General features: G+C 39.9%; 2 protein-coding genes and 2 pseudogenes across 2 annotated transcripts in view; 2 read left to right on the top strand and 2 right to left on the bottom strand.

Moving 5' to 3' along the window:
• Positions 1–2,831: 2,831 nt before the first annotated feature.
• On the bottom strand, positions 2,832–131,441 carry Uggt2 (UDP-glucose glycoprotein glucosyltransferase 2). Its single transcript, XM_059273201.1, has 39 exons — positions 131,252–131,441; positions 128,860–128,942; positions 123,727–123,857; positions 123,187–123,299; positions 122,045–122,219; positions 118,983–119,079; positions 117,244–117,316; positions 111,158–111,258; positions 109,641–109,740; positions 107,238–107,298; positions 101,138–101,229; positions 97,673–97,823; positions 93,928–94,047; positions 92,635–92,720; positions 92,077–92,212; positions 88,965–89,096; positions 86,107–86,271; positions 85,482–85,605; positions 85,301–85,399; positions 76,247–76,338; positions 72,832–73,038; positions 71,639–71,770; positions 66,292–66,416; positions 65,697–65,792; positions 63,337–63,439; positions 59,855–59,934; positions 55,772–55,961; positions 50,007–50,165; positions 49,326–49,411; positions 44,047–44,131; positions 41,187–41,269; positions 37,840–37,935; positions 35,447–35,531; positions 27,815–27,997; positions 25,264–25,424; positions 24,197–24,311; positions 14,587–14,703; positions 11,569–11,692; positions 2,832–3,026 (listed from the first exon to the last, which is right to left on the bottom strand). The coding sequence occupies exons 1-39, from the start codon at positions 131,413–131,415 to the stop codon at positions 3,004–3,006; spliced, it is 4,545 nt and encodes a 1,514-aa protein (XP_059129184.1). The 5' UTR covers positions 131,416–131,441; the 3' UTR covers positions 2,832–3,003.
• LOC131919229 (large ribosomal subunit protein eL15-like) lies at positions 45,830–49,061 on the bottom strand (annotated as a pseudogene).
• A 28,152-nt stretch (positions 131,442–159,593) lies between the features above and the next one.
• On the top strand, positions 159,594–159,690 carry LOC131920254 (U6 spliceosomal RNA; annotated as a pseudogene).
• Positions 159,691–167,717: 8,027 nt separating this feature from the next.
• Hs6st3 (heparan sulfate 6-O-sulfotransferase 3) overlaps positions 167,718–245,676 on the top strand; it is a 714,213-nt gene continuing 636,254 nt past the window's right edge. The window contains exon 1 of the mRNA XM_059273200.1: positions 167,718–168,421. Coding sequence (XP_059129183.1) covers positions 167,718–168,421 — 704 coding nt within the window. The remainder of the gene's footprint in view (positions 168,422–245,676) is intronic.

Raw genomic sequence — 245,676 nt, 5'->3', positions numbered from 1 at the left:
AAAAACAACAAAATCCCAAAACCATAGTAGGAGGAAGTCAGGAAGACAGAGCCACACAGGAAGTACTAGGGAGTTTGGCATTCCTTTTGGTTTGGGAAGGAAAAAAAAAAAAAAAAGGAAGCAGCTGTGGGCTTTCGTTGACTCTGAGCTAGCAGGTTTTCACCCCAGCATCTGGCTCCCAAGCTTTATTGGTAAAATTGAATGATAGAGACTTAGTTAGGAACGATATTTGGTGGCAGAAGCGGTGGCCCTGGGATGCAGAAGTCCTGCTGGGCGTTGACCTGAGCAGTGAGGCAGTTACTGCAGATCCACAGTCATTAGCTGAGACAACAGTAGATTCAGGTGCAGCCACTATGCTGTGGTAAAACAACCCTGACTGGCTTGCTCCTCATTGCTAGCTCAGCCTGCTTTCTTACAGAATTCAGGACCACCAGCCTAGGGATGGCCCCACCCACAATGGGCTGGGTCCTCCCTCATCAATTACTAATTAAGAAAATTACCTACAAGCTTGCCTGCAGCCCCCTCTTATGGTAGCATTTTCTTTTTCTTTTTTTTTTTTTTTTTTTGGTTTTTTGAGACAGGGTTTCTCTGTGTAGCTTTGCGCCTTTCCTGGAGCTCACTTGGTAGCCCAGGCTGGCCTCGAACTCACAGAGATCCGCCTGGCTCTGCCTCCCGAGTGCTGGGATTAAAGGCGTGCGCCACCACCACCCAGCGGTAGCATTTTCTTAATTGAGGTTCCCTCCTGTCAGATGACTTCAGATTTTTGTCAAGTTGACATAAAACTATCCAGCACAGGGCATTTTATTAAAGAATGTCCTTGCAAAGAAATATTTAATTCAAAAATTTGGATTTTCTAGTATATATACTCATCTAGAAATGAGACACGTAAATTTAGTCTTTCAAATCACAAGATGATAGAATTATCAAATCTGATATTTTAAGGTAGAAATTAATTACAACTTAAATGTCTTAAGTAATAAAAACAGTGAGCAAAGGGAGAGGAAGGTATTCTCTTAATTGGCATGAGTGGCCTGCCAGGGGAAGGATACTGTTCAGTACTGGATCTTAAATATACCCTAAAGGTCCACATTCTGGAATGTTTGGTTACTAGCTTTTTTTTTTTTTTTTTTTTTTTGGTTTTTCGAGACAAAGTTTCTCTGTGTAGCTTTGCGCCTTTCCTGGAACTCACTTGGTAGCCCAGGCTGGCCTCGAACACACAGAGATCCGCCTGCCTCTGCCTCCCGAGTGCTGGGATTAAAGGCGTGCGCCACCACCGCCTGGCTGGTTACTAGCTTCTTAAGAGATCAAACCCAGTGGGAAATAGTGAGATTACTGCAGTATGCTTTGGTGGGTGTGGGGACCCCTAGCCCCATTCTCTCATCTCTTGCTTCCCAGCAGCCATGAGGTGCTCCTATGATGTACCATGCTCTTGTGAGCCCACAGCAATGTGGGCAAGTGACCATGGACCTGAGTGAAAACAAACCTTTCTTCCCTAAGTTGTTTATCTTGGGTATTTTGTCACAGCAACAGGAAGCTGGTGAACATGGGTATTTTCTAAATCTTCTAAGATACACTGTCAGATACAGTGGGTTATCTAACTTTGAAGAGCTAAAGGGAAGTAAGGCACAGATGGCTTCTGTCTCAGTATGGAACGTGTATATAAACCTGTCTCACATGAACAGCCCATCTCTAGAGGTAGAGGGTTCCTCATTACACGGGAGGTTTTCAAGATGACCTGTGATTCCATCTGATAGAATCCTGAAGGGGTGCCTGGAACACTAGGTAACCACTAGCTCTACTAAATGTTTCTCATGAAGAATCTGGAGAGCTTTTTAAGCAGTCATGAATTGCCATGGTTACAGCAGACCTATCAGAGGTGTCCAACCTTTTCATACTGCAACATGAGGCTGCATCTACAGATGTGCTCAGCCTCACTGATAACTATCCCTGGGATGAATACAGCCCACAGCACACATGCAGCCAAGGGGTAACAGGTTGGACATCCTGATCATACTTTGGTGGATGAGATTAAATGACACTGAAGTATGTTCTAGTCCCAAGATGCTGTAAGTATAGAATATTTGAATAGTTAAAAAATATTTACTATTCCTATTTATCTACTTAAACACAGAAGGGAAAATTGTTTACTTAGTTTCTATAGGACTTGTTTATTTAGGAATTGTTTATTTAGTTTCTATAAAAGTATCCAGTCTTTTTAAAAATGTATAACATGTATGGATATGCATATCATTTTATAAAATAGAAACATTCAGAACAATGTAAACACAGTACAAGATTAAAAACCTATGATTTAAGATAAATAAATGATTACAGTGCACTATGACTTCCATTTAAAAATGACAGTTAAAGTATAAAATTGGCTTGTTTTTAATAACTGAGAGAAAGCCATGAGTCCTTTTCCTTAAAAAGCATGAATTTCTGTAATTTGACATGCATTCTGTGAGTAAGGAACTATGGGTATACTTAAAGCTGGAATACTAAAAGATGTTGATGGTTTGATAAACACCAGTGAGGACCTTCAAGGACTTTCACAGACCTTCCAGGACGTTTGACAACATCAAACTAACTGGAAAAAATAACAACAACAGGGGCTGGAGAGATGGCTCAGAGGTTAAGAGCACTGGCTGCTCTTCCAGAGGTCCTGAGTTCAATTCCCAGCAACCACATGGTGGCTCACAACCACCTGTAATGAGGTCTGGTGCCCTTTTCTGGCCTACAAGGACACATGCAGACAGAACACTGTATGTATAATAAATAAATAAATCTTAAAAAAAAACAATATCTTAAGCAATCAGAAAAAGGGAATAATCTATCAACCACATAAATTAAGTTTATTTTAGAACTTTACAAGTATTTTAAATAAAGTTTATAAAAAGTGAATATGTCAATAATTTGAATGACATGGCCTAGTTTCAGCAGTTCCACAAATTCTCAGCAGGTGGCAGATTTTCATCGTAGTTTTTCATCTTCTGGAAACCAGTGCTAGAGTTCATCATGTACAGAAACTGCAGGGAAAGGAAAGTTTGTTTAGTTTTTGAAAACTCAAAATATAAAATTAGCCTAAAATGTCATTAAGGAATGAGATTTATAAAAAGTCCAAGTTTTGACAGAGACTTGCTTATTAATTTACTGTGTGTATGTTGTCATTCAGTGTAGGCCTAGCTCTTTGTACATTTTGGTATCCATTCTAATGCAAAATAAATGTGTGTCTTTTTAGCCACCTATAGAATGTGAATGTACACAAGTCTATGAGAACAAGAAACATATACATACATATACATAAACACACAAATAGCATTTTGTGAAATAAACATTAATATACTATATAAACAAATATGGCATAGGATTAAAACCTCATGTGGTTTAAGATAAATGATACTAGACAGCAGTCTTTGAGAATACAGACATGCAGCCTGGTCTGTCTGAAGACACCCACGTCTGCCCTGCACCACAAGGACACACATAGAGAACTTCCAAGTTAACAAAATCAGAAACGAAAAGGAGAACATAACAACAGACACGGAGGAAATCAGGCAATCATCAGGTCATACTTTAAAAACCTGTACTCCACCAAATTGGAGAATCTAAAAGAAATGGATAGTTTTCTTGATAGATACCTATGGTGATATTTTATTTGTATTAAAATGTTATTTGTATGTTAATAAATAAAGTTGCCCGGGGGTCAGAGCTATTAGCAAGCCATAGGAAAGCAGGGCAGTGGTGGCGTACGCTTGTAATCCCAGCACTTGGTAGGCAGAGCTGGGTAAGTCTCTGTGTGTTCAGGGATACAGCCAGCATTGGAGACACACGCCTTTAATTTCAATGCCAATCATGGAAAACCTGGAGGCCTATACAGACAGGCCGTGACGAGGTGGTCATGTGGTTGGGTTTACAACCAATGAGAAGGCAGAACAGGAAGGAACTCTATATAAAGACTTTAACACAGGGGTAGCTCTGGTTCGGAGAGGTAGGACCACCACAGGAGGAAGGGTAAGGTTTTAGCTCTTAGCTCTGACCTCTTGGCTTTCTTCTTTGCATTGGTTCTGTGTTTCTTATTTAATAAGAAGGTTGGTTACATCTACAGATACCACTTACCAAAGTTAAATCAAGATTAGATAAATAGACCTATAAACCCCAAGGAAATAGAAGCAGACATCAAAAGTCTCGCAACCAAAAAAACTCAGGTCCAGATGATTTTAGCACAGAATTCTACCAGACTTTCAAAGAATAAATAATGCCAACACTTCTCAAATTATTCCACAAAATAGAAATAGAAGGAACATTGCCCAATTCATTTTATGAGGCCACAGTTTCTCTGATACCCAAACCACACAAAGATTCAACAAAGAAAGAGAATTACAGACCAATTTCCTTTATCAGAGGTGTAAAAACACTCAACAAAATACCTGCAAACTGAATCCAAGAACTCATCAAAAAGATCATCCACCATGATCAATTAGGCTTCATCCCCTAGATGCAGGGATGGTTCAACATATAAAAAAAGTCAATGTAATCCACCATATAAACAAACAAACAAACAAACAAAAACCACATAATCATCTTGTTAGATGCTGGAAAAGCCTTTAACAAAATCCAACACCTTATCATAAAAGTATTGGAGAAGAAGCTTCTGTAAGGCAAATGACATTGTCAATAAAACAAAATGGCAGCCTACAGAATTGGAAAAGGTCTTCACCAACCCCACATCTGACAGAGGGCTGATCTCCAAAAATATATAAAGAACTCAAGAAACTAGACATCAAAATACCAAATGATCCAATTTAAAAATTCGGTACCGATCTAAACAGAGAATTCTCAGCAGAACAACTAGGGGGAGAGACAGAGAGGGAGAGCAATGAAAGACATATCTTGTTAGAGGGAGCCATTGTGGAGTTAGGGAGAAACCTGGTGCTAGGGAAATTCCCAGGAATCCACAAGGATGACCCCAGCTAAGACTCCTAACAATAGTGGACAGGTACCTGAACTGACCTTCCCCTGTAATCAGATTGGTGACTACCCTAACTGTCATCATAGAGTCTTCATCCAGTAACCGATGGAAGCCACAGCTAGGCACTGGCCTGAGCACCTGGAGTCCAGTTGAAGAGAGGGAGGAGGGATTGTATGAGTGGAAGAGGGGTCAAGATCATGATGGGGAAATGTACAGAGACAGCTGATGTCAGCTAGTGGGAGCTCATGGACTCTGGACCGACAGCTGTGGAGCCTGCATGGTACCAAACAGGTCCCCTGAATGTGGGTGACAATTATGTGGCTTGGTCTGTTTGAGGGGACCCTGGCAGTGGGACCAGGATTTATTCTTGGTGCATGAGCTGGCTTTTTGGAGCCCATTACCTATGGTGGGACACCTTGCTCAGCCTCAATACAGGGGGGAGGGGCTTGCTCCTGCTTCAGCTGGATGTGCCAGACTTTGTTGACTTCCCATGGGAGGCCTTTCTCTCTCTGAGGAGTGGATGGAGGGGTGGGGGTGGGGGAGTGGGAGGAGGGGATGCAGGGGGAACTGTGATTGGTATGTAAATGAATAAAAAATTTAAAATAAAAAAAGAAAAAGTAGTATTAGATTAGAGATACAAGGCACATACCTAAACATAATAAAGGCCATTTACAGCAAATCTATAGCTAACATCAAATTAAATGGATTAAAAACTCAGGTCAATTACACTAAAACCAGGAACAAAACAAGGCTGCCCACTCTCTCCATATCTATTCAATATACTTACTACTTGAAGTTCTAGCTAGAGCAGTAAGACAAGTGAAGGAGATCACGGGGATACAAACTGGAAAGGAAGAAACCAATGTATTGCTATTTGCAGATGATATGACAGTGCCTCCAAAAATAATACCAGGGAACTCAACTTATAAACAACTTCAGCAAAGTGGCTAGATACAAGAGCAACTCAAACAAACAAACCAAAAAAACCACCAAAACCCACCACCACCACCACCACCAAAAAACGAACTAGTGGCCCTCCTATATACAAATGACAGACTGAGAAAGAAATTAGGGAAACAATACCTTTCATAATAGCCACAAATAATATAAAACATCTTGGGGTAATTCTAACCAAGCAGGTGAAAGCTTGCATAAGAAGAATTTGAAGAAAGAAATTGAAGAAATCAGAAAATGGAAAGATCGCCCAGGTTCATGGATCAGTAGGATTAACATAGTAAAAAGGCCAACCTACCAAAAGCAATCTACAGACTCAAAATCATCCCAATCAAAATTCCAACACCATCTTCACAGACCTTGAAAGGATAATACTCAATATGAAAAAACAAAAATCCCAGGATAGCTAAAACAATCTTACACAATAGAAGAACTTTTGGAGGTATCACCATCCCTGATTTCAAGCTGTATTACAGAGCTACAGTAATAAAAACCACATGGTATTGGCATAAAAACAGACACATAGGTCAACAGAATCAAATAAAAATCTGGACATAAATCCACACACCTATGGACATCTGATTTTTGATAAAGAAGCCAGAAATACACAATGGAAAAAAGAAAGCATCTTCAACAAATGGTACTGGTCTAGCTGGATGTTGGCATGTAAAAGAATGCAAATAGATCTATATCTATCACCCTGCACAAAACTCAAGTCCAAGTGAATCAAAGACCTCAACATTAACCCAGATACACTGAACCTGATAGAAGAGAAAGTGGGAAATAATCTTCATCGCATTGGCACAGGAAACAACTTCCTGAACAGAACACCAATAGAGCAGGCCCTAAGACTGACAATTAATAAATGGGACCTCATCAAACTGAAAAGCTTCTGTAAGGCAAAGGACACCATCAACAGGACAAAATGGCAGTCTATGGAATGGAAAGTATTTTCAACAACTCCACATCCAATAGAGTGCTAACATCCAAAATATACAATGAACTCAAGAAACTAGATATCACCAAACCAAATAATTCAATTAAAAACGGGGGTACAGATTTAAAAAGAGAATTCTCAATAGAGAAAACTCAAATGACCAAGAAACACTTAAAGAAAAAAATGTTCAACATCTTTAGCCGTCAGAGAAATGAAAATCCAAATGACTCTTAAATTTCATCTTACACCTGTAATTGGCTAAGACCAATTACACAAGTGACAGCTCATGCTGGCAAGGATGTAGAGTAAGAAGAACACTCCTCCATTGCTGGTGGGAGTACAAACTTGTACAGCCACTATGGAAATCAAGATGGCGGTTCCTTAGAAAACTGGGAATCCATCTACCTCAAGACCTAGCTAGACTCTTGGGTGTATACTCAAAGGACAGTCCATCATACTACAAGGACACTTGCTCAACTATATTCATAGCATGTTTATTCATAATAACCAGAAACTGGAAATAACCTAGAATATCCAAAAAATGAATAAAGAAAATGTGGTACATTTTTCACAACAGAGTATTACTCAGCTATTAAAAAAAAAATGACATCGCTCATAGCCCAGGATGGCTGATGACAGCCTCAGTCTTGCCTGAGTCCTCACAGCCCAGGTGGATGGAAGATACCCATAGGCCAACAGTAGGTGCCATTATGGTAAGCAAATATATGGTGGAGAAATGGGGGAGGAAGTGAAGCGGACCTTTTCATGTGCTGTGGAAGGAGGCAGAACTGAAGTGAAGGCAGTGAGAAACAGGCTGATACAGGTGGCCTGTACTGCCACCCAGTGCCATAGTGACATCCAGGCCCCGAGCTGCAGCTAAGGGCCATGTCTGGGTCCATGGCCCTACTGCAACCAGGGTCTGTGCTGATGTCCATTGCTCTGGCTACCACCAATGGCCATGGTGGATGCCTGAGGTCTGGACCTGGGCTGCAACCCATGGCCATATTGGTGTCCAAGGGCCATGTTGCCACTGAGGCCACGCTGATCTGAGTGGCCTGTGCTGCCACTTGGGGCCATGGTGATGTCTGCCCCAGAGCTACAGCTGAGGGCCATGTCTGGGTCTGTGGTCCTACTGCAGCCAGGGTCTGTGTTAATCTCTGTGACTACTGTTGCCATCAAAGGCCACGTGGATGCCCATGGTCTCGGCAGCCACACAGGGCTATGTTGGTGTCCGAGGGCCATGCTGCCACTGGGGCTATGGTGACATCTGGGCCCAGGCTTCAGCCAAGGACCATGTCTAGGTCCATAGTCCTCCTGCAGCCAGGGTCTGTCTGTGTTGACATCTGTGGCCTGTGTTGTCACCAAAAGGCCACATGGCTGCCACCTATGGCCATGTTGGTGTCTGGGGACTGTGCTGTTGCTGGGACATGCTGATCTGAGTAGCCTGAGCTGCCCCCCAGGGCCAAGGTGTCATCCAGGCCTGAGCTGCTGCACAGAGCCATGTCTGGGTCTGTGGTCCTGCTGCAGCTGGGGTCTGTGTTGGTCTCCATGGTCCAAGTTACCACAGGGGGCCATGGGAACAGGTGTGTTGGAATCTGAGGGCTGTGCTGAGCCAGCACTGCCCTTGGCTGGTCCTGGGAGAGCTGGCCTTGTTCCTTGCTGGCCACCGCAGCAGGAGAGCTGGCCTTGTTCCTTGCTGGCCACCGCAGCAGAAGAGCTGGCCTTGCTCCTTGCTGGCCACCGCAGCAGAAGAGCTGGCCTTGTTCCTTGCTGGCCACCACAGCAGGAGAGCTGGCCTTGCCCCTCATGGGAGAGCTGGGCCTGGACTTGGGAGAGATGGCCCTACCACTCACCACAGGCATGGGAGAGCTCACCCCAATTGCATGGGTGTAGAAGAGCTGGCTCCCCCGTCACCTGGGATAAACAGTCCCAGTTGCCCAGACTCACAAATCAGTTACCACCCAGACCCACATCCAGAGCTTTGAGTTGACCCACCCCAGTATCTACCCCATCTATGACCAGCAGAGTGTGTGAAGGGACTGGTCCTATGGAAACATAAGCACAGGATCTCCATGACTCAGGGCAACAACAGGGTATCTGAGAGGAGTTGTGGTGAGGGTCCAGTATTGATGGTGTACCAGGGGCCAGAGGTCCTGAACCAGAGTAACAACTCATAGCAATGAACATTTGCAAGTAAGGCTGAGTGGACAAAAGGGTGTACTGCGTGATACACCACAGCTCCCAATGCTATTAAGACAAATGAAGAGGTGTTAGAAAGGCAGACAAGATGGAGGAGCGAAGTGGTTTTTTTTGTTGTTGTTTTTAATTAATATTTTAAAAATTTTCTTTTGGGGGGATGCTATGGGGGTGAGGCACAGGTATGGAGGGACTGGGAAATGAGCAGGATTGGGGTGCAAGTGAAACTCCTAAAGAATCAATAAAAAATGTTAAAAAATGACATCATGACATCTGCAGGCAAATGGATGGAACTAAACAATCATCCTGAGTGAGGTAATCCAGATAATCCAGAAAGACAAACATGGCGTATACTCATTCGTAAGTGGATATTAGCTGTTAAGTAAAGGATAACCAGGCTACAATCCACAGACCAGAGAAGCTAAGTAACAAGGAGGGTTCAAGGGGCTGTGCATCAATCTCCTTGGGAAGGGGAAATAAATTTTGTGGGTAACTAGGGGTGGGCAGGGATAGGAACAGGAGGGATCAGGTGGGGAAGGGGGAAGGAGGAGGGGAAAGGGAGGGAGGGAGAGAGGGAGGGAGGGAGCGAGAGAGGGAGGGAGGGAAGGAGAGAGTACTGGACTGGAATATAGGGCATTTGGGGACAATGTGGAAACCCAGTGCAGTGGGAACTTCCTGAAATCTATGAGGATGACCCTAGTGAGGACCCCTAGTAGTGGAGGATATGGAGCGTGAACAGGCCATTTTCTGTCATCAGGCTAGGTTTCCAGTGGTGGGACTGGGACACCAACCCAGCTACAAAACATTTGATAACCTGTCCTGTCTGCAAGATGTGCTGGGGCAATGATGGCACAGAACTTGTGGGAGTGGCCAACCAATGACTGGTCTAACTTGAGTCCCATGCAACAAGATAGAGCCCATGTCCGATACTGCCTGAATGCCAGGAACCAGAAGCTGGATAGCCCACAGACCTAGGGTAGAACTAAACATGACTGGCAAAAATAAAACAAAAAGTCAATGAAATGATTCCTAATGATATTCTGCTATACTCATAAATCGTTGCCTAGCCCAATAATCACCAGAGAGGGGAACAGATGCAGAGACCTACTGCCAATCATTAGGCAGAGTTCAGAGAATGCCATGGAAGAAGGAGAGGAAGGCCTGTAGGAGCCAGAGGAGTCAAGGACACTGGAAGAACACAGTCCACAGGATCAACTAAGCAGGGCTCCTGGGGGCTCACAGAGACTGAAGCAGCAATTACGGAGCTTGCATGGGTCTGAGCTAGGCCCTCTGCGTAGATGTTATGTTTGTTTACATTGGAGTTTTTGTGGGACTCCTAACAGTGGGAGTGGGGTCTGCCTCTATTTTGCCTAGAGGGACCCTTTTCCTTCTACTGCGTTCCTTATCCAGCCTTGATATGAGGGTTTGTGCCTCGTCTTTTTGTAACTTGTCAGGCCATGTTTGGTTGATATCCCTGGGAGGCCTGCTCATTTTTGAAGGGAAATGGAAGAGGAGTGGATCTGGAGAAAGGGGAGGTAGGGGGCAGGAACTGAGAAGAGTGGTAAAGAGGAAGGTTGTATTTGGGATGTATTATATAAGAGAAGACTAAATAAAAATAATAAAAAAAGAGTATTATAAGCAACTATACAGCAAACATTGGTTATCTTGGATAAATTCCTAGGAAGACAAACATATTTGCTGAATGATTATGTTCAGTGAAGAAATGTCAAGATAATGGCAACTTTTAAAATATGAGAAATGAAGAAAATCAAATCAGAAACATTCAACTCATCACTAAAGATATTAGGACCAGGAACGAGGGAAACCTGTTACAAATGGCAAGTCTCGAGGTAAGAGGTGATGTTCTTTGGGAGCTTTTGGGGGCTTGCTTGGGCTTTCACATTTGGGAAATTCAGTACAATGTTAGAGATCAAAGTTCTTCCATTTTTAACCTGTGTGTTTTAGTAAACACATGTTTCCTAAAATCATTTTATACTACTCATTTATATAAAGATTGGAATTACAGCTATATTCTCTGTCTTAAATGTCCTTAAATGTTTAAGAGAAAGCTACTAATAGATGCAATTAATACACATTTTAATAAAAAATTTGTGAACTTAGCCTAAATAAGATGAAATTCTCTAAATTTTTTCAAAATTTATTTAAAATTTTTATGAGATTTATTATTTCACTTTTATGTGTATTTTGGCTGCATATATATGTATGTACTTGGTGTTCATGGAAGTTCAATGAAGGCATCAGATCCCCTGAACTGGAGTTACAGATGGTTGTGAACAACCATGTGGATGCTGGGAACTGGACTGAGTCCTCTGCAAGAGCAGCCAGAACACTTACTTGCTAGACCATCTCTAGCCCCCAAAATGAAATTCTTAATCATATCATATACTTTCCCAATGAAATAGTAACAGTTCTTTCATGACTTCACTGAGTCTTTAACTTATCCTGATCTTATTAACACAACATACAGCTCACACGTAGGGTGATCACTTACTTGTATTTTTCTTATTTTCAAGATGATCTAGTAATTTTCGTATTTCTGTATCATATTCGACCCATTCTGGGACAATCCTTGCAGCAGCTTCTAGTTTGGGTTCTTTTGTTTTGGGATTATTGCACTAAAAGTTCAAACAAAATTTGTTAGTAAACAGAACAAAATGGCCACATTTCAGGAGAAATAAAGGAAATACTTGAGACCCTTAGTATGTCACCAGGGCTGACGTACTACGATACAAATTATAAAGAGCATAGCCCACTGTTCACTGAGTGACTAGACATTAGCAAGGCTGGAGGACACTGGAGCTGACCTGCCCACTCCTTTATAGTCAACAGCCTGGGAAACCCAGGACTCGAACACAAATTTAATTACTGGTCAGAAGTTTGAGAAGTGAGCACACCAGGAAGCTTTCTGGTAAAGAATAAAGACTTGCCCTTCTCTGATGTGCATCACATCACTGCATCCTCTTCTGCTCTAACAGACTTGCACAGAACAAAAGGTCTAAAATTGTCTACAGAGTATAAAAAATGTACAGAACATGCTCAGTATGTGGACTGGGGCAGTAGTTTCTCTGGCAATAGTCTACTCTTGCCTCATGAAGACTGTACCGCTCTGCTTTACTCTGCAATCACCTACATCACCTATACTGCACTGTGAGTCTTGTCTGAATCCTTTCAGTAGGTAGGGATTGCAATGACTGGGAGACAAGGTAACTCTGGACTCAGGTCAGGGACACATCATGTGCTTAAAGTATTACAACTTTAATACAGATGGGAACAGGAACTAGAAACTGGTGAGACAGGCAGGAAGCCCAAAGCAGCAGTTCTGAGAATGCCCTTGCTGGAGGCCAGGGATGCCAGACAGAGTTCTGGCTCCCTGTTATCTCTCAGTCTTGCCTGGGAGCTGTAAGTGAGGATGTGACAGAAACTGAGAGGAGGCAGGGGACACCTTGTGGTTGGGCCAACCTGGCATACCAGGACATGGCCCCTCTCCATGACTCATTCAAGTTTTTGCCGTATGTCCTTTAAAAAGCTGACTAGTAGCTCAATGGTACCCTATATTTCCCAAGATCCTTCCTCTACAGAGGAGCTTTACTTTCTAGTGAGCTCCTGTAGTAGTCTGAATGAAAATGGCCCCCTCAGGTTCATATATTTGAATGCTTGGTTCCCAGTCTGTGGAACCATTTGGGAAAGATTAGGTGTGGCCTTGTTGGAGGAGGTGTGTCACTGGGGGTGTGCATTCAAGTCAGAAGCCCACATCATTTCCAGTTAGCTCCCTCTGCCCCGTGCTTGTGCACTGAAGCAAACTCTCAGCTACTGCTTCAATGCCATGCTGACTGCAGCCACACTCCCTTCCATGATGATCATGGACTCTAACCCTCCAGAATCGTAAGCCTTCAGTAAATTTTTCCCCTATAAGTTACTGTAGTAGTTTGAATGAAACTGGCCCCCATAATCCTGAAGGAGTGGCACTATTAAGAGGTGTGGCCTTGTTGGAAGATGTGTCACTGCAGGGGTGGGCTTTAAGATCTCTTTTACTCAAGCTTCACTCAGTGTGACACAGTCCACTTCCTGTTGCCTGCAAGAAGTAGGGCTCTCAGCTACTTCTCCAGCACCATTTCTGCCTGCACACTGCCTTGTCCCACCATGATGATAGTGAACTGAACCTCTGAACTGTAAGTGAGCTACTCCAATTAAATGTTTTCCTTTATAAGAGTTGCTATGGTCATGGTCTCCCTTCACAGCAACAGAAACCCTAAGACAGTTACCTTGGTCATGATATCTTACCACAGCAACTGAAAATAAATAAGACAGAATTGGTACGAGGGAGTGGGTTATTCCTTTGACAGGCCTAACCCATATATTTTTTGGAGGAAGTGTTAACACACTTTGGGACTTTGGACTAGAAAAGTGGTTGAACACCATGAGTGTGACTTAATGGGCTATCCTGGTGGGATCTTGGAAGACAGTATTGCTGATGGTACATGGGCTGTGTGGGACCAGCTTAAGAGCTTTCAGAAAGGAACAGTATTAGCAACATATTAGCAACTGGGCTATTTTGACAAAAAATGTAGACTATTTCTGCCCTGTCTTAACCACTTAACCATCTCTCTCACCCCATGTTCCTTAATTTTTAAGTGTTGAGGGAAAGCTGATTTGTCTAAACACCCAAATTCATGCCACCCTCCTTTCTCTGTGTGCAGCTACTGCTAGGAGAAGGCCATGCATCTAAAACTGAAAGCACCTCTTACACACGGATATAGACACATCACCGACTTCTACCATGAAGGAGGACTTCAGCATTCAGGCTGTGTCCCCACACTCCTGTTTACCTTCCTCTGTCCTAGACTTTTAGTAGAGGGATAGCAGAAACCTTTTTCTTCTTCCTTCAGTTTTGATGGATTTGGTCTTCTGGCTTGGCAGCTGTGGTCTTTCAGAGTTTGAAATACATTATTCTAAGCCTTCATGTTTTTTTAAAGTATCTGCTGAGAAATTTTCTTGTATTCTGATGGGTCTGCCTTTATATTTTGCAGCTTTCCATGTACTTCATTCTGAATATTTAGGGTTTTTAACTATAATATACTATGGAGAAGTTCTCCTTTGATCTTGTCTATTTGGTGTTCTAAATGCCTCCTGAACTGGACAGACATCTCTATCTCTAGTTTACTAATTGATTGAAAAAGTTTTCTTTGTCATTAGCACGTATTTCTCTCCTTCTGTGCTCTTTTCATAGTGTCCCTAGGCCTCATATATTCCATTTGCACTCTCTGTTGAACTTTGCCATGGGTTATCTTTATATATTTCTTTCCTTACAAATCAGCAAAGCTGAGGGGAGTCTTGGGGACCTCTGCACACAGCTTTTTACTTAATTCCTAAGAGACTAAACAAAAGAAAAAGTGCAGGAATAATATGTGTGTGCTATTTCATTTGTAAAACAACATATTTAAATTTGAACACTTTTGTATATGCTTATATACATGAATATACATGAATAAATGAAAGTACAGACACTCACCAGATCAATGGTTTTGGCTCTTTGTTTAGATTCATCATCACACCAGGTTTCACACCACAGCCAGTCTTGAGGAAGAGACTTTATGGCAACTTGATAAATCATATTGTTGGGAAGATCCTATAGAAAAAAATTAATATGCAAGAGACTGAGTCAAGTTGTCATTTAGACTTTAAATATATCATAAAAATTCAACAAATTCGAAATATCTCCATATGTTAAGCTTGGCATGCTTAATTGCAGTAGAATAATCCTTTTGTACATTGTGAAGATTTGTTGCTGTGATTAGTTTAATAAAGAAGATGACTGGCCAATAGCTGAACAGGATAGAGTTAAGCAGGAGAGCCAAACTGAGAATGACAGGAAGAAGAAGGGTGGAGCCATTTGGACAAAGAAACTGCCCTTGCCTCAATTGCTGACAGTATACTGTCCAAACTGAACCAGCAGGATGCAAAAAAAAAAAAAAAGCAACTGCCAAACTTTGACAAGACAAGGTAGGGCAGTCCTTCAAAATTCCCTGCTTCTTAGAAATGTCTGTCAGATATACTAGGCCTGCAGGCCAAAGCTGGTTGCCCCAACATTATAGAAGAACCTAGGGTGACTGTCCAGGCAGCCAAATGTCCCTGTCATTAGGTAACATTTCACCCTTCTGGGTCTTTGATGGAGTCAAAGACTAAATAATTAAACTTATAGTTTTCCTTAGTTATCATAAAAAGTAAATTAGGTATCAAACTTCAAACTCACAAAGTTAAGATAGATAATAGAGTATTTTCTCTTTTTTTTTCAAAATACAGGTGGACTGGATGTTTTCTCCCCCCTTTTTTTTTTTTAAGAAATTTTTTATTCATTCCACATACCAACCACAGAAGATCCCCTCCTCTATCCCTCTCCTCCTGCCCCACTAGCCTTCCTCCCAGCCCACCTCCCATCCCCTCTTCCACAAGGTATGGTCTCCTATGGGGAGTCAGCAAAGCCCAGCACATTCAGCTGAGGCAGGTCCAAGCCCCTCCCCCTGCATCAAGGCTATGCAAGGTGTCCCACCATAGGTAATGGGCTCCAAAAAGCCAGTTCATGCATCAGGGATGGATCCTATTCCCACTGTCAGGGACCCCTCAAACAGATCAAGTTACACAACTGTCTCACTCATGCAGAGGACCCAGTCCAGTCCCATGTAGGCTCCACAACTGTCAGTCCAAAGTTCATGAGTTCCCACTAGCTTGGTTCAGTTGTACCTGTAAGTTTCCCCATCATGGTCTTGATGCCCCTTGCTCATAGAATCCCTCTTCTCTCTCTCTGACTGGACTTCCAGAGCTCAGCCTGGTGCTTGGCTATGGCTCTCTGCATCTGTTTCTATCAATTACTGGATGAAGGCTCTATGATGACAGGGCACTCACCAATATGATCACTGGGGTAGGCGAGCTCAGGCACCCCTCTACCACTGCTAGTCGTCTAAGTTGGGGTCATCCCTATGGATTCCTGGGAACTTCCCTTGCACTAGGTTTCTCCCTATCCCCATGATGTCTCCCTTTATCAAGATATCTCCCTCATTGCTCTCCCACTCCGCCCCTGTTCTAGCCCCATCATCTTATTCCCTCATTCTCCCACCCCCATCCCCTAATCCCCCACTCCTACCCTCTTTTCCTGCCCCTTAACCCCCAGTTTACTCAGGAGATCTCATCTATTTCCCCTTCCCAGGGCTATCCGTGCGTCCCTCCTATGGTCCTCCTTGTTACCTAGCTTCTCTAGGGATGCGGGTTGTAGTCAGGTTATCCTTTGCTTTACTTCTAGTATCCACTGATGAGTGAGTACATACCATGTTTGTCTTTCTGAGTCTGGGTTACTTCACTCAGGAAGATATTTTCTAGTTCCACCCATTTGCCTGCAAATTTCTTGATTTTTTTTTTTTTTTTTTACTGCTGAGTAATGTGCCACATTTTCTTTATCCATTCTTTAGTTGAGGGGCATCTAGGTTGTTTCCAGGTCCTGGCTATTACCAATAATGCTGCTATGAACATAGTTGAGCAAGTTTCCTTGCGGTGTGATTGAGCATACTTTGGGTATATGCTTAAGAGTGGTTTCATTGGGTCTTGAGGTAGGTTGATCCCCAATTTTCTGAGAAACTGCCATACTGATTTCCAAAGTGTCTGTACAAGTTTGCACTCCCACCGACAGTGGAGGAGTGTTCCCCTTGCTCCACATCCTCTCCAGCATAAGCTGTCTTCAGTGTTTTTGATCTTAGCCATTCTGACAGGTGTAAGATGGTATCTTAGAATCATTTTGATTTGCATTTCCCTGATGACTAAGGATGTTGAGCAATTCTTTAAATGTCTTTCAGCCATTTGAGATTCTTCTGTTGAGAATTATCTGTTTAGCTCTGTAGCCCACTTTTTAATTGGACTGTTATGTATTTTGATGTCTAGTTTGAGCTGTTTATGTATTTTGGAGATCAGCCCTCTCTCAGATGTGGGGTTGGTGAAGATCTTTTCCCATTCTGTAGGATGTCATTTTGTCTTATTGACCATGTTCTTTGCCTTACAGAAGCTTCTCAGTTTTAAGAGGTTCCATTTATTGATTGTTGCTCTCAGTGTTTGTGCTACTGGTGTTATATTTAAGAAGTGGTCTCCTGTGCCAATTTATTCAAGGATACTTCCTACTTTCTCTTCTATCAGGTTTAGTGTAACTGGATTTATGTTGAGGTCTTTGATCCACTTGGACTTAAGTTTTGTGCACAGTGATAGATATGGATCTATTTGCAGCCTTCTACATGTTGACATCCAGTTATGCCAGCACCATTTGTTGAAGATGCTTTCTTTTTTTCATTGTACGGTCTTGGCTTCTTTGTCAAAAATCAGGTATTCATAGGTGTGCTGATTAATGTCAGGGTCTTCAATTTGATTCCATTGGTCCACATGTCGGTTTTTACGCCAATACCAAGCTGTTTTTACTACTATAGCTCTACAGTAGAGCTTGAGGTCAGGGAAGGTGATGCCTCCAGAGGTTGTTTTATTGTACAGGATTGTTTTGGCTATCCTGGGTTTTTTGTTTTTCCATAAGAAATTGAATATTATTCTTTCGAGGTCTGTGAAGAATTCTGTTGGGATTTTGAAGGGGAGTGCATTGCATCTGTAGATTGCTTTTAATAAGACTGCCATTTTTATTATGTTGATTCTACCTATCCATGAGCATGGGAGATCTTCCCATTTTCTAATATCTTCTTCAAAGACCAGCTTGCTTCTTAAGTCCATTTGACTGGAAAGTCTTTTCCCAGCCTTATACTCTGAGGTAGTGTTTGTTTTGAAGTTGAGGTGTGTTTCTTGTATGCAGCAGAAGGATGGACCCTGTTTTTGTACCCATTCTGTTAGCCTGTTGTTTGAATCTTAGATGGTTTTATAATTAAAAAAAATCCTGATACCAGATATTAGGATAAAAGCTGAAAGATCAGAGAAGCCACAGCCACCATCTATTACCTCACCAACTCCACGAACCCTCTGACTGAAATCCTGAGTATTCCCCTGAAAGGTTCTCAGCTGAACTGCCTTAGTTCCTGTTTCCTCATGCCTTTTATACCTTTCTCCGCCCTGCTGTCACTTCCTGGGATTAAAGGCATGTGTTCTTCCCAGTACTGGGATTAAAGGTGTGTGCCACCATTGCTTGGCCCTGTTTCCAGTGTGGCCTTGAACTCACAGAGATCCAGACAGATCTCTGCCTCCCAAGTGATAAGATTAAGAGTGTGTGCCACCACTGTCTGGCCTCTATGTCTAATTTAGTGGCTGGCTCTGTTCTCTGATCCTCATGCAAGTTTATTAGGATACACAATATATCACCACATTATCCTGTATCTTTTTATAGGCGAATTGAGTACCTTGATATTAAGGGATATCAATGACCAGGGATTGTTGATTCCTGTTATCTTTTGGTGGTAGTGTGTGTGTGTATTTCCCTTTTTTGGGATTTGCTGCTGTGGAGTTATCTAACTTCCTTGGTTTGGAGTTTTCCTTCTAGTGCTTTCTGTAGGGCTGGATTTGTAGGTAGGTATTGTTTACATCTAGTTTTGTCTTGGAATATTTTATGCACTCTTGTCTATGGTGATTGAAAGTTTTGCTAGGTATAGTAGTCTGGGCTGGCATCCATGGTCTCTTAGTGTCTGCATAACATCTGTCCAGGACCTTCTGGCTCCATTGAGAAGTTAGGTATTATTCTTATGGGTCTGCCTTTATAAGTGACTTGGCCTTTTTCCTTTGCTGCTCTTAATATTCTATCTTTATTCTGTATGTTTAGTGGTTTGATTATTATGTGGCAAGGGGACTTTTTTGGGGGTCTAGTCTATTTGGTGTTCTATAAGCTGCTTGTATCTTCATAGATATTTCCTTAAGTTGGGAAAATTTTCTATTTGTTGAGTATATTTTCTGTGCCTTTGAGTTGGTATTCTTCTCTTTCTTCTATCCCTATTATTCTTTCTTTCTTTTTTTTTTTTTTTCCGGTTTTTCGAGGCAGGGTTTCTCTGTGTAGTTTTGCGCCTTTCCTGGAACTCACTTGGTAGCCCAGGCTGGCCTCGAACTCACAGAGATCCGCCTGGCTCTGCCTCCCGAGTGCTGGGATTAAAGGCGTGCGCCACCACTGCCCGGCTATCCCTATTATTCTTAGGTTTGGGCTTTTCATGGTGTCCCAGATTTCTTGGACTTTTTATGTTATGACTTTTTTGACTTTAGTGTTTTCTGTGACTGACAAATCTATTTCCTCTATTGTATCCTTCACGCCAGAGATCCTCTCTTCATTCTCTTGTATTCCATTGGTTATATTTGCATCTGTAGTTCCCATTCGTTTACTCAGATTTCCTCTGAGTATTCCAGTATTCCCTCTGCTTTTGTCTTCTTCATTGTTTCTATTTCAATTTTCAGGTCTTGATCTGTTTTCCTTCACCTGTTTAATTGCCTTTTCTTGGTTTTCTTGGCTTTAAGAGATTTATTGATTTCTTCCAATTTTTTGTTTGTCTTTTCCTCAATTTCTTTAAGGGAATTTTTCATTTCATCTTTAAAGGCCTCTATCATCTTCATAAAGTTATTTTTAAGGTCGTTTTCTTCTGTTTCTTCTACAACGTGATGTTCAGGTTTTGCTGTTGTAGAACCACTAGGTTCTAGTGGTGTCATATTGCTCTTTATGTTCTTCTTTGTATTTCTGCACCGGTGTCTAACCATCTCTTCCTCTAATAGGTCCAAGAGGTGTCTATGTCTGAGGGAGTTGCTCTTGGTCCACTTGGTTCTGGCTGTGTCTGTGTCTCAGGGGGCCACTCTTGGTTCAATCGGAGCTCTTGGTCCAATCAGAGCTGGTGGATTCTGTGTCTCACGGAGCCGCTCTTGGTCTAATCAGAGCTGATGGATTCTGTGTCTCAGGGAGCTGGTGAGGTCAAAGGGGGATGGGTGGGTTTGGGATAGAAAGTGGGTCTTATATATTGCAGGGTCTGGTCAGATGGGGGATATTGGTAGGGATGGATGCCCACAGGACTCTTTCCTGCTGGCCTGCACCTGGGGCAGTGATGGGTGCGGGTAGGGGGCATGGGTTTTTTTTGCTCCCGGGGCCTGGGTTCTAGAGACAGGACTCTTGGGCTGGGAGAGGAGACACTCACCTCTTGGTACAATCAGAGCTGGTGGATTCTGTATCTGGACTGGATATTGTTAACTGTAATTCTTACACGATAATTGTTTTTGTTATATATAGTTTTACTATGTTAAAGTTATGATCTTTTTTAAGTAGACAAAAAGGGGAAATTGTTACAGAATAATTCTTCTGTACACCATGAAAATGTGTCTTTACCAAGGCACCTTCTGATTGGTTTAATACAAGAGCTGACTGGCCAGTAGCTAGGCAGGAGGTATAGGCAGGACAGCAAGACACAGAGGATGCTGGGAAGAAGGATGTAGTCGGGAGAGTTGAGAGCAGATGCAGAGAGAAGTAAGATGAATGTGCCATGTTAAAGGAAGGTACCACCTCATAGCAGAGGGTAATACGAAATATGGGTTAATTTAAAATGTAAGAGTCAGCTGGTAACAAGCCTAAGCTATCAACTGAGCATTTATAATTAATAATAAGACTCAGTCTGATTATTTGGGAGTGGCTGTTGGGACACAGAGAAACTCTGCCCAAAGTTAGTAAGTAGAAAAGCTATAGTATTTATATACAATGGCATCATAAAGAAAAAATGAAATCTTGTCATTTGCAGTAAAAGTGAGGTAGAGAATATCATATTAAATGAAATAAGCCAGATAGAGAAAGACTAATTCTCAGGCTTTTTCTCATATGCATGAACTAAAGAACATACTAATCTGAAAGTTAACAAGTGGTTACTGGAGATTGGGAAGGGTGCCAAGGGATGGGACAATGTGAGGTGAAAAGGACAGTTGGATTGAATCAGTGCATGATGCATGACTTTTTGCTAATATCACACTGATCACATTAATATATAAAATTAATATGTTAATAAAAAGTGCAGGGTTTAAGCAATAAAAAAATATTATAATAGATTGTGACACCAATTTTGTTAGTATTCTCCCTTTCTCTGACTTTTCTCATGCCCTACTGACAATGTCATCTGGCAAAAACTAATGCTTGCTTACAGTCCCCAGCCAGTAGGGGAGTGAATCTTCAGTGCACTGGCTTTTTTCTTTTTTTTTTGGTTTTTCGAGACAAGGTTTCTCTGTGTAGCTTTGCGCCTTTCCTGGAACTCACTTGGTAGCCCAGGCTGGCCTCGAACTCACGGAGATCCACCTGGCTCTGCCTCCCGAGTGCTGGGATTAAAGGCGTGTGCCACCACCGCCCGGCGGCTTTTTTCTTTTATTAAGAAAACTTTTTTATTCATTTTACATACCAATTAAAGATCTCCCTCTTCCCTTCTCCCACCCCTTCAGGCTCCCCTCCCAACCCACCCCTCCATTCCCTCCTACAAGAAGGTAAGTCTTCCCATGGAGAGGTACATTTAGTAGAGGCAGGTCCAAGTCCTTCCCCCTGCCTCAAGGCTGCATGAGGTGTCCCATCACAGGTAGTGGGCTCCCAAAAGCTTGCTCATGCACCAGGGATGGATTCTGATCCTACTGCCAGGGGGCCCTTAAGCAGATCAAGCTATACAACTCTCTTGCTGTACAGAGGGCCTAGTCCAGTCCCATGCAGGCTCCACAGCTGTGGATCTAAATTTCATGCATTCCCGTGCAGTGGCTCTTTAAGAAGTCCACACTGTAGGGAAAAGGGGCTAGCTAAAGAAACCTATCCTGACCTAGAGTCCAGAACCAGTCCAGTGAAAGAAACACAAACTAGATCTGGGACCCAAGCCAGAGAAAGAAACACCTTATCCCTAAACCCAGAACCAAAGAAACATGCCCTGACTCTGAAACCAGTGCCAAAGAAACACACTTTGTCCCTAGAATCAGAGCCAGTGAAAGAAATATGTCCTGGCCTTAGAATTAGAGCCAAAAAAGCTAAGAAAGGCCAGTGAAAGAAACACAGTTTGGCCCTGAAATCAGGGCCATCTCTGCCCCTGACCAACAAAACTAACCAATCCCTGAGCAGAAAAAAAAAAACAATCCTTGGACAGAAAATCTCCCTGGAGGAATTCCGCCCCTAAGAAATCCTATATAAACCACTCTGCCTGTTCAGTTGTCAGCTGTTCTTCCCCACCCTGGTAGGGGCAGCCAGTCTCTTGGACTCCTCCTTCCCAAATAAATCTCTTCCTCCAAAGAGTCTTGGGTGTGAAGATTTTCATTCAATGGCACAGAGAAGAACCCTGCTAAGATATCCCTTAGGGGTCTGAGTAGAAAAAAAACCTTGCAGAGAGATGTTCCCTTGGGGCAGGGTGGGGTGGGGCGGCTGAGCAAGGTGGAGCTGAACAGAAGAACCTTGGGACACATCCCTTAGGGGACAGAGCAAGGTTGAGCAGAAAGAGTAACAACTTTTTTCCAGAGCTGGAGGAGATTGCTACATTTCTACAGGGTGAAGCAAAAGAAGCAAGGAGAAGAAGCAGAGCTCTGCTAGGAAGCCCCCTTAAGTGGGGGCTGGGCAAAGCTCAGTTGTAACAGCTCTCCAGGAGAGGAGTAGGATAGCTATATCCTACAAAGAGACCATCCCCCACTGTACCCCAACTCCAGGTATAGCCTGACTCCCCTGAGCAGTCAGGATACCTTTCCCTCCAGAGCTGAGATGTCCCATTGCAGCTCCAGCTGCCAGAGCTGTCCTAGCAGCTCAAGGTATGGCCTGACTCCCCCGAGCAGTCCAAATACCTTTCCCCCAGAGTTGCACCACTCACTTATACACACAGCCCAGGGAATGAGGTTATCTTATCAAGCATCAAGTGAGGTGGTACTGTGAGGTGCAGCAGAGCATCAGCTATGTCTGCTTCAGATTACAATTCAAAAAACTTCCTTTTTTTTTCCCTACTAGGTTTTATAGTAAGGTGTTATAACTAATACAAAATTGTTTTTAGGTTTTGTCTATTGAAAATAAAGCTATGAACATTAATGTACAAGATTATGGGTAACATATACACGCAAGTAGGTATGTATTCAACCTTATAAATAACCAAATTTCTTTCTTTCTTTTTTTTTTTTTTTGGTTTTTTGAGACAGGGTTTCTCTGTGTAGCTTTGCGCCTTTCCTGGAGCTCACTTGGTAGCCCAGGCTGGCCTCGAACTCACAGAGATCCGCCTGGCTCTGCCTTCCGAGTGCTGGGATTAAAGGCGTGCGCCACCACGGCCCGGCAACCAAATTTCTTATATTCCTCAAACACAAAACGCCCACTTTCACCATTGGGAACACCAGCATAAGCAGTTTTTTTTTTTTTTTTGGCCTCCATATGAAACCCATTCAAATTCTGCCTTCTTAGAGAGAAATGTGTACCTACTTTACACTAGAACCCCCCAACCTTGATTGACCATTCTGATCCCTATCTATAATGTTTTCCTATTTTATCTCTTCTCCAAAAATTAATTACACACACATACACATATATTGTAACTAGAATAAAAGCATTGTGACCTCAAGACAAGTTTTGCTTTGTTTTCTGTGGTTTCAGGTCTTAGGAGAGTATGTGGCACATATGAGGTATACAAAACAAACCAGCCAAATGTATGAGTGATTTCAGTAAATAGAAACAGTAAGGATTATGAGCTGCACTGTCTTTAACATCTTCTTAAATCATCTGAAATATTTTGGGGGCAATAATGAATCATTTCATGGGATATGAGGAAAGAGGTGCCTGTCAGGTGTCTACAGGGAGCAGGGGATAAAGAGGATTTTTCTTGAAGATCAGCACACAAAAGACATAACAGCAGGGGGAGGTATGCCTGTGAAAGAACTGTATGTCAAGTAGGAAAAGGAAGTAAAACAGGATGGCTAAATGAAATAGGTTGTAGAGAGGAAGAATAAGTTAGGGAATGGGAAAGAGAGAATACCGTTAGAATAAAAAAATATTGAGCTTGAAATGAAAAAAATATGTATAAGTAGAGGAATTTGCACAAAGGGCAGAAGTTTGAAAAAGAAGCTGTAAAGGAACAATTTTATGTGTATGAAGGAAAATGAAACAGTTTATACAAAATGTATATTTCTTCATTTGAATCTGTCATAGTACTTACCTGATCTAGATTTGAAAGACTATTTGGATCTTGGCTTAGAGCTTGGTACTGGCCCCGAAGCCTATCACCTGCTGAGATTCTCCTGAACTTCTTGAGATCCACCACATATAAGGCACTGAAAAAGGAACACTCCTTAGTGGTCTGTGGTGCTTGTGAGGCTTTCCTCAGTGACTGTGCATAGCAATGGTACTACCTGTAGAGGCTGGGCTGGTCGCCAGTGACTGTGCATAGCAATGGTACTACCTGTAGAGGCTGGGCTAGTCCCCAGTGACTGTGCATAGCAATGGTACTACCTGTAGAGGCTGGGCTGGTCCCCAGTGACTGTGTATAGCAATGGTACCACCTGTAAAGGCTGGGCTGATCCCCAGTGACTGTGTATAGCAATGGTACTACCTGTAGAGGCTGGGCTGATCCCCAGTGACTGTGCATAGCAATGGTACTACCTGTAGAGGCTGGGCTGATCCCCAGTGACTGTGCATAGCAATGGTACTACCTGTAGAGGCTGGGCTGATCCCCAGTGACTGTGCATAGCAATGGTACTACCTGTAGAAGCTGGGCTGATCCCCAGTGACTGTGTATAGCAATGGTACTACCTGTAGAGGCTGGGCTGGTTAGTTTTGCTCTAACTTGACACAAGCTAGAGTCACTTGGGAAGAGGGAACATTAGAGAAAATACCTCCACCAGATTAGCCTGTAGGCACACCTGTGGGGGCCCTTTTTTGGTTAATGATGTAACTGTTAGAAGTCAGTGTCTGCACTTTGTTATTGACAAATAAAACTGACATCTTGCGGCAGACAAGTGCATGCTCCTGAACTGTAACATTTGGTTTTAACTCTTGGTTCAACCAAGTCCTAGGAAAGGAAGGCCCAAGCAAGTCACCCAAACGCTGATTGCCTCAGTTTCCATAGCTATAAACCAGGGGATATTGAGACTGAGAGAAAACTCTACGAGCTCATGTATTCAAGTCCACACACAACAGGGACTTTCACAGATGGTGCATAATCAGTTATAATTGCGAATGAATACAATAGTCAATCATGAAACAGAAGAACACGTGCTGTTCTACCTGATATGGTATTTCCTTTTCATAAGATGTGATGCCCAATATCCAGTTTTCCAGAAACGATATCCATCCATTTCAGTGCGGCTATCACAGAATGGAGTATATCCATAAGGAGCTCCGCCCAGATCAAAATCTCGAAGCTCTTTTAGGTCATGTCTCACAATCTAAGTAATGAAACAGTGTCTCTGTATCAGATTATAAAATATTATAAGCTCTTTCAATGTAAATTTCAAATTACTACCTTATCATACATATACAGAAAGGTGCATTTCCTCATATCATTGTCATACGACATGAATTTACTAAATGTTCATTTTTTTTCTTGTTCTCACAGATTAAAAGAAACATAAACTTTATATTCTTTATCTATATAATTGTGGTCTTATCAGTGAGACACCTAGTAATATCATTTATAAGCAAACTAGTTTATATAACACACATTTTGGGGAGGGATTAACTATCACAAAAGCACATAGCTTTTAGTTCCTCAATGTATAAATTAATACTGGAAAATATTAATTAGAATCATAAAGAAAAATCATTTCTTTTAAAAAATTTATTTATTTTATGCATATGAATGTTCTATCTGTATGTATGCCTGAACGCCAGAAGAGAGCAGCAGATCCCATTATAAATGATTGTGAGCCACCATGTGGTTGATGGGAATTGAACTCAGGACCTCTGAAAGAGCAGCCAATACTCTTAACCACTGAGTCATTTCTCCAGACTCAAGAAAAAGTCTTGATTTGAAAAGTAGCTTAAGGGTCAGACATGGTGGCATACACCTTTAATCCCAGCACTCAGGAGGCAGAGGCAGGCGGATCTTTATGAATTTGAGGCCAGCCTGGCCTACAGAGTGAGATCCAGGACAGCCAGGGCTGTTATGCAGAGAAACCCTGTCTCAAAAAAAAAAAAAAAAAAAAAAAAAAAAACCCAAAAAAAGTAGCTTAAATGACAATGTTAATATGCTTAACTTTTCTTTTCCTTCCTTCTTTCCTTCTTTCCTTCTTTCTTTCCTTCCTTCCTTCCTTCCTTCCTTCCTTCCTTCCTTCCTTCCTTCCTCCCTCCCTTCCTTTCTTTTTTTAAAAAGATTTATTTATTTAAAGGGTAGGAGTGTGACTAATGTTATATCTGTGTAGTGCCTGTAGAGGCCAGCATAGGGCACTGGGTCCTCAGGAACTGGAGCTGTAGACTGTTGTGAGTCAACCTGTAAATGCTAGAAATAAACTAGAGTCCTCTGCAAGAGCAGCAAAGTCCCTCCAACCACTGAGCCCTCCTCTCTCCAGCCCTGTGTTTTACTCTTGATTGTCTCCCTCAAGCTTGCTGAAAGAATACGTGTGTAAATGTTGAGGGGAGAGAAAGAATTTTATGCTTTAAAACCTCTTTGAAATGCATGCATGTGTGTGTGTGTGTGTGTGTGTGTGTGTGTGTGTGTGCGCGCACAATTGAGCATATAAGCCTTGGCCTGAGCATGGAGGTCAGAGGACAACTATGGGGTTTGTTCCTTCCTTCCACTTTTCCATGGGTTCCAGAGATTGAACAGGTCATGCTAGGCTTGTGCACGGCAAGAGCCTTGACCTGCTGAGACATTTCTCTGGCCCAAGACAGAATTGTATTAAGTTAATGTAACTGGCAGTGCTTACTTATCACCACACTTGCTTTTCCTGCTTTAGAGTTTTTATTATAGTAGTTGAAGTTAACTTGGAACAAAATAACAGCACAGGAGAGTAAGTCAGTCTTTCCTTTCCTGCTCGTATGCGCTGCAGGCTGGCTGTGAACTCATCACCTCCTGCCTCTGTCTTCCAAGTGCACACTTACAAACTAACTTCACCACACTCGGTGAGAGTGAGCAAATTCTAGCATAAAACGTGAAAATATACCCTTTGTCTTCAATATTTAAATTCTATCTTATGCATTTAGTTTATATACATTTAAACTTAGTATCAGTGCTACTAGAAATTCTGTACATTTTTCAAATATTTTTTCATGATTAACGATTATAAAGGTACTGAAATGAGGTAAAGGAAAAAGCTGTAACTTTTATATATACAAATTCTGAAGCTGAGGTGGCCTTTAATTTTTTTCAGCTAAATTTAGAGCCTTTAAGAGGCAGACACATGGAGACTTGACTGTTTCAGTAGAAAACAAAGCTGCTGAGCATGCAGCAGTGAGAGAAAGGCTGTGTGAAACCACCGAGTTTCCAGCAAGAAGAGCGAGCCAGTTAAAAAGAAAGCAGCTCATCTCCACACAAACTCACGCAACCATTTACAATGACTAACCGAGGCACGCCTTACTTTACCTGCCAAATTTGAAAAAACGATTGTTTTAGATCGACGCTGCCATGTTCTAAGCAGTGTTTCTTGCCACACTTTCAAGCCTGCCCATGTTCTGACAGATGGCTTTTAAACTCAAGGTACTTCATGAATATATTACAGTCATGTCTTGTATGTTTATGAACAATGGTGACAATAAGTGAGCAACATGAATCCTTATGTTCACATTCAGTTACAGTCAAAAACCACACTTTATTACTAAAAATAATAATTATTATTACCTGGTCAGCGTCAACAAATATGATTTTGTCCACTGCTAGTGGAAAAAGGACGTCAAGGAAAAGAATTTTGTAACCCCAAATGATTCGTTGCTTTTCAGTCTGTTGATGAAGCCAACGGGGCCACTTATATTGGACAAGTTCATATTGGAATCCATATTCCTTAGCCATGTGAGGAATTACCTCCTAAATACATAACAAAAGCAAACAATACATTTCAGAAGAAGTTTACCATAAAGTTATTATGAACTGATTGGAGAAGGCCTAAACACCACTTTAACAACTCAGTCTTACGTTACTGTCCAAGCGTCTCTTACAGTCTTGGCCTGCAGCACAACTTGGAGGCAGCAGAACTCTCAGGAGACGGACCTACTGAAAGGAAGTTAGGTGACTGGGGGTGGGGGGTGGGGGGGTGTACCCTTGAAGGGGATACTGGGACCCTGGCTTCTCTTCTTTTCCTTTGTTTTCCAAACAACATGAGTTGAACAGGCTTCCTTTACTATGTGCTCACACCAGGATATATAATTGTCACTACTAGTGCCAAAGCAACAGGACCAAGTGAACACAGACAGAACACCTCCAAAACTTGGATCCAAACAATGCTTTCCTCCCCTTAAGTTGATTATCTCATCAGAAATGGATTAATACTATCTATTAATGAAGAATATAAAACTGCTGACAAATATGAAGGTATAATTACATGTAACTACATAATTTACTGTTGTTAAAATACATGTACATATTAATTTAAATGCTTATCGATTAAGCATCTATAAAGAAAAGCCCATAACCACACTTATGGATATGTCGACATGCACTGGCTAGTGAGGGAGATACAAAAATACGGTGAGCAGAAGCACAAAGTGCCTTGGGAATTGATAAATGATACTCATATTTGACATTTATGGTCATTCAAGTATTAAAAAAACAGATCTGAGTATTAGATAATCTGAGAGTTGATTTAGCACCTTCAGGCAGAATTATCAATAGAGCCATGGATCCCTTAACAACATGGTTATTTTCTAAGGAATGCATGATTAAATGGTTATGTCAATGTGCAGACATCATAGAATGACACGAAGCCTAGGTAGCATCGTCTACTGCTCATAGGCTAGAGGCTTATACAGCATGTTACCATGCTGACTACTGTATGCGATTTAATTACAACAGTAAGCATTTGTACATCCAAGTGGAGACAAGGTACAAAATAGGCACGCACACACACAAACACACAAGGCACACCTGTGAAGGCCCTTCTGCACAACGGAAGCGGCTCTGGGAACAGCAAGTAATAAGGGATTCTGAAGGTCTAGGATATGACTGTGGAGTTTTGTAAACACTAGATTTAAGCTACATTCAGTTTTTAAAAATATTTTTACTATTTATTTTATTGGCTTCATGTAACTTTTTTCATTTTTAAACTTTAAAATTATTAAAACTTCTGATCTCTCCTGGTAATAGCTTCAACAAACACATTGTACAGCTGTATACATATTTCCTGAGGGGTAAAGATGGTGAATTCAGGATTAGCCTAGGCTTCACTGGCTGTCTCAAAAATATTTTCTTTCTTTGTATTTTTATTTTATAAGCATTTTTTTTGTTTAAGAACTTTTTTCCTTTTTAAGCTTTTTCTTAAAAATGAGAACACCAATATTAGCACAGCTCTATAAAAGTTCAAGAAATAGAAATACATCTAAAAATAATGATAGGAGAGATGGCTCAGCAGTTAAGAGCACTTGATGCTCTTGCAGAGAACCCAGCTTCAAGTCTCATCACCCACGTGGCAGCTCACAACCGTGCACAGCTTCAGATCTGGGGGATCTGATACCTTCTTCTGACTTTCAAGGACACTGCATGCATGTAGTGCACATACATACATGCATAAAAACACTCATGTACATAAAAACGTATCTAGATAATCTTTTAAAAACAATAATAAAGTGTGTTAAACTGATAAACTGGTAACTGTTGCTTATTGTCATTATATAGTATCATCACTTTACCGTTTACTGTATATGCTACACTTCGGAACGACCCAAAGCAGGTATGTTTATATCAGGATCACCATACACACTGGAGTGATGTGTGATGCTATGACATTCCCAAGGTCACTAGGCTTTTTGGAATCTTTCAGCTCCCTTATAATTTATGGTTGTGGGGCTACAGTCATATGTATGGTCTGTTGTGACTTTGACATCGTGAGACTGTAACTGAGTCTCTGTCGAATCTAATAGTAGAAACGCACTTGTTTCAGTTTCATTGAAGATAAAAAACTGAATGGAAGGTGTAAAGAGCAGGGAGAGGGGATCCAGAGCAGTTAAAATTTCCTTTTCTCATTCAACCGTTGTCTGTAACCAGGTGCTGAGCAAATGTTTAACCACTTGTTTTTAAAAAATACTGGAAATTAAAGGATAATTTTTCCCCTCATTTTATGAGGATCCATTTCATCTTCATTAAAACGCTGAAATTATGGCTTTAACGCTTCTTGAAGTCATTATTTTCATATAAAGCATGAGGAGAAATTAAAAAATTCAATTTTCAATAATATATATTAAAAATATCCACACAACCCTGCTATATCCTACGAATGTTGTAGTGAACAGCGACCCCTCCATACCATCCAAATCATGCTCCCTAGAAGCTTAGAGTTTAGAGAGGATGGGTAGAACAGTAAGTGAAATTGTTGTTGACTATACAAGTTAGAGCTATGGAGAAAAGACAAATGGTAAGGAGAGTGAAGTGGTAGACAGGTGAACTAGCATTCATACTCCAGTATGGGAAGCATTATAACAAGACACAAGAGCTTTAGCATACCAGTGTGGGAAGTGAGGTAGCTGTGTTGGTTTTAATGAGATGACCCCTACAGCCTCAGGCAATTGAATGTCTGGTGCTGCTTGGGAGGTTTAGGAGAAGTGTTTTTGTTGGAGGAAGTATGTCATTGGAGGTGGGCTTTGAGAGTTTAAAGACTCATGCCATTTCGAGTTTGTTCTCTCCGCTTATGCTGTGGTTCGAGATGTGAGACCTCAGCTTCCTGCTATAGTTGCTATGTCTACTGCTTGCCACCATGCTTTCCCAAAACAACAGACTCTCAATCCTCTAGAACTGTAAGCTCAGATACATGCCATATGTAAGATGACTTGGTCATGGTGTTTTATCACAGCAACACAGGAGGAACTAGAACAGTGGCTCTCCAGGTTGGAGGGTGGGATCTGGCTACTGAAGACCCAGGTGTTTTAATGTGAAATGCACCCAAGCTACCTGCTTATGGCTGTGTACTTTTCTGTATATTTGTTATTTGCACTAAAGCATCTTACAAAGAAGAAACTAAGAGAAAAAGCAAATCAGAAAGGAAAACACTACTTTTGCAGGGTATTACTTTTTGCCATTAAGTGCTGCAGGTTTTTTTTTTTTTATCCATATAGAGAACTATTTGTCTAGTTAGTAAACATAATCTGTTAAGACAATCTTTACATCATACCATCTTGGTTTATATACTTCCCACCCCCATGCAGTATTTGCCTAGTAGGACAATATGTTTAAGAAGTAATAACAAAATAGTTTAAGATTTTGTCTATCATTGTCTGTTTATTTCAGTTTGTGTTTTCTATTGCCAAAGGAGCACAAGAATGCTGATGGAGGGAGACAGGCTATTCCACAAGGGTGGTGGGACTGGCCTGACGTTGGACTGCTTGGGTTTCAACCTCAGCTGTTCATAATCAACTGTTCTATCCAATGCCTGTGCTAGAAAGTTTGGGTTATGTCTAATGAAAAGTGTAACGCCTGCCATGGCCCTTATGAGGTAACCTCTGCTCCTGGAAGGTTCTTCCTGATAAGAATGCACTTGTTTCTCAGGAGACTCTGAGTCACACTAGATAGTCTATGCTGATGGTGTGGTTTATGGTGAGCATTTTGAGCCACAGTAATGAGCCCTAACTCTGGTGGAGGTAGAAATTTAGCTCAGGTAGGCAGGCAGGCAGCTGGGGCTACGTAGCTGACCCTAATAAAAATGCTGAGTACCAAATCATACGTGAATATTCTTGAATGTGGTACTCTATTAAGAGTTCCACTGTTGTTTGGAGGAGCAAGTGTTGTCTAAGCAAAGATAACTGGAAACTCCACATTTGTCTTCTCCTGCAGCGAATCTTCTGCTCCTTGTCTTTTGCTGACTGAATTTGTATCTTTTTGTGGTAATAAGCTGTGAGCAAAATAGCTTTTATGAGCTGTGTAGTTTTGTCTATGACTAAACTTATGTAAAGGTGTGGTCTTTAGTATCTGTGGTTACAGGTGTGTCTTAGTTACTTTTTATTTGCAGCCATAGAGTACCATATTGAAATCCACTGGTAGCAAAAGTCCATGGAGTACACAGCAGTGAAAACTAGAGTTCAGAGGGTCAACCTATCCGAACGAAGGGTTCTGTTAGAGGAAACCATCACACAAGGTGTTATGGAATTGCTGCTTTTGAGTGAACTGGCTGTCTCTTGTAAACTTCTTGTGCAATAACAGCTATGATTCTCCCCATCCATTTACCGTGCATCTCCATGTTATGTGTACATGTAATCTCACGATTGCATCTTAATCTTGGGCACAACTTTCCCTATACATTTGGGGTAATTGGACAACTGTCCCCAGCTGTGTTTGTTTTCATTAACATATATATGGCCAGGGCCATTCTCCAGACAAAAGTATTTCAGCAAAGATACCTTTTTCCAAAGACAAAACTGCACATAAATAAACAGTAGCTCATCTCACTCACAGAGAAAAGAACTACTAACAATTAAATCCTCAATTCCTTACCTTCACCCCGGGTTATTTACATAAGACCTTAACTTAAGAGATTTACAGCTCACATTCCTGGGATGATGTTTTAGCCATTTGCTAGATACTGAGTTAAGGCAGTTACTTACCACTGACCCAAGGAGATTGCCTAAAAGGCCAGGCAGGTGACAGATGCCAAGCTTTGTGCAAATTAAGTTTTAATTCTTCCTCAGCCAGGTGTTATTCCTAGATTTTCTCCTCAGCAATTACCTGAGCGAAAGTATTTTTACTAATCAAATACTACATGCTCTGACAGAGGTTGCTTAGTCACTTAGCATATGTCCCCCTCCCTATCAGAAAGCAGCTGCAGCCAGGATGAGGGCGGGGGGGGGGGGGGGGGAACGGCACCAAAGACAGTTTACTTTCTTGTGACTTATGGACCCCTACATTCTATCTAGATTACAGTTTGAGCACATAAATTCCCTAATTGATCTTAGCCTTTAGTTGACCCTACCAGAGAACTCCCCTTTAGTCACTCCCCTTTTGGGTTGTAATTGGAAGCTGACAATTATTGCTTTATGTGCGGATCCTTATCACCTCTCTCTGTGATCCTGAAAACTTCAAGCTTTGCATTGCTTTACCAAAGAATTACTGTGTGGGTATATATACTGGTTCTCTGAGAGCACTGGGAGGATGGATGGAGAAGAACAAAGATGAGGACTGAGATGGAAAGAACTAGGTAGAATGATGAGAGAACAGCAGAAGGGACCGAAAGTAGCTAAGTATGAGAACAGAAAAGAAACTGTGTAGACAGAATTGACTTAGAAGAATAAAGTGAATGGACTAATGCTGTGGATATCGCTCTGTATAAATAAACACTGATTGGCCAATAGCCAGACAGGAAGTATAGGCGGGACTAACAGAGAGGAGAATTGAGGAAATAGGAAGGGAAGGGGGAGAGACTGCCTGGACCGCAGCCAGGACAAGAAAGATGCAAGGTACCGATAAGCCATGAGCCACGTGGCAAAGTATAGATTAATAGAAATGGGCTAAATATAAGAGTAAGAGCTAGACAATGATAGGCCTGAGCTAATGGCCAAACAGTTTAAATAATGTAAGAGTCTGTGTGTTTATTTTATAAGTGGGCTCCGGAACTGGCAGGACTTGGCGGGAGCTGGAGAGAAATTCTCTAGCTACAGACTAAGGAACTCAGTGTGTTTAGATTCATTGAATGTCCCTCAGATTAGAATCCTCAGCTGGTTGTTAGACTCTTCCACAGACCCTGGGAGCAAAGAACATAGGCTGGACCTATTATTGTTTAAGTTAATACCATCACCAAGGGGATTTGAAAAAGTTTAATTGGGTTTGTGCTTTCAGAGGGTTAGAGCCCATGATGGCAGAAGGAAGGCACAGCAGCAGGAGCAGCTGAAAGATCACATCCAACCACAAACAGGAAGGACAAAAGCACACTGGGGATGATGGGAGGCTGCTGAAGCCTCAAAGCCTGGGCCCATGACACACCTCCTAATCCTTCCCAAACAGTTCCACCAACTGGGGACCAAGTATTCAAACACATGAGCCTATGGGGGCCATTCTCATTTGAACCACCACAAAGTGTAGGAGACCAGCCCCCACATTTATTTACCCCAGGAACTCTTGAGGATTGAGGGATAAGAGACTTAGAGAGTTAAGAAGTAGAGAGAAACAGAGAGAAACACAGGATAGACTCGGGTGGGCCTGGATCCTTACCCACCGGCCCAGAGCTTTATTCTAAAAGGCAATTTATAACAATGCCAAGGGGTGGAGCAAAAGACCTGCCTTTTGCTAATTACTGTCACTTGGTACCCAGGCCTGTGGTCCAATCAACCTCTTATGCAGTCCTGCTGGGTACAGCCACTAGGAGACCCAGTGGGCTCCAACAACAAAGTATCTTTGTTTTCTTTCCAACGAGATTATGAAGAATTACCAAATAATACTGGAAAGCAATGCCTGGAAATACTAAGGAACAAAAGCATCATTAGCCATTCTTTGTTTCTCTTTTTATTATTGCTTTTGGTTTAGGAAAAGATGCCTCCACTGAGCTGCTGTGTAAGTGCTCTGAAGTCTGACTGTTTTCCTACTGAGAATACAGAGAACCTGGACACACTGTGCAGCAGGACGCGAGGCAGAGCAATAGTAACTGATGCTGGTCACCATACCCTGCTGAGAACAACTGTCCTGAGCCCCAAGTGCACACACACCCCACAGCAATAAGCGCATCACGGAGACAGAAAGAGCTCACTACTTTGAGTCTCTGTGGCAAAGTGTTCCCACAGAGAAAGGCACAGATTGAAAGGCAGTGTTCACTTTCTGCTTCTGTGATCACCACAACCAGAGCACCTTGGAGAGGAAAGGTCTCATTTCATCTCACACGTCCCAGTCATTGTTCACCAGTGAGGGAAGCAGGGCACAAGTTCAGGACAGGAACCCGGAGGCAGTAACTTTGAACGCTAAGGTCATTTCATATTTTCTTGATATTACTAAGGTTTCAATCTTTATGAATAATGTGACAGAATCAAGTTCTCTTAATTGAAAAAATGTACATATTTTCATCAAATTTTAATTATAAAAAGCTATTAATCATTGTGGTTTTGAGTTTACTTAAGGGCTCACCCACCTGGTATTCTTTTCTTTAAATTCCTCTTTAAATAAAAATTACACAGAATTTTTATAAACTAGTTAAGAATAGTGAATATAATTTTAAATTCAAAGTTGTAATTTGGGTAAATATACATTTTAAAAGGCTGACTTTGAAAAAAGGAATGTTTTAAGAGCTTACAATGACAGCAAAGAATTTCGTATCAAACTTTTAACCACACTGTAAAATAGCAATATGCTTACTTTAAATGTTGGTGAGAGGTAATTCTTCAGAAACCAGAACTTCACTGGTGTTTTGGTGTTCCGAAGAACAGAAAGCATCATAATCCTATGTAAAAGAACAGGAAACCAAGTACAAGATGACATCCTACTTTGTCAAAGGCTTTTAAATATCAAAAAGTATGAATTAAGTTTTCCATTATGAATTTATGTAGAATCAAACTGAAATATTTTCAAACATTAAGGCTGTTAAAATATGAAATGTGTAAGGATGTAAAAACGGTATCAAGTAGCTAGTGTTAAGTGGTCCTGTTACTGAACTAGGGTCTAATTCTGGCTCTGTTACTGTGTGATAAATATAAGGCCTTCAGAACCCACAAAGATGAATGACCTGTGTACCCCCAAAAATCCACCATAGGATTGCTTTAGTCTAGGCCTCTCCCCACAAAGATGAATGACCTGTGTACCCCCCAAAATCCACCATAGGATTGCTTTAGTCTAGGCCTCTCAGTAAAGGAGATGCAAGTACCCTGAAAGTATACTTTAAAAGCACCAGTACCCCCTTGCTCATATAATCAATCCCTCCTCCCTCTCTTCAACTGGACTCCAGGTGCTCAGGCCAGTGCCTAGCTGTGGATCTCTGCATCTGCTTCCATCAGTTACTGGATGAAGGCTCTATGATGACAGTTAGGGTATTTGCGGGGCGTTTACCCACCAACCCCACAGCTCCCCTGAGTTCTCTTGAGTGTGAGCAGCAGGAAATATTAGATAGAAGGATTCATATTGCGGAGATAAACAGATAGAAAATAAAGGATAGCCTCGAGAGGGCCTGGAACCTATTCCAATGAGCCCTGTCTCTGCCCCAGGGTATTTATAGACACACCAAGGGGTGGAACAAAAGACCTCCTCTCCCAGCACAGCCAAGTGCAGACCATTTCAGACACCTGCACTCAGGCCTGTGGCCCTAATCATCCTCTATGCGGACCTGCTGGGTAAAGACATGAGGAACCTGAAAACGGGCTCCCACAGGTATTCACCAATCTGATTACCGGGGTAAGCCAGTTCAAGCATCCTCTCCACTATTGCTAGTAGTCTAATCTAGAGTCGTCCTTGTGGCTTCCTGGGAATTTCCCTAGCACCAGGTTTCTCCATAACCCCATAACGGCTCCCTCTATCATGGTATCTCTTTCCTTGCTCTCCCACTCTGTCCCTGTTCCAGCTCAACCATCCCGTTTCCTCATGTTCTCATCCCCTATCCCCTCCTATCTACCACCCCTCAGCACCCCAATTTACCCCAGGAGATCTCATCTATTTCCCCTTCCCAGGGTGATCCATGCATCCCTCTTAGGGTCCTTCTTGTTACCTAGCTTGTCTGGAGCTGTGGGTTGTAGTCTGGTTATCCTTTCCTTTACATTTAGTATCCACTTATGAGTTAGTACATACCGTGTTTGTCTTTCTGAACCTGGGTTACCTCACTCAGGATAATAGGGAAATCTACAGAGACAACTGAACCAAGCTTGTGGGAACTCATGAACTCTAGACTGACAGCTGAGGAGCCTACATGGGACCAGACTAAGCCCTCTGCATGTGGAAGACAGTTGTGTAGCTTGATCTGTTTGACGGCCCCCTGGCAGTGGGATCAGGTTCCATCCCTGGTGCATGAGCTGGCTTTTTGGAGCCCATTACCTATGGTAGGACACCTTGCTCAGCTTTGATGCTGGGGGGAGGGACTTGCTCCTGCCTCAATTGAACGTACTAGGAGGCCTTACCAACTTTTGGAGGAGTGGAAAGGGGTGGGGTGGTGGTGGAAGCAGAGGGAGTGGGAGAGGGATGGGAGGGGGAACTGTGGTTGGTATGTAAAATGAAAAAAAAAAAAGCACCAGTACCATCACTGAAATAGTTCTAAGGCATTCTTTGTGATCCTTCCACTTAAACTCTTAAAACTATCCCTTGAATTCTGAATACTACCTCCTTCCCTTCTGATTTCCTTCTCTTTGAGTATGATATTCCTTCATGGGGAAAGGAACATTTACTGAACACATTTTCCACCTTATTTATTATCTTGTTACATACAGTGTATTTTCTAACCTTAAAGAAAACCATTCTAAATCAAACCAAACTAATGAAATTTAAATGTAGTTTTAAAAAATTACACATAAAAGAGCAAGATGCACAGCTGTGCATGCCTTGTTAATATTTAGGTAAAAAGAACTTACAATGACAATACATTTGTCCCTTACAGGTCTTTGGCAGGACATACAAATAATACTACTGGCTCTGGTGTGAAAGGAAGCTAAGTGTCAAGGGAGTAATAGAAAAAAGTTCTTTTCCTTTTTGTAGTTCACACCTTCATTTTGTTGAATTCTGAACTGTGTAAATGTGTAACTTTCTGAAAATATTAGAAAACAGTCACTTACCGCAGAAAACGCTCATATAAATGGCCAGAAGCGACTGAAAAGATGTTTAGGATGTCATTTTCCTTCTTGTTGTCTTCGTGCAGACTTTGTGTGAAGCTTGTAATAAAAACACAGGACAGTGGATTCTTAGTCTAAATAATACGCACAAACAGCAACTATTAAACTTTTATCATGACAATTATGAGCTATTGAATATTAAATGCCATGTATTGATTGAGGTTAATAAGCTTTTCTTCAGATATGGAATGTGATTAAACTTCCTCCACATTAATGTGTCTTAGTTAGCAACAAAATACCATGACTAAAAAGCAAGTTGGGAGGAAATGGTTTATTTGGCTTATATGTCCACAACACTGTTCATTACTGAACAAAGTCAGGACAGGAACTCAATCAGGGCAGGAATCTGGAGGCAGGAGCTGATGCAGAAGTTGTGGAGGGAAGCTGCTTACTGGTTTGGTCCTCATGGTTTGCTCGGCCTGTTTTCTTATAGAACCCAAGACCACCAGCCCAGGGATGGCACCACCCACCATGGGTTGGGCCTTCCCCTATTGAACACTGAGAAAATGCCTTACAGCTGGGAGGCTCCTTCCTCTCTGAGGACACACAAAATCAGCCAGTATACTATGTGTTAGTTTTTGTTTTACCTTGTTTTATTTGTTAATATCCCTGAGAAGCCTGTTTGTTTTCTAATGAGAGACAGAAAGGGAGTGGATCCAGATTGGAGAGGAGGAGTGGATAAACTGGAGAGAGTACAGGGAAGGGAAATTGTAATGAGAAGGTGAGAAAAAAAAAAAAAACTATTTCAATAAAAGGAAAAAAACACCAAACAAAAAAGAAAACAATTTAAAAAACTCAGATAAACAAAAAATACTGCAAAAATTTCACAAGGATCAAATTAATTTGGGATATTCTTTTTTTTTTTTTTTGTTTTCCCGAGACAGGGTTTCTCTGTGTAGTTTTGCGCCTTTCCTGGAACTCATTTGGTAGCCCAGGCTGGCCTCGAACTCACAGAGATCCACCTGGCTCTGCCTCCCGAGTGCTGGGATTAAAGGCATGCGCCACCACCGCCCAGCGGGATATTCTTAATGTACATAATTGGTGCTGATTTTTTTATTTAATTAAAAACCTAAATTATATATAAGCATATTACTTAAAGTAACTAAGATTTGAAAACTACTTGTAAATTTTATGAAAACATTTTGTGGGGCTAGAAAGATGTCTCAGCAGTTAAGAGCACTGCCTGCTCTAACAGCAGAACCAGTTCCAAGCATCCTTACGGCAAATCACAGCTGCTTGGAACTCCATTTCTGGGGCATCCAATACTCTCTTCTGGCCTCTGCCGGCACATACAGTGTACAGGTATATACCAAGGCAAAACACCCATACACATAAATAATAAAGTTAAATTTAAAAGTATTTTGGCAAGTACAAATTATTATGATGCCAGTAGTTTTCAATTTTTTTTTTTTTTTCAAGACAGGGTTTCTCTGTAGCTTTGGTGTCTGTCCTGGATCTTGCTCTGTAGACCAGGCTGGCCTCCAACTCACAAAGATCCGCTCGGCTCTGCCTCCCGAGTGCTAGGATTAAAGGCGTGCGCCACCACTGCCTGGCTCAATTTTTTTTTTTTTTTTTTTTTGTAATTCTCTGAGAAGAAAAGAGTTGCTACATGGGACTTCGGTTTCCATTAACAAAGAGTAGGCTCTAGGAAAAGAGGCATAAACTGGGCCAAGTCCAAAAGAATGGGAGTGCTTTTGAGTGTAAAACAACAAAATCTATTCAGGCTGTTGAATCTATTTGTCTTAAAGTTTCTTTTCTTATCTCTGATCAAGATGACCACTTGTTTACTCTCACAACTTCGAAGTTCTCTTCTAGTTAGCGTTAACTGTTAACCTGTCAGAGACTCCAGTCATCTGAGAACAGTCTCAATCAGAATTCCCCACATCAGGCCTTTGGGCATGTCTACAGGGGCCCTCTTGACTGTGGTTGATGTAAAGGCCCAGCCCACTTTGGCAGTGTTATTCCCTACACAGGTGGTCCTGAAAGCTAGCCAAGCATGAACCTTGGCAAACCAGCAAGCTGCATTCCTCCATGGTTTCAGCTTCCCATTCCTGCTTGAGTTCCTGCCATGACGTTCTTCACAGAGGGACTATGACCTGGCAGTGCTGGCCGGATAAACCCTTTCCTCCCTCAAGTCTGTTGGTTATGACTGAACGAAACTAGAATACATCCACACTTCTCAAATAGACTTTCCAAGTTCTCTACAAAATGGATCGATAGCAAACAACTTTATTTGCTAGTCTGCCTTCCTTTCCTCTTCTGGGTATAAGTTGGTTATTTAGGGGAACCAGTCTTCCTCCATTTCCATTCTGAGGTCCATGTGGAACAGGCCTTCCCTAGGCATCACAGGAGAAAGCATATTACCCAATTGTGGACAGTTACAGTGCTCAGTTCAATTTGGGAAACCTGTGATGGTATGACCTGGATCAGCTGTGGAACTTTTGTTGGCATTAAATGGAAAGAGATCATTTTTATAAGCTGGAGAGTAAACCTTTATTTTTAAAATCTCTCTGGAAACATAGGAGGCAAAGAAAGAGTAGAATCAGGAGACGGAGACAGTTTGGGGACCATGCCACTCAATACCCACAGTTACGTCTAGTCGTGTGTTATTGGATTATGCATATTACAAACCAAACCTTCTCTTTCCTTTCATCCTCTTGCCCCTTTTTGTGTGCTGGAGATGGAACCTTGAGCTTCACACATGCTAGGAAAACACTCTACTACTGAACTACACCCTAATACTTTTTAAAATTAACAATATGACTCACAAACACCCTATGATATTCAGTGTGACAACCATGCTGGACTGCCTTCTACTCTGAGGAACACACCTTGTGTTTCTTCATTTAACCAGGCACCTTTACTCTATTACAACTTTGAACACCATCTTTCCTTACAAAGACTGTTGGTCATACTCTACTGAGTCTTTCCCAAGGTCTCGAGGTCCCCCAGCTGGATATATACCCCACCCTTTGGTTTGAGCAGCATTTTATTTTTAGCATTTTGTAACTCCAGGTTTTTAGAATTATATTAATTCTTTGGCGACTCCACGCATGTAACGTTGGTTCTGACTGTTTTGCCCACCTCTCTTCTCTTCCTCTCACCCCACCAGCCTCTTGAATGCCAGCTTCGGGTTTTTATGTTAACTTTTATGTTTCTCTCTATGGCTCTTGGGAGAGAGGGTCTGTGCCTTATTTACTCAGATCTTTGTCACCTGCATGGATTCCTCATTGATCAATACAGTTATGCCAATAAAATATTTTGTTATTAAAATAATTACTGATAATTACCTTTTAAATGAATCCCACATGCCTCTGTTTTCATGTTTATCAGCAAGGATATCTTCCTTAATTTTACCTAATTTTTTCTTTACCTGGATAATGTGGCAAAGAGAAAATTTAGAATTTAACTGATTAGTAATAAAGTATGCCATGTAAGACAAGAAATCTTTAGAATTGTAAGACAGTAGTTACGGTTAACAAATTCATGTTATATATTAACATGAATGTTATAAAAAAATCTTTTACTACCTTGTACTATCAGTTCTGCAGAAACAAAACTTCAGAAAATATTTTGGTAGTTACTATGCTGACAAATGATGTGCTTCCACTGGGGTTTGAGATTTTACCAACTTCAGGCATTACTTTGGAATTATTTCTCATTCACATAATTTAGACCCCTTTCATTCTTTCTAAGGACAGCCCCCCTTCCTCTTCCTGTGGAGGTTCTGGTGGTAATATTTGGTCTTTAGTTCTTCTGTTGAGTCCATTTAAACAGATGCTCCACCGACTGCATCAGTCTCCCCCACTGTTGATGAGAGGACTAATATAATATCTTTTCCTCCCTCTTTGCTCCTACTCACATTCTGGTATTTGCAGATACAAGTAATATTTCCCTAGTTAGGTAAAACACAATTATCTGCCTTGAATTTTGCTAATTCTTTCCACAAGCATATAAAAGCTAGCCACTAAATTATTTTGTTGTTGTTTTTTAAATGTTACTTATTTGTGTGTGTGTGTTTGCATGTATGCCACACGCTGGGAGGTGCCCAAAAGGCCAGTTCCAGGTGGTTATAAGACCAACTAATGTGGTGCTGGAAACAGATCCAGCTTTTCCCCAGGAGCAGCCAGTGCTCTTCACTGCTGAGCATCTCTCTCTCCAGCCTCAGCAACTCAGTTCCCAGTTTTGGTATTGTATTGCTCAGTTCCAAAGGCTCTTCTTAAGCAATATAAACCTAGTGCCTGGTGCCACATACATACCCAAATTTGCTATGGATTTCTTTCTTTTCTTTTCTTTTCAAGACAGCATTTCTCTGTGTAGCCCTGGCTGTCCTGTGGCCTCAAACACAGAGATCCACTTGTCTCTGTCTCCTGAGTGCTAGGATTAAAGGCGTGTGCATCATCACTATCCAGCTACTACGTACTTTTTAAAAAAAAACAGGATTCTATTTTCAAGAGTGATTATTTAAACACAATTATTTTAGACTCTTTATCAAGAATTCTCACATCTGGAATATGATCTGAATGTGCCTGGTTCTTTGTTTCTTTGTTTCTGCTGCTTTTGTGTATTTATCTTCTATCATGTTCTGGCTTCTCCACTTGAAAAATGTGATCTGCAGTTTATTGTAATCTTATTCCAGAGATGCATGGATAGTTTTGCCAGATATCTGTTTATCATATCCATCAGGAACTAGGTTAGTATCAATTCAAAGAATCCCCTGGAATACTTGATGACACAAATTTGGGCTGCTGAGAGATAATTTATTATGTTTCATCCTCATGCTGTGATAATATTGTCTCCTAAGAAATTATTATTTTATGTCGGTTTTGCGTTTTAATTTGTATTCAATTACATGCAAATTAAATCAAAATGACAGTCCAAGTGTTCCAGGATGTGTGGTGTTTATGGGAGATTCCTTGTCACTCTCAATCCCCTCCGCGTTTGCTCTCCATTCTGTTACTGTCAGTCTTCAGTTCTTTTAGCAGTTTCACTGGTTTCAAGCAGGAGTTCCTCAAACTACGCCTGCCATTGTTTAAGAATTCTTTTTCTTCTTTCCTTCCTTCCTCCCCTCCACTGCTTTCCCCTCCCTCCTCTACTGAGGCACACGGATAATGTCACGAGAGTTTAAAATAAACCCTCAGGGCAGCTTCTCAGAAGAGGAGGATGGACAAGAGAAGGAGAAGGTTCAGCTGTTACCCCAGGGGTGTGTGCCTCAGGCCTCCGCACTCACAAGCACATGCCCCCATCACAAAACAGACAGACACAATTAAAAATAATCAATCTCCAAGAAATTTGTTAAAATCGCTTTCTAATAAAAAAACAAGACATAAAAATGCTGTGAGGTGGTGAGGGAGGGAGAGGAAGGGAAAAGAGACAGAGAAAGGACTCAGGGGACAGAGACAAGAGAATCTCTTGAGTTTGAGGGCAACTTAGTCTATACAGCAAATTCTGGAGCAGCCAGGGCTACACAGTGAGACCCTGTCTCAAAAACAACCAGCAAGAACAACAAATAGCTATTCTCCGTCTCTCTCTTTCCAGGACTACTCAGCCTGTGTCCTGACTCATCTCCAGAGCCCGGTGTGTCGGAGGCCAGCCCTGACCTGTTGAAGGGTTCTTGAGGGGAGGAGTGAGGAATGAGGAAGTATTAGATAGAAACACAGATGGAGCCAAGAATGACAGAAGCACAGGACAGCTTCAGGAGGGCCCTGGGTCAATACCCAGTCGCCCCAACTTTATTCATGATGGGCTTTGTACATCAGGAAGGGGAGGGGCAAAAGGCCTCCCTTTTCAAGGTCGAGGTATAAAGTACCAACAAGTGTAGACCCTTCAAAACACCTGGTAACCATGCCCTTGGCCAAATCATTCCATTACTTACCTTGAGTAAGGCCTTACTAGGGAGCTTCTGTGGGCCCCCACATTGGTGTACAGCATTATCTGGTTATAGATATAGTAAGTATTCTAATATAACAAAATCTAAACAAAAATACCATTCCTTTTGTCTTCAAGCTCCATTTTCATAACCTTAAATTTTCCTTCTTTTCACTGAGTTACAGAGCAAAATTTTAAAGAACAAATTTTTAGCTGCCATTAAACAAAACGAAGAGGAAAATGTACTTGATAAGGCCTATGGAGACCTGCGGCCTCGCATACCTCCATTTTCAGTGTCGTGCTCTTGAAACTGTTCAACACAACAACGACATCTCCAGCACCTGTCTCAGAGTCTGTTCCTTCATGCCTAAAAGAGAACACAAATGCCCAGAATTTACTCAACAACAGACTATAATTTTGATGATATAAATAATTCCTTTATAATAAAACTGTTTGTATTATATGGTCAATTTATATATACCAAAATATTATAATTAAATATTTAATTAAGCTTATTTTTATAAATTAAAATGATCTAGAGGCATTTATTAAATTTAATATTCTAATTACTCATAAAGTTTACATTCTTGCTTATGTTTGCTGTAGTATGACATGGCTTTCACAATGCTCAGAACTTTTAACTGACATGCTGTACTGATAATTAAAATGAGAGACGATTTCTAGACTTGAAAGCTTTCAATTCCAGAGGAATTCTACTGTCAAAACTCTCCAATCTCCACCAGCATTTTCAAATCCCGACACTGAAAGGATTTATTTATTTATTTAAGTTTTTTGAGACAGGGTTTCCCTGTGTAGTTTTGGTTCCTGTCCTGGATCTTACTCTGTAGACCAGGCTTGCCTCGAATTCAGAAATCCGCCTGGCTCTGCCTCCTGAATACTGGGATTAAAGGTGTATACCACCACTGCCCGGTGTCTGAAAGGCATTATTAACTCAGTAACTCCAAGTTATGTCTATTTGTATCACTTTGATTCTATTTTACACCACATATAATGTAGTTCACTCATTAAATTTCAAAACTGTTAAACAATCACGGCAATTGAACATATATATGATGACTATGTATAATAACATTAAAGTTTGTCAAAGAGAAGGAAATTCGAGGTCACATTTTATTATATTTTGGTATGTATCTTAATGTTTTCCAACATGACCACATGGAGATCCTGGCACTAGGATAACTAACACATGCCTTTGACTCCCTCTGACTTCAAGTTCCCCACTGGAGCGCACTGAACCAAAGTAGAAAGCATGATCCTGCCCAACTGCTAGCTGTTCACTAGGAAATTGAAAGGGGTCCAATGCATACAACACAAATGTCACATGTTAAAGTAACCTTTAAACCCTTCTAGTCAAACCCTGCTCAAAGGCATTGGCAACTTTACTCTCTTAACACCCAGTTCACAGACACCAACCTGGGGTACTGGGCCCAACTCTACAGCAGCTAGGTTCCAGAGGAAACTGCTGCCCCAGGCCGCAGAGATGAGGAACTCTCCTGTTCTGGGCACTACTTGAAGGACTTTCTAGGTGCCAGAAAACCAGTATCTATGGATGGTAGAATTATTATCCTAGATGCAAACTGAGCCTTGCTGGTTTGGGCATGCACCATGGTGGCTCCAGCAGACCTTATCAACAACGCTAAGTGGTTAATTAATACCCACCAGACAGAGGTAGAGTCAGTAACTCAAGGGAAGAGAGAAGCTAAGTAGAGAAAACAAACTTCACTGACAAGGAATTAAGGCAGGAGGAAAAGAAATCATTCAATTAATTTATATTCTCAGTAAGGTTTGAGAAACTATTGTATCTCAGTTAAGTCTTTCACTACAAAATGAAAGAAATCACCATGTATCAGAAAAGAACTATTTTGTGTTTTTCCTAGAATTCTAAATATAAAATTTTAAATTTTTAGAGAGAGGAAAAAAATCTGGCTTCTCATTTCTCATCGAAAACACTGACTAAAAGCAGAAAATGAAGAAGCCTTGCATCAAGTATTTTTTAATGTCCTAAATGGTTTATTGGGTATGAATTTTATGAACATTATGCGTATTAGCGGTAACAGTAGAGCTGAAGAGTATTTTGCCTTCTCCAGGTTGCATAGTGAGATTCACCAATAATGTGGTGGAACTTGTGGCCCTTTTCAAGACCACAGCTCTTGTGGTCAGCAGATGTCAGCCTATGAATCTCTCTGTGCTTGTGGACTGGTGTGGTGATTCCTTCTGATGACTTTATGGAATGGATCAATGAGGATAATCTCTAAAAATTTGTATGTGGAGTCTTCACCAACCCAGTAAGAATTCAGGACTCTCAAAGCCCTAAAGTAGTGTCCAGCTTTCTCCTCAGCAACAGACTGAAGGTTTTGGACAAACCTGAGCTGGTTGACACCATGAAGGGAAGGCTTGCTGCTGCTGTGGATATAGCTCTGTATAAATAAAACACTGATTGGCCAGTAGCCAGACAGGAAGTATAGGCGGGACTAACAGAGAGGAGAGAAGAAAAGGAGAGGAAGGCAGGGGGAGGAGACACCAGCTGCCCTTCAGGGAACATCATGTAGAGGCAACAGGTGAAGCCACGGAACACGTGGCAACATATAGATTAACAGAAATGGGCTGAGTATAAGAGTAAGAGCTAGACAATGGTAGGCCTGAGCTAATGGCCGAGCAGTTTAAATAATAGAAGAGTCGGTGTGTTCATTTTATAAGTGGGCTCTGGGACTGGCGGGGTTTGGCGGGAGCTGGAGAGAAATTCTCAAGCTACAGCTGTAAGTTGCACCCTTAGGAACTGGGTGTTAGCGGCCACCATGGTGGACACAAATCCTGCATATGACATAACCTTGGTTGGCCTTGGATCCCAGCCTTCATGGTTTATTAGGCCTTGTGGGGCAGGGAGCCTGTGCAGTGCAGAGAGCCAGAGGTTCTGTCAGCAGAGGACCAACTGCTGCATCTTTCATAGCTCCTGATGTATTTGTATGCACCTATCTTGGCTTACCTGATAGCTGTTGTCAGAGGAAAGGAAGAAGCCTTTCTCTCAGGTGTTAACTATTCTTAAGAAAACATTGCAACATTAATTTCAACTCCTGGCTGTAATTTATATAACAAGATACTAGAAACTTTCAGGCAATGGAGAAAGGGTAGCACACTACTGGTGTTTATGAAAACGTGTGGAAATGTATATATCATGAGAATCTAGCAGATACTGCAAGAATCAGAAAGCTAAAACTATCTTTTCCAAAGAATCAAGTCATTTTTTTTGACAGTTTCATATATGTGTACAATATATTCTGTTTACAGCCCCCATCTTCCTCCCATGTCTAACAATATCTCCTCTCCTGCATCTGTCATGAAGTTTGGTTTTATTGTATGAGCTATTTAATTTAACCAGGGCCATCTGTAGACTCCTGGACTAGGACTATCCACTGGCACCTAGTGGTGTCATCTGCGAATAAACAGGAAGGCAGTAACTCCCCACTTCCTTACAATCAGCAGAAAATAATTCAGCACTGTGAGGTAAGGTTTCATCCATGTCTAACTGTGATAGACTCATTCTTAAGTAGCTCCACAATTGTCGAGAGTTCATGATTGCAATAGCTACAAGTGGTGGTTTGAATGTTGAGTGTCCCCACAGGCTTGTGTATTTGACTACTTGGTCCTCAGCTGGTGGTGCTGTTTGGGAGTGGGAGGTATTAAGAGAAAGTATGCCACTGGGATCAGTCTTTGAGAATTTGAAGCCTTATGCCACTTCCAGTTGGCTCTCTCTGACTTGTGTTTGAGGACATCTATCCCTCTGGAACTATAAGCCAAAATAAACTCCTTCCATGAGTTGCTTTTGGTTGTGGTATTTTATCACAGCAACAGAGAACAACTAAAACATTATATTGCTAATGAGATGACATCTCATAGACCTCCTCCCCATCTTTTGGCTCTAATATTCTTTCTGCCTCCTCTTCTGCTATGTTACCTCAGCCTTGGAGGAGATGGCATAAACTTCTCACTAAACATTTTTTTTGGGGGGGGTGGTGGCTGTTCCCTAGACTCTCTTGCAGCTACAGTTCTGGCTGATACCTAGATTCTGCTGAACAGACAAATACGTTTTCATGGAGTAAAACTTGAAGGGGCAATGTACTAATGTTTTGCTAGTTCTGTTGACAAGCACAACCACTGAGACATGAGGTTTTACAGAAAATCTAACGGTTTACTTGCTTAGCATTCTGGGCTCAGAAAGCCAGCTGGTGTGTATCATAGTGGTAGCAGCTTCTTGCTTTCTTACTTTTGAATCATGGAAAGTATCAGCTCTTTTCCTGTTAGGTTCTCAGATTTGTCCTATATGCCATTCCTGGGAGCCAGCTCTTCAACACCTTCTAAGTGTAGTCTGAATTTGGAAGGACTAGTCCACTGCTAGTTGTCACTTGAGTAGGCCTCACAGTAGGCAGACATAAATACTGAGTATACCAGATAGATCTAGATGTTGGTGTTGTGATATCCCACCTGAAAATAAGGCCTAGAGGCTTAATTTTTGGGGTACAGCCTAAAGTCTAGTGCTATGAGGGCCTTTCAGGTGCTAGGTTTGCTGTGGTGGGCTTGATTTTGGGGTTCAGGGCAAAGTTGTGCTTATTGTTTAGTATACCAAGTAGAGGATTTCTCAAGGCCATGCTGCTAGTAGTTATAGGAAACTGTCCTTCCTATCCTCTTCAATGGATTTGTTTTTATTTATTTCCTGATATAGTAATGTATTAGAATATCATTGTTGTGCATGAATAGTCATTAAAATCCTATGGGGTGGCTAAGTCCTGAAAAGTCATTTCCTGTCAGCTTGCACACAATTAGATCTAATCTAATATTTTTTTTTGGATTTTAATTACCATTTTGATAATCTGATGTAACACTAAACAATTATTCACATATAAAGCTCTAAAAGTGGTTTGGAAAAGTCAATGAAATGACTCCTAATGGTATTCTGCTATACTCATATCATAAATCATCACCTAGCCCAACAACTGATGGAAACATATGCAGAGACCCACAGCCAAATATTAGGTGGACCTCAGGGAATCCTGTGGAAGAGGGGGAGAATTGTGGGAGCCAAAGGGGCCAAGGATACCATGGAAAAACACAGAGTCAACTAACTTGGGCTCATAGGGTCTCACAAAGACTGAACCACCAACCAGAAAGCTTGCATAGGACTAACCTAGGCCCTCTGCACATGTTACAGGTGTGTAGCTTGGTGTTCTTGTGGGACTCCTAACAGTGGGAGCAGGGGATATCTCTGACTCTGTTACCTGCATCTGGGACCCTTCCCTTCTACTGGGTTGCCTCCTCTAGCCTTAATAGGAAAGGAAATGGCTAGTCTTACTGCAACTTGATATGCTATGGCTGGCTGATACGCATGGGAGGCCTGCCATTTTCTGAAGAGAAAAGAGGAAGAGTGGATGGGAGGGTGAGGTTATGGGGAAGGACTGGGAGGAGAGAAGGGAGGGAGGGGAAAATGTGATCAGGCTGGAATTAATTAATTAATTAATTAATTTTAAAAAGTGGTTTGGATAACTCACCCAACTATTTCATAAATATCTTCAGATTTTCCTTCACGTAATTTTAGTATCCATGCACCTGGGTTTGCTTTTAATTGAAAATATCCCTTTGAAGATGAAAGGGGGAAACTATTTAATTATGTGAATGAGAATATCCAATTATTCATTAAATATTATATATAAACTAGCCAAGAAAGCATTTAGTGTGAATGAATGAGAAAATTCTACAAATGGACTCCAAGGAAGGAGATTTTACAATAAGCAATAAACGCATATTCTAAAAGTATGATTTTTCCTTGTTTTGAGACAGGTTTTCACCATGCCTGACTCAATTCTTTCTATTTTTAAACGTAATTAATTCAACTTTAGGGTACTGGAGAGATGGCTCAGTGGTAAAGGACACTTGCTGAAGATTGGAGTTGGACTCCTAGCACCCACTGAGCGGCACACAACCCCTTAGAACTCCTGTTCCAGAAGGATGTGACACCATCTTCTGCTCTCTGTGCACCTCCATGTACATGGCAGATACTCATATAGACACATACACATCAATAAAAATGAAATAAATCTTAAGATTAAATTCTGTTTCCTATTACTTGTTCAACAATTTAAGACTAGCGATTATTGTATCTTCACTATGAGGAAAACTTGAGGTTTCACCAAAATGTTAAATAGCATTAATTAAATATTTAGACTACTTACAAGATTGGCCATTACTATTGTGTCAACTAAAGCAGAATTGTTTTTTGTGCCCAGCGTAAACTGCAGACCCTGAGGGGGCTGTTCTGTTGTCATGTCAAAGCAATGTCCTTCAAGTAGCAGATACTCTAGCTCATACTCTGCTGTAACCACTCTTTCAGTCTGCAGAGGAACACATAATTGGTTGAGTATTAAGGCTCATAAGAATAAAAATTTTGTAATGAATAAAAGTGATGATCCTAAAATAAAACAGTACACTTTGGTTTATGACTTCAAGTCTTTCTTTAACATATGAGCAAACTGATAATTAACCAATTTCTTCAAGACAAAAGATTGTGATTAATGTTTTCTTTCCCGTACAAGTTCTTTCCCTAATTCCATGATGTATGTACCGACAACACCAGGTGGGAAGGAAGTGCATCTGGACAGGCGGTCCATAACTAGCAATATTCAAACGTCTCTTCCACACTTAGACTGGTTAATTATAAAAAAACAAAAAACCAAAACAGTTTCTATAGCATTCATTTCAAACCAGGCAAAAAAGTCACATTACTACCTACTGGCTTTCTTGAAATTTAAAAAAAATTAATGTTCATTATTTAATTACAAGTAAATGCCATTTATTTAAAAAATTAAAATTAACCTTCCCATAGCAGAACAAAGCAGAAAGAAGAGAAAGCACATACAGATGAAACATTCTTATAAATATGAACACATCTGAATTTGTTATGGGTTTAGTCAAGAAAATATGTATAGCTCATATTCTTTATGAGACACTGTATTCTCAGAATCAGTCTCTAGGAAATTTTTGAGGCAGACTCTCTCTGAATAGTCTGTGTCACTCTACGGCTTTAACTCATTATCTTCTGTTCTGACTCCCAGGTAGTTGGACAATTAGGTACATCCCAGATGTCTGCCATTCATAAATGGATTTTTAAAAGGCTTGGGCATTTCAACTGTTTACAAATTTCTTTCTATTGTAAATATTATATTTTAGGGATAGACCATTTTTTCTCCCTCACATGCACAGCATAATCAAAATATGAATGCAAATCAAATGGTATGTGATTTTTTTTACAGTTTAGAATTTTTGTTAAGCAAAATATAGTAGCTGATGTTCATCTTTGAAATATTTCACATAAGAGAGTTTTAATGCTATTATAATATGCTTAGAAATATTTTCACAGTAATATTGGAAACATTTCACATTGTATAGTTATTTTTCTTTGGTGTAACTATCTCAGAAGTGACTTCTTTAGGTCCTGAGATATAACTGCAGTGCTTGTTTGAAGGTAAACTCTTTGTGGATAGTATTTGCTCAATCCACTTTAAGATTCTGAATTATTTGTGAATTGTTGCTATTCTAGTGATGAACTTCATATTCTAGTATATACAAAACCCTTACAGCAACTTGTTTAAATGGAAGAGTTTCAGAAGGAGGAACTCAGTTGAAAGAATGTTTTGTTTTTGTTCTTATAAGCACTACAATTATATGGTAACAGTTCTCAAGAAATAAATGTTTATACACAAGTACTCTAGTCACTTCTGAATGTCCTGCTATGTAGCCCAGGTTGGCTGGGAGCTTAAATCAGTTCTCCTTCCACAGTCTTCAAAATGCTCAGATTACAAGCGTGTACCCATGTTCAGCTCATTTTTGTATTTCTGCTCTTTACCTAAATCTCCTTTCTACTCCAGTAAATGGCTCGCTGGGATAGTTACAGATACCTTAAAAACTATTGTACACAATGGGAACAGTCAGGAAGACAGCCAACTGCTATAGATGCTGAGTTTCTAAAGAGCCACCTTATTCACCGAGTCTAGGAAGACACAAGGACCTCGTTTTCTAACTGTAGAGTTATAGCTGCTGCTCCTCTCCACAGTTTCCAAAGTTCAAGAGAACAGCTGCTCACTGCCCAAGTGTTTAGTCGACCTGCACTCGGTGTCTAAGAACGACAGCTGTCACCTGCAGGCAGGACTTTTATTTCTTAGCTATTAATTGTCCCACTGCAAATTTTTTGCATTTTTGGTTGGGATCTTTAAAGTTATCTTAATAATACACATTGTTTATTCTGTTTATGAGACTCCAATAGATCCTTGTAAGTGATCTCACCAATCATGATGACAACAGGGATTTTACTTTTCCAAATTTCTTTTCTAAACTTTTCTCTTCATACATTTTAATATTTTGTATTTTCTTATTCTTTACTTATACTTAAAGGTTGATTTCAGATGATGAAAAAAGCACAGTTTTAGGTTTCTTCCTTTTGGTGAGAGGTACAGGTTGAGGGCACCAGGGAGTCAGTTAGAAGGAAACCCCACAAATCTACATGACTGGATCAACAGAAATTTCAGTAGACGGGACAGTCTTTAGGCAAAAGGCACACATGAGGACAATACGAACCAAACTCCCACAGGCCAACATGTATGCCTCCTTACTGGAGGTGCAAGGTCACGTGCCTTCTGTGATGACGATGACAAATGCAGAAGCTAGGAAACGTTGTGAAGGAAGGCAATAAGGACTATTTGCTCTGCAATTTCTGAGAATCAATTTTAGGCAATCTCTTTTAAAGTGCTGTGAATTTGTTAGCTTCTTCCTGAAAACTCTTTCTCATTTCAAGATTCTGAAAAATTCAATGGATTTTTACACACTATGCTATCATTTGGAACCACAGCTTAATCCAAAGATAGTCTCAGAAAGTTTGTACCATATTTAAATGTCAGATAACTTAAAGAGCAATAAGAGATGGGGGAAGAAAAGGCGTGAGGGAAGGAAGGAAGGAAGGAAGGAAGGAAGGAAGGAAGGAAGGAAGGAAGGAAGGAAGGAAGGGAAGGGTTCGAGAGACAAAAGCTGCACAGCAGCTCTATCAGAAGAGGGAAGGGCAGAGACTGAAGTGGGAAGATGGACTCAAACACACCATCAGCACCGGAGTCCTCCCTGAGCACAGCTGCAGTTCCACCAGCAGGACTCTTGGGGTCTGCAGACCACAGGTCTGCAATGAATAATTTCTCCAATACAGGTCTGTGAAACCCTTTCCTTGGCACTCAATCAGAACAGTGCTAAGAGGCCATTGAACAAAAGATCCCTTCACCAACCAACACTTTGTTTCTTGCAATGAATGTACCTTTACTGGTAACGATAAACACACCTTTACAGTGAAAGGATGGAAAAGACTTTTCAAGTAAACAGAATGTTCAGAAAACACACACACACACACACACACACACACACACACACACACACAGAGAAAAATGGACGTCAAATGAAAATTATTCCATAGAGTTTAAAGGTCACTTCATGCTGATGAAAGAAACAATGAATCACAAGAACCCTGTAACACTTAACATATATGAACTGAGCATTGAAATACACAATTTAAGGAAACAAATAGTAAGTCCTGACACAGACTGACCTGCACAAAGGTCATACAGATAAAAGATGGACAAGCATCAACACTAAACAATACGATAGTAAATAGAGTTTACAGACATCTACAGAAAATTCCACTCATAATCATTCTTTTCAGAAGCCAATAAAATATTCTCTGAAACAGATCATATTAGGACATGAAGCAAGTCTTAACAAATGCAAGTAAACTGAAGTAATTTCCTGTGTTCAGTCTAATACTAATGTACCAAAATAAAAATCAATAGGATGAGGAACTACAAAAAATGCACAAACCCATGGAGACTGAGCAGCACACTACTGAATGATGGGTGGTCATCAAAGAAATCAGGAGAGGAATTAAAAATTCTTAGAACTCAACCAAAATGAACCTAGAAGGTACAGTGAATTTAGTAAAAGAAGAAAGCTCATAACAATACGTGCCTATATTTAAAAAAAGAAATCCCAAGTAAATTAATGAAGAATGTTAAGTCTTAGATTTGTATACCTATTTTATAGCACATGGCCCCATGTTCATGTTAAAATTCCTCAGGTGTAAGTGGGTCATGAGTGGAAAAGTTTAAGAAGCTATGGCAAAGAGGACCCAAGATTAAACCAACAGAGCTTCAGGCACCTGCTTGTGGACAAAGATAGCAAAATATCTGCAGACAAGACAGCAGCCCCTTCAACAAATGGTAATGAGAAAATAGTTCCCTCATGGAGAAATTCAAGGTAGAGTTCCATTCCTCACAAGGGTCCAAGTCCTACTGTCAGAGTCGACACTCTCCTGATCTAAAAGCATGGAGAGAGGGCATCAGCAAAGCAGTCAGTTGGGTTAAAGTCTCCACAGCCCAGGAATTGGTCTCCAGCTCTGACAAATGGGACTGAATGGACTTTGAAAAACTTCACAGCAAAGGAAGCAATCAGTGAAAAGACAGAAACCTATGTAGCTCATGGAGGACTAAGGTCTAGAATAAAGAACTGGGGGGAAACTAAGTATAAGAAACCAAACAATTGCACAAATGGGCTGATGAAATAAGCATGTAGTACTCAAGAGATAAGTACACATAGCCAATAAACATAAAAAATGTTCAACATCCTAGCCATTGGGAGATGCAAATAAAAACTATGACTGAGGTTCTATCATACTGCAGTCAAATGCTTTTCATCTAGAAAAATGCACAAACAAACAAACAAAACTAACAAATTCTGGTGAGACAGCCAGAGCAGGTGTACTTAGGCACTGCTGTGGAAATGTCAGTGGGGGAGCCACTCTGGAAATCAGTAGGCAGATTCCTCAAAACACTGAAAACAGAAAGCTCACATGCCCCAGCTCCTGAGTATGTTCCCGAAAGACTGAAAACAACATCACAGACATACCTGCTTATCTGTACTTGCTAGGGCACTACTCATAATGTAACTTGACATTGTGCCAAGTTAGAGACAACCTGTGTATTCATCAATAGATGAATGAACAAAAAACTAATGACATACACACAAGGGAGTTTTATGCAGCTATGAACAAGAATGAAATGATGTCATTTGAAGACAAACAGATGGCACTGGGGATTATCATGTTAAGCAAAATAAATTAGACTCACAAAGACAAGTATGTTTTCTCTTATTTACAGTTTCTAGATTTTCTATAGGCATATAAACTATTATACATGCTATACATGCACATATATGACTTGACCCTAGAAGTAAGACTGGAAGAAGGGAGGGAACCAGAGGATAAGGGGAGGAAGTGGAGTTTCTGGGAGGTATTTGTGGCTACAGCACATGACAGCCTTGAATGAAAATGTCCTTATGACACTTCATCATGTAGAATGAATCTATGTCAATAAAAAATGTAAAAATTCTCTGCTCCCTTTTTTTTCTCCCATGGACAGTGACCGAGGTGAGAAAAAAAGGTCTTACTATATACTAGCCAGAAGCTACATTAGAAGTGATAGGAAGCAGGTATGTTTAGCCACAGCCCACCAAATTCTGTTCTCTGTTTTCTAAATTTTGTTAAGGCTATTTCACTAGCTATGAGCCAGGTACCTCAAAATGTGTTCTGAATAAAACTTTGCTAAGCAAAGTAGGTAGTCAACACTGTCAATCTCAACGGTCACACGGGCATCTCCATCTTTCCACATGGTTTATCTGTCTTTCTGAGATAGTGGTCTATAGCAATGAAAATGGTGAGGACATTTATGAACCTGGAAATGAGGAGAAGTTGATTTTGGAAGCAAGGTAAACGTGAAAATCAGGTAAAAGACCACACTAAGACCTAGGGTTACATGAAAATTTTGGTATCTGTATGTGATTGCTGTTTACAACTTTACTAGACATGGGTTTATCCTATCCCTTTCTCTTTACATGACTTCCCATAATAACTTACATCTTTCAAATTAATATTATCAAGGTCACAGTTGCTGTGTACTATTTCAACCAGCCATCCTTCTGGTGTAATCATGTTGAGAGTTAGAAGGTGTGATTCTGGGATGTCCAGGAATTTTGCCACTGGTCCATGAGAAGGACTATTGTTAGCCCCTGACATCAGCTCTGGTTCCAGAACAAAACGGTAAAAGCTGTTAACAAAACATAAAAATATTGTGACTAAAATTAAAATGATTATTCCTCAAATACCTTAAACCTGCAAATGACTTAATAAATATGACTATACAATTTTAAATCAAAAGTTAAATGCACACTGTATGCCACAGGAGTCAAGAGACCATTTTATATGATCATGTATTGTATTATACGTTTTTACTCTTTAATGAAAACAATCAGAATTTCCTAAAAATATATCTGAGTTGGAGTATATAATCTATCTGTACTTATTTCTATACTCCTTCACATTTGCTTACAGTCTACATTCTACTATTTTATTAGCTCCTGACACTACAAAGAGGAGAAATGAAAGCCAGGAAATAACTAAAATTCAAGGAGAAATTCTGATATCAATTTTAAAAGTTCAACTAAAGCCAAACAAATGGGATGGAGTTAAATGCACCTGCGTAAGAGATCATTAGTCACAACTGAAGTTTTACTGTGTTTTAGCCTCATTCATCAGTATAATCATCCAAATATTAGTCATTTGTTAAGAATAGTGTGAGGCAATATTCAAGAACATAAAAAAAGATTGTTTCAGTTCTCTACCACATTTTACAATCGTGTTAAGCTCAAATCATATTGTGAGTTCTACAGTTTCATTATTCAACTGCTATTTTGATTTTTCTTAAGAAAGATGTACTTTAGCTCTGCTGCAGCTCTCAAGGCTCAGTGAATGAGAGAGAGAGGAGTGTGGAGATAGGCAACGAAGCTCATCCAGTTGTCTGGTGCTGTGGGGAGAAGGGCTGCAGCCCTCTCTAGTCGCTGGCTAAGAAGGACCCCATTAACTGCCATCCAGGCGTTTGTAAGCACACTTCATCTGCGACACAGACAAGAGCCAGAGAGAGAAAGCCAGCACGAAATAAACAAACCAGCTTGTTTCATCTAAACCGCAGAAGTTATTCAATTAGTTAACCATATTTTGTTCCCGAGAACAAAGTCATTAGGCCCAAGCCTTATTCCAGGAGAATTTACACAGTATGGGGATGGCTCACTAGAAGGAGCTGTATGAAAGGAGCCACATTCAAACCAAAGAAAAGAAGGTACAAGGAGACATGAGAGACAACAGTCTTGAAATAAACACACAAAACAAGCACTCTGTGTGCCCAACAGCATAAATGCTAAGGAGGATTTTTTTCCAGGAATGTTGCAAATAGAACTTTCTCTAGGATTTACTGAAATAATTTCAGTGACAAAGAAAGTTAAAGGCAGCTGCAGTGTAACTGCAGTGAAGGAGAGATACAAAAGCATGTCGTCATCGGATGGAGTTTAGAGGAAACCTAAGGAAGGGGGAAAATCAATATTCTAGAACATGTGGGTTGTGAACCCTTTGGGGGGTCAAAAGACCATTTCACAGAATTGACCAAAGATCATCAGAAAACACAGATATTTACAGTAGCAAAACTATAGTTATGAAGTAAGAACAACATAATTTTATGGTTGGGGGTCACCACTACATGAGGAACTATATAAAAGGTTTGCAGCATTAAGAAGGTTGAGGGCCACTGTTCTAGAACATAGAAAGTCAAGGGAACAATTAAAAAAAAAGATTTATATTTTATGTGTATGATGTGTTGGTATGCTTGTGCACCATATGCATGCAGTGCCTGTGGAGGCCACATGAGGATGCCAACTCCCTGGATCCTCAGTTATGGAGGACTGTGAGCTGCCATGTGGGTTCTGGGAACCAACTTCCAGTCCTCTGCAAGAGTAGCAAATGCTTTAAATGCTGAGCCATCTCTCCAGTCTTTAAAACTGAATAACCTTAGAAGTTTTCAAATTGCCGGGCGGTGGTGGTGCACGCCTTTAATCCCAGCACTCGGGAGGCAGAGCCAGGCAGATCTCTGTGAGTTCGAGGCCAGCCTGGGCTACCAAGTGAGTTCCAGGAAAGGCGCAAAGCTACACAGAGAAACCCTGTCTCGAAAAACCAAAAAAAAAAAAAAAAAAAAAGTTTTCAAATATCTATTTCTATTTGGCGCATGTGCATGTGTGCACATGTGGAAATCAGAGGGCACTTTGTGGAGTCATTCTTCTCCTCCTGTCATGTGGGTCCCAGAAACCAAAGCCAGGTCACCAGGCTTGGTGGCAAGCACCTTTACCTGCTGAGGTATCTCTCCAGTTTCCCTCTCCCCACCATTTAGTAGCTTGAAAGACTGAAGATGAAAGATAAAAAAATAATAAAGGTTTAAGATAAGAAATAGAATACTTGATAAAGAAGGAAGCCTGGGATCAAAATAGGGAGGAACCATTTGTGTGAAAAATCAGAGAAATAAGGCATTCTTCCCATACCACATGAAAAGGCTTAAAAAGATGGGATGTAGTACATGACTAAAGAAATTCTTGTTCACTATTTTGTTCACCTCTGAGAAAAATGAGACAATATTTACTAAAAGGGAAGGACTAAGAATAAACCTGTAAACTATCTGATTGACATATGCTACAGAGTAAGATTATGATGAACTAGTAGATTAAAAAGTGATACGAACTGTATATGCTTTACAATAGGTAGTACCTTACTTATTATTCCTACTCCAGAAGCCATGTTCCTTCTCTCTAATATTCAACATTATTATCTTTATTTTTATATATTCTTATTTTAATTGTGTGTGCATGCACACACACACACACACACACACACACTCATGTGCACATGGGTTTAGTGCCCACAGAGGCCAGAAGAGAACATCAGAACATCAGAGTCCCTGGAGCTAGATTAATAGGCAGTTTTAAGTTGCAAGTTGCTGGCATGGACGCTGGGCACTGAACTCAGATTCTCTGTGAGAGCAGCAAGCTCTCTGAACCACTGCGATGTATCTCCAGCCCTCAATTTTTTCTTTTTCTTTAAATGTATTCCAAGCTTTATAGAGATATTCTGAAGGGATTGTCCATTCTTGTGATTTTAAAAATTCTGTACCCATGGGACAGAACTTTTTATTAATAGCTAACATATTTAATGATTTTGATCAGATTTAGAAAGGTATGTGTTGAATTTGAAACACACACACAAAAAAAGAACAACCAAAAAGGTAAATGAGCTATAAAAACATGTCAGTCAAAGGGCCAATGGATACATCCTAACTTCTCATTTTAACCTTCTACATTTTCCATTCCATTGTCTTCCAAACATTAAAAATCCCTTGTTTACAGTGACAGTTGAAGGTAATAGTGTATACTGTATAAAACAGAACACACTTGAAAACAATCAAGAGATGAACTGAATTATCCCTTTCTTGTCAGATGTACATGCATGCTTACTGTTCTGGAACTAACTGAGAAAAGTATACTCATAAGCCTCAGCAAGCTACTCTAGCCCAATAGGGGCGACCTTCTTTCTGCCCCAGGATACCAGAGGATATTGAATATTCCTAAAAATAGAAGTGATTACAATGACAAAGAGAAAGGGCAGGCTTCTGCTAAGTTAGTTGTTATTTAAGGTCACAGTATGAATAAGAACTATTTTACACAATGATAAACACAACATCTCTGCACCACCAACAGATACTCTGAACTACTTTCACCTTCACACCCCCAAACAGTGAATGCAATGATGTGAGAAAGAACATCTTGAAGTGCAGAGCTGGAAAAGTGCTGACAAGAGTTAACCCCAAAACTTTGGAAATCACTTATTCCTCCTCGATAACTTCTCAATAAATACTAAGTCAAATTCCTAAAATTCCTAAAACAAAAATTCATACAACTTCTGCAGTAAGGTGAGATGTATTCATTTAGTCGGGTTGTTTTTAGCTTCACATCCATTAAGAGGGAGACACTGATTATCTAGTGAAGGCACACACAGTGTTTGTCAACCACAGATCCTTCCCTTCATGCATCTGCAAGTCCTTCAGCGCTGAGCCATGCAGTCACTCACCTTCTCAAAGGGGCTTCCGAAAGCTTGCTCCTGCAGTTCATGAACAGCTTTATCCTTGCATTCACAATCTTGCCAAGCACCTATTAAAAATTCCCATATTTGATTTTCAAATAGAGCATCTATTATTCACTACTTACTGTCACATCTGACACAGGTGACACATGACACATCTCCATATACCCTGACATGTGATGTACAGAGACTCACCTGCCTCAGGCCATAGGGAGCTACAGAAGACATTGACATTCACACAAATGACTTCACAGCACCACTGACAGCGGCCAGTCTTTTGTTTAAAATAACTTCCTTTCAGGGTTTTTCAATTTCCTTAGCATTCAAGGAAAAGCAATAAAAGTGCTAGAACCTTGGTTTGCCTCACAACACTGCCTAGGATACCCTGATCTTTTTAGAATTCACTCTGTATCTTAAGAGATATAGAAAGTTCTAGGCTATACACAGATGATCTACTCTTTCTTTTCTAGTGTCACTAAATCAACAAGAAGCAGAGGAACCTCATTTTGTTCTCCCCATCTCTACACAGACAACAGATCACAGATGATTCAAAACTATTAATCAATAAAGGATACAGATAAAGGTAGAAAAAAATGTACACATAACACGAAGAATAGAGACTTAATGAGGAATGAGAACCAAGTGTACATTTAAGAGCTCTGTGGCTTACTTTCCATTCTGTCACTCATTTTGCTACCATGAGGGTCACTGGATGACTTCCCCCTCACGTGGTAAATCAACACTGTACAGTTGAGTTGGTTATCTGACTAGAGTGAATGACAGAGGAGCTAGAGACTACAGCCAATGCATACAACATTATTTTATAAATATATTATTCCATAACAAAAAAACTGCTGAGAAATAAAGCATGTTATTATTACCAAGAAGTAAAGTGCAATTCCGCTCTCTCTTAGCTCTCTAATTTTACATATATTATTTATAGGTTCTATCTTGATGTAGGTTTTAAAGATAAAATAATGTTTTTTTTCTGAATAATGATTCTTTATGGGAACAGAAGTTGTACACTAAAATCAAGGATAATTTGAGTACTACAAGAAGTTCACACGTGAAGGGTTTGCAAATGCTAAGAAAGAATGTTGAAACACCCATGGCAGTAGCTTTGTGCTGTTCACACAATCTGAACAGAAACATCAAAGTTTAAGATTATCATCTACATTAATAAGTACACTTATAAAAAGTATTAGCAATCAATTCCCTTAATACGGTCTACTGTCTGAGAAAGCTACAACATGGAATTCTGATGGAATATACAGCAATATTGCTCCACTTGATCACTGACATGATCCATTAGGTTTACTATCTACACTTTGGCCTGTTTCCAAGGGAAACCAACTGTCAGAGGAGTTTCCAAACCTGAGAATATTTCCTTATTTTTTGTTTAAACAATTTTTTGAGATTATAATATTACGATGGCATTTTCCCCTTCCTTTTCTCCCTCCAAGCCCTCCAATGTGTACCTCTGTACATCTTGTTCTCTTTCACATTCATAGCCTCATCTCCTTTAATTTTCGTTAGACACACAAAAATATATACAGACATAAATATAACCTGCTCAGTCCATATGTTACTTGTATGTGTATGTTTTTCAGGCTGGTCATTTTATATTAGGAAACAAATTGGTGTGCTTTTCCCTGTTTCTCCTGTTCTCAGCATTCCTTAGTTGCCTGTAGTTGAGAACATTTTCCAAACTTTCACCTTCTTCCTTTCTTTCTCTTTCTTTCTCTCTCTTTCTTTCTCTTTCCTTCTTTCTTTCTTTCTTTCTTTCTTTCTTTCTTTCTTTCTTTCTTTCTTTCTTTCTTTCTTTTTCTTTCTTTCCTTTCTTTCTTTCTCCTTCCTTCTTCCCTCCCTCCCTCCCCTGCTTCATTCCTCACTTTCTCCCTCCCTTCTTCTCTCATCTCCCTCCATTCTATTTTAGACAGGACATGGCTACGCAGCCCAGCATGACCATAAACGTGTAGTTTTTGTGCTTCTGTTTTTTTGATTGGGACTAGACATATGTTAAAACACTAGACTTCCCCTACATTTTCATATTTATGAGAGGCTGTTGGGCATAGTTTCCAGCCTCTACTATTATTATGTCCAGTCACTTGTGGAACTTTGGCGTTGTGGCATTGTTCTCCCCTTTATGTTAACAGTAATACAGAGATGTCCTATGGGAGAGATACAGAATTTATATCTTCCACATACGATATGACTAGGATCCTTTCCTTGTGAAGTCATTTAGCTTTACCTCCTGAATTCTGACAAGTGATCTTAGATTATGAGATAGTCTTTAGCAGCTTTTATGCTGGACTGCTAGATGACACAGCAGCTTCATCTTGTTGATGGCCCTTGCTCTAGGGAGAGACTAGACTAGACTGGATACAACTCTATGTTCCTCCTTCCCGGAGCTTTCTCTGTTCAGGCAGCACTATATACTGCCCTTCAAGCTTCGCCCAGATAAAAGTGAGCATCAGTGTCTCCAAAAGGTGCTGTGGGATGGTCTGTATGTCAAATGTGTTGCTGATTGGTCAATAAATAAATCACTGATTGGCCAGGGGCCAGGCAGGAAGTATAGGCGGGACCAACAGAGAGGAGAATTGAGAGAACAGGAAGCTGGGTGAGGGAGACACTGCCAGCCACCACCATGACAAGCCGCATGTGAAGATCACGGTAAGCCATGAGCCATGTGGCAAAGTATAGATTTATGGAAATGGATTAATTTAAGCTGTAAGAACAGTTAGCAAGAAGCCTGCCACGGCCATACAGTTTGTAACCAATACAAGTCTCTGTGTTTACTTGGTCAGGTCTGAGTGGCTGTGGGACTGGCAGGTGAGAGAGATTTGTCCTGAGGTGGGCCAGGCAGGAAAACTCTAGCTACAAAAAGGAGAACACGGGAAGACACCTGTTTCATTTGCTCAGGCTGCCATCACAAAACGCCACAGATCAAGTGGCTTAAGCTACAGAAATTTATTTTCTCACATTCTCAGGTCTTTTTACTTGGCTTTTGTTGGAAGTCTTTTCTTGGTTTCTTGGTTTGAAGGCAGCTGTCATGCTCTTATGCTTACCTGACCTCTTCATATGCTCAAAGAGATGGAGAGATACCGAATTTATATCTTCCACATATGATATGACTAGGGTCCCCTCCTTAGGAAGGTCCCATATCCACATAGTCACACTAACAGGCAGGGCTTGAAATTCATTGAAGCACATTTCATGTGCCACAGTATGGACTTTGCAGGGAACAGCAACTTAGCTTACAGCAACACCCAACCTAAAAACTGCTGTAACACTTGTGCACAGTTCTACTATTTCCCACTGAAACACATATATTTGTGTGTGTGTATGTGTTTAAAATGTCAGATGATACGAAGATCTGAGAAGAGCACAAACATTTCATTCACGTAAAAACAGTCACTAATATTTAAGTCTCAGAGTGAAGAGGGCCCGTCTACTTTCCGCTATCTTACAGCCAGTAACTGTGCCATCTGCTGAGCTGCTCTTGTCAGAGGATCCACAACAGCAATGACATCAAAGAACATATCATTCTCCGGAGGATTTATCTTTACAACACTAGAACAACAAAAAGGAAGATAAACATGGTAGGTTAAGTTGATGAAATACATTCATAGTTGTAATCTTAGCTATGTATGTTCTTATGAGTTATTTGCTTTCCCTGGCAGTTGAAAAATTCTGGTTATATAATAAAATGCAAATTTGAAATTCATGTGCAACACACTGTAAAGTTATAAATAATTCGAGAATATGAAGAAATATTTTATAAATATGCAATTAAAAATACACATTAAAGAATGAGACTACTACAGTAAAAATTCTGATAGTTTTTGTGTTATGTGAATATATTTCCTAATATTGGAGAATTAACTACTTTGTACTTTTATTCACTTGGTATTGTACAAAACCAACACATAGTACAGGGAAATCAGGAACAAACCCATTCAAAACCATGGTAATTGATTTGGACCTAGCCTCCTCTCTTTACCTCCTTCCTGCTAAGCCTTTCCCATCTGTTCCTATTGATCTAAATAATAAATTAAGAGATGGACTTAATTTAAAGAGAAATGGAAACAGTCAATGGGAGATAATCAATAATATGCATGTTATTAAAGTATAGTCTATGCTAACTTAATTACTGCTTTAATTCTAGTCACATAAAAACATTCTTTTTAGATGAAGGATGAACTGTTTATTTTGACAGTAGAAAAAGGCTTACCAAATCAAGTGCTATACCAGTGCAGTTACAGGAATAGTAGTCATCTTTGCTACAGAAAGACTCTTGGCAGTGAGAAAACTGATGCTCATCAATTAAATATTTACTTGAAACATGAGAATGGAGTGAAACTTCATTTTGCTTAAAGCCATAATTTAATTGTATTATAATAACAGTGATAGAGTCAACGGATCTTGGAGAATTTTGCTAGAAATAAGGGTTATAAGTTAGATAATCTAATAATATGTTAAAATTATTGCTGCTATTAGTTATCTGTTGTTTGAACCTTAGATGGTCTTTTAATAAAATATCCAGAGCCAGATATCAGGGTGAAAGCTGAAAGATCAGAGAAGCAGAACAGCCAGCCATTAGTTCTTACTTCTACAAAATCCTCAGCCTAAAGAGAGTGAGTTCCTGTTTCCTCACACTTTATATAATCTTTCTCTGCCCAGACATCACTTCCTGGGATCAAAGGTCTGTGTGCTTCCCAAGCAAAGGCATGAGATCTCAAATGCTGGGATTAAAGGTGTGTGCCACCACTGTCTGGCCTCTATGTCTAATCTAGTGACTGGCTCTGTCCTCTGATCCCCAGGCAAGTTTATTAGGGTACACAATATATCACCAGTTATCTTGCAAAAATTCTACAATCACTGTCATATTGTAGCACCTGTAGAAACTGGTTGTCATAGGCTTCAGTATGAGGTGACTTGTTATGGCTGGACTATACATCTGTTTTCTGCTGCTTTAACTTCCCCCAGATAACTGCTAGTTTTTTAAGGTTGTACTGTGTTTTAATTCCAAAGACATCATTTAACTACATGCATCACGCCATAGATTAAGGACAGCCTTCTGAACTGAGTGTGGTGCTGCACAGCTATCCGCCCAGTGCTATGGAAAATGAGGAAGGAGGCTCATGATCTCAAGGCTTGCTTGAACTACATAGCAAGTTTGAGGCCATCCCACAGAGTGAGATCCTGCATCAAATATACTTCTCCCATCACAAATTAAAAGGCTAATGTAAAATACTATTTGAAGGTAATTGCAAATAACCTTGAGTATAGGTATCTTACAGATCTTACATTAATAAGAATTCCTTAGGAAATGCGTCTTTCACATACTGAAAATACATAGTATTACTTACAATAATCAAAGATACTTAAGTTACTGATATTGAAAAATAAAAAACATGCTAGGTATAACTTAAAACTTTATATCCTAAATGTGTTTTTATTCTCTAAGCTATACAACTGGACCTGTGTTGTGTGTGTATAGGCTGTATGTGTATGTCGAATGTGTGTATGTGTGTATGTGTATGTGTTGTGTTGTGTTTGTGTGGGGTGTGTGTGTGGGGTGTGTGTGTTAGTAATGTGGTACTAGGGATCAAACTTGGCCTCGTGCATGAAAGGCAAACATATCCACTACTACTGAGCTATGTCCTAGATCTTATATTTTTCTTTATGTTGCTAATATATATTTTTACTGAACAGAAAACCTTTAGTTTTTACTATGCTATAACAACAAATGGAAATCATGCTTGGCAAGGGGAAAAACGCATGAAATAATTCAGTAATAGGGATTGCGATACTGTTAGAGTATTACCTGTGATTCTCTTTGAGTAATGTGACATTATATCGAGAGGCACGCACAGGCAATGGAGACACAAGCGCATCAATTTTCATCACAAGGTCGCTCATGCTGTACAAGGAGAGGAACAATGTGTGAGACTTCTAGGGAGAGAAAACTTGATATTTCATGTTACAGTCGACAACTCTAGAGAGGCAGTCTCTATCTGTATGGCTGTAGTTCCTCTCTTACACAAGTCAACTACGAAGGACATAGAGTGTAATCACATTTCACTGGGAGAAGCAAGGTACTTAACACAACAGACAGGGACAGTGGGTATTTACAGTTAAAGCCAAAGTATAAGTAAAGATATGAGACCCATGTACACAGTCTTTACTGTGAAAATGGCTCCTCTTGTGAAAGGAGTGGGTATAGCTGGGTGAAAGCAAGAGAGAGAGAGAAAATGCCTTAAAGAACAAACACTGTCCCTTAGAGTTAAGTGAAGGTGAGGAATTCATGGGTTTGATTACCATCTTCTTCATGTCTTTATTATCTCTCTTATCTAAATATTGAAACGTTTTCTAACTTTAAAAGAAAATATATATAAAACACTAAACTCCCAAATACTTACTGTTTTGAGTTGACTTCCATATTTTCAACAATGTCTTTAATTTTCTCTACTGAATTACTAAATGTTATCTTTTCAATCAAGTGAAAATCTTCTAGGTAGAATTCTTCATGTAAAGGTCCTAAGAACTTAAAACAAAGATAGTTTTATTGTTGGATATTTTCTAGGAAACACTCAGGAAACTTTTCTTTTTTCACGCTCACTCCACCACCACTATCAACTGTCCTACCACGAGCATTTTCTGAGGGAGCTATTTCACGCAGCCATTATTATGTTGTGTGTAAGAGAACACGGGGCTGACATGGTCTCACATAGGAAAGCATTGTATTTAACAACAATTAGAGATATGTCAAGTAGAACGTTGTTATCTTTAATAGATTAAAGAGACTGGCTGCAGACACGTCTTTACATTCCCCTTCAGCTGCTCTGGAAGATCACAGTTTAAAGGTCATGGCAGCACAACACTGGAGCCTTTCAGAGGTGACATAAGAGGTCAAATGATGTTTCACTGTAAATATAAAGCGCAGTGTCTGAACACAGAAGCAGGCACTGCATTACTAAAAGCATTCATGTAAACTTTTTTTTTTAAACTTTGAGATTTGATATAATTTAACTTTAAAAGCAGTTTCAACGTTTTCGTTGTTCTTGTTGCTTTTTTTTTTGTTTTGCTTGTTTTGTTTTTATCACTGGGTAGATAGGATTGGAAAAGAGTGGAATTTTAGATATAGCACTTCTAGCAGCTTGGAAAGTATCATTATTAACTTAGAACAGGGCCCTCCAATCCTATTATTTTCTTAAGGAGTTTAGAAGGGTGCCTATCTTTACTGATTAAACTGGCTTCCTTCCACCCACATGAGCAAGCACAGCTTCAAACAGTGGAAAGAGTCTGATTCTTTAGTCTCTAGTCTACTTAAAGTTGAGTACATTTGCCAAATAATGTAATTTAAATGGTATAAGATCAGATAATATACAAGGTGGGAAAAAGAACTTAAAATTATAAAATTAAGCAATAATAGGGTAAAATAAACCTGGTATTTAAATCTTGATTGCAACATTTTTAGAAATGTGATTTTTTTTTTTAGTTAAGGTAGATATATATAATACAAAACATTACCTCCTTCAACAATACATTAAATTTTTACAAAACTCTACTGGAATGTTCACTAACACTGAGCAGAAATCTCTTTCTATGGACTTATTCCCATATTCTCATCTATCAGTGCATAAAAATCAAGTGTATACACGTGTCTACTATTTCCAAGCAGTTCTCAAATATTTCAAGTGAAAACATGAGTTAATATTTACTGCAAAGTTAGCTTGTTGGGGGCTGTTTCATGTACTTACATATAAAGGCATATTCAGTATCTCCAACAACAGCTCACTGCTCCTATTGTCTGAATAATGAAGCCAAGGCTCACCAAATGTACACAACTCATGGAACAACTAGGTCTGAACCTTGATCAGCATGGCTCACAAGGGTGGGGATTATTTTGTCTACGCCTGCTACACTGTAATTTTCCACACTTTTTGAATATGTGGTGTGATCAACAGAAGCAGAAATACACTAACAGTGTATATAAATATTTAATTCTTTAGTATTTCTGCAAGAAGTTATAAGACCATTAGTTGGACATGGGGGCACACCCTTTCAACCCAGCATTTGGGAGGCCAGGTACTTGTCAAACATGTTCATTTATTTAATAGCAGACATTTGTGAGTTCAGAGTCAGCTTAGTCTACATAGTTCTAGGTCACCAAGAGGTACACAGCGAAACCCTGTCTCAAAAATAAAAATTCAAAAGTGGAAAATTATGTGATCATTATTGCATCCATATTATTAACCATTTATAATCAATTATAACTCTAAATACGCTCCAACTTTACCACTGGGACAGGTTCTATGCTAAAATGTAGTAACTGTTTTCAAAGATGAAACTGTCAGAATGCTAACCATCTTCTCCAGAGACTGTGATTATTATGCTAAATGATCATACTCTGAGACAGGAAAATAAGGATCACACTGTAGCACTAATGTCAGCCATGGTACTTGTTTTCAAGCACATTTCTGCTAACGATAATCACATCACACTTCCCATTAGCCAGCACTAGTCAAGTACTCTGACTGGATGTCTGTAGTCACAAGTCCTCTTGACTTCAGTGCCTGTCCTCAGCTGCCCACTCAGCACATGGATCTGAGTCATGGCTGAATTCACTGTCACCCTTCCACTCCTCCTGAACAAGCTCATGGCCCATAACAACCTTCTCTACCCAGTGGACAGATTCGTTCACAGGAGGTGGGGATTCATATCTGAATATTTTTGCCAACTATAAGAGGAGGGAGGAAAAAGGTAGAGTTAGGGAAGTAAGTTTGCTAGAACCACAGTGTTCGTTATTATTACTATAGCACTATGTTAATGACAGGAGCTAATACAAAGTAAGGGTAGTCAAAGACAGTCATTTCTCAAAACTATCTTTAAAAGCCCATATTTCTTTCCATGGCAATGAAAGGAAGTAATGCTACCCCTGGAATTCCGCATTGCTCACTATCAAAACTGACTGATACTTATTTTAATAAGCAATAATGTTTACTATCAGTTTGTAAAACAGCACTTTTTAGATAGGGTTATGATTCTTTAAAAAAAAAAAAGGTTTATTTATTTTTTTATATGTATGTGTGTTGGGGGTACCTGCAGAGGCCAGAAGGGGGAACTGGGAGTTACCCAGTGTGGGTGCTAGGAACCAGGATACACCTTTGTAAGAACAGAAAGCTCTAACTGCTGGGCCATCTCTCCAGCTCATGACTATGATTCTAACAGAGGGGAACAGAGTTCATAAAAATGTAGGGAACTTTAAGAGTGCATTAGAACTTTTTAGATAAATTGATGTTTTGCCGTATGTTACTTTAAGCCAGGTATCTGTCAAACATATTAGCTTATTTAATAAAATTTATGACTAGATTCTAATTTTTTACTTAAGTAACCGGTAAGAAATAAAATCAGACTATTATTCTCAAAAACACTGATAAGTATGTATCATCTCCTTATTCTATATTTGTTCATAAAGACTGATCAGAAAAAGATCTGCAGCACATCATGAGAAAAGAAGCATGATATACACTTCCTAAATGACTCAGCTGGTCAGGGCACTTGCTGGAAAACTGACAACCTGAGCTCAATGCTGAGGACACACATGGAGAAAAGGGAGAATTAACCCTGACTGTCACACAGACGACACTCATTCACAAACAACTATCAAGATAATAATGTCACATAAAATTATAGATGGCTTATAATCATGTCTTTAAGAGAAACAAATACCTCTTGTAGAAAAAAAAAGAATTGGAAGGTAAAATGAGCTATGAATAGTACATTTTCATAGCACATGAGAATGAGTGTTTCCTTTTATAGTTTGTAAATATGTCAATATGTGACAATCTATATATGCATACTTCAGAATTTACCAAATTAATTGTCATGTGACACAAAAATTGCAGGGAATGGCACAGAGAAAAAGATGTAGTAATGCCCTTTGTACAGCTACCAAAACACGGATGTCTCAAAGATGTACCGGTGTATTGCTACACTAAACATGTCAGCAGAACAAGATAAAGTGGGATGCCTGGGGACCACTCTGCTTTCCATAACTCATGGCAGAATGATGTGACCACAGCTGGGGGAGGGACAGTGGGCTGTTGCCCATTTTTTTTTTTTTAGTTAATCTTTATTTTATTTTATTTTACAATATAATTTAATTCTACATATCAGCCACGGATTCCCTTGTTCTCCCCCTCCCGGTCCCTCCCCTTCCCCCCAGCCCATCCCCCATTCCCATCTCCTCCAGGGCAAAGACTCCCCCGAGGATTGAGATCAACCTGGTAGACTCAGTCCAGGCAGGTTCAGTCCCCTCCTCCCAGGCCGAGCCAAGCGATCCTGCATAGGCCCCAGGTTTCAAACAACCAACTCATGCAATGAGCACAGGACCAGGTCCCACTGCTTGGATGCCTCCCAAACAGATCAAGCCAATCAACTGTCTCACCCATTCAGAGGGCCTGATCCAGTTGGTGACCCCTCAGCCATTGGTTCATAGTTCATGTGTTTCCATTCGTTTGGCTACTTGTCCCTGTGCTTTATCCAACTTTGGTCTCAACAATTCTCGCTCATATAAACCCTCCTCTTTCTCACCAATTGGACTCCCAGAGCTCCACTTGGGGCCTAGCCGTGGATCTCTGCATCCAGTTCCCTCAGTCATTGGATGGGGTTTCTAGCACGACAATTAGGGTGTTTGGCCATCCTATCACCAGAGTAGGTCAGTTCAGGCTGTCTCTCGACCATTGCCAGCAGTCTATTGTAGGGGCATCTTTGTGGATTTCAGGAATTGCTCAACATTTCTAATTATCAGGGAAATGCAAATCAAAACAACTCTGAGATACCACCTTATGCCTGTCAGAATGGCTAAGATCAAAAACACTGAAGACAGCTTATGCTGGAGAGGATGTGGAGCTAGGGGAACTCTCCTCCACTGCTGGTGGGAATGCAAGCTTGTGCAACCACTTTGGAAATCAATATGGCGCTTTCTTAAAAAACTGGGAATCAATCTCCCCCAAGATCCAGCTATACCACTCTTGGGCATATACCCAAGGAATGCTCAATCATACCACAAGGGCACTTGTTCAGCTATGTTCATATCAGCATTGTTTGTAATAGCCAGAACCTGGAAACAACCTAGGTGCTCTTCAACTGAAGAATGGATAAATAAAATGTGGTACATATACACAATGGAATACTACTCAGCAGAGAAAAACAATGACATCATGAGGTTTGCAGACAAATGGATGGATCTAGAAAAAATCATCCTGAGTGAGGTAACCCAGACTCAGAAAGACAAACATGTATGTACTCACTCATAGGAGAATACTAGATGTGGAACAAGGATGACTGGACTGCTACTCACAACTCCAGGGAGGCTACCTGGAAAACAGGACCCCAAGAAAGACATGGGGATTGCCCAATGAGGGAGAAATGGATGAGATATACATGAACAGCCTGGACATGAGTGGCGGTAATGAAGGGCGAGGGTCGAGGGAAAGAGAGCTTGAGGGAGTGGGAGATCCCAGCTGGATCAAGAACAGAGAGGGAGAACAAGGAATAAGAGACCATGATAAATGAAGACCACATGAGAATAGGAAGAAGCAAAATGCTAGAGAGGCTCTTGCCCATTTTATTTATCCTGAGCTCTGACAAGTACGTAACACGATTGCCATCTGTGAACTATGTATGTCACATGACTACGTTGGGTCTTTGTCCACAGTACCAGTGTCCACTAAAACCTAAGACATTTCTTCTTCTACTTACTCTCCCATTGCTGACAATACCAGTTTTGCCAGGTTGCAGTTGAAGCACATCTTGACAGAATAACTGGTGGGTCCGGAAAGTGTTCACTCCAACAGTGTTGTATTTTTTCTCAAAAGCATTCTTATCCATCCCCTAAAGTACAAGTTAAAAATGATGAAACTATTAAAAATAAATAAAAGGATGAAGTAACAGTATATAATTCATCTATATAAATCACACATTATTAATATTAATAAAATTATGCAAATTATGATTTAAAAATATTTTCTTATGAAGCAATATTTTAAAAAATAATTTTCTTTTGCTAAATCATTCACAAAACCATTGAATCTTGTAACAAGTATATATAGTTATAAATTATTCATTATTTGACCATTTAAAGGAGATTTGTACATCATTATAATGTTTGAGAACATCAGTTTAACTAAAATTTAACATTAAAGAAATGAATGTTTATTAAATTCTGAACTCAGTATCTCATATTTGGTGCTCTTAGATAATAGTGTTTAAGATAGAAATATCCCATCTTACCCCAGTGTACAAATCATAGAGGGCCAATTTAATTAACTGTATTTAAACAATGAAATATTGAGCATAATTCTTGGCAAAAATTATAAAAAATATTCATAGAAAATCAATTTGAAAAAGTTTTTATACAGCTTCATACTGAGGTACACTTCTCCCTATCAGTACTTTCCAGACTTTAAAATATACAATTCACCTTTGTATGTTCTATTTGAGTACAACTAGGAGGTGTTAGCGTCTGAAGGGTTAGCAAGTTGCCATGCATTCCTATGATAGAAATTTTCCATTACACCATTCAATACGGTAACCAAGGCCACAGATAATTATTTAACACTTGAAATATGGTTAGCATGATTGAAAAACAAAATTCAAAATTTAAGTATACAATAGCCATACCAAGCTAGTGACTGCAGTCTTACGGACAGGCTCCATAGGCACTCTCAGGTCACAAACACCCAACTCCCCCATTTCTTCTCTGCCTGCATACTCCCACCATGTTCTAATGGACAGCCATGTATTATTCCCAACTTATTATACTTATTAATATTTTTCAGTAACAAGGTACTCTAAGTACATAAATTATATTTTTGAAATATGCAACATACACATTCTCACATGCATGCATGCATGCACATGCACATGTGCACACACACAATCATTTCACTGACCATAGTAAGGAATGTTTTAATTTTATCTCCAGAATAAATTGCTTCAGCAGTTTCTTCTTTTGCCAGTTTTCTGAGAAATCTTCTCAAAAGGCTGTTTTTATGTGTAAGAAAAGCTGCCAGAATTCCTCTAGAAATGACTGTGTTCTCTTCATTTATCTTTGATGTAGGATTATAAATGATCCCCAACCGACTATGAATACTTGTTTCCTGAAAAACGCATTGACAATTTAGAAGACCAGCACTTGAGACACCCTGTTACAGCTGAACAGGCTTCTTTACCATCAAGTTTGTTGACCTTACCTTATACCTCTTTTTACTTTTGGACTTTCTATGACGATTATACCATATGAGTAATTATCACCCCAATAGCCAGAGAGACAATCATTTAGTAACTCCATTCACTTCTTTTGTATAAAGATTCTTTGTTAATAAAATATTTGGTCACTTTGTGAGTACATAAAAGAACACATAAAATATACAAACTACAAATGTAGAATTCAGTGACTTCTACATAAACAGCTATGTAGGTTAAGAAATCGAGCACTGCCACTAACCCAGACAGACCTCCTCCCATTTGTTCTAAAGCCACCACTCCCGCCATGTATAACAGTAAGTCTCTTCATTTCTAACACTAAACATTTCACCTACTTCAGATTTCATGTAAGTAGGTTAATAGAGCAAGTGATATTCTGTGCTCTCTTACCAGTCAATACAATGAGAGATTCATCACCACTGTTACCATGTGGTTATTTTGGGAGTATACAGAATTTCATGAGATGAATATACTCTTTATCCAGCCTATTGCTGGATAGTTGAGCTTCTTCCAGTTTGGAGGTCTATACCAGGATATACAGATCTTTATTTATTTTTAATTTTTTTAGAACTTTAATATTTGAGCAGCCAAATGATTTACAACATATCTGTACGAGTTGCCACTCATACTAGCAACATATTATTGTTTATTATATTAAAGATCATGAACCTTTTGCATTGTCATGTAAATTTAAATCATCTGTGCAGTATGGAAGGATATGGCACCAGGGCTTTACTTTCTTTCCCCCTCATCAATGATACTAAGCATTCATCTCAATGTCAATGGCATTTCCCCCCCAAATTCTTTGCTTTAATTTTAGCCTTTTTAAAAAATTAGATTTTCTTTTCTTTTTTTTTTATTGGTTGTACACATTTGATGTCTACAGTTGAAGTTCTTTTTGGCTGCAACTGAGACAATAAAGTGCAGCTATGTTGGTTCATTCTGTGGCTTGTACTCTATGCTGTGAGTTGACAAAAAGTAATTGACATTTAATTTTAATTTACACTAGTTCAATTTATTAATATTTTAACTGATTGATACTAGGCTTTATTGCCTATTTTAGAAATTGTTGTTCTGAAGTCATAAAGATAATCTTCACAGGAATTTCTTGTTTTGCTTTTATGTTTAAGTCTATTATTCAACATCTGGATTTGACTTGCTATATGATGTCAAACATGGAGAGGTAAGGACTATTCTTACCGTCTCACAGGCTAACTTTATCCCAGTGCTAATAAGATGCACAATGCTCTGTTTCTGGGATACTTATTTCCTTCTGATTTTCTCTTTCCTATTCTTGAGCTAAGAAAAAATTGTTTTCAATTATGTAGGCATTATAAAAGGTCTTGACAAAAAGGAACTAATTATTATCCATTTCTCCGTTTTATGAGTATTTTAATTATTCTTGGTCCTTTAAATCTTTGATTATGTTAGCAAATTAGTGTGACATTTTCAAAGAATATAGATGTTCCTATTGGAATTGTAATAAGGCTATATACCAATTATGGGAGAGATGGCATCTTTACAATATTGACCCTCTTTATTAATGGCCACAGTATATCCTTCCATTTACTTAGGACATCTGTTTTTTCTCTCAAAAGGTTTATATTAAACTTTGTTACATTGGTTTCTAGTATTTGATATTTTTGATACTAGTATAAATGGTATATTCATTAAAATTTAATTTCATATTTGTTATAATTCTTACAATTATAAAAAGACCTAATAGCAACCTATTAAAACATGAAAGTTAATTCTACTAATTTATATGTCCAGAATATACAAAATATGACAACTTAAATATTTGAGTGTTGCCGGGCGTGGTGGTGCACGCCTTTAATCCCAGCACTCGGGAGGCAGAGCCAGGCAGATCTCTGTGAGTTTGAAGCCAGCCTGGGCTACCAAGTGAGTTCCAGGAAAAAGGCACAAAGCTACACAGAGAAACCCTGTCTCGAAAAACCAAAAAAAAAAAAAAAAATTTGAGTGTTTATAGTTTGAGCATTTTTGCATTTATGATCATAAATAAGCATCAGTTATAATCTTCTTCTATAACATCCTTTAAGGTCATTAGGTTTGAGGCAATGATAGCTTTGTAAAATAAGTTTGGATTTATTGCATCCTTTAGTTTTCTGGGAAAAAAATGTGTTCTAGATCAATGCTTGTCCACAAGTACGATGATACGGGACAAGGCTGACTACAGATCTTTCCCTCTCTCTGCTCTTGCAGCAGAACACCTGCTGCAGACCCCCTTTGTCCCCTGCTCATCTCCAGTGGATTACAAGGTCCTCACCTCCTAGCCTCCCTCTCACTGATCAGTGCTTTATCTCTAAGGAAGAGTGTGCACTCACCACGTGGTCTAAGGAAGAGTGTGCACTCACCACGTGCTCTAAGGAAGAGTGTGTACTCACCACGTGCTCTAAGGAAGAGTGTGTACTCACCACGTGATCTAAGGAAGAGTGTGTACTCACCATGTGCTATAAGGAAGAGTGTGCACTCACCACATGCTCTAAGGAAGAGTGTGTATTCACCACATGCTCTAAGAAGAGTGTACACTCACCATGTGCTCTAAGGAAGAGTGTGTACTAACCACGTGCTCTAAGGAAGAGTGTGTACTCACCATGTGCTCTAAGGAAGAGTATATATGTGGTGATATTGTGTTCCCCCAAATATTGCACACCCTAATAAACTTATCTGGGTCAGAGAACAAACAGAACAGCCACTAGATATATAGAGGCCAGAAAATGGTGGCACACACACCTTTAATCTTAGCATTCCAAAGGCAGAGATCCGCCTGGATCTCTGTAAAGCCACACTGGAAACAGCCAGGCATGGTGACAAACACACCTTTAATCCCAGGAAGTGATGGCAGGAAGAAGTTTAAGGTGTGAGGACCAGGAACTAGAGCTGGTTAAGCTTTTAGGCTTTTGAGCAGCACAATTCAGCTGAGAGGCATCCAGTCTGAGGAAACAGGATCAGCTGAGGAATTGGCAAGGTGAGGTAGCTGTGGCTTGTTCTGCTTCTCTGATCTTCCAGCGGTCACCCCAATACCTAGCTCTGGGTTTGTTTTTGTTAATAAGACTATTTAAGATTCATGCTACAACTCACCATGTGCTCTAACGCATTCAAAAGCAGTTTTCTTCCAGATGGCACATCAAAATCAGCAATAATCCACAGAGTGACTGGAGATATCACAGGATCTGAAATTTTCAAATAGTCAAGTGAAACTTATTTTCTCTAAAATCAAATGAAAAGGAAAAGAAATTTTCCAGTTAGAAAACACCACAAAATAACCATCTTAAAGTCATTCAAAAATAGCGCTTTGGCCGGGCGGTGGTGGTGTACTTCTTTAATCCCAGCACTCAGGATGCAGAAGCAGGTGGATCTCTGTGAGTTCGAGCCCAGCCTGGGCTACAGAGTGAGTTCCAGGAAAGGCTCCAAAGCTACAGAGAAACCCTGTCTCAAAAAAAAAAAAAAAATAGCTTTTTATACTCTCTCTTTTTCACTATTTGAGTGTTATTACATACATTTCATATAAATGCATGCACACACACACACACACACACACACACACACACACACGTAGAGTAAAGAAAAAACATTATCTGGGGACAGTCACAAATATTTTCACTAGGAGAGAAAACAGTCTTATGTCTTTCATGGTTCCAGTGTTACAAAGTGAAGCTGCCTTCGGTCTGTGGTTGGTTTGTTTTTCGGGGACGGGGGCATGGTATTTATTTCTTTACACACGTGAACATTTTTAGTAACTACAGAAAACGGCAACAGTGATTTCTGGCTGTCATCATTTAATCTCTATTTATAGAAAGTGAAACTCTGGAATCCAGAAGAAACCATTTTTTATGTGTGTATGTGGGCATACATTTATATGGGAATGCACATATATATGCATGTATAATAGTCAGGGGACAATCTCATGTGTTTCTCAGGTGTAGTCCATTTCTTTTTGAAACAGAGACCCTCTTTCTCTCTCAGGCATTGAAATCACTAATTAGATGAGGCTGATTGGCCAGGGAGCCTCAGGATCTACCTGTCTCTATCCCCTCATTGAGCTGGAATTACTACAAGATGAGACACAATAATGGGTTCTGGGCATACAACTATGGTCTATATGCTTGCTTTGGGAACTTGATGGACTGAGCTTTCTCTAAGCTCCATTTCAATTCTGATGCCATAGTTAAATGATTATAATTCCACCCAGCATCAGTACATAGCACACAAAATGATACTTCTAGGACTGCCAGTACAACCCACAGAAAAATTGTTTTTTTAGACCAGGTGACTAATTCAAAATGATTATTTAAAAAAAAAACACAAGGCAATAAAAGGTGAATATATTTGAAACTACAGTTATTATCATAGTAAGCACTATTTATCATAAAAATAGCTTTAGAAATAAGAAAGAAAAAATAATGTAATAAAAAAGATGACATTGATTTTCTTGACCCACCCTGTGTTCTTTGGGAGGCTAGGGGTGGGGCTAACCTCTTGCACATACCAGAAGCCACTGTTAGCAGTCAGGTAGTAACAATATCTTTAAAGAAGGAAGTTAGAAGAATTTTGATTCTGCCTGAACACCAACACTTCCACCATCACAGCTCCTAAGCTGAGAAGTATTTCAAGTGTTAAATCCTCAAAATCACATGATTTCTTATTCATGATAAATGTAGACATGATAAGATAAATTTTTCAGCTAATAGTCCTTTAATTTGTAAGAGATTTAATGAAACTGAGTACTTTAGGTTAATTTGGCATAATACCCAGAGACCTTAGAAATACAACCCAACCCTGTCTTTACTTGACACAGCCAAGGTTCCAACCTGCCACTGCTAGTGTGGAAACACACTATACTATATTATATGATGAACTTCTTATAGGAGGTGAAATTTAGATTCAATCTCCAGAATTTTTAACTCTCTCAGATATAAAATTTACCTTTCACAACCTCATTCACTACATTGTTAGATCACTTAATTTCTAGAATACTGTCCCTTACACATTACAACCCAACCAGTCTTCTACTATCTCACCTACTATCTCCCTTGGCAGCTTTTCTCTAGAAGTCTCTGGCCATGCTGGCCAGACAATCAGAACCTCCTGGCAAAGCCAGCTTTCTCCTCTCATGTGCACCCTCTCAGCCCTCTACCCTTCTAGTTAATCACCGTTCCTGCCTGTCAGCTCACAATACCTAGAGAAAAGTCACTGTGTCAGGATCTGAGAACAATTCCACACCAGGCAACACATAACCATAGCAAACTCCCAAGATCTAGAGAGGGCAACAGAATCCAAGAAACAGAAAACCCAACTAACAAAGACAAGTCTAAATATCGACACCTAGAATTACAACCATCCCAATCCCAGATGTCCAGACACCAGGACAAAAACACAGTAACAGCCAGGACAATACGTCTCCCTCAGGCCCAGCAACCCGACCACAGCAGGCCCTGAGTACTGCAACACAGCTGCAGCACAAGACAAAGACCTTAAGACAGCCTTTATGGTTATGACAGAGGTCCTTAAAGAGGAAGTGGATAAATTCCTTAAAGAAATCCATGAAAACACAAACAAATTGAGAGGAAATGAATAAAACAGCTCAAAACCTCAAAGTGAAAATAGAATCAACAAAGGAAACCCAAACTGTAGGAAATCTGAAAATGAAAAAATTAGGGACTCAAACAGGTACCTTTGGAATTAAGCTTCACCAACAGAATAAAAGAAATGGAAGGGAGAATCTCAGGCATTGAAGACAAGATAGAAGAAATGGATACCTCAGTCAAAGAAAACGTTAAGTTTAAAAAAATCCAAACACAAAATATTTAGGAAGTGTAGGACAATATGGAAAGACCAAATCTAAGAATAACAGGAATAGAGGAAGGAGAAGAAACCCAGGCCAAAGGCACAAAAAATAATATCAATGAAATCACAGAAGAAAATTTCCCTAACTTAAAGAAGGAGATGCCTATCAGGGTACAAACAGCATACAGAACACCAAAAAGACTGGACCAGAAAAGAAATTCCCCACAACACATAACAATCAAAACACTAAACATACCAAATAGCTTTTAATATTGAAAGCTGCAATGGGAAAACACTACATAACATACAGTAAATCCATTAGAACAACACCTAACACCTCAGTGGAGACTCTAAAAGCCAGAGGGCTTTAGATATGCTGCAGATGCTGAGAGCACATGTCCCAACCAGACTACTCTACACAGAACATTTCTCAATCCCAATAGATGGACAAACAAAAGACAGCCATGATAAAACCAAATGTAAGCAACATCTATCTATAAACCCAGCTCTACAGAAGGTGCTAGAAGGAAAATATCAACCTGAATAGGTTAACAACTCCCAAGAAAACACAAAAAAGGAATAATCTCAGACCAGAAAATCAAAAGAGGGGATAAAGGCCCAACACCATAATAAAATAATAGGAATCAACAAACACTGCTCACTGACAACTTTTGACATCAATGGTCTCAATTCCCCAATCAAAGGACACAGACTATTAAAATGGATGTGAAAACAGGATCCACCTTTATGCTGCATCCAAGAAACACACCTTAACTTCAAGGTTAGACATCATTTTAGGGCAAAGGATTGGATAATATTAATTTAATCAAATGGACAGAATAAGTAAGCCAGTGTAGCCATTTAATATCTGACAAAATAGTCTTCAAACCAAAACTAGTCAGAAGAGATAGGGAAAGAGATTATAAACTCATCAAAGAAAAATCCACCAAGGAGATATTCCAATTCTGATGATCTATGCACCAAACACAAGGGTACCAAACACAAGTTCATAATAGAAACACTACTACAGATTAAATCACATATTGACCCCCAAACATTGATAGTGGGAGACTTCAATACCAATATTCAATATTCAGGTCACCAGACAAAAACTAAACAGAGAAATGCTGGAGAAAGCTGAGCTGATAATCCAAATGGACCTAACAGATATTTACAGAACATTTCACCCAAACACAAGAGAATATACTTTTTTTTTTTGCTAGCACCTCATGAACTTACTCCACATACTGGAACATAAAGCAAGTCTAAACAGGTAGAAGACACTGAAGTAACCCCCTGCATCCTATCAGATAACAAAAGATAAAGCTGGACATCAACAACAGAAATGACAAAAGGCGTACAAACTCATGGAAACGCAACAGCTCTCTACGGAATAAAAAATGGGTCAAGAAAGAAACTAAGAAAGAAATGACAGACTGTTTAGAATTGAATGAAAATGAATATATAACATACCCAAACTCATGAGACATAATGAAGGCTATTTTAGGAGGCAAGTTCAAAGCACTAAGTGCCTACATAAAAATATAGGCAAGATCTCATACTAGTAACTTAACACCATACCTGAAAGTTCTATGCCAAAAAGAAGAAATCACACCCAAAAGGAGTAGATGGCAAGAAATAATCAAACTCGGAGTTGAAACCAATAAAGTAGGAAAAAAACAAACAATACAAAGAATCAATGAAAAAAAGAGTTGGTTCTTTGAGAAAATCAGTAAGATTGGCAAATCCTTATCTAAATTAACAAAAAGGCAGAGAGAGAATATCAAAATTAACAAAATCAGAAAAGAGGAACATTGAAGGGACACTAGCCCACTCGAGCATGTGGCTCTAGCAGGCCTTATCCTTCTCCACAATTCCCTCTTCCTTGATAAAAACAAAACAAAACAAAACAAAAAAAACAAACAAAAACAACAACTTTAGATTACATCCTGAAAGCTAGCCCCCAAGTCCAGTCCCTTATTTGGCCAATCCTCCTCCTGAGGGTGACTACCAAGGTCCAGCTATCAAAGTATTGAAATCCAGTAATCAAAAGCCCCCTTTTGCTCACCTAATTGACATCCCCAATTAAATTAAACACCTCATCCTAACATGAAGTTTGCCCTTGTACTTTCATAAACTACTACTTTCTTACTGGCTACATCTGTTTCCTGTCTATCCAGAGGCAGTCCTTTGTTCTACAGGACAACTACTCCCGTCCCCTTTCCCTTGTTCCCTTCCTCTTGTCCCTCATCTTCTGTCTCCTGTCTTTGTCCTTTATTGCTGCCCTTGTGTCTCTGGGGTAAATATATCTCCTTTGTGCTGAGACCTTGGTCTTGGGGGTCCTGAGCCAATACTTTTCCTTTCAGAGATAATAACAGACAGCAAGGAAATCCAGAGAACCATAAGGACATATTTTAAAATCCTGTACTCCACCAAATTGAAAAATCTAACATAAATGGATAATTTTTAAACACATACCAGTTAGCAAAGTTAAATCAAGATCAGACAATCAATTTAAACAGACCTATAATACCCAGTGAAATAGAAGTAGTCATTAAAAGTCTCCTAACTAGCCAGGCGGTGGTGGTGCACACCTTTAATCTTAGCACATGGGAGGCAGAGGCAGGCAGATCTTTCTGAATTTGAGGCCAGGCTGGTCTACAAAAGTGAGTTCCAGGAAAACCAAAGCTGTTACACAGAGAAATCCTGAATCCGAAAACCAAAACCAAACCCAACCAACCAACCAACCAACCAAACAAATAAATAAAACCAAAAAAGGCTCCCAACTAAAGAAAGCCTAGAATCAGATGGTTTTAACACAGAATTCTTTCAAAGAAGAGTTAATGCCAATAGTTCTCAAATTACTACCTACACATCTAAGAGAAGGCTCATATTCCAAATATATAAAGAACTTAAAAAATTAGATTATCAAGAAAACAAATAACCCAGCTTAAAAATGCAGTACAGATAGATCTAAACTCTAAATGAAAATTCTTAAAAGAGAAAACTCAAATTGCAAGGAAACACTTAAAGAAATGTTCAACATCTTTAGTAACCCGGGAAATACAAATTGAAACTACTTTGAGATTTCATCTTTCACCTGTCAGCTTGGCCAAGATCAATGAAACATGTCAACAGTCATGCTGGAAAGGATGTGGAATACAGAGAATACTCATCCATTCCCAGTGGGAGTGCAAACTTGTACAGCTACTATGGAAGCCAGTGCAGTGGTTCCTCAGGAAGATGGGAAACCATTTACCTCAACAATCAGCAACACAACTTTTGGACATAAACCCAAAAGATGTTTCATGCTATCACATGGACACTTGCCCAAACATTGCTACTCTATTCATAATGTCTAGAAACTGAAAACCACCTAGATGTCTCTCAGTAGAAGAATGGATAAAGAAAATGTGGTATATTTACACAATGGAATATAACCCCAGCCATTAAAAAAATAAAATCATGACATCTGCAGGTAAAGGGATGGAACTAGAAAAAAAAAAAATCACCTGGAGTGAGTCAGCTTGGAACCAGAAAGAGAAATATGGCATGTATTTGCTTCTATGTAGCTATTAGCTGTTAAATCAATGATAACTAAGATGCAATCTGTAGAACTACAGAGGTTAGGTAAGAGACTGGAAGGAGAATTGGATCATTCTAAGAAAGGTAAATAGAACAGACAGTTATAGATGGAAGGAGCAGGACTAGAATGGGAGGATCAAACAGGGAAGGGGAGGGAAGAGGGAGATAAAGGAGGGAAGATGGGGAGAGACAGCTAAGTTTTATTAAGAAATTATTTATTCATTTTATATACCAACCACAGATCTCCATCTCTTCTCTCCTCCTGCCCCCTAGCCTTCCCCCTCCAGTCCATCCCCTATTCCCTCCTCCAAAAAGGTAAGACCTCCCATGGGGAGTCAGGAGAGCCTGGTCCATTCCGTTGAGGCAAGTCTAAACTCCTTCCCCTGCATCAAGGCTGTGCAAGGTGTCCCACCATAAGTAGTCGGCTCAAAAAAGCCAGCTCATGAACCAGGGATAGATACTCAGCCCACTGCCAGGGGCCCCTTAAGCAGACCAAGCTACACAACTGTCTCACTTATGCAGAGGGCCTAGTCTGGTCCCATGGAGGCTCAACAGCTGTTGAAGACAGCTAAAATTAAGGGCCATTTGAGGGGTACTATGGTACCTAATATAGTAGAAGTATAGTATGAATATATATACATACACACATATATGAAGGTGACATAAATGAAATTGCTGAATAATGGGGGAGAAAGAACCCCAGCTAGACATCTCTCATCACCAAATGAAGACTCCCCCTGTGGGACTGGATTATATCTAATGGAGTTGCTGGTCAAAGGGGTTCCATGGGAATCCCCAAACCATCCTGGGTATTGGTTGCTCTCCACAAACTCTATTTCTAAAGACAGCTCAGTGAACATGGATAGGTCAAGCTGGTGCCTACCTAGAGTCTTTACCTATACTGATGAGTGTTCAGGGTACTAGAAGGTATCCTGCACACTACCAAAGGAGAGATGTCCACACCAACTCAGCTACAAACCCAGTGATCTACAATGATGAGCTGTATACAAGATGCACTAATAAAATCATGGCACAAAACTTGTGGGGATAACCAACCAATACATGATTGGATTTAAGTCCCACTCCACGAGCTGAGACCCTTCCTCGACACTGTTCAGGTGGCCAAGAATCTGAGAATAGACGGGTCAGTGATTTAGGGAAAAAAACAAATATTAATGTTCTGTTCAAGAAACGTAGCAACAAAATGACTCCAAATGACATTCTTCTATACTCATAGATCAGTGTTTTGCTCAGTCATCATCAGAGAAACTTCCTCCTGCAGTATGATGGGAACAAATACAGAGACCCAGAGCCAGACATTAGGCAGAGTGAGAGACCTTGGAATACTTCATCTTAATGGGATGTTTCCATCAAATCCCTCCCCTCCGGGCTCAGGGGACCCTACAGAAGAGGAGCTGGAAGGATTATAAAAGCCAGAAGGGATGAAGAACTCCAAGGAAATAAGGCCTTTTAAAGACAGCAGAAGCGATGCATATAGGAACTCACAGAGACTGAGTCAGCATGCATTAGGCCTGCACAGGGGTCCTCATAGTGTCTTAGAGCTGAGAGTGGAAGCAGACATACAAGCCCAAATCCCAAATTCATGAGCTATTTCTAATTGATAACCACTCACATAGAAAATTTAGCTTCTTCTAATGGAGTCTCATGGAGTATATATACCACTTTTAAGGCTAGGCCCCATGTCCAGCAGTAGATGGCCAACACGAAAGGAACTCAATGGTAGTTTTGGAGGTATTTTTTTTTTTTTTTTTTTGCCTCATAATGCTTTGTCTGGGCATTTTTTTTCCTTTTCCCCCTTATCCTATAGGTCTTTTGCCTATATATTACAGTTTCAGATTTTGTGTTTTTAGGGGATTCCTGTGCATGCCAATATGTATGTGTGTCTCTGAATCTCTATGTGTTTCTTGTGCTTTTTCTTTGTTTTTACATGTTTGTTTTGTCCTGTTCAGGTTTGTCTGTTTTTATTTTATAGTCTTTTCCTTGTTTCATCTTTTAAAAACTGCCTGTTTGTTTTGTAATGAGAAAGATGAAGAAGGAATGAAGCTGTGGGTGGGTGGGGAAGACCTGGGAGTGTTGGAGGAGGGGAATCATGCTCAGAATCCATTGCATGAAAAAATCCATTTCCATTAAAATAAAAAGAGGGGAAACAACACAAAACAAAGAAACCTCAAAGCAGAACAGACAATGCACACCTAAGCTAAGCACATTCTATTCACCTATTTGAACATTCAGCTGAGGCTGGCTGCAGACCTCTCCTTCTAACCTTGAGCCTTACTTCTAAATGTGCTACTGACTTGGTCTCTCCTTTTCCGGTTGTGATCCCCAACTTCAGCAAGACATCCAGATTTTGTTGAATTATAAAGTAGAAACACTAAATTATAAAGTAGAAACACTATTATCTATTCTAATAAAAAAAACTGCATTTTTATTCATGGATTCATTAAAATAGCTTTGAATAGGTTGTACTAGTTTCTTTAAATGGTAAAAATGGGGTAACATACTTTTTTTAAAAAAAGCAAAAGGCCACAAATGAACCCCTGCTACATATATGATTAATGAGGGTAAGAGGGACATTTCTCCAATTCTCATAACCGTTCAATTGTAACAAATTATAAACTGACAAATTGAAATCCAAGCCCTTAGTCAAAAAAAGAAATATAATAACATTGGTTATGCAAGTGCCTTTCTAAAGTTATGTTTTTATTACTTTAGGAATAAATTACAGAACAATATGCTCATTACCTTCTTGGGTTAAATACTGCATGCTTTCTGCTATCACAGCACTCTTATCTTGTGAATCCAAGAAAGAGAAAGTAGAGAAATCTTCAATATCAGCAGTTACTGAAACAACAAATGTTTTATAACAAATTACTGAAACTTTCACAACATGCATTTGTAGGACAGTATAAGAATGGTTATTTACCTGATGAAGATATTAAATTAAGGTACTGTGGTTCAGTGTGCAAAATCAAAGAATTTAAACGGGGTACAACATTATTCTTATTCATCAGGAAATCAATTGCATTGATTTCATCATTTAATGTGCCCTAAAATAGAAAAGTATCACTTTATTAATATGGACAATTTATATGTACATTGTTGTTATATAATTCATGTAAATATACTTAATTTAAAATAAATTTTAAGAGCATATAATTTAGGGTTACTATAATAAGCTTTCTTATCAAATTATAAATATCTAACTAATTGATTTTTCATGTACCTATATAACTGATAAATTTAATTTTTAATTATTAAATGATCAAGATGAAAATTTTTGTACAACTTATTAAAATTTTCAATATGAGGGCTGGAGAGATGGCTCAATAGTTAAGAGCACTAGCTGCTCTTCCAGAGGACCTGGGTTCCATTCCCAGCACCCACATGGCAGCTCACAACTGTCTGAAACTCCAATTCCAGAGGATCTAGCACCCTCACACAGATACATATTCAGAAAAAAAACACCAATACATATAAAATAAATCTTTAAAAATGTTCAGTATAATTATACATATCATTTATGTCATGTTTTGTGACTGCATACCTACCATGAAAACATCTCTTTGTAGATACACAAACGCATCCATCATTTTTCCCAGAACAGCCCCTTCCAGCTCTTCAGCGCTCACCTCTTTGAGGTCAAAGGGTTCACCATTATAAAGAGCTTGAGGCAAAGGACCTAGGCCAGTCATCTTATAAAAGCTTGTTCCAGCCTATTTATTAAAAATACCAAGTGTCAAATAAAATATGGTTATTTGAAAAATAAATGAGAGAAACAGAAACAGTGCTGTATTTTTATGTCATAGGAAAAACTGTCCATTTTGTTATTTATACCTGTGCACGCAAAAGGAAACTCTCTACCCACATAGAGTAAGAATAAAAAAGTGTTTTCTGTCAAGGTTCAGCTTGTGAATAATTTGGGCTTTGTCAACCTTTTATCTCTGCTGCAATGAACTCTGTTGTAAGCAGGAGACTCACAGACAATTCATGAGAACATTTTTTGGCTGTCCCAAAAGTTATTTACAAAATATAAAGCAGTGATGGTCTTGCTGATCCTTGTTGTTACATATGACATTTACTTAAAACCAAAACATTTATCTATAGTACAAACTATTTTATTATTCATTTATTTGATAAACACATCTTGATTCAGTCCATGAGAATTACATTACCCATACTGAAACTATAACTGAATGTTGTTCCTCAAGAAGTTTACTGAATACTTACAAATTAAAGCAAGGTTCCAAGGGGGTCCACAAAAGGATCATTTAACAAGTTTGAGCATGAAGAGGAAAGGATAAGTAAAGGCTCCTGTCAGACAATGACACTGAAAGCCTTAAAAGATGAATAAAAATGTTCCAGGAAGACAAAATGGAGAAAGACAGTCCAAGTGAAGGGACAGCAGAGCAAGAACTAGAAGGGAAGTGAGAATATGGCATTTAGGTAATGGCAATAAATATAGTATGATATATATGGTACTGTCTGCTCTGTGATCAGGGAATCACAGAGATCCTTGGTGCTTGCATTACACCTTCTGAATAAGTCATTCATACAACATTCGACACCAAGTGTGAGGATTATTGTTGGAACCAACATTCTCACACATAGTCTAAGAAACAAGCACAAAGTGTTCCTTTTCTGATATAGGATCACAAGTGTTCAGACTCTTGAATATTTTCAGACTCTATCAATACTTTTTATTCAAGATCTAAATGCTGAATCATGATCAAATGTTTTTGGATTCCAAAGTATTTGGAAATTCAGAGTAGGGATATCCCACACCTAGCATTATTCTATCACTTTGCATGTGATGGGACAGATGCAGAGTAAGTATTTCCAATGTCAAATGGCTATCATATTTTAGAACTTCAACTGTACCCAGATGTGTCTGACCAGGAGTTTGAGCTCTTCATAATACATTAATGTACTATGTCTGCATTTACTGGGTATCTGCTATATTAAATGCTGATGAATACATAAGAATAACATATGAATTCCATCCCTTAAATGAACTTATAGTATGAATAAAGTTCCCACAGGTACCAATGACATGAGCAACATTATCTGAATGAAGGTTCAATGACAAATGTATGGCCATATTACTTATTTTAAAGAGAGCTCAACAGCAACACTGGAAACAATGAGCTGGAATACACTGCAGTTGTACGGGAAACCACATGAAAACCACAACAGTGTGGCAGTGGGCAAGTACAGCTGTCAGGGATATTTAACAGGCAGACCTGCACAACTTGATGACTGCTTGGGAGGATGCAAAGGAAAACAAAAAGCTCAGGATGTCTACCACACCTGCAGCAGAGGTGGTCTGTAAGAACAGTGAAACTATCTCTACTCTGCAGGGCATGAAGGAGGAAAACAGGCAGGGTAACAAGGATGCTTCTGACTTCTTGTTTATGGGAAATCCTCTGGGCAGATAAATGCCTGCTTCACTGCCCCTTCCTCTTATTGGTGTCTGTGTTCGTGTGTATGTGTGTGCACACATGTGAGTGTTTGTGTTATGTGTGCATGTATGAGCACAGGTGCATGGCTATGGAGATCAAAAGTTAATGCTGGGTATCTTATCTCAATTGCTTTCTACCTGTTTTAAAACAAAATTGAGACAAGGTCTCTCACTGAACCTGATGCTCACCAGTTTGGCTGGACTGGTTGGCCAATGCGCCCCAGGGATCTGCCTGTCACACTGCTCTCCCAGGAATGTGCTGCCATGCTCAGCATTTTATTCCTTAATGTGAGATCAGGGATCTGAACTCAGGTCCTCATGCTTGCAGATCAGATACTCTACCACCCGAGCCATCTCCCAGCCCTGCATGCATGTGTATTCACTTTAAGAAGACATCCCTGCTGGAAATACAGTCCTGCCTTTCCCCTCCAATCTACAACTTCTAACTAAGCAACTTATGTACTCCAAAATGTTAATTACCAAATATAAACAAGTGACATAATTCTATACTTTTTGCCTATGTGTCTCTTCTGACCTATAGCCATATATTTTCAATGTATCATTTCATACATCGGGAAGTTCACAGGCATCTCAAATACTGGATATGAAAAGCTGAAATTGGGGATGGTGAGATGGCTCAGCTAATTAAGAGTACTAGCTGCTCTTCAGAAGCAACCACATGATAGCTCACAGCCATCTATAACGGGATCTGATGCTCTCTTCTGGCATGCACTGTTTTAACAGATCTCTCAATCTTACTCTTCTGGTCTAACTGAAGTGTTGTAGTCTTCACTGATATCCTCCCATGTCTTCCTGCCTCCCAGGACTCGCTGGTGACCATCTCTGTACCCTGCAGCTATGAGCCCCGTAGCTCAGATCCACACGGCAGAAGATTCTGTGGTGTCACTCTGTGCCTGGCACCTCCCTTTATACAATGTCCAATCTTACCGCTCTTCTTCTGTCATATTTGGAATGGGGTCCCAAAATATCCAAAATGTCAGCATAAGGGGATTTATTTTGAAGAATGCTCTTCACGTTATCCACAGTGAGTACACGATGACCCTTCACTTCTTCGTACATCTGTGGAAACAGAGATATATTTCTTTTTACAGCAATTAGTTTTCTTCCTCTAAGAAAATAATTGTATTTGCAAAATAAAAACATGTTTTGTAAATTCTCTTAATTTGCTGATTTTGAAACAGGGTCACAGGTACCCCCGGGTTGGCCTCAAGTTCACCATGTAGCCAAGGACAACCTGGAACTAATGTCTTCTGCCTTCCCTAATGCTGGGACACAGGCATGTAAAATATCTGATTTTTGCAGTGCTGGGGTTAAACTCAGGACTTCATGTACAGCAGGCAAGTACTCTATCTACCAAGCTACAATCACCTGTCCTGTGGCTTAATTCTAAAGGTACTAAATATATACATTATATACAGGTAAACAGATCACTTACATCATATATTATCTTTTAGTAAATATTTAAAATATTGTATAACTTTCAAAATAACTTATATTGTATTTCAATCAAATTACACTAATTTTAATAACTTTATTAACATGTATTTGCAAAATATTTTAAATGATATTTCAGAACTGCTTCATTTTCACTTCTGATTGGTCTTCAGTAAATACCTTACGCCTAGATAACCTCTCTTCAGTAAATACCTTATGACAAGATGGTCTCTCTTCTGTAAATACCTTACGACTAGATGGTCTCTCTTCAGTAAATACCTTATGACTAGATGGTCTCTCTTCAGTAAATACCTTATGACTAGATGGTCTCTCTTCAGTAAATACCTTATGACTAGATGGTCTCTCTTCAGTAAATACCTTATGACTAGATGGTCTCTCTTCAGTAAATACCTTATGACCAGATGGTCTCTCTTCAGTAAATACCTTATGACTAGATGGTCTCTCTTCAGTAAATACCTTATGACTAGATGGTCTCTCTTCAGTAAATACCTTATGACTAGATGGTCTCTCTTCAGTAAATACCTTATGACTAGATGGTCTCTCTTCAGTAAATACCTTATGACTAGATGGTCTCTCTTCAGTAAATACCTTATGACTAGATGGTCTCTCTTCAGTAAATACCTATGACTAGATGGTCTCTCTTCAGTAAATACCTTATGACTAGATGGTCTCTCTTCAGTAAATACTTTACTTTCCTATTCTCAAATGTTCTAAGCACACCTGCATACCTCTCATTTCTTCTCATCTCTCCTTTTTAAAAGTGGTGTGTGGTACATACATGCATGCGCATGCATTTGTGTGGGTCAGCGTGTTGGTGTGTATACATGTGGAGGCCAGAGACAAACTTGGAGTATCTTCCTTTGTTCTCCACACTGAACCTGGAGCTCACTCTTTTGGCTAGGCTGGCAGGTCAGCGAGACTCTGAGATCTTCTTGTGGCAGTACAAGCAATGGGGTTCAGTTGGGCACTGACAAGCATAGTTTCTTTGTGGGTGTCAGGTCCTCATCTGCGTGCAGTGAACACTTCCCCACTTAGCCATCTCCCCAGCTCTCATGTCTTCCTTTAATAAGGTATTATTGTTGAGCTTTTGAGAAAGAACTTAAATGTTGGGTGGGCAGGGATGGGGAAAGGATCTGGAAGATCTTGAAGGAGGTGAAGAATATGATCAAAATATAGTTAAATTAAAAATTAGTTTAAATAATAAAAATGTAATATAATTTAAAAAGATGTTACTGATCCTGTTTTATAATTCAAATGCAGCTCTAAGCATAAAGCCCTTGGTTTTAAGTGTAATGTGGTTTTCTAAGAAATTATAGCATTATTCTGAATATATGCATTATTATAGACAATTCAAATGCAAGTGATGGGCACAAACTATGACGGACACATTAATTTCTAATATAACATTATTATATAATAGGCTGAGTATTGGTAAAGTCCTTACTTTCTCAGTGATGTTTTAATGACATGGATTTTTTAAATAAGGTTCTTAGGAATTCGTGGACTTTCTTTACAATATATTTCCAGACTCAGAATAAATCTTGTTTCAGTTTTTAATATAATATGAATCATTTTACAACAATATAGATGGATATTAATCAAATGTCTAAGTAAATTTGACCAAGTCTCTTATAAACCCTTATAGCAACCAATAAGTTAGTAAAATTAAGGTAGATGTATTATTGACACATGTTACATAGCACTATCTTCAGAGAAAGCGGCCCCCGATGGGATATTTAACCATCACTTGCATTTTAATTATCTTCCATGATTATCAGCATGCTACTCCCAACTCTTAGACAGCAACTATTTTAGTACAAGGCGGCATAAAAGCAGGGCTAACTATGTGAGCCACTCCACAGACTGTACTAAGTGATTTAAAACCCTATTCACAAGGCACTCTCATTTGTTATTTCCCCTTAGTTGGAGTCTTAGCGATTTCGAACTCTTCTTTAAAGTATCTTTCCAGACTCGGTATTATCTTCCTTCAAACAGCTTGCTGTCACTCAGTGATCTCGTCCTTTGAAACTGTTTAGGAAGCATTTATTACACACGTGATCATTTGGAGCAGTGGTTCGCAACCTGTGTCACATATCAGATATCCTGCATATCAGGATATGATTTATAACAGTAGCAAAATTTCAGTTATGAAGTAGCAACAAAATAATTGTATTGCTGGGACAACATGAGGAACTGTATTAAAGAGTTGTAGCATTAGGAAGGTTGAGAACCACTGCCTTAGAGTATCTTTAATCATTGCACTAATGACTTTATTCAAATCGTGGCTCAGAAGTCCTCAAAAAATCATTATCTGTTAATGTTTTCTCTAAGTTCAGACATATACAATTTAAATTTCTTACAAGGTTACATTAATATAACCTAAGTAGATTGATATACTCTGGTAGAGACTCAGTTGCCTGCTTATAAAATTGCGTCAATGGCATATATTTCACTGTTGGGGAATCCAATTTATCTGTACTAACTTCCAGAAACATTTTTATATATTTAAAATGATATAATAGTAAATATAATGACACAAGAAAATTATTTATTCAGAAAAACTATACCTAGGACATAAACTCACATGCATCATGGAGATAAACGCTTCTGATACATCATATTTTTCTTCAATATAATTGAAAGCTCGCCAAAGAGCAACTCCAGCATCTGTTGTTCCATCAACTTCATTATCAACATTAAGAATGAACACAAAACCAATTCTAGGGAAAGAGGATGAATAAATAATGCTACAACTATCTCTTGAATAACAATAAATTACCACTTTAAATATTATACTGTAACATCTACATGGAGGAACTATATTAGATATAGAAAGGGGACTATTATTTGAAAAGTTTGATTATAATGCCTATTCACCAAAATCCTCACAGCCATTACAGTCCTGCAGAAATTCAAACACACTCTAGGGGCACTAACTGATTTCCAGTGACCATATGATCCCCTCAGAAAGCCAACAGATGTATAAGATGAATACTCTGCAGCTTTGATGAAGGCGTAGGATACTTCACACCCCAAGCCATGTTCCCAGTGTGAGACTGCTGATTTAAGTGCCAAATCCATTGTCTCTGTACACATTGTAAGCAACACTAGGTTTACTTTAATAATATCAATTTACAATCACCTAAGAGGAATTTCATTGTAATAAAAAAATTCTGCCAATCTTATGAAGTCCAGGGTGTATTCTTGAGCAGGGTCAATAAACAGAACCTAGAAGAACAAACATAATCATTATTCTAGGACTTCAGAATTTTCATGAAATTTAAATGTAGTCTAATTTCTGCAATTTAAAGCATGAAATTCAAGATACAAGATTTCAAAAATTTCTACCTCAAATAGACAAAAATTTTATAATTTATGAAGATCATAGTTACATATTCAATATAATTATACATGGAATCTTAGAAAGATTCAAGATATTCTTTGTGGTTCCACAACTGTAGCTGGAGAGCTTCTCTCCAGCTCCCACCAAGCCCTGGCAGTCCTGCAGCCCACTTATAAAATAAACACACAGACTCTTATATTATGTAAACTGTTTGGTCTAATGGCTCAGGCTTCTAGCTATCTAGTTCTTACATCTTAACCCATTTCTATAAATTTATACCTTGCCACATGGCTCGTGGCTTACCAGTATCTTACATGTTGGTACTCATGGCAGCGTCTGGCAGCGTCTCCTGACTCAGCCTTCCTGTTCCCAGAATTCTCTTCTCTGCTTGTCCTGCCTATACTTCCTCCCTGGCTACTGGCCAATTAGCATTTTATTTATACAGAGCGATATCCACAGCACACAATATAAAGTCTATATTTTCTACAAAGTGAAAGATCTCATTTTACGTGTTCATTGGCTCTTCTGTGAAAATTTAAAAAGACAGCATAAAAATGACTGCTTCCTGAAGACTCTTACAGCAAATAAGACACAGACTTCCTATGTGAGAAACACACACACAAACACTGCACAGTCTTAGATGTTTCTCTACATACTTCAAATTGCCAAAAGGTTGTCTCAGTATTTAGAATTACAGCAACGAATCGATGAACATTTATGAAAAAACTGCATTGATTTATTTTTCCTGACTACTAAACTTTAAAATGGAACACAAAAGTCATAAATTCCTTTGAGATAATATACAAATATCATTATCATAAAACTACATGAGAGATGAGTAATAATCAACAAACTAAGTGAAAGTCATAAATTCCTTTGAGATAATATACAAATATCATTATCATAAAACTACATGAGAGATGAGTAATAATCAACAAACTAAGTGAAAATCCTGGCTTCCGATCACCCCCTCAGATGGCCACCCCCAGGCAAGCTCTTCCTTACACTTGCCTACTAGTCAACTGCAAGAAAATCAAAACAGAAGGTTATCTTTATAAAGCATAGACATAACAAGAAAAATACCAAACTCACCAAATTATGAAAATTACGCCTTATAGATGGAACTGTTCCATGTAACACTGGTTTCAGAAATTCCCAGCAACTTGTAGGCCAAGTAGTATACAAACCATCATTTTCTAAGTCATTAATCCACTAGAAAAGAATCCAGAAACCTGTTAAAGCTACATTAAGATAATAGTTATATTAACTTTTAAATTTAGAATTTTTTTACTGTATTAAATTGCCAGTGAAAACATACACAGATTTTTCTGTATTTCTGACAAAAGCCAATTAAATAAAGAATATATCACATATGATAAGTGTATGCTTTCAAATACAAAAAATACTTGATTTTTAGTTATGTGTATTGGTTGGCATGTGATTGTGGGGGAGGTATGTGCACGTGGGTGCAGATGCCTGCTGAGGCAGCAGGTGAGTAAGGAGCAGATCCTCCTGGGACTGGAGAAACAAGCTACAAGTGGTTGTAAACCACCTGATGTGGATACTGGGAACTGAACTTGGGTCCCTTGTAAAACCACTCTAAACCACTCTTAACCACCTAGCCATCCCTCCATCCCCCCATTCCACAGTCTTGTAGTTAAAACCATCTGCCGCTTCCCATCATGTGTTTTCATGGAGTATTTATATTAACCATCCCTCCTGAAGCCACTAGAAAAGCTAAAGAAAACACACAGAACACTGTGTATGGACATGGAATGGGGGTAACAAACAATATTCAAAAATGGAATCGTTATAATCCTTGAGAAAAGCAGACATGAAAGGAAAATTCTACTTTTACTTCACTTTTGTCCCAGAGGACATTTCCAAACGTAGAGGAAGAGAACTCAAACACGAAAGCCATATTGGTCAGAAAAGTTATAGTTAAGGTTCTCAAATTGCTATGGCTTTGTTTTCTTTTTGGAGGAAGCAGGAGTGAGTCTAGAAGAGAATGAAACTGCAGGGAAGAAAGGAACACATGGTCATAGAGACTCTGGAATTCATTTGCTGGCTCCTAGGCCACATGTGAACAGATAATACACTGTTGCAGGATATTTGGTCACACTGTGAAAAGATGTATCTCTGTTTTACCTCACCTTGCTAAGGCATCTTCTGATTGGTTTAATAAAGAGATGAATGGCCAATAGCTAGGCAGGAGAGGAAAGATGGGACTTCTGGGCAGAGATAGAACTCTGAAAAGAATCTCAGAGGCAGGGGATTCACCAGAAGAATAGTTTTATGATAATGATATTTGTATATTATCTCAAAGGAATTTATGACTTTCACTTAGTTTGTTGATTATTACTCATCTCTCATGTAGTTTTATGATAATGATATTTGTATATTATCTCAAAGGAATTTATGACTTTTGTGTTCCATTTTAAAGTTTAGTAGTCAGGAAAAATAAATCAATGCAGTTTTTTCATAAAGAAGGGAAGAAGTCAGACATACTATACTGAAAGGTAATGAGACAGGTGGTACAAAGTAGATTAATATAAATGGGTTAATTTAAGTTATAAGAGCTAGTTGGGAACATGCCTAAGCTAAAGCCAAGCTTTCATAATTAATAAGAAGTCTCCATGTCATTATTTGGGAGCTGGCAGTCAAAAGAAAGTCTGACTATAATATCCTCCAAAAAAACTCAAGAGAAAAAAGATACCATAGTGCCAAGAACTCAGAGACAAGTGGGGGCCAGATACTAGAAGTAAGACAAAAGAAGAATGCTCACAAAGGCCAGGACAAGGCTCCACAGACACAGGGAGCCCCTGACATCTGGGCTATCAGCCAAACTTTAACTCTGTTTTTTATGACATTCTGGCTCATATTAAAAAAAAAACAAAACAAAACATATGAACAACTCCCCACCCCGCCCAAATGCAACCATTTAGGGAGGATATTGTGGTACATACCTGTAATCTCAGCATTAAGGAGGCTAGCTTGATTTACATAATGAATACCTAATATCCCAAACCCAGCCTGCCATGGGAAAAGATGACTCAGATACTGAGAAGTCCTGAGACTTTCCCTGGGATCCTGAAAACTATAAGCATTGTGATTTTCACATACCCAAGAAAGACAGGCAAAGGCTTTGTCACTTCTAAGTCACTTGGAAACTCTGTAAGAAGCAAGTAGAGGCTAAAACCAAGATGGAAAAGTTCTGGCTGTGTTTCCTCCAACTTGCCATGTGTTCACAGAGTTTGTGAAGAGAGTGAGACCTCCTCCTTGTAGGAGGTTACTCTTTCTTCTCCTTTTAGCTGACAGACAATATAGATAAAGAAATAACTGTCTCACTTTTAATAGTAGTCAGAACAATAGAGAAAATAGCAAAGAAGTAAGGTTTGAAGAACACTATAAACAAAGAGTCTTCTATCCAATGTTACCAGAATATACATTTTTTTCAAGTACACATGAGGCATTTTACAGGATAGATATATGGCATCACATGCAAAAAACAAGCCTCAATAAATTTAAATTGAAATGGTACAAACTATGCAATTTCACAATGAACTGAATTTAAAATTAGCAAGAAAATTTCAGAAACATCACAAATATGTAGAAACTAACCAACAATGAATGAGTCAAAAAAAAAAAAATCACAGGGACATTTAGAAGACTCTTTGAAACAGAATACAGGAAATGCAGGGAGCAGCAAAACCAGAGGGTTATTACAGCTCTATGGCCCTACACTAAAAAGTGATGAAGTCAAGTCAGTTATCTAACTTCATCCTGACAACCTAGGGAAAACAAAGCAGCATAATTTAGAGCAAGAGGGGGCACCAACATAAAGACTCCTTTCTACAAAGTTAAACGAGAAAAAGGACAGTAAAGCAGAGACATGCAGAAGGAACTAAAAGTTGGTCAACAACAAACTTGATAAAGGCTTCCTGGGATTGATAAGACAACAACAACAAAGAGAAGACTCAAATCTGTAATTAAATCACACCGCTAGATACCACAAAACAGAAGCCAATATCATACCACTATAGGGGAAATTAGAATAATCTCTATAGATAAGAAAACATTAACAAGATTACTTTTTCATTATGAAAACATTCAACCAAATAGGAATGTAAGGAGATTCCTTATCCCAATACAGGGCATGTATAAGAACCAACAGCACAGCATACTTAGTGCTGTGAGACTGACTGCCCCAACTTCCGGGTCTTTTGACTCCTACCAAACAACTTATGCTGAGGCAGGTTTACTTAAAAACCATGAACTCTAGATTGTTCAGGAAACCTCTCAGCAAGGGTTGTTTCAGCTAAACTTGGCAAAAAGAGTAGGAGTTAACTGAAGAACAGCAAAAGCATGGGATAGGAGATGATGGAAAAGACCTCTTCTGAGAACTGAAGGGTACTGACCATCTGCTGGAGAGAGACCACAGAGTCTTTAAAGAACGAACTACCTGTGGCTTCAACAAAGAAGGTGCAACCAGATTTCATAAACACCAGGCTGCAGCCCACACATGTAAAGTTAGGAGCCCACTGCAAGGTGTAACTCTTACCATGTTGAGGTAACATTCTTTCATCCCCCAGATCTTAATTAGTTGGTGCTTTATTACTGCTACTGGAAAGGACTCTTAATGAGAGTAATGATTCTAAGTGAAGCTACTTAGTACAGAGAGAACGGGCCCATGTGTTTGCTTTCTCTTCCGAGCACTGATTCATGCTTACACGTATTCTAAAGACTACAAATACATGGTTTTATGCTAAAAATGTCAATGCTTCAACTGCTTAAAAATTTCAAAGGTTTTGGGACAAGGAACAACATGAGCACTTACCACTATTGAAGAATGCCGAATATCTAAAACATAGTCATAGTTCCAAACAGGGAAATTCAATTTTAAAAATTTGCTCCTATCTTCTTCACTGAGCCCAAGATTTTTAAGGCCACTCATCAGTTTTCCTTCTGATTTCAGCATATCTAAAATACTTCATGTACAAAGAAGAAATAATTTTATTCTGCTTTGTCCAAACTTTTAGGAAATCAAGTTTGACAATTTTTTTTACATGTTCATGTGTGTAGATGCACACGTGTATACATGAGTGTGGAAGACAGGTCAACATCAATATTTAAAATTTATTCAATAATTTGAATATTTTAAATTTAATTTCAATACTTTATAATTAATTCAATGTTAAAATTAAGTTCCACAAATATTTGAGTTCCATGCTCTAAGAGCTATCACACACTGAAGGTTCAGTGCTTGATAAACATGCTAAAACAAGTTGCATCTGTAAAGTCTAGTGAATAACTAGTGCTAAGAAACTAATTACAGCATGTTATTACTTTAAAACCACAAAGTGCAGTGCTTTGATGGTTTGTGACTCCAGAGATTTAATGCTTATAGGTATATCGTATTTGTGGAGCTGAACAAAATCAAATCAGATAGCCATTAAGATATGCAAAACTCCCCAAAAGCTATAGACTAACAAAAACTCCAGTACCTAGCATGAGAAACCTTTCAGATGGTTGGTCAGGATACCTGAGTGACTGTCAAAACAATATAGCTTACTGAGGTAGCCTTGGTTGTCTCTTAGAGGCTGAGGGTGGGCCCTACTGCTGAAGACACCACACCCACTTGGGACACAACCCAGATGACTCAAGCTGAGTCTGACCTGAGAGCCTCTTTGCTGTGGTCTTAGCCTCCATGGTGCCACAGAATACTGTGCAAGCTGCCACTGGAGGGAAGAAATTACATAGTCCTACCCAGCTATAACACCCATGAGTCACTCATCAAAGAACAAATGGAGAACATCACAGAAAACCACACTGGACACAATGCAGAGATCAATGGACTGTGGAAGCCCAGGCCCAAAGGACACATCTACATCACAGCTCCTGCCTATTGTGGATCATGGGACATCTTGAAAGTGAGGCAGAAAGACTTTAAGAGCCAGAATATAGCAAAGTCTGCTGTGAAATAGTCTCTCCCAGAAATGTCTGTACAAACAAGACCAGAACAGTGGGAATACCAATGGATATTTTAAGGTGTAAGGGGTAAAATTTTATAGGGTTCCACCTATGGGAAACTAATTACAGCTCCGAGAAGGTTAAGTAGCTTCTCTCCATTATCAATTATCCAATGCAGGTTGATCAGTCCTGAAATCATATACACAAAAACAACCAAAACAAACTGAGCAGGTTGTATTTATATATTTGTGCACACATAAACATGTATAAATATTCAAAACAATAACGGTAAAAGAAAAGAAGTCTATGACTTGAGGAGGGGGAAATTCTTTCTCACTTAAAATATATTTAAAAAAGAAAAAGTTCTACAAAAATGAACAAAGAAAGATAAGCAAAAACTATTGGGCCATAATAGTTTCTCATTCTCCACTCCACTAGGCAATTACGAAGTTGATAGAAAAATCCTCCCTTTCTATGTCTCTGTAATAGGGCATTTTTCATTCTCTATATCATCTCTGTCTCCTTTTTCCTGTTCATCTTCACATTGATTTTATTGTGCATCCTGTGTTTTCTTACAACCTCTTTGTGTTGACCTTAAAAGTTTCTAATTCTCCACACATTTTCTGCATTGCCTTTAAGTGAATCATGGCAGCTACAACCTGTAATCACATCACTGAGAAACAGAACTATGATGTACTTCCTGTGGTGGTATTGTGTTCCCCAGAATACTGTGCACCCTAATAAACTTATCTGGGGTCAGAGAACAGAACAGCCACTAGATACAGAGGCTAGAAAATGGTGTGGCTCACACCTTTAATCCTGGCCTTCTGGAGGCATGGATCTCTGTGAGTTCAAGGCCACACTGGAAACAGCCAGGCATGGTGACTCACGCCTTTAATTCCAGAAAGTGATGGCAGAAAGGTATACAAGGCGTGAGGACCAGAAACTAGGCTGGTTAAGCTTCTAGCTTTTAGCAGCAGTTCAGCAGAGATTCATTCCGGATGAGGACACAGAGGCTTCCAGTCTGAGGAAACAGGATCCGGTGAGGAATTGGCAAGGTGAGGTAGCTGTGGCTTGTTCTGCTTCTCTGATCTTCCAGCATTCACCCCAATATCTGGCTCCAGGTTTGTTTTTATTAATAAGACCCTTTAAGATTCAAGCTACAACCTCCTGTAGAAAACTAATTATAGGGGAAGAGTCAGGGTGTGGGACTCCTTGAAGAACATACAACCTTTCTAAACCACAGGTGGAAATGTTTCTACTATGGGGCTTTCCCTAGACACTGTCATAGAAAACATTCTAAAATCTATATATCACTGTTCCTGGGAACAAATACAATTTTTGTCCCTCTTACGTTTACAGACCAAGGTCTGAGACTTTTTTTTTTTTTTACAAATTTATAAATTTCAGTTCAATAACAGCACATTCTCTGAATTAAAATCGAATGACAGAACTAAAGTACTAAATTTATGAAGTTACCTTATGTTTCAAGCATCAACTTATAAACGTAATTTTATGCTTCTCTGTAAGAATAACAGAGAACATTCTGTAGATCTACTTCTCTTCCGTTTGACCAGAACTTTACTTCCGGGTGAGTGGGCACTGAACCAAAGAACCTCCTAATTCCACCTCAGATTACTTCTGGTTACTAATTCTGTTTGCCCTGAGAAACTTGATGGCACCCAACATTCTAACTGACAGACACAACAATTTGAATTATCTATGTTAATTTCTTTCCCCTGGGGAAACACCTTATGCTGTTTTCAGTTCCTATCTGGAGGACAGAAGTCCCAGAGCTGCTCAGCTCAGTCCCAAAGAACACTCCTGTTAAACATTAACCTAATTTTAAATGAAAGCAGTCTAGAATAATGAAATAATTAAAGTTTTACCAGCCACCAGATCTCCAAGATCTCTCCCAGTTCTGAGACTTGAGGACACTCTGCACTGGTACATTTTGGAAGAGCATAGTAAGAAACATCGATATAAGAGAAGGGACAGAGAAGATGGAGAGCAGGCAAGATAGGGTTAGGATGAATGATCTACAGCAGACTTTGGGGATGACAGGTGACAGCAATTTACTATATATTTCAAAACACAGAGACCAGCAGATTTGAATGTTCTGAATGTGAAGAAATTATGTTTGAGGTGACCAAGTGCTAATCATTATATACAGGTACCAAAATATCACATTATAGCCATAAATGTGTAAAACTGTGCATCAAAATATGTTTAATCTTTAAATCACTTGGTTTTGCATTTTGACAAATAGTAAATTCAAAAAAATATGTGTCTTTATACAAGTCATAATTTAGATTAATAATTTAACACTTACCTAAAAGGATCATAAACATCCATGTCAACAAGAAGGCCATTTATAAATAGACGAGCATCACCTGGCTTAATTTCAAATCTATCTCGAAGGTCCTTGAAAGAAAGCAAAATAACAGTTAACCAACAGCAGTGGCTACTGTTTAGACCTACTACAACACATCTGATAACAGTTAACCAACAGCAGTGGCTACTGTTTAGACCTACTACAACACATCTGATAAGTTAACCAACAGCAGTGGCTACTGTTTAGACCTACTACAACACATCTGATAAGTTACCCAACAGCAGTGGCTACTGTTTTAGACCTGCTACAACATGTTGGATCCACACAAGGTTGCTGCTTAAACCGGAACAACAGCCAGTCACTTGGATGCAGTATCTTCAGTTAGTTACTGCCTTAAGAAATTTCCTAAGAACCCTCAGATAGTGCTTCTGGGAGGGAATTCTCCCTTTCTCCGTGTGTGTGTGTGTGTGTGTGTGTGTGTGCGTGCGCGCGCAATGTGGGTTGCTGCAGGGATCAAAGGCAAGGCCTTGCACAGCCATTTGCAAGGCAAGTGTCCTAACCCTGAGCTGCCTCCTTAGCAACTCTGAATTGTGCATGTCCAGTGTTCCTTGTAGCCTGCATGCACATATCTACCTAAAAGAGCTTTCTCACCTTGAGGACTCCACATGCTGACCTGTTTTTTCATGTTAAATGATCTTTTTGAGAAGTCTGTAGCCATTTGCAGTTTTGTCCTTCCATTACGCCAACAATCTATAAAGTGCAACACCCCAGGCCTTGTTTGCTCAACCTGGGTCAGTGTTCCAGCTACACAGGGCACCTTTTCATACACAGATCTATTGTAGCCCCCCACCCCACCCCACACTGCCACTGATCTCTGGGAACTTCAGATCATGCACCCTGATCACACTCACCTCCCAGTCCCTCCATGTTCACCCTCCCACCATTGTGACGCTCCCCCCCAAAAAAAAAGCAAAAATAAAAATAAGAACAGAAAAAAATAGTCCAATTTGTGTTACTTATATCCTCTCAGAAGCAGAGTCAAACTCTTGCCCCTCAAATAGAGCTGAGTCCTTGCCCTCCTGCAACCTATCAGGAGCCATCAACTGTGGAGAGTCACACCTCAGCATCCCCATAACAGTTCCTAAGAGCTCTCCTTGATGGCTTCCTGTCCAAGCTCTTACTTTGGGGGTGGGGGTAAGGGTTGTCACAGAAGCCTTCCCTGTCTCTCCCTTTCAGCTGTGCATCTGCAGTCATGGATATCACAGCAAAAGTAGCCTTCTTCCTCCTCTTCAGTAAGGGGCAGGGACCAGAGCCTCCATATGATTTCTGGTGACAGCTCAGACCTCAAATACAGCTCCTGGCTGCAGTGGGACCACACACCCAGACAAGGCCCTTGGAGGCAGCCTGGACACAGACATCAACACAGCTTCAGACAGTAGCAGCAGCCAGCCAGATCAGTAAGGCCCCCGTGGCAGCACGGCTTAAATGTAGTTTTAAGTCTTTCCTTTGCTCATTTTCTCCCTTCCCATCTCAGGAACTCTTATGTGAGGTTTATCAGACTGTATCTGCTTTTTACTCATGTTTTCCTCTTGGATTCTGTGCAATTCATTTCTATTTTATTTTCTCCCCATTTCTTATTCCTTGCCTTGTGTTTTATGTGGCATTTTCTACAAGGTCAATTCTCTCCAATGTCACTTGCAATTGTGGTTTTTACTTGTGAAATGGTTTCTCCCTTACACCTTCCCAGAATTCTTCCTGTTGTGATTTCACATCACCTTCTTGGACATGGATATCAATTTCTATGTAGCATGAATCTTAAAGGGTCTTATTAAATAAAACAAGCCCAAGGCCAGGTATTGTGGTGAATGCTGGTAGATCAGAAAGACAGAACCAGCCACAGCCACCTCACCTCGCCAACTCCTCAGCTGATCCTGTTTCCTTAGACTGGAAGCTTCTGAGTCCTTATCCAAATGGATCTCAGCTGAACTACTTCTCGAAAGCCTGAAGCTTAACCAGCCTAGTTTCTGGTCCTCACGCCTTATATACCTTTCTGCTTTCTGCCATCACTTCCTGGGATTAAAGGCTCACTTTCTGGGATTAAAGGCGTGAGTCACTATGTTTGGCTGTATCCTTGAACACACAGAGATCCAGGTAGTTCTCTGCCTCTGGAATGCTAGGAATGCTAGGTAGCATGTGCTACCACTGCCTAACCTCTATGTTTAATATTGTGACTGTTCTGTTCTCTGACCCCAGATAAGTTTATTAGAGTGCACAATATTTCAGGGATCACAATACCACCATATTTCTGTCTACCTTTAATCTGAGTCAGGGTTCTCTAAACCTCTGGTGCTTCTCATTCTCAATCATTTTTAAAGTTTTTCTTTAAACAAATGTACGAATTCTGTACGTTAGCTAAGTTCTGCTGTGCAAGGTTTCATGAACTACAAAAGGATTCTGTTGCCCTTCCATCCTACTCTTCACATAGATATCTAGCTTTACCTTCTATTTTTGTCAAATACGAGGGAGTTAGACTGACTTGGACAGATGCTAGTAGGGATATTCTTTCAGGGTAAAACAGGCAAAATGAACTTTTTGGATTTCTCAGCTTGAAGACTGTTTACAGATAACATTTGCATTGGGTGACTTAATTAGATCAGTCAGTCTCTTTCTCAAAACAGCGGTCTGCTTCAAGCCTCTCACCCTGTCATCTTTTTTCTCTTCTTTATGACAGATACTACCTTGTCTTTCAAAGGCTATCTTTGAAGTCATCCCTTTTTGTGGTGATATATTGTGTCCAATATATTGTGTACCCTAATAAACTTATCTGAGGTCAGAGAACAGAACAGCCACTAGATAGACATAGAGGCCAGAAAATGGTGGCACACACATCTTTAATCCTAGCATTCTGGAGGCAGAGATCTATCCAGATCTCTGAGTTCAAAGCCATACCAGAAACCGCCAGGCAGGTTTACTCATGCCTTTAATCCCAGGAAGTGATGTCAGGAAGCAGAAAGGTATATATGGCGTGAGGACCAGGAACTAGAGCTAGTTAAGCTTTTAGCAGTAGTTCAGCCGAGATCCATTTGGATGAGGACTCAGAGGCTTCCAGTCTGAGGAGACAGGATCAGCTGAGGAATTGGCAAGGTGAGGTGGCTATGGCTTGTTCTGCTTCTCTGATTTCCCGACATTCACCCCAATACCTGGCTCCAGGTTTGTTTTTTATTAATAAGACCTTTAAGATTCATGCTACACCTTTTAGTGATTTGCATTGCTGTAAATTGGCAAACTGTATGTGCTGTTTGCACTTATTGAAAGTAGACTTTGGGAGCATAGAGGGTTCCCTTGTCTTAGACCCATACAAGTTAATCTCAAATGTCCCCCAGGAGTCTCTGTTCAGGAGCAGGCTGGTCTTTTATCAAAGAGGAAGGAGAAAAGCACACAGCTAAGAGAGTAAAAGCATCATGCCTTGGAGTACAGCTAGAATGTAAACCACTTCTAACAAAGACGACTCCTGTTCATCCAGGGTATAAACGTCTGGTAAGAACAGAAAGGCAGAGCTCATCTATGAAGATGTTTTGCCAGCTGCTCTCAGTCTCGATTCCTAGCATGGCTGTGCCAGCAGGACTTCTCCAGTCCTTCCTTCTGGACTTGTAAATGATTTGATATCTACCTGTTGGGCATTGGAAGCACCCAAATAGATGATGTTTCGTTATTTATTTTTTAGTATTTTGTGGTGATATTTTATTTGTGCATCTCAATAAAGCTTATCTGGGGATCAGAGGACAAAGACAGCCACTATATTAAATATAGAGGTCAGGCAATGGTAGCACATGCCTTTAATTCTAGCATTCAGGAGGCAGAAATTCATTTGGATCTCTGTGAGTTCCAGGCCACATGGGAACAGAGCCATGTGGGGTAGCACACACCTTTAATCCCAGTACTAGTTAACCACAGAGGTGTGGAGGTCTGTACAGGCAGACAGAAAGTGATAGAGCTGGGCGGAAAGAGGAAGTGATGTAGCTGGGCAGAGAGAGGAAGTAAGATGGCAGGGCACAGAAAGGTTTAGAGGCGTGAGTATATATGAAGTAGCTCTCTCTGGAGGCTGAGGAGTTGGTAAGGTCAGGTTGGCTGTGGCTTGTCCTATTCCTCTGATCTTTCAATTTTTACCCCAATATCTGGCTCTGTTTTTTTTTGTTGTTGTTGTTTTGTTTTGTTTTTATTAATAAGACTGTTTAGAGATTTGTGTTCTAGTACTTTTTATTTTTAATTTATGTGTATGTCTGTGTGCCTGTGTTTCTGTATGTGCAGATGGGTATGAGTTGCCTGTGTAAGCTGGAAGAGGGGGTTGGAACCCCTATACCTGGACTTAGAGATGGTTATGAGCAGTCTGAACTGGGTGCTGGGAACAAAACATAGGTAATCTGCAAGGACAGTATGCTCTCTTAACCACCGATCCATCTTCTAATTCCTGCTGCTGGCTATTGTCTTCTACTTTCGCTTACTATATCCTTAAAAAAACTCATTTAAAATTTCAAGGTTGGCTATCATGAATCATTCTCTGGACTGTGGTGATATTATGTTCCCCAAAATATATCATGCACCCTAATAAACTTATCTGGCGTCAGAGAACACAACAGCCACTAGACAGACATAGAGGCCAGAAAATGGTGGCACATGCCTTTAATCCTAGCCTTCTGGAGGCAGAGATCCATACGGATCTCTGTGAATACAAAGCCACACTGGAAACAACCAGGCATGGTGGTGACACATGCCTTTAATCCCAGGAAGTGACGGCAGAAAGCAGAAAGGTATTTAAGGTATGAGGATGAGGAACTAAAGCAGGTTAAACTTTTAGGCTTTTGAGCAGGAGTTCAGCTGAGAGGCTTCCAGTCTGAGGAAACAGGATCAGCTGAGGAATTGGCAAGGTGAGGTGGCTTGTTCTGCTTCTCTGATCTTCCAGTGTTCACCCCAATAACTGGCTTCAGGTTTGATTTTATTAATAAGAACCTTTTAAGATTCATGCTACACTGGACAGAATAAATATTCAGTTCTTCTCATAACACCTCTTTAATCTTATGAAATCTTCCAGCCCCCTGGTTCAAATGACCACAGGGAAGAGAGTTCTGATGGCAAGCAAACAGAACAACTCAGTGAAAGGTCAATGACACCTGGTACTTCCCTTCTCCTCTCCTTTCCGAGCTGGTCTACTGTCTGACTGCAGAAGATCTAACAACAACAACAAAAATTATAACAAGAAACTCTCCAAAGACACAGTTGGTAAAGTTACAAAAGGGTCAACAACACAATTTAGCTGGTTCTCATCCTGAAAACTGTGTGGCTGACAAACCTAGCACACTCCCTGGCTCAGTTATCTGCTAACTTCCATTACTGGAAGAATAAATACTAGCTTTTCTAGCTTCCCGTACATCTAGAAACGGCCATATGACAGGGTCCTGGTCCATAAGATACATGTCAAAGTCTGTTGAAGTACTCAGGATAGCTTTAATGAGGATTAATGTGATTATGAACGCTCTTCTGGCATCTGTCTCTGAATACACAGCCTCAAGCTGTGGCTACCATCTTACTACCCAGAAAGCCAGCTGGTGTTTTATGAACACTTCCTGACACTGTGGAGCACCAGAGCCATACCATCAGTGATAGAGACCTGAAGACATCTTTTCATGTGAGGAAGTAAATTAACACTGTTTAGCACTCTATGAGCTGGTATTATATTACTTAAGAGAAACCATTATATGGCATGGAGCTAGGCTACGACCAGCATCAGAACTATTAACATACAACTGCAAGTACTAACACAATTAGCATAATTTGATGTTTAAATGTTAACAGACCTTTTGGAATAATCTTACCAAACTATCGATCAACTATGTCTTACTTGTTAATGATACTAAGGATGTTATAGTAGTTTAACACGAGTTTATTCCTTCTAAGCCTCAGAACCTGATCTTCTCTTTTTGAACTATTTCAACAATAAAAAAAGCAGTAACACTTGCTTTGCATTAAAATAAAAAGATCTAACTTGTGAAAAAGTGAATACATATGGTAAATAAAAACGTTTTAAGAAATTCAAACAAACCTTTTGATTTTCCTTTATTTCTTTTCTCATTAGTTCATTTACAGCAATCCTTGTCAGAGATCTGAGAAAATAAATACATTACGTAGTAAAATAAATAGAATTAATTCTTCCTTAAGTGTTTAGGAATAATCATTAATTCAATGTAACATAATACTTTAGAAAATATTTATTTTCCAAATGATTCAAGAGGCTATTTCCATAGCCTAGTTTGAGAATGGTACTGTATTTTATTTGACATTGCATTTTCTTCACAGGGAATGAAGACTCAGAATCTCACATACTTCCACTGTATGAATCAAGTATTAGCATAGCTTATTTACCACTACTTTTGTTTACAAAACACTAAATATAAAAGAATTTTGATTAATCTGGGATTAACCAACATAGGAAACACAGTCATCCATTGGTATAAATGGAGGATTGATTCCTGGATTCCCCATAAAAAAAAAAAAAATCTACGTGTGGGTGATCATACTCCTTATTAAAAATAGTTCATAATTGCATGTAACCTACATATATAATTTTGTATATTATAATATTATATATTATAAATAGTCTAATTTAGAATACCTAATATTCTCTTATGTAAATAGCTCATGCACTATATTATTTTAAATAAGTATAAAGATGTCTGTTTAAGTTCAATGAAGAGACCACTATTCTTTGAGTATTTTTCAAATGTAGTTCATCAAATTTTCAGATATAGTACTTAGAGATAGGGAGAAATGATTACATTGACTTCATCTTAGCCGCTCTAGAAGACTTTATCAGTCTCTTATAACTTAAAGATAGAATTAAAAATATATTTTTCTATAGATGTTTTCAACCAGTAAGATCACTAAAAATGTTATTATCCTATATATATATCCTATCTGTCAATGTATGCATAGAGGAAAGTTATCCAAAGTGAAGATTGTTAGAGGAGTATGGTAGCTCATAACTACAATCTAGCATTCAATAGTTAACTGTTTTATTAAAACTAAAATTATTTTTCTTTATATTTGAGCTAATTTCAAAAGTTACTGTTAATTAAAAGTCATGTGGCTAAATATATATTTTCATATACACATATTTCATGCTTTATATTTGATTAGTGTTAACTTCTCAAATTCTTCTCCATTTAAAACTGGTTGAGTCAGAAGTGTAAATATTATTAAAACACACTATGTTACTATGTCACAATGAAACTCCACATTTCTACAATTAGTAAACTAATAAAAGTATCTTAAGCAGGCATAGTGTGAAGTCCTGTAACTCTAGCTACTTAAGAGGATGAGGCAGTAGATTTGAGATCAGCTTAGGCCACACAGCAAGAACCTACCCCCACAAAACTAAAAAAAAAAAAAAATCCACAAAAAAACCCCACAAACTTTTCTATTTTCAGAGGGCCATAAAACATATTTTGGATCTCTTGTGTCCAATAGATACTAGTTATCTATCTTTCAAATGTAAAGCTATCTTCATTTAAGAATCTTTAATTTGGGGTTGGGGATTTAGCTCAGTGGTAGAGTGCTTGTCTAGCAAGTCTAAGGCCCTGGGTTCGGTCCTCAGCTCCAGGAAAAAAAAAAATCTTTAATTTGAACTATAAATAAATGGACAAAACAGTATTTGAGAAAAAAGATTTAGTACTCAATCCTTAAAACAGTGAGTCAAGAGAACAGGCTGTTCCCAATACTCGTGGAAGTTCTGTTTCACATACACTTGTGACTTGTTGGGTGTTTTTATCTTAATATAGATTTATGTTCATTTAATATGAAGGGTTTACTTAATTTCATTTGTTACTTATAACATTATACTTGGTCATTCTTAAGCAAAATACAGATGCATAAAAATCATGTTATTTTGTAAGTCCCCACAAAATCTGAATTGTATCCTGATCACTCTGAATATGCAAATGAACTATCTACTGAAATGGAAAGTGTGTTTAAGAGGACAGTCAGAATTCCTGAAACGGTTCAATGACATATCATACTAGCAAAAAGTACTACACATAATGTTCTATATATTTAAAAGGTTACTACTAATTTTGAAATCCAAAACACAAGAAAATGATTTGGCAGTATTGAGGTACGGATCATTTATTTAGAATAATACTTTTTATTATCTTCCATGAAAGAATGAAAAAATATTTTCTATTTGTTGATCAAAAATATTTTATTACTCATGATTATTACTAAAAAAATTTTTAAAATATATTTCTTTTCCTTTAGCCTCTGATTTAATAATTCTCTTTGTAGTAAAATATACCTGCAGATATGACCCAATGTTTTACTCTAATAAAAACTAAGCACAAACAGTGAAAAGCCAGAATTGACATCTTTGTGTTATGAATCAGTTATTCTTACACAGTTCACTTAATGGAAAGAGATTTGCTTATAATCATACCAACAAAGTTCAACATACCTGGCTTTTATGGGGAAGTTCTGTGAAATATCTTTCATTAGTTTTATGGCATCATAATAAGGAGTGGACACTATCTGAGAGGCTGCTTGAAAACTAAGATCTAGAAGAAGAAAACCAAAATCACTAGTGCATCTACTGTAATGTTACCGCTTCAGACATTTCCATTCAATATAACTCTTTACTCAACATTTCTTCCCACATATTCACATATATTAATTGTATTGTATTTAGCATTTTTAAAAGTTTTGAATCAAAAATATCCTCCTTAAGTTAAATTAGGGTATGACCTAAGACTTCTATGAATGAGAGATTTAATACTTACCTGTTTTCCACAAATTATACTATCAAAAATGACATGTGCAAACATAAATAATATGGCTTCTGCCATAAAAACATAGTCTATTTTTTTCTATACTTAGCTGAGTGAGACACGTGACAAAGGCTTGATGAACAAAGCACCAAGACAAGTTAGTGGTTATGTGGGAGGGTACCAGTCTTCAGTGGTGTAGCCCCAGTAAGCCGGCCACGTTCCAGTTAGTAGTATCTATCACCCATGCTCACGTAAACAACGTAAACAACCTAATAAACGTAGTGGGATGGACACACACGCAGTAGGAGGGAGACCTCTTGGGAAAGAAGGGCTTCAGTGGAAAGGGTGGGGAGCGAAACACCACCACATTCTTCTGGCATGCAGATGTACATGGAAATAAGTACTCAAAATACATAAATAAATAAATCTTTAACTGTCTTTACCCATTACTCTCTCTATCCCCCCTACTTTTTCCACTGGAATACCTTCCATAAGTAGTCTTCATTCTGATCTCAGGACTCTGTTGTGTATCACTCACAGAGTTTAATTAGTGTTGTTGAATGCGCAGGGGTGGGAGGTTAGCAACTGTATCCCTGGAGAAAATGATCCCTGGAGTAGATAGATTCTTTGAAACAAAGTCTGACATTGTAGCTCAGGCTGGTCAAGAACGGGACCTGTCTAGCCTTGTATCAATCCTCTCGCCTCAGCCTCTGAAGTGCCAAAATTACAGGCATGAGCCATTATACCAGCCTTTTAAATCAGTATCACAGACTCTGAAGTGGGGCTTAGTATTTGAGAAAGTAAATATGTTCATACTTTCAGAATGATAGTATCAAATACCCATGTTTCATATAATTTTTTTTTTCTTTTTCGAGACAGGGTTTCTCTGTGTAGCTTTGCGCCTTTCCTGGAACTCACTTTGTAGCCCAGGCTGGCCTCGAACTCACAAAGATCCGCCTGCCTCTGCCTCCCAAGTGCTGGGATTAAAGGCGTGCGCCACCACCGCCCGGTTTGTTTCATATAATTTTTAAAGTATGACTTGATAATGCTTTCATTAAAAACATATTCACAAAGTAATAGAATTTATATTCTTCTCATAATTAATTATGGCTGTTTATAAAGTAACAAATCATGTCTTACTGAAGTTTATTTAGAAAAACAGGTCTGTTACGAAAGTGTAATGTTGAAAGCAATCAAAGTGCTGTACCTTGTAATTCCCAGACTTTCAAAGGCATCATTTGTTTGCTGCTCTCCATCAAGTACTTTTGGAATGCTGTCAGATTATCTTTAAGATCTGAATGTATCTCTCTGCATCAGAACATTAAGTAACGTTAATTGTCACCATTTACCACAAATTATGATATAAGCTATACTTCTGAAATTCTTTCCTGTAATTAGAAAGAAGTTAATCATTCAGAATTAGGATAATAATAAATTGTGATACAGCTACAGCCACAAACTTATTGAGGAAGATAAGTATGTCTCCTTTTAAAATACATAAAACAAAAAAATTGAAGTGATGGGATCTCACTTATAACACACCTGTAAGAGATGCCGGGAAGACAGTAGAATTACCAACTTTTACATTTTTTATTTCAATGTCTTAAAAATTATACGCATTATTTCTATATTTGAAAACATAAACAACTTTATAACTAAAGACAAATAAATGCTTCCCATTTCAAACTTCACCAAAGGTAAGGATCTTAGATAAGACTAAGGCAGCCTTAGCGTCTGCTCTAGTTCTTTCAAGTTTCACCTCTGACCTACATAAGAAGCTCCAGGAAGGTAACTTTTTCCAATGTGAACATCTATAAGCATTTTTTAAGGATCAAAGAATAATGTAGTCAAATGACATTTTACTGTACACATCATATAAATATTATCTTAACCTGCATTGCTCATGCAATCAAGACATAGTACCCTTTGTTTAAGTAGAATTTGTTTTAGGCTCACAATTATTTATTATAAACAAGCCAAGGTATAACAGTGAAACACCAGGAATCACTGAATATATAGAAACTCAGAGAAAAGGCACGTTTTGGTCTGATGATAGGAAAAACTTCTATTTCAAATATTTATTTTAAGGAAAGACAAAACCACCCAACTACAAAGTTCTCTTCAGATTCTAGAAACATGCAAACATGCACCATGGGCTGCACTGCTGCTGATTCTGCCTGTTGTCCAAGCAGCAAGAGCTGGAGATGCACCTGCACCTTACCAGGTGTGGCTTGGCATTACAGCGCCTGTGACTGCCTGGGGACATACCCAGGAAAGTGAAATGGACTGATGTGACTTTGGAGGGCTCTTCTGCATTAGGCCTTGCCCTGACCGCACTGAAAGACCACTGTGCTTCTGAGGCCTAAGCCCAAGTTTGATCTCTGTTGTTCCTGGGGAGGGTTACAGTGAAGAGCGTGCTTTCCCCTTCTTCATTGTCCCTAAGATGGAAACAGATGGGGTGGGGGTGGGGTCTTTACAACAAAGACCCCATAATAATGAGGGCTATAATTTGTATTTGCTGCTTAGGAAGGGGGGGGAGTCAAAGAAAGAGGGCTTAAATTTGCATAAGTATTATTCCGTATGTTCCAAATTGTCAGAGCACATGAAATTAGGAGGAAGTGTTTGCTCAAAATCAGGTAAATCAACTTGGCTGTTGTCATCACTGCCTCCTGAACTCTAAGAGACTCTTTTTCTCCATTTTTTGGGGTCTTTTTTTATCTCCTTAGTTGATATTGTGCTTAGATATTAAATAACCCAAAACTGAAACTTTTATATCTGAGAAAAAGCTTAATAAAAATGAACTCAACATATCTAATACTAAAATGGAGAAAAGATTTGGTAAAAAATAACATTATATTAATTGAGTAACATCTTCTTTGTGAGAAGTACTATATCAAATGCATATCCATTATGCTATTTAAAAAGAGAGAGAGAGAGAATTCAGTCTGTGTCAAGCCAGTATGATAGCAGTGAGGTGCCCAAGAGCAGCTGCCTTATAAACCTTGGATCTCAAAAAATAGGTTGGCTGGCCAGTGAGCTCCAGGGACTCTCTTGTGACTGCCTCCCCAGTGCCTGGATTACAAGTGCATGACATTACACCGTAGGGTAGGTCAGGAGGAATGCTCAAAAGTCTCCTGTGTAAGGAAGATTAAGGTGCTTTCCCTTCTGCTTATCTCCTCCCGTCTCACCCCCGCCCAAACAAACAAACAAAGGTTCATGTAACCAGACAAGGGAATGAATAACTGGTTCACAGAAAAACAGAATGGATCATAGAAAAACTAGTTCAATGCAACTGCATTCTGCTTCCTCAGGCCTTGATGGTCCCACTCTCCAATTTCTCCCCTCCTGAATTAAGAGTGGAACAAGGCACGGCTGACCCGAGGGTTAAACGATGGTGGGTGGGAGTAATATGAGGAATAGTGTTGAGTTCTAACATGTCTGCTTCATAATTCATTCCCATTATAATTGTATTAAGAGGTGTGCTGTTAAGATGGGCGGTGGTGGCGCACGCCTTTAATCCCAGCACTTGAGAGGCAGAGCCAGGCAGATCTCTGTGAGTTCAAGGCCAGAACTAAATGAAGAAACCCTGTCTTGAAAACAAACAAACAAACAAAAAGAGGTGTGCTCTTTGGGAAGTGATGGCAGGAAGGGACTGGAGGGTGTGCTGCTTCAGGCCATTCTTCCCTTATTCTTTCTGCCATCTGAGGGCACGATGCTCTTCCCTCTAGAAGACACACAGATCGTCACCATCTTAACCTTGAGTTTCTAGCTCCCAGAAATTTCTGCTTTTCATAACCTGTCCATTCTCAGATACTCTATTATAGCAGCACAAGCATACTAAGACAACAGGGCCCCCAAACAAAAATCCATCTCCATGTGGCCCCTAGGACTGTGATTATATTTGGTAGGAGGATGTCTGCACATGCAATTGGTTAAAGAAGAGATCATTCTGGTAGCAGTGAGCTCTAGACCAACGGTAGTATCCTTCCTGAGAAGAGGGAAAGTTGAAATCTAAGACAGAGACACAGAGGGAAGGGAAGAGGGCCATGTAGACTTCTCTCTTCCAGATCTAGCATCCAATTAATTTATCTTATTTTTAACCAGCCAGCGTATGACTCCAGTTAGTAGTCCTACTGGTATAGACTATATTTGTGTTTAGTCATAACAGTATTCTTGTGTGTGTACAGGCACACATGGGGTGCGTGTGCAGGAGCATGTGTGTAGATGTGGTATCCCCCTTGTTTTATTGTTTGTTTGTTCTGGCATCTCACTGGTCTGGATCTCACCAAGCAGGCTGGCCGGCCAGGGAGCTCCAGGGATGCTCTCGTGATGGCCTCCCCAGGGCCTGGATTACAAGTGCATGACATCACACCAGGTATTTTTACATGGATTCTGGGAACTGAATTCAGGTCCTTATTCTTGCACAGCAAGCATTTCACAGATTGAATTGTCTACTCAGCTCTTAGTCAGAATCATAATTTATACTGTCTTTTTTTGTTTTGTTTTTTACTAATTCAAGCAATGTATATATTGTATCATACAATACTTCAGGGCAAAGGATTTTTGTTTTGAAATGAGTAACTGAGTTACTGTGGAAGAACTCTGAGTATTTTCCCCTTTATAAAAAAATTTAGAATTCCTATTAAGGTTGAAATGGTCCAAAAAGCAGACAACAGAGGCAGAGGCAGCCCCTGCTCCCACTGTTAGGATCCCACAAGAAGGCCAAGTTACACAACTGTGACCTATGCAGAGTGCCTAGGCCAGTCCCATGCAGACCTCTGGCTGTTGGTTCAGTCTCTGTGAGCCCTATGAGCCTGGGTTTAAGCCTGGCTTTTATAAGAGTAAAAGTGGGATATGAACTCAGGTCCCTGTAGAGTAGCACTTCTTACACACTGAGCCATCGCCCAAGCTCTTGTCCTCACTTGTACTAAAACATGTATATAACGCTAACTGTCACAAATGATTATAAAATTTCAATATTACAACATTTATAATCTTCACATTTCAGATACTTTGTAAGTGTGTACATTGTAGCTTACTAGTAACCTACTATGGGAACTAAGTCACCCAGTCATAAACAAGTCACCACATTCAAGTCTGAAAACCTGGTTCCTGAGGGGACAGCACCACACAGTGCACAGGAAGAGTGGGTGTGCTGGGTTGAAGGAGGACAGCCTCCCAGGTTCATAGATTTGAATCCTTAGTCATCAGCGAGTGGCACTACTTGAGAAGGACTAGGAGATGTGGCCTTGCTGGAGGAAGTGTGTCACTAGGGGTGGGCTTTGAGGTTTAGGAGCCCATGTCAAGCCCAGTGTTGAACTCTGAACACCCCCCACCTATGGATTAGGATATAGCTCTCAGCTACTTTTTCAGCATCCCTGCCTGCCTGCTGCCATGCTTCCTGATATGATGGTAATGGACTAAAACTCTGAAACTGTAAGCAAGTTCCAATTAAGTACTTTCTAAGAGTTCCCTTGGCCATGGTGTCTCTTCACAGCAACAGAGCAGTAACGAGGACGGTAGGACTGACTAAAAACACCACAGGGCAATGCACATTTGATAACTGACCATTGGTTTGTTATGTTCATTATTCCACAGTTTCAAGGTTTAGCTAGTTCTATAAAATTAGAGGCTTTGTTTATAGAACTGTTTTTTTCCTGATTAAAAGAGGAGAAATATACATTTCACTGTGACCTAAATAAAAGCTGTCAAAAGTTCCAACTTTCTATTTTGCCAATTACTTTGGATATGCAATGCCATATCAGAAATGGAATTCAAAATACTAATTTAGACACAATAGTAAATTGAATATATTTCAATTTTAAAGATTAATAAGGAAATAAAGTTTGATAGTAAATAATTCAAATACATGGAAAAATGTTTAAAAAAAACTGGCAAACATACAGCAAGACAAAAAAAGCAGAGGTCAGGAATAAGCAACTTACCGGAGAGGAAACTCAAAGTCCACTAAATACAGGAAAAGAAGCTAATCCTTGGAACAAACTGACAATAGCTGACTATTCCTGAATTCCAACTACAAAATGTTTCAGTTTAGTGAAATAATTGTAAAGAATCATTTCATTCACTGACAGAAAATTTAAAAATAGTATGTTGTTAGCACAGTTCTAGGACACAGATATATTCACATGCTAGTGCAGATATGTTAGTAAATTTTAGGACGAAAATTAACAAATACATATCAAAATTCAAGAAGTACAAATATCTTGAATTTTTCTCTGAAAGTTGTACCAAGAAAAATTGGAATTATGAGGAAATAATTTAAAGTCCCATTCAGTGAGGCAGTTTTCTCAAAGTATGTTGGAAAAGCAAGTGCATAATACAGTTCCACTGTGCAAAACAATACACTCTGTAGGCATTTATTTCAATTATAAAATATGTGTGGAAAGGTTGGAAAGATCCATGCCAAAACATTATTGCAGTGACAGTTATCTCCTAGCTGTAGAATTAATGATCATTTAAAATTTTTGTGTTTTGCCGGGCGGTGGTGGCGCATGCCTTTAATCCCAGCACTTGGGAGGCAGAGCCAGGCGGATCTCTGTGAGTTCGAGGCCAGCCTGGGCTACCAAGTGAGTTCCAGGAAAGGCACAAAGCTACACAGAGAAACCCTGTCTCGAAAAACCAAAAAAAAAAAAAAAAAAAAAAAAAAAAAAAAATTTGTGTTTTCATGTTTGCTTTCTCTAGCTTTTTGACATTAGCTGTCTGCAAATTCTTGAATAAATAAAGATAATAGTGTGCACATAAAACGATATGTTCACTTGTTAAGTTTTATGTCAACTTGACACAAACTAGAGTCATCTGAAGGGAGGGAACTTCAACTGAGAAAATTCCTCCATAAAATCTAGATGTAGGGTATTTTCTTAATCCCATTAATTCGTGACTGATGGGGGAGGGCTCAGCCCATGGTGGGTGGTGCCATCCCTAGGCTAGTGGTCCTGGGTTCTATAAGAAAACAGGCTGAACAAGCCATGAGGAGCAAGTCATTAATAAACAGCACCCCTCCACAGCCTCTGCATCAGCTTCTGCCCCCAGGTTCCTGCTCCGCTTGTCCTGTCCTGACCTCTTCCTTCACGAGGACTTACAAAGTACAAGCCAAACAAGCCCTTCCTCCCCACCTTGTTTTCGGTCACTGCGTTCCACCCCAGCAGCCATAGAAACTCAAACTAGGGCAGGGTGCATATATAAACAGAGCACGTGCCAACAGGGCATGTCAAATCAACTACTGTCAAAGCTGAAGTGTATAACAAAATCAATTTCATTTCTATTCAGACTCACTTTAGTTTCCCAAAGAGAAATCCTTGAACTTCATCTGCTTCAGTCTCCTTTTCTATAGCAGCATCAGTCATAGCTACATTAAAGGAAAAATAAATATTTGTAGGCTGGGAAAAGAACATAGAACTCTCAATATTAAATAAATTCTATTTGTTTTACATTGCTTTTTTTCACGCACAAGGTTAATATATGTGCATGTGTATACTATAATTCTTAATGTGCACTATTTTTAAAATGGGCTTAGATGGTTAAATATTATATAAGCACAATAAATGCCATATAAATTACTTTACAGCAACAGCTTTCTATTTTATAAGCCAAAATGATAAGACAAAGGATCCACAAGAAATCCTGGTTTTTGCTTTCAGGTCTGATGGTAGATCCACACTCTAATAAACATGAGTGTTACACAATTCAAGCAATCTTAAGATAGTCAAGGGATCTTTAGAAAGACACCACACACTCATGGCTTCAAAGAACAACCTTGTTACGTTATACTCATTCCTTCTTCTACCAAACAGTGTGGAAGTCAAATATGGGAAGTGTGCAATGGCTCACTCTTCACCGCAGTTTATTGTGACTCAGCAGGTATGCGTCCCCCCTTACACTGCTGAAGCTCTGTGCTTCAGACTGTAAGCCCAACTGCAGGGTGCTCTGATTTAGTCATGGACTGGCTAACTATCTGCTGAATTTAATCACTAGATAAAAATCTGCTGTCTATGATGATTTCTGACAGGACAGCTATCCGGAAAAAGACACTCATGATAAATACCACACTTGGCAGGAAAAGAGAAAGACAAACGGACAACTTTAATAAAGTGAGACAAACTTTTCTAAGTGAAGGCACAGAAATAAATGGGCAGGACAAAAGGGAAACAGAGCTCTGATGGACTAGGAACTGCTTATCTCCCAGCCGAGAGCTGCCGGGAAAGGAGAGTCAGCTTTCTTTAAGTGCGCCACTGATAAGCGGGTGACACTCCAGTAGAAGGTCACACACCCAGGGATACATGGGGCACAAACTGCACTTGCTCTTTTTAAGAAGGCACAAATTTGAGTGGGTAGAGAAGGGTATGTGCATCTGGGAAGAGTTGGAGGAGGAGATGAATATAATCAAAACATACTCCATGGAGTTCTCAAAAACCTACTGCAGTTTTGATTATTATTATTTTTAAGAATGCTCTGTGTGTGCTCTGCTACAGATGAACTATATACCAAACCCACACCACCTCAAGGCACAGCAAGCACTGCTGGGGGAGAGGAAAGAGCAGAAGAGCTGCAGATGAATGAGAAGGAGTGCTAGGAATCCTGACCTGTGTTCAGGACAAGGCTGCCACACACACACACACACGGACTCACCGAAGCCAGACGTCGCCTGCACAATACGAATCTACTGGAACATTCCGTCACGTCTCAGCTCTAGCTGAGAGCTGTTGGTAGCTGATAGCTTGCTAAGGAGGGTCACTTCTCTTTGAGGAGTAATGGCCATTGGTAAGCTGCCTATCAGACCCCAATGGATGACATTACATCCATGTGCATGTGGGAAGCAGTGACTGGATGGACTCAGTGGGTTATAAAAACCACAAAGAGGAGGATGTGGAATTGAGAGGAAGATGTGCTGGAAATAGCGGTAGGCAGAACTGGAAGGAGGGTGGGGGAAGTGGATGTGACCAAATACATTGTTTACATGAATAAAATGTTCCAAGAACAGAAAAGCAGCTTTATTTAAACATTAAAAATCTTACTTTTAATTTGTGTGTCATCCAATGCTTTGTATTCGGTGTCTTTAATCGCTAGCTCCACTCCATAGCCAGATAAGAACATCTTCCTGGAGCTTGGCTTCTGGTCAAGTAATTTATTTTAGAAAAACAAGAGACAGTTAAGGAATCTTGCATTAAACTTAGTACCATGACACATTAGGGTAAGTACAGTGAAATACTGATACTGGGGCACACTTGTGTGCATGTGGCTAGGTGCTGAGGCTTGAGCCCTGGGCCGTGCAAGTGCAAGGCAAGTACTCTAAGACCAGGCTACAGCCCTACAGCCCCCGCCTAACACAAAAAGCTCTAACCACCATGAAATATTTTTAGTGGGCGAACACTTATGCTCTCTACATAGTCTACCAAAGAACCAGAATTTTGTTGAAGACCTCTTCCTTACTAAAAACTTAGTCATGACTCTTTACTATTTTTTAATGGAAAAGATTTCTGCTCAAATCTACAATGAGTTAACAGAGGTTCCAATACAGTAAAGCTGCAACAAAAGTGTACTTCTTTCATTCACCTCCACAAGACTTGCTAGTTCCAGGACAACTGGAGAGTAAGCAAAAGTAAATAATGAAAAGTAGAGACTAGAGACAGATAGACAATAAAACACTCTGTGCTTTGTGCCTTGGAAATTCTGCTTAGCTCTCTTTTTGAGTAATTTTAATGACTAAAATATTCCACATGCCACAAAGTAATGAGTTACTATAGTTGACCACACCTGAGCTATCTGCAATATTTACATTTTTAGAATTTTAGTAATAATTTTCCTCCTTCTAGGAAAGGACAAATATAAAATCTATCTCTGGAGAGTCTTTGGGTAAACAAGGGAAGTTACATTTCATGTTGTAGGAGGCAACGCAGATGAATATATGTGATTTTTAGAAAGATGTCTAAGTTTTCTTCCTGCTCCATCCTGAAATTCCTATCTGCCATGCTGCAACTATTGTCATTTGGCGTTTTATTCCAGGGTTAGAAAACTAGTTTTAGAACTCTGAATGCACTAACCTCTTAGGAGAAGCCGTGTGTCTTTGCACAGGGACAGTTTGGCATGCCTACATGTGATAGAGGGTATGTATGGACAGAATGGAGGGAAGGAAAAACAGTAGTGGATCACCCCTTTATTTTTCCTTCCCTAACATTTTTCTTAGCCTTCAAATTAAGTTTATCAGCACAGCGTCTATCTCTTGGCCTGTTTTATTTCTAAATACAAACATATAGGAATGACCTTTGGATACACAGTACTTCAAACTGCTGCTCACACTAACATTTAATTTTCTAGTGTCTTGGGAACACTACAATTAAAGATAGCATGCAGAAACTGAGTTATTTACAATTACACTAATATGAAAAAGCTGAAAATGTTCTAAAGAGTTTTCAATTTCACATAGCTACCCCAAAACAAAACTGTAGCTGGTGGCTTAGAAAAGTGAAGTCTTAAGGCCACACATCTTGTCAGAGTTCACAAAGGAGATGCAATTCCTCATAACCAATTTCTAGTATTGGTACTAAAAAGTTATTGGCTCCTGGATAAAAGAAAAATGTTCATTAAATTTGTATGTACTTTCTCCTTTTGAAATATACTAAAATACAAACTAAATTGTAGTTTAATAAGCTTGGATTTGTAAACTGAAGTGCTCGTAGGCCAAGAGGGCTAAGACAAATCTTCATATTTCCATCTCTCCTTTCCACACAAAAAGGCATTTGCTCAAAAGGAAGCACAAGAAAGTCTATTTTCATTAAAATCACATTTTGATTCAATTTATACCATAGCTACTGTGAGTGTTTAAGATGCCCTTCATTAAGTAGAAGGCCATAATTTAATGGTACAAAGCATCCTCATGGTTAAAATGATCCTACAGAAGTATATCTTTGGTTATATTATCCAAAGAATATTTAAGACAGGTCCTCAAAGGACAGGCACATACTCTAGGGGCCATATTAGCATGATGAACAAATATGCACTTTTATCTCCTCTATCCATTTTCTTTTAATGTGTCTCTCATCTCTGGTCTGCTCCACCCAGTACAGAACTACACCCATAATGTGCTACTGCTATTGATGACTATCTATCTATTCTAGCAAAGAAAGGAAAATGACTGAGAATTACTAGTGTAAAGAGAACCAGCTATTACAGAATGCTTTGTATGCACACGCTAGTCCCATCATTTGATCTTCTCTTATCTTCATGCTTTTATTAAAACACTTTATTATCATCTAACATAATATACTTATGGGTTATTCACCTCCTGCCACTAAAATGTAGGTTTCTGAAAAACGGACTGTTTCTATCTTACTGCCTTGTAAATAATACTTGGCACAGAGGCACATGAAGAAGTAATGACTTAAATATGTTAATATTTATAAAATACATTCAATAGACCTATGCTTTTGATATATATATGTAAGTTTTTGCTATATATTTTTAATCTTCATGTGAACTATTAAAATATCTATACACTAGTTTACCAAAAAATTTAAGATTATTTAACAAGATTTAATCAAACTCATACAATAAAATTTTTTAAAATGAGAATAGTGAGGAGCAGTGGAAAAACACTTTAGTGCTATATGATTAACGAGACAGACAAGCCTACAGATGGCCTCTGTAGCACAGCTGTTCCTTTTCTTGTTGTTACTGTAATTCTTAGAGTAACTGCAATATTCTCTCAGGATTTAGCTTCCTGAGACATGGAGGAGACTACTAGAGCAGCCCATGCTCATCTCTCCCTAGAATATGATGTTCCAAAATGTTTCCGATCAACTAAAACAGTTCTTAGAAATATCTAACAGTAGATGTTTACAGCAGTAACAAAGGAAAAGCATCGAAATGCAGAAATCTAAAGGTCATTTAAAGAAACCAGCGTGCACAAGGAAACTAGACTCTAAGAAGATAAAGGAAAGAAGCTACAATATTAGACAGAACCAAAGTGGCTTCCATACAAAAGATGAATAAAACTGAAAAACCTTTAGTCTGGGTCAGAAAAGAATAAAACAAATTACTAATACTGGTAAAACAAACAATAACAACACAAAGCATGTACCTTAATATAGTGGCGGAGAACATATAGAATTTTACCACTTTTAGATTTCTTAGACAACACTCTGTGAAATTCAGCAAATTCTTTTGTACCAATTTCTGCATAGAGAATAACCACTGGTAAGTTCTCATTGCCTGTAGGAAACTTATGATCTCTTTCAAATAGGTAAGGCCTGGGTCTAAAATGAAAACAATACAAACTTTCAAAAGCAGTGAGAGTCAACTGTACATCAGACAAACACCATGATATTTTATACTTTCTACTATCAAAGAATTCATAATGTACACAACTACAGAAATAGGAAAACAGAAATAGGAAAAGAAGAAATTTGTTTTATCCAAAACTGACTATTAAAAATGCTTTAATTTCCAGTAAGGTACATACATTGTCAATAAAATAACAAAAATTTAATAATATAATTTTAATCAATTAAAATGTATATTTAATTAGAATAAGGTTTCACTATAGTTCATATTCCCTGAAAACAGCTTCCAAATATTTAAAAGATCATGAATGGCACACCTTCATCAAAAACCAAGAAGTATGAATGAAATCCTTAAGGAAGGTTCAGGAGGTAGAGGAGTCCTGCAGATGTGCACAAAATCTGACAACTCACTTCACTTACACTATTCTAGGTTATTCACAGTTTCTAGTAAATTCTACCATTACATGTAAAATTAGTTACTATCATTTACTTATTAACCTTTTCAGTTTCTAAGGTACAGACCAGTTAAATATCTAGTATACAATAAAAAAGAAACCAAATAGAAGAAGACTATGTGAAAGAAATGTTCAGATTCCATAGAAAGTAATTACTGCTTTAGGCCACTATTTTGGAAAAGTTTTCCTTACACAGAAATTCAGACATATACACAGCATCTGATAAATGTGCAAGGTGTGAGCAAGGAAGTAAGGGATGGCAGACCCCTCCTCACACATTTCTAATTAAAAACAGTCCTAGTTTCTTCAAAATTAGTGGCAACATGAGGATTTTTTTCTTATCCTTAAAATGGGCTAAAAGACATAAAAAGCTTCATGCAAACACTAATGGAAACAGGAGCAGATATCTCTGAATATCTTAGAGTATTAAAATTTCTACTCCAATTCTCTTCTCCATACAGCACTTCTCTATTCTATGACTTTACCTTGCAGCAGCCTTACTCAGCAGCTTTTTAATCTCACTAATTTTACAGGTGTACTTCCTATGGATAACCACAAACGCACTGCATCCATCTGGTGGTGGCTCAGCAGCAGCAACCTGCAATCCCAAACACAACGCTGTCACAGGAACTCATCATTAGAACATAATCTTAAACCTAACTGTTACTTTGGTTAAAATAATTCATCTTTTACTATTAAGTTACTGCTCTAATTAATGTAAAATATTTTAAGAAATAATTTGATAAAATCAACTTTATCCTAGTTGAAATATACATGCAAGTTTTTGAAAAAAATTCTACAAAATTTTTATTATAAGAAATTTCACTGGCAATGTGTCTTCATGCTTTCCTAACTCTAAATCGACAATATTTCTTCTTTTCAATAATAATCAATGAGAGTAATGGTAATAAAATCATTACCAGGTTATGGAATGAAATATATTTCTGGAACACTTTGAGTCAATGGTGTTCACTTTAAATAGCTCAGCATATACTATAGTATGCATCCTGCTTGGGTATTTTTACCTGTTGAAACATCTGAATAGTTGGAGAGTATGCCCTTATAGAGAAAGCAAACTTTAAGAGATTGATGTGTATATTGTCTAAAAATTGTCCAGTTTTCTTCAGGATTAGGTTGTAGTAAGAATAATCTGATTCTACAAAGAGAAAAAAATGTTAGCATTTTACATTCAATATGCTGGCATATCCCACCTACAGTGCTAATTGAATCAATGTCAAATCATCATATTTTAAGTTTGAGTAAGTACAGTGATATTTTGTCTGTGTCCCCCAATAAAGTTTATCTGAGGATCAGAGGAAAAAGCCAGCCACATATTAAAACATAGAAGTCAGGCAATGGTAGCACATGCCTTTAATCCTATCAGGGATCTGTCTGGATCTCTGTGAGTTCAAGGCCACACTGGGAACAGAGCCAGGCGTGGTGACACACTCCTTGAATTCCAACACTAGTTAACCATAAAGGTTTGAAGGTCTGTACAGACAGACAGAAAGTGACAGAGCTAGGCAAAAAGAGGAGGTGATGTAGCTGGGTGGAGAGAGTAAGTGAAATGCAAAACAGAAAGGCATATAGGTGTGGGTATACAGGAAGTAGGTCTCTTTGGCATGGATCTCCAAGTGGTAAGAACGTGGTTGGATTCTTTCTGCTTTTCTGATCTGTCAGCTTTTCACCCCAATATCTGGTTCTGGCTTTTTTTTTTTTTAATTAATAAGACCATTTAGCACTTCATCCTATAGTTGCCAAAAAAAAAATTTGTCTGTTTCAGTGTTTTCTGAGCAATCAACAAAAGATAAGGTTAAAATAATCTTGCCCTTAAACTCTATTGGGAATCTATATGCACTTCAACGTATTCCAAAGTTGTGGGCTACTCTACTGGATGAGTGTTAGATCCAGTATGCGGTTCACGGGGAGTGGAGAATAGTAAAGGAAGCACAATATGACTGAGAAGCACACCAAGCTTGGTGCAGTGAGCCAAGTGTATTCAGCATGTCCACAGTGTTCCAGAAAGCACAATCCAAACCTGCCTTTCATCTGAAGTATCACTCTGTGTAGAGAAGGAGCACACTGAGAAACTGCTCCCTTACTCTAAGCTGATCTCCAGATATGAAAGAGAAGATTGGCTCTTTGAATTCGGTTTTAAAACTCTTTGGGTTACGAAGGTCACTTAATTTTGGGGGTGGGGGAGAAGAGAATGGTAGTATAAAGCTGAAGACAGCCGAGGGGTGCTGATGGAGATAAGCAGGGAAAGCATCTTCTATCTGTGTGCTCTTTTCTCTACATCCATGCTGTAGTAAACAACCTCCTATCCATGGTCATGGAAGCAGCACTATTTAAACCCAGTGGCTCACACACAGAAAGGAAGGTACGGAAATAGGAGAGGACTTTTCAGAGGTAAAAGTGGGGTGAGAAATGAGTGAGGACAGAGGGAGTGGAAGTAGCTAGAGTCCATTACATACACGCATGCAATCACCAAAGAATAAAATTTTAAGAAACAAACTGTAAATGTCTATACTTTATAACTAACAAAATTGTCTCTATTTTGAAATAGTGTTAGGCTATTTTATGCTATTAAAACGAATTCATGCTCACCAAATAAATGGCGGGTCATTATTTTACCTTTTCAATTTTCTTTTCATCTTCCCCTTACATTTTACTCAAGTTTTGTCTATTGGAACCTAATCTATGTAAACCACACATGGATTTTTGGCCAGCGTAGTCAGCTATTGACTCATTCTCTTTATAGTTTTGCAATCTACACCTTACTCTGAGCATTTGGTTATGCCAGGCAATGCCAATGGGTGCTTCCTGAAACAGTCAGCTCAGACTGAATGCTATGAACCGAAGTGTTTTTAACATACATTGTATGCACACAGAAACGTAATGGATTAGTTACAAAATACAGTATGTCCATATGGCTGTGTGTGCATGGACATGTGTGCATATATGCTGTGGGATGTTCTGTATGGCAAATGTGTTGCTGATTGGTCAATAAATAAAACACTGATTGGCCAGTGGCTAGGCAGGAAGTATAGGCGGGACAAGGAGGAGAATAAAGCTGGGAAGTGGAAGGCTGAGTCAGAGAGACACTGCCAGCTGCCACAATGACAAACAGCATGTGAAGACACCGGTAAGCCACGAGCCATGTGGCAATGTATAGATTAATGGAAATGGATTAATTTAAGCTGTAAGAACAGTTAGCAAGAAGCCTGCCACGGTCATACAGTTTGTAAGCAATATAAGTCTCTGTGTTTACTTGGTCGGGTTTGAGCGGCTGTGGGACTGGCAGGTGAGAGAGATTTGTCCTGACTGTGGGCCAGGCAGGAAAACTCTAGCTACACGTATACATGCACACACATGTGATCAGAGAACAGCCTCAAGTGTTATTTCTCAGTTACCTTCCACCTTCATTTTTGCAGCAAGGTCTTACTGGCCTTGACCTCACTGCTTAGGCTAGGCTGGCTAACCAGCAAGCCCTGGGAGCATGACCACAGGCTTCTTAGCCACAGGGGAGTGGGGATCAGACTCTTACTCCAGCAGGAAGTGCTTTACTAACGGAGCCAGCCCCCAGTTCCAAACTTAACGCCCCCTTACTGACTTGTAAGGCATGTAAGTAACAGATGCACGAATCTCTGGATTGTATGTTAGACAAACAAGGACATCCATTTCATTAGCTTCAACTCAAATTTGCTTTCATCTTTAATAAATGGCAAAATTATTTGTATGCCTAATTTGTTTTGAAATCAATTCCTCATGATTTTTTGGTTCTATAGCTATTTTATATGCCTGTATGTTTGGGGTCATGTAAAAATTTCCCAAGTGAAAAGGGTCACAAGGAGAACGTGTTTCCGAAGCTCCGCTCTACACTGACCTGGTACCTCCTGTGTCCTCCCTCACACCATGGAGAGCCCTGGTAAACGCACAGCTGCTTTGCTGCCTCCACCTATTATAAAGTACTGAGGACACACATCATATTCACTCACCCTTAGAGTACCATCATTTGAGCAGTGTCCAGCATTTCTTAATAATGGTTACTAAATACTCACGTGGTTCAGAAAAGTAGTTTTTAAAAGAAGAAATTACTAGGTTTCAGAAAAATTTTACTTAAAATACCATCAAAGGTGTATCTGACCTCTTTATTTTTAGAATCTATTTAATTAAATCAAAAATTGCTAAATTTCAAAGCTGCTTGAGTCAAACAGACTGCAGCAAATGAACAGGTAAACTATCTTCCATTTTTATTTGAGTAAAAAGAAAAGTCTTTACCTAGAGTAAAAAGTTTTCTGTGTTGAGATGGCTAAAGATTTTATGTTTATGGGAATCTACATTCTTGTCATCTATTTTATTTCATGATAAAAAAAAAAAATCTTTCCTTGGGGTTGTAGAGATGGCTCAGAGGTTAAGAGCACTGGCTGCTCTTTCAGAGGTCTGGAGTTCAATTCCCAGCAACCACATGATGGCTCATAATCATCTGTAATGAGATTTGTGCCCTCTTCTGGCACGCAAGTGTACATGCAGGCAAAACATTGTCTACATAATAAAAAAAATAAATCTTAAAAAAAAAAACCTTTCCTTTAGAATAATTAACCCCATAGTGTCTGCTGCAAAACCTACCTTTAATATCTTCAATATTTTGATATTCTCTAAAAATATATTATTGCATGTATTAATAAATACACACTTTTTGGCATCTATAAAATAGGAATTAATTGTATAGATAGTGAGTTGAAAACACATTATCTGACTTTTTTTAGGGTAATTACTGTAAGCATCTTTAAGAGTTTAAAGGCAAAAGTACACAGGCAATAAAAATGAAGCAAGGCCAATAAACATTTGTCCAAACTCACAGAATGTACAAGAGTAAGAGGGTAAAGTATAAATTTTAAATAATAATGATGTCATTACAGGCTAATTGACTCAAGTGAAGGGCTCTGAATGAGGGGGGCTCTTCATGCGAGTAAGCAGAGCAGACATGAGGAATCTCTGCACTTCTTGCTCACTTTCGCTGTAGTCTTAAAATAAACTCTACTAAAACAAGAAAAAAAATCCTAGATGCAAAACTAATACCATGTCTAAGAAATTTAGGTTAAATAACTCAACAATTCTGATTTTTGTTTAATATATAATCATTACTATTTGAGTTTTCCTACAGGCTTTGTATCTTAGAAATGAATGCTTAGAACAGTTTCTTAGGGTTTCTATTGTTGTGATAAAGCACAATGGCTCAAAGCAATTTGGGGAGGAAAAGGGTCTATTGCAGATTACAGGTCCTGATCACACAGTCCTTCATGAGGGAAGTCAGGGCAGGAATTTGGGTAGGAACTTGGAGGCAGGAACCTGGAGACAGAAACCTGAGCAGAGGGACCATGAACAGACCGTGGAAGAGAGCTGCTCCCCCAGGCTGACTGGCTTGTTCTCTCTCTCTCCTTTTTTCTCCTCTTCCCCCTCCTCCTTCCTTCTTTCCCTTTTTGAGACAGGGTCTCTCTTATCTAGCCTTGGCGGGCCTGAATTTTCTGTCAACTAGTCTGGCCTCAACCATGCCCAGCCCCAGCCTGCTTTCATTTATAGCCTAGGACCAGTTTCCCAAGGCTGGCACAACCCAGAATGGGCTGGGCTCTCCCATTATCAGTCACTTACTAAAAAAAATGTACCACAGGCTTGCACACAGGTTAATCTGAGTTGGGACTTTTTTTCAGATAAGGTTCCCTCTGTACAACCGACTCTAGCTGTGCCAAGCTGACATAAAAACAGACAGCATAGTTTCCATTAAATCATCTTTTCAAGTTTAGAGAGGGTTTTTTCTTTCTTTGTTTTGAGACAAGGTCTCATGTACCCCAGTTGACATCTGATTCAGTATATAGCCAAGGGTGACCTTGAACTTCTCATCCTTCTGCATCATAAATGATAGGATAACAAAAGTATGCCATTATGCCTGTTTCTTTGGTAATATTGGTGATCCAAACCAGGGCTTCTTGCATGCTAGGTGAGAACTCTGCCAACAGAGCTACATGCCTAACCTTCAAATTTAATGTTTAAGATTACTAATGCAGCAATTAGCACTCATATTTAATTAGCATTTAAAACATATCTAAGGCATGCATGTAAATATAAATTTCATATGCTAAACTTTGTACATCATTTACCTGTTTGCTTATAAACTGCTAATTCTCTCACTGTTTCCACAAACTGCCAAAACTTTTCATTACTTTCTTCTGCCATAAATTCACTGTTAAAAAATAAAACAAAAATTAGTTTAGCTAGTATAAACTACACTGTAGAACAAAATAATATTTTATTACAAAACCTCTAAAGCTTTTCTTTATCATTATTGACAACTTAGAAATGTGTAATTTGTTTTTCTGTCTACATGAAATACTACTAAGGTAACAAAAATAAGAACATTAAAGGTAAATAGTAAATGAAGAAATCATCTACTGTTCATGAGCACAATTGGTACTGTAAATAAAAGTCATATATAGGACCCTATTGCTGAAGATACCCAATACTTTGATCACAAGACATGGAGAAATCAGACTGCAGGCTATTTGGGGAGAAAACTCATCAAGTCTTAACCATAGGTGATCTCTGCACATAGACTGTGTCCTTAACACCTCTCTTCAAGTCCAGGGGACACTGTAACACAGGGCAGAGGAGCGCTGCTGTGAAACTGACTTCTGCACACAAGACCCCTGAACTCATTAGCTCACAGTAGCCGTGGTTGTCTGTGTAAAACTGGTACAACATCAAGCTGGACAACTTTCCAACGTGGATAGGAACGGGCTCTTAGGCCCCAACCCAAACCGAAAAGCTGCCGGCAGAGACCGATGGCTTCTCAGGGAGGAGAATCAGCTTTATCCAAGGGTAGGGCTCCTGGCACGCTGCCACGTGGCAACATACAGATCAATAGAAAGGGGTTAATTTAAGACAAAAGAGCTAGCTAGCAAGAAGCTGACGTCATAGGCCATACAGCTTGTAATTAATATACACCTCTGAGTGTTTAAAGTGGCTGTGGGACCTGGGTGAAAGAGATTCATCTCCACCGCTGGGCCGGGCAGGACCAGAGAAACTTCTGGCTACACTGGCGCCCAATGTGGAGCACAAGACATGGTTCAAATTTTAAAAAGTCTTATAATAAAAAACCCTGAGCCAGATATTGGGGTGAAAGTTGAAAGATCAGAGAGGCAGAACAAGCCACAGCCACCACCTCTTACCTCACCAACTCCTCAGCCTGAATGAGCTTCCTCAGCTGAAAAGGCTTCTAGTTGAAAGGGACACTTCTGCCGAAACCTCTAGTTCCTGTCTCCTCACGCCTTACATACCTTTCTCCGCCCAGCCATCACTTCCTGGGATTAAAGGTGTGTCCCACCGCTGCCTGGGTGTTTCTCTCCTAGACCGAGTCAATCTCACGTAGTGTAGGGTGGCTTTGAACTCACAGAGATCCAGATGGATCTCTGCCTCCCAGGCTAGGATTAAAGGTGTGTGCCACCACTGCCTGGCCTCTATGTTTAATCTAGTGGCTTGTTCTGTCCTCTGACCTTCAGGCAAAGTTTATTAGGGTCCACAGTATATCACCACAGCTAGGAGACACAGTGGATAAGAGGAAGCTATAATAATTTAGTCAATAAAAATTGTTGCATGGCATCAAATAACTAGAATGTAACACAGGGTGATGAGGTTTCGTTTTAGAACCACTGGATGTTGTTTTGTGAATACATAAAATAGTTACAAGACGTTATGCCCAATAGATAGAAAAAAAATTGAGACAAAGTGTCCCTTTTGTAGCCCCAGGCTGGCCAAAAACTCATGAATTACGATCCTCCTGCTCCGCAGGGATGGCAAAGGCTTGCCACCATGAGCCACAAAAGGCAGCATTTCTGTTTACCGGAATATGAAAGGACAAAATCTATATCTATGTCTGCTTTCTGCACGGTAACTACACAGAATGAGTAACAAATCCCCTTGGACGAGAAGGGGGGCGGGCAGTGGGAGTATCGCCGAAAAGCTGCCTCACCACCATAAAAACCTGGGAATGAGACACGACAAAAATGTTAACTAGAAAACCAGGTGCTTCAAACACGATCTGCTGACCAGAAGTGTGTCGAGCGTTTGCATTTAACGCCACATTCCGCCTTCCAGATCGGCAAGACCTGCAGGGACACGAACTGAGACAGAGAAGTTTCAAAAGCCCTAAGCGCGCGCGGGGAAGGTGGGGCGAGCGAGGGGCAGAGATGTGTAGAGTGACTGTCCGGAGCAGCGAAGCAGTGATGCTCCAGGTGCCTGGGGACACCGAGGGAGCCAGAAGCCACCCGATCAGAGACGCCCAGGGATGCCCGACCTGCGGGCACTCAGTGTGAGGCGCCGGGGGCTGTGCAGACGCGCAGTCCCGGAGGACGGCAGACCTCAGGGGACGCTGGGGTGGGAGGGGACGACGCGGGACTGGGCAGCACCGGCTGGAGGAGCAGCGGCCAGGGTCCCTCCGCCCGCGCCACGCCCCGGCCTCGGCGCTCCGCTGGGCCTGGGCCGCAGGGCACCCACCTGGCCTCCAGCAGCAGCGGGGTCTCGGGCCACTTGGCAGCCAAGTGTGCGGTCACCGCCTTGGACGCGGCCGCCGACGGGGCGCCGAGGAGGGCGAGCCACAGCGCGACCGAGCGCAGGAGGAGCAGCCGCAGCAGCGCCTTCGCGGCTCCGGCCCGCGCCATGGCGCGCCGAGGGAAGCGCGAGCCGCCACGCCACAGTGCGCGGCTCCGGGTGCGCCGCCGCCCACTTCCGGTGGGGGGAGCTGCAGGCCGTTACACGGCCGGCCAGGGTCGTGCGCATGCGTGGCCGCAGAGGTCCAGGGGGCTCGGGGTGGGGGGCCCACGCGGGCCGACGCCGCAGCTCCCGAGCGTCCGCCGCGGGGTCTCGGGGTCCTGGGGTTGAAGGCCTGGGACACCGGGTGCGCAGCCTGTCCGCCCATACCAGTCTAAGACTAGCTGGGGCTGCCCCAAACCAGCTAGTCCAGGACCCCCGCGCTGAGGATCCTCCTTGGAAGGATGGAGGAATTGAGGGCGGTGTGGGCGGCTGAGGCCAGGCCTCCAAAGTGACTCCTAAAGCCGCAGACTCCCGCGCAATGTTGGGGAGCTGCGGTCACCCGTGGCTGTCAAGTTCCCATCCGCAGGAGCCACGCTCGCTTTTGGAGTTGGGTGCAGAAGTGGGTTCCTTACTCTCAGCCGCTTGGGAGGCCCAGGTGATTCCTGTGCACTTACAAGACTGAGCGGTGCTGCCTCAAAAGATGACAGCTGGTCAGAAAAACACGGGTGACATGTAATAAGAGAGAGGAGGGAAAAACAGCTCGGGGGGAGCACAGAGCCCATGCTCTCCATCCGTGTACACCTGTGTGGGTATACTCCGCCTGTTCCAGAGGCCAACACACACACACACACACACACACACACACACACACACACACACACACAGGCGGGGGGGGGGGGGCAGAGACAGACAGACAGAGAGCACTCCGTTTCCCCTCATGTGTCTAGCTTTCCTTAGAAGGCCGTGTTCTGAAAGATGCCCAGGTGAGTCTCACTTCCAAAATGGTGTCTTCACTTACGGGTTTTTCTTCCTGTGACTTCTTCACTCTTCAGGCTCCCCAGATCTCTTCAGCTGTTGCATTTTCATCGTTGGATTTTCACTTTAGGATCTGAACACAGTGCCTGTTTGTTTCCCCTACTGCGGATAGTATTTTTCTGCGAGAATTCACACCTCACTCATTGCTGGCACAATGTATGTTGAGGATCAGTCAGTATTGAAGAGGCCTCTGTAGGTCCTTGGTAGTCCTGGGTAGACAGACAGAGAGTCAAGGCCAGTGAATTACAATTCCGCCCATTGAACCCGAGAAAAGGTATATTGTGAAACTTTTACGTGTATTTGCTTTAAGTCTTCATTGTTGGCTGAAATTGTGGGATAGAAGGAAATGAAATGTTGACAGGAAGAGTCTTAAATGCCAGCACATGTCATACAGTGTCAATCTTGACTCAAAAAACCGACTTGCTATGTAAGTCACATGCAATATATCATTAAAGGACACTAATAAAACTCGTTAGCACACATTCCTGTTGAATTCAAAGTAGTGGTCAGGCTACATCATTCTTTTGGAGAAAATGGAATTCACTTACTATTGACCATTTATGTAATTACACATCTTATCTCTTAGGGTATTTTCCCAGCAGTTTAAGTGATTTTAGGACATTTCCTCACAGCGGTCATCTCCAGGCTTATTTCTGCAGATAAGAGGGTGATACTGGGTGACCTTCAAGTTCCCTTCTCTATGTAATTACCCTGTGCAGGTAGAAAAAAAAAAAAAAGACGAAGCATTTTAAGTCGGTAAAATAGCCAAGGATTCTAAAATCAGTAAATTATAAAGTTTGATCAATAAGTTTTAAAAATCAATAACCCCTTGGTACAGGTTGGCCATGAACCGTACACACTTCAGAGACATAATTACACTTTAGCATTTTCTTTTTTTAGGAAAATGCAATTCAGTTAGTCACTTCAGGGTACTGTGAATGAAAAATTCATGATAGCAGTTTTCATTATATGTGGAAGAAGTGATTAATGAGTTCTTTATAATAAGAAACGTGTTTCATGGAATAAATCATCTTGAATTCCTCTTAAGGTGCAGAGTGGGCTACTTGCATTTAGTGATTATAATGTGCTGTGTGAGAATAAAGTTAGATAATAAGAATCTTAATCTTCTGAGCCTAAATGAAGTCTCAAAAGTTTAAATGAAGTTTTAAAATGCCGTGTTTTGTTTTTTAGATATCCTTTGTTGTAAAGTAGACCCTATTCTCATGTTTTAATTGGAATATTTTAAATATACAAAAGCATTCTTACATTTTATTCCAGTTGGGAAGGATTTATAAACTTAAAGAATTTGTCATATCTCCTCTCTAGGCAAGATTATGTCAAAATTATAAGCAAATGAATAATGGTTTAGAGTTTTTAATTTAAGGATCAGCAAGTCCAATTTTATAACTTTCCATATTTTATTTAAAATAAGTTACAAATGTCTAACCCCAGCTTTTATTTGTTTGTTTTTGAATCCCAGGTAGTGAACCCAGAGCTTTGTGCATACTAAGCAGGTATTTTACTACTGAGTTACCCAAGCTCTAACTGTCATCTTTGATGGCATGTGTGCAGGATCACACATGTGGTTCATTATAGTGGCTTTAAGGCAGCAAGTAGTGGCTGTGAACTATAGTCATTTTTAGATTAATCGTTTTGTGAGAACTTGGTATTAAACAACTACTTTCTATGCTTATACACATAGCTAGTGAGGTCAAAGTATTCATTATTGGTGGCAAAATACATGTAAGATAATTGATCATTTTAACCATTTTTGATTTTTATAGTAGATAGTGTTAAGTACATTCACACCGTTTTGCAAGTGATCTCAGGGATTTCTCATCTTGCAACTTTCAGAATTTTTCTCCCAACCTACTTTTTGATTCTATTAATTTGACGCGTCTAGATAATCACAAGAATAAAATCATACAATATTTTATGACTGGTTTATTTTAGCATGCTCTAGCATGTTTCAGAATTCCCTTCATTTTTAGGGCTGGCCACTACTCTGCTATCATATCATGGCATTTTGTTGATTCATCCTTCCATGGAAACTTGAGTTTCTTCCACATTTCAGTACTTGTCAATACCCTGGTATGAATTTGAGTATAGAAATGTCTCTTCAGGGTTCTGCTTTCAGTTGTTTTGGATCTCCACTTGGAAGTGGAATTGCTGGATCATAGGTAATTCTACTTTTAGATTTTTGAGGAATTGCCATACTGTTTTCTTTATCGATTGTACTGTTTCACATTCTCACCAAAAAGGAATGAATGTACAAGGGTTCCAATTTTTCTGTATTCTCACCAAAAATGAGGTGATATCTCATTGTGGCTTTAATTTTAATCTCCCAAATGATCAAGTTGTTTTGAAGCATAACTTTTAGAATTAACTTCAGAGCTAATTTCTGAATTGAAGACAATACTCTCCATAATGGTGTAAGTACAAGACAGTGACCTTTGTCCCTCTTCACTCGTCATCTCTGAAGACACTACTTAGAAGATTGACTTTGGTTGACACTCATGGCCCTTCCTAAAGAATGGAGTCAATGGAGGGTTGGTGATATAGCTCACTGTTCGAGAGCTCTTGTCTAGCCAACATGAGGCCCTGAACTAAATCCCAGTAATGAAAAGGAAAATTAACTTCACAATTGGCCAGATGGGTTTTCCTCATAATTATGTAAAGAATAGCTTCAGCTAGTAAGATATTCTTTCTCTTGTCCTCATCAAATTAGAAACAAGTTTTTATGGCAGTTCAGAGTGATACAGTTTTTTGTTGTCTGTGTTTAAGGCATGGTTTTGACCTCATCATCATAGCTGGTGGCCATATCTCCGGGCATCATTAATATGTTCTTGGATAAAGAAGGAAGAAGGATCAAAACCAAAGATAAAACCTGGATAACTAACTGAGCTGATTCTATTTAATACAATTTCCCACAGAAGGCCTGCTAACAACATCTATTTATTGACTAGTTCCATGCTCTGTGACAACTTCTGTCCTGATAAATCCCAGGAAACAGAATTTTATAGCTGGGATATTTTCTCTTTCTTGGCAAGATTGGGATTCTGTGGTTAAGAAACTAGGGAGTGAGGTATAGGCTCATGGCAAAACTCATGTATACCTTCTTTAAGTATCTCTTTTTGAAGAAATAGTCTGGAAAGAAGGCATGGATTGAGATTCTAGAAGACAAAAGACAATTTGGAAGACAACATCAATAAAGGCATTGTCTGCTACAATACCTTCTAGCTTAAAATAAGTACTGTAATATGAGTTTAATTGGTTGGAGAAAGTCAATGCTAATTGCTTGAAGGTCAACTCGCAGTTAAGAGGGGCCTTCATTTCAAGTAGTACTATAATCCCAAAGAAGAAAATATCAACATTTATTGTTGAATTATCTTGGCTCTGTTACATTTGCAGCTGGATGTGCTAAAAATCATATCTAAAATTAAGTTATACCAAGTATTATGAGACAAGAAAATTCACATCAGTTATGTCATTTTTTTTAAGTCTCCTGACCCAGCAGTTGATGTGAATAAGATTAAATAACGTGTTCCATTTCAAAGGCTAAAATTCCATTATTCTTGGCAAATTAAAGGAATATCAGCGACGTTCGTTCTTCTTGTTTGTCTTCTCATCTTCTCATTTCAGCTGTAGAACGAAGGGACAGGACATGACTAAATACAGAAGCATGGAGGCCATTTGAGCGCTGCATCAAAAGGGGAGCTTGTGTCTTGCATGCTGTCAGTTGGTGATATTAGAAGCGGTGCAGGAATGGGGAAAAGGTGAGAAGCTTTACAATGTTCGCTGAGTGCGTTAACCTATTCACTTATTTTCATTGTCTCCATTCCCCTTGGAGACCCAGTGCCCAGTGTTTGTTGTTATGCTCACTTGCTTTTTACTGTTTTCTCTTTCCCTGTTAGTCTGGTGCCATCCATTTTTAATTCACTGTGAATGAATTTTAGACACGAAGCTAGAGCTGCAGAGCACTATTTGAAAGACTGTGTGGTCTGCTCAAAGGCCAAGCATTCCTCCCAGTTGCAGCTGTAGTGAGAACACTGGAACTTGAGCACATCCTAAGAGAGCAGGTTGTTGTTTTATGGTCTGGTTTTCTACACACTTCCTCCTATGGCTTGTCTTCACACCACACCTTTAACTTCAGTGGTCTGCTCCCTCCTCCAAGGCTGCCCCACCTCAGCCTAACCAGGCCTCTTCATCTCATACCTCAGAGAATTTTCATTTCAAACCATAGGGCATCTAGAATATCTCAGATTGAGCCCTCTAAAGAGAGTAGACTTGCATAACAAGTCTAGGAACCTGCATGTCTCAGGAGCGTCTATCTCAGAGAGACCAGGCAGTGGGTGCTATAGTTTCATCATGTGAGAAAACTCTGACCAAAAGCAGCTTACGGAAGGAAAGGTTTACTTCCGCTCTCACTTCCTGGTGAGGAAACTCAGGGCATGATCTCAGACAGGAGCTTGGGGCAGAAACTGAAGGAACGCTGCTTGCTGACTCTAAGACTGCACTAAATTAGTTAGTTTTCTGACACCGTTCAGAATCACCTGCTCTGCAGTGGGGCTGCCTTCAGTGGGCTGAGCCCTCCTGCACCACTTAACAATGGAGACAGCTTATAACCCCGTCTGTTAGTCTCTTCTCAAATGAGTCTGTGTCGTGTCCAGTTGACAGTTTTAACCAGCAGCATCTGTAAAAAAATATCCCACGATAGGGTAGACAGGGTGACGCTGTCTCAAAAGTAATTGTCTAGAGAATGAATGTCCTGAAATTTTGCTAACAAATTCAGGCATTGGGAACTGAAGTATTTTAGTGCATTTCATGATCATATTAACATATATAACAGTAATGAAGATAAAACTGCCAATGTGATCATTTTATGGAGACTTAAAAATCCATCTGTAAAAATAAAAACTGATGTAATTGCCCAGATTTAGATGAACTTCTCACTGGTTTAAAATTCATAGTACTACACCACAATATTATATTCAATAAAATTATTATTATTAAATGCCTTGTGCATACCTAGGTTATGGCAGCAATGATATTTGAAAATGTACAATTATAATTTATTGTCATGTTTTGTTATCTATCATAATTTCTAGTGGTTATATTGTATATTACAGACATTCATGAGTTTCATAGTTAACTAATAGGTAGGTGCTTTCTAAATTTGCCTCTAAGTTTCCTATCAAACCTTAATGTTCATGTAGCAGAGTTTTCTGTTCATAATTTTCCCAAACTGTAGGAACATTGGTGTGGACTTGGTATTAAATCCTGCTAAGAATTATAAGCCATATCCTTACCTAAAATTTATGTTTGAAGTCACTGTAATTTGAAATGTCAGAATCATTTCTGCCATTGATTTAGGAGCTCTCTCTTGCCTCCCCATTTCTCTGCTGTGTTGTCTGGATTTATACTGAAGCGTTTGGCTTCTGCTTTATCTCTAATTCAGCCGGGCTCCGGGAGTTGCACAGTAAAACCAACTGGCACAGAGTTGAGCCTGCATCAGCATATTGATGCTGTGACACCACAGTGTTTCTCCGTCTTACTAAACTGCCTCACACAGGCATTAAACATGTGTGGTGACAAAAGAGAGCTGACAGTTATCATCCCAGAGTGGATGAACAGTTGCCCATTTGAAGAGGAAATGTCCAGCAGTGAGGTGGTACATTATCATAGTGACAAGACCAAAATCAATAGATCCAACTGTCAATAGTAAGTAAGGATGATGCGGCTTTCTGCTGATGGTTTATGATGAAGGGTTTAGACCAGAACACTCTGGGCTCTAAACATAATTAAAACAGAACTCACTGTTATGGAGATGCTTAGGAAAGACCCCAAACAGCTGCCCACTCCTGATATGAAGAATAGCTAGATAATCATTTAAAATTTAATTGACTTCTCATTGAGAAAGTATATAGAGAAAAACTCCTACCTTCTATTTATATGTTTCAATGAATTTTTCATACCCCTGATATCATGTGACCTTTTCCAAGATCAATGGCATGTCGCTACTACCCTTGTCTGTGAACACACCTCACTCTGCATATCTAACCACTAACCTGAGTTCTCCCATAATAAATTTACTTTTTCTTTCTTTTTTTTTGAGCCACAATTCTGTGCTATTTTTAAAGTGGTTTAAGGTGGGAGGTATATTATATTACCAAGCACACCTGTAGTGGGTAGCCATTCCAGCTTTGGTCTGGAAGTTCTCCCATTGAGGCTTCGGTAACTATGACGCCTACAAGGCGGGGCCAAGGGAAGGCCCTGAAGACCCGAGATTGGGACGCGCGATGCTCTCTCTGTTCCTGAACCCTGGACGGTGGAGGTTGACCGAGCACCGCTGGACTGCGACACACCTTCCCCAGACCCTGCGACCTACCTATCCCTTCATTTGTAAGTTGCGCCACTAATAAACTTTCCTTTTAACTATGTGGAGTGGCCTTAATAATTTCACCAATTATTAATGATCTATCTACTGATAGATCATTCTATGAAGAATAAACTGATATCCATAACTCAGGTAAGAAAAGGTGGAAATGGTTCAGGTGAGAGAGAGGGGAAGAAGTCAGCAAAGCAGAGTTAAGGCTGAAAATGAAGGAACGAACGTGCAGGTCTGTGAATAAAGCACCAGGGGTTCAAGTTGACATGACGGGGGGTGCAGCCCCTCACCAAGAGTCCGGAAAAGGATTTAGGGGATGGGGTGAGTTCAGTTTTGGAGGGATTGAGTTTCAGAGGGGATATTGCAATGAGGTGGACAAAGCTCAAGGTATCAGGAAGTCAGAGTGACAAATCTTTGTTGCTGGCATCTGGGGGAAGGATACAGAATAGATGAAGGTAAGAATGATAGTACGCAGGCCCATAGCCAGAACATGGTGATGATGAGAGTTACAGTCGCTGAGCTGGGGGACGGATTAGTTTCAGATACACTGAGTCTGAGGTGTTTTTCAGGACTCCAGGATGGTATGGATAGCTGCATATGGCCCTGGGACAAAATCAATCATGGCTTGCTCTTTGAAGGTGAATGACATAGATATGAAGAACACCTTGGAAAGTCTGAAGTGATCCACAGAATCCTAGCTGTTCCTTTGTTGACTAGGGTTAAATAGACCCTGAGCATGATATCCAACCAGCCCTTGATTAATTGCTGGAAGAGAAACATCATTTGTGGTTTTGTGGAGGTTAAAGAAGACACCAGTGTTTTGTCACTGTGACAATGGCATCATGCCAGACTTGGAAGCCACTTCAGCCAGTATTAGATTAGTAAGTATTCATCTTAAATGTGGGCTGATTCCTTCCTTTGAATTTATTCTTTAAAAGTGGTAACTTTTGACCATGGTACTAGAGAAATATCTATTCACCTCTAACAAAGAGACCGCTGAATGATCAAAGAAAATATTCTGTCCAACTTCAGCTTGGTAATTGATTAGAACTGAGGTGTAGACCCAAGGCAATGTAGGAGGGGAAAAGCTTGAAGGTGAATGATAGACTGGACAGAAGAAATTACTGATTGGTTTGACTGTCCATGACACAGATTCAACAGACACTGACTGGGCTGAGTGTTGAGAACACCTGATACATCATTTGAGATCTAGATGGATTAGTAGAGAGGCAAACCTATACATAATTATGTAAAACATTAAATATGATAATGGAAACACAAGAAACGTCTAATAGGAGAAGATAATTTATATTTCCAGTGAGAAATGCTTTATAGATAAAGGTGATATTAAGAGGAGTTGAGGGGTGAGTTGTAGGGAAAACAAATTTGAAATTCAGTCATGAGTTAGGGATGAAGTCACTTTGTAAAACCTTGTGGGGAGATGTCATTTTTAAACAGAACTAAAGGATCACCCCCACAGGTTGCTTATTAATTATAAGGGGATGATTGTATTTTTATGGTAGGATGATCTATTAGACACTGCCTCGACTGAGTGATCAAATACAGCATCACACAGAACAAGACAATGTGATAATGTTATGTGCAGTTGATTGTAAACAACTTCTGAAATGTCTTCACCCGAATGCTAACTTGAATCTCCTGTGACTCACCATCTAGTTCACATGAATTATAGAAAAGAAACAAATTAAGAAACATTATGAGAAGCACATTTTTCCTTTCTCATTTAAATACAGTGGCAGCATTTTACAACAAAACAGGCCTGAACTTGTATAGATTAACAACTTAGGGAGAAAAAGAGTAGAGCTGCCCAAGATTAAAAGATTTCCAAGGGGCTAAAGTGATGGCCAGTGGATAAAAGAACACAGTGCTCCTGCAGAGGACCTGGATCTCCTTCCTGGCATCCATGCCAGATAGCTCACAACTGCCTGTAACTCCAGCTTAAGGGACCAGAGCCTCTTCTGCCCTCACTGGGCATTGGCACACACATGCACACACAAAAGTACTAAATAAAACTATTCTTAAAAGATATTCAAGAATTAAAGCAACAAAATAAAGTGTGTGAACTTTGGATGGATTTTCATTTTTTTCTAATGTTATAAAGGACATTTGGAGGTAAACTAGGTGAAAATTTGAATATGAACTGGATATTTGATTGTAGAATTGATTGCAGTAAGATGTTATAAACACCATTTTTAGGAGATTTTATGAAGTTACACTTTTAAATGATTCAATAAAAAGCATGCCTTTATCAGCATGTTAAAATTGTTGAAATTCCAAAGTCTGCTCACTAGGTGGGGATCCACACCTGGTGCTGTAAGCCTAGCTGACTGCTTGTGGCTGGAGAGATAACAGACTGTAGATGACAACCTACTGCAGTCATTTTCCTAAACCCATGAAATTCCTAACTGTTCTAGTTACGTATAACTACAGAGGTGTGGCCATCACCCCTCACCAAAGAAAATTCTTTCTGTAGCAGATGAAGGCTACTTTAGAGATTGACATCTGGTGAAAATGCAGAAAATGTGTGAGTGTGGGGTCCTCAGCCCCAGCTGGCACATCTACACTGCAATCCCTAGAGTGAAGCTCACGGGGCATCACCAAATAGGATGCAGAAAGAATGTTGAGAAGCAGAGGACCAGGATACCTGCTGCTGGTTAACGTCTTCAAGGATGCTGTGCCCTTGAAATGTCAATGTGGTTGACTAAACAAGACCTACACAAAGACAACACCCATTGACATGCCAGTGTGAGTGGAGGAAATTTCAAACTACCATTCCTAAAGAGCTACATACAATGTCTGATAGAGGGAGAACCAGTTCTCGGTGATAAGCTCCCTGATCATCCAATCCCAAGTGGCCAAGCATAAACACACGTACATAAAAGAAACACTAAATAAACTCTGTAGGTTTATTAATATATGTATACATTTGGAGTCATGAGGGACATGGGAGGAGTTGGACAGGAAGAAGGAGGGATGTGAATAATATATTTTCATGTATGAATTTCTCAAAAATTAAAAGTTGTTGAAATTAAATGTCTCATAGGAATTTACTATTTTTCATGATTAAAACATTTCAAAATAAAAACTTAAAATTATAAGCTTGGTGGGAGCTTAGGTAATATATAATCTTAAAACAACCTGGGTATCATTTTTTTTTCAAAATATTTACACATGAAACATAGCCCCTCTTCATACTAGCTTATTTCCCAGATTATATTTGCACAATTTAATTGTCCTGCACAGACACACTCAATTCTTATAAGTGCATTACAGCATAATGACCAAATAAAAATGCAGGCCCTGGAGGAAGTTCCCTTGTCTCTGCACCTAAGTCCCCCGTGTAGGGATCTTCCTCTTCTCAGGACTGAGTCCCCAGGTGCTAAAACACTATGTGGTCTATAGACAGTGCTCAGAGATGTTGTGAATGAATGGGTTCATATGAAAGGAACAACAAGAGCCCTTACTTTGGCAAGGATTTGCTTTCATTTATATCAATCAAATAACATCACTCTCAGCATATCTGCCCCAGTGGTGGCATCAGCTTTCTATATAGGTGGGCCAGAGGGACAAGGATCGTTGGGAGAACTGGAAAACTACAGTCTCTCTCTCTCTCTCTGTCTCTCTCTGTCTCTCTGTCTCTGTCTCTGTCTCTGTCTCTCTCTCCTCTCCACTCCTCTCCTCTCTTCTCCTCTCTTATTTTTTTTTACTGTCTTTGTTAGAGATGAGTTCTTGCTGTGTCTCCTTGGCTGACCTGCAACTTGTTATGTAGTCCAGGCTGGACTCACAGAGATCCACCTGCCTCTGCCTGCTGATATTAAAGGTGTTTCGCCACATGAAGCTTAAGATATGTTTTCACAAGAAATGTTTTACTTAGAGTTTAGTTTATAGCAGTCTTGTCCACACCTAGGCAAATTGTCCCATTTCTGGATCACTTTAGAGTCAGGCACATAGGAAGACACCTCCACTGTGTGCAGTGAGGATTCACTCACTGAACTTGTATAGAACCTTTACCAAACTCTAAGCCAGTCCATTGCATTTCAGTGACAAACCAGCCAGCCAAACAACTGTCTAATTTAAACCAAATAAAAAACAATCACGAAAGTTTGCTTTTAAGGACCACAGTCAAATTAGAGAGAAAGATGAATAGTAACTAAAATAGCACGGTCATTGTTTAACAAAGATCCAGCACCTTCCCTAAGAACCCACCAAAAGAGGTGTCAGGGAGCCAACAAAGAGCTGCTGGCACCAACGGAAAGATGTCGCAATCAGTGTTCTCTTGAGAAACTGATTTGGCATAAGAGATTTATTATGATGATTGACATATAGTTATGGAGACTGAGAAGGACCATGATCTGCTCATATGTTAGCCAGAGAACCAGGAGAAGTGTTTCTGATTCAGATTTCAGGCAAAGGCTTGAAGATAGGAGCAACTGTGGTATAAATCTCAAGTCTAAAGGGCTGAGATTCAGGAGAGAACCAGTATCTAAACACAATCAAGTTTGGGTCCCCCAGTTCAGGAAAAAATTCAAATTATCCCTTGCAGGTGGGATAATTAACATTTTCTCATAGTATGTGGCAGTGTGTTTTCCTTTCTTTTTAAGGACTGGTTTTAAATTTTGTGAGTGCCTGTGTGCATGTTATGTATGCCACATGCATGACTGGTAGCCATGCAAGCTGGAAGAGGGCATCTTACAAACCGTTATGAGCTGCCATATGGGTGCTGGGAACTGAACTGGGGTGCTCTTGCAGAAAGCTGTTAACCAAATGCTGTTAACGCCTGGACCATTTCTCCAGCTCTGGACCCTGTGTTTTCTTCCCTTGGGCTGAGTTAAATGACAGTCTTCTCAAGGACACCGGAAATACTTCACCAGCTACCTGAGCACCCTTAACTCAGAAAAGTTGATACATAAAATTAACCATCACTCTGATCATGGAGAGAACTAATTCAAACAAATGTGGACCACACTGTCTCGATGCTTGCTGTATGTAGCTGAGGCCAATGTCAATGTTGCTGTTTATTACTGTGAAAAAGTGATTATAAGACCATCTAAGAGCTAACTTTCCCGGTTTCTATTTATTCCAAGCTCATGCTACTGTGAAATGTTCAAACTATCACCATCAAGTGTTCTTTCTCCATAAACACTCACTTGCAGCCTTTGTGTTCTTACTGTAGGAGAGTTCTTTCCTTAACTTTCTGTAGGTGGCTCTCTCATGCCACACATAACCGGAGCCTACACCAGACTCAAGCAGAAGCAGGCAGCAACATCCCTTTGTTTGCTACAGTTCAATCCATCACTGCAATTTCTGGGTGCAGAATTTCCAGAGAGCTTAGGAAGGACATATTGACTAAGTTTTAATATTATACTCAGCTTTAACTAAATTAGAATTGAGCCTTAAACTTCTATTAGAAACAAATTTTCATGCATTTCAAATGCACTAAAACAAAAAACCCCCAATTCATTTGTAGCTAAAACTGAACATTACAAGGCAATCAGTATTTGATTTATGCTTTGAGAAATACAATGAATCACTCTCTGATTATAGCATCCCAAATTGCTGGGCTAAAGAGTCCTTCATGAGTTAAATACTTTCTCCTCAAAAATATTGGTTCTGTATAACAACATATCATTTTCATGATTTTAAATAGAGTATTTAAGATCCAGGCATTTTAAGTCACAGGCATTTAATCACCGAGTCCACGAGACCATTCACAATGAACACAACTGTGACAAATATCTAAAAATTACTTTCAATAGTGCAAATGAACATCTTATATCCTTTGCATTAATATGAGTATGTAAAATTCTCAAGTGAGGTGATTTATATGTAGACATAATTATAAAACATCAAAGAAACAGCTTTGAAATTGACACAAAATATAAAAGGCACACACGAATGGATATGTATATAAAAACTGTAGTCACAAGTTAGCACACATAATTAAAATGGATTTATTGCTTTTGGCTTTGATTTTTTTCTTCCTTTTATTAAATCATTATGGGGAATCCCTTGTGTTCAATTATAATTAGACACATACACATTAAAATTTTTCTCATATATACATATATACTCTACATATAGAGTCTTTAAAGCTGAACTAATAGAATAATATATATGCAAATTTAAATGTGTATAATTCAGGTAATTAAAAGTCATGATTCCCTAAGCAACATTAACATACAGATAGTTATAAACCACTGAATTGTATATTTATCTCACAGTGTTTACCTCTGGCAAACTGGATTTGTAGTATATATTTGAATTGTTTAACTTTCACAATTTACATTTTCAAGTTTTGGGGAAAATTTACAAGTTTTGTAATTTTATTGTATATTTCAAAGTTTTCTTGGTACGTTAAGCTGGCTGATCTTTCCATGCACAGGATCCCATGTTAATCAAAGAAACTAGATGATGGTATGCATGAGGCTGTATCTTGAATCCTCGTCCTTGTCTATGGCAGAAGCAAGGGAAGGGTGGTCACCTACTCAGGTTTCTCTCGTTTGTAAACTTTCAAGAGCTGTAGAAATGCTAGCATTGAGTACTCTATGCACATTGAAAGAGTTTGTAACTCATTGTAACAATCATAGTCTATTAGAGTTGTAAATGCAAGAAAGAGAAAGCTGAGCAGTCAGTACCTGAAACAGAATTACTTTAAAAGATGAAAAGAAGCCTAAGATGTTATAAGGGGGACATCATATTAGTACTGTCATAGTTTCATTTCTACTGCTTTGATAAAATGCCCAACAATGAGCAATTTAGGGAGAACAGGTTTGCTGTCGCTCATACTTGCTGGTTACAGTCCATCATTGTGAAGAAGTCCGGGCAGGAACTTGAAGCAGATAGTCCCGTCACATCCAGTCGAGAGAAAAGAGAAACAAATGCATGGTTACTGCTCAGCTCATTATTCTTTTCATTCATAGTTGAGGGCCCAGCCCAGGAAACAATGCTGTCCACGTTCATGGGGAGTCACCCCCTCACAGACATGCCTGCAGTCCAACCTGGTCCAGACGATCCCTTACTGAGACTCTTTCCCCATAGGATTTTAGGTTGAGTCACGTTGGCAAACCTAAACATTGGAAGTACTCCATAGGCTCTTTTCTACAAGGTAGCAGCTACATAAGCCAGTCAGTGCTGTTGCAAGACACTCTTCACTATGGTAAGAAAAACTGCGTTCCCATGGAAAGACATTTTTAACTGTATTTGAAAGTTGAGCCTTTCCAGGTGTTACCAAGTGTAGATGAGGTTGCCAGTTTTGGCCTTTATCTAAAATGTAACACAAATGGTGTCTTTATAAGCAGGAAAAGGAACATCATCTGAAGACAGAGACCACCAGGGAAGAGCAAGTGACCACAGAGGCATAGATGGAAATGTTAAAGCAGGATCACTAAGGAGGCCACCAAGGAAGAACAAGCGATCACAGAGGCATAGATGGAAATGTTACAACAGGATCTCTAAGGATTGTCCAGCAAAAAGCTAGAAGCAAGGAAGGATTCTTCACTACAGGTTTCACAGGGAACATGGCCCTGCTGACATCTTCATTTCTGATGTCTGTCCATCAGAGCCATGGATAGTTTCTGTAGATTTAACAGAAAACAGACAAAAATGGGACTTTGTTAAAGCCTCCCTCGAAAAGTCTATATATCTGCTGTACCATGTTCCCTATTCTTTATGAGGACAAATCATGTGACTTGTAGATCCCCACTTGGCTAAACTTCACATTCTCCTTATTTCCCTGGAACATGAAGTAAACCAACTCTGTGTTCCTTGCTGTCCAAGCATAAGAATATACCAGAACCAGGAGTGGGGCCATTACAATAAACATTGGTGAGAAATGATGGCCATGTGAAGCTGTTTGCTGTGATGTGGTAATGTCTGAAGCAGGGAAGTTCTTTCTGTGTCTACACACATGTGCTGCATTTGTGTACCAGCCATAATCTGCTGCCTTAAGATAATTACACAATGTCCCAAAGCAAGTGTTTGAGAGCTTTTTTAACCTCCAAAGATGAGGTCTAAAAAAAAATCTATAGAATTGAAAGTTCCATTGAATTCCTGATTAATCCATACCTCCATGTGAAAAGTTAGACCATAGTCATCAGTTTCAAATTCTATTAATGAGCTCCTAAAAACAGAAGAGGTCAAGTGACTTACTCAAGGCCAGACCAGTTTTACATTATGTACATTCTACCACAATTAAAAGTAATTAAAAATTAATAAAAACATTCACTTTATTATGAGTTATGTAAATTAATTATTTGAAATGCAAATAGGATAAACAGGATTATGTGTGAATATTTAAGGCTGAAGATCAAACAAGTTCTCTGCTAATGGCCTTGTAGTCTACTCTGAATGGTGTATGTTGGGGCAAAGAAGGATTTATTTCCAAACAAGTTTATGTTAATACGAATATTTTGCTGAAGTGGCCTACTAGCAAACGAGACAAAAGTTTAAGATAATCTAATTTTTATGACCCTCACAGAATAGTTCAAACATAGAGACTATGTCTTATTGTATTTAATAACCTTGGAAGTATTCATTGTATCTATGAGGAAAATAAAATTAAAAGACATCTAAGAGGGCAATGCTGAAGTGTTTGCTTTTTTTTTTTTTTTTTTAAAAAAAAAAAAAGAAGATACTGCTCAAAGGAACGCACGGATTGTGCTTCACAGTATTTATCTCAAAATTTTCAGTCAGACTCAAAAGAATCTTTATCTAGCCTCTGTGCCTTTGGCATCAGCCCTGCTACATCAATCAAGGGTCCAACAGAAAGGTATTAGGGCTGGAGAGATGGCTCAGTGACAAAGATCACTGGTTGCTCTTACAGAGGACCTGGGTTAGATTCCCACATTGTGGCTCCCACCATCTGCAACTCTAGGCCCAGGGGGTTCAACACCCTCTTTTGCCCTCCCTGGGTACCAGGCACACATCTGGTGTACAGACACTCATGCAGACAAAACACTCATACACGTAAACTAAATCAAAAAGAAGAAATTTCAAGCATTGTCACAGTTCTCCGATGATGCTGATTAAAGAGAATTGAATATTAAAACTAAACTTGCTTCCTGGATGAATAGAAGGAACAGTAAAAGGTCTCATGATTTGCTCTCAGTAGAATAAAAATGATAACTACATTCCACCACTCTCTTGGTTCCCACACCAAATAAACCACGAGGAAGCAAAAGAGCACAGATACACAGGATGCTCACGTGTTTTTGAACAGCTTCCAACGTTATGCAAATTAGCCCCAGGCTTTTCACTTTTCACCAAGAAATTGTGGAGATTTGGAACACACCAGCAGAGGTGAGGCAGAAGACCAAGGGGCACAGGTGCTTTTCAGACGTTAAGTCTTCTAACCCCAAACTGTCATTTGACATGGGAGGACTGTCCTCCTCTTACAGAGGCAAAGGTGCTTATCCCTTCATCTAAGCTCATTGGTCATCTCATGGCAGAACTAGTGGCAAAGGTACGCAGGCTAGAGCGTGATTGTCTTGAGCCTTACTGGAAGTGTGAGACAAACCCTGGATATTAGTTATGTTCATTCTTTTGCACAAAGTCTTAAAAAGGAAATCAACACACCACTGTCCCTTTGTATTTTTTGTAATTTTATATCCCTATAGCTATCATGAGTATGTCCAAAGAGCACATGACCCAGCTCCTCTCTTAGAGAACATTTATGTATGGATTAAGTGATAAGTTGTTCCACAGTTTCCATCAAGATCCCATTAATTTTTTTTTTCAGATCTTGTGCCAATCAGCTAAAACCACTTCTCTTAGGTCAGGGAATGTGAACACACACTGTCTCTCCCTCCTTCTCATTCCCTAAAATGAATCAGTTAATTGGTGATCCCTAAATTCCAAGGTATCTTTGGTATTCTTAATAAGTCCATTTATGCCAGTGAATGGCTTTTTAGGAATGGTAGCTGCTGAGAAATGTATAAACAGTATTGAGATGCACACAGTGTTGTGGTAACTTCACAGCCTTTGCCCCCCTCCAAGTGTCCTCAATAGAATATTCTTCCCAACAAAACACAACAAACATTAAGAAGAACAGCAATAAGGCTTCTATGGAAGCTGTCTAAAATTTGTTATTATAGAAAACTCTTGAATTTAGAAATTACTTATTTCCAAATAGTTGTGTTGATTCTTTAGTAAGTGATTTTAGGGAGAGAAAAAAAGAATTGGCTGTGATCTAATCCACACATATAATGCAAGCTTTGCTCTTTTAATTTTAGTATTTCTGGATTCTCTTTTGCTTATTAGTAAAAAAAAACAATCCTGTCTCTTGGCTGTGGAGGAAATGATGCTAACAAAGTGTGCTGTGTTTAGAAGTGATTTTCTCCAGAGATCCAGGAGGCTTAAGTAGTTGAGTTTCCTATTACTTTCTGCCCCCTGGGTTTTACATTAGTTCTGCACCGACTTTTCTTGTCTTGTGTATTTGTAAGAGTAAATGATTAGGGTGGAGAGGCTCCAGGGGCTGGATCCTGGCAGCAGCAGGTTGTGCTTAACCATCTTCTACTTGCATGCACCTGATGCCGTTGGTTATTAGCAGACTTTGTAGCAATCAATGACTACAATATCTCTTTGCTCAATAGGTATGTGCAAAGGGGGGAAGAAGACATAATAACATGTATCTGCAGGTGCATCCTGTGGTCTCCATCCGAGAGACAGAATTTGTAGAGTTGTTGACAGCTGTTTTACTTGTTCTGTGTTTTAATTGTGCAGGTTGAGCCATGAATATTCAAAACATTGTCTGCCTGACTATTTTACCCCAGGGAAAAATCAACAAGAAGTGATACATGTGGCAGAAATTAATGGACAGCAGAGGCTATTGGAAATGGAGTGGTAGGATTATAGCATAACAAAATGGAATGGGGGCTGGAGACATGGCTTAGTGATTAAGACCATTTGCTGCACTTGCACAGAACCCATGTTCAATCCCCAGCACTTACACTAGGGACTCACTACTTCAGTTCCAGGATATCTGGCGCCCTCTTCTGGTCTCCATTGGCGTCTGTATTCACAAGATGCACATATAACACACAGGCACATACAATAAAATAAACCCAATCTTAAAAACAAACAAACAAACCTAGAAAGATAGTAGAGGTGACCAGTGGGGGATTTAAAAGCTGAAACCAGATAACAGCAGAAAATAACAATGTAAGTGAGTGTGATTCATTACTCTGAGGACCCTGGTGACTTGAATTCCTTTACATTGTCTCAGTGTTCCAATTAGTATGGCTGGAACTGAAGTACAGTTTAAAGACTGGTTTAGATAAAAATGTAAGTGTGATGCTTTGTAGTACATTTTTGCCCCTAACATCATTTCCAGGGAAGGACCTTCTTTTATTCTCTTCATTTTCCTTCTCTTCTTTTCTTCTTTCTGCTATACTTTCTCCTCCTTGTATTCCTCCCCATCCTCTTCCATATTTATTTATTGTGTATGATTATCATAGAGTTCCTTTGCAGCTCAGTAGGGAGAAAAATTGAAAAATTGAGAGCCAGGTGGATCATGATATTCCAGAGAGGAAATATTTGGAAGGAAACATCTGGTAGAGAGGTAAGAGGGTAGAGAGGCAATGGCCAGCAGTGCATAGGAGAGGGTAAGGGACAGTAGGTCCAGGGTGCAGGGGTATTTAAAATGTCCGGAGCTAACTGATATTTGAGACTGCTGGAGAAATGGGACAACAATATAATAAGCATTTCCAAGAAACATTGGTAGAGAATGCAGGATGTTATTGTCTTGTCTGTAATTCCAACCAAAACTACTGAATGACAGGACAGTGTGTGTGTGTGTGTGTGTGTGTGTGTGTGTGTGTGTACATGTGCATGCATATGCATGTATGTGTGTATGTGTCTGTAATTTATTAATATCAACACATGTGCTAGGTCCTATCTGGAAGAAAAGCCGACCCACTAAAATACAAGATGAGCAATATGAGAATTATTTTATAATGTCATCCCTTTACTGTCCCCTAATTTATGTATTCTAGCCAATGAGATGATGCACCAGTTCCAGAACCTTTTAATTCCCCTTCTTACTCTGCACCTGTGTGACCTCTGCTTCAACAGCTTCGCCCACTTCCATTCTACTTGATGGATAGAACCCTCTTAATCTACCAGAGCCCAAATGCTTCCTTTATCTTTAAGACTTCTCGAACTTTCTGGGTTGAAGTTGTTCTCTTTCTAATTTCTACTTCTGCACCTGGTCATTCTTCCAAGTCCCTCATCATCCACTGCCCTGTCTTACAGCCCAAGAGTGGGTAGATGTTGTGAACTTTTCCTGAGGAGACATTAATAAGCCATCCACTTACCCAAATAGGGCACTGACAGAAATAAAGGAACCAGGTGAAGCTTGCAGCTACTTACAGGAGCTTGGGCAGTTGTGGGCAGCTACACCACTGAGGAAAATTCTCTCCCTCTCGGGGACAGGCAGGCCTCATAGGCTCTATCCCATTCCGTAATGGAGTGTTAATGGGCCCAATCTTGTACAGGTCTCATGTGGGTAATCACAGAGAATTTAAGAGGGATAATGATAGGCCTTGACTGGAAGTCAGCTTTCTATACAGGAAGCGTGAGGGCTCTTCTTATGCAGGACTCCTATCCCACTCACTGTGCACCCCACCTAGAGCCTAGTCCAGGTCTGCCTTACATTCAGAGGATGCTCACACAATATCCACAGAATAATGCACGTTTTGTTCATCAAATGCAGCATCTTTTTGTTGTTTGCTTGTTTTTTTTTCTTGTGTCCTCTCTTATAATCCATGGTTTTATTTAAAAGCTCCTTTGTAGGTAAAATTTTCTTTCCATAGTACAACATTGGAAACTAAAGTTGGTAATAGCACATTTCAATAGCCAACATGGTAAAAATCTGAACACCTCCAAGGGAATACAGTTCTTTATTTCAGTAAATAACTTATTGCAGGTTCTCAGTCATTTGGGAAGCATTCACAAAATAAAACTGTGGAAAATGAAAAACAGAAAAAGTGACTTCAAGTTCTGAAGTCTTTAAAAATATGCACAGGACAGGGTTAATGTTGCTATATTTTTCTCAAAGAATTGTCCAATGCTAATTATTTAAGAATTAAATGAATATAACCTGACTTGGCAATTAGAAGTAGTTAGCAGCTCTCTATTTCAGGAAGAAGGGCGGCTTGTGTTTGTACTTTTGTTTCTTAGCTTTCTTAGTGTCTCTGTGTCCTCTGGGAAGAAATCAATAAATAAGTTCAGATTTGAGACACTGTTTGAAAGACATAATAAGACTCCAAAGGAAACAAGCGGACAATATCTACAAATGCCCACACGGTTAGTTTAAGAAAACACAAGGTTTGGTGAAGGGCAGGTTCAGGGGAGCATTTAGAAGTGCTTCAGCTGAGTCTACTCATACAAATCTAAGAAGAAGATTAAACAAAGTGATGTGTTGTTAAAAGACACATGTACAGTTTTAAAAACTACAGAGAAATCAGAGAAAACTAAAAACTGGGATAGGGACAGCTCGGTGGTGTGGAGGCTGTGATCCTGCACTGCAGTAGAAAGGAGAGGGAGAAGGAAAGAAAGAAAACAGATCCGACTGTATAGCTCAGGTCAAGATCTGAGTTCAGTTCCCAGCACTGAAAAGCAAGCAAGCGATCAAAAAGACAGAAAATGTAAACACAAACTCGAGTTCTGAAGGACACTCTGAGCTGGAAGGGAGGTTCAGAGGGAACTGGCAGGGGGCTCCGAAGATACAGGTGATATTCTGTTTCTTAAGCTGGGTGCTAGATTTTAAAAACTGTACTTGTGTGTTATAAACATCTCTTTGTGTATATGAAGTGATTAGTATTAAAAGTGAATATGTAGTGTGACTTTGTAGCCTCCTTGTGAAACGGGCTTATGGAAATCAGAGTGGAAGAGCATCTAGGATCATGCAAAACCAGAAGATAAACACAATCCTGGAGTATCATTTTTAATACAAACAGTGTAAGCAAAAAAGTGTCTTAAAGCATGTGGAAATATTGTGCAAATGTTTTGTGGAATAAGATAAAGCATTAGCATGAAGTTTTGAAGATAAATGTGTAAGTAAGCTGCTTTTTGCAGGGAGCTACATTCAGCTTGACCCCAGACCACATGGGGGTGCTCACTCATTGTGCTTTATACGGGCTATGTAGTTCAAGGAAAGAATCTGGCATGATCTGGGATCGGAGAAGAGGCTCAGATGGAGTCACTGTGGACAGCAGGCTCAGACCTTGTCTCAGAACACAGCACGAGGGTATTAATGACATAACATTGTGGTGTGATGTCATAATCAGGCTTCCTATGTGCTGTTTGAGAAAATAGGGGGCACGCTGTTTTAGAGACTTTTGCTGAAATGTTTCTCATTCTTAGTGCTGGAGATAGGGTATCCTGGGCACTGATGGCTATGCAGGGCAGGCATCGGAAAGGACGAAGGAGTGAGAATGGAGCTTTGAGAACCTCTGGGAAGAGCAAAGGGACTGATTGCAGAGCTCAGATTATTATGGAACTGTACAAGGGAGGCGGCTTTCTGCATGGGGCTGGGTGAAGGAGGGTGTGGGGAAATGAGAATGATCCATTTAAAAATCAAGTGGTACTCTGTTGTCCAAGAGGCCTCTGTTGAGTATCAGCCATAAACTAGGTACTAATGCAGACCCCAAAAGAAAAGCGTGGACTCTGACTGTGGGTACCCACAATGAAGTGGATATATCACATGTAGCTACTAAATTTGATTAAAAAATCAGGGAGGGGCGTGGAGAAATAGAGATACATATCCAGTCCTGAAAGACACAAATATTTCTTCACCTTGAGAACTTAACTTTCCAAGACATAGTGCTGTTATCCATCGTGAACAAAGTCATCACCCTGACCCTTTAAGGAATCACCAATCAGATGGGCCACAAACATCTGCCTGCAGACCTTCTATACAAAAGAGGAGATAGCCAGACATGGGATGAAGAAGAAGGCTGGGATTGTGGAGGCAGTGATCAACTCTGCCCTGACAGTGCAATCTCATGGAATGCTTAAAACATTGTTTCCTGTGCTGCGGATTCTCATTTAATAAGCCTGGAATGTGCATGCAGGCTAGCAGTTGTTTTAACTCCGAAGGGCATTGTTTACCAAGAGGTGAGAATTTCAAGTTTAGAACAAGCAACACCCGAAGGCTCTTTATCCGCAATCCCTACCAGTTTCTTCCTTGTATGTTTTCTGGAACAAACCTTGAAGTGTCAATCAAATCCAAGTCTACCTCAACCACATATCTTATTAACCACACTTATTTGTTTGATTCTGTTATGCCTTTATTCTTAGCATAATCCATGGGTACATTTTAACTTTGCTTTTTAAATAAAACCAATGGCTATTACCCTCTAGCTCTTGGCCTCAATCCAAATTCACATACTTTATGTAAGCTGACATTTGTTTACTCAAGGAACTTCTGCCTCTGCCCCTCTCAAAATGTATGAACATGGGCAAGGCAGAGTCCAAACAAGGTTTGTGCCTTTGGACCTTAGGGAGTAGAAATGGGAGGAGGGGTTGGGTAGAGAGAGGAGTAAGAAAACCAGACATTATACAGTGATTTAGGATCGGATCACCAGTGCTCTGATGTGATATCAAGTCATCCCTACGAGCAGACTAGGAAAACCAGCTCCGGACAAGTCGCAAGTGCTCTCATTGGAGACAAGGGTACTTGACTATTGTATGCAAACTCTTCAAGTAAGGAATTTTGACTGACATGTCCCAAGAATGAGTTGTTCATTCATGGCATTGTGTATAAAAGGAACATAGATACCCACACCTCTGTAGAAGCCCACTAAGGTGGAAGCCACCAGAAACACACTAAAACAAAGAGCAATTTATTTCTCGCTGTCTTAGGAAGGCTTGCCCTGAGAAGAGAAAGTTAGAAATGTCCTTATGATAAGGTTTGAAGGTGACAAGTTATTTGGGGAAGAACTCAAATAAACAGGGGTTTGGATTGGCATCCCTGAGCAATTAAGTATCTTCATGAATATAGAATTGAATCTAAGGTTCAAGAAGAATGGGGAACGATGTATAAGTCGAATCATTCATGACAGAGGAATTGTTCACCCACTTTATAGTTTCATGGTGCCTTTGTTTTGATCTCTGTTTATGTTTCTGTTATGTTTATGATCATGTTTATGAGGTGGTCCTGTCTCTGTCTTGTTCATAATCGTGGCGAGTTCCTGTATGATGATAATACAGTGTAAAGTTGTTTATATTCCATGGGAAAACACTGGCCTAGCTGGCCGCAAGGAGGCCAGCCACCAGCCACCAGCTTACAGCTATTAGGGCTGTTTTTCTTTCCCCTGACAAGTTGGAGTCAAGGTAGGGATGACAAAAGGGTCATCAAAAGATTAGGGATGAGGGATGGGATGGAAGTTAGGAAACATGATCAGAAAGAAACTAATTTAAGTCAGCATAATATGTCTGCCTCACTCCTTCTGCTCAGAAAGGCCCATCAATCAGGGGACGCCAGCTCTCCTGGACAGCATGTTTCTTCCATTTCTTCCTCTCTGCTCTTCCCCCTCTGCCCTCATTGTTCATCCCCTCCTTTCCTCCCTGTTTCTTTCCTCCCTCCCTTCCTTTTCTTTCATAATCTCATGTGCTAATTCAAATGAACCATCAATCAACCACCTCATGTTTTATTGCACACACAGCACTAAGCCAGTGCATAGTTTTCTATGAACAAAGACCATCAGAGTCATGGATCTTTAAAAACCACTTACTGCTTCACAGCCCTGTAAGTCTGAGGGTCTCTCAATGCTAAAACCAAGGTCTCAGTTTATCAGTTTCCCATGTGAAGATGATGAGAAAGTTGCTTCCAAAATACTTCAGGTTTAGGCAGAATTCATTTTCTTGAAGTGGATAATTGGGCCCCTGTTCTCTTCCAGGTTTCTGGTGAGGAATGACTCCCAGCCTCTAAACACTGCCCTCAGCTCCTTGCCTGTAGACGGTATCCAGCTTCTTCCTCAAGGTCAGCAGAAGTGTATCTCTCTGACTTTTTCCTCTGAAGCCAGCTGGGGGACATATTCTGCTTTTAAAGGACTCATTTGCTTAGGTCAGAGCATATTGTAACACACCATTTTGGTGATATATTGTGTACCCTAATAAAATTCAGAGAGACAAAGGAACAAGCCATGTCTTACCTCTCTGATTCCTCAGCCTGAAAAGGGCTCTAGTTCCCGTCTCCTGATGCCTTATATACCTTTCTCCACCCAGCCATCACTTCCTTCTTAGTGCTAGGATTAAAGCCGTGTGCTTCCCAAAGGCATGAGATCTCAAGTGCTGGGATTAAAGGTGCGTGATTCCCAAATACTGGGATTAAAGTGTGACACCACTGCCTAACCTCTATGTTTAATCTAGTGTCTTGTTCTGTCCTCTGATCTTCAGGTAAATTTTATTAGGGTACACAGTGTTTTAAATCACCACAACCCTCCTGTACTATATCACACCAATCATACCTTGTGAGCACATTCCATAGGATGAGGTAAGAGAAGGGCCAGGGTCAATTGGAAATCACCCTGGAATTATGCCCTTTTCAGTTGGATCAATACACATATAAATGATCAAGAAAACTTGATACTTAGAATCTACATGGTCAAAAGAGAGAGCCAAATAGCCCCTGACTTCCACATAGGTACAGTGGCACACTATACCCATACACAGACACACACAAGCAAACAAATACAATGTTACTTCATATAGAGGTCACAGTTTGCTGTAAAAGTCAGTCACATGAAGATAGTTTAAACACACGCTATGGTAATGGAGTCATACAGCTCTAGTAACCTATAACATTGGAGGAGATAATAAATTTTGTGTGGAGACATAGATCTCTGTAGAGAAGAGACGTTTTAGTTGAGTGTGGAAGAGAAGGCTGAGTTATCACATACGGAATACAGTTTTCCTGATAGAAGGCTTCTAAACATGGAAACTCTGTGTGTGTGTGTGTGTGTGTGTGTGTGTATGTTTATATACGTGTGTATGTGTATATGTGTGAATGTGTGTATGTGTGTATGTATGTGTGTGTATGTATGTGTGTGTATGTTTGTATATGTGTGTATGTATGTATGTGTGTGTATGTGTGTATGTATGTGTGTATACACACACAAACATGCACACCTACATTGACAGGTGGGGGGGGTCTCTGGACTGTTGTTCTATGGAGAGGAAGAGATCTGATGATGGAGACTAGGCAGATAGGCTCAACTCCAGGCCCTAGGGCAGAAAGAGGTAGAAGAGGATCTGGGAAGACTAGGGAAGAGCACTCGTTGGAATTCTAGCATTGGTCATCATTATTTTCTCCTCTGGGGGTGGTTTTCTGGATCTGGGTAGGTGACCGTCCTGTGAACAGGTAAACTTGTCTCCCTCTCTGCCACGCTGTGTACTTAGCAAACAGAGTTCCTCACATCAGATCCCCAAAGACAGATGTTTCAACTGTCTTTTGTCAGAGGCGTGAGATGGTTTTCATCTGCTAGACCAGGACGGCACCTTAGTCTTCGTCACTTAAATGATGGGTCTTTGCCTTACAAAGTCACAAGCACGACATTTAACTAACCACAGTTGGGAAGAGCAAACTTTAAACACTTAAAGGTAATTCACAGGACAGAATGTTCAGTAGACTTCTACAGTCCATGGAGGGAGGAACACGAAAGAGTAATTGCTCTGAAATGACTTTTTGTGCAGAAAAAGTACAATGAATTTGGGTGTCTGGAGTACAATTAAGAATTAATTGCATAAAAACCATGAATCTCACAGCATGACTTTAGAAATAAATACTTATATTAATTAATTGAAAAACAATGGGTACGAACTGCTGAGGCTGTATTTAGGATTTGGTTTGGATTTTAGTGGGCAGGTTTAGTTATACTAAACTGTTGATTAAAAAAAATTTAGAATATAATAAAAACAAAAAATTAATATTCTGCATTAGTAACTATTAGAAGATAGAAAAACTAATTTTGTCATGTAACTAACACACTTCTATGGCAAAGTGACTGGTCGTTTTGACATATGGGTGCAGATATTCATATATCTGTAATAGAATATATGTAATAGAATTATTGCTTTTGTGTGGTATAATTCATCAGACATTTCCTGGGAGCATCAGATTAAATAGTAGGGAAATGTCACACTAAAAAGTCTGTTATCAATAGTGAGAACACACTGAATGATTTACCAAGGAAGTCCAAACTCACTTCACCTTAGATAAAATGTGAGTGAGAACTATTGGGATTTGGAAGCTAGGTACCCCTTGGCAGGGAGCTTGTGGAAGTTCACTTAAAAAGGTATGTGTTTCTTTTATACTCTTTTTCCTTTTCTGTTTTTTTTATTTTTCTGTTTGTGTGTGTGTGTGTGTGTGTGTGTGTGTGTGTGTGTGTGTGTGTGTGTGCATCTGCATGTGTTGGCCAGAGCTTGTTACTGGGTGCCTTCCTTTGTTGTGCTTTGCTTTTATTTTTTTCCTTTGAGACTCTCACTGACTCTAGAGCTCACTGATTTCTCTAGACGGCCTGACCTGTGAGTTCTGTGGATCTTCCTGTTTCCCCACCTCTTCTTTCCTCCTAGAACAAGGACTGCATGTCCTTGTCAAAGCACAACAGCTTTACCTGGGTACCAGGGATCAAACTTAGTTCCTCAGGCTTGTGTGACAAGCGCTTTATCCACTGCGCTACCTTCCCGAGTTGCTCCTTGGCATGTTAGGAGAATTGTTTACTCAGATTTCTACTAGGTGAGAAGCACTACGCTGAGTGCTGTAGCCGTAACAAGGTAAGAGTCCTCCTTAATGTCTGTCCTCGGGGAGCTTTCAGACCATCTGCTTCCTGTGCTGTTGAAAAAGGCTGAGCTAATGGAGCAAAGAACAAATGCCCCAAATATCCCTTAAAAGCCACTTTAGATATTTGATTTCTTGTGATCGAAAATATACATCCACATATATGGATTATGTATGTGTACTAGAGAGGCAGAGACAGAACAAAATTTGTGGCCAATGTAGAAGCAAGGAGCACTGTGTCCTGATTTATCGTATGAAACATTAGGGAAGAGAAAACAGTCTTTACAAAACGTGCTTCTCCCTAGACTCTTCCTTCCCAAGCTTGTAATTAAACTAAGTTTATCTGTCTTGCTGCAGAAAAATTGAAGAGTACTTTCAAAGCTTTCTTTGTTAAAATGAAATGTAAACGTTTTGAAGCCCAGACCCATTTGGAAAATGCAAACATTTTAATTTGCTAAGAGAACTAATAATTATCCATGCTGATTTTTTTTGCACCTAATCCCATACGTGCTTTGCCATCCATATTAATGACATCAGTGTCTGTGAAACATTCCAAGTCAGGACATGTTGAGAGACCTTCAGTATCCCTCCACCTCCACTTACTTCTTCATACTTGGGCACTAAGTCTTATTGGCTCTAACCCTCAGATATTTTTCTCCCTTTTCTGTTCTGCTTCTATTATTCTTTGTGTTTGATGTCTCATTTCTCCTTTAGACCCTACCAATTACTTGTATGTCACAGACTCTGTCAACAAATGCCCATAGAGCAGCCTGTATATCCGCTCCTGACATTAGAACGACCACACTTATGTCTTTAGTACAGAATTCAAACCTGGCCTCCAGATACTGGGTCCAGGATTTATTTGCTGTCCCATTATGCTTTCATACTTTTTGAATTAACTCTTGCAGTTGGCACAGGGTGTGGTAGGAGTCACCATGGACTCTTCATCCTCATGGAACGTTATTCTTAGTTCTCGTCTGTGTCTCCACCACCTCCCCCCAAGCTAGTTTCCTCTCTTCCCTGAGTTAGTGCCTTCTTCTGTTTTCTTATTACCCGAAGAGGCCATTTCAGAATATTGTTCATGTGCTAGATTCTTCAGTATACCAAAACTGGAATGACACAGAGAAGATCAACATGGCTCCTGGACGAAGATGGTAAAATTTTGAAGCATTCCATATTTTTTTTTTTTTTTTTTTTTTTTTTTTTTTTTTTTTTTTTTTTTTTTTTGTCCAGCAAACTTCAGGTTGTAGTGGAAAGCCAGCATCCGTGCATTGTTGATGAAGGCCAGACTAGTGCGATTTGAGAGAAGTTTAAATGGTCTTCACCCACATTTAATCATGTACGCTCTTTAACTCAAAATCTATTGTGGCAATATATTCGAAGGAAAACATGGCAAATGTTATGGCTGAACTAAATACATTTTAGTTTCCTGTTTATAAGGAGTACAATAAATGTTTTTATGTGTTCTGAAGTAAAGAAAAGGATTTGTTTGGTAAAGATGAGGGCTGCCTCTGGTGGTAGGAAAAGTCACTGAGTTAGCTCCTAGTGAGGTCCTGAGAAAAGGCCAGCCAAGAGCAGAAAAAACTGGCAGACAACCTCCCCATCCCTGAGGAAGGCTGACAGCTGAGGTTAGTAGGGATTACACCTGTGTCTGTGTGAAAGAAAATGGCCCCCAAAGGGAGTGGCGCCCTGAGGAGGTGTGGCCTTGTTGGAGGAAGGGTGTCACTGTGGGGGTCGGCTTTGTGGTCTCCTATATGCTCAAGGTATGGCCCATGTCTCAGACCGCTTCCTGTTGCTGGCCAGTGAAGACGTAGGACACCTGGCTACTTCTCCAGCACCATGTCTGCCTGCAGGCCACCATGCCGCACTATGATGATGATGGACTAAATCCCTGAAAAATGTAAGCCGCCCCAATTAAATGTTTTTCCTGTAGAAGTTTCTGTGGTCATACTATCTCTTCACAGCAATAGTAACCCTAACTAAAACAGCACCTGACTCCAGGTGGGACTCAGAGAATGGCTACAAGAAACAGAAGCTCAGCCGGGCGGTGGCGGTGCATGCCTTTAATCCCAGCACTCGGGAGGCAGAGCCAGGCGGATCTCTGTGAGTTCGAGGCCAGCCTGGGCTACCAAGTGAGTTCCAGGAAAGGCACAAAGCTACACAGAGAAACCCTGTCTCGAAAAACCAAAAAAAAAAAAAAAAAAAAAAAAGAAAAAAAAAAAAAAGAAATAGAAGCTCCCCATAACCCATGGTTCCCTCAGTCAGTGGAAAGATGTTACATGACCCCCTAGCTTAGATCTGGGCAAAAGCCGAAGGGAGTAATTGATGATTTACCCCAAACACAAAGAAATGATTGCTCAATTTAACTACAATGGTTTTCATTTCCCTCCACCCCAGGAAATTTCTCTTCTGTTGTTGGGATATGAGGGAATTCACCCCTTCCCATTTCAAGTCTGCGGACTTGTAAATTATTTTCTTCACTTTTGCCTCCGTAGTCCACGTCCCGATCACTGGTTTCTTGGACAACTACATTGGCTTCTGACTGAGTCTGTGGCTTGCTCGTCAATTTCTCCACGAGCTTGCGTACAGCTCCTCACCAGCTGTCTCATGCCCACTCTTGTATTTCTAATGATATGTTCCCCGTCTCCCCGATGTCCTTCTCTACCTAACGCCTCCCAAGTTCTTTCCAGCTGCAGAGCATCATACTTACGTCTGGGTGGCAAGCTGCTCCTGGGTGTCTGGTGTGGCTGGTTCATCCCACTCCTTCTGGAATTAGCTGCAGGAAGGAACACTCTTTTCTCTGTCCTGTGAACTGGCTGCTGCTGCCTCTCCATTTCATCACCTTATTGTTTCTCCTCTAACATTGTGACAATCTTGGTTGGCAACGGTTCCATCTTACAGTTGCTTGTGTCCCAAGTCTTGATATCATCCTGGACTCTTCTTTTTCTTTTTTACCTGAACTTCATCATGGAATGTGCACTATTCTATCTTAAAAACACAGTTTGTCCACTTCCCACTACCTCTTCTACTGTTTCCTTGCCTTAACGGAGTCCTTGTCATGTGTCCTATGGTTACTGGAATGGTCACTCAACTGGTTTCCCTCTTTCTACATTTGACCACTTATAGTCTATCCTAACAAAATAAAATAGTCCAGTTGACTATCTATAGATGGTTCACATACTTCCATGAATCGCTCCTCTCAGAATTAAATTTTATAATATTTCACTATCCTTAATATAAGTCTCCCAGCCTCTTTCTAATTTCTTCTGTACTGTTTCTATTTTTCTGGCATTTAAATTCTTGAGGGTAAACCTTATTATTTTCATTGCTTCTCAGTGTAAGCCAAGTACCTAAGTGTACCTGGCACTTTATGTATTATATATGCATCTCATTACATATTTTGTATTAAATGAATTAATTATATCTATTTCTTCATCACTTTCCCTCTCTGTTGGAATGTAGGATTCATGAAAGCAGGTCTTGATTCATCTTGTCTCATGGTGCAGCTCAAGCCTCCAGAGCAATATGGTAAGTGCTCAACAAATTCTTGTTGAAGAAATAACTGCACATCCACTATGAAAACACTAGTGCGTTACTTACATTATACTGAGTTAATGAACATATATTATGCATACAGATAGCAGTTTCGATGCTTCCCTGACAGGCTGCTATCTATGGTGGGTAAGGAAGGTTATACAACAAAGCCAAAAAAATCAGCCATTCATATAAACAGGAATTCTGAAAAGCAATATGTAGGGACACAGCTGCCTCAAAGTCACAATGATGTAGGGAACTGGAATACGTTTATTATAGATCACAGTTCTTTCTGTGATTTGGACTAACTCTACTAATGCTTCTAATAACTTCCTAAGGAAGAGGTTAGTGGTACTTGCAAATTGTGTACCAAGAGACTGGGTGCAGGGCTTGTCTACAGAATCAGGAAGGAATTCATTTCAGTGGATCAGAACAAGATTTATTCTTTATTTTTAAAATTGTATGTGTATGAGTATACGTCTGTGTACTGTTGTGTCTGCAGTGCCCGAAGAGGACAGAGGAGAGTGTTAGCTCTCCTGGGACTGTCGCCAACACCGTGTGGTGCTGGAGATCAAGCCCAGTTCTTCTGGAAGAACAATCTCTTTACTGAATCATCTCTCCACCCCAGGCTCATTCTTGAAAGAGTCAGAGGTGTGATCTATTTTGTTTTTCATCTGCTTCGAAGGGCACGCTTATCTCTGTGTTCTGTGTGCAAACAGAGGATCTGACACTGTTCTCTGGGATGGTTTGGATCTCTGATTTCTCCAGGGTGTCCTCACCACTCTCAAAGGCAGTTTCTTGTACCAATGGGAAAAGGAAGAAGCTGAGATGCAATTTTATCTCCCAACTGAACTTGATTAAATGAAGACTGTTCTAATCAAAAGTTTGAATCCTGAGTGGGGGGGGCATGCAATGCTGGTAACAGGTTTGAGAGTATTTGGGAAGAACAGAGGAAGAAAAAATAAAGAGAAGGTAGAGAAAGAATCAGGCAAGATGATAATTGTAGTAAAGCTTATTAAAGCATAAAACTAGGTGGACAAATTGCCTCACAGATAGCTAAGTGTTAAGCTTATTGCTAGACTGGCAGAGGAAGTAGAAGAAAGCTTTTTGAAAACATTACTTTTATTATTTTAATAATTTATGTAGGAATCATAGTAGCTGCAATCTGTTAGCCAGAAACAATTGCCAGCTGGTGTCATCCTGGAGTAACTATAATAGGCCGAAAGGAAATATGTTTTTCCTTTCACCTGGAGAGTGTTCAGTTTTAGAAAGTTTCTGTTCATTTTCTCCAGAATGTGATGTCTGCCCTCATAGATAAGGAGCCTGTTTATTGTGTGATTTAAGAGCTTTGATTGGGTTTACAACAAGTTCTACTGTGGTACTAGAGAGACCACACCCGGGACAGATAAGGTGTTTACCCAACCAAAGTTACCTATCATTAGAAATGAATTCTGAGGAGCCAAGGAGAAGATGGCTAGAAAAGCGCTTTTCCACTATGCAAATTATCACCAACACTCCTATTATCCAAAAGAGATCTGGATTTTAACCAATGGTTGAACACGGGACATGGCAGAAGAGGCCCGGACAGTTCTGAGGAAGAAGTAAGTCCAGCACAGCTTCCCTAGTGAGTAGAAAGGTGGGCTGATGGGAAAAAGCAGGATACCATAGCTGGTGGATATGTCTGGTTGCTAACCAGGAGGGACATCTTTGGCCTGGGCCAGGAATTCACACCAATTGCCCCAAATTTCAACACCCTGAATTATCTCTGCAATTGCCTTGAATCTATGCATTGTTTTTCTTCCAGTTACTTCAAGGAAATGGTGGCACCCCATCAGCTGTTTTACTGAAAGCAAAAACAATAACATAAAAGATTTTATAGGATTATAGGATAATGGTTTTGAACATGTTATGAGGGCATACGTACTTATGGATGCATAAGTTGTCAACAACATAGCTCTTGTATTTTTACAGTATTTTCTTCTGAAATTCTCATAAATGTCCTACTTTAATAACAATGCCATCAATTTATGATTGGTACTGTCTTTTCCCTTGTTTATCTGGAAACTATGACTAGATGCCATAACATTGCAGGATGTGAAATTGCTCTGTTTTGCCTAGCAAGCCATGGGGAGAGGGAAAATAACTTAATTGTTCTGTAGCAATTCTGTTGTCTCTTCCTGCCTCCTGCCTCAGAGGGTCCCAAGAGGGGGAGAGGAAATCATGAGCTGTGTTGTTGATGTTCTGTGGATTTCTTCAGCGGTGATTTCAGGGTATTAGAAGCTTCTAAGTTTGGCTTTGCTTTCACCTGACCTTTCTTGGTTCAGTTTCCTCATCTCTGATGAGATATTACCCATCTTTCTTATCTCCTTAGAGTACTGTTCTGAGGCGCCAAGGAGAAGATGGCTAGAAAAGCACTTTTCCACTATGCAAATTATCACCAACACTCCTATTATCCATTTGCATATAAAGGCTCTACTTAACCATGAGATACAAAGCAGTGTTCTAGAAATACAATATTTCTCCAACAAAATAGTGTACAAAGGCATAATGACATCTTACCTGAAGTGAAATATTTCCGTGTGTGTGTGTGTGTGTGTGTGTGTGTGTGTGTGTGTGTGTGTGTATGTGTGTGTGCGTGCTCTTGGGTACTTATGCACGTGGAGGCCAGAGGACAGCTTGGGATGTTGTCCTCAAATGCCATCCACTTTTCATTTGAGACAGAGTCTATCACTGGCCTGGAACTTACAAGTAGGCTGAGCTGGTGGGCCAGCAGAGTGATGCAATGATCTGTTTGTCTCTTGTCTCTGCCTCCCCAGCAACGATGCTGAGATGACAAGCCCTGATCATCACACTCAGCTTTAAAAAAGACGTTCTGAACATTGAAACCCAGGACCTTGTGCATGCATTTTATCAATTATCTCCCCAGCCTTAAAAACAAAACAAAAACAAACAAACAAACAAAGCCTTCGTCAACTTGATGCATTTAGGAAATAATTCCTGGGTTTTATTGGGTTCCTCTTTCATAAACAACAACTCCTTGTTTTGGAGTGTAGTATGATCTCATTAACAGGATTTTAGACTTGAGTGAGAGAAAATAGAGTCCAGAAAGCTTTAGAGAAGCCGAATCATTTTACCCAACACCCTTCTTAGGGATGTAGACATCTACAGTATCAAGAATGGTTTGGTATGGGTTGCAATTGTTAAAAGTTGGAAATGGGTAGAAGCCAAGGAGGGACGCTTTGTTGAGAAGCACCCCATCTGTCTAGAACAATAAAAATACCTTCTGAAGACCAAGCGTTAGCATTCCCAAAAGAGATCTGGATTTTAACCAATGGTTGAACACGGGACATGACAGAAGAGGCCCGGTCAGTTCTGAGGAAGAAGTACGTCTAGCACAGCTTCCCTAGTGAGTAGAAAGGTAGGCTGTAGCATGAATCTTAAAAGTTCTTATTAATAAAATCAAACCTGAGGCCAGTTATTGGGGTCAGTGCTGGTAGATCAGAGACAGAACAAGCCACAGCTATCTCACCTTGCCAGTTCCTCAGCTGGTCCTGTTTCCTCAGACTGGAAGCCTCTGAGTCTTCATCCAGAATAAATCTCAGCTGAACTGTGTTGCTCCAAAGCCTGAAAGCTTAACCAGCCAAATGCTTCTAGTTCCTGGTCCTCACGCCTTATATATCTTTCTGTCTTCTGCCATCACTCCCTAGGATTAAAGACTCACTCCCTGGGATTAAAGGCGTGTGTCACCATGCCTGGCTGTATCCTTGAACAAGTGGATTTCTGCCTCTGGAATGCTAGGATTAAAGGTGTGTGCTACCACTGCCTATCCTCATGTTTAATATTGTGGCTGCTCTGTCTCTGACCCCAGATAAGTTTATTAGCATGCACAATATTTGGGGGAATATAATTACCACAGTGGGCTGATGGGAAAGTGTGGGATATCATAGCTGGTGGATATGTCTGGCTGCTAACCAGGAGGGACATCTTTGGCCTGGGCCAGGAATTCACACCAATTGCCCCAAATTTCAACACCTTGTCCCTCGTCTCTTGGAAAACCGCACTAGCAGACCCAGGCATTGTGGGCCAGGCACTCCAGTTTGATGTGAACTAGTTGGCATATCCATTCATTACCCGAAAATCACAAACTGCATTTAAGCAAAGATTGGATTCTGAGACAATTTCAAAATTTACACCCTTGAAAAATTAAGTTTCTAAAAACATCTGTGGACGGAGAAGGACTTCGCCCTGAAATACAGGTGAGGAGAGTTGGTGATATGTTTCACTTGGGAAAGGTTAGTCGTGAACATTGAAGAGCTCACTCTGTGTTAGTAGAACGAATTTTAGGAGGTGACCCTTAAACTCCATTTATACCCTGCATGGCTGCATGCTGGACTGGCCTCGTGGTGAAAAATATGAAGGATGCGCCAAACACAATGCCCTTCACATAGCAGGCGTTTAATGGTTGCTGGTTGAATAAAGTTTTAGCGTTAATAGTTAATAGTTAAGGAAGGCTTGGAACAAACTTGAGCATCAGCTTGAATGTCTCGGGGAGACAGTAAATGAAGTCTGGAGTGATTACCATGCTGAGGAGGGACAGGAAACCCCTGTCTGTGTGGGACTTCCTGCCATAGGGGTGTTATTCCCGCAAACAAGACCAACCAGGTTTCTGGCCACTCTCCTTCTGAGAAAGCTGCCAATGTTGCCATTTAGAGGAATCAGCTCCTCGCCAGCAACGCCCTCGGGGGGGGCCTGTTCTCGCCCCACTGGTAGCCTTTATGTCAGATCTCCCCGGCTCCAGGCTGAAAGGATTCCCACCTCCAGCTGCCTCCCGCGAGCCCCGCTGAGCCGCGGACTCCTCCCCTGGAAACTCCTCCGGGGCTGGGGAAGGCTTTGGCGCATGCTCTGTACCTAGGGCAGGTTTTTTTTTTTTTTTTTTTTTTTTTTTTCTGCGGGCAGCAGGGCTCCTGTCACACCGGCTGGCGGGTTGTGGCGGTGCCAGCCCGCGTGAGCGAGTGTGTGCGCGTTGCCTGCGCCTGGGCGGGCGGACCCGGAGCAGTAGTGCGATTCGCCCGGGAGGCGGCTCCGCAGAGGCGTCTTGCTCGCCGACGCCGAGGGGCCGCTTTGCAAACTTGCGGCGGGCTCCGCGCACCCGAGGACCCGCGGGCGAAGGTGCGGGGCGCGGTGCACACCGAGGGCTGGGGCTGCGGGGCCGGGCCGCGCCTTTGCCCTTGGCCCGCGCCTTGGCGAGCTTCATGCAGCCCCTGTGCTCCCCGCCGCCGCCGCCGCAGCTGCCCCGGGCAGGTCCGGGACCCGAACCCCGCGCCCCAGCGCCTGAGCGTCTGCCGACCGGCGGCGGGATGCTCCGTGTAGCCTGAGAGCGCCGCGTCCCGGCGCAAGAGGAGCCGGCTCCAGCCAGGCGCCCCGGGGATCGCGAGGAGCCGTACGCCGCCGCCGGCGCCCGTCTTCCCGACTCCGCTCGTAGGCCCCGGATCCGCAAGCCCCGGAGTGCGGCGGGGCAGCCAGCCAGCCAGCCGCGCTCCTCGGCGGCAGGGGCATGGAGGAGCGGCGGGCTCCGAGCCGCGCCCCGGAGTCCCTGAAACTTCCGAGCAGGCGCCCGATTGCGCCTCTGCCGCTGCCGCCACCGCCACCTCACCTGCCGGCCTGAGAGCGGGACCATGGATGAAAGGTTCAACAAGTGGCTGCTGACGCCGGTGCTCACTCTCCTCTTCGTGGTCATCATGTACCAGTACGTGTCCCCTTCCTGCACCAGCTCCTGCACCAACTTCGGGGAGCAGCCCCGCGTCGGGGAGGCGCGCCCGCCCGCCGCCCCGAGTCCCGCCCGACGGGCACAGGCGCCCCCAGATGAGTGGGAGCGGCGACCCCAGCTGCCCCCACCGCCCCGGGGACCACCCGAGGGGCCTCAAGGGGTCGCGGCTCCGGAGGATGAGGATGAGGATCCGGGGGACCCGGGGGAGGAAGAAGAGGAAGAGGAGGAGGAGCCGGATCCCGAGGCGCCCGAAAACGGCTCCCTGCCCCGGTTCGTGCCGCGCTTCAACTTCACCCTGAAGGACCTGACCCGCTTCGTGGACTTCAACATCAAAGGGCGCGACGTGATAGTGTTCCTGCACATCCAGAAGACGGGGGGCACCACGTTCGGCCGGCACCTGGTGAAGAACATTCGCCTGGAGCAGCCCTGTAGCTGCAAAGCCGGCCAGAAAAAGTGCACCTGCCACCGGCCGGGCAAGAAGGAGACCTGGCTCTTCTCTCGCTTCTCCACCGGCTGGAGCTGCGGGCTGCATGCCGACTGGACCGAGCTCACCAACTGCGTGCCGGCCATCATGGAGAAGAAGGATTGTCCCCGCAACCACAGCCACACCAGGTACCGTCCCTGTCCCATGAGGCTTCTGTCTGTTTCCTGAGCCCCCACCCCCACAAGTCCCGACCCCGCCGGTCCTTTTGCTGTTTGCTCTCTTTACTCTTTGGCAGCAGGATGCAGCGAGTGGGACGGAGAGTCTGGGTGAGGGGTAAGGACCTCTGGATACCGCAGGGGTCTTGAGCTGGTCCCTCTCCCATGCTCCATTGCTTCTTTCCACCCTCTGTCACCTTCAGATGTGTCTACAGCCATCCTGGTGTGCATTCTGCCCGGTGCCTAGCACTCGGTGATACGGTGCGGGCACTCCACAACAGCTATGGACTAGCCAGGGTGTCCAGGGTCTGGGTTGGACCAGCGAGGTCAAATCTTGAACTTCAATTATATGGTGGAAACCCAAAGCGTAGGGGAGCTGCGAGTGCAGACACAAAGCGTGAGTTTTTCAGGAATGGGGAGGCTGAAGTGTAATCCTCTCCTAAGTGGCTCTTGGTGGCTGCTTGCCAGATCAGAAAACAATCCTTTTGATGCCGCTTTGAAGATACACGTGGAAATTTGCGTTCCCCTGTGATAGCCCTAGTTCTGGAGATGGTCTTTGTTGCTGGGCAATGCCAGGATTTGGACTCACGCTGTTCTCAGCAAGATTTCCACTCTTCCCCTTAAGCCATCCTCATAGCTTATTTCGCCATTATTTGTTAAATGCCTACTGTGTGCCTGGGAGTGTGCCCAGTGGACACAAAGATGGAATCCTTTACTGTCAAGAGGGAATGCTAGCCCGCTAAAACAGTAATGCATCTGGGGACTGAGAAAGTTTGGAATCTCAGCTGCCGATGCAGCTGCTTCCATCCTTGGAGGAATGCGCTGGCTTAAGAATATGGTCGCATGCTCTTCTGCCCATGACCATCGCGAGATTAATCTGACGTGCACAAGGGAATAAAATATTGAAAGATCAGAACACTAGTTTATTGAAGTTTTTATCTCAAAGGTTTCAAACAATTTGGTGTAAGGAAATAGGAATTGAAACACTCAGCTCAATATGTTGATATCAGATTTTGCTTTTGACATTATGGAAAAGCTTCATTTACTGGAAGCTACCCAGATTTTGAAATTTGCCACTACAGAAGCATCTAATTCTACTTCATTTCTCTGAGAATGTGTGGACTTTCATCATGGGATTTTTTTTTCTTTTACTCTGGCAGTTTATTAAATACTTTCTCTCCTCGAACCCCTTTCTGTTTGATAGAAGTTGGTCAGACTAAAAAATTGGTAGCCCTTCCCCCATAGTTTGTTTGAAGGACTTCGCATCTGTAAATATTTTAATAGTACATTATTTTAGAGCCTGCCATTGTATTTTAGCTTTAATACTTTTAAATTGTTACATTCCATCTTCCTGCCACACAGCACTATTGCTTCAATGCGATTGTCCTGGCTACACATCATCCCATGGTGCGCCCTTTTAATTTAGTTAGTACACATTCCTGGTTGAGACCAAAGAGTCTGTGAGCCCATTCATTTCATTGCTTCCATTCTAGTAAAACCGAGTCTTTTCATTATTATGTCAACTCCGTTGATGACTTTCAGTGAGTGTAAAAAACAAAACAATGTCTTAGTGGATAGATACATGAAGATTTACAGGAATTAGAGGAAGATGAGACAAATGACGTAGCTGGGTTTTGGCTAAGCAATGAGATGGTCCTGCGGTTAAAGGCCCGTACAGGCCACAGGCTGTGAGGCCTCCCTTCTATAGGAGATGCACACTGTCTCTGCGTTCCTGGCAGGAAAATTCCACCTTGACTGTTTAAACATATGGTTTCTATCAAAAGCAAATAATGTTCTCAGTTTAGCAATGGATCATAAACATTCATTTCTTTTTGCGCCATAAGTTACCAGATAATCAGTCATCTTGTATCAATTTGTTTTTCTTTATTTTTTTAATAGTGTTTTGTGTTGCACTGTGGGACCGTCTTATTTCTTCCCACTCTTTCTCCTTTCCCCCAGTGAGTCTCAATCACTTTTTCTCATAGATACTGTAAGAAGGAATAGCTGTGATGTATGTGAAGAGCCCTGCGTCAAAAGCTATAGGGAAGGAATTGAAGAGACGTTAACAGTAGCATCGTGCTAGCAGAGAAGATTGAATTAGTTGTCTGTCATTATAATGTCTGTGTACAGCATTCTACAGTCAACAAGATTAGCCTGGATAATGGAGGGTACATTTCCACAATGCAAAATGGCAGATAATCTATTGCTACATAATGGGAACAAGGTTCTACTTCAAATAGGGCTGCCTCTAAGCAAAATTGAGAAGGAGCTCCTGTTGGCTTCATTTCCCTAGGCTCTCTGTTTCTGGACCCCTCTTGGCAGCTCCCCCCCATTTCTCCTAAGGATCAATGCCCTTCTGGATCACTTAATAGGTAAATGCAAGACTCTGGAGCCAGGAGAACGTGGATCTTGCACATTGTGTGTGCTAGGAGTGAGTTATACTCTTTCAGAGCCTCGGTCTCAATTTTCTCCCCTTTGTAATGTAAATAATAATTAGGATGTCCCAGATAGGTGTGTTTTGAAAACTAAGTGAGCTAATCGATGGAACATACTTAGCATAGTATGTATACATAGTACACTATGCTGGTATATAATTCTTAATATTTAATACCTGTACGTATGGTATTGGGTAGTGAGAGAGGAGGGAGGAACATCCAGGATAGAGACAGAAGAGAGGAAGCCAACTCTGAGAGAACATGGGGGATTGAAGGAAGTATCATATGGATTTCATAGGCTCAGGAAGGGGAAAGACCGCAGGATATCACAAAGGTGAATTCTGACTACAGATAGTGATTGAGATGGGATTGGAAGCCAACAGGAAGATGGCTCACCTGCATCACTTAAAAAAGTCATTTTCCAAGGATTTCTTCCTTTGCGTGATGTTTTTCCTCTCATCATTTCTCAGTAGGTAGTCTAGTCTCACTGTCTTGTGTATATTATTCTTTAAAAAATCTTGTGTGTGTGTATGTGTGTGTGAGAGAGAGTGGGGGGCAGCTAGTTGTTGGGGGGCTGGGCATATTGGGCATATGCATGCTATGGAGTACGTGTGGAGGTCAGAGGTCAGCCTCATGTGTCTGCTCCTGCCTTCCACCTTGCTTGAGGCCTGTCTCTTGATAGCAGATGCTTATACCAGGCTGAATGGTCTGTGAGCTTTTGAAGATGCTCTTGTCTCTGCCTTCCACCTCATCACAGGAATGCTGGGATTACAGCCATGGTGTCTGGCTTTGTACAGGTTCTGGGGATCTGAACTCAGGTCCTCATGCTTATGTGGCAAAAGCTTTACTCACTGAGTCATCTCCCCAGCCTGGGCTCCTTTTTACTTTATGTTTCCTCCCCTTTATCTATATAGCCCAAGCTTTAGGAGAATTCTCTTTACCAATACAGAGTATGGATGGAATCATAGCATTTTATAGCAAAATAAAAAAGATAAAAAACCACTGAAGAGAAAATGAATCCCAATTTTGATGAGCATTCTAACACTAAAAAGGTGAGATGAAGTTATTGAATTTCCCTTAGGGAATTCATTTTGTCGCTCTGTTCAGTGCTCTGACTACTGTGACGTCTTTGTCTGTATATCATGGAGAGGAGTGTCTTAATTACCTCTTCTAATATGTCAGGTGCTCTGATAGTAATGGGAATGCGGTTTTGAGCAGTGCTGATCTTGTGTGAGCCTACCTGTCAGGAAAGGTAGCTTTAACCTTGGGAAGTGGGTACCATCTTCTCTTACACACTGCAAAAAGATGCTGTTCCATATCTATCCTTCAGTAGGATGATGAGAGTATGTTTTCTGTTGTGACTCATGTTCCATTGCTCCTATTAGGATGGCTGATTTCCTATGGATTTGGTACCTAGATAGGACTCTGTGCTGCAAGTGATATAAACCTAGTTCAAGTATATGTGGGGGGATTACTGACTTACGTAAGTATACAACAGAACGGAAAAATGTGGCAGTGGTTTTAGCAATGACTAGAAACATGGGATCCTTCTCCCCACATTCCTGTGCATGTTCTGGAAAAGGACCTCAACACATGAGGTAGGTAAATGACTTTTATGCCTAAATACTTCACAGGGAGACAGAGAAGCAGGCCTTCACTGAGCTTCAATTTTCAATCTCGGAGAAATTAACTCAGGTTAATTTCAGCTTGGACCTTGTGACTTTTTCAGCCAATCACTGTGGTCAGGATGATGAAGTTCTTTGACTCACTTTGTATCACCAAACCATTTTCATAACACACACGTGCGCATGCATGCATGGTGTGTGTCTGTGTGTGTGTGTGTGTGTGTGTGTGTGTGTGTGTGTGATCAGAGAAAAAGGTGCTAGTATAGATGCAGTGTCTGGGTGGCCCACAGGATCTTCAATAGTGTCAAGTACAGTTGCTAATAAACGAGAGAAATGGACCTTCAGCCATCTTTGCATTCTACTGAAAGAATGCTTTTAAGCAAATGATAATTCGTCTTGATTGACATCTGATTGATAAGCATTCATTGATATCTGAAAGACATTCACAGTCATTGAAGGCATAGGTAATGTTTACTGTGAACATGGAAAAAGTAAGGAGAAACATCAATTTTGGCTTCAGTACTCAAAAGAAGGAGGTATGGAAGGTAAAGGAGACTTGTTTTGTATCAACCCAGAATGTAGACCCAGGATGAGACTTGGTGGGGTTTCAACTTGAGAAAGAGCTTCATAAACTTTGTAGCTGTCTTCAGTCAGCATGAACTCTTCTGTGAAGTGGGGTGGTCCCCAGCAGTGGGAACTCTAGTAGTCTGGTTAACTACTGCTGAAGATGAAATTCCTTCCTGGGAAAAGACAGCCTGGGCCGCCCTTTCCTTAAGAGTCCTTAGTTCAAAGCTCATCTGAACTGAGGGAGTCTTCTTCCTTCCTACCACGTGACTGGAAAAGAAGAGCCAAGATCATAAATGAATCAGCTGTCTAGCATTCGGAAATATTTCTGCCAGGAGACTTCAGTACAGCACAGCCTGAGAGAAGAGATTGCCTGCACATTCAGAGCCCAAAGCAGTGGGACCTTTAATGACATTGTTTTCTTAACAGATACTAAAAGATAAGACAAGAAGACACAACACAACTCACCCTACAGCAAACAAACAAACAAACAAACAAACAGAACTGCTTTGAAACCTCATCTGCTTTGCCTATAGACAGCACGCTGTAATATATGTCTTCCGCACAGCTCCGACTCAGAGATTTTGGGCTACTGTAGCCTGCACTGCTGTAGAAAGCATGCTCTGTTTGCCGTCTCTTGTAATTAAAAGTGCTGAGCTGCCAAGAAGGTTAATTTTTTCCCACAAGGTTTGTGTGTGGTGTAAAACTAAAGAGATAAGGTTTTGTTCTGTCGACACACTGTGGCCACTTGCTTGTTCATGGCAAGGAGGTCCCTTAAAGGATCTCTTCTGCCTCAAATCACTAATATTTCTGTGAGTCAGGAAGAAGTTAAACACCTTTGGTTTTCTGAGTGGTGAGGATATAACTGCCAGTAAGTAGTTAATCATAACAGATGATATATTCCACTGCCTTCTCTTGCTGGTTACTGTGGGAGTTTTTGATAGGCTCAACTTTAGAGAAACAGAAATGTTTGAGTGATAATTAGAAGCAAGGTAAATTTAGCCAATGATGTGGTTTTGCTTAGTCTCAGACTCTTCTATGATTCCTTGAAGCTAATTATTATCATCTCCCGTTGACTAAAGATAATCAGAATCTTAGGGCATTTGAAAATTATTTATGCTTGATAATGGATTAACAGTTTGATACTGTCAAATCCTAATGTGACTTTAAAAGTTACAAAATACATTATTGGGTAGGGCTATTATGAAATTAATTGAATAGGGAACTCTCATTTATGTATTTTGTAATAATCAATTACCATGTGTTTAAATTTTCTAGATGTTGAATATCATGGATAAATTCTCTGTTGATTTTAATTGGCTAATGGTATTTTATATCAGTTATAGCTGAGCATTTAACGATATGTTAGGAAATGTACTCAAATGTTGTTAGCTTAGAGAGTGTTATTTGTTTTTAATCTTCCTGTGGCATATACTGTTGCTCTGTAAAACACACATGAAGTGCTCCGCACAGAGATTAGCCCATGGAAGATGCTCAGTAAATGCCTGCTTTTAGATTGCCTTTAAAAATTATGGTGTAATTGACAAGATTGTGGTCCTTTAGAGAATGATTGGACACTTTGCTTCATGGCTGTTATTTTGGGTATAAATTCAACTTGTTAGCAGTTGAGATCCACAACTAGCAAGGTACTCCATTTGATTATCCCAGAGAAAAGGAAAAATAAGGAAGAAGGTTTATTGTGCTGTGTATAGATTCTCTTCTTACAAAAAGATGGACATCAGCTGTTTATTTGGGAACACACAGATAGACTGAATTTTGGAAAGGTTATTTCATTATACATTTTTAATTTAGAAAAAATATCATGTTGAGCTGGGAGGATGGATGGAGGACAGAGGCTTACATCATCTTAGGTATATTTTGACATGTGATCACTATTGGTCAAACCAGATAGATGAGTTGGGTTGGTCTGGTTGGAGAATGTGTCGTTGGGGGACCAATGGAAGAGAGAATGAATTAGGGAAGCATTCTCAAGAGAAATTTGAGGAATCCAATGACAAACTTCTTAGCAACTGAAAACAATGCTGTTCTCTGATTTGTGAACATAATTAAAGCTTTAGAGTTGAATTCCAAAATCAAACCCTGGGGATTTTAATATAGTTCAGCCTCTTGTTATGTGACCTTGGGTTATCAGTCACCTGCTCTACATGTCCATTGCTTTTTTGGAAAATGGGGAGTGGTAAGATTGTTATCTAAGCATCAATAACCTATGTTGTGCCCTTAGAAAAGATTTAGGAAGTCGTATATATGGTTAGCCATTATATTTTCTTGGGACTTATCATATACATACATCTTGTATTGTATAAAGATAAAATGAAAGCTATGTTATCCTTTGGGAATCTGGAATCTTTATCTAAATAGAATAGACGTTAACTGATAAGTTGTAATACAAAAGAAATGGCTGTAAAAGAGAAAAAGTAAATGTTGATTCATAGAGTACTAGGGACACTCAGTGGGTACTTAGTTAAATGGAAAAGTGAAGTATTTTCCCCCAAGCATACTGTTTTTTTTCTAATGGGAAATTAATGAAACAGCAATAAAATGTTTAAACATACACAATTAAATTCATACATGAAAAAGTCCTGCAGTGAAATTGAATTAGTTGCCTGTGGTCACATAAATATTTTTAGTTCATTGCTATTATTAATATCTAACCATGCTTTTATTGGTAAGTACTGTCATTTGTTTTAAGAACCCTTCATCTAACACCATGGATTTATGTTGGGCTGTGCATTCTAATTTCTCTATAAACACAAGATGTCATGAATGTCAATCACCTTGACTTCCTTGGTATTTATTCATTAGATTTACAGAATATTCTTCCAAAGAATTCAAGATTCTGGGTATGTAATTACAAACCTGTTTGATGGACCACAATTAGAAACCTGTAGATTTTTATGGTTTATGTATAAAGCGAAAGCAGACATAGAAAGATGAGCAAACACAGGTTTAAACAGTTAGAACTTAGTGTGCGATGGCAGTCTGAGGAGAAGACACCTGTATTTCAGTAAAGAACGAGGCCATATGAGAAGGAGGGGAGAACAGGGTGATGGTATGGACTGTAAATTTTGACAAAGGAGGAGAAAGACCAAAGTGATCAAGATGAATGAACTCAAAGAGAACTAAGCCAGAAGGAGGTGACATTGAATGGAGAAAATAAAACTTTGTCCTGCTCTCTCTTCTTTGTGTGCTTACAAGATGCTATCAGCTATCCAACAGGCTATCTGTTTTGGATATGACTATATTTAAATGTTGCTGCTATGTACTTACTAATAAATACCTTCTCTTTTGTAGCATGTTACAGTCTTACAGCATCCCTGGCTTTATTAGTACGGGTCCTGGCACCAATTGAGATTTTAAAGCCATATATGTCATAGAGGTCCAGACTGGGATAAAAGAATGGACACTGGACCTCCAGGTACCCTTTAATTAATAACAAAGGGATATTGTTAGTCCAACTGGATATGAAGTAGCAATAGGGAAGACTGGTGTTATTATATTTATTGTATGCTGGTGGCTAACAGGAGATCCTGCCTCAGTAGGAGAAACCCAAGAAGAGGTATGTGGGATAAGAGCTGTTTATAGAAATCTCCTTCTGCTGCAACTATGGACCTGACTGAGGCAGAGAGAAAGAAAAAGTTTGGAGGATATACCCTGACCACTTTCTCCTCCTACCTGTACATCTTTCCTCATTGTCTTCTACTGAGTGACTGTGCCTGGAAGCTAAAAGGTATGGGAACTAGTTAGTTGATCTATTTCATGGACTCCAGTGAGGCAGAGAAGGATGGAAGCAAACCCAGAGTTGTAGGTATGGAACTGCTGAATCTGGAGAGTGATTTACACAGTGTCTTCAAATAATTTGAGTTTCTTCACCATTTTATGGATGTCCCAGTTCTTGTCAACAAATGAGGTGAAGAACAGATAACTGTGTTGCATGCATCTCTTCTGCACAGAACACAGTATCAACTTAAAGAATGATGAAGGAAGAGATGGATCCTTTACAAAAGGAAAGTAACGACAGGGACATTTGCCGAATAAAAAAAGTCATGCTATTTTGGATATTTGTCACCAGAATGCACCTGAACCAGCTGGTTAATAGTGACAGATTTGGGCTGTTAGATCCGTGTTAGGATGCACAGTAGACAACACATATTTTATATTATATCTACGTGCAGCATTTTATATATTTGGAGTTATAGAGCAATATTAGTTAAAGTGTGACAAGCAGTGTGCCAAAGTGGCTGTAGTCTGCAAAATCGTATTTATGAGACTGAATGCTCGCTGTTGCTTAGACTGTTTCACAAGCATTAAGAGTCTCTCCAGAATAACATTTATGAACAATAGTTTTATGAAACATGAGAGAGAGAGGGTGAGAAGGGGAAGGGGGAGAAGAATAAGAAGAGGAAGAGGAGAAGAGAGAGAAATAGAAATAGTGTCATTTGAAAGTATCTAAATATATTTACTTTTAATTTTGAAACACTTTTGAAATATAGCTGTATGTATATGCAGAAGGCATGGTGTTCTTTAAAGTATACACGCCCGAATCTTTCTATGCAGAATAGTGTAAAATTTGTTTTATTTATGTGAGAGTAGCTGTGGGTAAAGGCCAAAACACTTGGCAGTGGCCCATGAGATGGCACAAAAGATGCTTGAAGGAAGAGGGCTGAGGAGGGTCATCATGTGATATGAAAGTAGAAAGGGGAATACCAGGGTGGGAGGGTACTATGTGGACAGGGACTGGGCATATGATGGTGTGTGTGTGTGTGTGTGTGTGTGTGTGTGTGTGTGTGTGTGTGTGATCAACTAAAGCTAAGTAAGAAAATGCTATAAGGAAACCTGTTGTTACTTTGTATGCTAATTGAAAAATAAAATTATCCTAATATTAAACACTGGAAGATTTTTAAATAAAATTAATAGGCACAAGAACCAAAGAAGCATATAATTATTACTTTACTTTTGAGAGTCAAATGCTATAAGTAAACTGTTATTTATAGGTATCAAAACTAATATCCAATTAAATATCCATGCATATACTCTCACTGGGATCCATGGGAGTTGCGTTATTCTCTTACCCATAGGAAGGGGTTTTGGGTCATCCATGGAGAGCAGATCCATTGCTTCTCTCTATACACCATCCCCTTGTGTTCTCTCTAGTTCACTGCTTTATGATACAGCTAGAGTCTGAGCAACCTGGTGTGATACCGTGTTCAGGCCTTTGTTATTGTATGAAGTTTCTTATCACGATAAAATTGCCTTGGGAAGTGACTTGTGCTGCCTATACAAACTATCAGTTCTAAGTATCTTGTTGAACTGGATTTAAGTCCAGCTACTTAAAATCTGAGCAGGTTGGGGGAGGGAAAGGGGAGAGTACTGAAAGAGATTACTGGAAAGGGGGGCGCATTTTGGGGTCAGGTAAAAGCCTGGCACAAGGGAATGTCCCAGGAATCTATAAGGATGACCCCAGCTAAGAATCTTAGTAATAGGAGATACATAGCCTGAACTGGCCATCTCCTGTGACCAGATTAATGCCTAGTCCTCAATTGTCCTCAGAGGGTGTCATCCAGCAACTGATAGAAACAGATGCAGACCCACAGCCAAACATTAGGCAGAGCCTGGGGAATCCTATGGAAGAGGGTGAGGAAGGACTGTAGGGGCCAAAGGGGTCAAGAACATCACAAGAAAACTCACAGAATCAACTAATCTGGGCTCATGGGAGCTCACAGAGACTGAACTGACAACCAGGGAGCCTGCATGGGACTGACCTAGGTACTCTGCATATGTATCACAGTTGTGTAGCTTGATCTTCTTGTGACACTCCTAACAATGGGATCAGAGCTGTCTCTGACTCTTTTATGGCTTTTGGGACCTCATACTGAGTCGCCTTGTCCAGTCTTAATACATGGGGAGGTGCTTAGTCTTACTGCAACTTGATATGACATGGTTTGTTGATATCCAGGGGAGGCCTGCCCTTTCCTGAATAGAATCAGAGGGGAGTGGATTGGGGGTGGGAACAAAGGGGGGTAGGGGTAGGAACTGGGATGAGAGGAGGGAGGGGAAACTGCAGCTGGGATGTAAAATAAATAAATAAATGAATAATAAATAAATAAATTAAAAAAATCTGAGCAAGGTGTCGAGAACTATTTCTTCCTCACATAGTTTCTAATTAAACTGTCCACACACAATAAAAGAGGTGGATTAATGGTTATCCCATTTCTAATTTTTTTTATATGTTTGCTTGAGACAAAGTCTCCCTATATGGCCTCGGGTGGCCTTGATCTCACTGTGTAGCCCAGGCTGGCCTTCAGCTCACTGTCCTCCTGCCTCTGGCTCCAGTGCTGAGATGACGGGAATGTCCATGTCTGCCTCTATTTCTAATAATTTTTTTGGGGGGTGGTTTTTGAGACAGGGTTCCTCTGTGTAGCTTTGGAGCCTGTCCTGGAACTCGCTCTGTAGCCCAGGCTGGCCTGGAACTCACTGCCTGCCTCTGCCTCCAGAGTGCTGGGATTAAAGGTGTGTGCCACCACCGCCCTGCTTATTTCTAACATTTTTTTTTTTTATCAAGACTTCTTTGGCTATTTCTAATGGTGTATATAAAAAACATTTGTATAGGAAAACTTTTAGCAACATGGAGAAATTTAGGTGCATTGGAAGTATTGAGTTTATTTATTAACCTAAAATATTTGTGACTATTAAGGTACATTGTTTGCCTTTTACATTTAGGCTGAAGCCTAAAACATCACTGCAGATAAATCTCTTTGCTTTGAAGGTTTTATTCTCCAAGTTCCTTATGTGTGCTATAAAGAATAATTAATATAATGAAAAAATCAATATTGTGTATAAATTATTTAAGCTTTACTATCATTGTAATTTTCTCTTCAACACCTATTGATCTGTAACAATTCATTTGTTAATTTCTTTCTACTGAGATATTCACTGTGTTAGGTCTGTGGTAGTGCTGTCCCTGCACTTTCCAAGCAAGTCATGAATTACTAATGATACATGGAACTATTGAGCTTACCAGTGAGTGGCCTGAGATGGAAACAGGCTGAGCAGAATGCGTGAGGCGCCTCCCAGTAGGAAATGTGTATGGGCCAGACGACTGTTAATATTAAAGGTGTATACTTGTGCAAGTTATTAATTAGTACTTAGCAATTCTCTAGGTCTGTTGTGCTCGGTGTCTGAATGTCTTTCTTTTTTGGGGGTGGGGGGTGGGGATAGAGTCCACGGCCTTCCACACGCTGGGCACAGTGCTCCACTACCAAGCTGTGCCACTAGCTCTCGCCCTCCTCATCTCCCTCTTCCCTCTTCCCTCCCTTTCCTAGTCCCCCCTTCCTTCCTCCCATCTTTTGTTCATTCTTCAATTTAGCAGTTTTACGTATTAATGGAGTTCAGCATGGTATTTCGGTTTGTGCATACAGTATGCACTGACCAACTTCTCCCAATTCCCAACTTCTGCTGTTCACTATTCTACACTGAGATTGTCCTCCCCTCCCCTCCCTCCCTCCCTCCCTCCCTCCCTCCCTCCCTCCCTCTCTGTGTGTGTGTGTGTGTATGTGTATATAATATGTATGTGAGTGTATATGTGTGTGCATGTTTGTGTGAGTGTGTAGTGTGTGTGTGTGTATGTGTATATAATATGTATGTGAGTGTATATGTGTGTGCATGTTTGTGTATGTGAGTGTGTAGTGTGTGTGTGTGTGTGTATGTGTATATAATATGTATGTGAGTGTATATGTGTGTGTGTGTGTGTGTGTGTGAGTTGAATGGGACTCCTCTCTGATTATCTAAAGTATTGTTCTGGACATAATTATTGAGTCACATTTCGAGTTACCAGCGGGATCACTTCAGAGAGTTAGAACAGTCTGAGACCCTTTGGAACTCAAAGAGAATTATTTTGCAGAAACCAAACTCTTCAGTGGTACTTTCACACTACGTAATTTAGATTAGTGAGAAAGGATGGTATCTTGCAAAGAGCTCCAAGTTTGAAGTTCGACAACCAGGGTTTCAACTTGGGCTTCCCCAATTCTTCCTTACTTCTGTGTATTAACCCCTTTCTGTCAGAGTCTCTCAAGGATAATGATTTTGTTTTGTTTCCTTGTGGGCCTAGAACAGTGCCTGGCACATTTAGCCGTCAAATAAACGGTGCCTGAATTAATGGAAGAAAAAAAATAAGCAAGGGTAATTTTATTTAGCAAATTATTAGGCCATTTGGGTAAGACTGTGTGCTTCCTTCCCAGTTTCAGAGTTGTGGTGGGTTAAGAAAATGGATGTAGAAGCACTTTGTAAGGTATAATGTAGCATACAATTTAAATCTACATGTATGGTGGGAAGTCTTAATATAAAGTAGAAAGGGAAGAGAAGTTGGATTTTGGAAATGCAATGAATATATTATTCAGCTTTTATAGAGTTTCAAAAACCAGGAATGACAAAGATAAAGTTGAGAGTGTGAAAGTACGCATTCAGCTCTCTAACTTGTTAAAGGAACGGGCAGCTCCCTTTAAAGCAGGAAATAACAGGACATAAAAGACTGATTAAATGCATGCTTTCATTTAGACCCCAGGAACCTCCCCCCCCCCCCCCCGAGATTTGGTACAGATTAGGTTAAAAAATGTTTTTGCCTTTCTCCATTGTCTCACATTTTTGAGGAAATGATCCTAAAATTGGCTTTTTAAGATTTATTTGTGTGTGTGTGTGTGTGTGTGTGTGTGTGTGTGTGCGCGCGCGCGCGCACATTCATGCACAAGTGTGGTGAATTGTGGGAGCCCGTTCTCGGGTTCCTCGTGGCTTTACCCAGCAGGTCCGCATAGAGGATGATTAGGACCACGGGCCTGAGTGCAGGTGTCTGAAATGGTCTGCACTTGGCTGTGCTGGAGGAGGAGGTCTTTTGCTCCACCCCTTGGTGTCTCTATAAAAACCCTGGGGCAGAGACAGTCGGGCCGGTTGGAATAGGTTCCAGGCCCTCTCGAGATTATCCTTTATTTTCTATCTGTTTATCTCTGCGATATTCTCCGCAGTAAATCCTTCTATCTTAATATTTCCTGCTGCTCGCACTCAAGAAAACTCTGGGGAACTGTGGGGTTGGTGGGTAAACGCCCCACAGTGAATGTAGGTGCCTTCAGGAGCCAGAATAAATTGTCAGATCCCTAGAGTTATATTTACAGGTGGTTGTGAGCTGCTTAGCATGGGTGCTGGGAACTAAACTTGTGTTCTCTGTAAGAGCAACAAACACTCCTACCTGCTGAGCCATCTCTCCAGTCCCCATTAAATTGATACTTTTAATTCTGTGTTTGTGCCTTTATATGACAGGGATAAACTATAGCTATAGGTTAATGTGTCTTGAAGGGGACTCAGACCATACTTCTTCACTTGAGTTGGTTTAGGAGGTGATGATCTGCTGTGCTGTTCTGAACAGATAAAGCTAATGACAAACAAAGCAAGAAGTAATTTTAGAACAGAAAAAAAAATCTTCTAGGATCTATTCCCCATCTTGGTAAAGATCTATTAATAGAAGAGTCTTGGCTTGGCTAGGGGTTGCTTGTCTTAGGTGAGGTATAGAATTTTCTGGTCATGCTAAGATGACAGATTTGCATGGATAAGACCTACAAGTATATAAAACTTCTGGTATGGGTTGAGTGTTGGAAGAAGACGGCTGGAAAACTCCTTCTCAGTGTGATATTTTATACTTTGACATCTAGGATCTTGCTGTCCCCTGGAGGTGCTGGCCTTTTCAAACTTAGCTACTTTGTAGATAAAGTAAATGATTTACCTTTTAGCATATTTTTCAGAAGAAAACCACTCAATTCAGAACTCATAACCTTAATGAATTTTTAAGATTTTTATTTTTTGAGATTATAACATAATTACACCATTTCCATTTTCCCTTTCCTCCCTTCAGACTTTACATGTATCTCCACCTCTTTCAAATTCGTGGTCTCTTTTTTTCATTGTTGTTACACAGACATGCATGCACACACAAACACATACACACCCCCCTAAGTATATAATATTTGTATTCATATATATATAACTATACCACTACCTTCTCAGACTGTACGGCACTCATGTGTATGTTTTCAGGGACCGATAGCACTGAGTAAGTTGGTGTGCTCTTCCCACACTGTTTCTCCCACTCTCATCATTCCTCAGTTGCCTGTAGTTCTTTGTGGATTGTTGAGGCCTCCTAGATTTCCTCTACTCACATAGCATGGCTGTTGTTAATCTCGTTCAACTTACCTTTTGACAGTCATGTTGGTGAGATTTTATGGGTCCTGAGATTAATAAGAGACATGATCTCACAGCAAACTGCCCGATCCTCAGGCTCTTAAAGTCTCTCCACTCCCTCTTCCACAATGACCCCTGAGCGTTAGGTGCAGGAGTTGTTTTGTAGATGTGTCTATTGGGACTGAGCCACAACTCTGCATTTTGATCAGATGTGGTTTTCTTTAATGGTCTCCATCTATTGCAAAGAGAATTTTTCTTGATGAATAATAAGAGCCACATTTATCTGTGGGTATAAGAACAAATATTTAGATTGTAGTTAACGATTATGTTGGTTTAGTAAAGTAGTGGTTGTGCATTCTCCTCCAAGATCCATGACATCACTAGACCTGAGGAGTTGACTAGGTTTCTGGTACTAGGCATGATTTTCCTCTTGTTGTGTGGATGGTATGTCCAACTGGAGAGCTGTTGATTACCACCAAGGTATTTTTGCCGTTACTATATCCTAGCTTCCACAGGTGGGAAACATCCGACAGTCCTATCCAGCTACCATGCCTGTGAACCACAACAATGACAAGCATGGCAGGATAATTCCAAGTACTTTCTTTAACGAACTCTTCAATGCCACTATCATTTGCTTACTTAATCACCTTAAAAACAGATGCCAGACAACTGGAGACAGCTTCTATGCTCCTGGGCAGGCTAAAAGAGTAAGGGAAAAGAGTTACCCTGCTTTACCATTTCTTTTCATGAAAACCTTAATAAAGGATCTTGCCCATGTTTTTAGCCCCCTTTTTGCCTGTCTTTCTGACGTACTCTGATGCTCCCTGTGTGACCATACATGGCATTCTATGCCTTGTGTCCCCAAGGATCTGTGACTATAAATCTCTCTTTCTTCATAATGATTGTTATCAAATCTGATTCAACAAATTCAGTTAATTTCACGCATGTAAGCTACAGAATGTGGGTTTCAAAAGAGAGTAGAAGTCAGTGATTGGACCATAAGTACAAGGCTAGGTAGAGGTAGAGTAAGAAGGAGTTTACAACTGTGGACTGATTTACCTTAAATTTGTTTTCTTTCTCTACCTGGCCCCAGAGGAAATGTCTGAATTGACTGATTCATTCATTTGTGATTGTACAGAGCCCAGCATCAGGCACTGTAGAGAAGACTTGGTCCTGGTTCTTGGGGAATAAAATCATAGTTATGTAAGTTACAGACAGAAATCATTTAAAATGATTATGTATGAACATATTTAAGTCAATTTCTGGCATTGTAATTAGAACTTTTTGTAACAATTCCGAGGAAAGCATGCTGAAAAAAAGAGTGCAAATGTTTGCAGCAACGAACAAGAAAGAAAGTAGAGGGTTCGAATTAGCTGAAGAAGGAGGGCGGTACTGAGTTCAAAGTGGGGTGGTGTATGCCGAAGGCTTTGGGAATTATGCTGGACTGAAGAAATTAATTTTGATTAAATATGACTTTTTGAATTCAAAATTTTAAGCAGTAAAGTCATTGCTAAATCCTGTCTATAAATATGATGTACTCCCCTTCAAGAGGAGAATCTTTTTTTTTTTTTAAATTTTTATTTTGCAATACAATTCAGTTCTACATATCAACCACAGATTCCCTTGTTCTCCCCCCTCCCCCCCCACCTTCCCCCCAGCCCGCCCCCCATTCCAATCTCCTCCAGGGCAAAGCCTTCCCCACAGACTGAGATCAACCTGGTGGTAGACTCAGTCCAGGTAGGTCCAGTCCCCTCCTCCCAGGCCGAGCCAAGCGACCCTGCATAGGCCCCAGGTTTCAAACAGCCAACTCATGCAATGAGCACAGGACCCGGTCCCACTGCCTGGATGCCTCCCAAACAGATCAGGCCAATCAACTGTCTCACCCACTCAGAGGGCCTGATCCAGTTGGTGACCCCTCAGCCATTGGTTCATATTTCATGTGTTTCCGTTTGTTTGGCTATTTGTCTCTGTGCTTTATCCGACCTTGGTCTCAACAATTCTCGCTCATATAAACCCTCCTCATTCTCGCTAATTGGACTCCCAGAGATCCACCTGGGGCCTAGTCATGGATCTCTGCATCCACAACTCTGAGATACCACCTTACGCCTGTCAGAATGGCTAAGATCAAAAAACACTGAAGACACCTTATGCTGGAGAGGATGTGGAGCTAGGGGAACTCTCCTCCACTGCTGGTGGGAATGCAAGCTTGTACAACCACTTTGGAAATCAATATGGCGATTTCTTAGAAAATTGGGAATCCATCTCCCCCAAGATCCAGCTATACCACTCTTGGGCATATACCCAAGGAATGCTCAAACACACCACAAGAGCACTTGTTCAGCTATGTTCATATCAGCGTTGTTTGTAATAGCCAGAACATGGAAACAACCTAGATGCCCTTCAACTGAAGAATGGATAAACAAAATGTGGTACATATACACAATGGAATACTACTCAGCAGAGAAAAACAATGACATCATGAGGTTTGCAGACAAATGGATGGATCTAGAAAAAATCATCCTGAGTGAGGTATCCCAGACTCAGAAAGACAAACATGGTATGTACTCACTCATAGCAGGATACTAGATGTGGAACAAGGATGACTGGACTGCTACTCACATCACCAGGCAGGCTACCTGGAAAACAGGACCCCAAGAAAGACACAGGGATCGCCCAATGACAGAGAAATGGAATGAGATCTACATGAACAGCCTGGACATGAGTGGGGGTAGTGAAGGGCGAGGGTCGAGGGAAAGAGAGCTTGGGTGAGTGGGAGATCCCAGCTGGATCAACAACAGAGAGGGAGAACAAGGAATAGGAGACCATGGTAAATGAAAACCACATGAGAATAGGAAGAAACAAAGTGCTAGAGAGGCCCACAGAAATCAAGAGGAGAATCTTAAACTCATCCCTTTACCCCAAATATTGACTTTCATGCAGTGATTTCAATAAGAATGCCCCTGAAGGGACAAGATACTGTATCTGATGTTGTGCTATGAAGTGACCGTGCCTTTCATCTTTATGTTTTCCTCTTGGCCTTTGTCTCCTGGTCTCTGTCTCTGTCTGTCTCTTTCTCTTTCTGGTAGCATGCCACTAGTCCCATGGGGAAAGGACAAAAGCTGCCATGTGCTTCAGAAGACTGTGGACGTATTATTCCTCATTTAAAAGTCATAATTCTGAGCTGTTTAGCTTTGCAGGACAGTGGGAAGGAAAAAGATGAAGAGAAGAGATGGGATAAAAATAAAAAAAAATGGACACAAAATATGTGTAGGAAGTTAAAGAAAATGAATAGCATTATGTAGAAAAGGGTAAAAAGTATTTTAGTATTTTAGCATTTCATTGGGGGCATAGGAATTCCAGAATATTGAAGAGGTCAGAGGGAAGCATTGTGTCAAACAAGACATTCATGAACTTGACACATACCTTCTATTGTGCTAAATGAGAAACAACATTTTGTTCAGCATTTGGACAAAATAATATTTGTCAATGACATTTACTTGTTTTCTATCTTAAAACCTTCTTTAAGTTTTAGGCATTGGTTCCATAGATATGAAGCCTTTATTATCTGGATGTCTCCCACTTGAGGGAAAATTTTATCTCTAGTGTTGCTAAATGTGTAAGATTTTCCAGCAGGCAGATGATGTCACAGGTAATATTGAATGTGAGCTGGAACACACTATGGTGAGTCAGGATGTAAGTAGATAGGTTTCTGAGAAGTTGGGTTTTCCTAAGGAGATAATTCACATTCATAAAACAGTGTTAGACTATTTCAAATTACCTTTGGCTTTAATGAGATGGCTCAGGATAAGGATGTGCTAAAAGATAAGTTTACAGCTTCCAAAAGGTGGCAAATTGTTTGTGTAGAATGGACAGGTAGGCTTTCCCATGTTTGGTCTATAGCTTTATTCTCTACATTTGGAGAGATACTCACATTTGTCCAGGATCTGCTGTCCTTCTGCCCTGGAGAAGGATTGGAGGCAGATCCATAAGTGACACTGGTGTTAGTGACCTTGGATATCATTGAGGTCATGGGAGACCAAGGAAGGCTGAGGAATGAAGAATGAAAGTAGCCCAGGAGAGCCAGGGCAGGAGGCTGCTGACGGTGGAGTGTGCACTACAGCTAGTGGTCATGGGTCCTGTGCTGATGCTGCATTGATGTGACACCTCCCCAGCACACGGAGATGATAAGGCTCTGCTGATGGAAGCTTCCCTTCTTCACGTGGGAGAATGATAGGAGCAACTGACTGACACATCGCATGAGCAGTGGAGGTGCCTGGTGCTGCACTGGCCCTGGACATCGAAAGCCACATCAGAGAGTGTGCTTTCCTCAAGGCAGTTACACTGTAATGTGAAGTGTGTGCCACAGAGCAGGGGCAGAGAGGGCAAACAGAAGGACAGAGCAGAGTCTGCCTAGTTGTATTAGTCACAGTGTTCATCGCTGTGACATGCAGGAAACGTGAGAGCTGGTAAGATGGGACGGGCAGCAAAGAGCTTAGTGCGCGCATGGAGACCCGAGTTCAGGTCCCCACGACTGCTGGGAAACGTGGAGCACAGCAGTCCTGTAATCCCAGCACTCAGGAGGCAGAGCCAGGAGGGGTTCTGGGGCTTGCTAGCTGGTTAGATCTAGGTTCAGTGACAGACCGTGTCTCAAAAACAAGATGAAGAAGCTGGGGAGGACGACACGTGGTGTCACCCCTTTGCCTCCACATGCATGTGTGTGCGCAGGCACACACATATACACACACTGATACACACACACACACACACACACACACACACACACTGATACATGCACATGCACACAGATACATTTATGTACATACACACTGATACACACATGCGCACACACAGATACACTCATGCACACACACACACATGCACACATACACGCAAAGGAGCAACTTAAAGGAAAAGAGGGTTATTTGGGCTCACATGTGAGGGTATGTAGTACATCATGGCAGAGAAGGCATGGAAGAGGCAGCAGCTTGTGGCTGAGGGGGTAGGGCAGACGGGAGCAGAGCTGGGCTGTGTACCTCGGTGTCACCCCCCATTTACCCACTCCCTTTAGTGAGTACCTCCTAAAACTTTGAGTCTCCAAAACAGTCACCGGGCGGTGGTGGCGCACGCCTTTAATCCCAGCACTCGGGAGGCAGAGCCAGGCAGATCTCTGTGAGTTCGAGGCCAGCCTGGGCTACCAAGTGAGCTCCAGGAAAAGGCGCAAAGCTACACGGAGAAACCCTGTCTCGAAAAACAAAAAAACAAAACAAAACAAAAAAAACAAAAACAACCCCCCCCCCCAAAAAAAAAACCAAAACAGTCACCAAGCTGGGGCAAAGCATTCAAATACAGGACCCTCTGAGGGACTTCTCGCATATAAAGCATGCAAGTGTCAGATGACTCACGGGGTTTTCTTGATGTGTGTGTGCTCTTTTATTGATTGACAGTTTGGTATATGTGTATAACGCACTCTGGTTACTCTCACCACAGCCCCTCTTGTCTCCCTCACACCTCTGTCATGACCTCTCCTCCCTACAAGTCATTTTCCACATTCAGATGTTCTAGTAGACAGAAGGGCTGACAGAATAAAGTCCGAGTGTAGATGTGAACTGGCATCACTATGAATCAGTAGACTGAATCACAGGTAGTAGTGGGTCATCTGATCTCACAATAGAGGCAGTGGTTAACATTTCTTGGGAGGTGTGGTAAAGACTTCAGAAGACATAATTAAAAGGCTACACAACTCCCTTAACTGTGGCAAGGAACTATTCAAAATAGCCTCAGCACCATCATCGCTCATCTGTAGCCTGCAGTGCCTTGATGGGGTGTTGTCTGGAGCACATGGGCCAGGTAAAACTATACCATTGAGCAACTTATTTTCAGAGTAAGGAAGTACCAAAGTCTATGAGGATGATGGTCACTTCCTTGTACGAAAGAGCAGTCAAGGTCACCCTGGGATGGCATTTTGAGTGGGATGAGAGGGGACAGATTGATGGCATCCTAGAGGAAAAGGTTGATTATTCCATTTTTAGTATATATAATGAAGAACAGATGAACAATAGTATCCAATTATCATATAGCTTAATTACTTGTGAATGTGCACATTAAGGTGCATAACCTTCTCAGGCTAAACTGCATACTTACAGGGACAATTTGAAGTGGGCTGCAGAATTAAAATAGAACAATTAAAAATATGAGTAAAATCAAAGCCAGTGAAAAGAACAGGAAATAGCATCTAGGTTTATTTCATTTCTATAGTTAAATATGAACTTAATCTTTTTTATATCTTGGTTTCTAAGGAATGTCATGTCCTAGAGAGCCTTTGTCATTGGGTTAAGTTTGAGGAAATACAATAGCCATATTATTTTCTAGCTCCTGGAAGGAATTTATAGCTTAAGAAGACATGGGGTGGCATCATGAACTATGTTTTCACAATAGTTTTGCTAAAGATACAGGAACATTCTTCAGATGGCTGTTATTCATGTCAACTCTATCAAATAGAGACTTGGTGTATCAACAATAAGGAGCTAGAGAGAATAATGAAAAAAATCATTCCCTGTGGTTACTAAGATATAAAGTACGTAGGAATAAGCTTCATTAGGGATGACTGTGACCTACATAAAGCAAGCGACAACTTTTCATTGGAGATATAACTGAAGCAAGAATGAGTATATAAATGCTTCCTGAATGGAAGAATGCATCTTGTAAAGGTTTCACTTTTTTATCAAGTTAATTTATAAATTTAAGAATGAAAATATTCCCTTTTATGACAAAAAAATGTATTAAGGCATACCAGGATACCAGAAGTAATACTAAAGAGGGAAAATGACTAGGGAGAAATTGTCCCAGACATAAAGTATTTTAGAAGTAATAATTAAAACTACATTTCTAGCCATTACTAGAAGTATACATAAATAGGATAGAATCCTAGAACCAGATGCAACTATAAGTTGAATGTGTGATGTAGCACTTACCACAGAATGATAGAGAGGTCCATTCAATAACCAGTTTCCTAGCAACATGTAGAAACATAGCAAAACTCATTTGGATCCATATTACTATAAAATGAACCATGTCTCAAATGAGTCCAATAGTTAAGCACAAGTATAAAAATAATATAAGATTTAGAGTAATGTCAAATTAGGTTATTTATGTACCTTGGGAAAAATAATGCTCCTCATTGTGTGGGGAAAAGAAAGTGCATGTGGAGCATGGAGTTACCTGTATTAAGGGTGTGAGGTGCATAGTGAGGACATTGTTCCTGGCAGTGAGAGTGAGGAGGGCAGAGTTTCCATGGGTTTGTGGTAGCTGGAACACCCCAGACACATGCTGTAAGATGAGATTAGTTCCTGATTCGTGTAGCTAGGGTAGAGGTTTTTTTTTTTTTTTTTTTTTTTGGTTTTTCAAGACAGGGTTTCTCTGTGTAGCTTTGTACCTTTCCTGGAACTCACTCTGTAGCCCAGGCTAGCCTTGAACTCACAGAGATCCACCTGGCTCTGCCTCCGGAGTACTAGGATTAAAGGAGTGCACCACCACCACCTGGTAGGTAGAGGGTTTTATTGGAACGAGTAGGTCATAAGATCAGGAACAGATGCAGTGGGTTCCACTAGCTCCTGTCCCCTCTGAAAGCTTCTAATAAGATGGGACATTTGGGATGCTGCTGCTAGCGCTGAGCTCATGTAGAGCTAGAGATCAGGATCAGGATCTGAATATGGATGGGGATGGGAATCAAGAGAGGGAGAGAGGAAAGGAGGGAGAGGGAGGGAGGGAGAGAGGGAGAGAGGGAGATAGGGAGATAGAGAAGCAAGAGTCCAGTTCCCAGATGCTCAAGTCTTATGCTTCTCTGTTCCTCAGCATCTTTATATTCAGAGTTTAAATCACCATCAGGGATGAAACACAAGAAATTGATTCATTTAAACAGAAGGAGGAGTTTGTTTCTTGAAGCAAACACGGTCTCTTCAAGGTCACACCTTCATCTCTCAGGCCCACGATGACTCAGAGATCAGGTGTCCACTAGCAGTGTCAGAAGTTTGATTTCAGACCATTAGAACGCTCACCCCAGTGTAAACAGATGAAGGAAAGACACACAGAGTATGGCAGGAAAGGATTAATGACTTTCTTAAAGGCGTTCAGACTGGTAGAAAAACGATTACATTCTCAATAGATAATTGGGAAAAACTTATGTACAGAGAATTTTCTCATTAAGAACTCCAGTATGTAAACAACTGAGAAATATTAACCTCATCAGTAAGCAATGGAAGTGAAATATAAATTAAAAAAACACAACTTAAACCTACTGAGTAAACATTAAAAATACAGATGTAACAGGATTCTAATGAGATCTTGGGGAATAGATCACCTACAGATTTGCAACCTTTTGTTTTGGTGTTTGGAAAATAGTCTGAATATATGCAAGGAATAAAAACAAAACCATTCATGGACCTTTGTCTCAGAAATCTTACTTCTAGAATTTATCCTAAGGAAATAATTTGAAAGAAGGAAAAAGTTACGCACTAAGATATTTATTTTGCCATTATACATAATGGAAAAGAAATGGAAAAGCCTGGATGCAGCTAGGAATTTGGACAGGAAGGGGGTGTCTAAACTATGCAAACTGATAGAATATTAGGATGACCATAAGGAGTACCTGCAGATTAGAAAATGTTATATATACTGTAAAAAGATGTATAATTTTTTCTATTTGGTCATCTGCTATATGCATTCATATAGTTAAATTCTGCCAAGGAACATAATAAAATGAAAAAGTGAATTATGAAATTGTTGTTAAATCCAATATCATTGCTGTCTTTTTATTGTAATTGAAAGCAGCATGGAATAGAAGATAAGAGTAAGTCTCCCTTTTACCAGATGTACATGCTAGCTCTGTTCCTTGCCCAGCTATGAAACTGGGGAAAATGATAATTTTAGTGTCCCAGGTAACTCATCTGTGATATGGGCATAAAAATAGAGCCTAGCATATAGACAACAGGATTGCATGCGTTAGTATTTGAAAAGTGCCTAGAATATTGAAATCATTCTGACGGTATTATCTGTTAGTGTAACACTGCTCTAATAAAATATCAGTGGATGCAAAGACCCCAAAATAAACAAATCACACTTCTCATGAAATACTATAACCTAAGGTCTGATGAATGAACATGGTGGTCTGCACTGTAATGGACTCTATTTTGCCCATTTTTATAACACATTGGTACATAGTAGGCAATAGGAATGTGTTTTTTATTACATTTTCCAGACATTTGCTTTTAGTGACTTGGATTAGTAACTTATCCTAGTTTTAGTAATCATAAGTGTTACTCTTTCTTGACTTTGCACCCACCTTCATCTTCATTTCCCCACCCCTGTCTGTGTGTTTCTTAAGCTCATTGGCTTTCATGATGTGGCTCAGTTGTTCCATTGAGGCTCAGTCAGTGTCTCTTTCTTGGCTCAGTCAGGAAGCCCTCCTGATATCTGTTGTATTTGATGTAGGCTAGTTTTGTTCCTGACAGAAACCTAAGTAGCTCATACTAAAAATGGAGTTTAATTTTGAGAATGCTACAGACCATGGCAAGGTCTTGGAAGATAGACAATAGACAGCAGGTATCAGGAAGGATCTTCAAAACTGGTCAAGTTTAAGAGTTGGGCACCAAGAATATCAACACACTACTTCTTTATCAATGACATGAGTATATGGTCTCCTAATTTATTGCTTTGTTTCTTATACAGTTGATTGTATATTTTTGTTTGAGAAATCTCACTGGCTGCTTTCATCCTCTGAGGACACATGGATTGATAGCCTACAGTTAAGGGTCCGCTCTGACCCTCTTAAGTTTGTGTGTGTGCCAGGAGGGGGAAGGTTGGTCATGAGATAGTCACACAGCTGTATCCTAAGCAGCAGAGGTGGTTATCTGAGGCTGATAAGAATGGGAGAACAACCTCAAATGTGTAACATAAGCACTCAAGCCTAAGGTGGACGGATCACCGAGTCCAGTCCAGCCTGGCCTACATACTGATATCCATTCTAACCTGGGCTATAGAAAGGCCCTACCCAAACAACAGTAACATCAATGGCAACAGCAACAAAAAGGCAAGGGAAAACATCCTGACAAACACCCCTAGACATGGTTGATGTGAAATGTCTCCCGTCCTCACTAGGTTCTCAGACAGTTCGTTTTTCAACCACAGACATGCATCTTATTCATCTGTGCATTTTATGCAGATGGAGTCATGTCTAGCATGCAGAGAGTGCTCAATACGCATGTACTGAACCAAACTTTCAGATTCCTGGTAGTTCTCTCATTATAGAAAGTGCTAAATTGTAGTTAATTTCCTGGTGAATGCCTGAACACCACTCTTCTAAACTTGATGAGAGAGGGAAGGCGGGTTCACAAGGCACAGTCTCTTCTGGCTGTGATTATATTGGCACCTGACTCTTGTTCTCATGGTTCCACGTGTCCAGAATGGCTCAGGGAAACCCAAAGTGGGTAAAAATACATTTCAGGAGGGGAGTAATAGAGAGTAATATGAAGTAATAGAGAAAGCATAGGAATACATAAATTATTTTTTACTTTGAGCTTTAACCTTTATTACATGTATGAACTTGACCAAGTCACTGAGTTCTCCGAGTCTCAATATGCTCATCTATAAAATGAGATAAATAATTTAACTGAGTATTAGGATTAAGAATTTAATGAAGTAACAAAATCAGTTTGTGGTGTGAGTGAGGAAGTAGTAATTTAATTCCTTTCCTTTGCTGTCTCTTTGCATGCTTTGAGAGATATTTTGAATAGTCTCCTAATAGTCCTGATTTCTGTGTATGAAAGACTATTTTGTTATGAATATTTCACAAGAGGAACCTTTGAGAAATGCTAATAAGATTAACATTGTATGAAGCCCCCTATAGTCTAAACATATAAAAATAACTGAAAAAATATAAAAAAGTCATAGTAAGCATCACAGAGGGAGAATAGCCTTTGAAGAGAACAAATGGAAATTGAAATAAAACTAGGTCTAATTGTAAAATTATCTTAATGTCAAAGAGGAAGAGCATATTTGCTGGACCGTGCATTTACAACCGTTAGAGGCAGAAAACAAATACAACAACCAGGAAGAGATAAGATTGAGTGATGATACCCACTGGAGAAGACAGACTAAAGAGCGCATCTATGAAAATATACAGTGATGACGGATGACTGCCGCAGCACAGGAATGCAGCAGAAATACCAAGACGGAGGGAGGCAGGCTGTGAAGGGCAGTCCTGGAGCACAGAAGCAAAGATGTGCATCAGTTGTTGATATAGTAGGAATGCATTAAAGTATGTAATAGAGTGCCTGAGTATAGAAAATAGATTGAAATAAATCTGTTCATAATAGAAATACCTGTAGGATTAACTGGAATATTGAAGTACCCCCCTCCCCCCCCCCCAAAAAAAAAAACCCCTAACTTACATCAATGTTCTCAACCCTGGTATCTCAGAATGTTACTGTATTTGGAGATAGGGTATTAAAGACATGATTAGGGCTAAATGATATCTTGGAGTATTCCTAGTTCAATATATTCAGTGTCCATAAGAGGTTAGGAGTACAAACATTCACAGAAGGAAAACCGTGTAAAGGAAAGGAGAAGATGGCTATCTAGCTATCAACCAAGGAGGACCTCCAAAACCTACTTATTCAATACCCGAGTTTTAGATTTTTAGCTTCCAGAACTGTAAGAAAAGAGATTATCTTTGTTTTCACTGCCAAGTTTGTGGAACCTTGTTACGGCTGCCCTAAAATATGAGTACAGATATCACAGGACAAAGTGAATGGACAGTCACCATAAAAACCATAGGAAGGAGAGTAGACTTCCTTTTGGAAAAGATAAATTGAGAAAAAATGTATTGTCTTCTATGAATACTTCTAGTTAGTAGTTTGGAGGTATTTGAACCTGGGATTGAGAATGGAAAAGTATAAAAGATGAGATGGATAACTTAAGCTACTAAATACCTACATGATTATGTAGCTCTAGAAATAAACTGAAAACAGTTGCAATAATGAGTTTAAGAAAATTATAGCACAGAAACAAGTGTTTTATGTATATATAAAAATAATAAAATTAATATCTTTATAAATAGTATAAGTAACATCAGTTGGTTGTAGTTAAATCAGTGTAGGATATGAAAGCTACTTAAAGGGATTTTAAATAATAAGTGACATTTTAGAAAACTGTGAATATGATAGTAATAGTTTATTCCAGAATGTTCTTAGCATGCAAGCAATGGTAACATCTTTGTATTAAATTGAATTAAACATAATAATGAATACTAATATTTTTATAAATTATAACTTGAGATTTGGATGTTGGACATTATTACTGTTCACAGTAGCAGACTTGTGACAGGATTGATTTTGGAGAAAATGAGATGCAGGAGCTGTTCTGCCGATGATCCATTGAGCTAGGCTCCCCACAGTCTGCTGATCTCCACACCGTGCCCAGTGTGGTTTTCTGTAATTGTCTCCATTTGCTGTAGAGAAAAGCTTCTCGGATGAGGGGTGATGGCTACACTTATCTGTGGGCATAAGGATGAAATTTAGAATGTAGTTAAGGAATTAAAAATGGAAAAACTCAAGGCAATATGTTTTTGTTCCTTTAAGTTGGTTAGCTTGTAGTTCTGGGCAACTAGGAACCTAACACAGGAGCGAGGAAGAGTCTGATGTCACTTAAACCACATTTTTTTTTTTAAGTAGACTTGAATACAGGATTACTCGCATACTGGCAAGCTCTGTACGTTCCCAACTCTAAGGTGTATTTTGAATATTGTAAGCCATGGAAAGGTGCTTGGGCTGGACCAGTAACTGAGACAGTCTGTGTGCTCTGGTTTCTGTTATATATAAAAAACATACAAACAATTGCATGTGTAGTCCCATACACTGTAACACTGAAACCACTTCCCTCTGGCTACTGACATTAACATATTTTTCTTTAACAGTAGTTTCTGGAATTATTATTCAAAAATCTATGAACATTATTATTATTATTTTGAGGATAAAAAGATTTTCCTTCGTATTATCTTAATAAAACCCACCATCATTAGCATCATTTTTCACTTTCAGTGCCTGGAATTTGGTAGGTTAAGAAGCCCAACATAACATGAAATATGAGAGGCCGGTGTCTCCAAGGGACATGAGAATGATGGTACTAGAAATGTCATGTGATGTTAGCAGACCAGTTTCACCTGGAATCCGGTTAAGGTTTGACCATGGGAGGTTCTGAAGAGTGGAGATCACATGACCCACAGAAGAAAACCAGTTTTTAACACTGAAGCACCAAGAATTTGATTTTCAAGCAGAACTGTTAGATCCAGTCACAGAGAACCTGCTTGTCCGCACACTCATCTGAGGAATCTTGTGAGTTCCTTATAAGGGTGTCCCTGATCATCTTAAGATATTAAATATCTTTTTTTTGAGAACTTCATATCTATACAATGAAATATGAACATATCTACCTGTCATTTCTCCCTCCAACTCTCTCCATATCTTTCTCAATGTGCTCTTCTCTCAACGTGATGCCTGAAGAGAAGAGTAACCCTCTAATCCTAGTAAGTGCTTTGTGTGTACCTGGGGTGGGGGTGGGGGTGGGGGTGGGGGTGGGGGGGCATCCCCTGGAGCAGGAGAAACCTACCAGTGCACACATCCTCAAAAGTGAATGATTCTCTTTTCCCCTAATGGAGACTAAACAACACACCATGAAATGATAATTATGTCGCTGAAGAAATAAAAAAGGAAATTAAAAAATTCCTACAATTGTGTGAAAATGAAAACACGACATACTACAATCTATGGTATACAGTGAAGTCAGTTCTACAAGGGAAGTTTACAGCCTTAACGTTTTCATTGAAAAAAATGCTTTCATTTCCCTTTGGGATTTTAAAAGAACACAATCACAGTTTCTTTTTTTAAATAATACTTTGAATTTGGACGTATTAACTTTATTTGAATTGAACCATCTCAAAGCAGGTAGTTTTTATAGTTTTTATTACTTTTTTACACAGCTAATTACAGGCTTATTAAGCCACCAAAGGCCTAGAGAGTGAGGCTAGGCTCATTTGAGGCGAGCATCATCCTTAGAGATATGAAGCCAAGGTGGCGTATGCTTATTGCTATTATTTGTTTATAATGTATGCTGACACTTCATGGTCACTCTCCTTCCCTCAGGGCACTGAGGGTCTCTTTGAAGCAAATGAGGCAACAGATGGCCACATTTGCTAACAGCCCAGGCCAGTTCCTAACAGTCACTAGAGCAAGCAAGCTCCTCTCTGCCTCCACCCAAGGTCTCCTCCCAACAGCCGTGTTTATGAGTTGAGAACACTTAACACATTGCAGAGTTGGAAACACTTCCTTCAGTTTTTTTAGCTGTAGTCACTCCATTGTGAGAAGTAGCTGGCCCGGGGTGTCCACAGCTTTTCAGTTGCCCAATTTCTTGAATACCTTTTCATTTAATACCTGGTGAACCCTCCCCAGGTAAGTATACCCTTTGCCTATACTCAAGCCTGCCTCACTCCAAATCCACTGTATTCTCAGAGAACTAAAAATAGTCCATGTTACACAATGATGTTACTCATTACTATTATTATGCTCCAATTTTAAAGATTTATTAGTTTTATTTTTATGTGTATGTGTCTTTTGCCTGCATATATGTCTGTGTACCATGTGTATGCTGGTGCCTATGGACATCAGAAGGCATCAGATCCCCTAGAGCTGGAATTACAGATGATTGTGAGCCAACATGTGGGTGCTTGGAATTGAACCCTTACTGTCTGCAAGAGCAACATGTGCTCTTAACGACTGAGCTTTCTCTCTAGTCCCTGTTCTGATTTTACCTACATTGTTATTAGGACGTGCAGAGACTCCCATTCCCAGGCAATGAAACCAAAGCTTCTGCAACTTGTTGCCATCCAAGACTTTGTTCCATTGTGTCACACTCTATCATTCCCTTTCTTCTTCAATAGCTAAAACATTTAAAGCATGCCCTATGAGCTGGCTAGTCTGAAAGGTTCACATGGTAGTAATTCCTTTAATCACCAAAACAACTTTCAGATAGTGATTATTGATATTCCTATATTATAGACGAGGAAATAGAGACCCAGAGTAGAAGTTTCCCCAAGGCCACCAAGGTAGAAAGTGATAGAGAAAGATTTGATCCTGGAGTTCTGACTTAAAATCGGACACACACACGTGCATACACACATTTGTTTCTGTCTCATCATGTCCATATTGTGTCATCTTCAGTTATTACAAGACAAAGACATGCTCTTCTAAATTCATTAAAGTGTAAGGCATTTTTAACACAGTCTCAGGATTATACTTCTGCAGATCCCTAAATAAATCCATCTGTACTTTTCAGCTTAACCTAGCATATCTCACCACTCTCATTGTTGTATAGGAAATTATAGCAGTGCAGCTCCACTACCAGAGACCATTGCACCGATAGGCCCACAGGCCAGATGGGAACTCGCTAGACATTCTGCGTATCAATCTAACGAAAGCATTTAGTGACAAGAGGCAAAAGATGAGGTGTGGCAATGCACCAAGAATGTCTTGAAAGTGGGATGGTCAGAACCCTACAACCTAAATGCTGGGTTAGCAGTGCATGTGTGTCTTGACTTCAGCTTTCTAAGCTGGTGGTGTGGTGACAAGGATGAGGACTGTTTACAGTGATCAGATAGAAGATGTATGGGACACACTTGCCCTATTAGGAAGCTACAAGGACAAGGCATGCCTTTCAGTAGCTTTAGCTTAGGGTTAGCTTGCCAAAACAGTGCAGGTTTTATTTGCATTTTTGGCACAAAACTTGTGGGGTCATAATTGTTAGATAGCTAATTTGAGGATAACGTTGTTTTCAGTTCAGACTAGCATGATTATACTTTAAGATTTGGTCATTCTGCCTCTTACAACTAAAGAGTAATACTCATGTTTGTTCTTTGACACGTTGTCAATGCTGTACTGTCTAGGTGTTTTAGGTTGAGTAGCTCATTATCCATATTACCATATAGTCTGCGTGTGTCCCAATGTGTAATAATACCTTACCTCTGTATAATAATACCCTGTGGATTTTGCCTTTTAAGCTATTAGCTTGCTTGTTATTTATGCCTTAAAAGTTTCAAGTTCTACTCATTCTACAGTATTGATTTTGCTTATCTTTCTTAGCAATTGAGTATTCTTAAATAACAGAATGAGTACACATTATTCAAGTACAATAGGTTTTCTTTCTTAGCATTAGCTGAGTAAGAAGCATTTAAAATAACTGGAGTTTTGAACTCAGCACTCAATTAAACTTTAGATTAGTGGTTCTCAACCTTCCTAATGTTGCAACCTTTTAATACAGTTTCTCATGTTATAGTGACCTGAACCATTAAATTATTTTTATTGCTACTTCATAACTATAATTTTTCTACTGTTATAAATCATAATGTAAATTTCTGTGTTTTCTGATTGCCTTAGACAACCACTGTGAAAGGGTCATTCAGTCCCCAGAGGGATTGAGTACCACAGGTTGAGAACCTCTGCTTTAGATGGACAGGCTTTTGGATGGAGAGAATTTTTTTTGGAAGGTTTGGAACAGGAGAATTAGGTCAATGTTCAATCCCTTACTATTGTTGAGTTTGTCTTGAATAGCCTCATGTCAACTCACAAGAACTTCCTGTCACTCCTTAAGAAAGCTGTATGATTGTTACAGAAATTTCCCAGCTGATTTGTATGACTAGGGAAACTGTATCAAGAAATCTGACAGGGAATTTGAGGATGGTATATAGACACTCTTTTTTTTTTTTTTTTAAGAAAAAAAATCTTGAATAAGTTTGTTACAAACTAGGGTTTTTTTCCCCAAAGAAGTTATGGCTTATCACTGGTAAAAAAGAGAAACATGTTCTGACCATAATTGCCTTTATAACCTGATGATCCCTTCATTTTCATGAGTGAAGAATGGAGGTAAAGGATTTATATAATGGTAGAATCCTTTGAAGTTTCTTCAGCAGAAGCTGGTTTATTGAGAATTCCAAATGATATAGTATCATGAAGATATTCTATGTGTGTTCTTGCAAACATAGAAAAAGACTATCTGGAGGAAAGTTAAAAATGCAGAGCTTATAGGAACATTAGCTACTGCATGCGTGGGTTGAGTAAGTGATTGACATCGGAAGGTTAAGCCTGGTGAAGACCTTGGATTTAAGCTCTCAACATTTTCATATGAGGACTGAATCATCTCAGATATTAAAAAGGAAAGAAAGCAAAATGTTCAGGATCTTTCCTTAATAGTATTTTAGAGCTTGGGTGTATTGCTCTCTGGATGGCAATTTCTAGCTCATAGTTCCCTGAACTGCCAGGGACAGTGATTTTAGGTGTGATGATATTAACCATCTAAAAAGACTTATCCTTTAGGACAAGGGTACCGCTGGGGACTTGAATGGGAGAACTGATTCCAGGCATTAATGATCCCCATGGACTAAGTCATCTAGCCAAGCTTCTTTGGCAGACAGGCACCATGAGGCTACTTTTATATGTCACTTCTCACTCCTTGTTTTATGGAATTGATGAATAATAAGATAGAGGGAACAGTGAAGTAGCATTGTTTGAGTTTTTCTTGTAGTAATGGAATGTATAAGGAACTTTAACCTAAACCCTCTCTGAATACCTTTAGAGTAGTGATAAGGGGCAATTCTCTGGTATGGTGTTCTGGTTAACCTTGGATTTCTGCTCTTGAACCAGAAAGTAGGTGTGCATTAAATGCTCAGGCATGCCAGGCAGTGGTGGTGCACATCTTTAATCCCAGCACACGAGAGGCAGAGCCAGGCGGATCTCTGTGGTTTGAGGCCAGCCTGGTCTACAGAGCGAGATCCAGGACAGGCAACAAAACTACACAGAGAAACCCTGTCTTGAAAAAACAAAACCAAAAAATGTTCAGGCATAACCAGCTAAAGACATATTTTGTTTATATCTACATTAAGACACAGCCTAATTAAGCTGTGTTATTACCTAACCACATGTGGCTAACTATGCCGTATTAAAGATTTATGCTTTTGATAGAAGGATAAAATAGATAGCAGGAGGTGGGGTAGAGTGCTGATAAGCAATAGAATTTATTACAAGTTTAATCTGATGTATATTACTAATGCTATTCCACTCCCACATAGGAGCTAATAAATGTAATGGTAAGTCAGACCCATGCAGGATTTTTCACTTGGTGACATTCTGCCATATATAGAAAAGGAAGAAAACAGATTTTTAGAATGAAAAGTTGAGAAATGGCTTTTGGTATTGAAGTTGTGTAGGTGTTAGTAATTTTTTTAAAAAAGATTTTTGTCATTTTTATTTATGTACACATGTGTGTACTTGCATGCATTTATGTGCCTGTAGGTTTTTGTAGAGGCCAGAGGGCATTAGAGCCCCTAGAACTGGAGTTATAGGCAGTTGTGAGTTCTTTGACATGGATGCTGGGAACTGAACCTGGATCCTCCGCAAGAGCTGTAAGTGCCCTTAATGTCTGAGCTATCTCTCCTGTTCCCAAGGTCATAATAAGTTTAAGTAAATCATGGTGTATTTGGATAACAATTAGGAACAGAGTTTCTAAATATTTATTTTTAATTTATGTAGCAATTATTCCAAGAGGGTTCGAGTTGGCATGTGATTAAAACTATCAGGATGGCATTAAATAAAAGAGAAATAGCACGGTATAAATAATTAAGCAAGCTGTTGGTTTAAAGAGAAAAACCTGGATTAAAACAGGCGTTTCAATTGGGGAAAATACTTTCTTCTAGACTTTCTGAGGTTTATATTTGGTGGAAATGGGGTGTGTTAAGTAGCTGTCTTTGTTTAATAATAAGAAATATTCTGGTATTGTAGGAGACAACTGCCATCTGGGACCAAATTCTGAACGGAATTTATTGCATTGATCTTGACTTACAGGGCGTTAAGCTTCATAAAATCTCACATCCAGCTCTGTTGTACTTATTTAGCTTTATTAACCTCATCTATCTTACTTATTTAAAAAGTTACTATCATGTTATATTTTCATAGCCTTGTAAACCAACCAAATCCCATATAGCATTAGGCAGAGTAAAAAAAAAAAGAAGTTGAAGTTAGAGATGTTTCTACAAAAATGTTGTGCTCTGGATGCATTAGAAAATATTTAACTAGAATGACATAAAAATAAGTAATTCTAAACGTGAAAGAGGAATTGTTCAACATCCTTAGCCATCAGGGAAATGCAAATCAAAACAACTCTGAGATACCATCTTACACCTGTCAGAATGGCTATGATCAAAAACACTGAAGAAGGCTTATACTGGAGAGGATGCGGAGCAAGGGAAACACCCCTCCACTGTTGGTGAGAATGCAAACTTGTACAGCCACTTTGGAAATCAGTATGTCAGTTTCTCAGAAAATTGGGAACCAATCTACCTTGAGACCCAGCTATACCACTCTTGGGCATATACCCAAGGAATATTCAATCATACCACAAGGACACATGCTCAACTATGTTCATAGCAGCATTATTTATAATGGCCAGAACCTGGAAACAACCTAGATGCTCCTCAACTGAAGAATGGATTAAGGAAATGTGGTATGTATACACAATAGAATACTACTCAGCAGAGAAAAACAATGACATCATGAAATTTGCAGGCAAATGGATGGAACTAGAAAATAACATCCTGAGTGAGGTAACCCAGACTCAGAAGGACAAACATGGTATGTACTCACTCATGATACCAGTGGATACCAGATGTAAAGCAAAGGATAACCAGACTGCAACCCACAGCTCCAGGGAGGCTAGCTAGCAGGGAGGACCCTAGGCAGGATGCATGGATCACCCAGCAAAGGAGAAATAGATGAGATCTACATGCGCAAACTGGAGGGCAAGGGATGGGAGATGAGAACATAGGGGGACAGAAGGTTTGAGCTGGAACAGGGACAGAGTGGGAGAGCAAGGAAAGAGATACCATGACAAATGAAGGCATCATGGGAATAGGGAGAAACAGAGTGCTAGGGAAGTTCCCTGGAATCCACAGGATGACCCCACCTTAGACTACTGGCAATAGTCGAGAGGATGCCTGAGCTGGCCTACCCTGGTGATCAGATGGGTGAATATCTTAACTGTCATCATAGAGCCTTCATCCAGTGACTGATGGAAGCAGATGCAGCGATCCATGGCCTGGTGCCAGGTTGAACTCCAGGAGTCCAATGGATGAGAGACAGGAGGGATTCTATGAGCAAGGGACATCGAGACCATGATGGGAAAAAGTACAGAGATGACTAGCCAAACTAGTGGGAATGCTTGAACTGTGGACCAATAGCTGAGGAGCCCCCAGGGTACTAGACTAGGCCCTCTGGATAGGTGAGGCAGTTGTTTAGCTTGAACTGTTTGGGGGGCCCCCAGGCAGTGGTATCGGGACCCAGCCCTGGTGCATGAGCCAGCTTTTTGAAGCCTAGTGACTATGGTGGGACACTTTGCACAGCCTTAGTGTAGGGAGGAGGGCTTGGACCTGCCTCAACTGAATGTACCAGGTTTTACTGACTTCCCAAGGGAGACCTTGCCTTGGAGGAGGTGGGAGTGGGGGGTGGGTTGGGGTAGAAAGGCTGGGGGGTGGGAGGAGGGAGGACAGGGGAATCTGTGGTTGGTATATAAAATGAATAGAAAATCTCTTAATAGTGAAAAATGAAGAAAAAGAAAAAGAAAGAAGGAAGGAAAGAAAGAAATAAAAAGAATAAGTTATCAACACTCTGGGATGTTTACCTACAGTTTTTAAATCTTTGTGCAGCAGGTGTAGATGATGTGTATGTGCATTTATGATGTGACTGTGGGGTGTGTGCCATGGCATAAGCATAGAAGCCAGAGGACAACGTCTGTGTCAGCCTTGGCCTTCCACCTTGTTTGAAATGGTGTCTCTTTATTCCACTGCTTGTTCCGGGCTAGCTGGTTCCTCTTATCCTCACCCTCGCTCCTGGTAGATGCTTTTACCTTTTTTTTTTTTTTTTTTTTTTTTTACCTCAAGAAAACTACAAGATGATCCCCATTTCTCCTTAGAAAGTTAGCTGCCACTTCATCCATCATCATCCCATTTTCTCATATTTTTGTGGACTGAATGTTTTTCTCTGAATTCATGTATTGAAAGTGTATCTCACTGTGGTGGTATTTTACTTGTACTGAAATGTGATTTTAATTGTATGTTAATAAATAAAGTTGCCTGGAGGTCAGAGCTATTAGAGCCATAGCAAGAGCGTGGCGGTGGTGGCGCACTCCTTTAGTCCCAGCACTTGGTAGACAGAGCTAGGTAGATCTCTGTATGTTCAAGGATACAGCCGACATTGGAGACACACGCCTTTAATCTCAATACCATAGAGGACCTGGAGGGCTGTACATACAGGCAGTGACGAGGCAGTCACGTGTTTGGGTTTACAACCAATGAGAAGGCAGAACAGCTAGACTATATAAAGACATACACACAGGAAGTAGGCCCCTTTTCGGAGAGCTCTCTTGGCTGAAGCAGGAAGGGTAAGGCTCTTAGTTCTGACCTCTTGGCTTTCTTCTCTGAATCGGCTCTGTTTCTTATTTAATAAGACTGTTGGTTACATCTACATCTCACTGAGTGGTGGTGGTAAAAGAGGGAGCTGCCAGGAGTAGTCTTCCTAAGAGTAGTCTTCCTAGGAGTAGGAAAGCAACCAGGAGGAGGTGGGGCTGTGAGAGGGGAGCCTTCATGGATGGGATTGGTACTTATAGAAGGGACCTTAAAGAGCTCTCTTGTCCTCTTCCATCGAACGAAGAAGGCACAGTAAGTCCACGGTCATCTATGAAATAGGACATGGATCCTCGTCAGACACTGAATTCTGGCAGTACCTTGATTTTAGACTTCTCAGCTCTCAGAACTGTGAGGTGTACATTTCTGCTGTGTATAAGTCCTCCAGTCTACAGTTCTTTGTTATAGTAGCTCCCCAAATGACTAGAAGTAACACCAGACTCCACAGTGCTCATGGTGTAATCTACTTCCCCCTTTACTCATTTGCTCTATCAACTGCTAGTCTTCTGACTCCTCTGACTTTTCTTTGAAGGGATCTCAAGTGTCTATTCATGAAATATGCACAGTAACAGCTACCCTTCACTGAAAATAAGACTTATTGAACCCTCTGGAAGATTGTCAGAATCTTCTGACTGTGTTTTCCCGCATGAGCTTTGGGAGTTCAGCCTTTACCAATCTTGTAAAATTATTTATGTAAGGCCACTGGTGATATCTGGTATGATAATTCCAGAATTAGCACTTGATATTCTTCCATGTGATTAATTTTGTCTATTATCATTGCTTTGCTATTGTCCTATGTATCTATTGTATTTTTTCTTCAAACACCCTTCACATGTTTCTGTTTCCTAAACACACAGTCCTGAATTCCGCTCTCATTCTGGATATTCCTTGTGGTAGATATCACATGTGTTCATGATTCCATCAGTACTTTTGGTACTTGTTGATTGGTTAGGAGGTGAATGGAGACTAAACATTTAGCGTTAGAGTTACTTGAACTATTTTCAGTTTTTAATTTTAAAAATCTAACTTTTAGGATGCTGAACATCTCCTTAAGTATTTCTTGGTCATTTGAGACTCTTTTGTTGAGAATTTCTTTGTTTCGATCTGTAACCCATATTTTAATTGGATTATTTGGTTTGTTGATATCTAGTTTCTTGAATTCTTTATATATTTTGGAAATCAGCCCTCTGTCAGATGTGGTATTGGTGAAAGATCTTTTCCCATTCTGTAGGCTGCTGTTTTATCCTGTTGACAGTGTCCTTTGCCTTACAGAAACTTTTCAATTTCATATTAATTGTCAATATTAATTGCCTGTGTTATTGGTGTTTTGGTCAGGAAGTTGTCTCCTGTGCCAATGTATTCAAGATTATTTCCCACGTTCTCTTCTACTAGGTTCAGTGTAACTGGATTTATGTTATGGTCTTTGATGCACTTGGACTTGAATTTTATACAGGGTGATAGATATGCATCTATTTTCATTCTTCTACATGCCGACATCTAGTTGGACCAGCACCATTTGTTGAAGATACTTTCTTATTTTCATTGTATAATTTTGGCTTCTTTGTTGAAAATCAGGTGCCCATAGGTGTGTTCATCTTACATATGTCAGAATGGTTAAGATAAAAAACACAAGTGACATTGCCGGGCGGTGGTGGCGCACGCCTTTAATCCCAGCACTTGGGAGGCAGAGCCAGGCGGATCTCTGTGAGTTTGAGGCCAGCCTGGGCTACCAAGTGAGTCCCAGGAAAGGCGCAAAGCTACACAGAGAAACCCTGTCTCGAAAAACCAAAAAAAAAAACCAAACAAACAAAAAAAAAAAACCCACAAGTGACAGCTCATGCTAGAGAGGATGTGGAGCAAGTAGAACACTCCTTCATTGCTGGTTGGAGTGCAAACTTATATAGTCACTTTAGAAGTTAGTGTGGCAGTTTCTCAGAAAAGTGGGAATCAGTCTACCATAAGACCCAACTATACCACTCTTTAGCATATACCCAAAGGATGCTCAATCATGTCACAAGGACACTTACTTGATCACTTATGTTCATAGCAGCTTTATTTGTAATAGCCAGAACCTGGAAACAACCTAGATGTTCCTCAATAGAGGAATGGATAAAGAAAATGTGCCACATCTATACAATGGAGGATTGCTCAGCTGTTAAAAACCAGGATACCAGGAAATTTGAAGGCAAATGGATGGAACTAGGAAAAATCATCCTGTGATGTAACTCAGACCCAGAAAGACAAACATGGTATGTACTCACTCATAAGTGGATATTAGCTATAAAATAAAGGATACCTATGCTAAAATCCACAGGCCCAGAGAGACTAGGTAGCAAGGAAGGTTCATGGGGGGAGACCCAGATCTCTCTGGGAAGGAAAAATAGAAGAGATTTAGTGAGTGAACTGAGGCAGGTGGGGATGGGAACACAAGTGATCAAGTTGTGGGGGCAGAGTGGGGAAGTACTGAAAGAGACTACTGGAAAGGGGGCATTTTGGGGTCAGATAAAAACCTGGCATGAGGGAATCTCCCAGGAATCAATAAGGATGACCCCAGCTAAGAATCTTAGCAATAACAGATGCATAGCCTGAACTGGCCATCTCCTGTGACCAGATTGATACCTAGTTCAATTGTCGTCAGAGAGGCTTCATCTAGCAACTGAGGGAAACAGGTGCAGACCTACAGCCAAACATTAAGTGGAGTTTGGGAAATCCTGCAGAAGAAGAGGAGAAAGAAGTTTAGGAGGCAGAGGAGTCAAAAAACTCACAGACTCAACTAACCTGGGCTCATAGGTGCTCACAGAGACTGAACCGACAACCAGGGAGCCTGCATGGGACTGACCTAGGCACTCTGCATATTGTTGTGTAGATTGGTCCTCTTGTGGGACTCCTAAAAGTGAGAACAGGGGCTCTGACTCTTTTATTGGCTTTTGGGACCCTCCTCATACTGGGTCACCTTGCCAGCCTTAAATATGGGGAGGTGCTTAGTCTTACTGCAACTTGATATGCCATGTTTTGTTGACACCCATGGGAGAGCTGCCCTTTTCTGAACAGAAATGGAGAGGGAGTAGATGTGGGGTCAGAAGCAGGGCAGGGATGGTGGGAGGGGATGGGATGGGAGGGGAGGGGAGGGGAGGGGAGGGGAGGGGAGGAGGGCAGGGAACCTCGGCCAGGATGTAAACAAACAAACAAACAACAAACAAACAAATAATTTTTCAAAAAAACATTCAACTTTTATTTTTTGCTTGCATATATGTCTGGATACTACTTTTGTGCCTGGTGCCCATGGAGGCCAGAAGAGAGCTTTGGATCCATTGGAACTGGATCTACAATCAGTTGTGAGCTGCTATGTGGGTGCTGGATATCAAACTTGGGTCCCCTGGAAGAGCAGCAAATGCTCTTAACTGCAGAGCCAACTCTTCAATTTCTGAACTGCACTTTTTTTTTTTAAATTAGAAATTAAAGAAGTAAGAAAAAAGTGACTGTTAGAATTTTTCAGGAAGCATAAAAATCCTATTGCAACACAATGACTTTAAAATGTCTAATAGCTTCTGATCCTAATCCAGAAATTCTGGGTCACTGTGGTTGATATGGGGTCTGGAATTCTGTGCTGTCCAAACCTTACTAACTTCTAGGTCATATTACTGAGCATTTTACGTATATTAGTTACTGTGCTAAAGGAGAAGAACCAATATTTCATCCTGGGAGTTTAAACTTCTTGCCTGTATTTCCCAGGTGATGAGTAAGCTTTCAGGGTGTCTGAAACCAACAGGCAAAATCAGAGCTTTCTTTGAAAATCAGCTTTGAATGTGCGTATGACTAGTGGAGTCAACCAAGTGTTAAGTTCTATCTCTCGGCACCCCAGCAGCATGGGGCCCCAGAATATTCCATGGACAGAGATCAGTAGATCGTGTGTCCCACAGTTGCTGTCTCACAGAGAATCGCTGACTTTGAGCAATGGCCAGGGCTGTTTATTTCCAATGTGTTAACTAAATGAAAAGTCATTGCTCTAGGGAAGACATCCGGTGAGACCCTCACCTGATTGGCCCCTCAGGCGGTGGTAAATGATTTTGCCTGGTATGAGTATGAAGCTCAGTTTCTTTCAGCTGCCCAGAGAACCTGCCTGGTTCCATTTGCAAGTTCTGGGGAGACTTGTGGTTCGTGTGGAAATTATACCTGTTATCTGCAGTATCCCTGCCCCTCCAGTTCCCCCTTTCTTGTCTTCTATGCCTTCTTAATTTTTCCTTTCATTCATTTTCTCCTTTCTTGTCAGGAGCTACTTACATCCTTCTTCTTGTTTGAGGGAGAGAGATTCCTTACTGTCAGTTCATTTTTATTTATTTTTAATGTCTTGAATGTGAGTACTGTATCTAATGCCATTTCTATACCCTCTCCTTCATCCAGTTCTTCCCATATGCTCCAATTAATTCCCTTTCAAATGCATGGCTTCTTATTTATTGTTTTACACACACAGGTATACACACACACACACACACATACACACACACATGCAGGATGGGAATATATGTAAATACAACCTGCTGGGTCTGTTTGGTTCTCTCTCTCTCTCTCTCTCTCTCTCTCTTTCTCTCTCTCTCTCTCTCTCTTTCTCTCTCTCTCTCTCTCTGTTTATCGCTGACCACTTGGGATTAGATAGCTTTATCAGGAGGCTTATCCCTTGAGAAGACTGATTCTCTCTTTCTTAGTAGCCTTTAATTGCCTGTAGCTTTTCATTTAGAGTTGGGGCCTTGTGAGATTTCCCTCATCCATATTGGCATGTCAACTGGTGTCACTGTGAAAGTCTTGATTAGACAACTACAGGGTTGTGATTTTGTGGGTGCAGCTCCTTGTTGTAGATAGGAGACATTATCTTGTTGCAGACATCCCACTCCTCTGGCCATTACAATCTTATCCCTCTTCTGCACTGTTTTCTGGGCCTTAGTTGTAAGAGTTGTGTTGTAGATACATATTTATGAAGATCTCTGTCTATTGCAAAAGGAAGCCGTTTTGATGAAGACTGAGAGCTGCACTTCTCTGTGGATAGAAGGATCAGTATTTAGAACACAGGAATTATTTTTTTTTTTTAAGAAGTTGGCAGTACTAGGTTCTCCTGTAGGGTCTGTGGTCGTACCAGTCAGGATAGTTAGCTAGGTTTACAGCATCAGGAATGAATTCTCTCCTATTGAGAGGTCCTTGAATCCGGTTAGATGGCTTTTGGTTACCCCTATGATATAAGTGCCACTATTGCCTTGCCTGGTGTGCACAGTGAGTTCAAGGGCAGTCAGGTCTACATGGTGAAACCCTACTTAGAAACAAACCAACATCCCCCAAACCTATCATTTACAATATGAATATACTTGGAATCTTTCCTTTCATTCCAGGAGAATCACAAACTTTTCTGTGTTCATTCTAAGAAGAATCCCAGCAATAAAATTTCTGTGTCTCATCTTCAAAGATGCTTCCTTCAAAGCCAATCTTAAGTCAACACAACTGTGTTAGTGATGAGCAGTCATTCTGGCTCTGCTCCGATGAGATGGTCAATTTTGAATTTCTCAAGAGAGATGCTATGGCAGGTAAGGATGTGGTCAGATCACCCGGTGACTAGACAGTTTGTGGAGAAGTTACAGAAGGTGAAACTTGCAATATACTTTTGTTTAATTTAGGATTGGAGTTGGTCCTTTCAAGTCATTTCAGGTTCCAGTATGTGGAACCTAGGGTGACTAGATCAATTGGAGTCATTTTGGAGCCCTTAGTCTTATCTTTAGAAAATCCATCTGAAATATAAATAGTAATAATGATCATGTGTACAGTAGTGCGTGAGATGGCTGGCATTGTGTTCCTCTCAAATTCTTGTGGTGTAGTCCCAGAACCCAGCAGCAGCAGCAGATTTTATTTGAAGATATTCTTCTATTCTTCTTTTCTTCTGTTTTCTGTATTAGTTCTGAGAATCATACCCAGGGCTATACATGTTAGGCAAGTACTCTCCCAGTCAGCTGTATCCCAGCCCTGAAAACAGAGGCTTTGGCATGCAGTGCCCTTGTCCAGTGTAATCTGACCTGAGGCCAACTCCTCTAGCCCACCTAATTTTGTTGAACTTTTAAAAGTTTACTTTGTTTTGATTGTCTTGTTCTTGAGTAAGCACAGGGACAGATGTGTCAAGAATGTCTCATACCCTCATAAAGAGACCTCTGGCATCTTTATATGTGTCATAACCTCCAAGGCGTAAGGAAGACCTTCAGGAAGATAAGGATATCTCCATAAAAGTGGGAAAGGTAGTATATTGAGGACTTTGCTGGGGAAGCTTAGAAGCAGTACTCCTGGGAGAAGGCATAAATGATTCATAAGAAATTTTCCATCAGTCCAGAATCCCCAAACTGTACAAATATTAAATGTCCCCCAAGTATGCAATAGGCAGAGGTCAAAATCAAAAGTGGCACATCGGCCATCATGCGGCTCAGCTCTGCTGGATCTTTGTCAAGCAGCTGTGCTGGCTTCATGACTTCTGCCATTCCATTCAGTTATGGCTGTGCCAATGCAGGGAACACACCATATGAACATGAAGATGCGTATCCACCAGTGCGAGAGAGAGGTCTAGAAGAGATCCTGTCCTCACAGCACCCAGGAGGAGCCAGCTCTGCTCCCATTGGATTTCAGAACTCCTACCCCTTGGGACTGTGAGACACCTCGGTCTTGGACTCCCTCTCTGGAATTGTGAGACAATATGCACCTGTTGTTTAAGTCACAAGTTTACGGTGCTTTGTTCAGGAGGTCCCAGCAACTAATTAGCAAAGCAAGGCAATGTGTCTTATTCCTTACCAGCACACTAGTGAATAATTTGGGTGTGTAGTTTAAGAACAGAAAATGATAGCAAAGAATTTATAAGATATCCTTGCTAAAAATCAGAATATATGACTTTAGGGGAAAGTTGTGATAGCTTTGTGGTAAACACAGTAACGTACTCTAGGGTTTCAACACTTCATTTGAAAGGAAATTGCTCTTTAAAAAAGAGTATGAGGGGCTAGGGAGACAGCTCAGCTATCTGATAAGGTGCTTGCCTTGCAAGTGTGAGAATGAGAGTTCAAGTCCCAGAATGCTTGTGGAATAAACTCTGGGTCTGGAGGCACCTGCTTGTAATACCAGCATTGTGAAGGTGGAAACAGAAAGATCCCTAGGGTTTGCTGGCCAGCCTGCTCTCAGGCAAGTGAGAGACCCTGAGTGGACACTACCCGAAGAACTACACTCATGCTTATTTTCTGGTCTCCACCCACATGTACACATCTGCAGTTACACAGACACACAGTGGGTAGTGGCTGGGGATGTAGCAGGGTACTATGATGCTTGCCTAGCCATGTAAGGGCCCGTATGATCCTTAGCGAAACAAGATGCATATCTCTCTCTCTCTCTCTCTCTCTCTCTCTCTCTCTCTCTCTCTCTCTCTCTCTCTCTGTGTGTGTGTGTGTGTGTGTGTGTTAAGAGAGAACAGTCTGCTTTGCCTCTCCACTTTGCCCTTCCCTTGGTAGCCCATAGCTTTAACCATGTAAGAGACAGTGGGAATATTATTGGCAAGTACTCTGAACCGTGCCTGAGGGGTTAATTAGAGTCTTTTGTAGGTCATGATTTGTGCCCATTACAATGAGTTATTTTTGTCCTATGGGCAAAATAGCATTTCTGGGAAAGCAATTATTTATGTATGCAATAATTTAGGATGGTAGATGAGATCCTAGATGGAGAAGCCTTGGGGGTGTCTACAAAACATGAAGTGAACGCCACAGGGGAAGAATGACTTACTACAGATCCTTCTTAGCTTCTCTCCCCTTGATTCCTTTTTCTTGAAGTAATGCCAGGAGCAGCGATAGCTCCAGATCTGCATTCATTATTGACCCTATTGGTTAAGCCTGAGGCTTTCCAGTGAACTGCTTATAAAAGGGTTTACATCTGATGAGGTTGGGTGCAGCCCTTTCTGAGCTCTTTATCCTGTCCTATCTAGTCTGGAACTCTTCCTTCAATTATGACTGCATTCACATTTCCAACCTCTTCCTCTAATGGCTCTTGTTCCTTGTAGTTATTAGAAATGCTCATTTTATAAAGATCCTAAAATATACTCTAATGGCCCTGTAGCATAGCACAGCTACCTGCATTTATAATGCCATCCCTTCCCACCACCAAGTGAAGGATTTGAGGGCCAGTTGAAGTCAAGGCTTGGGTGAGCATCATGGGAAGTATGTTGTTTGTGATCTCTAAGCTTCCATCAGCTCACTGCTCAAGGCTTTCCATCACAACTTCCTTGAAGTGCTTTGCTGGGAGCAGTGAGTGCTGGAAGCTCAAGTCTCCACACCTGCATTGCACTGAACTCACAACACATTCCCATCGCCAATGCCGAGGTCCTTGGTTTGTATCAGTCATTAAGAGTCCCTTCTAGTCCTGCAAATTGTTTCTATGTGTGCTCCTTAGATGGCCTTACTCTGTTAGCCCACTTAATGCTTGGATTAAAAAAAAAAGACTGTTAAATCTCCCTGCTTTAATTTAAAATATCTTGCCATTTATTTTTATAGACAATGAATTTTTGGCTTGACAAAATTTATATATATATATAACACAATATATTTTGAAATATGTGTACATTGTGGAAAGCTATATCAAACTAATTAGCATATATATTATCTGATGTGCTGTCCAACGTGTCTGTCACTTAGAGAATTTCTAAGACCCATTCTCAGCAGTTTGTAAATGTATAATGCATTGGTATCAACCATGGTCGCTCTGTTAAGGTTCTTGAATTTATTCCTCATGTCTTATTGAAAGTTTGTATTTTCTCCCTATCTCCTTTCCTCCTCATCAACTCCAGGGAACCCCCATTCCACTCTTTATTTCTAAGTTCACTTTTCTAAAAGGTATATAATATATATGTATGTATAAAATCACAATATCATATATGTATATGTTTTATGTGTCAGTTATTTTTTTTTGTGTCTGGCTGATTTTACTCAACAGAATATCCTTCAGTTTTATCCATGTTTTCACAAAAGTAAACTTTCCTTCCTTTTCAAGGCTGAATGGTATTAAACCGTATGCATATATGCTTGTACTGTTTACATATTCCATTTCATTGTTCTTTTACTACTGAACACGTAAGTTGATTTCATATGTTGGCTACCTGGACCAATGCTTCATTCTGTTCAGGGGTGCAGCTGTTTCTTTGATACATTGATTTCATTTTATTTGGAAATATTCCCAGTGATGGAATTTTTAGATCATTTCTGATCCTATTTTTAGTATTTTGAGACATCTCCATCCCATTTTGTGTGGGGCTGTGTTGGTCAGACTTTTTGTTGCTGCAGCATATGCCAAGAAAATACCTGAAAGGGGAGAGTCACCTCAGTTTCCCTGGTATCAATCCCTGGTCCCTGGGTTCTGCTGTTGCTGAGTAATGGCGATTCAGAACATCACTTCAGGGAGTGTGTGGAAGATAGAGTCTCATCTCACAGTGTCCAGAAATAGAGGAAGGAATTAGAAGAGGTCTGGAACAAAGAGTCTTTCAATGGAATATCCCTGGTCCCCACATCCTCTAACTTAATAATCCCAGTTTCCACATTTTCAGTACTTTCAGATAGTTGGTTCAAGTTTTGAATCCATCAATTTATCCATCGATGAAGACAGAGTGTTCAAGAGCTAACCCTTCCTCAGCACCTCCTTTTCTGAGCATGGCTTGTATTGGAGACCCATACGACCATACATGAGCCTTTTGGAGGATTCAGGCAGTGATAATAGCCACGCTAATTCATGCTAATTTTGCTTATAAACAAAAATTTTCACTTTGTTGCATTTGCATTAATCTCAAAACAAATCCTTGACAGCATCTAAGATAAGTGTATTTTACTTTACTGAAAGACCCTTGTGTTTGTTTAAAGTGTTTCTGCATACTCTGCTCTGGGTTGTCTTAGATCTCTAGGTCACCCAACTTGTTATTGGTCACTTGCTATAACAGACGTGAGGTGATATTTCATTCCAGTTTTCATTTGATGGTTAGTGATTCTGAGTATTTTTCATCTATGTGTTGGCTATTTCTAGGTTGCCATAGTTTGAGTATGAACTGTTTCCCTGTTTCCCACAGGCTCCTGTTAGAGCACCTGGTCCACAGCTGTAGGTGTTCTGAGAAGTTGCAGGAGCCCAGTGGATAAGGGACCTAGCTTGCAGATATGATGCTGTAGAGACAGGGCTTGTAAGTTATATAACTGGTCCTGGTTTTGGCCAAAGTGACTCATCAGCAGAGATGTAAGAAAGCAGTGTCACAGCCATGGGCCACTCTGAATTCATCATGCATGCCTTCCCACCATGGTGGGCTTGACTCTTTCAGTCTAGGAAGCACACTACATCTTTTTTTTAGATAATTTCTCAGTAACTAATTTTCTTTTGAAAAGTGTCAATTAAGATACTTTGCTCAATTTTCACTGGGTTATTTATTTTTGCTTAATGTAAACACTCTGTTTTAAACAGCCTGTTCACATCATTGGGTATGTTAATTTATTTCATTATAGTAACCATTTTCCTCTATTTATACCTATGTATATGTCTCTCACACGTACATGTTACTAGATTATTTGAGTTCCTTATCTAGTTTGGAAAGTGGCTTCTTATTAGAAGTGTGTTTGCAGTTTCCCCTCCCTTCTATAGTTGCCTCCTCATTCTGCTGATTTATTCCTTTGCTGTGTGGAGGCTTCTGGGTTTGATATAATCCCATTTGTCTAGTTCGGCTGTATTGCCTGTGATTTTGGAGTCATGCATATATATGACATTACCCAGAGCAGTATAGTAGAGCTTTTTGCCTGTTTTCCTCTGATTAATTTTAAAAGTCTTTAATTCATCTTTCTGATCCTTCTTATATATGGCATGAGATAAAAGTCTACTTTAATTCTTCTTGACTCGATAACAAGTCCTCCCTATGTTCTTCATCGAAGAGGCTGTCCTTTATATATTCTTGGCTTCACTGTTGAAAATTAAGTGATTTTAGTTGATAAATCTATGTGTGGCCTCTCTATTTTGTTACATCACTTTGTCTGTCTTCAATCAAGAACCTTGCTGTTTTGATTGCCATTTAGTTTGGTAATCTTTTAGTTCTTTATTAGATTCATTCTAAAGATGAAATCTTGTTTACGCTCGTCTCAGTAAGTCTAGCCTTTAAATGTCTCCTGATTTGTATAATGCTCTAGTGGTGGTGGGACCTGGAAGAATGGAGCTGATAAATGAGGCAGACTAAAGTCTCGTGCAATAGCCAATGTTAGTTCAGAGCACCAGACAATTTATACTCTGAGGGTTAAGAAGAATCATGTGAGTGAAGTGCCCAATTACAAGAGACAGTCGCAGGAGGCAGGCATACAGCACTCTGCAAAACATGTTTTTCTGTAGAGACAAATAACAGTAGCTTATTCTAATGAGTGATCTGAAGTAAACTCAAATAACAGTGGCCAGTTCTAATGAATAATCTGAAGTAAACTCCCCCTATCCACTCCACCTTTGAGGGGCACACAAGCACATTCCAAGAAGAATTCTGTTTTTGAAGAAACTGAGGTCACAAGACTCTTGTCTTATTTTCTTGGTATTTTCTCACAAGCACTCAGAATTCTCCTCACAGGGCTCCATTCTTTGACCGTGTTCTGACAATGGTTTCTGTATTTTTAAATTCCTTGGTGTTTTAATCATGGTTTCCCTTTCTCTTCTATTTCTGTCTCCTCTCTTTTGATGTCAGAGTTTCACCATTTTAAATCTTTCTTTGCTTTTCAATATTTGCTATATTTTCGCAACTTTTCTCGTCATTATTTCAGACTCATTTTAATTTTCTTCCACCCAAACTCTTTCATGGTATTTGTGTTTCTTGTTATACTCTTAATTTATTTTAGCTTTAAGAAGTTCTAGACATGCAAGTATTTTGTTTGTTTGTTTGTTTTTCTGAGAATGAAATGACATGGACATTTATTCTCAGCAACCCTAGATCAGATGTTTTTCTCTAACGGTTGTTCATTGAAGTTTCCAGAATATCTCTCTTTCACTGCAGTTTTGATCTTTAAGAAAAAAACCCCTATCCAACACCCCAGTGTTGTTTCTGACAAGGTCTCATCCAACCATGATGATGACTTCTCTGGAATGGGCACATTTGATATTAGAATTAGACACCTTTTCTTATTTTTCTGTATCCTATATTGTCCCATTATTTGTGAGAGCCAGGCATTCCCACATCCATTCTGTCTAAGACTAACGCTGGGACCAGCAAGTTGCTCAACATCATGATACATTCTAGAGAAGCATCCGAAGCCCTACGTTGTTTAAAGAATTCCTATGAGATATGATAACATTGTGGACCGAGGCTGTGTAGTAAGACTGTTGTCCTTTTATAATCCATTCCACATTGGCCTGCTTTGCAAGTAGAGTTTGATTCCCACGCCGCAACCACTCCATGCCCAGCAGGTCTGTGGGAGCCTCCATATCATGTGACTCCTCCTTCATCCTCACTCTACATGGAATGCCTTTGCTGTGATCATCACAATAGGCATTCTTCACGTTTCTTCCTCTTAAAGAGCATCAAATTCAAGTATAGACAAAAGAAAGTTGAACCCACTGCTTTCTGTTTTCATTAGGCCACATAGGGAAATATAAGTCTGGGACATATTCTTTAAAAATAGAATGATGAGGTGACTTAAAAATGATGCTATATGAGGAAGAGCTGAGGGAATAGGTTAGCCTAATTATAAAAGGAATTTAAAGGAAATTTGCTTCCTCTTGGCAGCTATCCCTGGGGCTGCCATGGAAGAGGAGTTTGCTAACTGGGGCAGAACTAGACTCAATGGGTAGAATTTACAGGGAGCCAGCTTTGACTGTGCTCAGGGAGAAAAACAATCCAAATATGAAAACATAAAACACACAGCCTGCTGCTTCAAAGTGGACCATGACAGCTTAACAGATCCATGGCAGGGGGAGGGAAGGTACTGGGATTTTCACCTTGTGTCCATTTTTGCCTCCAGCCTTAAATTGCATCTTCAAAAAAGTAATTTTTATTGTGTGCTTGTTGGGCATGCAACATAATATTTTGAGATATATGTATATACATGTTTAAATATAGTAAGGTGGATATTTTAGTGAAACAAATGAACATACCCAAGTGATCTGAATAGCCTGTTTAAAACTGTGTTTGTATTAAGTGAGTGTCCCCATCTGCTTTTATCTGTTTTGTCAGTGAAAGTATCACCTTTGCTGATACGCCATTGAGAACACTGGTCATTGTTCTCATATTCACTCTGATTATATCGGTAGAGGTGAGGGTCATGCTGGGCAAAGGCATGAACCTTGGATTGAAATCATTTAGAACTAAACTGTTAAATTTCCAGAGACATATTTAATCCCAGTCTTTTAAAATGAAGTGTAAATAATGCATAAGATGTGCAACCTTAAATATTTAGTACGAGTTTTGATAATTGTTACCTCCATGCAGTTAGTTCCTGGGTATTCCTTCATGCCCCTGTTTGACTTTTTTCTCAGCAGCCCACTCCAATAGATAAGCCATTCTGTGAACTCTGTAAAAATTGGTTAGAATCATTGGATTTGGGGCCACATATAAATGGAATCATACGACTTTCTTCACTCTACACAATATTTTGGAGGCTCATTATGTATTCATTACAGGTATCGGTAGCTCCTTAGCATTGAATTTTATATGAATACATAATTAATTCATTACACCCTCCGAAGATTTTATTTCTTGAAGCTTAGAGGAACAATGCCAAATTTTCACAGAGGACTTTGAATTGTGTAGGTAAAGCTTCATATTACAAAGTACTGTTATAGTTGTACTGCTACCTATTTTTTTAAAGAGAAATGAGATAAATGATATGCAATGTAAAATGTTAATGAAAATCAAGTTCATGAAAAGTCTTTGATGATTGTGAGAGCCCCATTGAACATAACTTATGGTTTATCTAATTTGCCTCAAGTATAGTTTTGTCTTAAACATAAACAGATGCAGTAGAATGTTCTGGAAATCCACGAAGGATTAATAAATAGTTCATTAAAATGATTGTCAGAGTGACTTGAAGTAATTTACAAATCTTTTGTGATTTATACGTGAGTTAAAATGTCTCTTTATCAATGAATTGGTTCTAAATGTACAATAGTATATTCACCTCAACATAAGAGTTGAATATTTGTTACCATTTCATAAGAGTCAAATATTAGAATCACCTTCCTAGGCAAAAATAAGATAATTTTTAAAAGTCTTTTTTATCAGCTTTATTGAGACATGCTTGACTAAATAATTAGGAGTATTTACAGTGTATAAAATTTGACTCATTTTCACATATTTTAAAAAATGCATTGACTATTTCCACTTTGTAAACTAAATTTAACATCTAACCAAGTTTTTCTCTCCTGTCCTGTCTTCTTCCCAACCCCAACTGCTGATCACACCTTTTTTTTTTTAACTATAAACTAGTTTTCACTTTGTAGATGTTTATAGAAGTTTAGTAAAGAGATACTACAGTAAGTTGTGGTATATGTCTATGATGCTCACTTTAAAATAATGCTTTTTTGTTATCACATGAGGATAAATATAGTTAGATAAATGACATGACATTATACAGAATGACCTTAATTTCATACACACAAAATAACTTTAATATGTATAGAAAAAAATGAAGAGACGTTGGAATGATTAGTTGTTAGTGAGGATATGGGATTATTGTAAATTTATACTGGGCTGTATTTTCTTGATCTAGTATAATAAGTATAAATTATTTTCAATAAAGTGTAAAGAAAAAAAGTAAAGAAATCTGTGATTTTGGTGATCCATGCACACATGAATTCTTTGTAATGTGCATTTCCACTTGGCCAAGGGATTTTTCACTTGAGAATTTTCACTGTGAATAGTTAATAATGTGTCCTCTGAGCCAAAGGAAAAATTGAGATAAAGAAGCATGTTTTTCTGGAAGTGTTGGAGTGTCTTGGATATTAATATAATTTCTCTTAGTAATCATGTTAATAACTATGGTATGTAAAATAATTCCTACACTATCTGACTTATCCTTCTGGAACTGAACTGAAGGCCTTATGTGAGCTCTCCTGGTAATGAAGGTCACAAATCAAAAGAAAGAATACAGGCGGAAGGGATTAGAACAGAAAGAGCTGGAGCCATAACTCTACCTCCCTGTTATAATGAATCCTGTAATTTGACAAATGTAAGCGGCTAAAAAATGATACTTAATGAATTAAGGATGAGCTGATTTTCCCTGGAGTTGGTTGGGAACAAAAAAGTCTTTTTTCTCCCTAAAATTCTGGTAAAAGTAGTACCCACATATAAATTACAATAATTTGTTACATGTTACAGTATTATAATCTTTCATAAATAATGTCCACAGTAAAGGGTGATTTCTTTCTTGAGTTCTACATAAGATCTATAGTGTCCACAATGCAAAAGGTTATGAAGTACCCATGCTTGTTTTATCTCACTTAACACAATAGTAGTTTCCTAGGAGACCTTCTGAAAGACACAGAAAGGGGCAAAGAACTTCCTCTGTTCTTAAGACATCAGTGCACTGTCTGGTTTTAAACATGTTTATTTTGAGTCTTAATAGCATAGTCTTTTCATCTATAGTTACATGAGGATAGGAAATGAGAATGACTCCACATGTCAATATAGTTGCAAGTTTCAGTACTAGTGTCTGTGTCATTTAATAAAAGAATATATTTTATTAAAAACGTGTGGACATCGTTACCCCTTCTCACTGATTTTAGGTCATACCATGCTTTTATGATGGGTCATTATTCTAGAGATTGTTTTTTTCCCCCACAAAACAGGAATCATTTATTCTCTTGTGTTCATGTTTTAGAATTAGTGAAAGTGAAGACTGATTGAGAAGAGTCTGACAATAATTCTGAGACTCCTGAGATGGGTGATAGTGGAGCTGATATAATATTCATCCACAAGGGCACGGGTTATGTTTTGCATGACTGGAAGGGTATAAATTGAATCCCTATTGCCTTGTGGTAGAAAAGTGTGTTACTTGTTGCTATGGGCAATTCCGATGCACATGAATGCCTTGTTGTAGCACTATTTTGTTGTAAATCTATGTTAGAAATAATGCATGTAATGAAATTCCATCATGAACTTAAATACTGTATCCTATCTTAATACTTAGAGACTATTGTTCTTTACAAACCACCCCACTTATTAAAGTGGATGCAATAAAAAGGAAGAAATGTTAGCACAGTGGTGCAGTGATGTACTGATGCTTCTGAGAGCTGAGTTGTATTTAAATACACACGAAATCCCGAGGACTTACATTTTCCCTCCCCAACCTTTCTCTAATGTAAATTTCATTCATATAAAACTCCTTAAGTGGAACCTGACATCTTTTAAAATTACTCACAATTGTAACACAATGTGGGCTGAAAATGGTTTTCACTCTTTGAAATATCTCTGTGGATGAACACAGGTCTTACTGATAGTAGTGACTGAATGCCTCACACTTGTTGCACAATGAAGCTAATATAAGTACAAAATAAGATGATGATCTCTCAGAAATTTTATTGAGCTCCCCAAACTCCTTTTTTATATCTCAAAATAAAAACTTGGAGTAAAATTAGTGATCCATAAATGTCTCTTAACCACTTTGTATTTAAATAAATGATCTGACAATAATTCTTGAAACTACCATATGTTCTTGAAAAATATATAAACATGTATTTTATTATTGGAGCTATCTTATTTCCTACCTAATAAGCTTTAAGTGATTTTAAGAATAATATACAATGAGTATATAAAGTATGTAAAATACATGGGTCTATATTTATGTGTAAAAGAGACAAGGCAAAAGGTCCAAGAATAATCATTTGTGTCTGTGCCTATATGTGTACACATTCGTGTATGAGTGTGTACATGTACGTGCACATGTGCGTGCATGTGGAGGCTGGAGGAGGGTGGCATTAGGTGTCTTCCTCCATCGCTTTCCACCTTATTTCTGAGACAAGGTCTCTCACTGAACCTGAAGCTCTGGGATGGCTTTACTTGGCTGGACCAGTGAGCCCTGGGTATCCTCCCTGCAGCCTTCCAAGATGGGTAGGAGGGTTAGACACCATGCTGGCTTTCAGATGGGTGCGGGGGGGGGGGTCTGAATGCAAACCAGAGCCACCATCTCCCCACCTCTCACGAATGATCTCAACACATAGAAGTCATTTATCAAAAGTGATTGAAATCTAATTCTAAATTATTTAATTGAGCAGGTGTGTATCTGTGATGACCAGTACGATGAATAACTGGAGATCGTTTTTACAGACGTGGACTTGGAAACAAGCCCAGGCCTTGCACACAGGAGAGGAGAACAGCATCCCTGAGCTGCCTCCTCAGGCTTTGGTTGTTTGTATTGTTTGTTGGCTGGAGACGGAGTCCCACTGTGTAGCTCAGGCTGGCCTCCACCTCTTGAACTTCTTGTTCCAGCCTTCCAAGTTCTGGAATTGCGGGCATGTACCACTACACCCAGCTCATATTTTATTTAAGAAATAATTACTGTTTATGGAAAGAATGTTCTTCGTAATTAAAAACAATTTGCTTTCATTTTTCAGACACACTAAAAGCAAAATTTAGTGCCATTTCCTCCCATTTTTTGGGGCCTGGTAATTCGCTTTGCAGATTCTCCAGGCCCCTGCTCCAGCTGCAGGCATCTTCTGTTATAGCAGTGTTCACTTGAGCGTCTCAGTGCAGTGGGAGGGAGGGGTGTGTGAGAAGACACAGAACTTAGGTGAGTCAGTGTTCTCATGTTAGGGATGGGTTTTCTCCGAAGCGGTTAGTTAAAATAAGGTTTTCAGTGTACCCTGATTTTAATTGATGGTATGTATGTGTGTGCTTCATTAATTTAGGGAAGAGTAAACTCAATTAGCAATAAAGACAGAATGAGAACGAAGAACTGAAGACAGACACAGTGGGGCTCAAACCCCAGCCCTCTGTGGCAAGGGGCTTTAGTGGACGAGCCTCTACTTCACTGGCTCCAGGAGAGTAAGGTGTCTATGGCAGAGTTCTTAGGAGAATTAATAATAACTCATGTAAAAAATGTAGTTTATTACATATTTACAAGTTTACCCAGATAGGTCTTACAGTTTATTAGAAAATATTTCGTATCAAAGGTTGCTTTCTTGAAAATACAAAGATCACTAGATATACTGTGAAAAAACATCTCTAAGGATTATCAGCGACCAAATGTATCCTGCATATATACCATAAACCAGTTTGCATATAGTTCTGTGAAGCTGGGAGTTCCAACACACCACAGAGTCCTCACCAACTTTCTTTAGCGCACCCTGTCATAATTAGGAGGCGAACTCACAAGAGAGGGTTAAATCAATACTGGTGTTCCCCGCTTCCTTCAATTTGTGGTCACTATCAAATAGTCATGAAGAAATAGTTCAGTATTGGGCAGGTGGTTCAGTCAGGAAATTGCTTCCCACACACGTGTAAAACCCAAGTTCAGATCACTAGCACCTGCGTAAAAAGCCAGACACAGCACTGCATGTATGTGATCTTAGTGTGAATAGGCTGGGACAGGTGGACCCCTGGTCACCCAGGGCAGCATAAAAAGCCAGACACAGCACTGCATGTATGTGATCTGAGTGTGACTAGGCCAGGACAGGTGGACCCCTGGTCACCCAGGGCAGTTGACTTCCTGAGTTTCAGGGTTAGTGAGAAACCTTGTTTGAACAATTAAAGTGGAGAACGGTCAACGAAAGACAACGCACATGGACTTTGGGCCTCCACACATACATGTGACACATGCACACACACAAGCACACATGAACCTGCACACATACATAGACACATACTACAAACACACCTATACACACACACATACATACCTGTACACACGTGCAAGTACACATGAACCTGGACACACACGTACATGCCTGTACATACACAAATGCACATACCTGTACACATAGCACACACAGTTATTAATACACACACATGCACACACACAAGTACACATGAACCACCACCACCCCTGTACACACACACCCGCACACACACATTCATGCACACCTGTAAACATATACACATATGCATGCACATGCATACACACATATACACAAACACACACATACACCTGTACACACACATCTGCACACATACTATTTATGGATTCTATAGACTAGCTGTGATTGTGATGTTGTACTTACTTTAATTTAAATTGTAAAATTTAATTTAAATTTAATTTACAATTTAAATTGTAAAATTTAAAAAGTGGAGTATTTAAATTAAATATCAGTACCAGAAAACCTTGATGTTAAAAGCAACTGGAGAGAAGCCTTTGGTGAATGCTCCTAACATGTTTTTGAGCTTCTTTTTTAAAAACCTTAATTTATTCTCTGGTAATTTCACATATGAATACACTATATTCAATCATAAGCATCCCTTGTTCCCCACCTTCAACTATTCCTGTAACCTTCTAACATACCCATCTCAGCTCGACCTTTTTAAAAGAACCTGCTAAGTCCATTTAGTGCTGCCCATGTGCGCTTGGTGTAGGGCACATTCACCAGAGCATGCTGGAGGGGACGGCGCTCATGAGGCTCCATTCCTACTTGGAAAGCTATTGGCAGATGGTATTAGGTTCCTCTAAGATGCAGTTATGGGTTACACCACGAAGAAGAGGCCTCCTTCTTCCTGTTTCCTGATCCTTTTCCCAGAGTGACTATAGCGATTTTACAGACTAATTCATTCTCACCTGTAGTCAGGCTGAGCATAAATCAAGTAGGAAATACAGTTTTTAAGTATGCAGCAGTTTGTGTAAAGTTCTTATATTATGTAAATGTTCAGAGAACTCAAGGCTTAACTATTTTACAAAGCAAACAGTTGACTTGTAAGATGGAGTTGAGCCACAGATATAAGGGAGGGAGTGTTGACTGGAATACTCAGGCTGCAGAAGATGGTCATGCCATGGCACACAGAGTGCATTGTTTTTTCCCATATGAGCTGAGCTGCAGAAGATGGTCATGCCATGGCACACAGAGTGCATTGTTTTTTCCCATATGAGCTGAGCTGCAGAAGATGGAGATAACGTGATGAAAGCGAAATGCTGGAGGAAAGTTTGAAAAGTTAAACTTCTGCCTTTTCAACTTCTGTATTTCTATTTATTTCGTTGAAGTAAAAGAGAAAATATTTTTCAGTCTTGATCCTGATCAATGAATCACGTAGTGAAGGATTGCTTTAGTTTGTGTAGAGAGCAACATTCATAACAAATCTGCTTCCATTAATAGATTAAGACTATGTTTTCTCATTTTATTCTCCATTTTTCAGGTTACTCCAGCCATTCAAACTACAGACCCATTTATTAAGTCGCTGGTACAAATATTGCCAGATTTCAACTCTCATGACAAAGAGTCATAGTCAGACTGAAAACTTAGTAACCATTATCCTAAGTGCACATTGGATAAAATCACATTTAATGAAAGAGTTACACAAACACTAATGGGATAAAAGTGGGGGATTCTGTGCAGAAAGTGGTCAGTAGAAATACCTGCCGGTTGACCTGGGGAGAGACAAGGGCAGAGAGGGTGAAGAGGGGGGAGACAGTGCTACATTCAGCTCCTTCGCGCCTTTGACCTGTAGAGCGAAGCTGTTTCCTTAATCACCACTTAAGTTAATTAAGAAAATACATGCAAAGGTTGAAATTTACATGAAGAATACCAAATAAGTAAAAACAGAAATCTAGAGAAAATGAATTTCAGGCAAGTCAACCTTGCAGAGCTTAAAGAGACCATAAGAAAGTGACCTGTAGGTGGAAAGATCCATGACAATTAGATTATCTCTTCCAAAACAGTTTTTCTAAGAATGGCGAGAGGGTAAGGAGGGCTAGGTGGGATGCCAGCTACACAGTGCTCCATGCTTGAAATGGCCAAGAGTAAGTATGCTTCTGAACCCTGAAAGGAGTAAGGTGTGTCCACTGGGAAACAACCAGCAGGAGGTGAACTGAGAGGGAGAAAATGGCCGATGGTGCACAGCAGATACAACAAAGGTGGGCAGAACAGCTCCTCTCTATTAGATGGAAAAACCAACGGAAACAAACACAACCACAAAGAATCTGCAACAGAACCAGATTTTCCGTCAAGGTAAAATAGTCTCTCATGTGGAACAGGGAATGAGAAACAATGTGGTGGTTGAAAGACAGAGAAACTAACGAGACTTGGCAGGGAATTGATCAAAGATCATTTAAATAAACAGGTCCCGATGACTTTCAAATTAGAATGCCAATTATTGATGATTCTGTTCTGAGGTGCTAAAAATAACGTATTTTTGTTACTGCAGGAAACTACACTTAGTGATTTTTAGATTGCTGTGAGCTGTTAGTGCCTATTTCATTATGCCTTATACCAAAGGACACAGAATAAACGTTTAGTTTTTACTGTGAGAGTAGTTCATGGTCATTATTTTAAAACTGCTTTCATTTTTATAGCTGTTTATTTCTTTCTTTACAACTACAGTAGTGTGACTTCCCATTTTCCTTTACTGGAAGAAAAAACCAAACCAAACCAACCAATCAACCAACCACAAAACACTTGCCTTATATTAATATGACTTGCATTCAAGATTAGAATTATAAATCTGTCTGAAGAGTCACTCTGTGTCCCAAAGCCGCCAATGACTCTGAACAGAAAGGAGCCCACCAAAAGATGAACTCATGTCCAAATTGTTGTGTTTCAAATCTGAACATTTTCTTTGGATCAACTTAAGAATGTATGTGGTGATATTGTGTTCCCCAATATATTGTGCACCCTAATAAACTTATCTGGGGTTCAGAGAACAGAACAGCCATTAGATATAGAGGCCAGAAAATGGTGGCACACACACTTTTAATTGTAGCATTCCAAAGTCAGAGATCTATCTGGATCTCCATGAGTTCAAAGCCACACTGGAAACAACCAGGCATGGTGACACACACCTTTAATCCCAGGAAGTGATGGCAGGAAGCAGAAAGGCATATAAGGCATGAGGACCAGGAACTAGAGCCTGGTTAAGCTTTTAGGCTTTTAGCAGCAGTTCAGCTGAGGTCCATTTGGATGAGGACACAGAGGCTTCCAGTTTGAGGAAACAGAATTGGCTGAGAAGTTGGCAATGTGAGGTTATCTGTGGCTTGTTCTGTTTCTCTGATCTTCTAGCATTCACTCCAATAACTGGCACCGGGTTTGTTTTTATTAATAAGAACTTTTAAGATTCATGCTGCAAATATATATCATAATATATAATAATGATATATTAATATATTAAAAATTACTAACTCCTACCCTAATATGATACTTTTAGAATGATGTCCATGCCATGACAGAATTGGAGATACATTTTACAACTACATGTATTTGAGCAGTTGCCAAACTTAAATGAAAAACTAAAACATTTATTTGTCATTAAGAAATGCCTGTATTTGTAAATTAATATACATTGTTTCTTAAGGTAACATGACACAGTTAGTGTACATCGTTTCTTAAGAGTAACATGATTCATTTCCAGGGGGACAGCAGATTACATGAAGACAGTTCGTTTCAAACAGTCTGCTAAATAACTTCTGTCTGGCTATGATAGTCTGAACAATGTAAATTTTATCTAGAAGTTTTACAAATTAATGTTAGCATGAAAAGTAATGGGTTCCATTATAGTGTCTTCATACTTGTGTGGACTTATATTTAGTCTCATTCATTACCTGTCTCCTGCTCTCTCCCTCTCTCCCTCCAAGTGCTCTCTTTCTTGTTTCTTATCTATGTATTCCATTGCCCTCTCAGTTCATTGCCTCCCTCAATATCTTGATTTCTGTTTAATTTTGTGCCTTCACCACATGTATCAATTTACACACATGTATAATTCTCAATATAGGTTCCACTCATGAAGACAATGTGCAGTGTTTGTCTTTTGAGTCTGGCTCATTTCACATCCCATAGTGATGTAGAGTTTCTGTTGTGTAGCATGGACTACATTTCCTTCATTTAGTCATCTGTTGATGGACGTCCAAGCTGGTTCTATTTGAATAGTTGGGCAGTAGCCACTGGTGGGTATTTCTGTGGTATGTTGACTTAGAGTTCTGTGTATACCCAAGAACTGAGTCCTGTGTTAGCTTTGTTTTCTGATGTGTGAAGAGTCTCCAAAGTTCCCATACAAGCTTAGTTTCCCTTTAGCACTAAATAAGTGTTCTCTCTTCTCAGCAGCATATGTTGCCATTTGTTTTCTGATCATTAATAATGCTCTGCAAGGAGATAGAATCTCCTGGCAGTTTTAATGTTCATTTTCCTGTTGGCTAAGGGTTGTAAAAATACTTTGAACTATTTATTTAGCCTTTTGTATTTCTTCTTTTGAGAACTATCTATTATCTCATTATTGAATGATCTGGATTTTTTGGTGTTTGTACAGTTCTTTATGTAACCTAGATAAAAGTCCCTTGTTTGCTATGTAGTTGGTAAAGATTTCTTTCCTATTCTATAGGCAGTCTCTTCTCCTATGACCATTTCCTAATCCTACGTGTCAATTCTTGTTTTTTTCCCTTTACTATTGATCTTTTATTTTCAGAAAACCCTTGCCCCTGCCTCTATCTGGAAGTTTTTCTCCTGTTTTACTGTAACAATTTCAAAGTTCCAGGTCTTATGTCTAGGTCTTTGATCCATTTTTAAATGACTTTTTTTTTTTTCTGAAGCAGGAGAGAGATGGATCTAGATGCATTTTTCTACATATGGTAATCACAGTCCAGTTTCCCCAGCACTGTTTGTAAAAGAGGCTGTAATTTCTTGTATGTATGTTTTTGACAGCTTTGTCAAAAACCAGTCAGCTGAAACTGCACGGCTTATTTTTAATTTTTATTGTATTCCATGTGTCTGTCTGTTTTGTGCTAACGCCATGCTGTTGTTGTTACTACGCCTGTGTAGTATCATTTGGAACCAGCTATGGTTAGACCTTCAGCATGTTTATTTCTGCTAAGGGTTGCTTTGGTGATTTGGGTCTTTTATGCTTTCATATAAATTTAGGATTGTTTTGTCTGGTTCTGTGAAGAGTATCATTGGGATTTTGATGGGGATTTCATTGAATCTGTAGATCACTTTCAGAAATATAGGCATTTAAACAATTTTAATTCTGCCCAATTGTGAGCATAGAGATACTTCCCTTCCATTCTCCCGTCTTCATTGATTACTGTATACACTTCAATTTCTGCCTCCTCATTGCACATCCTTCTTCCCTGTGTGTCTGGTTGTCACATGACATCCTACCTTGTATGCTTCTTTTCTACTTATGATATTACTTACACTGTTTGAAGCCCTGAGATAGCACAATACTCTTTTGGCACATCCAAAAAAATGACTCTATTTCTAAATATCACAATTGGGGTGTTGGCGGTAAAGACTCCAACATATCTTTGTTTGGGGAGATGACACAGTTCAACTCATAACTATCTTCATATTAAAATATATCTATTTGTCTTTTTCTAAACAGTCTGTTTTTGAGTACTTTGTTTTATATTCCTGTTATGAAGTTATAGAAGCTTCTAGAACATTCTTTCTTTTCCCTTCTATACAGCAAGCTCCACATCATTGAGGTTTTATGGGATAAAATGTTTTTCAGCTTTCTCTTTTGCTATTATTTCCACCCTTAGCTCAGACTCTTACTGTTTCTAGTTGAGACCCTAGCAAGTATTTCTAACTTCCACCTCCTCCCCTCCTCCCTTCTGCTCATTCTGTTCCCCTTGCCCTGACACCAGGCTATTCTGTATGTTTTTCTAGGCAATTCATTCTTTTCTAATACATTTCTGGTCATGTTTCTCCCTTGCTCCAGAATATCCAGTGCCTTCTCAGAATAAAATCTCTGAAGCTGACCTCTTGGGAAGTAAAGATTATCCATGTTTTTATATTTCTCCTTTATCCTTAATTCTTACAACTCCATGCCATAATCTATCCAAATTCCTGTGAGTTGTCAAGACACAGAAAATTTCTATCTCAGCTTAAATAATACTCACTGCTTTCGTTGAAATCCTCTCTGTTTCTCTCCTTGTGGTTTTTATGTGGACTACCCTCCAAAGGTACACTTATAAAAGTGTGATTCCTGGATAGTGACATTGGACAGTTCTGTGGACCTTCAGGAGGTGGGATATGGTGGGAGATCCTTGGGCCATCCCACAGTAGTATTGTGGGAACCCAGTTTGTATCTCTCTCTGTCGGTCTATCTGCCTGTCTGTCTGTGTGTTTCTGCTTGGGTTAGATATATGACTGCTGAATCAGACATGTGGTACTGATTGAGGTACAGCCATCCATAGTCCTCATCTGATGTCAAATCAAAGATCACGAACATTGGACTCTCCCCCACTAAGAGAAAAAATATTATAAGCCAAATAAATATTTCATCTCTGAAAGTTACCATTGCAGGAATGCCAAGCTGACTAATACATCCCAATAGCTTTTAAATGGCCAATGACTCTTCTTTGTCACCGGAAATGCCATCTTCTCTCAGGGCTTTCCCAAGAGTGACTCCATTCAGACACTCTATTAGTTTGAATCTCAAGTACCTTAGGGGACCTGACTTAAGCAATTTATCTTATGCTGCCTTTTATTTGATGTTTTGCATGTGAGTATTTTACCAGTCACAAATTGCAGAGTCCTACAAAGCAGAGATACAGATCTGGTCTGTCTTCACATCTTCCACAAAGGCTTACCATACTCTGACTTCTCAGTGAAGCGGCTGAGTTGCTTCTGGTTAAAACGTGTAAGAGTTCACAAGCACAGATTTAGTTAAGAGAAACTAGGGTAGACATCCAAATGCAGAAAGTGCCACTGATTGAACTTATTAGATTTGGGGGATATTTTCCTGGGGGAGATGCTGTTGAAGGGGACAGTGTCTTTGTTTTGACTCAGAGAGACGCCCACCACAGGGCTGGCATCTTTTACTCTTCATTTCCCCTCGCATATGGGAGATGGGTTGTATTTTCTCTGAAAATAGATGTGGCAATTGGATCAATTTCTAGGACATATAACTTATCTGGATCAACCTAATGTTCTGTATATAAAAATGTCCCAAAAGAAGCATCATTTTTAATTTGAGAATTTTATTTTTACATAAATGCCACTTCTGCTATTATAGCAACCAGTTTGAGAAAGCGTGTCTTTACTTTAGTGAGTTATATAGACTAAACTTGAAACATGTACTTGTTGAGCTCAGACTTTATTATTGGTGTCAGTATTCATATATACCTTTATACTAGATACACTTGCTAAAATGTGTTTCTTTTTTTTGTTTGTTTTTGTTTTTGTTTTTCGAGACAGGGTTTCTCTGTGTAGCTTTGCGCCTTTCCTGGAACTCACTTGGTAGCCCAGGCTGGCCTCGAACTCACAGAGATCCGCCTGCCTCTGCCTCCCGAGTGCTGGGATTAAAGGCGTGCGCCACCACCGCCCGGCTTAAAATGTGTTTCTAAAATTCCCTTAATCATTGATAGTTAGTGTATAATCCTGCCATTGTGAACCCACATTTTCTCAATTGTAAAGTGGAAAAGTTAACATCTGGCTCAAAGGTTGTTGTGAGAATAAAATGAGGTAATTTATGTAAAACAGCGTGTTAGCAGGCACTTAGTGAATTTCTACTGAATAGATATGATTTAATAATGATGGTAATATTAAGCAATGCCAAGTAAGTTTCATGGAAAGTAAAGTCTTTAAGGTCTCCAAATTGCCCCTCAAGTAATATCAAAACTCAAAGGTGAAGTGTTCTGCAATATTTTAATTTTCACTTATTAACAACCATGACTTCACTATTTAGCTTATTGTAATATCAGCAAAATGTCAGGGATTTTTTATAGTATTCTTGCTTTTAGTATTTGTCAATGTTATGAATAAGATAAATGACCTAACACAAAACATTGAAGACAACGAGGATCCAAATGGATGGACAGATAAAGAAAATGAACAGATGAGTCACAAAAGAAAAAGAAAAGTGTGCAGTGATCATAGGAGAAAAACGTCCTCTCTGTTAAGGAAAGTGAAGATAGTACAATGAAGTTATTTTTCATTTCTAGAATATTAGTGGTATTAGAGTATTTTATCTCTAGAGTATTCTATCATCACACCTTTTTGATCATAGAAAGGATCTAGTAGAATTGGTTGCTCTCTTAGAATATTGTTACCAGTGAATTTTATGTAGTTTTGTTCAAGTGCATTTAGTGAATGTATCTCAAGAACTATATTAATATTATGCTAATATTATACTAATATTCATGTGTACTAACACTGAATTCTACCCTTGGAAATTAAACCTAAAAACGCAGGGATAGAAAGATACATGCAGCAAAATGTTCATCACAAGGTTATTTAAAATGAATGTTCACCACCATTGGACTGGGAAAGCCAGCCACTCAGCTGCATTTTACTGCCAAACCACAGGTATTGCAAGATACATAAACTATGTACTGACTTGACAAATGCTCATTGTAATGTTAATTGAGAAAAACAGAAGATAAAGTTTTGTGTCCATCTAAATTGAAGTTTTATAAAATTATGCATGGAAAAAAGTAGAGGAAACCTTCCAATATTAGTAGTGATTATCTAAGAGAGATGGTATCCTGAATTTCCCCCATTTTATATTTTGCAAATTTTCTTTGCATTCTTTTATTTTATGTACAAATTCATTTTTTTCAGTTTTTATTACATTGTATTTATTTTCTGTGTATGTGAGTGAGTGAGTGAGTGCTACAATATTCCTGTGAAGGTCAGAGGACAACTGGCATGAATCAGTTCTCTGGTTCCATTATGTGGATCCTGGGGTTGAACTTCAGGCTTGATAGCAGGTTAGTAGGCACCTCTATCCACTAATCCTTTTTTATGTTTAGGTTGATTTATTTATTTTATGTACATGCATGTATGTTTGTGTACCATGTACTTGCCTTGTTCCTTCAGAAATCAGGAGAGGGTTTCAGATCCTCTAGAACTAGAGTTACAGATGGTTGTGAGACACTGTGTGGTGCTGGGAATTGAACGTAGGTCCTCTCTAAGGGCAACAAGTATGTTCGTACCACTGAGCCTTCTTTCCAGTCCTTCCTATACAAAAATTCTTAAATAAATGATTAAGGCAACTCTCTTTTCGTCGAGATTGACTATTGGGTAAATATATTCTTATGTGGTGGACAAGTTTACTTTGGCCTCTAGGGCACAAGCTGAATGCTTAAACATGTATTAATTAGCCCTGGATTCGCACTAGGGGTGGATGAAGGTGTCAAAGGTTAATGCAAAATTTGATTGGAATAATTTATACAATGAAAATTCATGTTCCTGCTAGTCTGGTGGGTTTTCCTTAAGAAAGGTTAAGGACTTTTTTTTAAGGCTAAGAATGGCAGTGTTTAATAATAAAAACCTGATGAGAAAATGAAAAAAAAAAGATTTTGTTATACACCAAGTTGTTCTAGTGTACAGAGCCAACAGAATAAGTACACCTGGTTTATGTTGGTTTGCAGTTTATCACACTGTTTTCATGTCTAAATATATGTTAAGTTAGGATTGGCATTAATCTTTTATATATTCATGTTCTAAAATAAATGGGATGGGATCAAACACACTATATTGTTTAGTAAATCATAGAATGAGGGGTGTATTTCTGATGATTTTTTAAAGGTTCATTTTTATGTGTGTGAGTGTTTTGCTTGCATGTATGCATGCATGTATACTATGTGCATGCACTGCCTCAGGAAGCCAAAAAGGGCATTAGATTGGAAGTGGAATTATGGTAATTGTGAGCCGTCATGCTGGTGCTAGGAACAGAACCTGAGTCCTCTGCAAGAGCAGCCAGTGCTTTTACTGGCTGAACCATTTCTTCAGCTGCAAAACAGGAACTTCTTAAAATGCTCACCAAAGACTGCCTTTGAGCCAAACCCAAAGGTCACTTACCTGGTGATCTTTGGGAGGATCTCCCACCTTTAACCACAATCTCTCTTAGATTTCCAGGAAATTACAATCTTGCTATTTCCCTTCTGTTCTCTCTGATTCTAATATTGCCACTGAACAAGTTTATGTATGTTTTAGCTAATATTTATTTAATTTTGCTATGCAGTGTACACCACTCTAAGTGATTTTCAGGTATTACCTTACTACATAGTAACAGATCCTCTTGGAGGGATATAGGGACACCATCTCCATGTCACATATAAGTATACCGAGGCCTAGAGGCCTAGAGAGGCTAAAAGATGCTTCCAGGTCACTGAGCAAATAGGCATGTCTGTCATGGAAACCCAGCTCTCTTGTTTCAGAGCATAGTTGATTCATTACTGCATCCTGCTATTTCTTATGATACATGTAAGTGCAGGAAAGGAATGCTAAGAACTCCTTAAATTCAAACATAGCATATCAAGGACAGTCATTTGTAGCTAGAGTTTTCCTGACTGGCCCACAGTCAGGACAAATCTCTGACACCCGCCAGTCCCACAGCCACTCAGACCCAACCAAATAAACACAGAGACTTATATTGCTTACAAACTGTATGGCCGTGGCAGGCTTCTTGCTAACTGTTCTTATAGCTTAGATTAATCCATTTCTATAAATCTATACCTTGCCACATGGCTCGTGGCTTACCGGGATCTTCACATGCGGCTTGTCATGGTGGCGGCTGGCAGTGTCTCTCCCTCACCCAGCTTCCTGTTCTCTCAATTCTCCTCTCTGTTAGTCCCGCCTATACTTCCTGCCTGGCCACTGGCCAATCAGTGATTTATTTATTGACCAATCAGCAACACATTTGACATACAGACCATCCCACAGCAGTCATTTCTAGGGATAGTCCCGAGTGAGAGACACCAGGCTCTCAATGTAGGTGGCTCAGTAAAGGATAATTTTAGAGAACCCAGGGGACCAACTTGGTTGGGTATGACTTTGCACCACAAGCTTCAGGAGAGCAGATTGAGCTCCTGGTGATTATCTTGGGCAACATCCTCAGGACTGGAGGAGACATCAGTCATGCTGACAGCAAAGGAAGCAGCAGCATTGCTTTCAAAAATGGACTGAGTGGGGAACATGGATGCTTTGTCCGATCCCCTGAAGCTTTGGAACTTCAGGTCCTGAACTACATTTCCTTATCTATAGGGTAATAACTGCTCCATTCAATAATTGATTAGAAACGAACTTGAGAAATCTCACTGCCTGTCCCTTACCCATTCAGTAATTAAATGAAAAATGTTGAGGGCTCATAGCACAGTGCACAGCATGGATGCCAGCCAAGCGCAAGGCTGACATTCTTCCATAGGAATAATGGGACCTGAGCTGTGCACGCTCAAGCAAGTCCACTTTTCCTTAGAAAACTCTAGGAGGTCACTCCAGCATATGGCACAGGCCCAACCACTTATTATCTGGATAACCCAGGGGCAATTGCTAAACCTCTCTGAATCTCCATTATTAATCTATTAAATAAGGATAATGACATTGACTTTGCAAGGCTTTGGTGGGGATTAATGTCAGATAATAAGGTCTTTAATCACTCCCCTACATTCTTATTATTTTAGTATTTGAAGCTATTTAGTAAATGGCACCTTTGGAAATGCCTCCGGCACTGGTTTCTCTAGGTGCAGTATTTATTACTGTGTTCTTTCCCTGCTTGGATTCTTGTCCCAGCTCCTCAGTGGGATGAAATTATAGAGATTTTAATTCCTCAAGGTTTAGAAATGACAAGAAGCTCATCAAAGAAATTATATCCTGGGAAAAAATAAAGAAGAAAAAAGCTTTTTATAAAACAGAATGTGAGCCGGCAGGAAGACATATTTCTATTGGTTTAAAATGAGGCAAAATCAAGTAGCAGTTGGCATCAGCATTGACATTTCAGAGAGCGATGAAGTATTTGCCCAGGCACCTGTGAGATAATTTGTCACTTTGGACTTTTAAAACAGAAGTCAAGAAATCCACAGTAAGCAGTTGACTGACTTGCGAAGCAGATTGGTGTTCTTCAGAGAATTTGTTTTATTTGTTCAGTGCAGGGAACCTTTCTTGGATAAGAACCTTAAAGGGTCATATTTTGTGAAAACATTTAACTCAGGAAGGAAAAGAGTATCGTGTTAATCACCTCTTGAAATTTTTGGCATCTTACATAATGAATTGTTAGTGTTAGAAGAGACTAAAGATGTCTTAATAGAAACTCTTACCACTAATTATGACATATAAACAATACCAGACAGATGCCTTGACTCTGTGATAAACTGATGTCTTTGGCCAGGTGCTTCCTAGGGCCACAGGAAAGATGGATGGGGAAGTAACACAGTGCCTTTTCCATGGTACACCTAGGACAAGAGCAGAAATGAAGGTGGGAAGCTCTGTAACAATGTATTGTAACTGGTGGTTGGGGGTCTAGGCTGTGTTTTCAGGATTTATCCTCTTATTCAAGAATGAAATGAAAGCCACGCAGACTGAAAAGCATTGAAGAAACTTTATTTAAAGCAAACTGATAGTGCAGCTCAGAAACACAATGTCAGGAATTGACACTGGGACGAGAGTGAAGACCCTCAAGGGCTCCAGTTTGGGGGCTGCCTTTCTGGGGTTCAGAAGAATGGAGTTTGATTGACAGATTAAATCATGTAATTACTTCTTTACTGTATGTGTCCTTTCCCATAATGCATTTGATTTTTTCATATACATGCCCAATTGTGCACAGGCATTTGGTGGCAAATAGGGGATTCTCCTTTAAAATTTACTTAGTGGACACAGCTTTATCTTTCAGCATAGGCAACCCAAACCAGTTCAGGCCATATTGGCCTTTCCATTTGGAGTATGATTGGATAGAATGTGTCTAAGGGGAGAAGAAACTTACTCCATTGTTCATAGTGGGTGTCTATACAGCAAAGCAGATGGGGGTCCTGTGTTGCTAATGGGTTGCTAGGTGCACTTTTAGGAAAGGAGTTTGTGTGCAAGTATGTACAGAGAACTGTCTCAGGCTGTCAGTTGCATTATTATTAGAAGAAGAGTGTATGCATAGCCCAAACCAAGTGGAGTCCCAGGTCATTAAACTATTCCCTGTGCTTGCTTGCATCATTACTGGGATAGACAAAGTGCTTTGGCAACACTGAAGTGGGAAATAGTCACAAAATGTGGCACTTGAGTAGAAATCTAAAGGTTAAATGTCATACTGAGTAAGAGAAATGATTTTGGAAAGGGATAAAAGCTGTGGGTCATCTAGAATGAGAATCTTGGCATCATTTGATGGTTGATAGGCTATTTAGGAGTGGTGAAGGATGGGAAACAAAGCCATAGAGACATCCTTCGACATAGGAAAACCATCAAGTAGAAATGTAGGTTTCATGGATAACCAACGGAATACAGGAAGAGGAAAGGGACAACATTGACTCAAAGCTAGCAAGAAAGATCTAGTAGGCTATGTGTATCCATGAGGAAGTCTCTGATGGTATTCCTGCAAATGATTTCAGAAAGAAAGAGTCCAAAGCCAGGTTCCTTTGAGAAGATGTATCAACAGTAGGTGGGAAAACACAGAAAGTAAGCGTTATTGTTCATTCTTCCACACAAAAGAGAGGAGAAAACAAGGAAATTGGGTTTCAGTGAGGGATTTGCGTGTGTGTGTGTGTGTGTGTGTGTGTGTGTGTGTGTGTGTGTTCAACATAAAAGACAACTAATCTTGTTTGTGCTCTGAGAGTCAAGCCAGGTAGGAAAGAGTACTTGAGGGTACAGATAGGGGAAAATTCATAAAGGCAGGTTCCAGAGAAGGTGGCAGAAACTTGAATAGAGGGCACAGATGGGCAGACTAGTTCTTGAAGAAGGAGGATATGTTTCCCTCCAGGCCTGAAAATCCAAGAAATAAAGCCATAGGATCAGCAAAGAAGAGAACGTGAAACGTGAACTATACCTGGCCTTCACGCTTTCTTATCAGAGAGCAGTGATGGCATCGACTTCAGTTCCTTCTCTTTTCTAGGAGTTTAGTCTTTTTCTTAGAAGTGCTGTAGAGTCAGAGCATTGCAGGTTTTCACAATGAAGTTGCCGTCTGCAATGATCGTGTGTTATTCTAAGGGAAAGAATTTTTTTTCAGATCTTTCTAGGGTGATTGTCTTATTATCTATATCTAGACTATCTGGGATCAGAATTAGTGAACTGCTTAAAGGATTAATGTTGACATCTTACTGGGTTTGCTGTAATCTGTAACAATAATTTTAGCAGTCTTAGCTATATGTATTGTACAAAATGGAAATAATACACTGGCAAGAAACCAAAAGTTGCATATATTAATATCTAAAGTTTAGTCTATTAGGTTGAATGAAATAGTATTTCATTAGTTCAGTTGGATGATAACGTCAAACACATAATAGTACAAAAATCCTTTGATTGGACACTGATGAAAGACAATGTTTACAGAAGGGAAAAGTCAGGACTGAAACAAAATAAGGGTCACAGAATAAACTCCAGTTCTATTGTGTCTTCACTATATAACCTTGGACATGTTATGTTATTTCTGAGTCATGATCTTCTCATTTAAAAATATAGCAATGATGTTATCTATCTCATCATAGTACTCTCTGAGGAATAAATGAGATAATTTACATCGGTCTTAACAATTTTCCTAGCACGTAATATAAGCATTAAGTAAATATGTAATAACAAGAATAACAATAGTAATAACTTAGGCTATGCATAGGTATGTGAGATATTTTTGTAGCTCTATATTTATTGTGCTACAAGGTGCATCTAATGAAAAATACTGAAGATGGCAGAAATTAGTATACACCAAATCTGATGACATAGTTTTAGAAGTCCTCTGAGGTGCTTAACTTTGTATGGCTCCTCTGTCATCTTGGGTTTCTATTGCTGTTATGAAACACCATGACCAAAAGCAACTTGGGGAGGAAAGATTTTATTTATGGAGGCACATTCCCAATTGGGACTCCCTCCTCTCATGTGACACTAGCTTGTGTCAAGTTGACATAAAACTAGCCAACACACTTGTCCATGTAGAAATTGTGACACAATAATGTGGCAATCCATGTGTGGATGACTACTCTATTTATAATATTAGTAGTGTTCTGAATCTGTTTGAATTGAGTGAAAGGATGAACTAGGACTCTGAATTCTAAAGACCAGTTTTATGCATTATGCTTTTTTGTTTCCTCTATGTGAAGGGTTTTACACTGTCTCCTTTCTCTCTTCCTAACATCAGACACTTCATATTTTGTGGGAGTGTCTACAGAGGGGATTAATTTTAAGGAGACTTTATTTCTACTATAAAATTCCTTTCTCTGAATTCCTAGATTCTGAGTCATTCAGCTTCCATTTATTCTGGTTTACCAATTGGAAAATGAGAACAGGAGCTTTTCTTATAGCTCAGGGCTATTCTGAGAGCAAATGAGAGAAACTGTGGCATTTAAGCATTAGTTGCATCAACACACTTTTTATTTATTCTCTGCTCCTAGAAGATTGATACATAATCTAGTAGGGCAGATGGATAGATACATGGTTACACTATATCTAGAGGGAAAGTACAGTGGTGAGGCTTACAGATGACCAATAGAGCCCATAGTTCTGCTTATCTACTGGGGACTTAGATGGAAGGGGCAGAACTTGAGACTGGTATAGCCTCAGATTTTCAAGAGAAAGAAAAATTTTTCCCCTATATTCCAAGGATATAACAATTAAATTGTATCCATTTTCCCAAAGTATAATTATTCAATTCCTTGAATTTATTTACCAAATAGAGTTATTGATACTGAAGCAAGCAAAATCTATTTAAAAATGCTATAGATTGCCTATTATATGCTGGGCCTTATGATTAGTGGTCCTTAAAATTTGTAAACAAACAAACACAAAAAACTCTTATAATCTTTGTCCTTAATATGTAATGACCTAGTTGGGGATACTAATGGATTGGATAGAATGAGTTACATGTCACCAAGAGGGATATGAGTGAATATCCTTGTCTGAAATGTTTGGAAAAATAAGTGTCTCAGACTCTCATGTGGAGTTTGAATACTTGCACATATAGAATAAGAAATCTTGCATATGGGACCCTGATCTAAACACATAATTCATTTAAAATTACTATAAACATTATCCATATACCCTAAAGTCAATTGTATACAGTATTTTGGTCCATCTGTATTTTGGCTGTGTCCTGTTTTACCTTAAGCCCAGTATGGAATTTTCCGTATGGACATCATGGTTATTTTCATAAAGGTTTGGAATTTGGAGCAGTTTGGATTTGGGGTTCTAAAATCATGGATGCTTATCCTACCACAAGGATATTTGCTTAACTATGTTCATAGCAGCATTATTCATAATAACCAGAGCCTGGAAACAACTTAGATGCCTCTCAACTGAATAATGGATAAAGAAAATGTGGTGCAGCTACACAGCGGAGTATTACTGAGCTGTAAAAAAAAACAATGACATCATGAAATTTGCAGACAAATAGATGGAACTAGAAAAAATCACCCTGAGTGAAGTAACCCAGACCCAGAAAGTCAAAACACAGTATGTACTCACTTATAAGTGGATATTAGGTTATTAAGGATATTAAGGATATTAAGTTAAGGATAACCAGACTATAATTCACAGCTCCAGAGTAGCTAGGCAATAAGGAGGGCTCAAAGAGGGACACATAGATTTCCTTGGGAAGGAGAAATAGAAGCAATCTCCTTGGTAAACTGGGGGAAGGGTGAGGAGTAGGGGGAAGGGAATATAAGGGATCAGGTTGGGCAGGTTGGGGACAGGACAGAGGGGGAGAATGATGAAAGAGATGTCTTGATGGGAAGGCATTTCAGGGTTAGGAAGAAATCTGGTGCCAGGGAAACTTCGAGGAATTCACAAGGATGAACCCAGCTAAGACTCCTAGCAATAATGGAAAGGGTGTCTGAACTGGTCATCTCCGGTAATCAGATTGGTGACTACCCTAGTTGTCATCAGAGAGCCTTCATCCAGTAACTGATGGAAGCAGATGCATAGATCCACAGCCAAGCACTAGGCTGAGCTCTGGGAGTCCTGTTGAAGAGAAGGAGGAGTGATTGTATGAGCCAGGAGTCAAGGTCATGATGGGGGCCCACAGAGACAGCTGACCTGAGCTCCTGAGAGCTCACAGACTCTGGACTGACAGCTAGGAAGCCAGCATGGGACAAACCTAGGCCCTCTGCATTGTGTGATAGTTGTGTAGCTAGATTTGTTTGCGGGGGGTCTCCTAGCAGTGGGCTCAGAACCTGTCCCTGGCACTTGAGCTGCCTTTTGGGAACCTATTCCCAATACTGGGTTGCTGCCCAGGCTTGATGCAGGGGGAGGAGCTTGGTCTTGCCTCAACTTGATGTGCCATGCTTTGTTGACACTCATTGGAGGCCTGTCCCTTTCTGAGACAGAGGAGGAGTGGATGAGTGGGAGTAGAGGGGAGGTGGGGGGAGGGAACAGGAGGAGAGAAGGGAGGCGGAAACTGCAGTCAGGATGTAAAATAAATGAAAAAAATTAACTAGTAAAATGAAAGAGATACCATGATGGAGACATCATGGGGATAGGGAGAAACTAGGTGCTAGGGAAGTTCCCAGGAATCCACAAGGATGACCACAACTTAGACTACTAGCAATAGTGGAGAGGGTGCCTGAACTGGCTTACCCCAGTAGTCAGATCCGTGAATACTCTGTCATCATAGAGCCTTTCTCCAGTAACTGATGGAAGCAGATGCAGAGATCCACAGCCAAGTACCAGGCTGAGCTCCAGGAGTCCAGTCAAAGAGAGAAAAGAGGGATTCTATGAGCAAGGGGCATTAAGACCATGATGGGGAAACCTACAGAGACAACCAAACCAAACTAGTAGGAATTCGTGAACTTTAGACCAACAGCTATGAAGCCTCCGTGGGACTGGACTAAGACCTCTCCATAAGCTAGACAGTTGTGTAGCTTGATCTGCTTAAGGGTCTCCCTGGCAGTGGGATCAGGATCCATCCGTAGTACATGAGCGGGCTTTTTAGAGCCCACTATCTATGGTGAAACACCTTGCACAGCCTTGATGTCGGGGGGCTTGGACCTGCCTCAACTGAATGTACCAGGGTCTGCTGATTCCCCATGGGAGGCCTTACCTTCTTGGAGGAGAGAATGGGTGGTCTGTTAGCGGGATTGCTAGGGGGCAGGAGGAGGGAAGAGAGAGGGATCTGTGGTTGGTATGTAAAATGAATAAAAATTTCTTAATAAAAAATCATGGATGCTCAACCTGTACCCTATGCAGCACTTTTAAATGAGATTTTTAAAACATATGGAAGACTTCCTAGACTATAGTAGGACCTTAGCTAAATCCTGACAAGTCAATTTGGCATAAAAGTGAGTTAAATAGCTCCTCCAAAACCATGTAGTGTGTAATTGTACAGATTTTCTGAGCAACTGGAATGCCTAGAAGGTAAGGCTAATAAAAAGACACAGTAGGAAATACATTGGAAAAGGAGATCCCTTGTAATGTTGTGATGGGTAATATTGATTATCTATTTAATAGGATCTAGAATTATCTAGGATAAAAGCTTCTGACATGCCTGTGAGGGATTATTTGGTTGAGGTTAGTTGAGGTGAGAAGACCTACCTTAACTGTGGGCAGCACCTTTCTATGGTTTGGGGTCCTGGACTGAATAAAAAGGAGAAAGTGAGCTGATAGTAGCATTCATCTCTTTCTGCCTTCTGGCTGCAGTCACAATGTGACCAGCTTTCTCAAGCTCTGTACCATGATGGATTGTATCCTCAAACCTCGAGCCAAACAAAACCTTTCTTTAAGTTACTTTTGTTAAGGATTTTTTTTTTCTTGCAGTAATAAGTAACTAAGACAAGTCTTTATTCAGATATTTCACACAGAGTTCTAGGTTCTTCAGGAAGTAGAGACTCTAAGAGTGTTATAGTGTTCTTTAGGTAAAAGAATATGTTTAAACTCAGTGAGGAATTGAATATCATTGAAGAGGCAATGAGAAGTCTGTAATTCAAGATTAATAGGCCAGTTAAATCATAATTTTTAAAAAGGAGTTTGAACTGAGTTATTATACATGGGTAAACAATGCTGTTCCCAGATGACACATTATTAAGTAAAATCTCAGTGCCACTCACAGGTTACTTCTCCATGAGTTGTTGGTCATAGGGGCCAATGCAATTAATAACAGCACAGGCTATTGCTATTTCTCTCTTTTGCTTATCATAACTAGATGGTATGACCCAATTGCTGAAGATACTACATACTTCAGTGACAAGGCATAGAGAAATCAATCATGAACTGACCAAAAAACTTTCTTCAGGCTGCATAGCTTTCATAGTCCTAGAAAGTGCTATGCAAGCTGCTAGAGGGGTAAAGATATCAATGGTCTTATCCGTCTCTAGACCCTGCATGCTGCAACAGTGACCTGACAAGCAGTATATGCCTACTGGTGCAATAGTAGCAAAACCATTTATAGGGTAATGGTGGCAAGACTGTTTATGGGGTAATCAACTGCTCTCTCTTTCTCTCTTTTTTTTTTTTTTTTTTTTTTTTTGGTTTTTCGAGACAGGGTTTCTCTGTGTAGCTTTGCGCCTTTCCTGGAACTCACTTGGTAGCCCAGGCTGGCCTCGAACTCACAGAGATCCTCCTGGCTCTGCCTCCCGAGTGCTGGGATTAAAGGCGTGCACCACCACCGCCCGGCTCAACTGCTCTCTTAAATGTAGAGACCAGCTCTACAGATGGAAATTCATGGCTTGTACTGGAAACATAGTCAAAACCAATGGCCAAGGATGCTGTAGGCCCTAGGGAAAACCCTTTAATGTTGTTTTGCTAAATAGCCATGTCATCATATTCCCTTCTAACTAGTTATGTTCATATATACTGTTCTCAAGCTGTCTCAGAGAAACTTCTTATAGTAGACGGTAGTAGTTAATGCAGAGACTCATAACTGCTCAAAGTGCTGAGAATAAGTGACTGTAAGTCACCAGCTGTAGTTGTAATCTATATCAACTCTGTCCTGTCAAGGCTCAGGGACCATCACAGAAGATGGAGGAGAGGAAAGGATGTAACAGCTATAGGATGTGGAAGAATACTCTGAAGGCTGGCCTCTGGATGTGACATGTCTGCTACATACATGACCATGGCTGCTACATACATGACCTCACAGTATCTGTGGATGTCTTTGTAAGACCTCTGTAAGATCAAGAGAATTAAAGATTTCAGCGTGGATTGGAGAGTGGCTCTCAAAGTCCCATCCCTAGCTAAGGACTTAATGGCAGTTGATGACTGCTGAAAGAGGAAGAACTACTTTTATTTGGGGAGAGGATGGCCACTGGTAATTTGCAAAAAACTCACTGGATGACCCCATGCATTAGCATATGGGCAGCAATTATTGGACTTAGTAGGTTGTAAAAAAAAGAAATGGAATTTTGATGAAGGTGGGAGACATGTTAGGTGGGTGATTCAAGGACAAGCTGGTGGGTGGGAGTGGGAGATGACATGACCCAGATACACTGAATACATGTATGAAAAAAATTTAAAAAGACAGCATATTCTGAAATTTCCCTTCTAGCACAAATCTCAGAAAAATATGCAAAAATATAAAACCAACAAATACATAGCTCTGCTGAAAGAAGAATTCAAATGGAATTAAGCAGAACATTTAATAGGATGAAGAACTGTTTGTCACACAAAGTAGAAGTAATTACAAAGACCCAAGGAAGACTAGTGTCTGAAAATGATACATGCTTGCTCCACACACACAGAATTTACTTCAGAGGAAATAGGATGATAAAATTGTCTGAAAAAGACTCCAGGATGAAAATACAGGATACATTCAGGCTGATCCATGCCTTCACATTTATGAAAGAAAAAAATGTCTATAAAATTAAGAGTGGGAAGTCATGCAGACTGCATTTGGAGATCTTTGAAAGACAGATTTAAAATATTATAAAAGAAGAACAATATAATAAGTGTGTCACAGCCAGGAAATAGTGTAATACTAAACCAGCAATTTTAAATATCAACCTAAGGTTTTTTTTTTTTTCCCTCAGAATGCAGTGTCAAGAGAAGGATGTGGACAAAATTTAAAAAAAATACTCCTAACATGGAAAATTTATTTATAAGCTTCTGTAATTTGTCTAAGGAGATGAAAGGGGAAAAGATAACATAAAGAGGAAAGAAGAATGTAGAATACAGGTTGAGTATTCTTTTTTTTTTTTTTTTTTTTTTGGTTTTTCGAGACAGGGTTTCTCTGTGTAGCTTTGCGCCTTTCCTGGGACTCACTTGGTAGCCCAGTTTGGCCTCGAACTCACAGAGATCCACCTGGCTCTGCCTCCCGAGTGCTGGGATTAAAGGCGTGCGCCACCACCGCCCGGCCAGGTTGAGTATTCTTATCTGAAATGCTTAGCTTCAAAAGTATTCCTGATTTTTTATTTATAGATATTTGCATACATTTAGGGTTATATCTTGGGAATGTTCCTGAAGTCTGAAAGAACGCCTTATTTTTTCATATTTATCATGTACACATAGTCTGAGATATAATGTTTTAGTATGGAACACATGTGTCAGCAACCCAATGTATGAGATTAGATACAGAATCTTCCACTTGTGCCAGCCTGAAGTTCAACAACTTTTGGCTTCTGGAGGCTTTTGGTTCCAGATGTTCAGATTAGGAATTGTCAACCCATGTAAAATAAAGAATTGGATATATGAGAGTCTTTAAACACTTGACATGTGTGAATATACAGAGCATAAACATGACTGCATTGAAGGGGATCCCAAGAGAGGAAATAGGAAGGTGGCGGCGATGTTGTTGAGTACAGGAAGAAGTAGAGAGCTATGGACAAAGCATTTACTTGATTTAGAGTTGCTGCTGAAATATTTGTG

This window comes from Peromyscus eremicus, chromosome 9, assembly GCF_949786415.1.
Source record: "Peromyscus eremicus chromosome 9, PerEre_H2_v1, whole genome shotgun sequence".
Taxonomy (NCBI): Eukaryota; Metazoa; Chordata; class Mammalia; order Rodentia; family Cricetidae; genus Peromyscus; species Peromyscus eremicus.
The sequence above is the reverse complement of the archived record's forward strand: the minus strand, read 5'-3'. Positions and strand labels throughout refer to the sequence as shown.

Bases quoted from the DNA above. Each gene is read 5' to 3' on its own strand.
- Uggt2 (XM_059273201.1), bottom strand. From the start codon at position 131,415: ATGGCGCGGGCCGGAGCCGCGAAGGCGCTGCTGCGGCTGCTCCTCCTG. The intron at 111,259-117,243 runs GTGAGTCTGAAT...GTTCTGATGCAG, and splicing joins TTTCTCTTTGGGAAACTAAA to AGAGATACATTCAGATCTTA. The intron at 3,027-11,568 runs GTAAGTGATCAC...CTTTCCCTGCAG, and splicing joins TGAAAATAAGAAAAATACAA to TTTCTGTACATGATGAACTC.